Source organism: Oncorhynchus mykiss, chromosome 15 (genome assembly GCF_057628025.1).
Source record: "Oncorhynchus mykiss isolate SJ-2025 chromosome 15, ASM5762802v1, whole genome shotgun sequence".
In the NCBI taxonomy this organism is placed as follows: Eukaryota; Metazoa; Chordata; class Actinopteri; order Salmoniformes; family Salmonidae; genus Oncorhynchus; species Oncorhynchus mykiss.
The window spans coordinates 36448326-36669153 of NC_143036.1; the positions used below are offsets into that span (position 1 = coordinate 36448326).

The window sequence follows — 220828 nt, forward strand, 5'->3', positions numbered from 1 at the left end:
GTGGCACCGTCATAGGACGCCACTTTTCCGACAAGTCAGTTTGTCAAAATTCTGCCCTGCTAGAGCTGCCCCTGTCGACTGTATGTGCTGTTATTGTGAAGTAGAAACGTCTAGGAGCAACAACGGCTCAGCCACAAAGTTGTTGGCCACACAAGCTCACAGAATGGGACCGCCGAGTGCTCTAGCGCGTAAAAATCATCTGTCCTCTGCAATACTCACGACCAAGTTCCGAAATCCCCTGGAAGCAACTTCAGCACAATAACTGTCATGAGCTGGGTTTCCATGGCCGAGCAGCCTAAGAACACGATGCGCGATGCTAAGCATCGGCTGGAGTGGTGTAAAGTTCGCTGCCATTGGACTCTGGAGCAGTGGAAAAGCGTTTTCTGGAGTGATGAATCAGCTTCACCAAAGGATGAATCTGGGTTTGGCGAATGCCAGGAGAACACTACCTGCCCGAAAGTGTAGTGCCAACTAAAGTTTGGTGGATGAGGAATAATTGTCTGGGGCTGTTCATGGTTTGGGCTAGAACATACAATGACATTCTAGACAATTCTGTGCTTCCAACTTCGTGGCAACCGTTTGGGGAAAACACTTTCCTGTTTTAGCATGACAATGCCCCTGTGCACACATACAGAAATGGGTTCTATCGATCTGTGTGGAAGAACTTGACTGGCCTGCTCAGAGCCCTGACCCCAACCCCATCGAAACCTTTGGGATGAATTGGAATATGAACTGTGAGCCAGGCCAAATCGCCCAACATCAGTGCCCGACCTCACTAATGCTCTGGTGGCTGAATGGAAGCAAGTCTCAACATCTTGAAGAATGCCTTCGCAGAAGAGTGGAGCAGCAAAGGGGGGACAAACTCCATATTAATGCCCATGATTTTGTAATGAGATGTTAGACAGGTGTCCACATGCTTTGTTTGTAAATTATGCATTTTCGAGTGTGCCCATCTGTAAAAAAAAAAAAAAAAGACAATTCTGGTTAATAAAAATTATTTGAAATTATTTTTTTAGTTTTACCCCCTTTTCTCCCCAATTTTGTGGTATCCAATTGTTAGTAGTTACTATCTTGTCTCATCACTACAACTCCCGTACAGGCTCGGGAGAGACGCAGGTCGAAAGCCATATGTCCACCGAAACACTACCCAACCAAGCCACACTGCTTCTTAACACAGTGCGGCTCATGTGCATCCAACCTGGAAGCCAGCCGCACCAATGTGTCGGAGGAAACACCATGCACTTGGTGACCTGGTTAGCACGCACTGTGCTCGGCCCGCCACAGGAGTCGCTAGTGCACTTTGAGACAAGGATATCCCTACCGGCAGACGACGCTCAGCCAATTGTGCGTCGCCCCATGGACATCCTGGTCACAGCTGGCTGCGACAGAGCCTGGGCGCAAACCCAGAGTCTCTGGTGGCACAGCCCTAGACCACTGCGCCACCCGAGAGGCCAAGATTTATACTTTTACTTTTGATACTTTTTTTTTTTATAAATACATTTTTGATACTTTAGAACTTTTACTTAAGTAGTATTTTACTGGGTGACTTTCACTTCATTTTCTATAAAGGCATCTTTACTTTTAGTATGACAATTGGGTACTTTTTCCACCACTTGGTGTGATCACACGGTGACTGAATTCGAATTCTATTTGCTGCACGGTTGCTTTTAAGGAGAAAACCCTCCACCGCTGGCGCCTCAATTATGTCTTCACTTTTAAGTCTTTGTTAACATGTCATTTGTGACTACATTTCCCAATTGAGTCTTGTGTACCATTTATAAATGGGCTTTTTTTGTACATTTTATAAAATGACGGACTCAGAGCTTCAAATGGTATATCATACACTGCAGTTGGGGGAAACTTGTGAAAGTTCTGTTTATTTGAATAGGACAACTTGTTATTCCACACTTGCTCTCTAGCTCGTTTTGTAGTACGCCCATTAAGCATTGTTCGCACCCTCTTAAGCCTTACCCCCACCCATCTCTAAGTATTCACATGAGGCCATGAGCTAAACTGAATGGTTAAGGTAGTATGGTGTAAGTAGAAGTCTTCAAGGTTTCAGGTTGGCTAGCTGGCCTTTAACTAGCAATACAAATGGATTTCTGACTAAATGAGATACGATTTATAACATTAGCTGGATTGGATACCAAGCAATTTAACATTAGCTAGCTAGTTAAGTGGCTAACTAGCTAACAGTAGGCATTAACTAGCAATGCAAACAACTTTCTAACAAAATGAGATATGAATAATATATGTACATGAAGCTAACGTTAGACTTACCCGTCCGTATACATGAATAAATGCTTCACAGCAGACTGGGACTCCTTTGATTAAGTAAAATGTCCTCTGCAGTTTGCGTTTTGTCTGCTCAGCTTTTTTCGGAAGTTGTGTCATGTCGCTCCAGTTCACACTGACAATTAGTTGCTCTCAAGGCCTGTTCAAAAGTAGTGCACTATGTAGGGAATAGGGTGCCATTTGGGACGTGCCCTAAGAACATTGTAATGAGAAAGCTTGACTGGTGGTTAAAGAGGGACTGAATTACCTTGGCTGGGCTGAGGGGGTCCGCTCCGCTTGTGTGGAATCAGTGATGAACTTACTGCGTGTGTCCCAAATGGTAACCTGTAACCCCCTATATAGTGCACTGTTTTGGGTGCGATTTGGCATACCTCCAACACAATGCAGGGCGCTCGGCTGCTCCACGCTCATGTGTGAAGAAAAAAAAACAGCACACACGCAAACATTTAGCTCTTAGAACAACTTACACTAGAGTGCTTACATTTTCATACTGGTCCCCCATGGGAATGGAACCCCTCAACTCTGATGTTGCAAGCGCCATGCACTACCAACTGAGCCACACGTGACCTACCCTCCCAGCAACACACACACACACACTGCTCCCAGGGAAGATTCACCATGACAATGCTGTGCTGTCAACATACATCCATGTAGCACATGGTAGAATTACTCTGCTTTACATTAACTCTTCGACGCAAACAGCTTAAATATAAAACTCTCTCTCTCCTTGGCATGGGTTTAGCATTCAGGGTATAGGAAAAAATGTAAAGCGCTGCCCAAAATAACCCTAATGGCAACACAAGATCCAGCTGTTTACCACCACTGGATCAGATGTCTTCATCAGGGAGGGGATTGGAAGGGCTGATGGCCAAGCAGGTTTAACCCCTCTCTCTTTTTCTCCCCCTCTTTTCCTCTTTCTCTCTACCCCCTCGCTGTCCCACTCTCGGCCCCCTCTCTCTCTCTGTCCCCCCTCACCCTGGCCAATAGGTGGAGAGTAGTCTGAAAAGGAGTCAGGACGTTATTGATTCATACCATGGTGCTCTCTATGATATGACTTCCCTGTCAATGCAATGGAAACATCTGTGGTCCCTCTTTAACTCAGAAATAATTTTACATCTGGAGAGAGATAGCCTTTCCTGTATAACATGATCGTGTTACTCAAGGATTAATTATGATTCCTGTCTCAGTAGGGTAGATGCTGAGAGAGATGGAGGAACATAAAACCCTCTTGGACCCTGGTCAAAAGTAATGCACTATAAAAGGAATAGGGTGCCATTTGGGATAAAATCCTATTTCATTCTAGTGAGGTGATGTAGTCAGACTCCGGTCTGATTTCAAGCTGGTTCTGTCTTCACCTTGACATGCATTATGCATTGTTTGAAGCTGTCAACATGATGCCGTGGTAAACAGAATCTGCGTTCCAACGGTATGAGCGGTGAGTAGTTTTGGGCCCTGAATGATTCTGTGGTTATGTCACAAATGGCACTCTTTTCCCTTTGTAGTGCACTACTTTTAACTGGGGTCCATAGGGCTCTGGTCAAAAGGAGTGCACTCTATAGGGAAACGGGTGCCACTTGTTACGTAGCTACAGAATAATTCAGAGCCAGAACTACTCTCCCCTGTTGTCACCATGGACACAGTTGTGGTGTGAGATCAATCTGTATTAAAATGTTCCTTTTCACTGGATGTCTACTCTGCAACACCCACTCACCTTTGCTAGGCTGAAACAAACTTGATTCTCCTCCATGTGAGGAGTTTGGGGCCAGCCAGGCTAGATGTAGCAGCCAGCCGGTGCTATTGTGCTTGTGCCATCCTTGAGAGAAAATTGCACTCAATATAGAGAGAGGCCATTCTCTTTGCTTGGTACCATGAGTGTTACTCTGCTCAAGAGGAGAAAACACATTTGAAAACAATTATGTCAGCCTTTTACAGAGTTATCAGTAACATTGGGTTTTTAACAGGAACACTGGGTTTTTATTGGCCGGTCTAAGAGTGTTCACTGTTGGATATTTTTCTAGTACTGTTTATTCCAGCAAGAGAGCTCAATCAGTAATTGATGTGTATGTTTGTGTTTCCGTATGTGTATAGATGTTTTATCTGCAAGCTGAAAATGTTTTCGAATCTAAACTGGGTATTTCTGCACACGTGTGTTTGTGCGTTTGTGAGCCACTGAGTTTTCTCAGTGTCATGTGAACCTGATGAAGATGGGCTGCAGTGACACAGGCAATTAGTCAGTCTGGGCTGCCCTGGGGACACAAACCATAGGACAGAATGATCAAATCAAAGTTTATTTGTCACGTGCACCGAATACAACAGGTGTAGTAGACCTTACAGTGAAATGCTTACTTACACGCTCTAACCAATAGTATAAAAAAGGTATTAGGTGAACAATAGGTAAGTAAAGAAATAAAAACAACAGTAAAAAGACAGTGAAAAATAACAGTAACGAGGCTATAAAAGTAGCGAGGCTACATGCAGACACCGGTTAGCCAGGCTGATTGAGGTGGTATGTACATGTAGATATGGTTAAAGTGACTATGCATATATGATGAACAGAGAGTAGCAGTAGCGTAAAAGAGGGGTTGGTGGGTGGCGGGACACAATGCAGATAGCCCGGTTAGCCAATGTGCAGGAGCACTGGTTGGTCAGGCCAATTGAGGTAGTATGTACATGAATGTATGGTTAAAGTGACTATGCATATATGATAAACAGAGAGTAGCAGCAGTGTAAAAGAGGGGTTGGGGGCACACAATGTAAATAGTCCGGGTAACCATTTGACTACCTGTTCAGGAGTCTGATGGCTTGGGGGTAAAAACTGTTGAGAAGCCTTTTTGTCCTAGACTTGGCACTCCGGTACCGCTTGCCATGCGGTAGTAGAGTGAACAGTCTATGACTAGGGTGTCTGGGGTCTTTGACAATTTTTAGGGCCTTCCTCTGACACTGGTTGGTGTAGAGGTCCTGGATGAGGTAAGGTGTGTGTGTGTGTGTGTGTGTGTGTGTGTGTGTGTGTGTGTGTGTGTGTGTGTGTGTGTGTGTGTGTGTGTGTGCGTGCGCGTTTGTGAGAGAGACAGAGAGAGGGGGACAGAGAGATAGATAGAGGTAAGTTAGGTGGTATGTAGGGGCCTCGGAAGAACAATCAGAGGCACATGTATAATAGGCAATAATAAATTGTTCCTCCATCTTGATACTTTCTGGATGATTAGATTAGCAATTTTCCAATCATTTTGTACTAGTGAGGAAGATTGCACATGCTTGATTATTCTTGCAAGCAATAGTTAGGGATAGCAATTTAATTCCTGTGTCATTCAGTTTCAACTCTATGTGAGCGCAGTTGCCACAGCAACGTGTTACCCTCATCTTCAAGATCCATACTTTTCTGATTCAGTTTTCTTAGAAATGAGTAAGGAGGGTTTGATACAGTACTATGTATAGAGCAGCAGAGAGTTATATGAGTGGGACTGGTACTGAATGTACAGATAGAGTTTATGGTACAATACGTAGCTTTGTAATCAGTGTGTGTGTGTGTGTCAGTCATTTAGGCAGTCAGACAGCTCTCCCGTGAAGCAGAGAGGGGTGATGCTGTCCTGTCACTTCAGAAGAGGTACTTACTGACTGGGAGAGAGGCGGATGGTCGGTTAGTTGTGTGATTGAATAACAGCCTCCAGTATTGTACTGTACAGCCTCTCACAACACATCCCCCTCAGGCCAACTCCCCTGTTGCATCTCAAATGGCACCCATATTCTCTATATAGTGCACTACATTTGACCAGAGCCTATGTCAAAAGTAAGCGCACTCTAAAGGGAATAGGGAGCTAATTGGGAGGCACACCCATTTCATCATTTTATCTATCACGCCGCTTATCACTTGGCACAAAAGCCCTAGAATTATTATAACATTTTATGTGCACTACTCCATCAATAATGCCTTTAATGGAAAAGGGCTGTTCAGAATGACTAGCAGTGAATAGCATGCTAATTCAGACTTAGACATGGCCTGTGTTCCAAATGTCACCCTATTCCCTATATAGTGCTCTACTTTTGACCAGGACCCATAGGGCCTATGTAGGGAATAGGGTGCCATTTGGGGGGGGGGGGGGCTTTCACATTCACACTGGGCTTCTGCAGTGTGTGTTCGGCCTGCTTTAAATGAGCTGCTTTATTGATAAACCATTACATTTACGAAAGTCAAAGGGACGGAAAACCATCCTGGTCCTGATTGCTTCGTCTGGGAGAATGCATGAATGTATGAGCTGTGTGTTGGGTGAGAGGAATCACAATAAGGTGACGATGGAGGACTGAAACTCTCGTCCCTGAAATGTCAAATTAGATGCCTTTTCAAAAAGATGTTAGGATTTATTATATTTATTTAATACTTTTCTGTTGTAGCCAAACATAAAGTTAATTTAAGTAAAATGTTACCAATTTCCCTTCTGGGATTAATAAAGTATATTTATTGTCATGTTATTTTCCTTTGGCAGAGGATCGTTTAAAAACTAGTTCAGAGGAGGACTCTAGATCGGAAATCCAATAGACACTGGGACACTCTACAAAGTAAAATATGTGTCCCAAATAGCAGAATAGAGTGACATTTGGGACGCACACAAACAATAGTGAAACAGAGCGATATTCAGTGTGGATATCAGTGCCAGGTTACATGGATGTATGGATGCTTTTCCCATTGTCCCAAAATGGATGTTTTGTGCCAACAGACAGACAGGCAATGGCAAACACTCCTCCTTCCTCTGTAGTGACAGACAGGTATTTGAGTACATCTTCTGTGGATAGACTAGTGGATGAGTGATGTGACCTTTCCATCTATCCCAGGGGACAGGAAGAGGATTGTCTTTCCCTGACAAAAGTTTGAAAAACAGCAGCCGGCAGGCTTCTGTTGCTAAGCAGCAAGGCTTCAGAGTGTCAGTGTGTCAACAATAAAAGACAAATTAAAAATACATTGCATTTGAGTCCGTCGGAGAATGGACGCTTAGGATTGTATACAGCGACACCTGTTCCACCAATTATGAAGACATGGTCTGCATCCCAAATAGCCCCTTATTCCCAATGTAGTGCACTACTTTTGACCAGGGCCCATGCACTACTTTTGGCCAGATCCATATGGGCCCTGGTCAAAAGTAGTGCACTACATTGGGAATAAGGTGCTATTTGGGACGTATGATTGTTTTACCAACAGTATGAACATAGCTCAACACATTATGTAATGAGAGTAGCCAATTGTCACATTATCTGTGTCAATAGACAGCTCAGCCTTGCGTCTATCTATGATTGATCCATCCAAAAGTCAAAGGCAATGTGAGGGTGGGGATCAAAGATTACGGTGGCATCCCAAATGGCACCCTTTTCCTTATATCATGCACTATATAGGGAATGGGGTGCCATTTAGGACGCAACCTAGGCCTACTTCACATTGACACACTGAAATGATAACATTACGCCTTAAATTAGAAATGTGTTCATGTTATTATTGGTGGATTGTACTCTGCCTCTGTGCTGTGGTGACCTCAGCAGAGCAGCATGAATGAATAAATTCAGCATTATCGCCATGTGCTAGTCATCAACGCCAACCCAAATGGAAGGTGATTGCTGTTTAATTGACTTTTATGGCTCCTATCAGAACACATTACCTTTGACGATGTTGTTATGACGATGTTGTCACATTGACGATGTTGTCACGCACGCAGGGTTCCAAGGGGTTGATGAGCTCATGTTCAGGTGATAAAGGAACGTGGGCGTCCCAAATGGCACCCTGTCTCCTCTATAGTCCAGGGTCTGATAGACTCAGGGGATTCAGAATTTGTGTGTGACAGAAAGAGACCTTGAAGATGACGAGAATATAATACACAAAAATATATTTTGTCAATAAACTGCATTCTAAAACAGCATGCATGAGAGAGAGAGAGAGAGAGAGAGTGCGAGAGAGAGGGATGGAGGGAGGGAGGGAGGGGGGGAGAGGGAGGGAGGGAGAGAGAGAGAGAGAGGGAGAGAGAGAGGGGAGAGAGAGAGAGAGAGAGAGAGAGAGAAAGAGAGAGAAAGAGAGAGAGAGAGGGTGGGATAGAGGCAGAGAGTTGACAGACAGGGAGGCAGGGATTCACACCCACCTGTTTCCTGGTGATGGTGGGAGTGAGAGATGGAGAGAGGGATGAGAGTAGAGAGACTGAGAGGACCCACAACAGAGTCACTGTTCCTCAGCACCTGCCTCTCCTCCCTAGCTACATCCCTCCCTTCCCTCTACCACCCACCAAAGAGGGCCCCTCTCAGAACAGGCTTCAGTGGCTTTAAGGGGGATGGTATGTCCTCTCTCTCTCTCTCTCTCTCTCTCTCTGCTGCATTTGAAGCTCTGATCCAGACAAACAAAGAGGGCTTTTTACGGTTCAGTTTAAAGCCAAAAACATCTCTATATATGCCAGGTAGGCTACTTCCTCCCAACAGTGGTTTTTGAAGTTGTTTTTCTTCCAGTTCATAAAATGCTACCTGCATGTGGCCATTATCTAGCATCTCAGCTAGATACCAGCTCCACTAGTCTACTAGAGATGGCATCTACTTTTTTACTAGAGATGGCATCTACTTTTTCTGAGACTGACAGTAAAATGTAATTTCTGGTAAATCCACCTTCCTTCCTCATCTTAGGATAACATTTTAAAAACTGGAACATTTTGAAAAGCAATTTTCTACAAGGACATACATTCTTCCCGTCAATGGTCAATCGATGGTACTTCATCTTGAACTACAGAATGCAGTTTGAACATAATAATTACCGTGATTGCAATGGTTTATCTGCTGTCTTTGCTGGTATTTTCTATTTATTTGCCTACGTAGACAAATATTGTAGAAGTGCTTTGCATCACCTTTTGTCCTCCTGTTCAAGAGTCCTTACATACTGTAACAAGAATATACAGTGTCTTCAGAAAGTATTCATACCCCTTGACTTATTCCACATTTTGTTGTTTTTTGACTGAATTCAAAATGTATTAAATAGCTTTTTTTCTCACCCATCTACATGCAATACCCCCATAATGACAAATTGAAAACATGTTTTTAGAATTTGTTTGCATTTTGTTTTTCATGAAATAGAGAAATATCTCATTTACATACGTTTTCACACCACTGAGTCAATACATGTTAGAATCACATTTGGCAGTGATTACAGCTGTGAGTCTTTCTGGGTAAGTCTCTAAGAGCTTTGCACACCTGGATTGTACAATATTTGCACATTATTATTTTTAAAAAATTCTTCAAGCTCTGTCAAATTAGTTGTTGATCATTGCTACACAGCCATTTTCTAGTCTTGCTGTAGATTTACAAGCCAATTTAACTAAAAACTGTAACTAGGCCACTAAAGAACATTCAATGTCATCTTGGTAAGCAACTCCAGTGTATATTTGGTCCTGTGTTTTAAGTAATTGTCCTGCTGAAAGGTGAATTTGTCTCCCAGTGTCTGTTGGAAGGAGGTCTGAACCAGGTTTTCTCTCAGATTTTGCCTGTGCTTAGCTCTATCCCCCCCCCCCCCCCCCCTTACCGATGACAAGCATACTCATAACATGATGCAGCCACCCAAGGTCATCATTAAGGTGGGGAAAACATGAATGATTCATGGAGCCCTAGCCTGGTAGGGCCCCCTAAATGTTTAGAGAATTATTTGTTTATAATTTTAAAGGTGTTTTGAAAATCTGTGATGAAAATTAAAACGTAAAACCATAATCAGATCAGGCTTCTCTATCCAATCACCCCAACGTGTGTCTACTACATGAAGTTGAAACAGTGGATCTTGGAGGTGAGGCAGTTGTTTTGTAGCAGCAGCATAACTAGACCATTTTTAACTTGTAAAGTTAGGCACATGATGACTTAGACACACTTAAATACGTATCCTATTTGATATGTCTACTATTAAAACTTTTTTTCTTTCAGTAGTAGATTTTTAGTATGGTAACCTTTGTAGGAGAGAACATTAACCCAAACATGCCCTTTGTTTACCCACTTCCTAGTGCCTAGAGTGACCCAGGTAGGCAGAACCTCAGCAAAAAGTTGTCAGACAGACTCTGATGCAGAGGAGAGCAGGGAGGAGGAAGAGGAATTAAAGAATAGCAGTAGTGCCAGTGAAGGAGTGACAGAAGAGATTGAACAAGCAAGTAATAAGGGAAATGAAGAGTATGGACAGATTCAAAGTGAGGAAGATGAGGTTTTAGATGATCCAGCACTGTGGCCAGAGAAAGTACAAGACCATGAAAGAGAAGCTATTGTTTGCAGACTAGCCAACAGGTGTGGTGAGGAGAACTGTTAAAAAAAAGTCATGCCCCCAGACTCAGAAGGCAAGCTATTCCCCAACTATTTACAGTACAGTAAGTCAGCAAACGGAAGAGAAAAGGTGCGGAGAGACTGGCTTATTTATAGTAAGAGTGTAAAGGCATTATATTGCATTCCATGTGTTATTTTTTCTCATGAGCTAAGTAAACCATCACCCAGTTCTCTGAATAGTAAGAATGGCTATAAGATATCATCAGTGAAATGGCAGAGAATGTCTGACACACTACCAGAGCATGAGGATGGTGTGTCTCACAAGAACTGTTACTGGAAATGGAAAAAAATCTGCAGCATACCGTAACAACAGCTACAGGTATAGACAGTCAGCTGCAGAAACAAATCCAGTCAGGAATGTATAAAAACAAGGCACTTCTAGAAAGGATTGCGGATGTGACACTGTTTATCTCCTGTTGAACTTACTCAGGAATGCTCACATAAGGTCTTGACACCACAGTTGCAGTTTCACAGATGCTTGTTCTCTGCAGGTACCACATTTATGCCTGCAGTCCACATAGTTCTGGATTTTGTATTATTTTGGGGATGTAATTTAGGCATATATTTAGGAATTATGCATTGGGCAGAAGAGGTTTAGCCTTGTTCATAAGAGTTGGTAATCAATTATTTCATCTGAAACATGGATCATTGGTAATTTCTTCATTAAAACTGACTACAATACCATATATTAAAAATAAGTCACCAATTGTGTAGTTATTTATAATAAAGCATCATAAAAATCTCATGACACAGACAGCTTTTGTGAATGTTTGCAATACTGTTAATATAGGAAAATGATGAGGGTGGAAACTAGAATCTGCACAATTGTAGTAGAAAGCAGCAGAAGCTTATAGTTAGTACATTTCATTAAACTTACTGTTCAGTACGTTATTTTAATCTGAAACATTCTGATTTCTATGTTAGGGGCCCGGCAGGTTTTTTTCATGGGCCCCAAAAATTCTGTCAACACTCTTGCCGCCACGACCATTCTTGAAAATATGAAGAGTGGTACTCAGTGATGGAATTTCCCCAAACATAACGCTTTGTATTCAGGACATAAAGTACATTTCTTTGACACTTTTTGGGGCAGTTTTACTTAAGTGCCTTGTTGCAAACAGGATGCACATTTTGGAGTAATTGTATTCTGTAGAGGCTTCCTTCTTTCCACACTGTCATTTAGGTTAGTATTGTGGAGTAACTGCAGTGTTGTTGATCCATCACAGCCATAAAACTCTGTAATTGTTTGAAAGTCACCATTGGCTTCGTGGTGAAATCACTAAGGTTTCCTTCCTCTCTGGCAAAAAAGGACGCCTGTATCTTTGTAGTGACTGGGTATATTGATACACCATACAAAGTGTAATTAATAACTTCACCATGCTCAAAGGGATATTCAATGTTGTTGTTTTTTTACCCATCTACCAATAGGTGCCCATCTTTCCGAAGCATTGGAAAACCTTCACTGTCTTTGTGGTTTAATCTGTGCTTGAAATTCACTGCTCGACTAAGGGGCCTTACAGATAATTGTATGTGTGGGGTACAGAGATGAGGTAGTCATTCAGAAATCATGTTAGACACTGTTATTGCACACTGAGTGAGTCCATGCAACTTATTGTGACTTGTTAAGCATATTTTTACTCCTGAATGTTTTAGGCTTGCCTTAACAAAAGGGTTGAATACTTATTGACTCAAGACATTTCAGCTTTAATTTTTTTTACAATTTGTAAACATTTCTAAGTACATAATTCCACTTTGACATGATGGGTTATTGCGTGTAGGCCAGTGACCCATAATCTAAATGAAATACATTTAAAATCAGACTGAAACACAACAAAATGTGGAAAAAGTCAAGGGGTGTGAATACTTTATGAAGGCACTGTAACTAATCCCACTGTATGTTACTCTATATACTGTGCATACATCAGACTACTTGGGCTCAACCTAAACTCTGGACACCTGATATAACATGTGTCCCAAAAGACACCCTATTCGCACTACTTTTGACCTATGGTATCGGCACTAAATAGGAAATAGGGTGTCATTTAGAAAGTGGTGGACCATGGTATGTGTCAAGATGCAGGGAAGAGAGAGCCATTAGCACACACAGATCTGGGGCATGGTGTGTGGCTAGATAGGCAGCCACGTGTCAACATGGACCACCTGGTCTGTAGTCCATGGAGACACATTGATCATTTAGGTTACAAAGGTTGCATTGTTCTGCTTGGTTGTATCGGTCCAACGTCTTCTAAACATCAGAGAGCTAAATGGATGATAAAAAAATCTGAGTTACTATTCAATTAAACTGTTATATCTACGAAGCAGTTTGTTATTGCTGTTTTTTGCCAATATGGAATAGACAGCATAAATAAATAGGCAGCTTATGTCAAAAGTATGAATTCTGCCAAACCGCTTAAAGATTTACACAGAAACAATATTTATAGATTGTAACACAAAGGTTTTGTGTGTGTGTGTGTTACACCCACACAGTTTGGCACAGGATCTGAGGAGTGTGTGTCCCATATAGAGCCTATTGCTGTGTCACTAAACCTTTCTGGCTTTACTCAACATTCTATTCTATTCCTTCGCAACATTCCATTCTATTTCCTCTATTTCTTATGCATCTTTACAGATAGTTACTGGCAGCTATGAATATACACTGAGTATACAAAACATAAGAACACCTGCTCTTTCCATTGCATAGACTGACCAGGTGAATCCAGGTGAAATCTATGATCCCTTATTGATATCACTTGTTAAATCCACTGCAATCAGTGTAGATGAAGGAGAGGAGAAAGGTTAAAGAAGGATTTTTAAAGCCTTGAGACAATTGAGACATGGATTGTGTATGTATGCCATTCAGAGGGTGAATGGGAAAGTCAAAATATTTAAGTGCCTTTGAACGGGGTATGGTAGTTGGTGCCAAGTGCACTGGTTTGTGTCAAGAACTGCAATGCTGCTGGGTTTCTCACGTTTAACAGTTTGCCGTGTGTATGAAGAATGGTCCACCAGCTAAAGGACATCCAACCAACTTAACACAACTGTGCGAAGCATTGGAGTCTACATGAGCCAGAGCATCCCTGTGGAACTCTTTCGACACCTTGTAGAGTCCATGCTCCAATGAACTGATGCTGTTCTGAGGGCAAAAGGGGAATTAATATTAGGAAGGTGTTCCTAGTGTTTGGTATAGTCAGTGCATTATAATAAAAAATAGGCTGTTTTATTTGTTATTTATACATGATGCAAGCATTGATATATTTGTGTGTTAGAATTAATGAATGCCTGTTTGTTCATCAGAGTGTGTATGCTATGCAAATAGGCATATACAAACGAGCTGTGTGTGTCTATCTAATGATCGCTCTAGTGTGTGTGGTTAATGACGTGGATTAGGATTGCCTCCAGTCCTGGGGGAGAATCCCTCCTCCAACACACACACACACACACACACACACACACACACACACACACACACACACACACACACACACACACACAGCCACACACAGCCAGCTAGTGCATCTCACACTCACCTAATCCCTACCCTCACCCCTTCAAATCACATTCAGCTGACTTCCTATCCATTGTGTGTGGTGGGCTATTTGTTCAACTCTCCTCTCTCCCACTACTCTCAGTTCATTGCTTATTTGCTGTGGAACCTTCGAGTAAACCCCAAATGGAAACCTATTCCCTATATAGTGCACTACTTTTTGTGAGGGCCCATAGGGCTCTGGTCAAAAGTAATGCACTATAAATGGAATATGGTACCATTTGGGACACAATCTTTGACTCCGTAGGCTACCTGACATGCAAATTGGACTGATTCAGTTCACTGGCAAACTGTGATCATGCTGATGTCCCGAGTGGCGCAGCAGTCTAAGGCGCAGCGGTCTAATGGTCTAATGCACTGCATCTCAGTGCTTGAGGCATCACTATAGACACCCTGGTTCAATTCCAGGCTGTATCACAACCGGCCGTGATTGGGAGTTCCATAAGGCGGCGCACAATTGTCCCAGCGTCGTCCTGTGTAGGCCGTCATTGTAAATAAGAATTAGTTTTTAACTGACTTGCCTAGTTAAATAAAGGTTACATTTACAATTGTAAAATGTACAGTTCATGACCAAAAGTACACTATACAGTGGGGCAAAAAAGTATTTAGTCAGCCACCAATTGTGCAAGTTCTCCCACTTAAAAAGATGAGAGAGGCCTGTAATTTTCATCATAGGTACATTTCAACTATGACAGACAAAATGAGGAAAAAAATCCAGAAAATCATATAGTGATGTTTTGGAGCTGTTGCTGGGCAACACGGACTTTCAACTCCCTCCAAATATTTTCTATGGGGTTGAGAACTGGAGACTGGCTAGGCCACTCCAGGACCTTGAAATGCTTCTTACGAAGCCCTTCCTTCGTTGCCCGGGCGGTGTGTTTGGGATCATTGTCATGCTGAAAGACCCAGCCACGTTTCATCTTCAATGCCTTTGCTGATGGAAGGATGTTTTCACTCAAAATCTCACGATACATGGCCCCATTCATTCTTTCCTTTACACGGATCAGTCGTCCTGGTCCCTTTGCAGAAAAACAGCCCCAAAGCATGATGTTTCCACCCCCATGCTTCACATTAGGTATGGTGTTCTTTGGATGCAACTCAGCATTCTTTGTACTCCAAACACGACAAGTTGAGTTTTTACCAAAAAGTTATATTTTGGTTTCATCTGACTATATGACATTCTCCCAGTCTTCTTCTGGATCATCCAAATGCTCTCTAGCAAACTTCAGACGGGCCTGGACATGTACTGGCTTAAGCAGGGGGACACGTCTGGCACTGCAGGATTAGCTTATTATCTATACTGCTCTACCGTTGGAGACTCAACCATGGAGTTTTCCTCCTAAGGGATAAGGGGTTGGTTAAACATACACTATATATACAAATGTATGTGGACACCACTTCAAATGAATGGATTCAGGCATTTCAGCCACACACGTTGCTGACGGGTATATAAAACCAAGCACACCTCCATGCAATCTCCACAGACAAACATTGGTAATAGAATGGCCTCACTGAAGAGCTCAGTGACTTTCATCATTGGATGCCACCTTTCCAACAAGTCAATTCGTACAATTTCTGCCCTGCTAGACCTGCCCCGGTAAACTGTAAGCGCTGTTATTGTGAAGTGGAAATGTCTTGGAGAAACAACATGGTAGGTCACACAAGCTCACAGAACAGGACCGCTGTGTGCTGAAGCGCGTGCCGCATAAAAATAATCTGTCCTCGGTTGCAATACTCACTATCGAGTTCCAAACTGCATCAGCACAATAACTGTTTGTCTGGAGCTTCATGAAATGGATTTCCATGCCCGAGCAGCAGCACACAAGCCTAAGATCATCAACATTTGGTGGAGGAATAATTGTCTGGAGCTGTTTTTCATGGTTCGGGCTTAGTTCCAGTGAAGGGAAATCTTAACGCTACAGCATACAATAACATTCTAGACGATTCTGTACTTCCAACTTTGTGGCAACAGCTTGAGGAAGGCCCTTTTGTGTTTCAGCATGACAATGCCCCATGCTCAATGCCAGGTCCATACAGAAATGGTTTATCGAGATCGATGTGGAAGGAGTTGACTGGCTGCACAGAGTCATGACCTCAACCCCACCGAACACCTTTGGGATGATTTGTAAAGCTGATTGCGAACCAGGCCTAATTGCCCAACATCAGTGCCTGACCTCTTGTGGCTGAATGGATGAATGGAAGCAAATCCCCGCAGCAATTTTTCAACATCTAGTGGAAAGACTTCCCAGAAGTGTGGAGGCTGTTGTTGCAGCAAAGGGGGGACCAACTTCATATTAATGCCCATGATGTTGGAATGAGATATTCGACAAGCAGGTGCCCACATACACTACATGACCAACAGTGTATGGACACCTACTCGTCGACCATCTCATTCCAAAATCATGGGCATTAATATGGAGTTGGTCCCCCCTTTGTTGCTATAACAGCCTCCATTCTTCTAACATAGCCAAATCCACTAATTATAAGGGGTGTCCACATAATTTTTTATACAGTGGGGCAAAAAAGTATTTAGTCAGCCACCAATTGTGCAAGTTCTCCCACTTAAAAAGATGAGAGAGGCCTGTAATTTTCATCATAGGTACACTTTAACTATGACAGACAAAATGAAAAAAAAAATCCAGAAAACCACACTGTAGGATTTTTTATGAATTTATTTGCAAATTATGGTGGAAAATAAGTATTTGGTCAATAACAAAAGTTTATCTCAATACTTTGTTATATACCCTTTGTTGGCAATGACAGAGGTCAAACGTTTTCTGTAAGTCTTCACAAGGTTTTCACACACTTTATTTGGATAGTCTGGATTTGCCATCTCTAGATGCAACTGCTTGCTATGGTTACAGTTAGGGTTAGGTTAAGGGTTAAGTTTAGGATTAGGATAACGGTTAAGGTTAGGGTTAGAGCTAAGGTTAGTAGATAGTTGAAATGTTACTGATAGTCTCTAGAGCATCTGTTACGTTCCCCAGTTTATGTGTTGTAGTTTGTGTATTTGCATGTGTTTTATTTCAGGAAATGGCTTCCTGAAATCCCTCAAGCAGCTGATTGGTCGACTCCAGGGCTAATTGGAGAGCTGACCCCGCCCCCTCGTCAAGACACAGCTGTCTCCAGTTACACATTCCTTGTAAAGCTATATAAAAGCCAGTGTTCTGTTCAGGAGAGAGAGATTTTGGAGTTAGGGATTGCTGAGAGAGATTTGCTGGGAGGTCATTGCTGGGAGGTCATTGCTGGGAGGTCATTGCTGGGAGGTCATTGCTGGGAGGTCATTGCTGGGAGGTCATTGCTGGGAGGTCATTGCTGGGAGGTCATTGCTGGGAGGTCATTGCTGGGAGGTCATTGCTGGGAGGTCATTGCAGGGAGGTCATTGCAGGGAGGTCATTGCAGAGTTTTTGCTAGAGAGATTTGCTGGGAGGTCATTGCAGAGCGATTGATTGTGATAGAGAGATTTGTAGGTAGGGATTGCTAAGAGAGATTTTTGCTGGGAGTTCGTTGTTGGTATGTTTTGTGAGTTTGTTGCTCAGGTAGAGCTTATTTGATGTCCTTTGTTAGTTTGTGAAATTGTTTAATATCCTGTTTCATTTGTTCCCAGGGGGGAAGGGGAAGGCACCTTGGGAGTGTTTAGGCAAGAGGCCCGCGGGCATACATATACCCGTAGTATATTCACTGTCTAGGCACACTAGGTAAGACCTAGGTGGACCACCCCCTGTATTTTGGTTAGGGCACCAGGTGGTGCTAAATTAGGTAAGTAGTGGGTAGGCAGGTAAGATAGGAGAGGGGGGGGGGGGCTTTGAGATTTACTTTCTTTGCTTTGGTTCCGTCCAGCCCCTTTTCCCCATATTACCGTGTAAAGGAATAAAGTCCTTGTAAACGGTACCATATTCTGTCTGTTGTCATCCTTACTCGCACCTACAGTCCATACCTCTTTCACTTCACAGAGAGTTTAGTTGTAGCAGGGTGTTGCATTCCCTCTTCATAGAGGTGTGTGTAACAGCATCTAAAGATGGACTATTCAAATAAAGTGTTACCTAAGCTGCCATTTGGGACATATCCCATCTGAAATGTATTCATGAGCAGGTATCACAGTCCCTAATCGCCCCTTGCTTTGGTTTGGGTGTTTGGCGTGCCTTAGGATTTGATTTGATTTGGATCTCTTTTAGTGACCATTTGGACTAATCTTCCAAGAGTCCTTAAACATTCAAATATAATTTATAATACAAACACATTTTCACATATAACACACTATTACAAACATACATAATATACTAGCATAATGACCCAATAAATACTCAATCTAAAAAAATATTGATTCTTCATCTATAGTCCCACAACATTTCTATGTATTATATTTAAATTGTTTTAAAATAATGTTTAAATGTGTATATATTGGAAGGTTTCTAGTTTGCTCAGTTGATTTATTCAATTTCTTTATTGCTCTAAATCGAAATGTTCTTTTACCTATTTCTCTTTTCTTTCTGGATAACGCATAGATGGTGGACAATCTATTCCTAGTATTTACGGAATGTCTGTCTCTTACCAACTGAATACCGTTGTGAATAGAACTTGGTTGTTTTAAATTATGTATATTATGAAATTAAAAAAAGCTTGCTATTTGCTGGAGAATTTTTCCTGGTAAATATTTAGCTATCCTTCTGATTATGCATGCTGTTTTAATAGTTTGTTTTACATAGATTAGTTATTTGAGACAACCATGATAATCAGTTGTCTAGCTGCACTCCCAATAGTTTGGTTTATGCCACTTCTTCAATTTGTACTCCTCCCATACTTAATTGTATCCCATGCTGTTTTGGCCTTTTCCTAGTTGAACAGACCAACATAACTTTGGTTTTCTTGGTGTTTAAAACAATTTTGTTTTGGCAAACCCACTTCCTGATATTCTCCAAATCTCCTTGTAAAGCCTGCTGTACCTGTTGAACCGATTGTCTTGCTGCATAAATTGTAGTATCATCTGCAAATATATTAGCTTGAGTTTCAACTAAGGCATAGGGAAGGTCGTTGGTATATATTAAATAAAGAAGTGGCCCAAGGCAGCTGCCCTGCGGTATTCCACAGTTTAACACTTGAGGGGAAGAAAATGAACCATTGATATAGGTGGACTGTTTCCTGTCAGTTAGATATGACTGTAACCATTTCAATGCTACCTCCTTAAAACCATAATGCATTAATTTTGTCAAAATTATTTCATGATCCACTAAATCAAATGCTGCACCGAAATATACAAATAGTACACCTACAAATTTGCCATTATCCATAGCATTGAGCCACTGGTCAGTCATGTCAACCAATGCAGTGGTAGTAGAATGTTTTTTGCGATAAGCATGCTGTTTGGCTGTAATCAGATCATTCTTTTCCATGTACTAGGATGAAGTAACACTCGCGACATGAGAAGAGTGAGGGGACTGAATGAAAGTATCACAATAAATCATGTCTGATATTTAACCAAGTTATTGGTGAAGCTATCGGAAGCCTTTTCTATTAATAACAATGGTTATTTTTGTCTATTCAGTTCTAGCATTTGTGGAATACAACCATCTCCTCTGCCTGCACAGTGCTTGTTGTATTGTCCAGGTTTAACCTCTGAGTAAGTAACATTTGAATCCGTTGAATAATGTTTTAACAAACATTTTAGCCCTATTCTGGAGATATCTTATGCTAACTGCACTAAACTATACTAGGGGACTAGCACTAATCAGGCCCTGACCAACACTCTAGTTTCCAATGACCAGATCTGCACAGAGATCAACCTTTTACCAGATTACCCCTGGTTATCCCATTCAGAACATAAGATAGACAAAGTATCAATCTGGTTCCCTAGTCCCACCCTAACGACATAACCTCATGGCAACAATTTAACAAATAATGGATTGATACTTGGGTCACAAGGGGTTGTTCTGACGTGCATCCCTCATATGTAGAGTCACAGTTTCTCGAGGATAGGTAACAGGATAACATGAATAACAGGGTGCCTGTTCGTGGATTGAGTCACATTCAAAGACAGAGCACACAATACCATAGATGTTATAGTCTCGTTTTACATAGTTCCTAATGGCCATAAGTAACTGGGCAAGTTAGTGTGGATCCCCAATCCTTGTTTTGATTTTAGGTTGATTATTATTGATCCATCCTGAGATTGAGTGTTTATCTGAAATAAATGAACTATTCACTTTATTGGTTACATCTCATATTTCTCAATGGAGGAAATGAAAAACGGTGAACCAATCCAAAAGCTTCTTGTCCAGAATATGTAGATTGCTTGGTTCGTGAGTCTGGAGTTGTGTGTCCCATATTGCAGTGGTGCTGTTATCATAGTCTTCACATCAAAGCTTGTTTAGAAACAAGTGTAGTTATATTTAATCAGTCTTCTGGATCAAAGTGGTTTGGTCCTTTTGTGTGCCGGAGTTTTTTTTGTTGTTGCCAGCCTTTGGGATTAAATGTGAAATAATAACGAGGAAAAATTTAAATGGAGAATAACATCATCTTCCTCCCCCGTAGTGTAATGTGTTCCGCTTTTTAAAAAAAAAGGATCTGTATCGTATTATAGCAGAGTAACATTTAAACTGATATCATGTTCTTGCATCAAAACAAAGTCTGATAAAAAAAATAAAACAAAAGATGTCATTTGGAGTGAATGTTTCTTTTTCACTGTGGAAAAAAGGGAACAGAAAGAGTGAAATGTGAGAATGAGTTTCACTGTAAAAAAAAAAAAGTACTTTCTTACAAGCCACTGTATTGCTTTAAGGGAATTTAATGGGGAGCATGTTGAAGGAAGCAGAGATTAAATGGGCATCATGAATGAATGGCAGAATTACAGGGAAAACAAACATGACATTTATTTCAGACTCAGTTGATGTTTTTCCTTGCTACAGTTTATTCCTTCCTTTCTGGTTGCCTCGGGAACAAATTGTAACAACCTTCAAATTGCATCTTGAATCAATGTGATTGAATGTGGTATTAACACTGGAGTGTGTCCCTGGATAATCCTGAATTGGCCCTCATCTTTTTGTATCCTATATCCATCCTTCTGAGACTGAATGTGTGTGTGATGTCCAGCCCCGTGTACATGCATAATCAAGGAAAGGAGTCAGTGTAACGCACGCGCACACAGAAAATTCCTGTTATCTCCATCAACCGCACACCTGGGGGCCCGCTTTTGTCACTGAATTGCTTTTTCACCACTCCCTTAGCTCAGAAATGATTAGCGTGACAGTGTGGCATGAACGTCTCTCAGTAAATGGCCTGGTAATTACTGTAGATCCAGGCAGAGAGGGTGGGGTTATAGAGGAAATAGTATGACCCCAGTCAAAGAGGTTAAAGCACTGATTGATTTTAGCCAAACAGAGTTTGGTGGTGTGTGTTTAAAAGGGCTGGCAGAATAAGAAGGTTTGCCTCTCGTCAACAAAATAATCCAACAGAAGACATTTTCTCACAACCTGATTTCAAAGTATGAGAATAATTGAGCCATAAATTCCAATAGTTCCATGGATGATAGTGTCGTCAACGTACTTCAAGAATGATTAGTCCAGTGTGTCAGTAGAAAGAGTTGGCTTGTTCACAATAACACAAAAACAACACAGGGAACTGTGTGTGTGGCTGTGCCTGTGGGGGTTTGAGTGAGAAAGACACATAGGAGAACCAACCAGTAAACTACAGCCCTCATTCAATATCAACGCATCGTGCCCGACAACATCAAAACAGCTTTTCCAGATTATGAAGTCAGCAGGATTTTGAGTTTGGTATCAACCAGACTATCTAAACCGACCCATTTTCAGACTAGAGCTCCATCTGCCATCTAGTGGTCCCCCAAAAAAATGTATTACTTTTCACACAGCTACTTACAGTGCCTTGCGAAAGTATTCGGCCCCCTTGAACTTTGCGACCTTTTGCCACATTTCAGGCTTCAAACATAAAGATATAAAACTGTATTTTTTTGTGAAGAATCAACAACAAGTGGGACACAATCATGAAGTGGAACGACATTTATTGGATATTTCAAACTTTTTTAACAAATCAAAAACTGAAAAATTGGGCGTGCAAAGTTATTCAGCCCCCTTAAGTTAATACGTTGTAGCGCCACCGTTTGCTGCGATTACAGCTGTAAGTCGCTTGGGGTATGTCTCTATCAGTTTTGCACATCGAGAAACTGAATTTTTTCCCATTCCTCCTTGCAAAACAGCTCGAGCTCAGTGAGGTTGGATGGAGAGCATTTGTGAACAGCAGTTTTCAGTTCTTTCCACAGATTCTCAATTGGATTCAGGTCTGGACTTTGACTTGGCCATTCTATCACCTGGATATGTTTATTTTTGAACCATTCCATTGTAGATTTTGCTTTATGTTTTGGATCATTGTCTTTTTTTTTATTTTTTATTTCACCTTTATTTAACCAGGTAGGCTAGTTGAGAACAAGTTCTCATTTACAACTGCGACCTGGCCAAGATAAGGCATAGCAGTGTGAACAGACAACACAGAGTTACACATGGAGTAAACAATTAACAAGTCAATAACACAGTAGAAAAAAGGGGAGTCTATATATACATTGTGTGCAAAAAGGCATGAGAAGGTAGGCAAATAATTACAATTATGCGGATTAACACTGGAGTGATAAATGATCAGATGGTTATGTACAGGTAGAGATATTGGTGTGCAAAAGAGCAGAAAAATAAATAAATAAAAACAGTATGGGGATGAGGTAGGTGAAAATGGTGGGCTATTTACCAACAGACTATGTACAGCTGCAGCGATCGGTTAGCTGCTCAGATAGCAGATGTTTGAAGTTGGTGAGGGAGATAAAAGTCTCCAACTTCAGCGATTTTTGCAATTCGTTCCAGTCACAGGCAGCAGAGAACTGGAACGAAAGGCGGCCAAATGAGGTGTTGGCTTTAGGGATGATCAGTGAGATACACCTGCTGGAGCGTGTGCTACGGATGGGTGTTGCCATCGTAACCAGTGAACTGAGATAAGGCGGAGCTTTACCTAGCATGGACTTGTAGATGACCTGGAGCCAGTGGGTCTGGCGACGAATATGTAGCGAGGGCCAGCCGACTAGAGCATACAAGTCGCAGTGGTGGGTGGTATAAGGTGCTTTAGTGACAAAACGGATGGCACTGTGATAAACTGCATCCAGTTTGCTGAGTAGAGTGTTGGAAGCAATTTTGTAGATGACATCGCCGAAGTCGAGGATCGGTAGGATAGTCAGTTTTACTAGGGTAAGTTTGGCGGCGTGAGTGAAGGAGGCTTTGTTGCGGAATAGAAAGCCGACTCTTGATTTGATTTTCGATTGGAGATGTTTGATATGGGTCTGGAAGGAGAGTTTAGAGTCTAGCCAGACACCTAGGTACTTATAGGTGTCCACATATTCAAGGTCGGAACCATCCAGGGTGGTGATGCTGGTCAGGTGTGCGGGTGCAGGCAGCGAACGGTTGAAAAGCATGCATTTGGTTTTACTAGCGTTTAAGAGCAGTTGGAGGCCACGGAAGGAGTGCTGTATGGCATTGAAGCTCGTTTGGAGGTTAGATAGCACAGTGTCCAAGGACGGGCCGGAAGTATATAGAATGGTGTCGTCTGCGTAGAGGTGGATCAGGGAATCGCCCGCAGCATGAGAAACATCATTGATATATACAGAGAAAAGAGTCGGCCCGAGAATTGAACCCTGTGGCACCCCCATAGAGACTGCCAGAGGACCGGACAGCATGCCCTCCGATTTGACACACTGAACTCTGTCTGCAAAGTAATTGGTGAACCAGGCAAGGCAGTCATCCGAAAAACCGAGGCTACTGAGTCTGCCGATAAGAATACGGTGATTGACAGAGTCGAAAGCCTTGGCAAGGTCTATGAAGACGGCTGCACAGTACTGTCTTTTATCGATGGCGGTTATGATATCGTTTAGTACCTTGAGCGTGGCTGAGGTACACCCGTGACCGGCTCGGAAACCAGATTGCACAGCGGAGAAGGTACGGTGGGATTCAAGATGGTCAGTGACCTGTTTGTTGACTTGGCTTTCGAAGACCTTAGATAGGCAGGGCAGGATGGATATAGGTCTGTAACAGTTTGGGTCCAGGGTGTCGCCCCCTTTGAAGAGGGGGATGACTGCGGCAGCTTTCCAATCCTTGGGGATCTCAGACGATATGAAAGAGAGGTTGAACAGGCTGGTAATAGGGGTTGCGACAATGGCGGCGGATAGTTTCAGGAATAGAGGGTCCAGATTGTCAAGCCCAGCTGATTTGTACGGGTCCAGGTTTTGCAGCTCTTTCAGAACATCTGCTATCTGGATTTGGGTAAAGGAGAACCTGGAGAGGCTTGGGCGAGTAGCCAGGCGGAAGGCATGGCCAGCCGTTGAGAAATGCTTGTTGAAGTTTTCGATAATCATGGATTTATCGGTGGTGACCGTGTTACCTAGCCTCAGTGCAGTGGGCAGCTGGGAGTAGGTGCTCTTGTTCTCCATGGACTTCACAGTGTCCCAGAACTTTTTGGAGTTGGAGCTACAGGATGCAAACTTCTGCCTGAAGAAGTTGGCTTTAGCTTTCCTGACTGACTGTGTGTATTGGTTCCTGACTTCCCTGAACAGTTGCATATCGCGGGGACTATTCGATGTTAGTGCAGTCCGCCACAGGATGTTTTTGTGCTGGTCGAGGGCAGTCAGGTCTGGAGTGAACCAGGGGCTATACCAGGTGAACCAGGGGCTATACATTGTCTGGTTGGAAGACAAATCTCCGTCCCAGTCTCAGGTCTTTTGCAGACTCCATCAGGTTTTCTTCCAGAATGGTCCTGTATTTGGCTCCATCCATCTTCCCATCAATTTTAACCATCTTCCCTGTCCCTGCTGAAGAAAAGCAGGCGCAAACCATGATGCTGCCACCACCATGTTTGACAGTGGGGATGGTGTGTTCAGCTGTGTTGCTTTTACGCCAAACATAACGTTTTGCATTGTTGCCAAAAAGTTCAATTTTGGTTTCATCTGACCAGAGCACCTTCTTCCACATGTTTGGTGTGTCTCCCAGGTGGCTTGTGGCAAACTTTAAACGACACTTTTTATGGATATCTTTAAGAAATGGCTTTCTTCTTGCCACTCTTCCATAAAGGCCAGAATTGTGCAATATACTGTATATATTGTTGTCCTATGGACAGAGTCTCCCACCTCAGCTGTAGATCTCTGCAGTTCATCCAGAGTGATCATGGGCCTCTTGGCTGCATCTCTGATCAGTCTTCTCCTTGTATGAGCTGAAAGTTTAGAGGGACGGCCAGGTCTTGGTAGATTTGCAGTGGTCTGATACTCCTTCCATTTCAATATTATCGCTTGCACAGTGCTCCTTGGGATGTTTAAAGCTTGGGAAATCTTTTTGTATTCAAATCCGGCTTTTACCTTCTTCACAACAGTATCTCAGACCTGCCTGGTGTGTTCCTTGTTCTTCATGATGCTCTCTGCGCTTTTAACGGACCTCTGAGACTATCACAGTGCAGGTGCATTTATACGGAGACTTGATTACACACAGGTGGATTGTATTTATCATCATTAGTCATTTAGGTCAACATTGGATCATTCAGAGATCCTCACTGAACTTCTGGAGAGAGTTTGCTGCACTGAAAGTAAAGGGGCTGAATAATTTTGCACGCCCAATTTTTCAGTTTTTGATTTGTTAAAAAAGTTTGAAATATCCAATAAATGTCATTCCACTTCATGATTGTGTCCCACTTGTTGTTGATTCTTCACAAAAAAATACAATTTTATATCTTTATGTTAGAAGCCTGAAATGTGGCAAAAGGTCGCAAAGTTCAAGGGGGCCGAATACTTTCGCAAGGCACTGTATCTAAGTACTCCACACCTTCATGAAAAACCGCTTTAGATGAATGTCTAGAACATCTCAATACCATCTTTTATTTTATGAATAGCTCATATGAATAGCAAGGTGACTGTCTACCATACCTAGATGAATAATCCTTTTTAATCTTCAGAAGATATTGTGAATTCAATACTAAGAATCTGCTCTATTTTCCAGCAATTGTGTATAACATCATGTTGTTTTGAATTACATGCACAGTGTTTGTGTGCAGCCAGTCTAATGACAGCGTGTGTTTGTGTTGTAGTCATTATCAGTGTAGTTTGTATAATTAAGACCAGTGGGACTGCTACACTAATTGGCAGCAGCAGAGACCTCCATAATTAAGAGGCTGTTCTGTTGGGAGATGGACAGAACGGCATTCTCTGAGACAGTGAGTGAGTGAGTGAGTGAGTGAGTGAGTGAGTGAGTGAGTGAGAGAGAGAGAGCGAGAGAGAGTGTGAGTGAGTGAGTGAGTGAATGAGTGAGTGAGTGAGTGAGTGAGTGAGTGAGTGAGTGAGTGAGTGAGTGAGTGAGTGAGTGAGTGAGAGAGAGAGAGAGAGAGAGAGAGAGTGTGTGTGTTTTGGTACAAGCTGGGCTGAACTGTGTTTGGGTGCGCTTTCATTCTAGAGCGTTTGTATGTTTGCGTGTGCCTGCGTATGGGCGTGCGTATAAGTTAAAATCTACATAAGAATGTCATCATTTCATAGCAGGTTTATGTTTCATCTGAAACGCTGATAGCCGTGGCCCTCAATCTTAAAACCATTCCTCATTGAAATACTGATCCTAACCACCAGGTGGCAGTGTTTGATAAATCGATGAGGAAAGAATGAACATGAATGAAGACTTTACAGAAAGGGTAAACTCATCCCATCCACCAACAGTGGAGGACTATAGCATCCACCATGTACTGGTTCTGGTTTATTTATTTTCTATCATTCTATCACAAAGCAGAGAACAGACTAAAAACTTTCAATTTCTCAAAGTGATGTCAAACATCCCCAAAGTGGAATCTCCTGATCTCCTACACCCCTGAACCCCCTCTGTTGCAGCAGGCAGCAGCTTTCTCCAAAAAATAAGGTATACATCCCAAATAGCACCATATTCCCTATGTAGTGCACTACTTTTGCCCAGATCTATATAGGGAATGTGGTGTCATTTGGGATGCACTGTCTATCTGGGGACCACTTGTTCAGTTTATTTATTTCACATAATCAGTTCTGATAATGTTCCGGATGTGTTGCCAATGGTACCTTATTCCCTATATAGTGAGTGCACTGCTTTTGACCATTGGCCCTGGTCAAACGTAGTGTAACCACGTAAGCATTATGAAACTTCTATTCGATCAAATAAGCCTCACCCATCAAAATAGCAAAGAATAGTGGATTCCTGCTTTTTGGCTGACCCATACATTGTTTCAAGCTGGGTAAAGGACCAACTGGGAATGGTTACATCTATGACAGTTTGGAGAAGTGGAATTGTTTAGATTTTTTACCATTAAACTCTGTATTCATCTTTGATCATTCAATTCCGTTGCAGAAGGAATGCATTACATTTTAGTAATTAGTAGACTCTCTTATCCAGAGTGCAAACATTTTCATCCTTTTTTTTTTAAAGTGAAAATGACCACCAAACTGCAAAGAATTCCAGTAGTCTAAAGCTGACCTTCCTCGTTCCTCCCAATTTTTAAGCGAATGTCAGAACATTTATGTCATTTATTGCAGTCGGGCAAGTTGATAAGAATGCTGTTCATCAACTATAGCTCAGCATTTAACACCATAGTGCCCTCCAAACGCATCATTAAGCTTGAGACCCTGGGTCTCGACCCCGCCCTGTGCAACTGGGTCCTGGACTTTCTGACGGTCCGCCCCCAGGTGGTGAGGGTAGGAAACAACATCTCCACCCCTCTGATCCTCAACACTGAGGCCCCACAAGGCTGCATTCTCAGCCCTCTCCTGTACTCCCTGTTCACCCATGACTGCATGGCCATGCACGCCTCCAACTCAATCATCAAGTTTGCAGACGACACTACAGTGGTAGGCTTGATTACCAACAACGACGAGACGGCCTACAGGGAGGAGGTGAGGGCCCTTGGAGTGTGGTGTCAGGAAACAACCTCACACTCAATGTCAACAAAACAAAGGAGATGATCGTGAACTTCAGGAAACAGCAGAGGGAGCACCCCCCTATACACATCGACGGGACAGTAGTGGAGAAGGTGGAAAGTGTTAAGTTCTCGGCGTACACATTGCGCCTTCTTCACCACAGCGCCTCTTCAACCTCAGAAGGCTGAAGAAATTTGGCTTGTCACCAAAAACACTCACAAACTTTTACAGATGCACAATCGAGAGCATCCTGTCGGGCTGTATCACCGTCTCGTACGGCAACTCCTCCATCCACAACTGCAAGGCTCTCCAGAGGGTAGTGCGGTCTGCACAACGCATCACCGGGGGCAAACTACCTGCCCTCCAGGACACCTACACCACCCGATGTCACAGGAAGGCCGAAAAGATCATCAAGGACAACAACCACCCGAGCCACTGCCTGTTCACCCCGCTATCATCCAGAAGGTGAGGTCAGTACAGGTGCATCAAAGCTGGGACAGAGAGACTGAAAAACAGCTTCTATCTCAAGGCCATCAGACTGTTAAACAGCCACCACTAACATTGAGTGGCTGCTGCCAACACACTGACTCAACTCCAGCCACTTTAATAATGGGAATTGATGGGAAATGATGTAAAATATATCACTAGCCACTTTAAACAATGCTACCTAATATAATGTTTACATACCCTACATTATTAATCTCATATGTATACGTATATACTGTACTCTATATCATCTACTGCATCCTTATGTAATACATGTATCACTAGCCACTTTAACTATGCCACTTTGTTTACATACTCATCTCATATGTATATACTGTACTCGATACCATCTACTGTATCTTGCCTATGCTGCTCTGTACCATCACTCATCCATATATCTTTATGTACATATTCTTTATCCCCTTACACTGTGTATAAGACAGTAGTTTTGGAATTGTTAGTTAGATTACTTGTTGGATATTACTGCATTGTCGGAACTAGAAGCACAAGCATTTCGTTACACTCGCATTAACATCTGCTAACCATGTGTATGTGACAAATAAAATTTGATTTGATTTGATTTGATCTATCATGGGAATGTGGGCAGGCCTCTTCACTCTAGTTATGAAGGTGTCTCCCTCCCTCTGCCATATGTGCACATTGTATGATACACCCACTGAGCTATAATGGATATACTGAGAGCAACTGGCGGCAAAAGAGCTTTGCGCAGAACAAAGAGAAATGCAAAACCAATTTGCAATTGACTGTCATAGCCCCACATTAAAAGTATATGATGACGTCACACCCTGATCAGTTTCACCTGTCTTTTGTGCTTGTCTCCACCCCCTTCCAGGTGTTGCCTATCTTCCCCATTCCTTGTGTATTTATACCTGTGTTCTCTGTTTTTCTGTTGCCTGTTCGTCTTGTCAAGTCTTACCAGCGTTCTTTCCCATCTTCCTGCTTTCTCAAGTTTATGTTTCCCAGTTCTGACCATTCTACCTGCCCTGACCCCGAGCCTGCCTGCTGTTCTGTACCTGCCTGACTGGCCCAATTACGAACCTCTGCCTGCCCTGACCCCGAGCCTGTCTGCTATACCTTATTGACTGGATTACGGACCCCGGTTTGGGTCAATAAACATCTGTGATTCTAGCTGCATTTGGGTCTTATCCTGAGTTCTGATAGATGGTGAGTTGAGAATACAGTCAGAAATACAGTTAAAATGTTTTGCAATTGACTGCCATAGCCCCAATTAAAAAAGTAAACATTGGCTGAATTTTCAGATATCAAAATGAAGTCGTGGGCCAAAGAGGTTTGGGAACCCCTGCCGTAGCGATTAGCGAAGCTACCCAAACCCTGCCTGTTTTGTTTACAACAAGAGGGGAGAAGGGAGTCATGGCAGTGGCATGTAAATCTTGGTGGGGCAAACGCAATAATGTATTTTTATGCATGCCAGAAAAGCCACTACACTGCGCAACACTAAAAAATACATGAATGGCACTAATGGTGACAAACAGTGCCCACAAACTGTTAGGGCCTACATACAACTGTGCCAACAGCAGAGCTTTCTTTTCAGCACCATGGAGTGACTCCTTACCACCACTACACCTGGCTATCAGCGGAGCCTTGTCTGGCATCGAAACAGTTAACTCAGCCTCATTTAATGCATTTTTTTAAAACATAGCTGATATGGCTGACTTGCTTAAACAAATGTGGTTTCTGAGATGTACAAACTGCAGCATAAGGGAAAGATGAACAGATAAAATGTTCATCCTGTTGGTGGCGGTAGTACACATTTTTGGGTTGTAGTCCGCCATAAAACCCACAGAAACATCCCGAGGGGTTTGTGCTGATTGTACGGAGATTGTGACAGCCGGTTAAATGGCGTCCCTTGACAAGGCAAGAACAAGATGTATGTCAGGAGAAGTGCAGTTTTAACTCAAGGAGACTTATACTTGGAATACAGAGGAGGAATGGAGGGAAAAGGAGAGGCAGAGGGGGTCAAAGAAAGAGAGGGGGAGGAAGAGCGTGAGCTTGAGTCTGTGAAATCTTTTGTAAAAAGGGAAATGTTTTGTTAATGAAGAATGTTAGCAGAGTGAGTTGAAGACAGAAAGAGAAATGGAAGCGAATGAGGGCGAAGTATCAAAGGTGGTAGGTGTGGTGAAGTTCTCGGAGCCCAAGGCTTGCACTGAGGGTCAGGATAAAGATGAGTCGGACAGTAGGGGTGAAGTTTTTGGAAAAGGTTGACCCTTACCTTTTGGCTCATCCATTTGTGGTTTCAGGGTGGGTTAAAATAGAGTTGGGTCCTGTGGAATCAGTGAGGTTAACCAGAAGTGGTCTTGTGATAATTGTTTGTATTTCTGCTGGTCAGAGGAAGCAGGCGCTGTATGTTAAATGAATGGGGGCAAGAGATGTGAATTGTTTTGCTCTCAAGAAAAGGGCGCCATTGAAAGGAGGGATTACTGGGGTAGCGGTAAATGTGAATGCAGCCAAATGAAGTGGAAGATTCCCTGTGTTTGTGATACTCGTCGTTTGGTGTGACGCAGACAGGGTGGCGTGTGTGGTGAAACACACATTGTCTGTTCTTTTAAGTTTTGATGTTGAGTCTTTGCACGACAAAGTGATATAGAAGTTATCCTGTACAACCTTTTGAACAGCCTCAAGCCTCTGCCTCTTTGCTGAGCTGTATGACGTCTGCGTGGTCCCATGGTGTTTATACTTGCGTACTATTGTTTGTACAGATGAACGTGGTACCTTCAGGCGTTTGGAAATTGCTCCCAAGGATGAACCAGACTTGACTCAAATTATGTCAATTAGCCTATCAGAAGCTTCTAAGCCATGGAATTTTCCAAGCTGTTTAAAAGAACAGTCAATTTAGTGTATGTAAACTTCTGACCCACTGGAATTGTGATACAATGAATTATAAGTGAAATAATCTGTCTGTAAACAATTGTTGGAAAAATGACTTGTCATGCACAGAGTAGAAGTCCTAACAGACTTGCCAAAACTATAGTTTGTTAACAATAAATTTGTGGAGTGGTTGAAAAACGAGTTTTAATGACTCCATATGTATGTCTGTAAACTTCCGACTTTAACTGTATATGTTTCAGTGAGATTGGATTTTTGGTATTTATAGAAATGATTATCAACTGTACTGCAGGGACAGAACATAAGTCGCAGAAAATGGAGTTTGTGGTGGCAGCTGCAGAGGTTTTTGGGGTTGCGAGATTTGACATCAGAAGAGTTACAGGGTGTGATAAGTGGTGGTTTCCCATCCTTTCAGGTTGTTGGCCTGAGGTAGGATTAAATAGATTTAAATAGTGGTGTAGGGAGGTTTTATTTTTTAAATCATTGTATGTTTTATTTATTTTGTGAGTGTAGTGTTAGATGGTAGGGTATTTAAAAATAAAAACAATTCAAGCAAGGAATAAAGGGAGATTTACTCCAGTCTAGTAGCTGGCGGTAATGCGACATTTATTGGATGGCCCCATCGAAGAAGAAGAAGAAGAAGAAGAAGTCGCCTACAGAGGTGACGTCAGTGGGTTATTCACAGCCGCATACAAACAGCGTTCCATAGCATAGCAGACATAGGGGTCCCTCCCTACTCCAAGTGCAAGTCCAGAGTACAGTACTGTGCAGCCGGTGCGTCAACATGACTTCCACTTTTTGAATGGATGTCCTTTTAAATATACATTTCTGATGAATAGTCCACTTGCTTCGTTTTCCGAAGAGGGAAGAGATTGACCTAACTCAACCAGCATTCACGGGTGCGGCATCTGTTTGCCTCCGACAGGCACAGAGCGACCCGGCGCTTCTCCTGTTGTAAGCACAGCTAGCTAGCAGGATCTTGTCAGTTGTGACTTTCCATCAGCGGCGAAGATGGCGGACCCGGCCGAGTGCACCATCAAAGTGATGTGCCGTTTTAGACCATTGAACAGTTCAGAGGTGGCAAGAGGGGATAAATACATACCAAAGTTTACAGGGGAGGATCAAGTGTCTATCTCGGTAAGTTGACATTCAAACACGGAAAACATTAGTCTACGAAAACAGCCCCCCTTTGTAATGCTAACTAAACTAAGCATATCACATGATGCTTGGGCCAGCTAGCTAGCTAAAAGGCACACCAGCCAAGGACAAGGGCACTTTCTGGTTCACTCCTTCGTTCGCATAATAGCTAGCCAGACATTGATTCATATCTCACATTCAAATGCCATCTAATGAGTAACAACACATTTGACGGCAGCAACACCATTGTGTGTCAGCTAGCCGACTGAATGAACGTTAACCAGGCTAGGTAACGTAAGTTACTTTTTGTCTTGTTGGCTAATTAGCTAGAGCTAGCTAACCTAACGTTAGCAAAGTCCACGGCCTACTTTATTCATTGACATGGACACAAAGAAGTATCGCTTGGTAGCTAACGATAACGTTAGCTAGCTTGGTAGGGGATGGCGAAGATGTCTACTGTAACTAGTTAGCCAAAGGTGTGGTTGTAGCTAGCTAGGTAAGTTAATGTTAGTTACCAGTCCTAAAGAGCGGTATTGAAATACTAGATAGTTACTAGCTAGCTAAGGATAACCACCTCGCAAATGCCATTGCCTCATTGACAGCTGTCACTTGTTGGGCGTATTGAATGGGGAATGTTTTCGCCAGGCCCAATTCCTTGGTGCAAATTATTCTTCTAACGGCCTATTGGGATAAGGGGGCTTTGTAGATTTGTAACAATTTGGGGTGCGGTACTATGATAGAGGACTAGGAGTCAGGTGTGCACATCTGCTCAGTGCTCACTACACTACCTCGCCCCTTGGCCTTGTCAAAGGTAAATGACAGAAACCAATACAGTTGGGACAAACTTTATGGACTTCCAAACACTTCCCTCAATGCTGTAGCCGAATTACGTTCCTTTCCTGAATGATAAACAGTCAAGTATAAAAAGTCAAGTTGTGCACAGTTTTTTTGTATTCCCAAAGAGATGTGGATGAATGGAGGTAGACACTGAAGGAAGAAGTCCTTGCACCATAGCAACAGCAAATGTAGAATCCAAGGGTGTGGCATCTGGTCATGATTACTGGATAGTTAATGGAGGATTACTCATAAATGAGCATGTTTGTTATGTCATGATGTAGTTTGGAGGAAAACTTTTGGCCCCATGTATAACATTGTAATGACCTAGATCATAATTGAAAGAATGTCCAACAGTTCTCGAATTGACAATTTATTGACTCAACTCACAGGCTACTGTCTGGCTGTAGTCTATGCTAAATACATCCAGCTACTCAACTCCCTGTTGGGCATGAAAAAGGGAGAGAACAATGCCAGCATGGTTATATAACATATGTCAAAAGTAGTTCACTGTATAAGAAATGGGGTGAAGGACACAACCTATGTCCCATCACATTTGTACCTAATGAGAGAGACACATTCTCTTTTAACCTCTCTGGGATATGTGGGACGGTAGCGTCTCACCTTGCCAACAGCCAGTGAATGTGCAGGGTGCCAAATTCAACAAAAATCTCATAAAAATTCCTCAAGCAGGGCCTCCCGGGTGGCGCAGTGGTTAAGGGAGCTGTACTGCAGCGCCAGCTGTGCCACCAGAGACTCTGGGTTTGCGCCCAGGCTCTGTTGTAACCGGCCGCGACCGGGAGGTCCGTGGGGCGACGCACAATTGGCCTAGCGTCGTCTGGGTTAGGGAGGGTTTGGCCGGTAGGGAAATCCTTGTCTCATCGCACACCAGCGACTCCTGGGCCGGGCTCGGTGCGAGCTAACCGAGGTTGCCAGGTGCATGGTGTTTCCTCCGACACGTTGGTGCGGCTGGCTTCCGTGCAGTACAGCGCACTTAACCACTGCGCCACCCGGGAGGCCCTGCTTGAGGAATTTTTATGAGATTTTTGTTGGGTTGTGTATTGGAGGACGCATGACTTTCAACCTTCGTCTCTCCCGAGCCCGTACGGGAGTTGTAGCGATGAGACAAGATAGTAGCTACTAAAACAATTGGATACCACGAAATTGGGGAGAAAAATGGGTAAAATATTTTTAAAAATCCTCAAGCATACAAGTATTTTACACCATTTTAAAGATACAATTCTTGTTAATCCAGCCACAGTGTCTGATTTCAAAAATGCTTTACAGCGAATGCTCCACAAACAATTATGTTAGGTCACCACCAAGTCACAGAAAAACCCAGCCATTTTTACAGCCAAAGAGGATTTGCAAAAAGCACAAATAGAGAGAAAATGAATCACTAACCTTTGCTCTTCATCAGATGACACTCATAGGACTTCACAATACATTTTGTTCGATAAAGTGCATATTTATATAAAGTGCATATATTTATATAAAAAAAAATCTAATTTTACATTGGCACATTACGTTCAGTAGTTCTAAAACATACGGTGATTGTGCAGAGTGCTACATCAATTCACAGAAATGCTCATCATAAATGTTGATAAATACAAGTTATGCATGGAATTAGAGATCTACTTCTCTTTAATGCAACCGCTGTATCAGATTTCAAAAAAACTTTACGGAAAAAGCAAACCATGCAATAATCTGAGTACAGCGTTCAGACAACAAAGCAGCCAAAAAGATATCCGCCATATTGTGTTGTCAACATTAGTCAGAAAAAGCATCATAACTATTCACTTACCTTTGATCTTCATCAGAATGCACTCCCAGGAATCCCAGTTCCACGATAAATGTTTGATTTGTTCGATAATGTTAATCATTTATGTCCAAATAGCTTCTTTTGTTAGCGCGTTTGATAAACAAATCCAAATGCGCGTTCAGGTCCAGCCGAACTTTGGACGAAAAGTTCAAAAAGTTATATTACAGCCCGTAGAAACAATCTTTAGGATGTTCTTATCATAAATGTTCAACAATGTTCCAAATGGAGAATTCCATTGTCTGTAGAAAAGCAATGGAACAAGGGCTAACTCTCTCGTGACCACGCCTCAGAGCCTGTGGCACTCTGCCAGACACCTGGCTCAATCGGCTCTCATTTGCCCCCACTTCACAGTAGAAGCTTGAAACAACGTTCTAAGGACTGACATCTAGTGGAAGCCTTAGGAAGTGCAAGATGACCCCATTTACACTTTTGGAATGGCAAAGAGTTGAAAAACTACAAACCTCAGATTTCCCACTTCCTGGTTGGATTTATCTCAGGTTTTCGCCTGCCATATGAGTTCTGTTATACTCACTGACATCATTCAAACAGTTTTAGAAACTTCAGTGTTTTCTATCCAATACTACTAATAATATGAATTTGTTTAGCATCTGGGACAGAGTAGCAGGCAGTTTACTCTGGGCACCCTATTCATCCAAGCTACTCAATACTGCCCCCTGTCACCAATAACTTAAATTATTACTGGGAACAGTTGGAGGGATTAAGGGTGTGGTGTTTTTATGGGGAGTAATATCATGTAATTTGAGTAGGCAGTGAGGACTTTGAACTTTTCTTTGTCTAGATTTATTTTAATAGAAGCTCACCACGCTTAGTGCATGCATTTGAAAAGTATTCAGACCCCTTGACCTTTTACACATTTTGTTACTTTACAGCCATTTTCTAAAATGGATTAAATATTTTTTCCCCCTCATCAATATACACACACTACCCCATAATAACAAAGCAAAAACAGGTTTTTAGAAATGTTTGCAAATGTATAAAAAAAAACATACATTTTACCTAAGTATTCAGACCCTTTGCTATGAGACTCAATTGAGCTCCCCGGTGCACCCTGTTTCCATTGGTCATTCTTGAGCTGTTTCTACAATGTGATTGGAGTCAACCTGTGGTAAATTCAATTAATTGGACATGATTTGGAAAGGCACACACCTATATAAAGGTCCCACAGTCCCATATCGGCACAAAAAACAAGCCATGAGGTCAAAGGAGTTTTCTGTGGAGTTCCGAGACGGGATTGTTTCGAGGCACAGATCTGGGGTACCAAAACATTTCTTCAGCATTGAATGTTCCCAAGAACAGTGGCCTCCCATAATTCTTAAATGAAATAAGTTTTTGAACCACCAAGACTCCTACTAGAGCTGGCCTGGCTAAACTGAGCAATCGGGGGAAGAAAGGCCTTGGTCAGGGAGGTGGATGGGAATCTTTCAGAAGGACAACGATCTCTGCAGCATTCCACCAATCATGCCTTTATGGTAGAGTGACCAGACGAAAGCCACTCAGTAAAAGGCACATGACAGTTTGCCAAAAGGTACCGTAACCTCTAGTGACACCCCATCCCGTGAACGGGACCGTTGTCATCATCTGACACTAATTAGCATAACGCAACGGACATAAATCTTCCTAGAAAATATTCCTATTCATGAAAATCACAAGTGAAATATATTGGAACACAGCTTAGCCTTTTGTTAATCACCCTGTCATCTCAGATTTTCAAAATATGCTTTACAGCCAAAGCTAGAGAAGCATTTGTGTAAGTTTATCGATAGCCTAGCATAGCATTATGCCTTGCTAGCAGCAGGCAAACTTGTCACAAATCAGAAAAGCAATCAAATTAAATCGTTTACCTTTGATGAACTTCAGATGTTTTCACTCACGAGACTCCCAGGTAGATAGCCAAAGTTCATTTTTTCCCAAAAGTATATATTTGTAGGCGAAATAGCTCCGTTTGTTCTTCACGTTTGGCTGAGAAATCGACCGGAAATTGCGGTCACGACAACGGCGAAAAATATTCCAAATTAGCTCCATAATATCGACAGAAACATGGCAAACGTAGTTTAGAATCAATCCTCAAGGTGTTTTTCAAATATCTATTCGATAATATATCCACCGGGACAATTGGTTTCTCAGTAGAAGTGATTGGAATAATGGCTACCTCTGTACTTTACGCAAGATTTTCTCCGGGAGCATCATGTGACCACTTGCGCAATGTAGCCCCCTACGGGTATTCTTCAACAGAAATGCGTAAAACTACGTCACAATGCTGTAGACACCTTGGGGAATACGTAGAAAGCGTAAGCTGGTTCATAGCACATTCACAGCTCAATGGGGACTCATTGTCATGCTGCGCTTTCAAAATATGGGGCACTTCCGGATTGGATTTTTCTCAGACTTTCGCCTGCAACATCAGTTCTGTTAATACTCACAGACAATATCTTTACAGTTTTGGAAACGTTAGTGTTTTCTATCCAAAGCTGTAAATTATATGCATATTCTAGCATCTTTTCCTTGCAAAATATCCCGTTTTAAAACGGGAACGTTTTTTTCTCAAAAAATGGAAATACTGCCCCTAGAGTCGCAACAGATTTAAGGACACAGACCATGAAAAACAAGATTCTCTAGTCTGATGAAACCAAGATTGAACTCTGGCCTGAATACCAAGCGTCACATCTGGAGGAAACCTAGTACCATCACAACGGTAGAGACTGGGATACTCGTCAGGATCGTGGAGAAAGATGAACAGAGCAAAGTACAGATATCGCTCAGGGCCTGACCGGGGCAATGGTTCACCTTCCAACAGGACAGCGACCCTAAGCACACAGCCATGACAATGCAGGAGTAGCTTCGGGACATGTCTCTGAATGTCCTTGAGTGGCCCAGACAGAGCCCGGACTTGAACCCCATCAAATATCTCTGGAGAGACCTGAAAATTGCTGTGCAACGACACTCCCCATCCAACCTGACAGAACTTGAGTGGAACTGCAGAGAAGAATGGGAGAAACTTCCAAAATACCGGTCGTGCCAAGCTTGTAGCGTCATACTCAAGAAGACTCGAGGCTATAATCGCTGCCAAAGGTGCTTCAACAAAGTACTGAGTAAAGGGTCTGAATACTTATGTAAATGTGTTATTTCCAGAGGGGTTTGCACAAATACTTTTTTGTTGTTGCTTTGTCAAAATTGGTTTAATTGTTGTTTTTCTCTCAATCAACACGAATTAGACCAAATAACAGAGCTAAAAATATCAATGTTCATATTGTCATAATATGAACATTGATATTTTCCCTCTTATTTGGTCTACTTTGTGTTGATTGAGAAAAAAACAACAATTAAATCAATTTTGGAAATTAGGCTGTAACGTAAAAAATGTGAAAGTCAAGGGGTCTGAATACTTTCCGAATGCACTGTAGGTCATTTCCTAGTACACTCACCCAGACCTCAGGGAATGAGGTCCAAATGGGCCCTGGTTAAAAGTAGTGCACTACATAGGGAATCATACCCAGACCTCAGAGAATGAGGCTGACTAGTTAGCATTAGTTGGACTGGGAATCCCTGGGTAGGCTGTATAATTTGATGGTGTTTTCTAGTGTCTGCCTTTGCATTAATTTGAATAATATTGGCCTCTTTGTTGGTGAGATGTTCAGTTTCGCTGGCTAACATTTGCCATTTTAGTCATTTAGCAGACAGTCTTATCCAGAGCGACTTACAGGAGAAATTGGAGTTAAGTGCCTTGCTCAAGGGCACATCCACAGATTTTCCACTTAGTTGTCTCGGGGATTCAAACCAGTAACGTTTCGTTTACTGGTCCAATGTCTTAACCGCTAGGCTCCCTGCCTCGTCCTAACCCCATTTGTTATCCATTACAACAGGGTATCGGGTGCGGCGGCAGGTAGGCTAGCTGTTAAAACATTGGGCCAGTAACCAAAAGGTCGCTGGTTCGAATACCCAAGCAGACGAGGTGAAAAATCGTTCAGCGTGCCCTTGAGCAAGGCACTTAAACCCTAATTTGCTCCAGGGAGCCTGCACTGCTATGGCCACACTACAATGGTGTGTGTGTGTGTGTCTGGCATTCCATACTCAGTCTAGTCAACAATCAGACTCTTCTCTGCTATGAACAATGGGCTGTGCCTTTCAGAGAACCAGGTACAGAGACAAATTAGCCAGTTTATCTTCCAGTATTGGAGGACAACCGAGAGACTGTGGCACAGTAATAGGCCCACAGTCTAAGAGGTTGGTTGGCTGCAGACACTGGTAGGGTTCTGAACAGTGAAATAGGGTGTGTCCAAATTGGCACCCTATTCCCTACATGGTGCACAATTTGACCATAGGCAGGGGAATGGGGAGCTATTTGGAAGGCAGACTTAGAAGCCTGAGTTAGTCAGTTTGATGATGAAGTCATTTCCTTTATGATAATGGGCCTGAACTTCTGTCTACTGTAGCTCTGCCTGAAGCTCCTGGGTATAATTTATAGGCTTTTTGTTCAACCTCTCCTCTCCACAGAATGGTTCTGTTTTTGTGCCAGCCCAGTGGGTTCAAGTGAAGTTAAGACTGCATCCCAAATTTGCTTATGTAGTAGTGCACTATGGGCCCTGATCGGAGGGCTCTGGACTAACTTTTTCCACTGGTGGCAAAAATTTATTCAGTTGCTGGTACCAGTACAACCCAATTTTTTTTTTGCCACCTGAACAGCGATAATGACCTGACCTGTGTCCCATAATGTACCTGCATTTCATACAGAAACAGGCTAATAATGTCTAGACATCTTATAAAATAGCATGCCCTTTCAGGGCTTGACATTGCCGGTGGCACACCGGGCTAGTGCCAACTGCCCCGAATGAAAGAATTAATGGCTTCTGAAAGCGCACGCATAATTAAAATTGTATCTTTAATTTGTGGCCTGAGCAAGTAGCCTATAACAACCTACCCTCCATACACAAATTACATTTTAACGCAACTATATCATATTTACGTTTTGTTTTCCCAAATCTCCTTGTTATTTTTAGCGATTTTGAAGAGACAGTCTACAGTTGTAGGGCCCTGGGAACTTTTGTCGGTGTGGATGGTTAAGGGGACAGAACATAATCATAATTATAATACACTGCAAATTGACCACAACGTGATTTTGTATTTTATTTAAAAAAAATATCAATCATAGATTGAGACACAATCATGTCTTTTTTTCCGGGCTGGGTACTTAAACAGATTCCCTAAATGTAAAAAAAAAATTGCTGGTGAGTTTAGGTAATTCTTTTAACCTAAAGTTTGGTGGGCCCACAAAAAATCCATAGCCCTTTAATTCAATTTTAATTAGGCTAACTGTTTTTGTACTGTACAGTTTAGTGTAGACACGGTTATTATACACTGAACACAAATGCACGGTTTCATGAGCTGAAATAAAAGTTATGCACAAAGCTTATTTCTCTCATTGTGTGCACGAGGCTTATTTCTCTTTTTTTTAAGTTAACTTTGACCAACTGATGCAAATCTGTATTCCCAGTCATGTGAAATCCATAGATTAGGGCCTAATGAATTTATTTCAATTGACTGATTTCCTTATGAACTCAGTAAAATCTTTTAAATTGTTGCCTTAATTTTTGTCCCATATAGAATTTTTATTTAGTTTCAGTTAGTTTTCAGATGTGATTTGCTCGTTTTTATTTAGTATTAGTTGTATATTAATATTTTTCATTTTTATATTTGTTTCAGTGTTGGGGACAGAACATGCGTGGGAGGCTAGAAGAAGCTGTTTGTTTTTTGGGATGTTGCTTCTTGCAACTGGGGGGCAGTAATACATAAGGTGATGGATCAGGTTATAGGTTAGATTTTAGGGATGCACGATATATGGGTGAACTGATCGGAATCGGACGATATTAGCTAAAATTGCAAATCTAGACATCAGCCAGATGTCTAGTATAACGCCTATGTGAAAAACCAATGTCAAAGTTGACGTGCATACCTACAGTTGAAGTTGGAAGTTTACATACACCTTAGCCAAATACATTTTAACTCAGTTTTTCACAATTCCTGAAATGTTTCATTTAATTCTAGTAAAAATTCCCTGTCTTAAGTCAGTTACACTGAACCCAAACCGGCTGCGCGTGTGCGCCATCTTGCAGAAATGTATTTGGTCCACTCACACCAAACGCGATCACGACACGAAGGTTAAAATATCAAAACAAACTCTGAACCAATTATATTAATTAGGGGACAGGTCGAAAAGCGTTAAACATTTATGGCAATTAAGCTAGCTAGCTTGCACTTGCTAGCTAATTTGTCCCATTTAGCTAGCTTGCTTCCAGCAGCTTCACAAGGTCCTTTGCTGTTCTGTGATTGATTTGCACTTTTCACATCAATGTACATTCATCTCTAGGAGACAGAACGCGTCTCCTTCCTGAGCGGTATGACGGCTGCTTCATCCCATGTTGTTTATACTTGCTTACTATTGTTTGTACAGATGAACGTGGTACCTTCGGGCGTTTGGAAATTGCTCCCAAGGATGAACCAGAATTTTTTTTCCTGATGTCTTGGCTGACTTCTTTTGATTTTCCTATGGTGTCAAGCAAAGAGGCACTGAGTTTTAAGGTAGACCTTGAAATACATCCACAGGTACACCTCCAATTGACTCAAATTATGTCAATTAGCATATCAGAAGCTTCTAAAGCCATGACAATCATTTTCAGGAATTTTCCAAGCTGTTTAAAGGCACAGTCAACTTAGTGTATGTAAACTTCTGACCCACTGGAATTGTGATACAGTGAAATGTAACTTGTCATGCACAAAGTAGACGTCTTAACCGACTTGCCAAAACCATAGTTTGTTAACAATAAATTTGTGGAGTGGTTGAAAAACGAGTTTTAATGGCTCCATCCTAAGTGTATCTAAACTTCCGACTTCAGCTGTGTATAACGTAATGACGCCATGTAAAATTTTGTTTCCTGCAACACAGCATTCCTAACCTAGCCCACAATGTCTGCTGTGTGGATCGAGCAGTCAACAAGTCAAGCAGTCATTTGAAAGAGTAAGAACATTTCAGTAAGACAACTCAAAGGCGAAATCCATAACGCCAAGATAATGGAATTCATTGCCCTTGACAATCAACCGTTCTCTGTCGTGGGTGATGTTGGTTTTCGCGACTGGTCGAGCACCATTACACACTAATGTTATCAAGTGCCCTATTGTTCAGATGTTGCTTAGCAATGATTTAGGAATCCTTTTAAGTATTAACTAGGTTGCCACTTGTTGATCACCTATTGAAATTGAACTTCTTCAGTTAATGAAAATAAATGGCTAGTCAGCAACTTAACTCTGTTGCCCAAAGCTAACGTTTATAAGCAGCCAGCAAGCTTCATCTGGCTAGTGCGGCTCGACCGCACCGTGTTATGTGTTGTGAAGCTAGTCACAATAAGGATTAGGCACAATAGTGGAATTTGCGGTTTGCCTTCAAAATAAAAGTATCTCATTGACAGAAATGCAAATGAAGACAAATAGTGGAATTATGCCTTTTTATTTTGAAGGCTAACCGCAAAGTCCGCTATTGTGACCTTATTGTGGCATGGATGGGTCCGAACACCATTAATCAAATAACCCTAATTTATAAGACAGTATTTTATTTTAGATGACACCTAGCTATATAGTTAGCTAGCAAAATGGGTGTTATTTGACGTATATTTTTTGACACGCGAAGACCCAAATGGCGTTACATAGAAATCCTGTTCAAGAACGAAATGACTGAACAAATGAGGTGATACAGCCTGGATTCGAACCAGGGACTGTAGTGATGCTTCTTGCACTGAGATAGTGCCTTAGACCGCTCCATGTGTGTTAACTATTTAACTGTACTAGAATGCTTAAGTCCGCAATTTTTTTAAATATTGGTATACGGCTTTTCGGCAAGGAAAATAGAGTATCGGCCGAAGATGTTATGTCGGTGCATCACTCTTAAATTGAAATTAAGTCAATTTGACTTGGATTTAAAAAGAATAGTGTTGAAACTGGTGGAAAAAATATATGGTGGAAGGACCCCCCCCCTCCCCCAAATAGTTAGTAATGCACAAGCTAGGCCTATTTGAAGCATTGAATTGATTGATTGCATTTACAGTATCGGTCAAAAGTTAGGACACCTACTCATTCAAGGGTTTTTCTTTATTTTTTACTATATTCTATTTTGTAGAATAATAGTAAATCAAGTAACACATGGAATTATGTAGTAACCAAAAAAGTGTAAACCAATATATCTTAGATTCTTTGCAGAGAATGCAGCTTTGCACACTCTTGGCATTCTCTCAACCAGCTTCATGAGGAATGCTTTTCAAATCCAATCACATTTTATTTGTCACATGCGCTACATACAACAGGTAGACCTTACAGTGAAATGCTTACAAGCCCTTAACTGCCTAAAAGAGAAATTAAGATGATCAAAATTTAAATAACAATAGCGGGGCTGTACACGGGGTAACGGTACAGGGTCAATTTGCGGGGGCATTGGTGTTGGTAATATGTACATGTAGACTAGGGTGGTTTGTGTCTTTGACAATTTTTAGGGTCTTCCTCTGACACTGCCTGGTGTATATAGGTCCTGAATGCACTACCCTCTGTAGTGCCTTTGGGTCAGAGGTCGAGCAGTTGCCTTACCAGGCAGTGACGCAATCCGTCAGGATGCTCTTGATTGTGCAGCTGTAGAACCTTTTGAGGACCCATGCCAAATCTGGGGGAATAGGTTTTGTAGTGCCCTCTTCACGACTGTCTTGGTGTGCTTGGACCATGTTAGTTTGTTGATGTGGATGCCAAGGAACTTGAAGCTCTCAACCTGCTCCACTACAGCCCCATCGATGAGAATGGGGGCGTGCTCGGTCCTCCTTTTCCTGTAGTCCACAATCATCTCCTTTGTCTTGATCACATTGAGGGAGAGGTTGTTGTCCTTGCACCACACGGTCAGGTCTCTGACCACCTCCCTATAGGCTGTCTCATCGTTGTCGGTGATCAGGCCTAACGCTGTTGTCATCGGCAAACTTAATGATGGTGTTGGAGTCGTTCCTGGCCGTGTTGTCATGAGTGAACAGGGAGTACAGGAAGGTACTGAGCATGCACCCCTAAGGGGCCCCTTTGTTGAGGATCAGCATGGCAGATGTGTTGCCGGATGTGTTGTCCAGGATCTAGTTGCAGAGGGAGGCGTTTAGTTCCAGGGTCCTTAGCTTATTGATGAGCTTTGAGGGCACTATGGTGTTGAACGCTGAGCTGTAGTCAATGAATAGCATTCTCACATACGTGTTCCTTTTGTTCAGGTGGGAAAGGGCATTGTGGAGTGCAATAGAGATTGCATAATCTGTGGATCTGTTTGGGCGGTATGCAAATTGGAGTGCGTCTAGGGTTTCTGGGATAATGGTGTTGTGAGCCATGACCAAAGCATTTCATGCCTATGGACGTGAGTGCTACAGGTTGGAAGTAATTTAGGCAGGTAGCCTTAGTGTTCTTGGGCACAGGGACTATGGTGGTCTGCTTGAAACATGTTTGGTATTAGACTCAGACAGGCACATATTGAAAATGTCAGTGAAGACACTTGCCAGTTGGTCAACGCATGCTCGCAGTACATGTCCTGGTTATCCGTCTGGCCCTGCGGCCTTGTGAATGTTGACCTGTTTAAAGGTCTAACTCGCTGTGGCGAGCGTGATCACGCAGTTATCTGGAACAGCTGATGCTCTCATGCATGTCTCAGTGTTACTTGCCTCGAAGCGAGCATAGAAGTTATTTAGCTCGTCTGGTTGGCTCGTGTCACTGGGAAGCTCTCGGCTGTGCTTCCCTTTGTAGTCTGTGGTTTGCAAAACCTGCCACATCTGATGAGCATTGGAGCCGGTGTAGTACAATTCGCTCTTAGTCCTGCATTGAGGCTTTGCCTGTTTGATGGTTCGTCGGGGGGCATAGCATGATTTCTTATAAACTTACGGTTTAGAGCCCACTCCTTGAAAGCGGCAGCTCTAGCCATTAGCTCAATGCGAATGTTGCCTGTAATCCATGGCTTCTGGTTGGGCTATGTACGTACAGTCACTGTGGGGACGACGTTATCGATGCACTTATTGATGAAGCCAGTGACTGATGTGGTGTACTCAATAACATAGGAAGAATCCCGGAACATATTCCAGTCCGTGATAACAAAACTGTCCTGTATTTTAGCATCTGCTTCATCTGACCGCTTTTTAATAGACCAAGTCACTGGTGCTTCCTGCTTTATTTTTCGCTTGTACGCAGGAATCAGGAGGATATAATAATGGTCACATTATCCAACAGTCTTGAAGGAGTTCCCACATGCATGCTGATTGTGTAATGTTGTCCCACTTCTCTTCAATGGCTGTGTGACGTTGCTGGATATTGGCAGGAACTGGAACACGGTGTTGTACACATTGATCCAGAGCATACCAAGCATGCTCAATTTAGGTCAAATATGGGCCTTGTTTATGTCTGCACCAGACAGGATGCTCTTGCCAGCATACTTGGCATCCAACATGTACGCTGCGGCGTGTATGGGCTTCAGGCAGAACTCTTCACCCTTTTGATGTATTTCATAACTACAGTTTCCTCTGCTTGGAGCAACGGATTTCTTCTGTTACATCTGAAAGCAGAGTCTGAACATCAGACAGTGCAATGACTACTGTTACTGGTTACAGGCTGCTTACCACTCTTTCTCAAAATATATCATCCAGGATCCTCTTGATGGGCTGTCCATATTGGCAGACTGATATGGCCATTTCTTGGAGAGATTCCTTCCCCTCCAGGAAACTGTCAAACATGATGACAACACCACCCCAACGGGTGTTGCTGGGCAGCTTCAATGTGGTGCTCTTATTCTTCTCACTTTGCTTGGTGAGGTAGAGTGCTGCTATAACTTGATGACCCTTCACACACCTAACCATTTCATTGTCTCTCCTGTAGAGTGTATCCATTGTTTTCAGTGCCATGATGTCCTTGAGCAGATTCAATGCATGAGCAGCACAGCCTTCAGCTTATCTGCAATATAGAGGCCAGTGTGTCTGTGCTCTTGCAGAATACTGGTGGAGATGTATTCCTTGCCCACGAACATTTGACCACCCATCAGAGATTGCCATACAATTTTGCTTTCTCTATGATTTGCTTGACATTCACTTGAACTCTGAACTCTGCATCCAGCAAAAGAGTAAATGGAGCATGTCTGGTTGGAGGGGTGTATGCTGGATGAAGAACATTCAGATATCTCTTCCAATACACATTGCCTGTGAGCATCAAAGGTGAACTCGTTGCATACACAGCTCGAGCAAGACATTTATCAGCATTTCTCTGACTGTTCCTCCATTGAGTCAAACTTCTGATTCCAGGAGGACCATGAGCTGTTTCTATCGATAAGGTGTCTGATTCATAATTTTTTACCTTGAATAGAGGTAGAGGGACTTTTGTCAATGGCTGCTTATTGTGAGCGCTGAGGAGACTTGACACACTTGGCCAGATGATTCTTCATATTTTTTGCGTTCTTCACATATGATTTGTCACAGTATTTGCAAATGTACACAGCTTTTCCTTCTACCTTAGCTTCAGTGAAATGTCTCCACACATCAGATAGTGACCGTGGCATTTTCCTTCATTTATTTTTTGGAGTAAAAAAACAAAAAAATAATACTATTCCATGTACAGATAAATAGTTAAGCAGTTAGATTAAACAACTCCTTTGTAAGATAAATGTTTTAAAATGAATCATATGGAAACAGGTGAATTAACACTCCTCAGAAGGGTCAAGCAAGCTAAAACCCACATGGTAGCAAACTAACTAGCAGAAATTAACAAGTTAGAATTGATTTAAAAACACTTTGCTGTATGCTACTATTTAATAGTTGCCAAAAAATCATGATATCATATAAAATATATTCACCCCACCCAGTATTGTTCGAAACTTACCAGAAAGCATGTAGTCCTTGGCTCAGACAGTATAGTAGTGTGGGCTCAATAACATCTCATTAGTGTGCAAGGTCTTGAGAATCATCTGTATATGTGATGGAAGAGTGCACTGTGCATGCAGAGGGTGGTAATTCTATTGAATTGGGGATAGTTGAACCAAAATATGCCACAAGACCTAGAATTTCCTTGTGTACCCCACAAAGGTTCACTGCTTAAACTTCAACGACCTAACATTTTAAAGAGTAGCCTGTATGCAAAAAATATATAAGAGACAAAGGGAAGGAGCCTTTAACATTTAATAGGCTCTCCCAACTCAAATAATATTAGGCAAAAGAAAACAGAATGCAGAACATGATAAATAATTCCAGCATACGTGGGTAGGCTTAACTGTCTCTCCTCCTAAAGCAGGCTGTCCTAAACAGTAATGGGTAAATGCTGGAAATGAAAAGTATTCCAAAAGCCTTGTATAAATACAAAAAGGATTTGACTAACCCACACTTGGGTAGCCTATATGTAATTGCCATAAAACAACGTAAAACATTGAAAATCTGTACTCTGAAGCCTACTAAAAGAGAAAGTGGGAATGAGGAAAGCAGGCTGTTCTGTTTTTTCCAGATTTAATAATTACTTAATCATCCCAACAAACTGTAGGACAAAGATGGATTAATTAGTCCAGCAGTAAGATCCCAATTATGAGCATAAATCCAGGTAGTTTCAAGTCCTTAAGGAGAAAGGGTTGCTTCAGTCGTCAAAGTGGACTGGACAGTGTTCCGCGGTAGGTTTAAGCTGCTACTTAGGTCTTGGGTCCTTCTCGCTCACTCCTTCTGGGCCCAACAATTTGCCACATATTTGGCATATTTTTCCAGACCCTGTCCTTTGATCTGGAAGGTGTTGTAATTCCAGTGGAGTGCAGGAAGGACTCGGCATCATGTACAGAATCCAAGATGTGCGTTTTGCTCTGATGTGTGACCTGCAGCTTCGCAGGGAACAGCAGAGGATATGATGTTTTTGGCTGCCAGTTCTTTCTTGATCATGTCGTAATCTTTTCTCTTCCGCAATAGCTCTGCAGAATAGTCATTGAAGATAGATATGCGTTTGTCTTTGTAGAATAGTTGTCCCTTGGTTCTCGACAGCTGCATTATATCCTGTTTCTTTGAGAAAGCCCAGGATGACAGCGCTGGCCTCTGCCCTTCGCTCCGGGCGTGCTCTGGGCTGCAGGTGCGGTTCTGTGGGCCCCCTCTATGACCAAAGGTGTTGCAGTATCGATTTCCAAGATCTCCCTCAGAATCCTGTCCACAAATGTAGACCTTTTCTGCCCCCTTTCTGTATTGGTTTCGACCCCAAAAATTATAATATTATTACAACGTGAAAAGTTTTCCAACAATTCTCCCTTTTGCAATTCCTATACCTGGCCCATCAGGTAGCTAATAGCCTGGTCTTGTTGTATTCACTTTTCGTCATGTTCCTCATTCTTCTTCTCAATATGGGTCATCCGTTTATAATTTCTCCCTTGACTAGTGTTCATGCCATCGATAGAGATTTGCATTTTGCCGGCTGTTTCTTGTCAAAATAACCTCCCATCACTGTTATGGCTGTGGTGGCGGCCTCTACCACATCGTGGAGTTGGGCTCGGTGATCGACTTAATCCGCTATGTTCACCGTGTTTATCTTCGATACCATCTTTCACTTGAATATTTATCCTTACTCATTTCCAGTCCGATTTAGGTCAAATATGTACTTATTACTCAAAGTTTAATTTAGTCCAAAATTGTCAGAGCTTGATCAGCACGCACCCCAGAATTCCATGCAGGAAAAATAAAAATACATTTACAAAAATGTTTTTGCTCATTATGGGGTATTGTGAATATTTGAGGAAAATCCCCAAATGTAATCCATTTTAGAATAAGGCTGTAACATAACAAAATGTGGGAAAAGTAAAGGGGTCTGAATACTTCCCGAATGCTCTGTACCCGTTTTTTAATTTGTTGGTTGATTTGTTCATTCTAGAATAATGGTAAAGTATTAAAATGGAGGTCCGTTGTCTAATATATAGACCTGGCTATTAGGCCTATGCAGTATACACACCTTGTATAATAAGCTAGGCTGTATCAGTAGGCCTATGCAACCTCAGATAAAAGGGGTCAAGTAACTGTAGGGAGATATGGCAAAAATGAATCACAATATTTTTTAATTTTATTTTTATTTTTTAATAAAAGTAATAAAATCCTTTGAGTGGTGTATGTCCCTATTGTGGCAACGCATACATTCTAAGTGATTTCAATGGGACTTTCTCCCGTCTTAAGGTTTCCCAGTCAAAATGTGGCCTGCCAGTTCACACATGAGGTTTTTTGCGGGGCTATTTGCTCACATTTTCTTGAGACAAGTCTAAGTGTGGTAACCCAAGTATAAGCCCCTTCGTCGGTGATTGGTCAACTGTACTACTACTACTAGTAGAGATTATTCAATAAGGTGTTTGTCATCAACAAGAGACAACTACTTTTTCATGCAAGTTTTCACTTGAGAAATACTGCACCGAACAGCATAGTTGGATGTAAAATTCTGCGACTAAGACCTTGGCAAAAAGGTCAAATTTAATGACAGATTTCTTGATTTTTCATCAGACTATTCTGACTCACTTTTGAAGAACTGGTGCTACGGCGTATCGAGTGTCCTTGTTTTTCATGCAGTCTTTTAAGGGAGTATGCATGCATTCGCATGCATTCACATGCATTCGCTTCGACCTAGCCAAGTAATGCTAGGAGCAAACCGAAACTAGTGTGCAAGCGCCTTTTTATACGGTTAAATCCAACTTCAAACCCCCCCCTCCAAATGTATCATTTTCATGAAATTCGGCATTTCCTGCCCTCGTTTTATCATTTCCACACTGCATCATATGCACTGCATCATATAAATCTAGGTCAAATTGCAATTTTGAATTGCGATTTAGAACAAAGGACTTACAGTGCCTTGCGAAAGTATTCGGCCCCCTTGAACTTTGCGACCTTTTGCCACATTTCAGGCTTCAAACATAAAGATATAAAACTGTATTTTTAAAGTGGGACACAATCATGAAGTGGAACGACATTTATTGGATATTTCAAACTTTTTTAACAAATCAAAAACTGAAAAATTGTGCATGCAAAATTATTCAGCCCCCTTAAGTTAATACTTTGTAGTGCCACCCTTTGCTGCGATTACAGCTGTAAGTCGCTTGGGGTATGTCTCTATCAGTTTTGCACATCGAGAGACTGAAATGTTTTCCCATTCCTCCTTGCAAAACAGCTCGAGCTCAGTGAGGTTGGATGGAGAGCATTTATGAACAGCAGTTTTCAGTTCTTTCCACAGATTCTCGATTTGATTCAGGTCTGGACTTTGACTTGGCCATTCTAACACCTGGATATGTTTATTTTTGAACTATTCCATTGTAGATTTTGCTTTATGTTTTGGATCATTGTCTTGTTGGAAGACAAATCTCCGTCCCAGTCTCAGGTCTTTTGCAGACTCCATCAGGTTTTCTTCTAGAATGGTCCTGTATTTGGCTCCATCCTTCTTCCCATCAATTTTAACCATCTTCCCTGTCCCTGCTGAAGAAAAGCAGGCCCAAACCATGATGCTGCCACCACCATGTTTGACAGTAGGGATGGTGTGTTCAGCTGTGTTGCTTTTACGCCAAACATAACGTTTTGCATTGTTGCCAAAAAGTTCAATTTTGGTTTCATCTGACCAGAGCACCTTCTTCCACATGTTTGGTGTCTCCCCCAGGTGGCTTGTGGCAAACTTTAAACATCACTTTTTATGGATATCTTTAAGAAATGGCTTTCTTCTTGCCACTCTTCCATAAAGGCCAGATTTGTGCAATATACGACTGATTGTTGTCCTATGGACAGAGTCTCCCACCTCAGCTGTAGATCTCTGCAGTTCATCCAGAGTGATCATGGGCCTCTTGGCTGCATCTCTGATCAGTCTTCTCCTTGTATGAGCTGAAAGTTTAGAGGGACGGCCAGGTCTTGGTAGATTTGCAGTGGTCTGATACTCCTTCCATTTCAATATTATCGCTTGCACAGTGCTCCTTGGGATGTTTAAAGCTTGGGAAATCTTTTTGTATCCAAATCCGGCTTTAAACTTCTTCACAACAGTATCTCAGACCTGCCTGGTGTGTTCCTTGTTCTTCATGATGCTCTCTGCGCTTTTAACGGACCTCTGAGACTATCACAGTGCAGGTGCATTTATACGGAGACTTGATTACACACAGGTGGATTGTATTTATCATTAGTCATTTAGGTCAACATTGGATCATTCAGAGATCCTCACTGAACTTCTGGAGAGAGTTTGCTGCACTGAAAGTAAAGGGGCTGAATAATTTTGCACGCCCAATTTTTCAGTTTTTGATTTGTTAAAAAAGTTTGAAATATCCAATAAATGTCGTTCCACTTCATGATTGTGTCCCACTTGTTGTTGATTCTTCACAAAAAAAAATACAGTTTTATATCTTTGTTTGAAGCCTGAAATGTGGCAAAAGGTCGCAAAGTTCAAGGGGGCCGAATACTTTCGCAAGGCACTGTATGTGAACTATTGGAACATAGAAATATAATTATGTTAATATTTCTATTGTTAGAATATAGTGGACAGCACTTTGACTACATTGTTTGACATGACCGGGTAGGAACCAAAGTGTTGGTCAGTGTTAACCAGGAAACTCTAATTCTGTAGCTAACCCATTCAGGCTTCGCCTATCCCTCTGATTTTATAGGATATTGTTCCAACGTTCTTATTTAAGCATACACGAGCACTGGTCTCAGGCTGTATTAGCTAGCTACGTTTTCTCTGACTCTTGTACAGTTAGTGAACTAGCTAGCCAGCTAAATAGCAATTAGCTTTAGTGTCTAACACAATTTATTTTAGCCACAACCTGCGAAGATAAACTTGCAGTTTGCAGACAGTAAGATACACTATATGCTTGTGGATTTATATTAAGAAGCAAAGTAGAAAGCAGCATCGCTGTGACCTGCATCTTGTGAATGGCAACTTGACGGCAAGTGCTCGTGACTCCGTGGTCACACAACTGCTCTCCCTGAGTGACAGGGCAGGGCTTGGTGTGGGAAGTAGGAGAAGAGGGGAGAGTGATGATTCAAGTAGAAAAAACAAAAATGGGCATACGCCACTCTGCCAAGTGTTATCACATTTAACAAACCAAACATTGAAATATCGTAGGGCCGTCCCCAGCAAAAATATTTGTTGTTGATTGGTCTAAATTTGTAAGTATTTTTCCATATATCAACACGCGGTGTTTGAATACTGAGCTTGTCTGATGCCCCCCCCCCCCCCCCCCCCCCTCTTGCTGCTGTCTTTTGCAAGTTCTTCCATTATGCTCCTGAAGTTGCCGGTAATAGGCTACACCAGGGTTCGGCAACTTATTCAATTCGGAGTGCCAAGTTATCGTACCACTTCTACTGATTTTCAAATCCATTTTTGTGGAACAGTCATTTAATTTATAATCAAATCTTCTCAAAATCAATGTCATGTGGTTAATCAAAATACTATCTAAATGAAAATGACACTTCTAAACTTGTATTGCCATTGCCTATATGTAAAAGTAGCCTACATAAAGCCAACAAATAAAAACATTGCAGCCAGCATGTGGAAAATATCCTGATTAATAAAAAATAAAAAAATGAATATATCAAATTACATTGGCTACACATGGCCTGTCTGCGAGGAACTTGAATCATTATTTCAACAATTTAAACTTAGTCAGGCCCGAAGCTCATGTTAGCAAACTTACAACGTATAAGATATTCTGGGCCCTCAGTTTCCTGTGCCAGTGAGCTCCTGACAGATGCAGCTGTAGGCTAAGGGATAAAAAGTGATCATGTAGGCCTTTTTTTATGCTGTTTCCACCGGAATAGAGCATTACACCCCCCCCCCCCCCCCCCCCTCTCATGCTGAGTGGTTATTGATAGGTAGAGCGCTGCAACAATTTTTTCAATTGTCAATGGATATAAAAACAGACTTTTGTTTACTTGCTGTATGAGGTGAAGAAATAAATTACTTTGAGACGTGCCACAGTGATGGTAAGTTAAAACAATCAGAAAGAAACGGTAATGTACTACTGGTGTGCCGTCTCCGCAATGGAATAGTTCACTCACTGGCATGAATCAGACAGACGGGTGTCTCGTGTGCAATAACACTAAAAAATATATATTTGCCACTATTCAAGTAAAAAAAAAAACGACCAAACAATTGACCAGTTGACTTAATGTGGTCAGTCTTAAAACTGTTATTAAAGGTCATATAGAAACACAAACCGGTCCTTGCATCAATACCTGTGTGTGTTATAGTAAAATACAGTATACTACTCAGCCCTAAGTAAATGTCAACATTAGTGCAAGTTACAGTAATTCTGTTTTGGATACTTTTCCTAATCACCTTGTTGTTCTTGAGAGGCCTAAGTGTTCTTTGTTGCTGATTTTGACTTTCCCTCTCGTCTTACAGGGTAAACCGTTCATGTTTGACCGAGTGTTCGGGTCCAATACGACACAGGAGCAGATGTACAAAGCCTCTGCTCAAAAGATTGTTAAAGGTACTATCCTGTGGCACTATCCTACCAGTGCAAACCTTCTAGGCAGTTTTAAAGTAATTGTTTTTAAGTTCTCAATGTCTTTTGCTACATACACAGATGTCCTTGAGGGCTACAACGGGACTATATTTGCCTTTGGGCAGACATCGTCTGGAAAAACACACACCATGGAGGTGAGGCAGAGCGAGGCCTATAAAATTATACATGCTTCTATCTTAATGGTCAAATGATTTTAACTGGGATTGGGGTCAATTCCATTTAAATTGTCAATGAACAAAGTAAAATTAAATTCCTTAAATGCTCTCAAAGAAAGTTGAGTAAAATTGGAATTTCAGGTTACTTCCTGCATTGAATTGGAATTTAAATAACATTTTGACCCCAACCCTGTTGTCAACTGTTCTATGTTTGACGGAATATGTCTTTGTCCTGTAAAGGGTAGCCTCCATGACCCGGATGGTATGGGGATCATCCCCAGAATAGTCCAGGACATCTTCAACTACATCTACTCAATGGACGAGAACTTGGAGTTCCATATCAAGGTATGGAGCACTTCAACCACACAGTTGGCCTCAAGTGATTCGGTTGCCAAATAAAAAGGGGAAAAATGTACCTCAAGACAGAACGCGCCCTGTGAATCTACTAACTAGCTAGCTATTCCACATCAGCTACATAATCCGAATTAAAAACACTGCCCAGCTAGGTTGTTTCTAATCTGAGGACTCTCTGTTGCAGGTTTCATATTTTGAAATTTACCTGGACAGGATCAAGGACCTACTGGATGGTACGTACTGTATGTTACGACACAGCAAGCGTCCTCATTTGACCATTCTCGAGATTTAGCGTGTGTCCCAAATGGCGCTCTATTTCATATAGTCCATTACTTTTCACCAGGACGGGTAGGGCTCTGGTGAAAATGTGTGCACTGTATAGGGAATAGGGTGCCATTTGGGACGCAGACATCGTCTGTTGGGTAATCACTCCCCCTCACACACATAGATACATACATACATACATGCATGCAGTTGAAGTCGGAAGTTTGCATACGCTTATGTTGGAGTCATTAAAACTTGTTTTTCAACCACACCATACATTTCTTGTTAACAAACTATAGTTTTGACAAGTGGGTTAGGACATCTACTTTGTGCATGACACAAGTAATTTTTCCAACAATTGTTTACAGATTATTTCACTTTCACAATTCCAGTGGGTCAGAAGTTTACATACACTAAGTTGACTGTGCCTTTTAAACAGCTTTGAAAATTCCAGAAAATGATCTCATGGCTTAAGAAGCTTCTGATAAGCTAATTGACATAATTTGAGTGAATTGGAGGTGTACCTGTGGATGTATTTCAAGGCCTACCTTCAAACTCAGTGCCTCTTTGCTTGACATCATGGGAAAATCAAAAGAAATCAGCTAAGACCTGAGCGGAAAAAAATGGTAGACCTCCAAGTCTGGTTTATCCTTGGGAGCAATTTCCAAACGCCTGAAGGTACCAGGTTAATCTGTACAAACAAAAGTATGCAGGTTTTAACACCGCGTTCTGTCTCCTAGAGATGAATGTACTTTGGTGCAAAAAGTGCAAATCAATCCCAGAACAACAGCAAAGGACTTTTTGGAGAAATGTCCTCTGGTCTGATGAAACAAATAGAACTGTTTGGCCCTAATGACCATTATGTTTGGAGGAAGAAGGGGGAAGCTTGCAAGCCGAAGAACACCATCCCAACTGTAAAGCATGGGGGTGGCAGCATGTTGTGTGGGTGCTTTGCTGCAGGAGGGACTGGTGCACTTCACAAAATAGATGGCATCATGAGGCAGGAAAATGATGTGGATATATTGAAACGACATCAGTCAGGAAGTTAAAGCTTGGTCGCAAATGGGTCTTCCAAATGGACAGTGATCCAAGCATACTTCCAAAGTTGTGGCAAAATGGCTTAATAAGGACAACAAAGTCAAGCTATTGGAGTGGCCATCACAAAGCCCTGATGTCAATCCTATAGAAAATTTGTGGGCAGAACTGATTAACTGTGTTAGAGCAAGGAGGCCTTACAAACCTGACTCGGTTACACCAGCTCTGTCAGGAAGAATGAGCCAAAATTCACCCAACTTATTGTGGGAAGCTTGTGGAAGGAAAATGTTTGACCCAAGCAATTTAAACAATTTAAAGGCAATGCTACCAAATACTAATTGAGTGTATGTAAACTTCTGCCCAACTGGGAATGTGATGAAATAAATAAAAGCTGAAATAAATAATTCTCTCTATTATTCCGACATTTCACATTCTTAAAATAATGTAGTGATCCTAACTGACCTAAAACAGGGAATCTTTTACTAGGATTAAATGTCAGGAATTGTGATACACCTTAGCCAAATACTTTTAACCTCAGTTTGTCAACTTACGACTTCAACTGTACTTCAATTGAGTTGTTTCTGTCTAGACAGTGTACTTATAACCTGCAGCATTCAGATGAAAATAATAAAATATTTAGTGGCTGCTTTGTGCTTTTAAATGCTGGTGGCTGCTTTGTGCTTTTAACCTGCCTGTTGACGATTCCTTGTTAATATTGTGATCAACATCATAAGTAATGTAATAATAATAAAATGTGTTTTTCCCCCCTCTGCAGTAACAAAGAACAACCTGTCTGTACATGAGGATAAAAACAGGGTGCCCTATGTCAAGGTAAGTCTCTTATTTATGGTCAAGTGAACCAAACACATCAACAATGCATTCGGAAAATATTCAGACACCTGACTTTTTCCTCATTTTGTTACGTTACAGCCTTATTCTAAAATGGATTAAATTGTTTTGTTCCCTCATCAATCTACTCCCACACTATCCATAATGACAGAGCAAAAACAACAGGTATTTAGATTTTTTTGTACATTGACATAAGTTTTCAGACCCTTTGCTTAGTACTTTGTTCAAGCACATTTGGCAGTGATTTACCTGCCTCGAGTCTTCTTGGGTATGATGCTACAAGCTTGGCACACCTGTATTTGGGGAGTTTCTCCCATTCTTCTCTGCAGATCCTCTCAGGCTCTGTCAGGTTGGATGTGCAGCGTTGCTGCACAGCTATTTTCAGGCCTCTCCAGGGATGTTAGATCGGGTTCAAGTCCGTGCTCTGGCTGGGCCACTCGACATGTCCCGAAGCCACTCCTGCGGTGTCTCGGCTGTGTTCTTAGGGTCGTTGTCTTGTTGGAAGGTCAACCTTTGCCCCTGTCTGAGGTCCTGAGCACTCTGGAGCAGGTTTTCGTCAAGGATCTCTCTGTACTTTGCTTCATTCATCTTTGCTTCAACCTCAGTCTCCCAGTCCCTAACGCTGAAAAACATCCTCACAGCCTGATGCTGCCACAACCATGCTTCACCGTAGGGATAGTACCAGGTATCTTCCAGACGTGACAGTTGGCATTCAGGCAAAAGCGTACAATCTTGGTTTCATTTGACCAGAAACTCTTGTTTCTTATGGTCTGAGAGTCTTTAGGTGCCTTTTGGCAAACTCCAAGTGGGCTGTCATGTGCCTTTTTTACTAAGGAGTGGCTTCCATCTGATTTGGTGGAGTGCTGCAAAGATGGGAGAACCTTCCAGAAGGACAACCATCTCCACATAGGAAGTCTGGAGGTCTGTCAGTGACCATCGGGTTCTTGGTCACCTCCCTGACCAAGGCCCTTCTCCCGCGATTGCGCATTTTGGCCGGGCGGCCAGCTCTAGGAAAGGTCTTGGTGGTACTTAACTTATTTCCTTTAATAATGATGAAGACCACTTGGGGACCTAAAGTACTGCAGACATTTTTTTTGGTACCCTTCTCCAGATCTGTGCCTTGACACAATCCTGTCTCAGAGCTTTACGGGCAATTCCTTCGTCCTTGTGTCTTGGTTTTTGCTCTATTAACTGGAACAATATATGTGTGTGCGTGCCTTTCCAAATCCGGTCCAATTAATTGAATTTACCACAGGTGGACTCCAATCAAGTTGTAGAAACATCTGAAGTAAAGTCAATGGAAACAGGATGCACCGGAGCTCAATTTCGAGTCTCATAGCAAAGGGTCTGAATAGTTATGTAAATAAGGTATTTTTGTTTTTATACATTTGCAAAAATGTCTAAACATGTCACTTTGTTATTTTGGGGTATTGTGTGTAGATTGATGAGGATAAAGCCTCGGTAGCCTTGGTTTTTCTGATGACTGCCTTGCCTGGTTCACCAACTACTTTGCAGACAGAGTTCAGTGTGTCAAATCGGAGGGCATGCTGTCCGGTCCTCTGGCAGTCTCTATGGGGGTGCCACAGGGTTAAATTCTCGGGCCGACTCTTTTCTCTGTATTTATCAATGATGTTGCTCTTGCTGCGGGCGATTCCCTGATCCACCTCTACGCAGACAACACCATTCTGTATACTTCCGGCCCGTCCTTGGACACTGTGCTATCTAACCTCCAAACGAGCTTCAATGCCATACAAAACTCCTCCCGTGGCCTCCAACTGCTCTTAAACGCTAGTAAAACCAAATGCATGCTTTTCAACCGTTCGCTGCCTGCACCCGCATGCCCGACTAGCATCACCACCCTGGATGGTTCCGACCTAGAATATGTGGACACCTATAAGTACCTAGGTGTCTGGCTAGACTGTAAACTCTCCTTCCAGACTCATATCAAACATCTCCAATCTAAAATCTAATCTAGAGTCGGCTTTCTATTCCGCAACAAAGCCTCCTTCACTCACGCCGCCAAACTTACCCTAGTAAAACTGACTATCCTACCGATCCTCGACTTCGGCGATGTCATCTACAAAATAGCTTCCAACACTACTCAGCAAACTGGATGCAGTTTATCACAGTGCCATCCGTTTTGTTACTAAAGCACCTTATACCACCCACCACTGCGACCTGTATGCTCTAGTCGGCTGGCCCTCGCTACATATTCGTCGCCAGACCCACTGGCTCCAGGTCGTCTACAAGTCCATGCTAGGTAAAGCTCCGCCTTCTCAGTTCACTGGTCACGATGGCAACACCCACCCGTAGCACGCGCTCCAGCAGGTGTATCTCACTGATCATCCCTAAAGCCAACACCTCATTTGGCCGCCTTTCGTTCCAGTTCTCTGCTGCCTGTGACTGGAACGAATTGCAAAAATCGCTGAAGTTGGAGACTTTTATCTCCCTCACCAACTTCAAACATCTGCTATCTGAGCAGCTAACCGATCGCTGCAGCTGTATATAGTCTATCGGTAAATAGCCCACCCAATTTTACCTACCTCTTCCCCGTACTGTTTATATTTATTTACTTTTCTGCTCTTTTGCACACCAATATCTCTACCTGTACATGACCATCTGATAATTTATCACTCCAGTGTTAATCTGCAAAATTGTAATTATTCGCCTATCTCCTCATGCCTTTTGCACACAATGTATATAGACTTTTTTCTACTGTGTTATTGGCTTGTTAATTGTTTACTCCATGTGTAACTCTGTGTTGTCTGTTCACACTGCTATGCTTTATCTTGGCCAGTTGCCAATGAGAACTTGTTCTCAACTAGCCTACCTGGTTAATTAAAGGTGAAAAAAAAGAAAAGAATAAGGCTGTAACCTAATGTGGAAAAAGTCAAGGGGTCTGAATACTTTCCGAATGCACTGGTAAATGGTACCATAGATGGATCCATGAAACGGTTGGTTGGTCAGGTGGATGAAATGGTAAGACATCTGTAGATGTGTGCGTCTTAAATGATACCCTATTCCCTTTGTCGTGCACTACTTCTGGATTTGTGGACGCTGGTCAAAAGTAGTGCACTTTATATAGGAAATAGTACTACTTCGGATGCATCCTATTTGTGGGTTGGAGAAAGTCAAAGCACTTTACAATACCGATATAACTTCCTGATTATCCGCAACTTTAATGTCAATGTTATCTAAGTTTTTCATCATAATCGTCTCTTTGTCTACCATGTTAAATCACAGTGGTTCCTTGGTTCCTTGTGTCCCCAGGGGTGTACCGAGCGCTTTGTTTGCAGCCCCGAGGAGGTCATGGATACTATTGACGAGGGCAAATCCAACCGACACGTGGCCGTCACAAGTGAGTCAGTCCAACACTGGGACCGTTTCAGTCCCGCCTGCTACTCATGGGTTCATTATGATCCTTAGCCTGCATCTCCTGATCTACCAAGCCACGTCCTAAATGACACCTTTTTCTCTTTATAGTGACTATTTTTGACCAAGGTCCATAGGCGTGTGGTCATCAGTAATCCACTATTTAGTGAACAGGGTGCCATTTAGGATGCAATTACACAGCCGTTACATAATTAGGACCAGGCGTTTTCCTGACCAGAATCATGAAAATCTGTAGACACAAGTTAATATACACAGTAATACTTGTACTAAGCTAGTTTTCTCTAGAAAATAAAACATTACTGAGCAGTCCTTTCAACTGAAAGTGAAAGATTATGACAATGATGCTAGCAATCAAATATGTTCTTAATGTAGACTTTTATAAATACACATTAATTCATTAGATTCCTCACAGAATCATGGCCATCAAGTTCTTTGTTTCTGTTAGCAATTTATTTGTTATATTGTGTTAACGTATGTGTGTTTTATAGACATGAATGAGCACAGCTCCAGAAGTCACAGTATCTTCCAGATCAACGTGAAGCAGGAGAACACTGCTACAGAGCAGAAACTCAGCGGCAAGCTCTACCTTGTCGATCTGGCCGGTAGTGAAAAAGTATGTCTCCATCCTTTCTTTCTCTGTGCCTTTCTGTGTCTGCGTTTTGATCATTCACTATTTTCCAGAAGTGTGCAATTGCCCAATTCGGGCATGGATTTTTACAATGGTGGTAACTCAGTCCAGCCAGTGCTTATACCAATCCTTTTAAATGCATGACGAGGAGAGTGCAGGTGCACACTTGTGGAAAATGGGGATGGAGCATAAGCCTTTTCTTCCTGTATACTTTTCCTCTGGTTCCTCCCTTTGTCTCCATCTTGGTGTTCAAGTTCAACACATTCACTTTTGCACAATGCCTGCTTTCTCCTACTGTAGATATGGCCTAGCAGGCAGCTATTGATCTGAACATTTGGTCATAACTAGCTAGTCTGCCACAACTAGCTAGTATCTCAAGCTGCCTGCCTCAAAGTACAGAAATAGGAGATCAGATCCTGTCCTATGAGCAGTTCTGGCTCGGAAACGGCTACTTTTGCCACATCTTTAGCATGAGGGTTGAATATTTTCCCGTTATTTTACAAATGTTCCATCTTGAAAATAAGTAGTTTTACTCCTGTTTTTTCCCGCCAAAATCGGAGAGTTTGGAAAGTATTCAGACCCCTTGACTTTATCCACATTTTCTTACTTTACAGCCTTATTCTAAAATTGAATAAATTGTTTTTTCCCTCATCAATCTACACACTACCCCATAATGACAAAGCGAAAAAAAAAAATTTGTGTAAATTTATACTGAATGAAAAATGAAATACCTTTATATAAGTATTCAGACCCTTTGCTATGACACTCGAAATTGATCTCTGGTGCATCCTGTTTCCATTGATCATTCTTGATGTTTCTACAACTTGATTGGAGACCACCTGTGGTAAATTCAATTGATTGGACAGGATTTGGAAAGGCGCACACCTGTGTGTGTGTGTGTGTGTGTGTGTGTGTATATTTAAGGTTCCACAGTTGACAGTGCATGTCAGAGCAAAAACCAAGCCATGAGGTTGAAGGAATTGTTCCTAGAGCGCTGAGACAGGAGGCACAGATCTAGGGAAGGGTACCAACACACTTCTGCAGCGTTGAAGGTCCCCAAGAACAGTGGCTTCCATTGTTCTTAAATGGACTATGTTTGGAACCATCAAGACTCTTCATAGAGCTGGCCGCCTGGCCAAACTGAGCAATCGGGGAGAAGGGCCTTGGTCAGGGAGGTGACCAAGAACCCGATGGTCACTCTGACAGAGCTCCAGAATTCCTCTGTGGAGATGGGATAAACTTCCAGAAAGAGAACCGTCTCTGCAGCACTCTACCAATCATGGCTTTATGGTATAGTGTCTAGACGGAATACACTCCTCAGTAAAAGGCACATGACAGCCTGCTTGGAGTTTGCCAAAAGGCAATAAAGGACTCTCAGACCATAAGAAACAAGATTCTCTGGTCTGATGAAACAAAGATTGAACTCTTTGGCCTGAATACCAAGCGTCACATCTGGAGAAGCGTGGTGGCAGCATCATGCTGTGGGGATGTTTTTCAGTGGAAGGGACTGGATGACTTGTCAGGATCGAAGGAAAGATGAACAGAGCAAAGTACAGAGACAACAACCCTAAGCACACAGCCAAGATAATGCAGGAGTAGCTTCGGGAAATGTCTCTGAATGTCATTGTGGCCCAGCCAGGTCCTGGACTTGAAACCCATCAAACAGCTCTGGAGAGACTTGAAAATGGCTGTGCAGCGACGCTCCCCATCCAACCTGACAGAGCTTTAGAGGAACTGCAGAGAAGAATGGGAGAAACTCCCCACATGAGCGTTGATTATTGATCATGCAGAGAGAAGACTGCAGAGAAGCAAGATTTAGTCATAGCATATCATTTAAGTTCCATTTCACGTCATGCTGTTTTATATACAGTAATATACAGATATATACCGTTTATATACATTTATTATTTACTGGTGTCTCGCAGTTATTTGTCCCGGAAAAGTGTTTTGGGCGGTAAATATCGATAACTGGGTTCCCGCCATTCAACCCTATTTAGCACATATATGTTGTTACTCCTTACTCCCACGACAACAGCAGTAATCTGATCATAATCCAAAGGATGGCACTAAACTCAAGCAAAGCCTTTCACATGCTTCGTTTCCCTTTTTCGTTATCTGTTTTTGTTTCAAATTAATATCAATATTTGTAGTGGTCTGTATCTTTAAAATTTCTGAGTTAGATATGGAACCCAACCAAATGGCTCCCTTTTTCCTATATAATGCACTACTTTTCATAAGAATAGTGCACTAAATCAAGAATAGGGTGCCATTTGGGACAGATGCTGTTTCTTAGAATTTTGGGTGATGTAATGCCCTGTGATAGTCTTGTACCAGTGTTGTCATGAGGGCTTGTGTGTTGGATTGTGATCTCTTAAAAATTGTGTGTCTAGGTGGGTAAAACTGGAGCTGAGGGAGCGGTGCTGGAAGAAGCTAAAAACATCAACAAATCCCTGTCTGCGCTGGGCAACGTCATCTCTGCCCTTGCCGAAGGCTCGGTGAGATAACATAATACCACTCTGCTCCCTCTGGGCTGGGGAGAATGACTGTAAATGACACCCTATTCCCTAAATAGTCAACTTCTTCTTAACCAAACTCTGGTCAAAAGTAGTACACTATAGGGTGTCATTTGTGACGCAGTGTCAACAAACAGCTGTTCTAACAGAAGGGAGAATATCAGCATATTTTTCTAATGAGGATATTTTCAAGTTAGGAACGAATGATGAAATATGGGAGGAATCAAAGGAGTGTCTCATACACAAGTCATACACGCATATGTCTAAACACTTGTAATCTAGGTTTTCAGTACCTGTGCACGGTACAATTTACTCTTGTATTACAGAGTTCAGCCCAGGTTTTCAGTATTATTCTCCGGAACAAAGTGATGAGTGTTTTTAGATTGAAGCTCAAGTCCCTCTCCCCTCCTTTCTCCAGACCTATGTCCCTTACAGAGACAGTAAGATGACCCGTATCCTGCAGGACTCTCTGGGTGGTAACTGTAGGACCACCATGGTCATCTGTGCCTCGCCCTCCGCCTACAACGAAGCTGAGACAAAGTCCACACTGATGTTCGGCCAGCGGTACGTACAGGATACTCTCAGCCCCTGGACTGTAAACGACCCACAACCAGTCTCAGCCCCTGTACTTAACTATATATTAGTGGGTTTTCTCAACCCGGGATCCCCAATCACCTTTAGCTATGTACCCCTTAACCGATTGCAACTACTAGACCTATGTTTAGCCAACATTTTATTCATCTTCCCAATAATCCTTTTCGAATAGTCCTCATACCCCCAGGGGTACTAGTAACCCCAGATTGAGAACCACTGCTGTATATGACCAAGAACCACCATTGGGTTGTAAGTTTTGTAAATGGCAATTGAATGTTGGTACATTGTTAGGAATGGCTGTTATGGTCAGAATATGCTACAGTCTACACAGTTTATGCTTTATAGGAGGGTTGGTTGTTTTGGCAACAAAACCGATGCGTGTGCAACTATGGGGTAAAACAGATGGGGTTGGCTTGGATTGTTGAAATATTAACTATTTTGTCCACAGTTTTTATTGAAAACATAAATACATTGGCATAATGAGCACTTGTCTCTCAAATACATAATTACAGTGAATTTTTGCCATATTAGAGTAGATATAACATCAGAAATGGTTTCAAGAACAAGACAAAACTAGCTGAAACAAGCCACCTACAATTCCCCACATGGCAGCTTCTTGTCATTGTTGCTAGCTTTCTGGCCATCCAGAATCATAACACACGGACTTCTGCCCCATTTGAATTGCACGTATTGTTTTCTTGATGTCAGCTAATCCGCTTTATGGGTGGTTGTCAGTGCCACACCCACTCTCAAAGGTGACACTTTGTTTTGTGACATCAGAAAGTTAACTGTTGTGTATGTGTGTGACAGAGCTAAGACCATTAAGAACACAGTGTGTCTGAATGTGGAGCTGACAGCAGAACAGTGGAAGAAAAAGTATGAAAGAGAGAAGGCGAAGAACACAACCCTGAGGGGCACCGTCACCTGGCTGGAGAACGAACTCAACCGCTGGAGAAATGGTATGAGAGAAAAAAATATGGAAACCATAAATCGATATTTAGTTAGTGTTCAAAGATTACTGATAATTCCATGAATCACGCTCATGTCCTTATTTTAGAATTGAACAGGGTTGTAATTAATTAGTGTACTACACACCGTAGCAAAAGTTTTGCAATGTAAACCGTGTTTAGAGTAAACTGCTTCCATTGCAAAATAGTTTGCTACGGTGTGCACTAATGACGACAAACCAGGAAATAGTCTACATGTTACGTAGATAACACAGAAGTTTACTTTTGTTTCTAACCCTGTCTGTCTCCATCCTTCTCTCCATGGCTCCCTCCCTTCCTCTTTCCCTCCCTCTGTGCTGCCCCTATAGGTGAGAGTGTGCCGGTGGAGGAGCAGTTTGACAAGGAGAAGGCTAACGCTGAGGTCCAGGCTCTAGACAACGTGGTGAACAATGAGAAGATGGCCCCCTCACCCAACATTCCAGGGGTTAAACTGACCGACGCAGAGAAGGAGAAGTGTGAGGCTGAGCTGTCTAAACTCTACAAGCAGCTGGATGATAAGGTGAGGTAGCAGAGCCACATGGCAACTTGCTAGATTCGATCTAGACAGTGACCTTGTACACTGAGGTGCCAGAAAGATTTCCATGAGGTAGTCATTTAAAGGTAGATTCAGTGCGATGACGTAGATGCACAATTTCCGCAGCAACTAAGAGCGTTGAAGTGCAAGGCTCTACTTGTCTGCTGTTTTGTTCCCGTAGCTACCACGTTGTAGCAGCGATAAGCGAACCTGTGCACATGCGCAGATACTCTGTGTGAGAGTGAAGTCTTGCATCGTGCTCGTTGTAATATCTGTGGTCCTGCTCGTGGCAACGCCATAATGCTGAGTCTACCTTTAAAATATGTTTTGCTGATGATTTGAGACGAGAACACTTTGGTATTAACACACCCCCTCCCCCTCTCTCTCTCTTCTCTCCATCAGGATGATGAGATCAACCAGCAGAGCCAGCTGGCAGAGAAACTAAAGCAGCAGATGCTAGACCAGGAAGAGGTGAGACCCTTTGCTACCACAAACGCATATACGCACGCCGCGTTCCTCCAGCCCTCCTGCTCTGTTAACAATGCCATTAGTCTGCCTCTACAGGCCCGTCTAAGGGGTCAGACTGTTAGCTGACGGTTAGCCCGGACACAGCAGGATTAAAGAGGCACCACTCAGCCTGGGTAGAATCTAACACTCATCTCAGCTTTCGGTAGGCTGGATTTTAATTACAGATGAATATTCTGAGTAGGGAATTAATAACAGGTGTGGGTCTTGTTCAGTAGGGCACAAAATAGCATAATGTTCTGCTATTGAAAGTACCTCCCACCTACCTGTTTCAAAAGTTTTCTCCCTACTGAACACAATCGCAGGTTAGCTTTTAACAAGCGAGAGCTTCACCTTTCCCCCCTCATTAGGCTTTTACAAAGCCAGAGAAGAAACCGTATCAATCAATTACTTAGGCAAAGTGGGGATATTTGATTATGTTCACATATTATTTACATACTACTGATTTTCCTGTAACCCTGACCTGATGCGCCCACTTTAGTTTTACACTGGTGAAAGTTTAATTAACTTCCTCATCAGACTAAAGAGAGGCTGTGGTAAGTTGGTCAGCCTGTAGTTCTCTTCTTCAAAGGTACAGATTTAAATCAGATAGTGACTGTTTCCCAAATGGCACCCTATTCCCTTTACAGTGCACTACTTTTGACCAGGCCCCATAGCACAGGAGGCTGCTGAGGGAAGGATGGCTCATATTAATGGCCAGAACAAATGGACTCAAACAAATCAAATGTTATTTGTAACATGCGCCGAATACAACAGGTGTAGACCTTGCAGTGAAATGCTTACTTTACAAGCCCTTAACCAAGAATGCACTTCAATAAATAAAGTTTAAATATTTACTAAGTAAACTAAAGTAAACAATGTTATAAAAAATTACAAAATAAAATAATAATAAGGTTATATACCAGTACAAATTCAATGTGTTAGTAAAGGTATTATTAATTGTTCAGCAGTCTTATGGCTTGGGTGTAGAAGCTGTTAAGGAGCCTTTTGGACCTAGACTTGGCGCTCCGGCACAGCTTGCCGTGCGGTAGCAGAGAGAACGGTCTATGACTTGGGTGACTGGAGTCTAAGACAATTTTTTTGGGGCCTTCCTCTGACACTCCCTAGTATATACAGTTGAAGTCGGAAGTTTACATACAGCTTAGCCAAATACACTTAAACTCAGTTTTTCACTATTCCTGACATTTAATCCTTGTAAAAAGGTCCAATTTTAGGTCAGTTAGGATCACCACTTTATTTTAAGAATGTGAATTGTCAGAATAATAATATAGTGATATATTTCAGCTTTTATTTCTTTCATCAAATTCCCAGTGGGTCAGAAGTTTACATACACTCAATTAGTATTTGGTAGCATTGCCTTTAAATTGTGTAATTTGGGTCAAACGTTTCTGGTAGCCTTCCACAAGCTTCCCACAATAAGTTGGGTGAATTTTGGCCCATTCCTCCTGACAGAGCTGGTGTAACGGAGTCCGGTTTGTAGGCCTCCTTGCTCACACACGCTTTTTCAGTTCTGCCCACATATTTTCCATAGGATTGACGTCGGGGCTTTGTGATGGCCACTCCAATACCTTGACTTTGTTGTCCTTAAGTCATTTTGTCATGCTTTGGGTCATTGTCCATTTGGAGGACCCATTTGCGACCAAGCTTTAACATGATGTCATGAGATATATCCACATAATTTTCCTACCTCATGATGCCATCTATTTTGTGAAGTGCACCAGTCCCTCCTGCAGCAAAGCACCCTCACAACATGATGCTGCCACTCCCATGCTTCACGGTTGGGATGGTGGTGGTCGGCTTTCAAGCCTCCCCCTTTTTCCTCCAAACATAACGATGGTCATTATGGCCAAACAGTTCTATTTTTGTTTCATCAGATCAGAGGACATTTCTCCATCCCCATGTGCAGTTGCAAACCGTAGTCTGGCGGTTTTGGAGCAGTGGCTACTTCCATGCTGAGCAGCTTTTCAGGTTATGTCGATATACAGTGCCTTGCGAAAGTATTTGGCCCCTTTGAACTTTGCGACCTTTTGCCACCATTTCAGGTTTCAAACATAAAGATATAAAACTGTATTTTTTTCTGAAGAATCAACAGCAAGTGGGACACAATCATGAAGTGGAACGACATTTATTGGATATTTCAAACTTTTTTAACAAATCAAAAACTGAAAAATTGGGCGTGCAAAATTATTCTGCCCCTTTACTTTCAGTGCAGCAAACTCTCTCCAGAAGTTCAGTGAGGATCTCTGAATGATCTAAATGACTAATGATGATAAATACACTCCACCTGTGTGTAATCAAGTCTCCGTATAAATGCACCTGCACTGTGATAGTCTCAGAGGTCCGTTAAAAGCGCAGAGAGCATCATGAAGAACAAGGAACACACCAGGCAGGTCCGAGATACTGTTGTGAAGAAGTTTAAAGCCGGATTTGGATTCAAAAAGATTTCCCAAGCTTTAAACATCCCAAGGAGCACTGTGCAAGCGATAATATTGAAATGGAAGGAGTATCAGACCACTGCAAATCTACCAAGACCTGGCCTTCCCTCTAAACTTTCAGCTCATACAAGGAGAAGACTGATCAGAGATGCAGCCAAGAGGCCCATGATCACTCTGGATGAACTGCAGAGATCTACAGCTGAGGTGGGAGACTCTGTCCATAGGACAACAATCAGTCGTATATTGCACAAATCTGGCCTTTATGGAAGAGTGGCAAGAAGAAAGCCATTTCTTAAAGATATCCATAAAAAGTGTTGTTTAAAGTTTGCCACAAGCCACCTGGGAGACACACCAAACATGTGGAAGAAGGTGCTCTGGTCAGATGAAACCAAAATTGAACTTTTTGGCAACATTGCAAAACGTTATGTTTGGCGTAAAAGCAACACAGCTCATCACCCTGAACACACCATCCCCACTGTCAAACATGGTGGTGGCAGCATCATGGTTTGGGCCTGCTTTTCTTCAGCAGGGACAGGGAAGATGGTTAAAATTGATGGGAAGATGGATGGAGCCAAATACAGGACCATTCTGGAAGAAAACCTGATGGAGTCTGCAAAAGACCTGAGACTGGGACGGAGATTTGTCTTCCAACAAGACAATGATCCAAAACATAAAGCAAAATCTACAATGGAATGGTTCAAAAATAAACATATCCAGGTGTTAGAATGGCCAAGTCAAAGTCCAGACCTGAATCCAATAGAGAATCTGTGGAAAGAACTGAAAACTGCTGTTCACAAATGCTCTCCATCCAACCTCACTGAGCTCGAGCTGTTTTGCAAGGAGGAATGGAAAAAAAATGTCAGTCTCTCGATGTGCAAAACTGATAGAGACATACCACAAGCGACTTACAGCTGTAATCGCAGCAAAAGGTGGCGCTACAAAGTATTAACTTAAGGGGGCCGAATACTTTCGCAAGGCACTGAAGGACTCGTTTTACTGTGGATATAGATAGTTTTGTACCTGTTTCCTCCAGCACCTTTGCTGTTCTGGGATTGATTTGCACTTTTCACATCAAAGTATGTTCATCGCTAGGAGACAGAACGGGTCTCCTTCCTGAGCGGTATGATGGCTGTGTGGTCCCATGGTGTTTATACTTGCATAATATTGTTTGTACAGATGAACGTGGTGCCTTCAGGCATTTGGAAATTGCTCCCAAGGATGAACCAGACTTGTGGAGGTCTACCATTTTTTTCCGCTCAGGTCTTGGCTGATTTCTTTTGATTTTCCCATTATGTTAAGCAAAGAGGCACTGAGTTTGAAGGTAGGCCTTGAAATACATCCACAGGCTCACCTCCAATTGACTCAAATGATGTCAATTAGCCTATCAGAAGCTTCTAAAGCCATGACATTTTCTGGAATTTTCAAAGCTGTTTAAAGGCACAGTCAACTTACTGTATGTAAACTTCTGACACACTGGAATTGTGATACAGTGAAGTATAAGTGAAATAATCTGTCTGTAAACAATTGTTGGAAAAATGACTCGTGTCATACACAAAGTAGAAGTCCTAACCGACTTGCAAAACTATAGTTTAACAAGGAATTTGTGGAGTGGTTGAAAACGAGTTTTAATGACCTAAGTGTATGTAAATTTCCGACTTCAACTGTTGGTCCTGGATGGCAGGAAGCTTGGCCCCAGTCATGTACTACGCAGTACGCATTACCCTTTATAGTGCATTTTGGTCTCATGCCGAGCAGTTGCCATAGCAGGCAGTGATACTACCGTTCAGGATGCCCTCGGTGGTTCAGCTGTAGACGCTTTTGAGGATCTGAGGACCCATGCCAAATATTGGGGGGGAGAAAGGGTTTGAGTTTGAGTTTGAGTTTATTTTTATTTTTACAGGGACAGTGCACATTAATCAACGTTTCACTAAAAGTGCCGGTTTTAGCCAGCCGGCTAATTTTCAACCGCAGTCCCTGGGCAGGTTATTAAAAACAATTACAATATAGACAATAGCAACATAGAACAAGCAAGACATAGCAACATAGGACAAGCAAGACATAGCATACAGACAGAGCAACATAGGACAAGCAAGACGTAGCATACAGACAGAGCAACATAAAACAAAAAGCAGCAAGACAAAATTCATAAAAGTAACAGTGTTTCCACACCTCACAAGCTACAGACAACAGACAACATGGAAAGCGGCAACACACAGCTAGGGACCATGTTCACAAATCTGATTTACCTTTAGCCATGTCTTCAAGCATTTTGTGAAAGTGTGATATGTGGTGCAGTTATGTGTGTCTGATGGCAGTGTATTCCAGACATGGGAAGCTCTCACAGAGAATGCAGATTTACTAAAGGTGCTTTTCCTTAGGGGAACTATACAGTCACCTCTCATGGCAGACCTTGTGGATCTGCTGTCATATGTCTGGGTTTTCTGTTTAACAAAAATATTTAGTGGAGGGGGAGCCAGGCCATTAAGGATCTTGAATACAAGACATGCGTCGGTGTATTGCACAAGATTTTCCCAACTCAAGAGCTCATGCTTTCTAAGGATGTGACAATGATGATGGCTATTGGGCTTCCTATCAAGCACTTTGAGAGCCTGTTTGTAGACAGACTGAATAGGTTTTAATGTTGTACAGCAAGCTTGGGTCCAACTAGTCAAGCAGTATGTTAAGTGGGGGAGTATCATAGATTTGAAGTACAGTTTTGTTACCTCTGTAGTCAAACAATTTCGTATAAATCGGAAATTAGCTAGGTTGAATTTGGTTATTTGAATTACCTTTTTCACATGCTTTTTAAAATAGAGGTTGGAATCAAGTATGATGCCAAGGTACTTAAAATCGGATACCACCTGGAGCTTCTCCCCTGACACATAGACATCTGGCTCAGTAGCATCTGTTGCCCTCTTTGTGAAGAACATGCAAACAGTTTTTTTCACATTGAGATGCAAACACGAGTCACTGAGCCACTTTGTAACCTGGACCATTACAGTAGTGAGTTCTTGTGCAGCTTGTTGTTTGCTCTTTGCATGCACATATATCACTGTATCATCTGCATACATTTGAACTTCAGACCCAGTACAGACCGAAGTACAGTACAGACAGAAGGCTCTGATCATTAATGTACAGGCTGAACAGGAGGGTCCCCAGTATTGACCCTTGGGGTACGCCCACATCATAGCTACGAGTGGGCGACAGCTCATTGCTCACTCTGACACTGAGTTCTGCCTTCAAGGTATGATTTCATCCATCTCAAGGCATCAGGGGAAAAGTTGAACTTGGACAATTTTGTGATGAGAATCTCATGGTTAACAGTATCAAAAGCCTTCCTTAGGTCCAGAAACACAGCCCCAACAGCACCCCCTTTGTCCATCTTGGACTTCACATTTTCCAGAAAAAAGCAGGTTTGGCCTGCCCTTTTCACAACTATCTTGATGTGTTTGGACCATGATAGTTTGTCGGTGATTTGGACACAGTGAACTTTAAAGCTCTCGACCTGCTCCACTACATACCGTCAATATTAATGGGGGCCTGTTCGGCCCTCCTTTTCCTGTAGTCCACGATCAACTTCTTTGTCTTGCTCACACTGCCAGGTCTCATCGTTTTCGGTGATCAGGCCTACCACTGTTGTCGAGAGCAAACTTGATTATGGTTTTGGAGTTGTGCTTGGCCATGCAGTCGTGGGTGAACATGGAGTACAGGAGTGGACTGAGCACACACCCTTGAAGGGGCACCAGTGTTGAGGGTCAGCGTGGCAGATGTGGTGTTGCCTACCCTTACCACTTGGGGGCTGCCCATCAGGAAGTCCAGGATCCAGTTGCAGAGGGATGTGTTTACTCCCAGGGTCCTTAACTTAGTGATGAGCTTTGTGGGCACTATGGTTTTGAACGCTGAGCTGTTGTCAATGTACAGCATTCTAACCAAGGTGTTTGTCCAGGTGGGAAAGGGCAGTGTGGAGTGTGATTGATATTGCATCATCTGTGGATCTGTTGGGGCGGTATGTGAATTAGTGAGTCTAGGGTTTCCGGGATAATGGTGTTGATGTGAGTCATGACCAGCATTTCAAGCACTTCATGGCTACCGACGTGAGTGCTACGAGGCGGTAATCATTTAAGCAAGTTGCCTTCGCTTTCTTGGGCACAGACTATGGTGATCTGCTTGAAACATAGGTGTTACATACTCAATCAGGGAGAGGTTGAGAATGTCACCGACCACACTTGCCAGTTGGTCCACGCTTGTTCGGATCACACGTCCTGGTAATTCGTCTGGCCTTGTGAAGGTTGACCTGTTTAAAGGGCTTGCTCACGTCATCTACGGCGAGCATGATCACACAGTTGTCCGGAAACCATTTGTTTGTCGTATTTGATATCATTCCACCCATTCTGCTCCAACCATTACCATGAGCCCGTCCTCCCTGATTAAGGTGCCACCTACCTCCTGTGGCCCATAGGGCTCATAGGTCCGAAGTAGTGCATTATTTAGGGAATAGGGTACCATTTAGGACTCATCCACTGTGACGTTGTGATTCAGATCCTTAGAGACTAGTATGAGGTTCATCGCCAACACTAAGGGTTTTGGCTCTAGCTAGCTCACATAGATAAGATGGAGATGAGAGAAGAGGTGTCCTGGGATAGCTGCGATACATTTAATTTTAAAGCAGCAATCTGCAGTTGCTACATCCGTTTTTGGAATTGAAATGTAATGATATATGGCCATTCAATCTTGAAAAATATAATTTATATATGCTTAGTTTGACTCTTACCCCATCAGAACCCAAACTAAGTTTTTTTTTTATTATTTTGTTTTTAAACAATGTGAAGGTGAATAATTACGTTGTTAGAACTATACATATTCTTGAATGGTCAGTCCTTGTATCCATAGCTCTGTCTTTGAATTTGTGTTCCTTCTCCAGCTGCTGGCCTCATCACGTCGCGACCACGACAACCTGCAGGTAGAGCTGAACCGCCTGCAGTCCGAAAATGAGGCGTCTAAGGAGGAGGTGAAGGAGGTGCTACAGGCCCTGGAGGAGCTGGCTGTTAACTATGACCAGAAGAGCCAGGAGGTGGAGGACAAGACTAAGGAGTTTGAGGCTCTCAGTGAGGAGCTTAACCAGAAATCGGTGAGAAGGAAGCCATTTTCCAATAGGTCTAACTTTTTAAAAATGTCTTTCCTTCCTCTCTACCTTTAACCAGAAATTGGCGAGAGGAGAACAAGTCATTCATAATCTAAACTCACCAAGAGATTTTAGGAATGTGAAATCCTATGATATACTTATGTCGTATGCCAACTTCTGACACTAGGTAAGAAAGCCTGCTGGTTTTCACTGATTTGCTGTTCACTCAGCTAGTGTTCCAGGTGTAATTCAGTCCAGGATTAGAAAGGGAGGATGAAAACCAAAAGTGTCTGGAACTGAACTTGTCCTTTGTTGTCGTCCTCAGAGTATCCTGGTGTCCATCGACTCTGAGCTGCAGAAGCTGAAGGAGATGACCAACCACCAGAAGAAGAGGGTCACTGAGATGATGTCATCGCTGCTCAAAGATCTGGCTGAGATCGGCATCGCTGTGGGCAGCAATGACATCAAGGTAGCATCATCATTCCTCGCCATGCCAGCCAATCGTGGAAGGGAAGCCCAGTATTGGGGTACTTTTTGGGGAATCCTGAAGAGTGGGAGTTTGTGGCTCGTGTACTGTATATACCAATTAACCTCATCCCAAACATTAGTAACTTCATCCTTAACTATGCTTTGGGTACACTATATCTGATGCATGTCTTTTGCGCTATGAGTCTTACATTTGTGCCTTTATACCCCCCCCTACCTTCTCCAGCAACAAGAGGGCAGTGGTCTGATAGACGAGGAGTTCACGGTGGCACGTCTGTACATCAGTAAGATGAAGTCGGAGGTGAAGACCATGGTGAAACGCAGCAAGCAGCTGGAGAGCACTCAGGCCGAGAGCAACGAGAAGATGGACGAGAACGAGAAGGAGCTGGCCTCCTGTCAGCTACGCATCTCGCAGGTAAGCATTGTCACCTGGGATAGAGGGCTTGAGAGAAGGTGTCATGGGGGTGGCTGTCGTTCAAATCAAAATGTAGTCACTTCTCTTGGTCGATTTTTATTTCAATTCAGTGAATTAAAAGCAATGTGGAACATTGAGATCCGGATTACAGTTTACTACTTGATGGAATCGACTCCAACCCTGGTTCAATGCATTGCTCCATTTTAATTCCCCCTCAGCACGAGGCTAAGATCAAGTCCCTGACAGAGTACCTTCAGAACGTGGAGCAGAAGAAAAGACAGCTGGAGGAGAACGTAGACTCTTTAAATGAGGAACTAGTCAAGATCAGCGCTCAGGGTGACTACAAATTATTTTATTTATCCTATCCAAACAGGAAGATCCCATCCCTCTTTTGCTTTGAAGACCTTTCCCCAACAAGGCACATCACAAATTCCTTATTGAAATCTGTATTTTGATATGTTATTTCTACAAAACCATGGACACATTTGACACCTAGCTTTTCAACAGTCTTCCACCATCTACTGGTGAAAAGGTTGCTGACACCCATATCATGTTTCTCCCCATGCAGAGAAAGTTCAGGCTATGGAGAAGGAGAACGAGGTCCAAACTGCCACCGAAGTCAAGGTATGACCAACAGTGGATTTCTCCAGACAGGCTATTCTTTCAAATCTTGATAACCGATAATTTCGATTATATAAACTTTTTGTTGGTGATTATTTGTATATTTGTGTAGAATATTATCCATTATTGTATGTTTGATTCCTGTATGTGCCAAATACACTCAATATATATCTTTGTTAACGTTGACATCTATAAAGGTTTCTGCTTAAAATACCATATTTTGTGTTGGTACTCCTTTCTAATGTATTTGTTGGTAACTAGTTGTATGTGTTTGTTGCTAGGAGGCAGTTGAGCATCAGATCCAGTCTCACCGTGAGGCCCATCAGAAACAGATCAGCAGCCTGAGAGATGAGCTGGACAACAAGGAGAAACTCATCACTGAGCTCCAGGAGTATGGGAACACATAACACACACACACACAGCGCACGCATGCGCAGACACACACACAATTCCACGAGGCCCATCACACGCACGACATATGCAACAACTATTTGTTAGTTAGTTGCTGGCTTTGTCTCACTATCTCTATTTGTCTGTCTCTCTCTCCAGTCTGAACCAGAAGATCATGCTGGAACAGGAGCGTCTGCGGGTGGAGCACGAGAAACTCAAATCCACCGACCAGGACAAGAGCCGCAAGCTTCACGAGCTCACGTACGTAACCACCCATCCAGATGCCTTACCCAGTTGCCATCGTACATACAAAATCTATATTCACACACTATCATTTGTTCTTAAATGATTAGCCCGGATAAATTAGAATAAACTAATCACCAATGTCTGCAAGCATATGAAAAGCTGTGATGTGGCAATGCAGAATCACTGATCTGGTTGTGTGTGTGTGTTTTACAGGGTGATGCAGGACAGGAGAGAGCAGGCCAGACAAGATCTGAAGGGACTGGAGGAGACTGTGGCTAAGGAGCTCCAGACTCTCCACAACCTCAGAAAACTGTTTGTTCAGGACCTGGCTACCAGAGTCAAGAAGGTACAACACAGTGTTAGCTTTTTTACAAGCTTTTAACTTGAAGAGCGAGAGCTGCACCCCCCACCAGTGAACAACCACAGTATAGCCTCCACATGGTTAGAAGTATAATTTTGATATCATGGATGGTCAGTCCTTGTATCCATAGCGTGGTCTATGGATTCGAAAGTGGTTCCATTTCTCCAGCCCTATCCTTAGCTTTTTAACAAAACAGTGGCGGGGTATGCTTTTATTGTTTGAAATGCAGATTTCTCCTTTAAGTCATACCCCCGTCTCTTATCAGCTCTGTTCCATCACAAATATGATTTTTTTTCTTCTACGCTTGTTGTTTTCATACCACAATTCCGCATTGAAAGTGTATGGGTCCATGAAAAGCACAATTTGGTATGTTAATTACTGTTTCTCAATGGTTATTTAAAACTCAAACTTGGCTTTAATGGTGCCTTTCACTGAAAATTTGAGTGTTTGTGTGTGTCGTAAATGCAGAGCGAATGACAAGTGTAATAAAAGTAAATGTTCTGTAATAATGTATGTTTTCTGCAGAGCGCTGAGATGGACTCCGATGATACAGGGGGCAGTGCTGCTCAGAAACAGAAGATCTCCTTTCTGGAGAACAACCTGGAACAGCTTACGAAGGTCCACAAACAGGTAAACAAACACACCTTAATACATATGTTGTTAGTGCTCCCATGGCAGAGAAGTATCCTGCTGTGATTGAATGGTGTGGTTTACTAAAGTCAGTAAGCCAGTACAGACCACAGCCCTTTTAATGTAATAGAAGACACAGACATGCCAAATTATTCCCAAGATACATGTACTCTTCTGTCAATACAAATATTCTTCACAAATTGAAAAGATACAAGAGACCACTAATGTGACTGAAAGAATGAATTAGTTACGGCATCTGGCTCTCTCTCCTCTTGTTCTTCTTCCTCTAGCTGGTGCGTGATAATGCAGACCTGCGCTGTGAGCTTCCTAAACTGGAGAAGCGTCTGCGTGCTACGGCTGAACGGGTCAAGGCCTTGGAGTCGGCCCTGAAGGAGGCCAAAGAGAACGCCGCACGCGACCGCAAACGCTACCAGCAGGAGGTGGACCGCATCAAAGAGGCCGTCAGGGCCAAGAACATGGCCAGGAGGGGCCACTCTGCTCAGATCGGTGAGGAACATACACATATGCATGCATAAAATCACACACATGAATTCGCACACACACAACTATATATACAAAAGTATGTGGCCAACCATTCAAATTAGTGTATTTTGCTATTTACGGTGAAATACACTAATTTGAAGTGGTGTCCACATACTTTTGTGTATATATAGTGTGTGTGAATTCATGCGTGTGATTGTATCTCTATGCCTGCATATGTGTGCATAGTTACGAGATGACGTAAATGATTGTTTCCGTCACATTAGTGTTTCACCCTGTAAAACACACACAACAAGATCAGTGATTCCCCGTTGAGGGTGTATAAAATTGAGCACACAGCCATGCAATCTCCATGGCTAGAAGTGCTGTTATTGTGAAGTGGAAATGTCTTGGGGCAACAACGGCTCATCCATGAAGTGGTAGACCACACAAGCTCACAGAACGGGAACGCAGAGTGCTGGAGCACATAGCGCTTAGTAATCGTCTGTCCTCGGTTGCAACACTCGCTACCGAGATCCAAACTGCCTCTGGAAACAGCATCAGCACAATAACTGAAGAGTGGAGACTGTTATAGCGGCAAAGGGGTGACAAACTCCATATTAATGCCCATGATTTTGGAATGAGCTGTTTGTCGAGCTGGTGTCCACATACTTCTAGTCATGTAGTGTACATATTCACACACTGTTTTAAAGGTTAAATGCTAGCTTTTTATTCAGAGAAATCTGTCCTCTGTTTTGCCTGATATAATCTAGGACTGATGCTTTTATTGGTCTGTAATACTGGTACATGTAAATGTATAACATTTGTACATTTGGTAATTTAGCAGACGCTAAATAATGACGACATTAGTGTTCCTTTGATGGTATGTAACCAGTTCTGTGCCTCTGACCTCCCCAGCCAAACCCATTCGGCCTGGCCAGCCCCCTGTGGCGTCTCCCACCCACCCCAATGTCAACCGGACAGGGTTCTTCAACAGCCAGCCCACCGGCATCAGAGGAGGAGGGGCCAAGCAATGAGTGGATAAGAAGTAAGTCAAGGGCCTTTTCTCAATTGCATAGTCCTCTCGCCTCCATCTCAAAACCCATTGGAAGAGAAGGTCAAAGGCGAGGGACCACTGGCTTTCTCATCCAATAGTTTTTGAAAAGGAGGCAAGGAGAGAGGACGCGAAGAGTTTTCAATTGAGATTCTTCCAAGGCCTCTGTGTACTGAGCCAACCTAATGCATTTCAGGGAGTTCTGTTCGGACTGGAGAAAACATTTTGAAACCGGAAGGCACTGCCTGAATGTGTCCAATAAGGACACAGATATCAATTTTCTGTTGCAAAACGTTTTTACTTCGGTGTGCCCTACTGAACATGACCCTGTTTTATAGCCAAGCCAGAGATGGCAGCAGAGCTCACATTTAGTAATTATTTTTCTCCACTTATTTTGTCTTCTGTCTCTTTCCGTCAGCTTCTGAAGAAGATAAACATAATCACAGTCAGATGAAGATACAAAGATCACCCACAGGAGCTGGCATTCCACTTGACAGAACTGTCACATGGGACAATTCTTCCAGTATCAATGTTTATTTATATATGTATAAGATATATATATATATATATATATGTAAGAAATAGACACAGGCTGTACAGTTCTTTTTCATTATTATTTTTGTTTTCATGTATGAATGAAATTGGTTTCCTTACAAAACAAAAGAGAACACGGACAGAGAACAAACAAAACAAAATAAATGGTGCAATCTTGGCGCCTGGCGAAATGAACATGTAAATTAATCATGCGTAGCTCTTCCATTTTATCTATCGCACAGCAGTTTGTCCATTAATGTCCTAAAAGATTTGAGTCTGCATTGTGCCAAGTTTAAATATGTCGTCGCAGGTTCTCTAAAAACAAATAACACACTAAAAGGTTGGAATCCGTTGAGAAGCATCCTAGCCTGATTTTTATGTACAGTTATATCATCAAAGTATCCCTCCTGTCTAGATCAAAAAACGTATTTTAAAGTTTAAAGGTGTAAAAACACACTACTGGCCTCTATTGTACAGTTAGAATGAGCACTGAACTGTTTTCTCTTCACTTGGACATTTGATTCTTTTTGGGCTAAAATGCTATAGTAGAGCACATCTTCAGGACCATGCACCAGTGATTGACAAAAAAAAGTGTCACCCTATTCTCTTTTTATAGTGAACTAGTTTAGAGTCTAGTCAAAGGTAGTGCACTAAATGGGGAATAGGGTGCCATGTGAGTCGTCCAGTTTTTAAAGAACTGTGAAGAATGGCAGACAAATGCAAAAAAAAGTCAATTTTGTAATGTATTAGAACATTAAGCTGCTTCAATATCATACCTATGTCCAAGATATCCAGTCAATGTTGATATAATGTATGATGAAATTATAATGGTCGAACTGCTAGGTTCCTTAGCTATGTATATCAATATTAGCATATGCAAGTGACTTGTATGCCATTTGGGAAAAACTGCGAAAATGCCACACCCATGTGTCCTATCAATGAAGAGAAAATAATATCAGTGGAAGGGTTGCTTCTTTGGACCACAAAAATATGGTTCTAAATGGTTGATTGATCAGGTCTGATCATGAGTTCCTTGATGCATTTTGCAAGTTGATGATTTTTTGGCACTGTGCCAGCTATCCCTCCACTGCATCTATTAAATGAAAATAATCTATCTGGAAGATGACGTTTACACAAATGTCCTGCAACGAAATTAAAGAAATGGGATAACTTGATTTTCCATTGGTCTTTGTGGAATTGTTTGAGAGACAAGGGGCCATGAAATATTTACCTCCACACTTGAGTTTGACCAATCATGAGTTTGTTTATTTTGATGTGTGCAAATTTTGTTTCTGTGCCTACTGCCTATACATAGTTGATAGTTTGGGCATACATTGGATAGATTTTCTGTTTTTCCTTTTATTTTTCAATTTTTTTCTTTGTCTGTGTGCCCAAATCTGTCAACATGAGTCACCGACTATTCAACAACCCAACTTTTTCATATTCTGACATAACACTGCACAGGCTAACGAGGCCGGGCTTGCTTGGGGTGGTGAATTCAGATATGCGGCTACACTCCAATGTCCAAAATACACTGCATTGCTTCATTCTAAGTAACCTTGTCTCCTCCTAATTTCACATTGGGAGGAAGTGTCTAGTGAATGAGATTACATTCTAAGTGGTATGCTAATGCAGATATAGGAACGGAGCCTGTGTCTTATCCAAGTAGTCAGTCTTCATAACACCATCCTTCCTGTACTACAGTAGATGGATGCCACCTATGAGTTATTTACTGCTGTGCTGGCTGTAGGTAAGGTATGAGGTTTGGACTATTTGTTTTTTACTTCCTAAATTATGTTTTTTGTTTTGTTTACCATTGTTATTGAAAGTCTCCTGACTTTTGGTTTGTCATTTATCATTATCAGGATGTAATCTTTGAAGTTGAGATTTAACCTAAAGCACTTTTTAAATGTATCCTGGATTATAACTGTAACCTTCCCTTAAGGAGCTATTAAATGCCATTTCTGTTCCTTTTCTGCAACAAAAATAATAAAACAAGTGAAGCATCGCTGGAGTTCTGTCTTTGGGTTGTAAATCAAATGGTTGTCTGAACTCATGGGGTCGGTCTTGTTAGAATGGTTGGCGTTGTCTTTATGATAAATGGTGTGTATTTTTTATATATATATATATATATATATATATATATATATATATATATATATATATATATATATATTATATATATATAATTATATATTTATATTTATATATATATTATATATATATATATAATTATATATTATATATATAATATATATTATATATATTTATATATATATAATATATAAATATAATATATATATATATATATAAATATAATATATATATATATATTTATATATATATAATATATAAATATAAATATATATTTATATATATATAATATATAAATATAATATATATATATATGTAACCCTAGGGAAATTGATGCATTGCAGTCTACCATAGCATTATCAAATGCTTTCTGTAGCCTTGGTTCCCAAGTTTTTACCCTGGAGATGAAACCAATAGTCTCAGAGAGAAGTGCACTGCTTACTCATTTATGGTCAACGTTTGTTCCATCAGGAAAGGGAAGGTAACGCTCTCCAAGGTGCAATAATTGAACTGAAGTGAACAAGAAATTCCGCAAATCTTACAGGCTGACTACACCGCTCGCATTGCAAAATACATTTTGATATCTATATAAAATTATTGCGCCAACGTGCATCTGCGTTGTCAAGGGCTAAAATAGAAGTCAGTTCTATTTCTGTTACAGGCTGACTACACCACTCCATTGTGTGCGCAAGCGTTGCAAAATACATTTAGAAATCTGTTATTCAATTATTGCACCCACACTGCTTGCTTGCACCAACGAGTGAATGGGTTGGGGCAAGTCAGTAGAAGGGCTAGAATAGAAGTCAGTTCTATTTGTGAAGCAGATCCCGCTGCAAGTCCTGCCTCTCCCATCTCCTCATTGGTTTATAGAAGCAGGTACCCACGTGGCATCTCATTGGTTATACCCACGTGGGTAACTGAGACGATCAAGGTCAGTGGCGGTAATGCACCTAATATATGAAAGTTGCCAATCGCAATATAAAGTTAAGAGAAGAAAAAGCCTGGAAATAGGAGAGATGACTAGAAACAATTCGGTTGACTGTTTTATGTTTGGATTAATTGGCGGAGTGTAGGACCTTGTGCATTTCAGGTAAAATAACAAATCAATGTTCATATCTCAGGACAAATTAGCTAGCTAAAAAGGACAGATTAGCTAGCAAGTGCAAGCTAGCTAACTTAATTGCCATACATGTTTAATGCTTTTCGACCTGTCCAAAAATGAATGTAATTGGTTCAGAGTTTGTTTTGATATTTTAACCTTAGTGTTGTGATCGCGTTTGGTGTGGGGGGACAAAATACATTTATGCATGATGGCGCACCCGGTTTGGGTTCCGTTAGAGAACAGTGTCAAGTTGATTCACCTGCTTACTGTTAAAAATGAGCGTTCCCCTTTGTGGTTGGAGTTTTAACTCGCATATGGGGATCCATATCTCATATGAGTCACTACACCTATTGATAAAACAGTATATGTGAGAAAAAAAAATATTGCCCATTACTACCAGTAGGTTACTTTCATGCAATGGGCTGTTGGATGCACTGGCCCATTCATACCAGCAGAGCACGCTTTGGTACTGTCACATTTTATTTTATTTAACGAGGCAAGTCAGTAGTTTACAATGACGGCCTAACCCGGTCAAATCCTCCCCTAACCCGGACGACGCTGGACCAATTGTGCGCCGCTCTTTGGAACTTCCGATCACGGCCGGTTGTGATATAGCTCGGCATCGAACCAGGGTTTGTAGCGACAGCCTCTAGCACTGAGATTCAGTGCTTTTAGACCTCTGCGCCACTCGGGAGCCCTAAATACTAGAATAACGGCATCTGACGAGTGAAATTCAAATTATTGTACATTTTGGTCTTGTGTTTTCAGTATTTGTTTTACTCGGTCAGCTGTACCAGGACTAAGAAAGAAAGGCATTCTAATATCGCAAATCCTAAATCCCCCATAATCTATTATTCAATAATTAGATATTTGTGGGGGCATTCTTGAAATGTCTGTCACAGATTTAGACAGTAACAGATGGTGGGTGACTCAAGAAACTGAGATCGTAAATTATTCATTAATATGAGCTCTTTATGGAGCTCAGTCTTGAAGATCACCAGACAATTATATTTGCCATTACAATTTAAATATATCATAGATATCAACCCCAGCACTTTAAACGGGATATAGTAGCCTATAGGCTAAACCAAGAAACCACATTGGTTACAAATGAAACTGTAATTTGGAACAAATAACATTTGCACAATTAAGAGCAATGATTGAATTTCTTAAAAACAAATCCAGTGGCTGCCAAATTGAAACTGGTGCAGCAGCACTGCAACTGAGAACGGTGAGACTATGGACCACGAGAGGGCAAACTAGGGGTATCATCCATCATACTTGGCAGACAGACAGACAGGCGGATGGGAGAAGAATAGACCAACGCAGTGCTCACAAGCGATAGCACCACAACTGGGTGGAAACGAGGCAGGGGATGGATGGTATGGTTGAATATCGAATGCCAGCCTACTATATATTTAGCAGTTTAGAACACTGAAATATCTGGAGGAAAAGTTCCGCCGAAAACAACCGCCGTTGACTAGCTTATCCTTTGGAGATAAAGAAGAAACCATTCACAAGGTGTGTAGGCTACATATAATTTGTCTGGCTATCCGTTATTTTTAAACGCAAAACCGCAGATACTAGCTATTGGCTACTTCCAAAGTTACTTTGTTGCAGTACGTTGTTGCGAAACAACTGGCAGTATACTTTTTTAGTTTCTTCGACCTCGAATTTCAAAACGGAGGAGATTGCATTTAAACCTATGCTGCTGTTATGGTGTAATTTAACTATTTCTATAAACGTGCGGAATTATATTTGATATTTGGACTACAACGAACTCGTGGCATAGTGCTAATATTGTTTTGGTTGTCCATCCTTTGGTTTTCACGTGATAAGCCTATTGGCTTCATTTCTGTGCTTCACGATGCTTTCTTAGCATAGATCATTGTTATGAAAATTATTCCTAACAGGTAGCCTATAAATACTGTGATATTACATCTTCGTGGTTCGGGAATTTTTTAATTTCACCTTTATTTAACCAGGTAGGCAAGTTAGAACAAGTTCTCATTTACAATTGCAACCCGGCCAAGATAAAGCAAAGCAGTGCGACACATACAACAACACAGAGTTACACATGGAGTAAAACAAACATACAGTCAATAATACAGTAGAAAAATAAGTCTATACAATGTGAGCAAATGCGCCTTTCTTGTCTCGTTGGTATCTTTTGATGAAACTGAATATGGATTCTACTCCATTGTTGTATTTCAAGAGTCTTGGAACTCCTTTGACCGAGGGACCCCCCCACAGATTTCCCCTATAAGGCAACAAAACCCTAGGCAACCATGGTTTGGATAATTAACTTAACAGGTTAGAATAATTACGTTAAGGTTAGGAAAATAGTTAGGTTAGCTACTCGTTAACAGTCGTGGCGACATCTGTTTCGAATAGAACCACACTGGGGCAAAGGCATGTAGAATCTCACGGTATTTTAATGCTTGTGTGGCCAACAAAGCACAGATGATATAATAGTAATCCATCCTTCATCCCCGGACCGTATGACAGGTCACCCAGTATGTGTAATTAGTTATTCTTTATAATAATAATAATAATAATAATAATAAGAAGAAGAATAAATATTGTTCTACATAGCAATCCATTTAGTGTGTGTTTAGCTGTGGATGAAGAGTGCATCACAATAAACAGATACTTTAGATCTTGTTGGTGCATAGCATACGGGTGAACTGAACATCAAGGTAAGCATGAAGAATTCCCTATTGTAGGCTGTATGAGAGAGGGCAATCAAAATAAATCACCAAATCAAATGTTATTCATTACATGCTTCATAAACAACAGGTGTGGACTAACAGTAAATGCTTACTTCTGGGCCCTTCCCAACAGTGCAGAGAGAAAGAAAATGGATAAATAATAGAAAAGTAAAACATGTAACGATGGATAACTTGGTTATATACAAGGGGTACTAGTACAGAGTCGATGTGCAGGGGTATGAGGTCATTGAGGTAGAGGTGTACAAATACTGTAACTAGGAATAAAGTGACAGATAGCAAACAGTAGCAGCAGTGTATGTGATGTGTCAATTCATATAGTCCAGGTAGCTCTTTGGTTAACTATTTAGCAGTCATGGCTTGGGGGTAGAAGCTGTTCAGGGTCCTGTTGGTACCAGACTTGATACATCGGCATCGCTTGCCACGTGGTAGCAGAGAGAACAGTCTGTGACTTGGTTGGCTGAAGTCTTTGACCATTTTTAAGGCCTTCATCTCACACCACCTGGTATATAGGTCATGGATGACAGGGATACCAAGCGGTGATGCTGCCAGTCAAGATGCTCTCATAAATCATAGCCATCACTCACAATTCTGTGGTATAGCCTAGTCTCTGTCACTCACACTCACTCTCAGATTTACTGTAACTACCATATATCTATTATTGATGGGAGTCTGTTGTTCACTCTTCAGCAGTGGCTAAATCTGTGTGTTCATGAATCTGTAGATGAGAGGGACATCCTTCTTATAGATACAGGCATACAGTCATGCCTCGGAAAAGCACCTGCTTTCTCCTGCCTGTGTTTCAGGATGTCAGATTGCAGTGGAGGCAGTCTGACAGGCTGTGTGTGTGGGTGGGGGTCAGGCTGTCCTCACCTGTGTTCCTGTGAGGTTGGATAATCGTGTTAACACTGTGGATTTCCTATCCAGTCATATACTGTTTCTGATCCTGTGGACTTAGTTGTTTTTGAAAATGAATTGTTTTTGGAAGATCCTCATTTACTGACATGTCTGGAAATAGCTTGTGACATCATGCTAGGGAAATGGGGATACCTAGTCAGTTGTACAACTGAATGCATTCAACTGAAACATGCCTTCCACATTTAACACAAACCCCTCTGAATCAGAGAGGTGCAGAGGATGCCTTAATCAATATTTTGGCGCCTGGGGAAAAGTGGGGTAACTGCCTTGCTCAGGGGCACAACGACAGATTTTTACCTTGGGGATTTGATCCTTAGGGATTTGATCCATCAACCTTTTGGTTACTGGTCCAACACTCCTACCCACCTGGCTACCTGCCAACCCTAGTATTGTCTGTTGAAAGAAACTTGTAATAAAGCAGAATTTAAAGGCAAGTGTTGGTGTGGTGAGTAGTAGTGTCTGTTTGTGTGTAATTGCCATTCAGACAGAGGGCTGTAAAGTACTGTCTTTTTGCAAGTTTCAGGTTTGTCTGAATGGGATGAAGGTAGAAATGAATGCCTTGGTCTGTGTTGAAAGAAGGTACCATCACGCTCAACCTTAAACAAAAATAACCTTTGGTGCTAGGCAAATATAACCAACAAATAATGCAGTCAAATGCTTAAAAACCTAACTGAAACCTTTCCCTATTCCCTCTCTTCCTGAAGTGTAGGGGAGCCCAGTGAGAGATGTCGATCCCCCCCCAACCTTCTGATTCTGAACACCACCTAAAGGTCAGAGGTTGAAGGGTCACCGGTCAGGGGTGGTCAACACCATCATGGCTGACAGTGAGGGGCTTGGCGGCGGTGGGGTTGATCTGCCCATCCTCGCACCGGGCCAGGTGTACGTGGAGGTGGAGTATGACTATGAGTACAAGGCCAAAGATAAGATGATCTCCATCAGGCAGGGGGAGTGCTACATGCTGGTCAGGAAGACCAACGAGGACTGGTGGCAGGTACGGAAGGAAGAGGGGATGAAAGCCTTCTATGTCCCAGCGCAGTACGTCAGGGAGGTGCGCCGGGCGCTCATGCCCCCACCAAAGACCCTCGTGTCGGAAGGGATGGGTGGGACGATCCGGGTAAAGCCTACAGTTCTGGATATCTGTAGCGCGTCCAACGAGAACCTCAACAACAGGCCACCTCAGGAGATGTCTAGTTTTGGGAGTCCGTCGCCCACCTCCACGCCCTCGCCCTCTTGGGGGCACGTCACACCACCTTCTCTGCCCAAGGATGCCAACCAGAACCCGGAAAGCCCACGGCACAGCAAGCCCCCTGGCGTAGCCGATCTGGTGCTCCTACACAACAACAAGAACCATCACCACAGCAACAGCTCCAAGTTACCGCATATGCGGGCGGACTCTCCGCCTCCCAGGGCCCCCAACAACCACCATATAAACCACAGCAAGGCCCATGACACGGACCGGACTCTCTCCTCTCCTGGGGACTCCCCGGGGGAGGGGTCAGAGAAGCTCCAGAACGACTCGGAGTCTGGAGATGACCTGAGCAGCAGCTCTACTGAACACATGCAGGTAAGAGACAGTATGATGCTGCTGTTCTTAAATGGGAAGTGATTATTACAACCCTTTCTCTATCATCATCCTTTAAAAAACAAACCATTTCCCTGGCTAGCAGGAAGACACTAGCGTGTGAGTGTCCTTCCCATCTCTCTCTCCCTCCTGTCGGAGTAGATGTTGAGTGATGGAACATCTATCTCTCTTCCACGGTCTCCTGCAGAGCTGCCTTCATTCATCACCCCCCGTTCATCACCCCCCATTCATCAGCCCCCTTCATCAGCCCCCTTTATTCCACCCCATTGCGTTGAATACGTTTTGCCAGATTTGACAAGAGCAGCAACAGTTGGCCTCCCGGGTGGCGCAGTGGTTAAGGGCGCTGTACTGCAGCGCCAGCTGTGCCATCAGAGTCCCTGGGTTCGCGCCCAGGCTCTGTCGTAACCGGCCGCGACCGGGAGGGCCGTGGGGCGACGCACAATTGGCCTAGCGTCGTCCGGGTTAGGGAGGGATTGGTCGGTAGGGATCTCCTTGTCTCATCGCGCACCAGCGACTCCTGTATCGGAGGACGCATGACATTCAGCCTTCATCTCTCCCGAGCCCGTACGGGAGTTGTAGCAATGAGACAAGATAGTAGCTACTACAACAATTGGATACCACGAAATTGGGGAGAAAAAAGGGGTGAAAAAAAAAAAGAGCAGCAACAGTTGCTGCAGGTGCTTATTATAAAAAAAAAAAAACACCATTACCCTTGGATCTAGGGAATCGGTTTCTGTTCTGTTCAGCAAGCGTTGGTACAGATTTGTTTTTTCCTCTGTATATGTTGAGGGTGTTCATAGCTGGTAAAATGTAGGGTCTTCTAATTGAGTGTGATTTGTAGGACAGGGAGATATACTGGAGAGACATGTTGGTCCATCAGGCAGGTTTTGGATGTGGTTGCTGATAAGGTCAGTTTCGAGGGGCCAACTTCAACTGTGAAATAGAGTACGGATGACTTTGGAGCCTGAACCTTACTTTGAACTAACAGGTCGCTGTCAATGGCTCTTTGAGCCTCCAAGTCTAGAGCAGAGGACTACGTGAGTCAAGTGTCATCCTCAGCAACAGCATGTATGTTACTCAGTGGTGAAAAAAGTAAAAGATAGAAAATGACTCAAGTAAAAGTCACCCAGTAAAATACTACTTCAGTATGTCTAAAAGTATTTGGTTTTAAATATACTTAAGTATCAAAAGTGAATATAATTGCTAAAATATACTTAAGTATCAAAAGTACAAGTATAAATAATTTTAAATTCCTTATATTAAGCAAACCATATGGTAGAATGTTCTTTTTTTCCTTCCAGATAGCCAGAGGCACACCCCAGCAGACATAATTAACAAACCAAGCATGTACACTACATTACCAAATGTATCTGGACACCTGCTCATCTAACATCTCATTCCAAAATCATGTGCATTAATATGGAGTTGGTCCCCCTTTTGCTTTTATAACAGCCTCCACTCTTCTGGGAAGGCTTTCCACTAGATGTTGGAACATTACTACAGGGACTTGCTTCCATTCAGCCACCAGAGCATTAGTGAGGTTGGTTCACTGATGTTGGGCAATTAGGCCTGGCTCGCAGTTGACATTCCAATTCATCCCAAAAGTGTTTTGATGGAGTTGAGGTCAGGGCTTTGTGAAGGCCAGTCAAGTTCTTCCACACCTATCTCGACAAACCAAACTCAGTTTCGTCCGTCGGACTGCCAGATGGTGAAGCGTGAATCATCACTCCAGAGAATGTGTTGCCACTGCTCCAGAGTCCAACACCACTCCAGCTGATGGTTGGGATTGCACATGGTGATCTTAGGCTTGTGCGCAGCTGCTCAGCTATGGAAACTAATTTCATGAAGCTCCCAACAAACAGTTATTGTGCTGACATTGCTTCCAGAGGTAGTGAGTGTTGCAACCGAGGACAGACAACTTTTAATGCGCTATGCGCAACACTCGGCGGTCCCGTTTTGTGAGCTTGTGTGGCCTACCACTTTGCAGCTGAGTTGTTGTTGCTCCTAGACGTTACCACTTCACGATAACAGCACTTACAGTTGACCAGAGCAGAAATTTGATAACCCGTTGTTGGAAAGGTGGCATCCTATGACGATGCCATGTTGAAAGTCACTGAGCTCTTCAGTAAGGCCATTCTACTGCCAATGTTTGTTTATGGAGATTGCATGGCTGTGTGCTCGATTTTTATACACTTGTCAGAGGCTGAAATAGCTGAATCCACTAATTTGACGGGGTGTCCACATACTTTTGTGTATTTATAGTGTATGTTTAGTGAGTCGGCCAGATCAGAGGCAGTAGGGATGACCTTGGATATTCTCTTTGTGTGTGAATTTTCCTGTCAAGCTAAGCATTCAAAATGTAACCAGTACTTTTGGGTGTCAGGGATGTAGTAAAGTGAAAGTTGTCAAAAATATAAAAGTAAAGTGCAGATACCCAAAATAACTACTTAAATAGTACTTTAAAGTATTTTTACTTACATATTTTACACCGCGTTGTAAAGACCTCACAGCACTGAAACCCTAATTTCCTTCCCCTCATAAGATTGAATCATGTAGCACTCCTCCTCCCACCCTTATGACTCATCATCATCAGGAGTGGCCCATCCTCCCATCTGAGGTGAAAATTAATGGACCTGTGAATAAAATGACAAGACGAGTCGCTCCTGTGAAGGAGGTGGTGTTCTACGCTCTACAGAAAGGAATGGCGATGCTCTGCCTTCTTAACAACACTATCAACAAGGCAGGTCCTACAGACCCTAGTTTTGTCGCACCTTGATTACTGTTCAGTCGTGTGCCACAATAAAGGACTTAGGAAAATTGCAATTGGCTCAGAACAGGGCAGCACGGCTGGCCCTTGGATGTACACAGAGAGCTAGTATTAATAATATACATGTCAATCTCTCCTGGTTGAAAGTGGAGGAGAGATTGACTTCATCAATACTTGTATTTTTGAGAGGTATTGACACGTCGAATGCACCGAGCTATCTGTCTAAACTACTGGCACACAGCTACGATGTTTCAACGCCGATACCGATTATTGGAGGACCAAAAAAAGCCGATGCCGATTAATCGGCCGATATTTATTTATTTATTTATTTATTTATTTATTTATTTATTTATTTATTTATTTATTTATTATATATAATACCTTAATACCTTTTTTATTTATTTATTTGTAATAATGACAATTACAACAATACTGAATTAACACTTATTTTAACTTAATATAATACATCAATAAAATCTATTTAGCCTCAAATAAATAATGAAACATGTTCAATTTGGTTTAAATAATGCAAAAACAAAGTGTTGGAGAAGAAAGTAAAAGTGCAATATGTGTCATGTAAGAAAGCTAACGTTTCAGTTCCTTGCTCAGAACATGAGAACATATGAAAGCTGGTGGTTCCTTTTAACATGAGTCTTCAATGTTCCCAGGTAAGAAGTTTTAGGTTGTAGTTATTATAGGACTATTTCTCTCTATACAATTTGTATTTCATATACCTTTGACTATTGGATGTTCTTATAGGCACTTTAGTATTGCCAGTGTAACAGTATAGCTTCCATCCGTCTCCTCGCCACTACCTGGGCTCGAACCATGAACACATCGACAACAGCCACCCTCGAAGCAGCGTTACCCATGCAGAGCAAGGGGAACAACTACTCCAAGTCTCAGAGCGAGTGACGTTTGAAACGCTATTAGCGCACACCCTGCTAACTAGCTAGCCATTTCACATCGGTTACACCAGCCTAATATTGGGAGTTGATAGTCATAAACAGCGCAAAGTTTGAATGAATGCTTACGAGCCTGCTGCTGCCTACCACCGCTCAGTCAGACTGCTCTAATATCAATATCAAATATCAAATCATAGACTTAATTACAACATAATAACACGCAGAAATATGAGCCTTAGGTTATTAATATGGTCGAATCTGGAAACGATCATTTCGAAAATAAAACGTTTAATCTTTCAGTGAATTACGTTACCGTTCCGTATTTTATCTAACGGGTGGCATCCATAAGTCTAAATATTCCTATTACATTGCACAACCTACAATGTTAAGTCATAATTACGTAAAATTATGGCAAATTAGGTGGCCCAAACTGTTGCATATACACTGACTAGAAGCGCGGTGGCTAGGAAAAACTCCCCAGAAAGGCCAAATCCTAGGAAGAAACCTAGAGAGGAACCAGGCTATGAGGGGTGGCCAGTCCTCTTCTGGCTGTGCCGGGTGGAGATTATAACAGAACATGGCCAAGATGTTCAAATGTTCATAAATGACCAGCATGGTCAGTTAATAGGTCTGGGACAGGTAGCACGTCCGGTGAACAGGTCAGGATTCCATAGCCATAGGCAGAACAGTTGAAACTGGAGCAGCAGCACGGCCAGGTGGACTGGGGACAGCAAGGAGTCATCATGTCAGGTAGTCCTGAGGCATGGTCCTAGGGCTCAGGTCCTCTGAGAGAGAGAAAGAGAGAGTTAGAGAGAGCATGCTTCAATTCACACAGGACACTGGATAAGACAGGAGAAGTACTCCAGATATAACAAACTGACCCTAGCCCCCGACACAAACTACTGCAGCATAAATACTGGAGGGGTCAGGAGACACTGGCCCCATCAACCATGTGTAGTTATAACTAGTGATTATGATTGATTGATTTTTATAAGATAAGTTTAATGCTAGCTAGCAACTTACCTTGGCTTCTTACTGCATTCGCGTAACAGGCAGGCTCCTCGTGAGGCAGGTGGTTAGAGTGTTGGACTAGTTAACCGTAAGGTTGCAAGATTGAATCCCTGAGCTGGCAAGGTAAAAATCTGTCGCTCTGCCCCTGAACAAGGCAGTTAACCCACCATTCCTAGGCCGTCATTGAAAATAAGAATGTCTTCGTAACTGACTTACCTAGTTAAATAAAGGCCCCCAAAAATTCCCATTTCCGATTGTTCGTCCCTAATTAATCGTCCATTCCGATTAATCGGTCGACCTCTAGTCTCTTCACAGTCCCCAAGTCCAGAACAGTCTATGGGAGGTACATAATAGCACTACATAGAGCCATGACTACATGGAACTCTATTCCACATCAAGTAACTGATGCAAGCAGTACAATTTTTAGATGTAAAAAAAAATATAAAAATACACCCTATGGGACAGTGGGGACTGTGAAGCAACACAAACATTAGCACACACATACGCACTATACATACACATGGATTTAGTACTGTAGATATGTGGTATTGGTGGAGTAGGGCCTGAGGGCATACAGTGTGTTGTGAATGTATTGTAATGTTTCTAATTTAGCTTAATTCTCTGCTACTTTAGCAGCAGCTAATCGGGATCTATAATAAATGCAACTGGATATTGTTTTTTTTCCTCAATTCAGGCATAGAGTAGATTGTGAAGGCTCTTTGTGGAGCAGGAGGCAGCTGAGGGACTGGGCTTGAATAGAAACTAGGTCATATCAGCTGAGGATCAGTCTGCTCTGCTCTGTCGCCCCACTGGCCGCGGGACCTGTGTTTGTGTGAGGACGAGTGTGTGAATGGTGTGTGTGAGAGAGTCATGTGTTTGGGCTGGAAAATAGGGAGAATAGAACTTATGGTGGAACATGGTTGGTGACGTTGGACCATGGCGGGGCGGACCATGGTTAAAATTAGAATGTTATGATAATGCATCCTGTTGAACAAAAACATGCTAAATTATCTTCTGTGTGTCACTCACCAGAATTAACTTTATGCTTGTCAAATTGGCGACCATAATCGTACACATTCGCCCATGTCATTTTCATGTGCATCAAAGGGTTTTAGTTGAATGTTTCTGACAGACTGTAGCGCCAACGGAGCGTATGAATGGCCCACCGACGGTTGGCTCTTCCAGTGAACTACAGAGATTGTTCACTGTCTGGTCAGGTAAAACCTGCTCCTTTTCACTTTGTGGTCTGTAGTCTTTCCTATCTGGACAGTTGCTATGCATGTGATTGGCCCTGCAGTGCAGCCAACCAACCAACACTTCGATTTCCTGTGTCATTGCAGGGTTACAGAAAAAAATCTGTGTATATGTGCTAAACAAAGCACTTTCAGTATGAGCCGAGACAGTAAGTTTAGAAGGCTCTTTTTCTCTGTTCTCCGCTTCTCCTTTTTCTACCAATCCCATCTAACCTCCCCTTGCCTGTATCCTTCTCGGTCCATAAGAGAGAGAATGTGTGTGTGTGTGTGTGTGTGTGTGTGTGTCAGTGACAAGCCTGTAGTCTGGTGCCAGCTGGTCTCCCTAGCCTAGCTACATTGATTTGATCTGTACAGTGAATGATGGTAAACCTCTGTGTGTTACCATATTCTCCCTGCCTGTATAATTCCCTTCTCTGTAGGGCTCTGTCTGGCTAGTAGCTATAGGATGGAGTGGCCTACATTTCTCTGGCTGATACACAGCTTGGGTTCATTGGCAATGTGACCTCTGAATCCCACGTAGATACACCCCCCCCCCCCCCCCCCCCCTTCTAAAAGCACAGCCCCTATGCTCTTATTAAAAGATTGGCCAAATAAGCCCATTTCCTTACTTCTCAAGACCCTGGCCTGGCATCTGTATGGACTGGTATTTCAGTTTTTTGACACGATGTGGGCCACCCTCATGTTCTTGCTCGCTCGCCCTACTACGAGATATGAAGGAGATTCTGGATTATTTTTCAATTCACATTATGGCCTTAACTTTCATTGTGGCTGGCAACACAACATTCTTGTTCCTCAGCTCAATTTGACTGAAAATATCACAGCTGTCACAGTAAGCACAAACCATTCTAACCAGATTTCCATCCAACCTTTTTTATGTGAGTAAAGTACATGTTGAATTAAACATGTCATGACAGGCCTGATTTTTTGTGTGGGTAAAATGAATTCTGCGAATAATGTCATTGGAAACGCTTTAATGCGCAAATATTGATATAATGACCATCATATCGAAGTACACTAGGAATCACGCGATGAAACGTTGTGTGGTCTTCCCACTACGACTCGTCGGGAAAGCATGCAGTTTGTTGACATATAAATGGTGATGAATTTCACAGGGTGGGTGAAAGTGCAAGGTGATGAGCTTTCCAATAAATATCTAGGGTCTTATTCTGGTGACATGATAATTGAAAAATATAAATAGTTTTGCTCTTTTGTTCATAAAATCTCATAAAGACATACTATGGTTTGCAACTGCACATGGGGACCAAGATCGTACTTTTTGGAGAATTGACCTCTGGTCTGATGAAACAAAAATAGAACTGTTTGGCCATAATGATGATGTTATGTTTGGAGGAAAAAGGGGGAGGCTTGCAAGCCGTTGAACACCATCCCAAACGTGAATCACGGGGGTGGCAGCATCATGCTGTGGGGGTGCTTTGCTGCAGGAGGGACTCGTACACTTCATAAAGTATATGTCATCATGTGGAATGAAAGTGATGTGGATATATTGAAGCAACATCTCAAGACATCAGTCAGGAAGTTAAAGCTTGGTCGCAAATGGGTCTTCCAAATGGTCGATGACACCAAGCATACTTCCAAAGTTGTGGCAAAATGGCCTATGGACAACAAAGTCAAGGCATTGGAGTGGCCATCACAAAGCCCTGTCCTCAATCCTATGGAATTTTTGGGGGCAGAACTGAAAAAGCGTGTGCGAGCAAGGAGCCCTACAAACCTGACTCAGTTACATCAGCTCTGTCAGCAGGAATGGGCCAAAATTCACCCAACTTATTGTAGGAGGCTTGTTGAAGGCTATCTGAAACGTTTGACCCAAGTTAAACAATTTAAAGGCAATACTACCAAATACTATTTGAGTGTATGTACACGTCTGACCCACTGGGAATGTGATGATAGAAATGAAAGCTTAAATAAATCATTCTCTCTACTATTATTCCAACATGTCACATTCTTAAAATAAAGTGGTGATCCTAACTGACCTAAGACAGGGACTTTTTTTACTAGGATTAAATGTCAGGAATTTTGAAAAACTGAGTTTAAATGTATTTGGCTAAGGTGTATGTAAACTTCTGACTTCAACTGTATGTGTGAGATCTATATATATTTTATTTGTGGGTGGTGGGAATAGGCTTCCATATAGTACATCTAAACTCCCCGGTGAATAATACCCACAGTTTCAGTCATACTTTGCTTTTACCAATTTACTTTTACTAATGATTTGCATGATATAAATAACAATTAAGCATGGTTTGTTGTAAGGTAGGCCTACTGTACTTTTAAATTCTAATTAGAGGGGTAATCGTATATTTTTGATAGGCTAACGTTACTTGATGACGACGTTGTTAGCTTTAGCTAGCACTATGTGCTTTTCTCTTGAAGCTAAATTGTAATGAGTGTATAGATGAAAAAAAGTCACAAACTTAAATGGGAGGCAACAGTCATAATATAATGGGCTTAACAGCCAATGTGCATTATTTAACATGTACTATTAAAATTGTACTCACTTGTTGGAATTGTTTACAAGTTGCTAGCTATCCCATAAAGCCTTCAATATTTTCATTTTCTGTGGTTTGGTAACTTCCTATTGATAGACTCTGGCTGGACTAAAGACGTCTCAAAGTTTGAAAAATGTCAAAATATGAGGGGTTCGTCTTGCAACGGAGCTTTCAACCGCAAGGGGGCGTTGCATTTCCACTCCATTGTGGACGTCCCTATTGAAATACATGACATTCGGTTTAACATAACGGGGTACTTGTGGGTAATGTGAACAAGGCATGAGAGGTGTGAGCTGTATAATGGCTAAACGTGACCACTATCTTACTCCGTAGTCTGACTTTTATGATTGGACTATTTTGCTAGATGCTCTAATGTAGGGGTTCTCAAGCTTTTTTGTGGCTGGGGACCCCTTTTATGACAGCAAATTCATCGCTGACCTCATGATCAGAACACAGCTCGAGTTTGATTTTAAAAAATACCATACGTGGAGTTTTACTATGACTTCGGCAGTGCATGGCCGGACCAATCAATTCTTTAGCCCTGGGAAAGAACAGACCCACCTCTTGGCATCGGAGAAAAATAAATACATTTTTATGCTCATTTCCTGCAATTCTACACATTTTGTCATGGGGCAGAGAGAACTTTACAGTTTTAAAGCTTAAATACAGTGCATTTATGTTCATTATTGAGTTTAAAAATATCCCTGTGAGCCTCCCAGACCAGGCATAGCCCGGTGTGTTACATCGCAGCGCCTCGTATCGGTCGGGCTAGAGTGGGCATCGAGCCAGGTGCCATGAAGCCGGCTCAGCGCATCTGGTCTCCAATGCGTCTCCTCGGGCCGGGGTACATGTCACCAGCCCTGCGCATGTTGTCCCCGGTTCGCCAGCACAACCCAGTGCGGTCTATTCCTCCTTCGCCGCACTGGCCTGGCTACGGGGAGTATCCAGCCAGTTAGGGTTGTACAGGCTCGGTGCTCGAGACCTCCAGTGCGCCTCCACGGTCCGGTCTATCCGGTGCCTCCTCCACGCACCAGGCCTCCGGTGGCAGCCCCCCGCACCAGGCTGTCTCTCAATCTCCTTCCTGCAGGTTCTCCGGCCTGTCCCGAGCTGGCGGAGTCTCCCGTCTGTCCCGAGCTGGCGGAGTCTCCCGTCTGTCCCGAGCTGGCGGAGTCTCCCGTCTGTCCCGAGCTGGCGGAGTCTGCCGTCTGTCCATTCGGGACCCGTTGCTAGGGTCCACAGTCCGAGGTCGGCGGCGAGGGTCGCCGCTCGAAACGCACCACGGAGGCGGTTTAAGAGGCGGAGAAAGACTATGGTGGCGTTGGGTCCACGTCCCGCGCCAGAGCCGCCACCGTGAGACCCTCCCCTATAGGTTCAGGTTTTGCAGCCGGAGTCCGCACCTTTGGGGGGGGGGGGCATTCTATGTTGTTTTGTTCTGTTATATTTATATGTGTTTGGCCTAGTATGGTTCTCAATCAGAGGCAGGTGTCAGTCGTTGTCTCTGATTGGGAGCCATATTTAGGTAGCCTGTTTTCTATTGTGTTTTGTGGGTGGTTGTATCCTGTGTTGGTGTTTTCACCAAACGGGACTGTTTCGGTTGTTTGTTTGTACTTTAGTTATTTTGTTCAGTGTTCTGTTGATTTATTAAATATATCATTATGGACACTTACCACACTGCACATTGGTCTGATCCTTGCTACTCCTCCTCTGAAAAAGAGGAATTCCGTTACAGCAAGTCATTACTCAAATCTTTAGAATTGCATTGTATTAATTACATTCATTTTTGTTTCTAAATGAAGTCATTTTGAGAATAAATAAATCATTCTACATCTCAAAATAGGACGCTGACCCTAGATGTTCTTCGTTCCAAACAAGATATCGAACTGGCTGGTATGGGCTAGTCAAGACAAATGTTAGGTGTCTTTTTGTAGCTTTCTTTTAGCAGACTCAACAGTAACCATCATATTGCTAGTATTTTCACTATTGAAGGATCCTATCCATAAAATATATAAGCTCAGCGAGTGAATAGTTTTACAGTTTGCGTGTGCTGTGTGAAGGCACCAACTCATGTACTGCTTGAGAAATTGTGGCTCGTAGGAGCGTGGTGGTGCTTGAATGAATGGCCTAATCATATGCTTAAATACAAATAGTATGAATTTTCTGCATGTAGTCTTCTATGGTTTTCAATACTAGACTATGACCGGGAATCTAAATGTTGAACTGGATCGCAAGCATTTACTGAAGTTACTGGGCTGGTTGGGCCAGTGACTGGAGAGATCTACTGGCCTGACAACTGATTTCCTGGCCCCGGACCAGCAGGCCATCGCATCGGACCCTGATTACACTGTAAATACACCTTCTAAACTTATTCCATGGAACCCTTGGCCAAAATATGGTTTAATATGTTATTAGGAATATTCATAAAACTGAAATGTAAAAAAGTGGTGTGTGTGTATATATAAAGTGGGAGGCCGCACAAGCTCACAGAATGGGACTGCTGCGTACTGTAGCGCGTACAAATTGTCTGTCCTCACTTGCAACACTCACTACCGAGTTCCAAATTTCCCCTGGAAGCAACCTCAGCACTATAACTGTTTGTTTGTTGGGAGCTTCATGATATGGATTTCCATGGCCGAGCAGCCGCACAAAATATGTGTAAATACCTGTGATTAATTAGGAAACAGCACGTTAGTTGTGCAGGGCTTAATGATGTTGATGGCGGTCGACGGTGAAATCTGTATGCATGAAAACAATGTGTTAGCAGTGAGCTTATGTGACCATTTCATCGGTGCATGCTAGCTAAAACACTTATATACAGCAATCATATACCGAGCACATTCCAGAAAGCCCCTCATTCCCTAACAGGTACCATATACCCACACATGTATAAATCAGGTAGGTTTAGCAAACTTGTACACATTGTAAAATATAAAAACAGAATACAGTATTCAGAATGTGACCTACCCCTTGCATTATATTTTCATACTGGGGAGTCCTGACATTCGCGATCTCTCATTTTTTGCAAGCGGGGCCAATAACACGCCTTATTGTCATCGGAATTGAACCGACCAGTTAGAGTGCTTGAACATTTAAATACAAATTTCTTTAGAGGAAAGTGGAAAGATAACCAACCCTGTTACATGTGCACAAATGTGTTTACATCCCTGTTAGTAAGCATTTCTCCTTTGCCAAGATAATCCATCCACCTGTCAGGTGTGGCTGATTAAACAGCATGATCATTACACAAGTGCACCTTGTGCTGGGGACAATTAAAAGCCACTCTAAAATGTGCAGTTTTGTCACTCAACACAATGCCACAGATGTCTCAAGTTGTGATGTCCACCAGAGCTGTTGTCAGAGAATTTAATGTTAATTTCTCTACCAAACGTCGTTTTAGAGAATTTGGCAGTACATCCAACTGGCCTCTGCAGACCACTTATGGTGTAGTGATGGAGGTGGGGAGGCATAAACTACGGGCAACAAACACAATTGCATGTTCTCTATGGCAATTTGAATACACAGAGATACCTTGAAGAGATCCTGAGGCCCATTGTCGTGCCATTCATCTGCCGCCATCACCTCATGTTTCAGTATGGCCCCATCTTGAAAGGATCTGTACACAATTCCTGAAAGCTGAAAATGTCCCTGTTCTTCCATAGTCTGCATACTCACCAGACACATCACCCATTGAGCATGTTTGGGATGCGCTGCGTTGACGTGTACGACAGCGTGTTCCAATATCCAGCAACTTCGCACAGCCATTGAAGAGGGGAGGGACAACATTCCACAGGCCACAATCAACAGACTGATTTCCTTATATGAACTGTAACTCAGTAAAATTGTTGAAATTGCTACATGTTGCATTATCTTTGTTCTGGCCGCAGACCCCTGCAGTACCTCCGGACCCTGCCAGGTGCACCACCATGTGTATCTAATATTGGGATAGTAAAGGGACCATATTTAGAAGCATGTATATCACCCCTGAAAATACCCCCATATTGCATGTCTTTATGACAGCACCTCCCAATAGAAAGAGGCAACACCACTTCTATCGTATAGCCTCGGCTTCACTCAGGACCACAAATAGTGTACATGACATAACTGGTATGAAACTGTATACAGGAGTAAATCCGTGGAAAAGGAACAGCTGGTCTGAGCTGACCCAAGGTCAGATCTATGAATTCCCATGTCTACCGTTATGTATGCTGTGTTAATCTGGTAGCTGCGCTCTCATCTGATATCGAGCCCCAAATGGCACCCTGTTCTCTTTTAAGTGCACTATTTTTGACCGGAGCCCTATGGGATGTAAGTTCTATGAAGAGTGAACTTTGGTTGCATCTCAAATGGCACCCTATTCTCTATATAGTGAACTTTAGAACTCTAGTGCTCTGGTCAAAAGTAGTGCACTGCATAGGGAATAGGGTGCCATTTGGAACGCAAATAGGGTGCCATTTTGTACATTGGGAATAGGCTGCCATTTGGGACGCATCCACAGAGGCCTAGGCATATGCAGTGAGAGGCTATGGTATAGATCTTTACCCTCCCAGTGGGATAAAAGACTAGGGCGGCGTCCCAGATGGCACCCTATTCCGTATACTAGTGTACTACTTTTGACCTGAGCCTCATAGGGAATAGGGTGCCATTTGGGATGCTACCCTAGTGAACCCAGGCAGAGACAGAAGGCCAGACGGATACAGACATGGTTGTTTTTTCCTGTTTTGGTGAATCTGATTAGTGGGTCTGTGAACTAGCTGTGAACCAATTACTTATTTACTGGCCATCTATGAATGACTGTAAAGAGAAACATTACAGCGACGTCATGTGAGGGCAAGGAAGACCGCTAGCTAGCGCTGTGCTGTCTGAGTCTTTCTCTTATCTCACTTTTGTGCGCAATGCCCTTTTGAGTTAGTTGGGCCTACACGTTTAACTCAGTCAGTTAAGCATTTGTTTACAAGTTTGTGCAAGAAGAGAGCTGGAGCAAAGGTTGGGAATCTGTAACAGGGGCTGACAGACACAGACACAGCTCACGTTTGGGCTGGCTTTGCGTAACACTAAGCAGACTGTGTTCGTGTTTCATATTCACAGTTGATCGTTTTCTACAGTCAGAAGAAGCAAAAAATATAGTAATTACTGTTGTGATGATCTGGCTGAAAGCAGGCTGCGTTTTCATGGTGTTTTATAGTGGAAGGCTCTTATACTTTGCTCTCTAGTCTGTTAGCTGAGTTGTGCTGAGAGTCTTAACTACTTCCCAGACGAAGTAGGCCGTTGCTTGTTTTCCAGTGCATACTTGTCATTCCTGCCACAGTACACACACAAACGTACACATACAGTACAGGCCTGGTGGTGGGTCCAGTGCATGGGTAATTCAATGAAGCCCTGCTCATCCCTCTGAAGTGAAGCAGCAGAGCTCACTCTAATCCAATATTTAACCTGAGCAAATAGTACATCAAAGTCTAGAGCTCTCTCTCTCTTGGCTTCTCTTTTTCTCTCTTTTTCTCTCTCTTTCTCTCTCCTTCTCTTCATCTCTACCCACCCCTCTCTTTCTCTCTCTGGTGAGGATGAGTGATATCGATAGAATGTTGTCAGAGTTACTCTATGCGAAGGACATGTTGATATTTTCAGAGTGGAGAAGCATTTAACATCAAGTTGTAAAATAGTGAACTACTCCTTTAAGTATTTGATGGATCTTGGCCCAGGATAAATTTGAAAGCTAATTCAGATGCACAATATGTCACACACTCCGCCCCTCATTTCTCTACCCTGAACATGGTGCCTCTATTTCAGGCAGAATAGTGTTGATCACTCCTGTTCCTATGCAGTTGGTCAGTCCTGTTCTGTACCTATGCAGTGAGAGTGAGCTGGTGAACAGTTAAGAAGACCCTGTCTGCCACATAGGAACCGTCAGTAATGCCATTAGAGTCCAACAGAAGGTTAATGCTATGATTCACCCATCACTCTCTCCCTCTCTCCCTCTCTCTTTTTCTCGCATGTTCTCTCTCTCTCTCGTGCTCACTTGCTCGCTCTTGCGCTGGGCTGACTAGTGTTGTTCAGACTCTCTGGGACATCATGTACCCAGAGGACAAGGCAAGCAGAATCAGAACGAGGGAATGAGTGAAAGAGTCATCCCTGCTTTTGTCTCTAATCGCTTTTCCTCTCCCCTCTTTCCCCCCTGCCTTCCTTCCTCTACCTCCCACACACCTGATTAAACTAGCTGAGACTATTGTGTGTAAACTAGCTAGCGGTCAAAGTCAACCACTGCCTTGCCTTGGTATCGCTGCTGAAACCTTGCTTGCTGCTTCTGTTGTTGTGGCGTTAGGGCAGCATCCCGAAGTGAGACTAGAGTTTCACTTATCTGTGAAAATTTGACAGCCACCGGTCCATTTTTAGTGTGTGTTTACTCTTTAGGGATGGTGTGAGAAACCGACCCGCTCTTTGGCGGTGGTCTGGAGCGGAGGCTAGTTGGTGTGTAACTGTGTATGAGTGGATGCTTCAGGCTCCCGTCTCTCAGGACCCAGTTGCATAACCTAGACTGTCTGGAACCATTTGAACAGCTGTTAGTAGTTTTTTTCTCTTGGAGACCCACTGTACTGGATCATTGGACATGCTACTGGTAGACTCGAGATGCTGCCTGGAGGAGGCTTTACGTTAAAGGGATATTGGTCCCAACAAATAGGCTACAAGTGGGTCGGGAATTAAAGAACAGACAGCAAAAGACACATTTCTGTTGAAATGGACAATCAAGTTGTTTATAAGTAGAAGCAATGTATTATTCTTTTTACGGGAGTGCACCAGTACCAGCATGTTATATTGATGTCAGGATTTAGGAGAGTCATTCAGAGATTGGGTTCTTGTCCTGGCCGGCCGGGGATAAAATGTCTTGTCAGCTATTGTGTGGCAAGTTGAGAGGTGCTGTGGTATTGCTGGCCATGTTTTCTGATTCCTCACATTACAGCCACATTTTATTCAGTGAGAATAAGCTCGCTCTCTGTCTCGCTCTGTCTGTCTGCGCATTTCTATCTAAAAGGACCAAGAAATGTAAGGCCATTGTTCAACCATTTTCCATCCTAAAAATTAAGAATAACTGGTCAAACAGATGGAACATCTACCAGAAAATGTATTAAAAAAGGTAATAGAAATTAATCAAAACATGTTAAGGTGAAGACCGTTGCCAACTAATATCAACACTTATGTTGAGTTTTGGAGAAATGATTTGCCTTCCATAAGTTTAAGAAACATTGCCTTGTGCCTTGTAATTCCCTTACCAAAAACGCACATATCTTTAAGATATTTCACGTAGTGTTTTTATTGATGTTTATGAATTATTAAGTGATTAAAACTCGTAATTCTGTTACCAAATCAGTAACGTAATTCCTGCAATTGAATTGGCTACAATGGGATATCATAGTAGTCATAAACCCCACAGTTGGGTCACCTGCTACTGTCCTCCCTTCCACTGGCATACTGTTATGTTCAGCTCATAGCTGTTTTCCCCCCCTCTTTCTGTAAAAACAGTCTGGACAATCTCTTTCTGTATTTCAAATCTGAACCTATCACAGACATCTTTGTTTCACAAGTTTGGATAGCACAGTATGGTAGAGTACAGGAGCTGAGTTCATTACAATAGAGCACACTAGAGTACAGTATAATGTATTGTACTGTACCCTAATGTACTGAACATATCTACTGAACTCTACTGTGATGCGTTGTACTGCACAATACTGTGCTCTACTGTGCTGTCATGTCCAAACTTGTTAAACAGACATTTATGATTGTTTCAGATTTGGTCTGGTCCGGACCAACCAAATCTGGTCTTGTTTGGGCCGAAGCTCATTACAATAATAGTCAGTGTGTAGAATAATACCCAAATATGCAAAATAAGGATATTAGATAGTTCTACATTTGTGTACCTATTCAGGATGCATCTCCAGGAAGAGAAATGTATTCATATCCATAATTATGCATTTCTGTAAAGTACAGATCAGGGACCCATGAGGTAATTTCATTACCATAATTCCGTTACCGGGTGTAAATCCACTTCACATACTGTAATTAAATAACCAAATAGATTTTCTTTCTAACTCGAGGTGTCATGTCATAGCTGACACCCCATTCTTTCTGCAGGCATCTTTGAAGCTTAATATTTTTGGGAAGCGTGGTTGCATAAAAGAGGGACATTTTACTGTAATTTACCAAACTTTGCATCACCCCAGGCCATGGATAATGTGAATTATATCTGGTGATTAACTAAGGATGTGTCCCAAATTGCACCAAATTCCCTATGGGCCCTAGTCGAAAGTATTGTACTACATAAAGACTAGGGTGCCATTTGTTACACAGATTATTACTGTTGCACAATACACCGAAACTTTGCTACTTTTTCCGATACTAGATCATGAAAACGGTTCGGTATTAGAATGTTTTACTTTTGGTACTTCTGTCAAATATCTCATAGTCTGCTGATTGTCCCCTTATAGCACGAGTGCACCGTGCCTGCTTCTTGCCTGCTTCACTTACTCATTGCTAGCTATAGCCTGTCCTGAGGACTCACTGGGGGTCTGGGCTGCATCACCACTTATGCTGCACAGAGGTTAACACTTGAATAATGACACACGGCATGTAGAAATGTTGAAACTGTTAATTACTGATCGCAAAACAATGTCCATTACTATAACACTTTACAATGCAAGAAGATACTGGTATCTTCCAGATTTTTAGGCTAACTTTGCTTTTTTGTGATAATATGCAAAACATAACACAAAATATTGCTGATTTCATAGCTGATTGTTACCAAAAACGTTTTATTTTATTAATTCACTTGGTCTCCCCCATATCACTTCTCTCCCAGTAAAGATCATCTTTGCTCGAACCTCAAACTGACGGTGTGTGAGTAACGTCACGAGTCTTAGAGACAGCAGGAAGTTTTATTAAAGAAAAGTGCTTATTCTATGCAAATATTGTTGATCAGTACAATAAAATAAGTCCCAAGTGGAAGTGAAACAGAAATCAGCCAAAACAATCTCAATAACTCAATGCATGCAAACATTCCTATTGAATATGCATGCAGCTGTATTGTGAATAAATCACATTTTATTTGTCACGTTTCATAGACTACAGTTGTAGACTAACAGTGAAACGCTTACTTCTTCCCAACAATGCAGAGAGAAAAATAAAAAATAATAGAAAGATAATATAAGGGATATATACACAATGAGTATATAATATAACTTGGCTATATACACTGGGTACCAGTACTGAGTCAATGTGCAGGGGTACGAGGTAATTGAGGTAGATATGTAAATGTAGGTAGAGGTAAAGCGACTAGGCAACAAGATAGATGATAAGCAGTAGCTGCAGTGTATGTGATGAGTCAAGCTCCTATTAGTTCCAGACTTGGTGAATCGGCACTACTTGCCGTGCAGTAGCAGAGAGAACAGTATATAGCTTGGGTGGCTGGAGTCTTTGACAATTTTAAGGCCTTCTTCTGACACCTCCTGGTATAGAGGCACTGGATTGCAGGGAGCTTGGCCCCAGTGATGTACTGGGCAGTATGCACTACCCTCTGTAGCGCCTTGCGTTCGGATGTCAAGCAGTTGCCATACCAAGAGGTGATGCAGCCAGTCAAGATGCTCTCAATGGTGCAGCTGTGGAGCTTTTTAAGGGTCTGAGGGCCCATCCCAAATCTCTTCAACCTCTTTAAAGGGACAGGCGTTGTCGTGCCTTCACGAATATGTTGGTGCGTTCAGACCATGTTAATTCTTGAGTGATGTGGACACCCCTCTATAGGCCTACACTACAGAATAGGCCTGCTTATAGGCTACATCTTGATTTACCCAGTTTATCAATAGAGATTTACCATTCAAATAAATCATTACCATTATGTTATGTAGTTAGATTAGTAAAAACAAGTCAAATTGATTGTATGATTGTATAATTGATTCATTAATGAAAAAAATAATAATAATATTGAAAGTAATGATGTTGAACTCAAAATATCTGGCTGGATCAAGTGCCATTCTACAATACACTGCTATGCAAAGGTGTGAAGGTTCAAGGTGCGGGTGAACCATGGTCTCTGTTCGACCTATAGTATTTGATTTTCTTTCATGTTTATGTTCTGTGGACCTGTCATGAAGCCTGTATGTGCTGTACCTGTCATGTGTTTAGACTGGGAGGTGTCTGTGGGTCTGCTGCTCAGCGGCTCTGTGGTCTCGTGACAGGCGATGGGCGCTCCGCTCTGCTGGTGATGTGAATTTCCAGAGACTCAGTCCTTTGTTCTTAGAACTTTCCACAACAAGCCACTGTACTGTTGCTGAAGAGAGAGAGAGAGAGTGAGAGATGTTGCATTGCATGAACAAAAGGCTCGTAGGGTCACAGTCAAATATTTCAGTACCTTCTTTTAGTTGCGCTGTGTACCAACAAGCTTTCAAACAGCACCTAGCTGGCTCAACAATCCAAATGTAGGCTAACAGAACAGTACCGCACCTAAATAACTGTTACCAAATGGGGCTGGTGCTGAGCAGGGGAGGGGGGGGGGGGGACAAAAACTAACTTGTGCATGCTCACGCAGGCACTCAGATGCACGCACACACACACACACACACATTCCCTCACACACCTCTGTGCCCTTTGGGAATGCTCTGTCAATAAACCTTGGGGAACCTTGGAGGCTTCAGAGTAACTCCCAGAACAACTTGTCAATACATGGGAAGAGGAAGGAGGGAGCTATGGTTTGTCTGTCCCTGAGTGCGTCCCAAATAGCACCTATTCCCTATGTGGTGCACTTATTTGACCATGAAATGCAAGGCAACAGGCTACCAGTGTCCTTGTGTTTGATTGGAGGAGAGTCACCCCCCTCCTGCCCTGGCTCCCTGCAAGTGGCCATTAATGAAATGGATATTCCCGTGGTAACGGATGTCAGACGGATTAAAGAGGTTTAATCATAACGGCCAGACTAACAGCTGTCTACTCATGCACTGCTAGTAATGGTAGGTGGCTGCTTATGCACTACTAGTAATGGTAGGTGGCTGCTTATGCACTACTAGTAATGGTAGGTGGCTGCTAATGCACTACTAGTAATGGTAGGTGGCTGCTTATGCACTACTAGTAATGGTAGGTGGCTGCTAATGCACTACTAGTAATGGTAGGTGGCTGCTTATGCACTACTAGTAATGGTAGGTGGCTGCTTATGCACTACTAGTAATGGTAGGTGGCTGCTAATGCACTACTAGTAATGGTAGGTGGCTGCTTATGCACTACTAGTAATGGTAGGTGGCTGCTTATGCACTACTAGTAATGGTAGGTGGCTGCTTATGCACTACTAGTAATGGTAGGTGGCTGCTTATGCACTACTAGTAATGGTAGGTGGCTGCTTATGCACTACTAGTAATGGTAGGTGGCTGCTTATGCACTACTAGTAATGGTAGGTGGCTGCTAATGCACTACTAGTAATGGTAGGTGGCTGCTTATGCACTACTAGTAATGGTAGGTGGCTGCTAATGCACTACTAGTAATGGTAGGTGGCTGCTTATGCACTACTAGTAATTGTAGGTGGCTGCTAATGCACTACTAGTAATGGTAGGTGGCTGCTTATGCACTACTAGTAATGGTAGGTGGCTGCTAATGCACTACTAGTAATGGTAGGTGGCTGCTTATGCACTACTAGTAATGGTAGGTGGCTGCTAATGCACTACTAGTAATGGTAGGTGGCTGCTTATGCACTACTAGTAATGGTAGGTGGCTGCTTCTGCACTACTAGTAATGGTAGGTGGCTGCTAATGCACTACTAGTAATGGTAGGTGGCTGCTTATGCACTACTAGTAATGGTAGGTGGCTGCTAATGCACTACTAGTAATGGTAGGTGGCTGCTTATGCACTACTAGTAATGGTAGGTGGCTGCTTATGCACTACTAGTGATGGTAGGTGGCTGCTTATGCACTACTAGTAATGGTAGGAGCCTCCTTTAGCACTACTAGTAATTGTAGGAGCCTCCTTATGCACTACTAGTATTAGTAGGAGCCTCCATTATGCACTACTAGCTTTGTATTGTATGTTTATGAAACATCCATAATGCTGTGTGATGTGTGTTTGTACGCTACGCTGATGTTAGATGGGTTTAAGAATGTGCTATTGTTTGTGTATGTGATGAAAGCTTCACAGAGTCTGTTATGAGTATTGAAATTGTAAACAATTCAAGGTCCTTCTTTTAGGCTGGTGTGTTGGTGCGATTCACATACTCACACACACACACTATCTCTTGCTGTTCATGGGCCTTGCACAAGGCCATTATTTAGCAGGTCAGTTTGGTCTGTGCTGAAGGACAGAGAAAACATACACTCTGAGTGTGCTTCCTCTTTCTATTGGCTGACTGGCACTTTCATTATTACTTAGAGAGTTAAGCCTGGGCTTGTCAAGAATTTCATTTAGTTTGTCAGTGATTTTCTACAGCACTAAAACGCTTATTAGAAAAGTCAACTTTATTTTCAACCATTGGATAAATAGGCTACTGTCCCTACTGTACAATCTAGACACTCAACCAGCATTAGGGTTAGGATTTATGAAGAAATGTGATTAGCTGCTGTGAATATGTCTGTGTCCCAAATTGCACCCAAATATTGTGCACCACTTTTGACCAGGGCCCATAGTTCACTATATAGGGAATAGGGTGCCATTTGGTGCCTATAATATGTGTGGTTTTGAAACCAACCCACCATAGTTAGTGCATGACTAATCACTGCAACTATCGGTGGCTGTGCCACTATCACATACTTGATAGACAGGCCAGACGCAACCCAACAAATGTGTATGTATGTGTGTGTGTATATACATATATATATGGTTATATTTTTTATTTATTTATGTGTGTGTGTGTGTGTGTGTATATATATTTATTTATTTGGTTATTTCTTATTTATGTGTGTGTGTGTGTGTGTGTATATATGTATATACAGTGCCTTGCGAAAGTTTTCGGCCCCCTTGAACTTTGCGACCTTTTGCCACATTTCAGGCTTCAAACATAAAGATATAAAACTGTATTTTTTTGTGAAGAATCAACAACAAGTGGGACACAATCATGAAGTGGAACGACATTTATTGGATATTTCAAACTTTTTTAACAAATCAAAAACTGAACAATTGGGCGTGCAAAATTATTCAGCCCCCTTAAGTTAATACTTTGTAGCGCCACCTTTTGCTGCGATTACAGCTGTAAGTCGCTTGGGGTATGTCTATCAGTTTTGCACATCGAGAGACTGAAATTTTTTCCCATTCCTCCTTGCAAAACAGCTCGAGCTCAGTGAGGTTGGATGGAGAGCATTTGTGAACAGCAGTTTTCAGTTCTTTCCACAGATTCTCGATTGGATTCAGGTCTGGACTTTGACTTGGCCATTCTAACACCTGGATATGTTTATTTTTTAACCATTCCATTGTAGATTTTGCTTTATGTTTTGGATCATTGTCTTGTTGGAAGACAAATCTCCGTCCCAGTCTCAGGTCTTTTGCAGACTCCATCAGATTTTCTTCCAGAATGGTCCTGTATTTGGCTCCATCCATCTTCCCATCAATTTTAACCATCTTCCCTGTCCCTGCTGAAGAAAAGCAGGCCCAAACCATGATGCTGCCACCACCATGTTTGACAGTGGGGATGGTGTGTTCAGGGTGTTGCTTTTACGCCAAACATAATGTTTTGCATTGTTGACAAAAAGTTAAATTTTGGTTTCATCTGACCAGAGCACCTTCTTCCACATGTTTGGTGTGTCTCCCAGGTGGCTTGTGGCAAACTGTAAACAACACTTTTTATGGATATCTTTAAGAAATGGCTTTCTTCTTGCCACTCTTCCATAAAGGCCAGATTTGTGCAATATACGACTGATTGTTGTCCTATGGACAGAGTCTCCCACCTCAGCTGTAGATCTCTGCAGTTCATCCAGAGTGATCATGGGCCTCTTGGCTGCATCTCTGATCAGTCTTCTCCTTGTATGACCTGAAAGTTTAGAGGGACGGCCAGGTCTTGGTAGATTTGCAGTGGTCTGATACTCCTTCCATTTCAATATTATCGCTTGCACAGTGCTCCTTGGGATGTTTAAAGCTTGGGAAATCTTTTTGTATCCAAATCCGGCTTTAAACTTCTTCACAACAGTATCTCGGACCTGCCTGGTGTGTTCCTTGTTCTTCATGATGCTCTCTGCGCTTTCAAACGGACCTCTGAGACTATCACAGTGCAGGTGCATTTATACGGAGACTTGATTACACACAGGTGGATTGTATTTATCATCATTAGTCATTTAGGTCAACATTGGATCATTCAGAGATCCTCACTGAACTTCTGGAGAGAGTTTGCTGCACTGAAAGTAAAGGGGCTGAATAATTTTGCACGCCCAATTTTTCAGTTTTTGATTTGTTAAAAAAGTTTGAAATATCCAATAAATGTCGTTCCACTTCATGATTGTGTCCCACTTGTTGTTGATTCTTCACAAAAAAATACAGTTTTATATCTTTATGTTTGAAGCCTGAAATGTGGCAAAAGGTCGCAAAGTTCAAGGGGGCCGAATACTTTCGCAAGGCACTGTATATATATGTATATATACACACACACACACACACACACACACACACACACACACAAATGTATATATATTTAGTTTACATACACTAAGTTGACTGTGCCTTTTAAACAGCTTGGACAATTCCAGAAAAGGATGTCATGGCTTTAGAAGCTTCTGTTAGGCTAATTGACATCATTTGAGTCAATTGGAGGTGTAGCTGTGGATGTATTTCAAGGCCTACCTTCAAACTCAGTGCCTCTTCACTTGACATCATGGGAAAATCAAAAGAAATCCGCGAAGACCTCAGAAAAAAATTGGTGACCTCCACAAGTCTGGTTCATCCTTGGGAGCAATTTCCAAACACCTGAAGGTACCACGTTCATCTGTACAAACAATAGTACGCAAGTATAAACACCATGGGGCCATGCAGCCGTTATACCGCTTAGGAAGGAGACGTGTTCTGTCTTCTAGAGATGAACGTACTTTGGTGCGAAAAGTGCAAATCAATCCCAGAACAACAGCAAAGGACCTTGTGAAGATGTTGGTGGAAACAAGTACAAAAGTGTCTATATCCACAATAAAACGAGTCCTATATTGACACAACCTGAAAGGCCGCTCAGCAAGGAAGAAGCCACTGCTCCAAAACCGGCATGAAAAAGCCAGACTGGTTTGAAACTGCACATGGGACAAAGATTGTACTTTTTGGAGAAATGTCCTCTGGTCTGATGAAACAAAAATAGAACTGTTTGGCCATAATGACCATTGTTATGTTAGGGTAAAAAGGGGGAGTTTTAACTCCAACCTAAGTGTATGTAAACTTCCGACTTTAACTGTGTGTGTGTGTGTGTGTGTGTATGTATGAATGTTTGTATATATATTTGTGTGTGTTTATTTGTGTGGTTTTTTTTACGCACATTCTCGTCTCCTCCGCTAATGACTGCATGTGCTGCCGTAGAAATAGAATTAATAGAACGGGCGTCCCCATTCAAGTCAATGATGTCGTAATGGGGGGACTGCCAGCCATTGCGAGGAGCAAAGCAGAAAGTAAAAGTTGGAAGTGTACCCATCAATATGTGCTGTGATTTGTTGATTCTACTGACATTAGCCACATCAGTTATCATCATTTGAATGAACATAATTATTAACCTAATTGTTAATTAATGGCATGATTGAAACATAATTGCCTCAGTCTCTCATTGTTCTCATAGTGTAACAGCCATTGTTGGTGGAAGAAGGTGAGGACCAAGGTGCAGCGTGGTATGTGTCCATATTTATTAAAATGAACACGGAAATAACAAAGAGAAACGACCGAAAACAGTTCTGGCTGGTGCAGACACACAACAGAAAACAATCACCCACGAAACACAATAGAAAACAGGCTCCCTAAGTATGGTTCTCAATCAGGGACAACGATTGACAGCTGCCTCTGATTGAGAACCATACCAGGCCAAACACAGAAATAGCAAATCATAAAAAAACTAACATAGACAACCCACCCAACTCACACCCTGACCAACTAAAACAAAGACATAACAAAAGAACAAAGGTCAGAATGTGACACGTAGGCTGTTGCCGGTCTCTCTCTCTCTTTCGCTCTCGTTCTCACTCTTGTTCTCTTTCTCAGTCTCTCCATCTCTCCCTCTGCTCATCACAATAAATATTTGAAGGAATCTGTGGGTGTCTTGTCCTCATTATTGCAGTAGCCTAAATCTTTCTGAGATTACACTGTCCTCACTTATTTTCTCTGATTAGACTATTTGATTGATTCTTCATAAGAGCAGTTCTGTGTGTGTGTGTGTGTGTGTGACATAGTCCTCTGTGTGTATGTGTTACTGGTTGGGGACTCAGGTCTGGGGGCTTTGTTTGTGTGGATTAGGGCTGGTGAGACTAGGGAGGGAGTGTTGTAATCTACTAAAGAGTGTATTACTGGGTGGTGAGGTTCAGGCAACAGGGGCTTACACGTCTGCTGCACTGTGCTAGGACCTAGCCCAGACAGACACCCCAACCACCACACCCCTCCCTGTACCCTGGATCCAATATTCTTACATCTCTAACAGTGGGTACATAGATGCACCAGAGCTGGATTAATCGGTAGGGTTGTGTAGCTCCCTGCCTCCCCCAAGCCCCTCCTCTCGCCTCTCTTTTAGTCCCCTTCAGTAAATTCCCATGAGTTTATAGACACGTTTTAATATTCCTCATCTCATCAGACAATGCCTGTGTCCCAAATGGCACCTTATCCCAAATGACGCTAAATAGGGAAATGATGCCTGACCCCCACCAACCACCTCTCTCTGTCTCCTCCAGTCCATCTCCTTTGAGTTTTTGAATCATGTTTTAGTATTTCTCTTCTCGACAATGTCTGTGATTTCAGATTTGTTTGCTCCATAATAATATAATATATACATTTCTCCGCTCTTCTTTCTGTACATTCACCTCTTCCCTCATTCTCCAAAGCCCCCAGTCTTTCGCATGCCAGCAACTTGCCCATCTGTAAATGTTTATTTTAGTCAGAGAGAAGGCATTAGAGGTATCCTGGCTACATATCAGTCTTCCTGACTTCCATGTCGTCATTGAATTACTTCACTCACACGTACAGCACTATTTTATTAATTTTCTTCCTTCCTCCTTCCTCTCCCTCTCTTGTCTCTTCACTCAAACCCCTGACTTTAATTGAAAGGCGGTTAATCACTCTTTTTCTTGGCCGGGGGGTGATGTGGAGGCCCTCCTGGTAGCCAATAGAGAAGCTCACTGGCCAGCCAGCCTAGTGAATTCCTAGGGTATTAAGAGCCCCCATTGATGTGAATGCGTGGGAGCTGAAACCATGACTACATATTCAGATGAGACAGAGTGGGGACAGGAAATTGTTTGTTTGTGGCACGTTACAATATTTAGCATGTTCCTATAAAGACATTTGACGCATTCCCTCAAAGGGTGTGAACCCTGAAATGGAACAACTGAAAAGAGCAGGCTTGCTAAATGGGCAAAACAGGCTGACTTCAGTTGGTTATCATTCTGCCAAGCTACAAGTTGAGAACAGTGGAACTCCAATGGCTGGTGGCATTCCACCCACCCAGCTAGCCCTTGTCCTTTGCCAACCCCTCCCTACAGTGGAGAAACAGTGGAACTATGCTGGCTGGCTGCTTCTCAGACCCTGGTCCTAGACAGGAAATATCTCAGATTTACTGTCACTACGTCTCTAAACTCATCTCTCTCTACACTTCCCTGCAGGTCTCTGGTCCAAGATTACAAGTAGGCAGGTGGCCTAGTATCTGCCCCATCGGGCACCAAGGCTGTATCCCAAATGGTACCCTATTCCCTATGCCAGGGATCATCAAATAGATTCAGCCGTGGACTGAATTCCTTTCTTGAGCGGATGGTCACGGGGCCGGAACATAATTACAAATAATTTGTTGTCTGCAAATTGACCGCAAGAAACCCAAAAATATATAATATTTGACTAAAACAATCATTTCAAACCTTGCTTACATTTGTGTACAGTCACATATACCTCTCTATTATGCGTCGGAAAACTTTGGAACCAAGTCAAAAATAAAATCATTTGAAGCTGATTTGCGGGTGTTTTTAGTCGTTTATCTCCCCCCACAAAAATTTGCTCAGCAAACTTGGGGTGCTAACTAAAATCAACCACAGGCAAAATTCAGCCCACGGACCGCCAGTTGGGGACCCCTGCCCTATATACTACTTTTGACCAGAGCCCTATGGGCCCTAAATAGGGGATATCTTGCCATTTGGTTCCCAGTGTATTGTGGGATGGTACTTGGCCCAGAGATTTGGATCTGTCTGAACGTGCCGCGGTATTGGGCCGATTCGGACAAAAGGAGCCATTCTAGCTGATGTGGCAGGACATGCCCGCCTGGCCAGTGGACATTTAATTGGTCCATACAGAAAGGCTCTCTGTGTTGATCAATTATCCACCCAGGACCACTCACACACAGGTCACTTAGAGGACGAGAGAGGGAGAGTGAGTGATGCTTGGAGGAGAAGTGTGAGGGAAAAGCGTCTTTGTGAGGTAGAAAAAGTGTTTTTGTGGGTGCGTTCTCACGTGTGTGTGTGTGTGTGTGTACTGTATGTCAGATAGTTGAAGAATGGGTGTGTGTTTGTCTATCAGTTTAGAAAGGTTACAGTAAATAAATAACCTCTTGTGTACCTTTTCTATAAACGTCCTGGCTATGTCCATCTAGATCTAAATGTTTGAATGTCCAAAATGTGATGAGTGTATTGATCTGTGCATGAGCTTTGTGTCACTGGATGTGTCCCAAATGGCACAAAATTCCCTTTATAGTGTGCACTATAACGGGAATGTGGTGCCATTGGAGATGCATCCACTAAGTACTTGAGAGGCTTGAGTCTATGGATGGAGAGTACAGTAACAGTAGAGGGTCTTATCAAGGCTACAGGGTTCAGCATGTGGTCATGTTATTGTTTGTTTTCTGTGTGTGGTGTGTGCGCAGCACAGTACTATATAATAACAGGGCAACACTGCTCTGGCCTGGCCCGGGACTTCACACAGCAGAACAATGGCCTTACAGTGGTGGGCTTATACTGGAACTCTCTCCTCTCTCTCTCTCTCTCTCTCTCTCTCGCTCTGCGTGGATGGCTGGAAGGAGGGAGGAAACGATGGATAGAGGATTAGTGGCGGCTGGGCCGTGGGACAACTGTATGGCCCAGATGAGCAAGACAATGTGCCTCCTTCCATTACCACAATGCACATCCCTGTCTCACACACAGCCACCCTGAGTCATGTTATGGACCGGTAACGTTGTAGCAGCCAGGGACAGACTGCCAGTCTTTGATCTGTTCCAATCAGGGACAGGGTAGGGAGTAGAGGTCGACCGATTATGATTTTTCAACGCCGATACCAATTATTGAAGGACCAAAAAAAGCCGATACCGATTAATCGGCAGATTTTTTTAAATGTATTTGTAATTTATTTGTAATAATGACAATTACAACATTACTGAATGAACACTTATTTTAACTTAATATAATACATCAATAAAATCAATTTAGCATCAAATAAATAATGAAACATGTTCAATTTGGTTTAAATAATGCAAAAACAAAGTGTTGGAGAAGAAAGTGAAAGTGCAATATGTGCTATGTAAGAAAGCGAACGTTTCAGTTCCTTGCTCAGAACATGAGAACATATGAAAGCTGGTGGTTCCTTTTAACATGAATCTTCGATATTCCCAGGTAAGAAGTTTTAGGTTGTAGTTATTATAGGAATAATAGGACTATTTCTCTCTATATGATTTGTATTTCATATACCTTTTGATTATTGGATGTTCTTATAGGCACTTTAGTATTGCCAGTGTAACAGTATAGCTTCCATCCCTCTCCTCGCCCCTACCTGGGCTCGAACCAGGAACACATCGACAAGAGCCAACCTCAAAGCAGCGTTACCCATGCAGAGCAAGGGGAACAACTACTCCAAGTCTCAGAGCGAGTGATGTTTGAAACGCTATTAGCGTGCACCCCGCTAACTAGCTAGCCATTTCACACGGTTACACCAGCCTAATCTCGGGAGTTGATAGACTTGAAGTCATAAACAGCTCAATGCTTGAAGCACAGCAAAGAGCTGTTGGCAAAACGCACGAAAGTGCTGATTGAATGAATGCTTACGAGCCTGCTGGTGCCTACCATCGCTCAGTCAGACTGCTCTTAAAATGGTTGAATCCGGAAACCACCATTTTGAAAACAACACGTTTATTCTTTCAGTGAAATACGAAACCGTTCCGTATTTCATCTAACGGATGGCATCCCTAAGTCTAAATATTTGTTAGGAATACATGGACTTCACACAGTTCGTAATGAGCCATGCAGCCCAAACTGCTGCATATACCCTGACAGCTTGCACGGAATGCAAGAGAAATGACACAATTTCCCTAGATATAAGAAATTCATGTTAGCAGGCAATATTAACTAAATATGCAGGTTTAAAAAGATATACTTGTGTATCGATTTTAGAGAAAGGCTTTGATGTTTATGGTTAGGTACATTGGTGCAACGACAGTGCTTTTTTTGCAAATGCGCTTGTTAAATCATCACCCGTTTGTCGAAGCAGGCTGCGATTCAATGAGAAATTAACAGGCACCACATCGATTATATGCAACGCAGGACACGCTAGATAAACTAGTAATATCATCAACCATGTGTAGTTAACTAGTGATTATGTTAAGATTGATTGTTTTTTATAAGATAAGTTTAATGCTAGCTAACAACTTACCTTGGCTTCTTGCTGCCCTCACGTAACAGGTTGTCAGCCTGCCACGCAGGCTCCTCGTGGAGTGCAATGTAAGGCAGGTGGTTAGAGCGTTGGACTATTAACCGGAAGGTTGCAAAAACGAATCCCCGAACGGACAAGGTAAAAATCTGTCGTTCTTCCCCTGAACAAGGCAGTTAACCCACCGTTCCTAGGCCGTCATTGAAAATAAGAATGTGTTCTTAACTGACTTGCCTACTAAAATAAAGGTTAACCGGCAAATCAGTGTCCAAAAATACTGATTACCGATTGTTATGAAAACTTGAAATCGGCCCTAATTAATCGTCCATTCCGATTAATCGGTCGACCTCTAATAGGGAGTCCATTCTTCCTCAAGGCTTATTCCTATGCCTCTCACCATGACGTAGAATCCCTAGAAATATAGGCAAAGCTTCAATGTTTCATAAAGCATCATGTTTCAGTTGAGAAACCATTATCAAGGAACATCCATCAGTTTTCAGTAACTACACCTCATGTACATCGTGTTGTGTTGGTAGACTATTTTCACATTCCCATTATATCAATTCCACCAAAGATGACAGGATGGGATTAGATTGGGTTCTGTTATCGTACAGGGTTGTTTTTGTCCTTTTCGGTTTCCTGAAAATCTCATTTCTACAGCCTGAAGGGAGATAGTACAAATGAGAGATCCTAAACCCTGCTGTGTCTTGGATTCACACTGGCACATCCTTCCATCACTCCCTATCCCTCTCACCCTCCATCCCTCCACCATGTTAATTCAATTATCAACTGCTCCAAAGGCAGATACGTGGCTTTAGTTCTACTGTTACACTGTCTCTGTCGTCTCCCAATCCGCACTCTGTCTATCAATCCTCTCCCCTATCCTCATTCCCTTCTCGCTATGTCAGGCCTCCATCTCTCCATCCGTGCCGACAATATAAAAATCTGTCGTTCTGCCCCTGAATAAGGCAGTTAACCCACTGTTCCAAGGCCTTCATTGAAAATAAGAATTTGTTCTTAACTGACTTGCCTAGTTAAATAAAGGTAAATTAAAAAAATTTAAATCCTTCCCCATTCACAGACAAGTGATATCTAGTCTAAATGCCATTGCCATGGCTTGTGAATGTTGTAAAATAACCTTTTCAAGGCCATTGTGTTATCCAATTTTCCTGCTCGGCTGTTTGATAGTTTGTTCATGTCAGTGTTGAACTGGTAAAGTGGAAGGACAGTGCTTTTTTTAACACCCTGTTGGTTGTGTAACATCACTTACAGTGAGGCAAAACAGTATTTAGTCAGCCACCAATTGTGCAAGTTCTCCCACTTAAAAAGATGAGCGAGGCCTGTAATTTTCATCATAGGTACACTTCAACTATGACAGACAAAATGAGAAAAGAAATCCAGAAAATCACATTGTAGGATTTTTAATGAATTTATTTGCAAATTATGGTGGAAAATAAGTATTTGGTCAATAACAAAAGTTTATCACAATACTTTGTTATATACCCTTTGTTGGCAATGACAGAGGTCAAACGTTTTCTGTAAGTCTTCACAAGGTTTTCACACACTGTTGCTGGTATTTTGGCCCATTCCTCCATGCAGATCTCCTCTAGAGCAGTGATGTTTTGGGGCTGTTGCTGGGCAACACGTACTTTCAACTCCCTCCAAAGATTTTCTATGGGGTTGAGATCTGGAGACTGGCTAGGCCACTCCAGGACCTTGAAATGCTTCTTACGAAGCCACTCCTTCGTTGCCCGGGCGGTGTGTTTGGGATCATTGTCATGCTGAAAGACCCAGCCACGTTTCATCTTCAATGCCCTTTCTGATGGAAGGAGGTTTTCACTCAAAATCTCACGATACATGGCCCCATTCATTCTTTCCTTTACACGGATCAGTCGTCCTGGTCCCTTTGCAGAAAAACAGCCCAAAGCATGATGTTTCCACCCCCATGCTTCACAGTAGGTATGGTGTTCTTTGGATGCAACTCTTTGTCCTCCAAACACGACGAGTTGAGTTTTTACCAAAAAGTTATATTTTGGTTTCAACTGACCATATGACATTCTCCCAATCTTCTTCTGGATCATCCAAATGCACTCTAGAAAACTTCAGACGGGCCTGGACATGTACTGGCTTAAGCAGGGGGACACGTCTGGCACTGCAGGATTTGAGTCCCTGGCGGTGTAGTGTGTTACTGATGGTAGGCTTTGTTACTTTGGTCCCAGCTCTCTGCAGGTCATTCACTAGGTCCTCCCCCGTGTGGTTCAGGGATTTTTGCTCACCATTCTTGTGATCATTTTGACCCCACGGGGTGAGATCTTGCGTGGAGCCCCAGATCGAGGGAGATTATCAGTGGTCTTGTATGTCATCCATTTCCTAATAATTGCTCCCACAGTTGATTTCTTCAAACCAAGCTGCTTACCTATTGCAGATTCAGTCTTCCCAGCCTGGTGCAGGTCTACAATTTTGTTTCTGGTGTCCTTTGACAGCTCTTTGGTCTTGGCCATAGTGGAGTTTGGAGTGTGACTGTTTGAGGTTGTGGACAGTTGTCTTTTATACTGATAACAAGTTCAAACAGGTGCCATTAATACAGGTAACGAGTGGAGGACAGAGGAGCCTCTTAAAGAAGAAGTTACAGGTCTGTGAGAGCCCCTAAATCTTGCTTGTTTGTAGGTGACCAAATACTTATTTTCCACCATAATTTGCAAATAAATTCATTAAAAATCCTACAATGTGATTTTCTGGATTTTTTTCCCTCATTTTGTCTGTCATAGTTGAAGTGTACCTATGATGAAAATTACAGGCCTCTCTCATCTTTTTAAGTGGGAGAACTTGCACAATTGGTGGCTGACTAAATACTTTTTTTGCCCCACTGTATCAGAATAAGGTTCTCTCTGCCATTCCTCCTTTTTTTGCTTGTCTTCTTTTTTAGAACTACATATGCTAACTAACCCATGTTACAGAAAACAGCTTTAACCAGAGCGCCTCTACCCAACTATAGACATCAATTCTGTATCACTTCCTGAGTGTGTCTGGTTGAAAGAAGACTGTGCCCACACTGGCGGTTTGGGGTTTCGGATGTTGCTATGTCCCTTTGTGGCGTCTCTCTCGTGTTAAAAATAACCCAGGCTTAGCCTAGTCCCAATACTGTCAACAAAACAACGACAGGAGAGTTGGCTACAGCATATACAGTATGGAACCAGGCCAGCCCAGGTCTTACTGGGCGCCTATGTACCCTCCGTTGTCTCTCAAAGTATGAACCCCATAGGAAAGTCATTGGCTCAATCAATCATTGCATTTTTTCTTCAGATACTAAACCTCAGTGTGACCAACTCTAATGGGGATCCAGCCTGCACGGTGGGAATGTACTCGGAGAGGGTAACTACCAACCAGAGAGCTGTGAATTATTCAGTCAGTTTGGAGGAGCCGTTGCCATACATACCCTTCCTGAGGGATCCTATAGCACTATGAGGAGGGTGTGTGGGGGTGTTAGTAAATTTGCCACTTCAAAACTGAATGCATGTAGGTCTACTCACTTCTACTCCGACACTTTGCTTGATGTTGGCCAGTATTGACATATCCTCAGCCTAACACTGGGTCAACATAGAGGTGTGGCTGCTGGTATACTGACAGAGACGCACCCTGCCTGGCGGGTAAGGAGGAGGAGAGGAGTATAACCCTTTGTGAATTAAGCCTTGTCCTGCCCTGTTCAACAGAGGGTGTGGGGTGGGCATCGCCCTGACCTGGTATTCAGACATCTCCTGAGAGAAGATATGTGTTTTAATAGGACTTCCCCCCCAACCTGAATCAGACATAATGACTATATTATTACCTTTTTAGCACTCTTATAATGGCTTTCGTTTTTGCTGTACAGTATTGATGTTTCAATAGCTTTGATGTGGGTGTCATGGAAGCCTGGGTGAATCCCCCACTGGATTGAAACACAATATGCTGTCTGTCAAACATGAACTCTAGCTGTCAAATCGCATTATGTTCTGGTTAAAAGGTTGACTGGTGGTGTGGTGTGTTCTTTTTTATAAATTAGGGGGTTCGAGTCCTGAATGCTGATTTGGCTGACAGCCGTGGTATGTCAGACCGTGTACCACGGTTATGACAAAACATGTATTTTTACTGCTCTAATTACACTTTGAACCAGTTTATAATAGTCATAAGGCACCTTGGGGGTTTGTGGTATATGGCCAATATATTACGGCTAAGGGCTGTATCCATTCACTCCGCGATGCGCAGTGCATAAGAACAGCCATTAGTCATGGTATATTGGCTAAGGCTAGATGAAGTGTGTGTGTGTAAAGGCGGTCTCAATGTCTGCACCTCTCCGGAACGTGGGAATATCCGGTTTCCCACCTCTATGGAATGTGACCAACATTCCAGAGATGGACAGGGATAGGATTTGGGAATGGCAAGTGTTACAGTCGGGAAGTTGACTGACTGATGTTGGTGTTTTTTCTGGACAGATAATCTATTTAAATGGGCGTCAAAGCTCAGCCACTTGCTTTTGTCTTCAAGGCTGGTGCACAGCTGTCAGTGCACAGCTGTCAATTCCAATGCTGTTCTTGATAAGCTTCATCCACATAAAACCACTATGGATTTCCAGCCAAATTTGATAATTGCCGTTTCTGGATGTTATTTGTCAGAAAGGGATAGAAAAGGAGTGCAATTAATAACTTATTTTTGTGATGGCTATTTTTTATGATTGTGGACACACCCAATGGTGCATTTTGAGAGAGCTGTAATGGTTTATCAAAGTTGTTCACCAAAAGTTGAATTGACAAGATTATAAGAGACCAGCGTAACATTAGCAGCATGTACGACAACACCCTGAGATTAGGCCTTTTGGAGTTAGATTAGGAGGAGCATGTGGTTGTGTACAGGTGGTAAAATGTCTGTCTGTGTAACTGGAGCGTGTGAACCAGTAACTTTGACCACTCAGGGGTCATAACCTCTAACCTTTTGTGGCCTCCTGGCTGACCGCACAGTATGGCCACCCGTTCAGTCTCTCGGTCTCTCGCTCTTTCTCAACTCCCTTCTCTGATTCTCTTTCTTACATAACACCCTGTGGTGACTGAGGTCATTCTGCTAATGAGAGCTCCTATTTAAAGAGAACACCGTGGCTCTAAATCGAAATCTTAAGATCCTTTAATCAGTGGCCGACAGAGGCCCCGTCATTCTCTGGAACAGTACAACACGCTGGGAGCATGCAGGACTGACCGGGACTGGACTACTGTTACTGGACTGTACGAAACAGAGCCGCTGCCTTGGACGTAGACCCGGTACAGGCCCGGTTACCTGTTCGGAACCATGTTCTCCTACCTGAGGACTCCACATTACATTGTGAGTACCTACTCTACGCATTCAGCTGTATCTCTGTATGCAATGTACACATTTCTCCTCCATTGGGGCTTAGTTGGTCGAGGTGAACGAGCGATAATTACCTGATTGTTCTTGCCATGGTGGACTTTGGCCATGTTGAAGAATCTTTACCAGCCTATAGGGCTATAGGGCTAGCCATTGCACACCTATAGGGTTGTGTTGTGTTGTTCAGTGACGGGTGTAGTATGTTTCCGTTTTGTAGTTGAGTCCATTTGGATCATTCTGGATTTTCTGAGGATATGCTAGCTCTTGTTCTGGTGCGCTCACGAATAAGACTGAGTCATGCCATGGCTGTATTATTTAACAAGACCTAGGCTATCTGAGGTGGGACTGTGGGTGGGGTGGGGGGGTGGTGGGGGGGGCTGCATAGTGGGATGTATTGTCGTGATCCTTCAACTTCTAAAGGAATCCGTGGATGATACAAAGAGAGTGGAAGAGGACAATGACCTTCACTTTACCTGGGGGTAAATGCACTTCCATTAGCTCACTGACATACATGTTGTTGCGTAATGTGAAATGACTATGGCTCGCGGTGGTGCGTCTGTGCTCATTCATAAGACTCTTGTTTTGAATAGGTATTTATTCCCATTTGATCTATATTAATGGTGTAGTGTTTTTGAGTGTTTTTCCCTCACAGAGTTTCCATTTCCTATCCTCCACACTGACACACCTGCTATGGGAATTCAATTAGATTAAATGATCTGTAGATACATACAAAAGACAACATGTCTTTGCCCCCTGGTCCTAGTAGCTGTCAATGAAAACTAGTAGATCACCTACTGTGGCTGAGTCATACTGACCTCACCCCTGCACAGCCCCTCTATTTTCTCCAATTAGGAACAGAATGACTGAATGGATGTGTGACACTTTCTCCTGACACCTCTCCTGTAACAATACCCCTCCCCTCCATCAGTATCTCCCCTCCATCTCTCTCCTCTCTCTTGTAATGGTCAGCTGTTCCTTTAGGCCTGGTGGTAAGGGCTGAATGGCCATAGTCTCCTCTGTACCAAGAGCCCTTGTTCTCCGGACCGTAGTTGATGTGCCACATGAATCAATAGACCTCTGCCCTATTGCCACACTGCCACCGTTCCCTCATCACTCCCTCAGTGTCTACTCTGACTGCACCCCTGGTCCCCTGCCATCCAGCTTCACAGTACCCCTTCTGATCTGTCAAAACTCAGGCCCAGCATTTTGGGAATAATACTCAGAACAACTCTCATCAGATGTCTCCGTTGAATAAAGAATCGCCATTCTTTAGCAGCAACTAGTAGGGACAGTACTAGCAGAATCTCTGTGAAAGAATGGTCCATTTACCCAGCATTTACCACTTTGCCGCTTTTGAGTGTTTGTTTACATGGTAAGAAATCTGGCTGGATGTAGACCTGTAATGAGTAGAGTGGAGGTTCGGTTGCCCTGGTTGGGTGATTGACCACGCTGGCGGTGGAAGCTGTTTTAGAAACCGGATCTGTGTTTTGTTTGGGAAACCACATCTGACACTGAAACAGTACAGGGAGAGTCATTGAGTTACGCCTCAAGGGTATGCTACACATCCTCGGGGTACAGTTTGGCTACTGCCTCAACCAAGCCGACAACAATAAACATGGGGAGTCATGGGGGCAGTAATATCAGAACTCAATGTTGTGCTACACAGAGGCAAATCTCTTAATGCAGAGAGATACATACAACAAGAGACATCGGCACAACCAAATTCCTGCAATTTGTTGAGACATGCTTGATGTTTAACTGAAAATAATCTGAGCTTTATCTCACAGTACAATTTGTCCAAACAGATACACACAATGTAATGATCTTGGCTCAGGTGTAAAGGAAGTCATGCTATCAGTGTGTGTTTACATTTAATCTCTTGGATCGCTGTTTGGCTCGGTCAAAGACAGGAATTCTGTTGTAGTGTAACAAATGTAAATCGTACTCTCCTTGCATTGTGTTTTGTCCAAATAAATCACATCAGCCTGTGGTCCCAGTTGAGCATCATTTATTTCTGTTGCTGTTGTTAAATAGGAAACAGCACGTTAGTTGTGCAGGGCTTAACGATATTGATGGCTGTCGATGGCAAAATCTGTAGCATGAAGACAACTGTGTTAGCAGTGGGCTTATGTGACCATTACATCGGTGCATGCTAGCTAACACACTTATTTACAGCAATCATATACTGAGCACATTCCAGAAAGCCCCTCTTCCCTAACAGGTACCATATACCCACACATGTATAAATCAGTAATGTGCAGCAAACTTGTACACATTGTAAAATAGAAAACAGTATTCAGAACGTGACTTACCCCTTGCATCACATTTTCATATTGGGAAGACCTGACGTTCGCGATCTCTCCCTATCTGCAAGTAGTGCCAATCACAACACGCCTTATTGTCATCAGAGTTGAACCAAGCAATAAGAATGCTTGAACATTAAATTCACCTTTCTTTAGAGGCAAGTGGAACCATAACCTACCCTGTTACAGTAGCATGTCATATGTTTGTATTTGTTTCATGGATAACACTTTAGTCAGAGGACTGAACGTTCAGACAGAATGATGAGAAGCATTAGTTGCCATCTGAATCCCCCCCCACTCATTCTTGGCCTTAAACCTGATGTATTATAGGGGCTAAGGGTTTCAGCATATTGGGAATCATCACACTGTTGACTGTCGTCAAGCATCTAAATGAAACGTATTCACACTATGCATGGACGAGGTCTATGGATACCTTCACAGATAGACAATAATAAATTGATTGTGGCTCCTCGATGGCTGTGTTTTGTATATTACCGTGCACTGGGAATATGCGAGCACAAGTGTGTGGAAGATATGTGGACGCGCCTGGATTCCCTCCGCTCCGTTCTGTATGTATGTGCTGAACTGACTAGGGCCACAGGACCGATTTTTAGGAACAACCGGATCGGTAGCACATTGTTACATTTAAAGACTTGTCTAACTGTGCCAGAAAATGGAAAGGATGCTTGAGTTAGGGGGCTGTGGTTAACGTCTGGATTAGCAGGCTATAGTTAACTAGGGGCTACAGTAGCTCTTCTGAATCATACGTTTTGTATGACATGAGGATGGATACATGATACGTATTATTGAATGAGAACAATGTTTTCAATTGTCACAGTTAAAATGACCACCATCAAAATGTTTTTTTGGAGGGGGGGGGGGGCTTGCTGGCCAGCTTAAGCAAATTCTATTTAAATATTTTTCAATAAACTTCAAAGATGGCAAGTTTTGTTCTATAATTAACCACAATGTTCTATGTTCCATTAGCCGTTATTATGACTGAGAGAGATGCTGTCAGACATCATTAGGGTTTTGGTGGTGTGTTCTTGGGGAGGAGTTGGGAAAATAGGGCTCTTCACCTGCCTCATATTTATAACAGAGTAAACCAGGGTCAGATGCCAGCAGCAGATATCGTTAATAATAATACAGCCAGGCTGGAACTGTGGCTGTTCATATGTTGTTCTGTCCTTTTACATGGGGAAGACGGCTCATAATAATGGCTGGAACGGAGTAAATGGATACCATGTGTTTGATGTATTTGATACCGTTCCACTGATTCCGCTTCGGCCATTACCAAGAGCCCATCCTCCCCAATTAAGGTGCCACCAGCCTCCTGTGATGTGCATTGAATGTGTGTGGTGTATCCTTTCCTTTACCAAAGTGTTCTTTAGACTCCAGTCTACTAGGTCTGAAAAATGTATTCACTCTGGGTGAAAGTTGGATGATGGCTAGCTGACCACCCCAACTTTTTGTCTCTTCAGCATGGGTGCCTAGGCCCTCAAAGCAACATTGAGGAGTCGGGTAGTAGAGAACACTGATTTAGCAGAAGTAGGAGTAGAAGAAGTAGGGGAAACTCTAGCCACCATGGAGAATCTTGACCAATGGTGGATCTGATACCTTTACATAAACCTGAACAAGCCATGTCACTCCAAACCCACCAGATTGGCCTGACTCAAACCGTGTCATTATCCTGAACCAATCACAGCAAAGGCATTAAGTGTAGATTACCCATTAGCTAGTGGATTAGCTGTCAGCTGTCTGCCTGCCCTGACTGGGAGGAATGCTGGTAATTCCAGCTGAAGACTTTCCTCCTTCATGTTGTTAAATAAAAAATAAAGAGCGACGGGAGAAATTTCAAGGCTTAAAGAATTCGGTGGCACTAGCTATATCTGGACTGAGTGGGTAGGATTACTGTGTTCTGTTGGCACACATAGGCTGTTCCCTACATAGTGCACTACTTTTGACCAGAGCTCTATGGGCCCTAGTCAAAAGTAGTGCACTATATAGGGAATAGGCTGCCATTTGGGACAATGACCTAACAAAGTATTGTATGGGCCATCCAGAGTTCAGATTCTCGTTCTGATGTTTACATGTGGTATGTGGCCTAGGTGTGAATTCCTCAGCGTTAGCTTCTCCAATCTGGTTCTGAGTGTAATGTGCCGATTGAACCGCGGACCTACTCTGTACAAAGATACTTGAGGTGCAGGGAAAGCGATCTTAAGAGGAGGAAAGCTTTGGCTACTAACTAACTCCATTAAAGAAATTGTATTATTTGTCCCTGTACCGTCAGTTCCCATTGTTCTCTCCTCTTATCAGAAACAAAGAAGCCAGTGTCACCGCTGCTGGAATTGCAAAATCAAAACAAATTGATCCTGTTATGGTTTTGGCAGGTCATCCAACTCTTTGAGCCAGCAGCTATTTATTAGCCTGTCCCTTCTGTCCCTTTCAGGAATTTAACCTTAATCTATCACATACAGTGCCTTGCGAAAGTATTCGGCCCCCTTGAACTTTGCGACCTTTTGCCACATTTCAGGCTTCAAACATAAAGATATAAAACTGTATTTTTTTGTGAAGAATCAACAACAAGTGGGACACAATCATGAAGTGGAACGACATTTATTGGATATTTCAAACTTTTTTAACAAATCAAAAACTGAAAAATTGGGCGTGCAAAATTATTCAGCCCCTTTACTTTCAGTGCAGCAAACTCTCTCCAGAAGTTCAGTGAGGATCTCTGAATGATCCAATGTTGACCTAAATGACTAATGATGATAAATACAATCCACCTGTGTGTAATCAAGTCTCCGTATAAATGCACCTGCACTGTGATAGTCTCAGAGGTCCGTTTGAAAGGGCAGAGAGCATCATGAAGAACAAGGAACACACCAGGCAGGTCCGAGATACTGTTGTGAAGAAGTTTAAAGCCGGATTTGGATACAAAAAGATTTCCCAAGCTTTAAACATCCCAAGGAGCACTGTGCAAGCGATAATATTGAAATGGAAGGAGTATCAGACCACTGCAAATCTACCAAGACCTGGCCGTCCCTCTAAACTTTCAGCTCATACAAGGAGAAGACTGATCAGAGATGCAGCCAAGAGGCCCATGATCACTCTGGATGAACTGCAGAGATCTACAGCTGAGGTGGGAGACTCTGTCCATAGGACAACAATCAGTCGTATATTGCACAAATCTGGCCTTTATGGAAGAGTGGCAAGAAGAAAGCCATTTCTTAAAGATATCCATAAAAAGTGTTGTTTAAAGTTTGCCACAAGCCACCTGGGAGACACACCAAACATGTGGAAGAAGGTGCTCTGGTCAGATGAAACCAAAATTGAACTTTTTGGCAACAATGCAAAATGTTATGTTTGGCGTAAAAGCAACACAGCTGAACACACCATCCCCACTGTCAAACATGGTGGTGGCAGCATCATGGTTTGGGCCTGCTTTTCTTCAGCGGGGACAGGGAAGATGGTTAAAATTGATGGGAAGATGAATGGAGCCAAATACAGGACCATTCTGGAAGAAAACCTGATGGAGTCAGCAAAAGACCTGAGACTGGGACGGAGATTTGTCTTCCAACAAGACAATGATCCAAAACATAAAGCAAAATCTACAATGGAATGGTTCAAAAATAAAAATATCCAGGTGTTAGAATGGCCAAGTCAAAGTCCAGACCTGAATCCAATCGAGAATCTGTGGAAAGAACTGAAAACTGCTGTTCACAAATGCTCTCCATCCAGCCTCACTGAGCTCGAGCTGTTTTGCAAGGAGGAATGGGGAAAAAATGTCAGTCTCTTGATGTGCAAAACTGATAGAGACATACCCCAAGCGACTTACAGCTGTAATCGCAGCAAAAGGTGGCGCTACAAAGTATTAACTTAAGGGGGCTGAATAATTTTGCACGCCCAATTTTTCAGTTTTTTATTTGTTAGAAAAGTTTGAAATATCCAATAAATGTCGTTCCACTTCATGATTGTGTCCCACTTGTTGTTGATTCTTCACAAAAAAATACAGTTTTATATCTTTATGTTTGAAGCCTGAAATGTGGCAAAAAGTCGCAAAGTTTAAGGGGCCGAATACTTTCGCAAGGCACTGTATTCCTGATAGCTTAGTTGGTGTCTGTGCCTGAGTAACAGATACTGGTGCGTGTATCTCTGTACTGTATGTACCTATCTGTTGGTGTCACGCCCTGACCTTAGAGATCCTTTTTATGTCTCTATTTTGGTTTGGTCAGGGGTGGGCATTCTATGTTTTGTGTTTCTATGATTTTCTATTTCTATGTTTTGGCCACGTATGGTTCTCAATCAGGGACAGCTGTCTATTGTTGTCTCTGATTGGGAACCATACTTAGGTACCCTTTTTCCCACCTGTGTTTGTGGGAAGTTAACTTTGTTTGATGGCACATAGCCTGAAGCTTTACAGTTTGTTTTGTATTGTTTATTGTTTTGTCGGCGTCATTTCAAATAAGAGAGAAAATGTACGCTTAACACTCTGCACCGTGGTCCAGTTCTTTTAATGGCCGTGACAGAACTTCCCACCACAAACGGACCAAGCAGCGTGGTAAGGAGGAATGGACGTGGGAGGACATTTGAAATGGCAAGGGATCCTGGGCATGGGAGGAGATCCTGGTCGGGAATGATCGCCTGCCCTGGGAGCAGGTAGAAGCAGAGAGGAAGGCAGCAGCTAAAGCGGAGCGGCAACAGTATGAGGGAACATGGCTGGCAAGGAAGCCCGAGAGGCAACCCCCCCCCCCCAAAAAAAATTGCGGGGGGCACACAGGGAGTGTGGCGGAGTCAGGTTAGAGACCTGAGCTCACTCCCCGTGCTTACCGTGGCGAGCATGTGACTGGTCAGGCCCCGTGCTTTGGGGTGATGCGCACTATGTCGAGGCTGAGCATTCACAGGCTGGTGTGCTCGGTGCCAGCGTCCCGCATTTGCCGGGTGGAAGTGGGTATCCAGCCAGAACGGGCCCGCCTGTGCGCCTCCACGGCCCAGTGTATCCGGTGCCTCGGCCAAGGAAGAGGCCTCCTGTATGTCTCCCCAGCCTAGTGAGTCCTGTGCCTGCTCCCAGAGCCAGGTCTCCTGTGTTTCTCCCCAGCCTGGTGAGTCCTGTGCCTGCGCCCAGCCCGGAGCCTCCAGAGACGGCCTCCAGCCCGGAGCCTCCAGAGACGGCCTCCAGCCCGGAGCCTCCAGAGACGGCCTCCAGCCCGGAGCCTCCAGAGACGGCCTCCAGCCCGGAGCCTCCAGAGACGGCCTCCAGCCCGGTCCCTCCAGAGTCGCCCTCCAGCCCGGTCCCTCCAGAGTCGCCCTCCAGCCCGGTCCCTCCAGAGTCGCCCTCCAGCCCGGTCCCTCCAGAGTCGCCCTCCAGCCCGGTCCCTCCAGAGTCGCCCTCCAGCCCGGTCCCTCCAGAGTCGCCCTCCAGCCCGGTCCCTCCAGAGTCGCCCTCCAGCCCGGTCCCTCCAGAGTCGCCCTCCAGCTCGGTCCCTCCAGAGTCGCCCTCCAGAGGCGCTCTCCAGCCCGGAGCCCCCAGCGACGACGGCCGCCAGCCCGGAGCCCCCAGCGACGACGGCCGCCAGCCCGGAGCCCCCAGCGACGACGGCCGCCAGTCTGGAGCCCAGTACCAGGGTCCCCAGTCCGGGATCGGCGGTGAGGGTCCCCGCACCAGAGGTGCCACAAAGTGGGGTGAGCCAGCGGTGGAGGGTGTTCTGCGTCCCGCACCTGAGCCGTGGATAGATGCCTACCCAGACCCTCCCCTATAGGTTTAGGTTTTGCGGCCGGAGACCGCACCTTTGGGGGGGGGGGGTGGTGTTGTCACGCCCTGACCTTAGAGATCCTTTTTATGTCTCATTTTGGTTTGGTCAGGGCGTGAGTTGGGGTGGGCGTTTTTGTATTGTTTATTGTTTTGTCTGCGTCATTTCAAATAAAAGAGAAAATGACAGTTGGTCTGTCTGAAGGGCCTTAGTGAGAGTCTGTCTTCAGATGATGCAGGGTAGATCACCGTTTCCTAGGTCGTTTTCATTAGACACAAACAAACGAAAACAAACTGAACAGGAAGGGACTATCTGAACTTGTCCATAAAAAATGCTAATATTAGTTTTCTTTTGCAAAAAGTTTTGCTACGTTGTTCCCAAATGAATACAACCCTGGTTCAGAGAGTTGTGAAGGAGGGGTGGGAGAGCAGATCCTGGAGAGAGTACAGGGTCCTGGGGGTCAGGGCTCAGGGTAGTAGTATGGCCCCAGCTGGGGATGGATACATACCCTTTGACCTCAGCCACACACACACTGATATCCCACTCTCACTTGGCTCCCCAATCTAACCAGACAGCTGCTCCTTCAGTCCTTCAGGCCTCCAAGGCCTTGTCCACTAACCTAGGAGACACTGAGACGCACCCAGACTCTCAAATGGCACCCTATTCCCTTCTATAGCGCAATGCTTTTGACCAGCACCCTTACGGAACAACCACATGATTTCACATGTGGAAAATCACATGATTTTGGAACAAAAAAAGTCGTTATAATAAGCAGTGCTTTTAACATAGTGTTTTTAATGTACATGACTAAATTGTTTATTTATACAGTAATTATTATTCACCTGGGATTTGAACTCACAACCTCTTGGTTCATGGCATTCCGATCTTTCTGCTATGTCACCACGCCTGTGTTAATAACCGATTTCACCTGTATTCTTACATTTTGGACTTCAAAGGGAATCTCAGCTTTGTCAAAAATAAACTCAAGAAAAACAATTCTGTATCAAAGTGATTCAGGAGTCACATTGAAACAGAATAATATTCACAACCAACATTAGACAACTATACAGAAAACCCTCAAATTGGTGAAATAAGTAAATTAAATCAGTGGTGAAATAATTGTCAGAATAACTAAAATAGAAGTGCAGATGGCACTCTTTTTTTGCTAGGTGCAGAGATGCGTTTTAGGTAATGAATGTGTATGGGAATGCCACAATGTGAAATGTTCCAAAAACATGTTTTCACAAGTGAAATGTCACATGTGAAGTGTTCCTTTAAAACACGTGAAGAAATTTGATTTTTCACATGTGAAAACATGTTAAGTGAAGTCTTCCAAAATAAAGTTTTCAAATCATGTGGTTTTTCCATAAGGGGGATGACAGCATCTGAATTTCCTGCGATGCCACCAGGTCTGTGGCCATGACCGAGATCGGCCACAGATTTATTGGCAAGAATACATTTCTGCACTGCTTAAAGTTACCCATAATCATGTCAATAATTTTGCGATTTTTCTGACAACACCTTGCAGTGCTCAGGGACACTTGACATTAATGCTCTCTGGATTTGAACTTGCAACCTTTTGGTCTGGAGTGCATTCATGTCTCAGCAGTGCTACCAGATACTTATTTGTTACCAACAACACACACTGAGTGTACAAAACATTAGGAACACCTGCTCTTTCCATGACCTAGATTGACCAGGTGAATCCAGGTGAAAGCTATGATCCCTTGTTGATGTCACCTGTTATAACCACTTCAATCAGTGTAGATGAAGGGGAGGAGACGGGTTAAAGAACGTTTTTTAAGCCTTGAGACATGGATTGTGTATGAGTGCCGTTCAAAGGGTGAATGGGCAAGTGGTGGTGGTGCAGCAGGAACTTCACATACCTAGCAACCAAGATTTTGTGAATTTCAAATCTCAAGAGAGGTTTAGTCCCAAGTAATTCAGGGGACCATGACACAATGCTCAAAAGCATTCCTGGGGATGTTCCTGGAACAAACCAGGAACTAGATCAAACCTGCAGGATACCTGACTGTTTAAGTTGAAGTAATGTCAATGATGCTTTTTAAGGTCAAATATTCTCAATGACATTTGACACTTGGGTTTTCACATGTGCTCAAATGTTGTCACGTGCAGTTTTATGGAATCACATGTTGAAATGTTGCATCCCATGTTACAGTTATTTCACATGAGATCATGTGAAATTCATGTGTTTTTTCCTGTAGGGCAGACTCTGGCCTACAGCGAGTTGGGTCCCATACGTGCGTGTGTGTGTGTGTGTGTGTGTGTGTGTGTGTGTGTGTGTGTGTGTGTGTGTGTGTGTGTGTGTGTGTGTGTGTGTGTGTGTGTGTGTGTGTGTGTGTGAGAGAGAGAGACTCTCACACTTTGAGAGAGAGAGATTTTTATTTGTCAATTCTGTTCTCTCTGCTCATCCATCAAGTGTTTGCTTTCACAACTCATGCCAAATATAAACCGATCCATTTTGTGTGGATAAACTAGCATGGGCGGGTTGTCCCAGATACGAGTCTGACCAGTCTGATCCCCTGCTCTAGGTAAGTAAAAATTTCACTGTAAGGCCTGTTGTATTCGGCGCATGTGACAAATAAAATTTTTATTTGAGTTAATCCTCTCGCTAGCAGCCCAATGTTCCCAATGAACATGAGCACAGATCAGCAAGGACAGAATGGGGGGATACCACTCCAGGCATTCCTCCAGCCTTCTTCCCCTCCTCCTTCCTCACCACATGTTGGTTCCCTTCATTCCTCCCTCCATCCTTCATTAATGTTGTACTGCATGATTTTTGAGAAGTGAAGTGAAACAATAATGATATAAATAAAAAAAAAACAATTGAAAGATAAACCAAATGATTGGACAGACAGAGTGCGGTTTAGACCCCATGGTTAAATGGATCAGTAGGCTACAATCCCAAATCACAGCCTAATCCCTACACAATGCCCTGATGAATTGAAGCTGTTCTGAGGACAAAAGGGGGTGCAACTCAATATTAGGAAGGTGTTCCTAATGTTTTTTACACCATTCTCACACATTCTCAAAAATAAGAGTATGGTTTCGGTACAGTGTTGTATTCTCGTTTACAAAAAGGTCAGAAGGTACACATAAGGTACCTTCAGAGGTGCACATAGGAGTTCACTGTTGCTATGGAAAAAGGGGGAAGGCTGTCTGTGTGTGTGTGTGTGTGGGAGATTCAAAGAGAGAGCGGGAGATTGAGGAGGAGGCGTTGGGGGTGTCATGCGAAATGTCACAGATGTGATGATGGGGTTGATGAGTGAATGTGGTCTGGCTGATACCCAGTGAGGTGGAAATGTAGGTTAATCTGGTCATATGGCACCATACTGCCCTCCAGGCATCCCTTTAGTCCTGTGTGTGTGTGTGTGTGTGTGTGTGTGTGTGTGTGTGTGTGTGTGTGTGTGTGTGTGTGTCCAGCAGCATGGGAAAAGGTGCAGAACAGAGGGGCGTTGGCTGATCCTTTTATGGATGGATGGAATGGGGGAAAAAAGAGCTGATGGAGGAGAAGGAAGCAACGAGAGAGGGAGTGGATGGATGTGCAATTAGCAGAGAGAAGATTGGATCAATGTGTAGAGAGGACGAGGTACAGAAGGAGAGAGAGGGGTCGCACCCTCCTTCTCTGCATCATCCATCAAACCATGCTCTAATACTCTACTCATCCATGTGATTTACTACTAGTTGTGTGTGCGCATGCGTCTGACGTGTGTGTGTGTGTGTGTGTGTGTGTGTGTGTGTGTGTGTGTGTGTGTGTGTGCGTCGTCATGGCCACAAAGCGAGGAGCAAGTCAGCAGCCCCCTTCTCTCAACCCTCCATCCCTCAACCTCAGTGACTCAGGGATAGTTCACCTTACCCTGTAAGCAGTCTGTAGACATCAGCAGTCCATGCTTTGATTTAGTTTCCCTGGCACTGTTTCAAAATGCATTTATGGCACAAATCCCATTTAGCTTCTTGTGGCACAAATCCCATTAATGTCATGGGATCGATATTAGCATTTTTTGCACATCTTGCACAAATCATCTTTAAGTGACATCGTTGAGCGTCACAATACGTTTGAGATACTTTCGAAATACGTGCACAAAACCAAAGCATGTATTGCTGTCATACCTTGTCCATAGACTGCTTACAGGGTAAAAAAAACAATCGGTCATTTTGTGGTTTGAGCGAACTATTCCTTTAACCCTACTTCACTCTAATTTAATTACCCAGTGTTCCTCTTGTGTAACCTGGTCACAGTAAGACAACATGCTGAGCTGGCCCTGCATTACATTAGCTGTACCTGTGCGACTGACTTCAGTACACACTGAACATCCAATGTGGCTTATGGGGTTGCACCATAAACACTAAAACAGTGGTATTCATTGATACACTCCATCCCTAAGAGAAAGTATCTGGATATTCAAATGTAATGGACTCTTTGTCGATCGGTGTGTGTGTCTGTGTGTCCAGGTCACGTTTGTTTCTGTGAGTAGACATCTATATGGGGTGACTGGAGCGTTATGTTGAGGGATGGGAGCTTGGAGGGGATGAAGCCCGGAAGCAGTGCAGTGGTGGTGTTGATGGATGATGTGCAACAGAGAGGAAGGAATGTGTTAGTGGGATGCCATGTGTTCAGCCTGCCAGTGATAGAACCCCCCCCCCCCCCCCCCGTGGCCTGAGGGAGACACCTAGTGGTCACAGAGAAACTGCAAGATGGTCTCTTACTGCTCTCTGCCCTTCCACCCACACGACATGCCAGTGAGATTTACAGCTTACATAGCACACAGTTTCTGCTGTAAAGGACGGGGAGAGAGATGGAGAGAGAAACAGAGAGGGAGAAAAAGAGATATGGCAAGAGAGGGAGGGAGAAAGGAAATGGATTAGAGTAAGTAGACTGACATCATGCTCTACCTCATCAAAAATCACAGTTGTCTTAGGCAGATATCGCCCCTAACTACATATAGGCTACCATATCGCATATACACTATAAATACAAAAGTATGTGGACACCCCTTCAAGTTAGTGGATTCGGCCATTTCAGCTACACCCGTTGCTGACAGGTGTATAAAATCGAGCACACAGCCATGCAATCTCCATAGACAAACATTGACAGTAGAATGGTCTTACTGAATGGCTTAGTGACTTTCAACGTGGCTCTGTCATAGGATGCCACCTTTCCAACAAGTCAGTTCGTCATATTTCTGCCCTGCTAGAGCTGCCCTGGTCAACTGTAAGTGCTGTTATTGTGAAGTAGAAACGTCTAGGAACAATAACGGCTCAGCCAGAAAGTGGTAGACCACACAAGCTCACAGAACCGGACTGTCGAGTGCTAAAGCATGTAAAAATCATCTCTCCTCAGTTGCAACACTGCCTCTGGAAGCAATGTCAGAACAAGAACTGTTCGTCTGGAGCTTCATGAAATGTGTTTCCATGGCTGAGCAGCCTCACACAAGCCTAAGATCACCATACGTTGGATGGAAAGCTCGCCGCTATTGGACTCTGGAGCAGTGGAAACTCCTTCTCTGGGATGATGGATTACGCTTCACAATCTGGCAGTCCGACGGACTAATCTGGGTTTGGCGGATGCCTGGAGAATGCTAACTGCCCGAATGCATAGTGGCATTTGTAATGTTTGGTGGAGGAGGAATAATGGTCTGGGGCTGTTTTTCATGTTTCGGGCTAGGCCCCTTAGTTCCAGTGAAGGGAAATCTTAACTCTACAGCATACAATGAGGTTCTAGATGATTCTGTGCTTCCAACTTCGTGGCAACAGTTTGGGGAAGGCCCTTTCCTGTTTCAGCATGACAATGCCCTCGTGCACAAAGTGCGGTCTATACAGAAATGGTTTGTCGAGATCGGTGTGGAAGAACTTGACTGGTCTGCACAGAGCCCTTACGGCAACCCCATCAAACACATTTTGGGATTAGGCCTAATCAGTGCCCAACCTCAGTAATGCTCTTGTGGCTGAATAGAAGCAAGTCCCTGCAGCAATGTTTCAACATCTAATGGAAAGCCTTCCCAGAAGAGTGGAGGCTGTTATAGCAGCAGAGGGGGGACCAACTCAATATTAATATCCATGATTTTGGAATGCGGTGTTTGACGAGCAGATGTCCACATACTTTTAGTCGTGTAGTGTACCATATTGCAACATGCAAGGCAATTACCTATGTTTAACCGCTGCCAAATTCTCAATTAACCCCCTTACTCAGAATTATTTAATTATCCCCGTATTTCCTTGCAGGTGCACCTAGCTAAAGTCACAAATGGATATTCCCTACATAGTGCACTAAAGTCACAAATGGATATTCCCTACATAGTGCACTACTTTTGACCAGAGCACCAAAGGACCTGCTCAAAAGTCGTGCACTGTAAAAGGAATAGGGTACCATTTGGAATGCAACCACAGTCTGCTACAGGGATGCGTAATGCATTCTAATCTGCTTCTGGGCCGTTACTGTTACTCACCCTGAGTGGAGAACTCATTTATCAGGATCTGCCTGGGCTGGTGGACAGACAAGGCAAGACCACTTTGCATTCAATAGCTCAACTCTCCAACAGTCAACCCACCGTTCCAGTTTATAGTATCCCCCCCAACCAGGTCCCCTGAGCAGTAATTACCTTACTGCCATGGACCCCATTCTATTTCCACACCTGCTGTCTGACACATCTCATACATTCTATATTAATCTAGCTTGGAGGGAGCCAGTTCTCAAACAAGCTGTTAGAGAAGCTAACTCTGAATATGTACACTACCAGTCAAAGCTTTTTCTTTATTTGTACTATTTTGTAGAACAATTGTGAAGACAAAAACTATGAAATAACGCATATGGAAGTATGTAGTAACCAAAAAAGTATTCAACAAATCAAAATAGATTTTATATTTTATATTCTTCAAATAGCCACCCATTTCCTTGATGACAGCTTTGTATACTCCTGGCATTCTCTCAACCAGCTTCAACTGGAATGCTTTTATAACAGTCTTGAAGGGGTTCCCACATATGATGAGCACTTGTTGGCTGCTTTTCCTTCTCTCTGCATTCCAACTCATCCCAAACCATCTCAATTGGGTTGAGGTCGGGGGATTGTGTAATTCATACAGTCTCTGAACAGTTGATGTTGAGATGTGTGACACTTGAACTCTGTGAAACATTTATTTAGGCTGCAATTTCTGAGACTGGTAACTCTAATGAACTTATCCTCTGCAGCAGAGGCAATTCTGGGTCTTCCATTCCTGTGGCGGTCCTCATGAATGCGGGTTTCATCATAGCGCATGATGGTTTCTGCAACTGCGCTTGAAGAAACTTTCAAAGTTCTTGAAATTTTCCGCATTGACTGACCTTCATTTCTTAAAGAGATGATGGACTTTCGTTTCTCCTTCCTTATTTGAGCTGTTCTTGCCATAATATTGACTTGGTTTTTTATCAAATAGGGCTATCTTCTGTATACTACCCCTACCCTGTCTCAACACAACTGATTGACTCGAATGCATTAACAAGGAAAGAAATTCCACAAATTACCTTTTAACAAGGCACACCTTAATTGAAGCTGGTTGAGAGAATTCCAAGAGTGCGCAAAGCTGTCATCAAGGCAAAGGGTAGCTATTTGAAGAATCTCACACATAAAATATATTTAGATTAGTTTAACACTATTTTGTTTACTACATTATTCAATATGTGTTATTTCAGAGTTTTGATGTCTTCACTATTATTCTGCAATATAGAACATTGTAAATAAAAAATAAGCAAAACCCTTGAATGAGTAGGTGTTCTAAAACTTTTGACTGGTAGTCCACATGCAGAACACAACAGTGACACTTGGCTTGGCTACCTTGAATGTGGTTCTTAAGGAAATTAGTGGATTGTCTTCATCATAGATGATAGAGATTCTGATGTTTGGTGGTGTTCATCAATTATTGTAGTTGCCTTCATCCCATCACTAGGGGGCATAATCTTACTAAACACCAGGGACTGAACAGTTCGGCTACTTCAGGTTAACTGACTGAACTTTGTCAAGTTTCTCTCTTAATGGGCTGAACTACTAGTAGTAGCTCTATAGAGGAGATAATGCTGGGCTAACTGGGCAACAGCAGCTCTATGGATGGTGATCAGTGTCTTGATCTCACTGCTGCACATGTTGTTTCTATCACCGTTTTGTGAATGTATAGAGCAGTATAAATATAGGATCTATGCATGGCTCACACCCACGTCTGTCCTTAGCACTCCCCTTACGGCTAGTTCATCTGTCAACACTCAACATTGTGACCCAACGTCAGGGTATAGAGACCCTGTTTGACTTTACACACAAACACCACGCACATGCGGTCAGGGTCACACGCAGACACACACACACAGAGGCACACACACACACAGAGGCACACACACAGGCATACACATGCGTGTGTACGTACAGACACACACAAACGCAATCGCTGTCTGTGACAGAGAAAACCCTGGGGGAGGGAACTCTCACTGCCACTTCCTGTTGTGTGTGTGTGTGTGTGTGTGTGTGTGCGCGCGTGCGTGCGATCATGTATATTCGTATGGCAGAGGGAGTGATATCTTATTTCCTCTGGCTCTCTGACCCATAGCCAGTATCTCAAGTTTCTCTCTACCTTTCGGAATAGACTGATAGAGAGAGACTGAAATAGAGAAAGAGTGGGATAGGGACCGACAGATAAGAAGAGAGGAGTAGTCCAGGAAAAGAAAGGGATAGCCCAGGGGATCACTTTTTTGGGATATCTAACGCTGCAATCCATCAACCATGAGCCGCTTCAGTACGTTTAAAGGCTACAGCAGGACAGAGGAAGAGGAGGATGATGAGGTGTTTGTCTGCAGCCCGGGATATAAGGTGACGGACTGAAGCAGATATAGATATCTGACAATGTGGGAGGTCTTTAGTTTGACTTAGTAGTGACATAGTAGGTGATACTTGTACTTGATATATATACTTTCAGCTCATTCTTTAAAATGTATGTTGAAAATGTTTGCCTGTTTATAAGTAAACTAAATAGGCTGTTGCTTCGTAAAGTGACTTCTTGACTTTGTCTTAAATGGCATTTGTCAGCACTGTGTAGGGGACCTTCTATGAGCTAAAAACGTCAAAACAAAACTTTATTTAACTCTTATTTCATACAGTCCATCCCATTTAGCAAATGAGGGCACCTCGTTTCTCTTGGCTCTCACTGTAGTCAGTCTATTTCTGAGTTTACTGCTAAGCTTTAAGGCACTAGAAAGAAACCTCTTCTCAGTGTGTGTGTGTGTGTACTGTTAAGTACATTTCTGGAGTCATTCCCTGCTGATGTGGACTGGATCATATGAACTCAAAATGTTGAGGAGGAGAGCAATACACTGCTTATAGAAATCACAATGATATGATAGATGCCAGTGAGCACTAAAACAATTGCCTTCTCAGGAAACACTACAGTTTGTATTGCCCTTCATTTTGACCGTCTAATCTTTCCTTTGAGCATGTCAATATGTCAGATTTACATACGCTCTTCTTATCATTTATAACAGACCACGCTAATTCTCATTCTAATTCTCAGTTCCCCTGCTGAGTTTGGCCATTGACAGCTGGGCTTCCATGTAAAAGTTGTCTTACTATTATCTGAGCCTTAGGGCTCTGTGATTGACACCCAGCTGTAGAAAATATAGTAGGTCCCCACACAAGATATTCATTTTTCGATTTGTAAATGATTTTCACCGTACTTCACTAGAATCATATGCAGACATTTTGCCTAAAGAGCCGCCTTCAGTGTATTCACTCCCAGCTGCCCATGTCTTTTACCAAAGCCACAGTCAGAACACTTGATCACAATAGATAAACAACAGGGCCTTTCCTGCTGCACACACACACACACACACGCAAACAGACACTCACACGCACTGCAAACTTCACTCTATTCCAACACAGCTCTACAGGATATTAAATCATTATTTTGGAGTATATTACTGTTATTCCAGGCCCAGCAGGAATCCCCATATGTTTCCACGCTAGAGAATGTCTGTCTGGCTGTACTGTCTGGTGTTTTACTCAAACTGCCCCCCCCCCCCCCCCCCCCCCCCCCCCCTGTTCTGTTCCATTTCCTCTAGAATTCCTCACCTGCCCGGCTCTGCTTGTCTTGTCTTCCATACACAGACAATACAGAACTAGGCAGACAGCCTATGGCACTGAGAGCTATATGGTAAATCAGCAATGGCCAGGTGCAGACCTGGGTACAAATACATAGGCCTATTCAACCCAGTATCACAGATTATTGTGAAATAGATACAAATTGCTTATTGGAAACTTGTGACCGGCACAAGAAAACATACTTTTTTCCGTGACCAGTACACGATTTTTGTATACAGTGCATTTCAATTACAGATAAAGACAGTAGGTTACTTAAGACAGAAACGATTGGAGGGAGGAAGGGAGGTTGGTTGGGGAGGATAGGTGGGTGTATAATGTGAATGTGTTTGAATCTCATCATGGATAGCTTTATCATTTTTGCTAATTAGCTACTTTCCAACTACTTACTACTTTTGAGCTACTTTTCAACTACTTAGCATGTTAAGTAACTCTTACCCTAACCCCAATCTAAACCATTTAACCTAACTCCTAACCCTTTAAATACTTAGCTAGCATGTTAACTAGCCCTAATCTTAACCCCTAACCTTAACCTCTAGCATAGCTAATGGTTAGCCATCTAGCTAGCATAGCTAACATTAGCCACGACAACTTGGAATTTAAATCAAATTGAAGTTTATTTGTCACGTTCGCCGAATACAACAGTGCTTACTTACCGGCCCTAACCAACAGTGCAATGTTTAAGTAAAAAATAGGTATTAGTTGAACAATAGTAAAGAAATAAAAAACAACAGTGAAAAATAACAGTTGCGAGGCTATATACATTAGCGAGGCTATAAACAGGCACCGGTTAGTCAGGCTAGTTGAGGTAGTATGTACATGTAGGTATGGTTAAAGTGACTGCATATATGATAAACAGAGACTAGCAGTAGTGTAAAAGAGGGGTTGGCGGGTGGTGGGTGGCGGTACACAATGCAGATAGTCCAGGAAGCCAATGTGCGGGGGCACCAGTTAGTCGGGCTAAATGAGGTAGTATGTACATGAATGTATAGTTAAAGTGAATATGCATATATGATAAACAGAGAGTAGCAGCAGCGTAAAAGAGGGGTTGGGGTGGGGGACAATGAAAATAGTCTGGGTAGCAACTTGATTACCTGTTCAGGAGTCTTATGGCTTGGAGGTAAAAGCTGTTGAGAAGCCTTTTGGTCCTAGACTTCATGCTCCGGTACCTCTTGCCATGCGGTAGTAGAGAGAACAGTCTATGACTGGGGTGACTGGGGTCTTTGACAATTTTTAGGGACTTCCTCGAACACTGCCTGGTATAGAGGTCCTGGATGGCAGGCAGCTTAGCCCCAGTGATGTACTGGGTCGTACACACTACCATCTGTAACGCCTTGCGGTTGGAGGCCGAGCAGTTGTCGTACCAGGCAGTGATGCAACCAGTCAGGATGCTCTCGATGTTGCAGCTGTAGAACCTTTTGAGCATCTGAGGACCCATGCCAAATCTTTTCGTTTCCTGAGGGGGAATAGGCTTTGTTGTGCCATCTTCGCGACTGTCTTGGTGTGTTTGGACCATTCTAGTTTGTTGGTGTTGTAGAGACCAAGGAACTTGAAGCTCTCAACCTGCTCCACTACAGCCCCGTTGATGAGAATGGGGTGTGCTCGGTCCTCTTCCTGTAGTCCACAATCATATTTCTTAGTCTTGGTTACGTTGAGGGATAGGTGTTAATCTGGCACCACCTGGCCAGGTCTCTGACCTCCTCCCTACAGGCTGTCTCTTCATTGTTGTGTCGTCTGCAAACTTAATGATGGTGTTGTGGTTGTGCCTGGCCATGCAGTCATGGGGGAACAGGGAGTACAGGAGGGGACTGAGCACGCACCCCTGAGTGGCTCCAGTGTTGAGGATCAGCGTGGCAGATGTGTTGCTACCTAACCTCACCAGCTGGGGCGGCCCGTCAGGAAGTCCAGGATCCAGTTGCAAAGGGAGGTGTTTAGTCCCAGGATCCTTAGCTAAGTGATGAGCTTTGGGGGTACTATGGTGTTGAACGCTGAGCTGCAGCCAATGAATAGTATTCTCATGTAGGTGTCCCTTTTGTCCAGGTGGGAAAGGGCAGTGTGGAGTGCAATAGATTGCGTCATCTGTGGATCTGTTTGGGAGGTATGCAAATTGGAGTGGGTCTAGGGTTTCTGGGATAATGGTGTTGTGAGCCATTACCAGCCTTTCAAAGCACTTCATGGCGTGTTGAAAATGTCAGTGAAAACACCTGCCAGTTGGTCAGCACATGCCTGGAGCACACGTCCTGGTAATCTGTCTGGCCCCGCAGCCTTGTGAATATTGACCTGTTTAAAGGTCTTACTCATGTCGGCTGCGGAGAGTGTGATCACACAGTCGTCCGGAAAAGCTGATGCTCTCATGCATGCCTCAGTGTTGCTTGCCTCGAAGCGAACATAGAAGTGATTTAGCTCGTCTGGTAGGCTCGTGTCACTGTGCAGCTCGTGGCTGTGCTTCCCTTTGTAGTCTGTAATAGTTTGCAAGCTCTGCCACGTAAGATGAGCGTCGGAGCCGGTGTAGTACGATTCAGTCTTAGCCCTGTATTGGCGCTTTGCCTGTTTGATGGTTCGTCGGAGGGCATCGCAGGATTTCTTAAAAAAAAAAAATCCCACACCTTGAAAGCGGCAGCTCTACCCTTTAGCGATTGTTGCCTGTAATCCATGGCTTCTGGTTGGGGTATGTACGTACCGACTTCCTCGATGCACTTATTGATAAAGCCAGTGACTGATGTGGTGTACTCCTCAATGCAATCGGAAGAATCCCAGAACATGTCCGTCTGTGATAGCAAAACTGTCCTGTAGTTTAGCCTCTGCTTCATCTGACCACTTTTTTATAGATCGAGTCACTGGTGCTTCCTGCTTTCGTTTTTGCTTGTAAGCAGGAATCAGGAGGATAGAATTGTGGTCAGGTTTGCCAAATGGAGGGCAAGGGAGAGCTTTGTACGCGTCTCTGTGTGTGGGTACAGGTGATCTAGAATTTCCCCCCCTCTGGTAGCACATAAAACATGTAGAACTGATTTAAGTTTCCCTGCATTAAAGTCTCCGGCCACTAGGAGCGCCGCCTCTCGGTGAGCGGTTTCCTGTTTGCTTATTTCCTTATACAGCTGACTGAGTGCGGTCTTAGTGCCAGCTTCTGTCTGTGGTGGTAAATAAACAGCCACGTAAAGTATAGATGATAACTCTCTTGGCAAATAGTGTGGTCTACAGTTTATCATAAGATACTCTACTTCAGGTGAGCAAAATCTAGAGACTTCCTTAGATTTTGTGCACCAGCTGTTGTTTACAAATATACACAGACCACCACCCTCCGTCTTACCAGAGTGTGCTGTTCTATCTTGCCGTTGCAGCGTATATCCTGCTAGCTGAATATCCATGTCATCATTCAGCCACGATTCCGTGAAACATAAGATGTGACAGTTTTTGATGTCCTGTTGGTAAGATATTCGTCATCGTACCTCTTCTAATTTAATGTCCAATGATTGTACGTTGGCGAGAGATGTTGACAGTAACGGCAGCTTTCCCACTCACGAATGTGTTATGAAGAAAGAAAATCGTGTAATAAACATGAAATGCGTTGTGATGAAAATCATGTAATACTTTCCCGTGTGCCTGTCACAAATTTATTTTGAATACATAATTAGTGTCTATTTCACAATAAGCTGTGATAGTGGGTCTATTGTATGTATTTGAGGTGTACTTGATTTAACTTGGAGTTTGCACTTTTGGGATTATTCTATTGGTTCCATTGTACAGTACATACAGCTCAAGTTTTCAGGTGGTTTTCTGCCGAGGTCTAGCGACGACTTCTGTGAATACCACTTTACACAATGTTAGTTTGACCCTGGGCCCAAAACAGAGACAACAGTCTGGCTACCACTACTGTACCTCCACCTCAACGATCGAACTCCAAAATCAAAATATGATTCTGCAGTGGTACATTTGGATTCTCCATAGTCATGGAAACCAAAACTCGCTGACTGTGTTTGATGTATGGGCCAGACAGAGTGGCATCTTAAACTGTTTACAAAACCAACTCTGTTTAACCACTCACACTAAATACACAGGCATTTTGCTTTCTGCACGTTTTGTAGATTTTGCTTTCTGCATGTTTATTTCAAAATACAGGGTCACCCAGCACTGTTATGCAACATGCTGTCTTTTTGTTTCTTGTCTTGACAATATCATCAACTATCATTTGTGTGTCCAATTTTTACAGTCTGATGTAGTTTTTAGAGTTTTGTAGCCTGGAATCCCCTTGTTTCGTTATTGTTTAAACTTTCTAAATTCCAGGTTAGAACTTTTTGTAGAACTTGCTGGCTGAGAGGTTTGTTTGTCTCCACTCCGTTATCAGTGGGTACTTTGGTTTAGAGATTGACAGTTGATATCACTGCAGACTCTTGGCTACTTGAGTGATACGACCCAGAGCACTAGGAGGATTTCCTATCTGTCTAAACGCTTCCTCTTTTCAACACCCCTTCATTTCCAGTTCCTATGATCATTATCCTCTGCCTTCTCTTCTATAAATCATTCTCTCCTAATGTGAGCATTGTATTTAACCCAGTTATGGGCAATCAATGTCCAATAATGCTAAATATTGAATCTTATTCTAATGTTTTTATTTCGAATGTGATGAAAAAGTCATGTTGCTGCACAGTGTTTGTATGGATTTTGCCACAAAATAACGTATTTGACCGGCCTCAGAAAAAGGTTAGCTTGACAACAGTTGAAGTATATAGGATACCATGCAGCATATTTCGTTTTGACACTGGGCTAGAAACAGATGGATACAGCATGTTGCAACGTCCATCCTTACCACATGTGTCTGATTGCCAAAGCTACCCATCCTCCTTCTCCTTCCTGCTTTGCCGTGCAGACTACATCACTGTGTCTGTGCTCTGAATCTACCCTCTCCCCTCCTTCCTCTTTCTGTACTCCGTAGTTATCTCAGGGTTAACCTCTCCTTCTCTCTATTTATTTATTCTGTATCCCTCATCTAAAACTGCCCTCTCTTTCTCTTTCTCTGCTCTGTAATGTACCTCCATAATTCCCCATAAATGTAACCTCTCTGGTCAGTGCATGCTGGCCATGCTACTCTGTTAGTATTTCACAAGAGACTAACCTCTCCCCTCTCTCTCTCCCCCCTCTACAGACGACGTCTCCGATAGGGCAAGGCCGGCCCGAGTCCCCTATCTACACCAACCTCCAGGAGCTGAAGATCTCCCAGTCCAGCCTGCCCACCCTCCCCTCCAGCACCCCACTGCACATCCTTGGGGACTGGGAGACCCACAAGGACCTCACCGGTAGACACTTCTACTATAACAGAGCCACCGGGGAGCGCACGTGGAAACCGCCCCGTGCACGGGATGCTAGTGGCAGTACCAGTAGTAGTCGGGGAGACCCCCATGGCATGGGAGAGATGGAGGTAGGTAACACACTCCCTGTGCACCCCAACAAAACAGATCCGTATTCCATTGACTGGCATGTTGTAGATGCAGTCAGAGCAGAAGCTGAGCTGTAAGTAAAGAGGGGGAAATAGTTTGGTTTGGATCCAACTGAGGAAGTTTAACCCAGCATGTTGACCCCTGCCACTGATTTACAGTCTACCTAATCTATCTGTATCCTATTGTGTCAACATCTGGGTCGTTCCACGCAATGGGTGCCTTTTGTACATGCAAACTTTTAAGATATTAAAATAACATTCAATTGCATGGAGGATATGTTTAGCCTACGGAAAAACACCTTTTCCCATCTCAGGCAATAAAGTATTTTGAACTAAGAGCATTTTATCTGCACTTGTACCACACTGTCTGTCAACCCTGTTACGGACACTTACTGTATGTAACCTAATTATTATTTAAAAGCATGAGAAATCCAACATTTTCTCATTGATCAAGTATCCCTTGTTCAGTAAACTCATACAGTTTAATATCAAACGGATAAAGTTACGAACAGGGTTGATGCTAACAGAGTTGAGGTTTTAGGTGACGATCGAACATTACTCCTCATGTGGTGAAGCGCATGTCATCAGCTGGTGTTCATGAAATTAAGGATTATACATATGTCCCACACATAATGAAAGTTGTGTCAAATAAAAATGTTCATAACATTAATTGAACAAACAGGGTTGACATGTTGAGCTCATCCACATCAGTCAAAGATGGTTAAACAATTATAAATACAGTGCCTACAGTGCCAGAAAGTGACTTGTTCCACATTTTGTTGTTACGCAGTGGGATTTAATTGTAAAAAAAAATGTCAATGATCTACACAATAAAAATCTAAACATTAGTAAAAAATACAATTTAAAGTAAAAAATGAAGAAGAAAAAACATCTTTATTACATAAGTATTTAACCCGCTGAGTCAATACATGTTAGAATCACCTTTGGCATTGATTACAGCTGTGAGTCTTTCCGGGTATGTCTCTAAGAGCTTTGCACAACCGAATTGTACAATATTTGCACATTATTATTTTTAAAGTTCTTTAAGCTCTTTCAAGTTGGTTGTTGATCATTCCCAGACAGCCATTTTCAGGTCTTGCTAACAGATTTTGTAGGCAGATTTAAGTCAAAACTGTAACTAAGCCACTCCGGAACATTCAATGTCATCTTGGTAAGCCACTCCAGTGTATATTTGGCCTTGTCTTTTAGGTCATAGTCCTGCTGAAAGGTGAATTTGTCTCCTAGTGTCTGGTGGAAAGCAGACTGAACCAGATTTTCCTCTAGGATTTTGCCTGTGCTCAGCTCTATTGTTTCATTTTATCCTAAGAAAAATTCCCTTGTCCTTGCCAATGACAAGCATACACTTAACATGATGCAGCCACCATCACAATTGAAAATATGAAAAGTGGTTCTCAGTGATTTGTTTTCTTGGATTTCCCCCTAACATAACGCTATGTGTTCAAGACATAAAGTTAATATCTTTGCCACATTTTTTGCAGATGTACTTTTTTGCCGTTTTGGAATATTTATTCTGTAAAGGCTTCCTTTTTTACACTTTAATTTAGGTAAGTATTGTAGAGTAACTACTATGTTGATCCATCATCAGTTTTCTCCTATCACAGTCATTAAACTCTGTAACTGTTTTAAAGTCACCATTGGCCTCATGGTGAAATCCCTGAGCGGTTTCCTTCCTCTCCAGCAACTGAGTTAGGAAGGACGCCTGTATCTTTGTAGTGAATGGGTGTATTGATACACCAAGTGTAATTAATAACTTCACCATGCTCAAAGGGATATTCAATATCTGCTTATTTTTTTTGTACCTTCTACCAATAGGTGCCCTTCTTTGCAAGGCATTGGAAAACCTCCCTGGTCTTTGTGTTTTGAATCTGTGTTTGAAATTCACTGCTCAACTGAGGGACCTTACAGATAATTGTATCTGTGGGGTACAGAGATGAGGTAGTCCTTCAAAAATAATTTTAAACACTATAATTGCACACATAGTGAGTCCATGCAACTTATTATGTGACTTTTAAATCAAATCTTGACTCCTGAACTTATTTAAGTTTGCCATAAAAAAAGGGGTTAAATACAAATTGACTCAAGACATTTCAACTTTTCATTTTAAATTAATTTCAAAAAAACATTTCTAAAAACATGATTCCACTTTGACATTATGGGGTTATTGTGTGTAGGCCAGTGTCACAAAATCTCAATCTTCATTTCAGGCTGTAACTCACCAAAATGTGGCAAAAGTCAAGGGGTGTAAATACTTTCTGAAGGCACTGTACGGAAGGCCAAAAAAAGAGAGAAGACTTACTTCCTTTTCCACCATGCTGTTCAGAAGACCCAAACAATGTCACCTGCTGTGAATAATTTAACTTGGTTTAATGGTCCATTATTTTAAAGGGGTAAGTTGTTTGCATAACAGGGTTGGCTTTAAAATGATGGACAGACGTAAATGCATCACTAATCACATCAATATAAATAATAATCTTCAGTAATGACTTTGTCAAAGCAGCAAAATGACTAGGCTTTTACAATAATGGTGAAACTTGGAGAAATTTGGATTAAGTGGGTTGATATCTCCCTAGAATTTACAAAAGGTTGACAGAGGGACATGTCAAAATGCTGAATTTTGGCACTTTAGCAAGCCTTTATTCATACACAAATTCTGATTTACTGAATTTTCCATATGGTCTATATTAGAGTGCACTTCATTTCATAACAGGCTTTTAAAATTCAATATTGAAATCAACCAACTGCTCTGAAAGGTGGCTGTGGGTCCCAGGTTCAGGTGTTGAGGGTCAAGGTAGTGGTCTGGTGACCGGTCTGGTCTGGCCCAGTGGTACTCCAGATCCTATTCCATCTCTCTCCCTGTGTTTCTGTAACAGGTGAGAGTGTGACTGTGTTAAATGAAACCAGGACTGAAGTAGGTTTCAGGCTGTAGCAGTACTATATTTAAGTACCAGTTAGACCAAATATTTATGATTCATCAGATGTAATGCCACGGCTGACTGAAGCAAAGAGGGTGTACGTCCCAAATGGCACCCTATTCCTTATTTAGAGCACGACTTTTGACCAGGGCCGTTTTAAAAAGTAGTGCACTAAATAGGGAATAGGATGCCATTTGAAACGCATCCTGTATCTACTCTGCATGGCAGTAGTTTACATCTATATTACCATGGGAAGCATTAAGTACTGTATTTCTAGAGGCATATAGAGGAATAGTCGATTACCACATAACTGTAAAAGTTGTGTTGTGGTAACTGAGGGCAGGGAAGCAAGTTGGTGTTATTTTGATGAGTGGAAATATTTCCTGGTAAGGTAGTAAAATGAGACCGAAGTCCGTAAGAGTGTTCTTAGTTTGGATTTCATGTAGCGTTAGTGCTACAACACTGCCCCCATGAGGTGGTTATGTATTTCAACCAGGGAGGAACTATCAGATTGAGTACTTTGTTTCCAACTTGCCACATGAAATGCTGGGAAATAAACACAAATATCCATAGTTGACCAATGTCTCCTTTTCCTGGGAGCTGTTGCATTTTTTGTGGTGGTTGGGCATTTTCCTTTTTTAATTAAGGTTGTTATTATAGATACTTGCCCACTCTACAGCTGCATCATTGATCATTCACTACTTACTATTCTAAAGGCAAAATGAGCAATTGAGCGTCGGGCCAGTAACCGGAAGGTTGCTGAATTGAATCCCAGAGCTGACAAGGTAAAAATATGTCATTCTGCCCCTGAGTAAGGCAGTTAACCCACTGTTCCCCGTGCGCCGAAGACGTGGATGTCAATTAAGGCAGCCCCCCACACCACTCTGATTCAGAGGGGTTGGGTTAAATGCGGAAGACACATTTCAGTTGAATACATCCAGTTGGACAACTGACTAGGTATCCCCCTTTCAATCAATCAATCAATCAATCGATCTACATATGACTCTGAAAAAATCTCTCTGTTCTCCCAAAATCACAATGGTCTCTCTTTCTCACCCCCCCATGCAGCCCCTGTCTTCCGAGGAGAACTGTCACAGCAGCACATACTCCAGTCAGTCAGACAGTCAGTATGGATCTCCCCCTAGAGGCTGGTCAGAGGAACTGGATGTACACGGACACACCCTCTATGTCTGTGAACATACTCATGAGAAGGTACTGGGGCTCTCCTCTCCTCCGTTGGTTTCACTCTCTCCATTTCTCTGTCACTCCTTCCAGGGCTAAGGTTGTTATCATGGGTTAATGGGGGAGGGTATTTGGTATTTATAAGGATCCCCATTAGCCGCTGCAAAAGCATCAGCTACTCTTCCTGAGGTCTACATGAAACATGACATAATACACAGTAAAGGACATTATTAGTCAAGGACTGAAATGCATACATTTAAAACACCACACACAGTCCACATATCAGTACATACACACAAAATCTAAGTCTAATATATAGTACAGTGCAAATTACAATACAATATATACAGTACCAGTCAAACGTTTGGACACACCTACTCATTCCAGAGTTTTTCTTAATTTTTATACATTGTAGAATAATAGTGAAGACATCAAAACTGTGAAATAACACAAATGGAATAATGTAGTAACCAAACAAGTGTTAAACAAATCAAAAGATACAGTTGAAGTCGGAAGTTTACATACACCTTAGCCAAATACATTTAAACTCCGTTTTTCACCTTTCCTGACAATTTAAAAATTCCCTGTTTTAGGTTAGTTACGATCACCAATTCATTTTCAGAATGTGAAATGTCAGAATAATAGTAGAGTGATTTCTCTCGTTCTGCCCCTTAACAAGGCAGTTAACCCACTGTTCCTAGGCCGTCATTGAAAATAAGAATTTGTTCTTAACTGACTTGCCTAGTTAAATAAAGGTAAAATAAAAAAATATATTATTTCAGCTTTTATTTCTTTCATCACATTCCCAGTGGGTCAGACGTTTACATACACTCAATTAGTATTTGGTAGCATTGCCTTTAAATTGTTTAACTTGGGTCAAACGTTTTGGTTAGCCTTCCACAAGCTTCCCACAATAAGTTGGGTCAATTTTGGCCCATTCCTCGTGACAGAGCTGGTGTAACTGAGTCAGGTTTGTAGGCCTCTTTGCTCGCACACACTTTTTCAGTTCTGCTCACAAATGTTCTATAGGATTGAGGTCAGGACTTTGTGATGGCCACTCCAATACATTGACTTTGTTGTCCTTATTAAGACATTTTGCCACAACTTTGGAAATATGCTTGGGGTCATTGTCCATTTGGAAGACCCATTTGCGACCAAGCTTTAACTTCCTGACTGATGTCTTGAGATGTTGCTTCAATATATCCACATCATTTTCATCCCTCATGATGCCATCCCTCATGATGCTGCCACCCCCGTGCTTCACGGTTGGGATGGTGTTCATCGGCTTGCAAGCCTCCCCCTTTTTCCTCCAAACATAACAATGGTCATTATGGCCAAACAGTTCTATTATTGTTTCATCAGACCAGAGGACATTTGTCCAAAAAGTACGATCTTTGTCCCCATGTACAGTTGCAAACCGGAGTCTGGCTTTTTTATGGTGGTTTTGGAGCAGTGGCTTCTTCCTTGCTGAGCGGCCTTTCAGGTTATGTCAATATTGGACTTGTTTTACTGTGGATATAGATACGGTTGTACCTGTTTCCTCCAGCATCTTCACAAGGTCCTTTGCTTTTGTTCTTGGATTGATTTGCACTTTTCGCACCAAAGTACATTTATCTCTAGGAGACAGAACGCGTCTCCTTCCTGAGCAGTATGACGGCTACGTGGTCCCATGGTGTTTATACTTGCGTACTATATTTTGTACAGATGAACGTGGTGCCTTCAGGCGTTTGGAAATTGCTCCCAAGGATGAACCAGACTTGTGGAGGTCTACATATTGTTTTTTGAGGTCTTGGCTGATTTCTTTTGATTTTCCCATGATGTCAAGCAAAGAGGCACTGAGTTGGAAGGTAGGCCCTGAAATACATCTACAGGTACACCTCCAATTGACTCAAATTATATAAATTAGCCTATCAGAAGCTTCTAAAGCTATGCCATTATTTTCTGGAATTTTTCAAACTGTTTAAAGGCACAGTCAAATTAGTGTATGTAAACATCTAAGCCACTGGAATTTTGTTAGTGTATTATAAGTGAAATAATCTGTCTGTAAACAATTGTTGGAAAAATGACTTGCACAAAGTAGATGTCCCAACCGCCTTGCCAAAACGATAGTTTGTTAACAAGAAATTTGTGGAGTGGTTGAAAGACGAGTTTTAATGACTCCAACCTAAGTATATGTAAACTTCCGACTTCAACTGTATGTTATATTTGAGATTATTCAAAGTAGCCACCCTTTGCCTTAATGACAGCTTTGCACACTCTTGTCATTCTCTCAACCAGCTTCATGACGTAGTCACCTGTGTTAGCAGTTGATGTTTTTCTTCAATAACACAGACCCCAAAGCAAATCAGGGGGAGAAAAATAGGTTTATTCAAAGAGAACAAATCATAGATGTTATGCTGGAACGTAGATGTTCATTCTTCCCTGTCCTCAGTGATTCCCCACAGAACAAAATGACAAGATGTAATTTATAACCCTCCAACCTAGCCTGTGGTTGACCAATTACAATTCCTTGCAGTAAAATTGTGCCAATGGCCTAATAACAAGTATCCTGTTTCAGGCTCAATGGATAGACGATTCAGAACAATGAGATCTTGCCACACGTAGCTATGAGTCAAGGACTGAAACTCCTACACAGATTCTAACCAGATGTTGAACTGAAAACCACAATTTATATTGATTGTTAATTCCCTATTGTCCTCTAGTCCTCTGCGTTGTGTATTATCTTAAAACATTTTTACACCTGGAATGCATTTCAATTTACAGATGTGCCTTGTTAATTTGTGGAATTTCTTTCCTTCTTAATACGTTTGAGCAATATCAGTTGTGTTGTGACAAAGAAGGGGTGTATACAGAAGATAGCGCTAATTGGTAAAAGACCAAGTCCATATTAAGGCAAGAACAGCTCAAATAAGCAAAAAGGAATGACAGTCCATCATTACTTTAAGACATGAAGGTCAGTCAATCCAGAAAATTGAAAGAACTTTGAACATTTTCAAGTGCTGTCGTAAAATCCATCAAGGACTATGATTAAACTGGCTCTCGTGAGGACCTCCACAGGAAAGGAAGACCCAGAGATACGTTCATTAGAGGTAACTGCACCTCAGATTGCAGCCCAAATAAATGCTTCACACAGTTCAAGTAACATACACATCTCTACATCAACTGTTCAGAGGAGACTGCGTGAATCAGGTCTTCATAGTCAAATTTGTATTTTTTTTTTATTTAACCAGGCAAGTCAGTTCAGAACAAATTCTTATTTACAATGACGGCCTACCCCGGCCAAACCCGGATGACGCTGGGCCAATTGTGCGCCGCCCTATGGGACTCCCAATCACGGCAGGATATGATGCAGCTTGGATTCGAACCACGGACTGTAGTGACACCTCTTGCACTGAGAAGCAGTGTCTTAGAACATTGCGCCACTCGGGGTGGCGGATTTCTGCAAAGAAACCAATACTAAAGGACATCAATAATAAGAAGAGACTTGCTTAGGCCAAGAAACACGAGCAATGAACATTACACCAGTGGAAATCTGTCCTTTGGTCTAATGAGTCCAAATGTACAATTTTTGATTCCAACCGCTGTGTCTTTGTGAGACGCAGAGTAGGTTAACGGATGATCTCCGCATGTGTGGTTCCCACCGTGAAGCATGCAGGAGGATGTGTGGTGGTGTGCGGGTGCTTTGCTGGTGACATGGTCTGTGATTTATTTAGAATTCAAGGCACACTTAACCATTATGGCTACCACAGCATTCTGCAGTGATACGCCATCCCATCTGGTTTGGGCTTAGTGGGACTATCATTTGTTTTTCAACAGGACAATGACCCATAACACAACTCCAGGCTGTTTAAGGCTATTTGACAAAGGGGACTGATGGAGTGCTGCGTCAGATGACCTGGCCTCCACAATTACCCGACCTCAACCTAATTGGTTTGGGATGGTTTGGGATGAGTTGGACCGCAGAGTGAAGGAAAAGCAGCCAACAAGTCCTCAGCATATGTGGGAACTCCTTCAAGACTTCATTCATGAAGCTGGTTAAGAGAATTCCAAGAGTGTGCAAAGCTGTCATCAAGGCAAAGGGTGGCTACTTTGAAAAATATATTTTGATTTGTTGAACACTTTTTTGGTTACTACATGATTCCATATGTGTTATTTCATAGTTTTGATGCCTTCACTATTATTCTACAATGTAGAAAATAGTAAAAAATAAAGAAAAACCCTTGAATGAGTAGGTGTCCAAACTTTTGACTGGTACTATAAATAATGGCTGTGTCTCTTCACAGTCCCCTTTGTGTGGTGTTCTTTTATCGTAAAAAAAAAACTGGTTTTATTGCTAGCTTGAGTTATTTGGTGTTGCAGAGAGCTCCATGTAGTCATGGCTCTATTTAATACTGTGCGTTATCCCACACATACCAATGGGAGGACTGACTGTGGGGATTTTGGGTTGTTGATTTCTCTTACTTGATCGAGAGAACATTTCTTTACTTCTTTATTTGAAACTTTCTACCATCTACAATCCGTTTTCCGGTCATCATCGATAACCCATTGCTCTGTATTTTTACGGTGTATTATTGTCCACATGAATTATGAAACTGTGTTCAGTGCTCATTCGAGTTTGTTTGTAGTGGATAAAGCACGTGGACGAGCAGGGGAGGCCGTACTACTACAGCTCAGACGGCTCCAGGTCTGAATGGGAACTACCCAAAGTAAGTCAACAGATTTTAATGTCTTTAATTTATTTGTATGGGCAAATTCTTAACTTCCACATACAGTGCCTTGCAAAAGTATTCGGCCCCCTTGAACTTTGCGACCTTTTGCCACATTTCAGGCTTCAAACATAAAGATATAAAACTGTATTTTTTTGTGAAGAATCAACAACAAGTGGGACACAATCATGAAGTGGAACGACATTTATTGGATATTTCAAACTTTTTTAACAAATCAAAAACTGAAAAATTGGGCGTGCAAAATTATTCAGCCCCTTTACTTTCAGTGCAGCAAACTCTCTCCAGAAGTTCAGTGAGGATCTCTGAATGATCCAATGTTGACCTAAATGACTAATGATGATAAATACAATCCACCTGTGTGTAATCAAGTCTCCGTATAAATGCACCTGCACTGTGATAGTCTCAGAGGCCCGTTAAAAGCGCAGAGAGCATCATGAAGAACAAGGAACACACCAGGCAGGTCCGAGATACTGTTGTGAAGAAGTTTAAAGCCGGATTTGAATACAAAAAGATTTCCCAAGCTTTAAACATCCCAAGGAGCACTGTGCAAGCGATAATATTGAAATGGAAGGAGTATCAGACCACTGCAAATCTACCAAGACCTGGCCGTCCCTCTAAACTTTCAGGTCATACAAGGAGAAGACTGATCAGAGATGCAGCCAAGAGGCCCATGATCACTCTGGATGAACTGCAGAGATCTACAGCTGAGGTGGGAGACTCTGTCCATAGGACAACAATCAGTTGTATATTGCACAAATCTGGCCTTTATGGAAGAGTGGCAAGAAGAAAGACATTTCTTAAAGATATCCATAAAAAGTGTCGTTTAAAGTTTGCCACAAGCCACCTGGGAGACACACCAAACATGTGGAAGAAGGTGCTCTGGTCAGATGAAACCAAAATTGAACTTTTTGGCAACAATGCAAAACGTTATGTTTGGCGTAAAAGCAACACAGCTCATCACCCTGAACACACCATCTCCACTGTCAAACATGGTGGTGGCAGCATCATGGTTTGGGCCTGCTTTTCTTCAGCAGGGACAGGGAAGATGGTTAAAATTGATGGGAAGATGGATGGAGCCAAATACAGGACCATTCTAGAAGAAAACCTGATGGAGTCTGCAAAAGACCTGAGACTGGGACGGAGATTTGTCTTCCAACAAGACAATGATCCAAAACATAAAGCAAAATCTACAATGGAATGGTTCAAAAATAAACATATCCAGGTGTTAGAATGGCCAAGTCAAAGTCCAGACCTGAATCCAATCGAGAATCCAACCTCACTGAGCTCGAGCTGTTTTGCAAGGAGGAATGGGAAAACATTTCAGTCTCTCGATGTGCAAAACTGATAGAGACATACCCCAAGCGACTTACAGCTGTAATCGCAGCAATAGGTGGCGCTACAAAGTATTAACTTAAGGGGGCTGAATAATTTTGCACGCCCAATTTTTCAGTTTTTGATTTGTTAAAAAAGTTTGAAATATCCAATAAATGTCGTTCCACTTCATGATTGTGTCCCACTTGTTGTTGATTCTTCACAAAAAAATACAGTTTTATATCTTTATGTTTGAAGCCTGAAATGTGGCAAAAGGTCGCAAAGTTCAAGGGGGCCGAATACTTTCGCAAGGCACTGTATATTGAATCATTGACATAAATGCACGACTAAGAAAAAATTGTACTCGAGTGTAAATGAGGATTTGTCCCAGAATTACTTCTACTAGTGATCATCCAATTGGGGAGAATCTAAATTGCATACTCCTCGCATCCTTTCTCCTTGCCTCCTCAAATCCCATTGGAGGAGAAAGCCAGAGGGGAGGGACCTCTGGCTTTCTCATTTTATGGGTTTTGAGAAAGAGGTGAGGAGAGCGGACGCTAGGAGTATGCAATTGAGATTCTTCCTTGATTTTTGTTTTGCCTCGTATGACACCACTACCTACTTCTTGGTGCGTCAGTCTATTTCCTCCTCTGTGATCTAGTCATCAGTCTCTGTCTTTTCACTTTAACTGGTCTGGACACCTGTAGTCCATTGATGGAGCAGAGGTTGTGTCCTAATGTACCTGAAAGTGACTTAGTGGCTAGTTTCTTTCCTGTAATCGTGTTGGTTAAGCGGAGATCAGACGAGTAGAGAATAGGCATTAGCGTTCATTTGGCTGGCCAACTGACGGGCTGAGTGGACACACGCAGGGATGCAGGCAGACAAACAAGTAGATAGGCTGGGTGTGGTGGTATCCTTTAGCAACCCTGGAAGAAGACAGTGGGGGGCGCCTTCTGTCTGAAAGGGATCCTACTGATGGGTGACTGATGATACGCTGGGCCATCAGAGGAGAGGTATGAAAAAGAGATACTGGATACATCCCCAAGCCACGCCTCTTCTAGGACCTTTACTCTGTTGGTGTTGTTATCAGTGGATAACGGTCCAGGTTTACCTGGACCTCTTTCTGTCACCCTCGCCCACCCTCTTTCTCTCTCCCTTCCTCTGACTTTCTTCACTGCCTTCCCCTTCGCTCTCTTTTTCTCACTCCCTTTCTCTCACCCTCCCTCTCACTCCCTTGCTCCCTCCATCCAGTACAATGTGTCCCCTCAGCCAGGTGATCCCCCCAAGAGTCATAGCCTGGAGAGGAAACTGTCAGACCCCATTGTCCTGACCAAGTGGAGACACAGCACCTACGTACTAGACCTCAGCGACAAGGTACTGTAAGACCACATGCTCTGTCTGTGTGTATCCTACATTCCAGTTCTATCGGCAACTCTGTTTACATGCAGGCAGTGTTTACTCCTGTAACCACTAGGGTTTGGGTCAATTCCACTTTAATTTAGTCAAATACAGAAGTAAACTGAAATTTCAATGCTTTTCAATGAATTTACTGAATTGAATGGTTCTGACACCAACCCTGGTTGTCACCAGTTACCACTTGTTTTGATGCTGTAAATAAGTTTGACGCTGCTCCGTAAGAGTGTTCTTGAACCCTATCTTAGCCATCTGGTCAGTAGTTTGTCTGGTCAGCACAACAGGTGGTCAGTCTGGCCAGTATGTTGTCACTTTGCATGCTCTTGGCCTTGCTTGGGTCTCAGTGAGTTATATTAATTCTGTGTGGGTGTGAAGAGGATAAGAGTCATACGAGGTAATCCACTAGCTACTCCTCTCATTGACAAATCCAAGTTACACGCGATAGGCTAAACCATGCTTTCAAAGCATTCTCTTTGGGACTAGTCCATTGATTCAATTGTACCTGGATAAGTGAATCAGATGCAGCCTTAGTATTTGATCTTATTTCCGTTACAGTTCTTTAAAAAAAAAACTCAGGCACTTTGGCTCTGGCCATCACATGGGGAAAGTTTGTCACTCTCTTTTCCGTGGTAAAGTTAGTATCCTCCGCTCTCACGCCTCCCCCTTACCCCGCCTCCACCAATTCAGAGCGGAAAGGATAAATGCTGATTTAAACCTATTGCTGATTTAAACCAGAAATGCAGAGTATGAGGTTTTCACAAAATTCTATTTCCCTTACTCAATCAAATGTGCTCTCTCTGTGTGTGTCAAACCAAATATTTTAGAGAATACCTTGGACTATTATCTGAATGTGCAACGAAGCCTTTAAACAAACAAACCTCTTTCCTTTTTAGTTGACATGACCACTTCACAATAACCGACAGTAGTTGTATTGGCATAACTAGTTAGAAATCCTTTGGCAATTTGAAGTCAGATACCCCGCCTTAAGTACCCAAGTACGATGAAGGATTTTTGCTCCAGATCCTTGATTAATTTTCTCTTCCTGACTAACTAACCATAAATCTAAACATATCTTCTCTAGTTTACGTCATCATCATGTTGACCTTGTTCTTTATCATTTTGTCTGTATCATTGTGTAGGAGTGTGGGCCTACATTCCCCAAGCTGAGTTCTCCTGACTTTGACTCCTGCCCCTCATCTCCCAAGCACCCCTCAATCGTCAGTATTCCCTGGCTTTCGCTCCACAACATGCAACATCCATCCTTTCTCTATGCATTGCTTTTACCCATCATCCTCTATCCTCTGCATCCATCTTTCTTTCTCTCCTGCATGTGTCCTTTCTGTTTCTCCTATCTGCTACCATAGCCAAAGTCCATTCTACTGTCCAATAGTTTAGTTTATGGTGAATGTTTCTCTGTTAGGGTAATGTCTTTCACCTTTTGGGACAACTGATCGCAAACTGTTTGAATCAGTAGTTTGTGTCTGTGTCATACCACCCTCTACTGCTGGTACAAGGAACGACGTCTGTCACCCCTTTCCCTACCCCATTTCCTCTAGCACTTTTTGTGTGTGTGAGTACATACACTGAGTGTACAAAACATTAGGAACACTATTTCCATGACAGACTGACCAGCTGAATCCAGTGAAAGCTATGGTCCCTTATTGATGTCACTTGTTAAATCCACTTCAATCAGTGTAGATGAAGGGTAGGAGACAGGTTAAAGACAATTGAGACATGGATTGTGTATGTGTGCCATTCAGAGGGTGACTGGGGAAGACAAAAGATTGAAGTGCCTTTGAATGGGGTTTGGTAGTAGGTGCCAGGTGCACCGGTTTGAGTGTGCCAAGAACGGCAACGCTGCTGGGTTTTTCACGCTCAACAGTTTCCCTTGTGTATCAAGAATGGTCCACTACCTAAAGAACATCCAGCTAATTTGGCACAACTGTGGAACGCTATCGACACCTTGTAGAGTCCATGCCCCAACGAATTGAGGATGTTCTGATGACAAAAGGGGCTGCAACTCAATATGAGGAAGGTGTTCCTAATGTTTTGTACACTCAGTGTATGATTGTGTTAGTGTGTGCTTAAGGCACGAGCCTTATTATGTTGTTACTCTTTTTCTGTATCTCACCTGCCGCTGGCTGTTTTTCCTCTCCCCTGCTGTGTGTGTGTGTGTGCACTGCAAAAAGTGAAAGTGAAGTAAGCCAAATATAAGTGATAATTCACTTAAAATTGTTATAATTTGTGTGTGTATATACAGTATATGTATTTTTTTTTAAACCAAGCTAAATTCTTTAACGTCATTGGCAGAATTGGGCTCCCAGGTAGCGCAGCGGTTCAACCTCTCTGGGATATGTGGGACTGAAGCGTCCCACCTCGCCAACAGTCAGTGAAAGTGCAGGGCGCCAAATTCAAAACAACAAAAATCTCATAATTAAAATTCCTCCAGTATTTTACACCATTTTTAAAAATGTTACCCCCTTTTTCTCCCCAATTTCGTGGTATCTAATTGTTGTAAGTAATTACTATCTTGTCTCATCGCTACAACTCCCGTACGAGCTCGGGAGAGACGAAGGTCGAAAACCATGCGTCCTCCGAAACACAACCCAACCTTACCGCACTGCTTCTTATTAACACAGCGCGCCTCCAACCTGGCTACCTTGGTTAGCGCGCACTGCGCCCGACCCGCCACAGGAGTCTCTGGTGCGCGATGAGACAAGGATATCCCTACTGGCCAAACCCTCCCTAACCCAGACGACGCTGTGCGTCGCCCCACGGACCTCCCGGTCGCGGCCGGCTGCGACAGAGCCTGGACGCGAACCCAGAGTCTCTGGTGGCACAGCTAGCGCTGCGATGCAGTGCCGTAGACCACTGCGCCACCCGGGAGGCCATTTTACACCATTTTAAAGATACAATTCTCGTTAATCTAGCCACAGTGTCTGATTTCCAAAATGCTTTACAGCGAAAGCACCACAAACGGTTGTTAGGTCACCACCAACTCACAGGGAAAAAAAATTCCAGCCACAGAGAGGAGTCACAAAAAGCACAAATAGAGAGAAAATTAATCACTAACCTTTGATGATCTTCATCAGATGACACTCATAGGACTTCATGTTACACAATACATGTATGTTTTGTTCGCTAAAGTGCATATTTATATAAAAAAAACTCATTTTACATTGGCGCGTTACGTTCAGTAGTTCTAAAACATGCGGTGATTGTACAGAGAGCCACATCTATTTACAGAAATACTCATTATAAATGTTGATGAAAATACAATTGTTATACGTGGAATTAGAGATATACTTCTCCTTAATGCAACCGCTGTGTCAGTTTTCAAAAACACTTTACGGAAAAAAGCAAACCATGCAATAATCTGAGTACAGCTTTCAGACAACAAAGCAGCCAAAAAGATATCCGCCATATTGGGTAGTCCACATTAGTCATAAATAGCATTATAAATATTCACTTACCTTTGATCTTCATCAGAATGCACTCCCAAGAATCTCAGTTCCACCATAAATGTTTGTTTTGTCCATCATTATGTCCAAATAGCTTCTTTTGTTAGGGCGTTTGGTAAACAAATCCAAACGCGCGTTCAGGTCCAGCCGAACATTGGACAAAAAAGTTCCGTTACAGCCCGTAGAAACTTGTCAAACTAAGTATAGAATCAATCTTTAGGATGTTTTTAACATAAATCATCAATAAGGTTCCAACCTGAGAATTCCATTGCCTGTAGAAAAGCAATGGAACGAGAGCTAACTCTCTCATGACCGCGCCTCAGAGCCTGTGGCAATCTGTTAAAAAAAACTACAAGCCTCAGATTTCCCACTTCCTGGTTGGATTTTTCTCAGGTTTTCGCCTGCCATATGAGTTCTGTTATACTCACAGACATCATTCAAACAGTTTTAGAAACTTCAGTGTTTTCTATCCAATACTACTAATAATATGCATATATTAGCATCTGGGACAGATTAGCAGGCAGTTTACTCTGGGCACCTTATTCATCCAAGCTACTCAATACTGTCACCAAGAAGCTAAGGCACTGCATCTCAGTGCAAGAGGTGTCACAACAGTCCCTGGTAGGAATCCAGGCTGTATCACATCCGGCCGTGATTGAGGGGATAGGGCCGGGGTAGGCCGTCATTGTAAATAAGAGTTTGTTCTTAAGTTCTAACTGACTTGCCTAGTTCAATAAAAACAATTGTCTATATATTTACCTACAAAAATTGTTAATACGTTTATTTTATTCTTATTTCAAGATATTTTACCTTAAGACAAAAAATATCTTGAAATAAGAAATTACTTTTATAAAATATTTGTTAAGTTAAAATAAGCAAAATGATCTGCCAATGACTTTAGATAAATTAGCTTTGTATGAAAAAACAACAACATTTTCAGTGAATTATTATAAAATACGATATTTAGGCTTGCTTAGATTTCATATTTTTTTGCAGTATGTGCGTGGTGTGTTTGTACTACCTGGGTCTGACTATGTTTGTCTCCTGTTTATCTCCCTCCACAGCCCTCTGAGAAGTGTGGAGTCCTCAACGTCACCAAAATAACTGAGAATGGCAAAAAAGTCAGGTAGAGAACATACATTATAAAGATCTTGTAGATTAGAAAATGTTATCATTCTTTTATGAGGAAATTGGAGGATAATACAGAATCATACAAACAAAACGATAAATACATATTTTTTTATTGATTCTTTGTTGAAATAATGGACAGGCTGATGGTTGATAAATGGTTGGGACGTGGTTGATAAATAGTTGTGTTCTGACTTGGTTGATGGTTAATAACGGGCTGTGTTGTGAAGTGGTTGATGGTTGGTAAATGGTTGTGTTGTGAAATGATTCAAACAGAAAGAACTGGACATCGTCGTGGACGGTGCTACAGGGCTCCTCGCTGCTCTTCGCTAAAGGACAGGGGAGTGGCACCAGCTGGGTACGTATCCCATCAGCCGCCTTGTTAGGAACCATCTTGGGTGACAGAATGTGGCAGAGTTTGTACAGTTGAAGTACATTTTTGGATTAAAAAATACATAAATTTGAGCTAATTGCCTCCCCTTCTTTTCCAATAACCTGCAGGATTCTTTTTACCTCAAAAGGAGGGTGGTAGTTGGAGTGCCTTATAACTACCTGGCTGGCTGTCTTTCTCCATTTAGTAGTAGTACACCATACCTCTTCCTATTTGCTCTTTCATCAGTCTGTGACTCTTTATTTCTCATTTGCCATCCTTCCTTCCCTCCCTCTTACCTCTCCCTCTCCTTCCTCCTCTCCTCTTTCCTCTCCTCATCCAAAGTCCTACTACCGTAGTGGCTCCATCCCTGAGCTGCTGCTCACTCTGCTGGCCAACTGGAAGCGTTCGGTCAAGCCTCGCCCAGCTGTCTCCTATGTCCACTCTGTCCATGAGCGTTCCAAGGCTGCCACTGTATGTCTCCTCTGTCCCTGTGCATGTCTCCCATTTGTCCCTCTGCCTGTCCATCATCCTCACATTGTCCTATCCCCTGCCTGCTGCTCATAACGTCATCTGATTGGGTGACCAAGGGGGTGTGAGGGAACTTTGAGTTTCAGGCATGCGCTCACTCTGGATTATTTTTCCTGCTATCATGATAAGAATATTGAATCGTCTTGATTGGTTGACCCAGTTTGCCTGAGAGGGGATGTTTGTAAAAACTAAAAGAGTGTTCCAAAGAATGAAGAATACATGATTGAGTTTCTATTTTTAAAACAATATATGAAAAAGAAAATAGAGGAGCTGTTTCCTAAATAAAGGTGGTGTAAAAATGCATACGATAATACAGTGCTTTAAAAAAATGTGATAAATATGCTAACAATTTAACTTCACAATAATACAGCTTGTAACACAGTGGTGTGAATATGATCATCTGTGTTTATCTTCAAGTAGATCTAGCACTTAATAACTCATGTATAACTATAACTAACTTGTAGCCTAACACTGCTTTTGTTGTTTTTAATGCAACTTGTAATAATAACGGTGGGAAAAGTACTCATGAAAGATTTACCACTATTACTATCCTTGAGCTGGAAAACCAGCTCTCATCTGATTTGATTGTCTGAATGTTGACTTCCTTGTAGAAGTTTGGGGGTAACCAGTCGAAGCCGGAATTCACTGTGGATCTCAGAGGGGGGTCAGTTGATTGGGCCTCGAAGGATAAGTCCAGCAAGAAGCACGTCATTGAGCTGAAGACCCATCAGGGGACAGAGCTGCTGATCCAATCAGAGATCGACAGCGTCATCAACGACTGGTACCGAGTCCTGACAGACACCATCAGTACACATGTGAGTGGACCGCTCATCTCAGTTCTCAACATAGTAGTTACGGTACCACACCTCTGTAAAGTACAAGTCAGGTTTGTCAACATCCACAACGAGAGGCTTCTGAAATGTATGCATTTATCTGTAATCTGTTCAGTACCACTCCCTTTCACGGCAGAGGTGATCCAGGCTGATTTGAATAACTTGTGGTGTTTGTGTGTGTGGACAGGCATGGGAGTCAGATGAAGCCTTAGAGGAAGACATGCCTGAGTCCCCCGGTGCAGAAAAACAAGACAAGGAGAAAGACCACAGAGACTCCAAGAAAAACAGAGGTTCCTTGACTAAATACACTATGTGTGTTGTGTGTGTGTGTGTGTGTGTGTGTCGCGCTCACGCGTCAGTGTTAGTTTTGTCAACAAAAAGTGACTGAAATATTCATAATTTTTCAGTGCCAAAATAGACCCAGAAAGAACTGTAACTAAACAAAAAGGTATTTTCATTTCAGTTGACTAAAACGAGATGAGACAAAATTGTGACTACTAAATGGACTGGACAATAGTTTTTAGAGATTGCGCAGGCAACTCTCTTGCTTCCCTGTAGCTAACCAGTCACTACCAGCCTTCTAGTTAGCTACCCTGTGCCTGGTTAAGAAACACAAGCTGCTTAACAAAATTAAAAACAATAGCAGCATTGCGTTTAATGGTAAAACAACAGTCTAGCTATGTTTTTCTCTCCCTTGAGTAGGCTCTGGAAATGAATTTGTAGTCTCACTCAACCCTCTCACTTTTCCCACTTAATGTCCCATTTCCCCCACTTTTCCTCAGCGAAAATGGCTTGATTATAGCCCTTAGGCTATTGTTGCAAAGACATGACCCATGGCGCAAAGGTTTTTTCTGTCTATCATGCACTGGCGGATTTTACATTCATAAAGCATATCCCGGGCCGTTCTAAAACTAGGCTACTTGCGGACCTGACCGTTAACCGTTGTTTAGGCTACACCTTGTTCAATCATATTACCTCATTAGCTACCAAGCACTAACAACCTGGGGCGCGTTCAGCAGGCTGCAACGTTTTGGAATGCTCAGAAAGAAATAGGCTATGTAGAGCCAACATGCCTCTCTGATATGTTGAATAAGGAATAATGTTGGCTCTGTTCATGGAATTTCTATCTGCAGCGTTCAAGAATGTTTTTTTAACTGAATGTGGTCATGGTAACATTACCAGTAGCCTATATGCAAACATTTGGTGGCACAGAAAGAAAGGAAAAGAGATAGCTAAAAATATATTGACTAAATTCCTCTTGCTACTACGCTACATCTGGGTAAATAACTTTATTTTGAGTTAATGTGGACCTAGTGAATCAGACTTGACCAGTTGGACCAGGACTCGAGCACTGGGACGCGGACTTCAGACATTGGGACTCGTGACTCGATTCCTGACTTGAGCATTGGTGATTCTGACTTGGACTCGAGCACAGGGGACTCAAGGTTTAGTGACTCAACTACATCACTGGGCGAAACAGTCATTAGCCCCTGTTCTACTTTTGGACATCAATGTGGCTGCAGCATCTGTGGAATGTTGATAACAATGACTTGACCAAGTGATGGAGGTGCAACCCATACTACTTTGCCAATAGTTTGCGGCACCATCTAGTCTCTCTCTCTCTCTGATTGTGTTTGTTTTGTATGTAATGTGCAATATCTATGTAGGCTGAATTAGGAATTTGCATGGACAAATAATTCTTACATAATATTATTCTTATATACAGTACCAGTCAAAGTTAGGACACACCTACTCATTCCAGGGTTTTTCTTTATCAAAACTATGAAATAACACATCTGGAATCATGTAGTAACCAAAAAGTGTTGAACAAATCAAAAAATATGTTTGAGATTCTTCAAAGTAGCCAGCCTTTGCCTTGATTACAGCTTTGCACACATTCTCTCAACCAGCTTCATGAGGTAGTCACATGGAATGCATTTCAATTAACAAGTGTGCCTTGTTGAATGTTAATTTGTGTCATTTCTTTCCTTAATGTGTTTGAACCAATCAGTTGTGTTGTGACAAGGTAGGGGTGGTATACAGAAGATAGCCCTACTTGGTAAAAGACCAAGTCCATATTATGGCAAGAACAGCTCAAATAAGCAAAGAGAAACGACAATCCATCATTTCTTCAAGACATGAAGATCAGTCATTATGGAACATTTCAAGAACTTTTAAAGTTTCTTCAAGTGCAGTGGCAAAAACCATCCAGCGCTATGATGAAACTGGCTCTCATGAGAACCGCCACAGGAAAGGAAGACCCAAAGTTACCTCTGCTGCAGAGGATAAGTTCATTAGAGTTTCCAGCCTCAGAAATTGCAGCCCAAATAAATTCAAGTAACAGGCACATCTCAACATCAACTGTTCAGAGGAGACTGTGTGAATTAGGCCTTCATGGTCAAATTTCTGCAAAGAAACCACTACTAAAGGACACCAATAAGAAGAGGAGACTTGGACGTTAGAGCAATGGACTAGACTGGTAATCTGTCCTTCCGTCTGATGAGTCCAAATTTGAGATTTTTGGTTCCAACCGCCATGTCTTTGTGAGACGCAGAGTAGGTGAACGGAGTATCTCTGCATGTGAGGCTCCCACCATGAAGCTGTTTTTCAACAGGACAATGACCCAACACACCTCCAGGCTGTGTAATTTGACCAAGAAGAAGAGTGATGGACTGCTGCATCTGATGACCTGGTCTCCACAATCACCCGACCTCAACCCAGTTGAGATGGTTTGGGATGAGTTGGTCCGCAGAGGGAAGGAAAAGCAGACAACAAGTGCTCAGCATATATATGAAGCATAACTCCTTCAAGACTGTTGCAAAAGCATTCCAGGTCAAGCTGGCTGAGAGAATGCCATGAGTGTGCAAAACTGTCATCAAGGCAAAGGGTGGCTACTTTGAAGAATCTAAAATATATTTTGATTTAACACTTTTTTGTTTACTACATAATTCCATATGTATTATTTCATAGTTTTGAAGTCTTCACCTTAATTCCACAATGTAGAAAATTGTCAAATAAAGAAAATCCCTTGAATGAGCAGGTGTCCAAACTTTTGACTGATACTGTTATGTTTTACATTTTTCTGCTTTTGGGGAGTGAATAGAAACATATGTTGGTAGGACCAGGCTATGTATGTTTGTGCACATGGAAGTCAGTGATTTAAGTTTATTATAGGTTAATGAGGCAATACAAATGTGATGTGACTGAAATGTGACTACAATGAAAGGACATTTAGTTGACTGAAATGGCCCACTGTTTTTATCATTTTGAATATATCTAGACTAAATCATTATTGCAATGACAACAAAAATGTGACTACAACATAATGATATTTTAGTCAAAATGACAAAGACGAGACTAAATCTGAATTAACACTGGCGCGCTTGCGTGTGTGCAGGTGCGTGTGAGAATGTTTGCGTGTCAGTGATCTAAAAAGGTTTTGTCACCAAATGCCCTCTTAATACCTGTTTAGTAATTTCCCTCCGTATGTTTTCAGCGATGAAGACATCTGTGAGTATGGACTCCTCGGACCAGAAGAAGACCAGAGTAAAGCTGAAGAAGTTCCTAACCCGCCGACCTACCTACCAGGCCGTCAGAGACAAGGGCTACATTAAAGGTATGGCCGGCCTCACTGCAAGCCAGTTCCTATAAAGGTGACATTTGACATGCCTGTCTCTCTCTTTATTTGTTATTTAAAATATACTTCTCTTGCTTTGTGTTGCTCCACAGACCAGGTGTTTGGCTGCAGCCTGAGCAGCCTGTGTCAGAGGGAGAACACTTCGGTGCCCACTTTCGTCACCATGTGCATCGACCACGTGGAAAACACAGGTATGACCTCTCTGCCTTTTTTTAAAATGAGCCATTTTGTTTCCATTATGTGTACTGAATCAGTTATAATGCTGTCTCTGTATCTTTCTCTTTCCCCCTCCTCTATGTCTCTGACCCTGTCATCTCTTTTGCAGGTCTGAGTATAGATGGGATATACAGAGTGAGTGGAAACCTAGCTGTTATACAGAAGCTGCGCTTTGCTGTTAATCACGGTATGGCAAAAATAGTTTTAGTTTTCTTTTGGAACCAGTGGAATTGTCCATGGAACCAATGGAATAGTACTAAAAGAGAGAACCTTATTTGTGTGTGTTCCAGATGAGAAGGTAGAGCTGGATGACAGTAAGTGGGAAGACATCCACGTCACTACAGGAGCCCTGAAGATGTTATTCAGAGAGCTGCCTGAGCCCGTTTTCACCTACGACTCTTTCAACGACTTTATCAACGCCATCAGTGAGTAGTAACACACTTGACTACACTGTTAGACTTCACTGTGCTGTATAACAAACACTGTACTGTACAACACATATACCATAGAGATCCTATTAAATTATGAATTCCTATTCTAATTGCTAATTCTATGACGTATACATTATATGCCTGTCTACTGAGCTACTATTTATAAAGGTAAAATCAAGATTTGATGGTTTGCTTAAAGACAATGCTTATTAAGACATAATTGACTTCATATGCTGTACCACTTGGTTTGGTGATTCCAAATGTGTGCTGTTTTAAATGTATCCACAAGATGGCACCCTTCTCATTTGAATTCACAAAAATGTATTAGAATTAAGGATTAGGGTTGCAAAGCTACCAAGGAATCTTCCAGGAATCTTCTATAATTTTGGTAATTAACAGGTAATTTATGGCAATCTATGGTAACTTTGGTCGTTTAATTTATTCATATACAGGATAATATTCATTTTTTTAATATCTTTGTATATATTGTCCATGAGTTTCTATTGGATAAACAATATGGTTCAAGAGAAAATAGTCTAATTAATGAAAAAACAATTATTTTCAATTAACTCTTCCAACTATTGACTTTTTATTTTACAACTGCCACTAGTTTGGCTCCGAAACATTTAAAACAAAGACATATTGACATTAAATAAATAAACGCTATTTCATGCTGAAACTCTAATATTAAGCACCGAAGGTATTCACTAAATTGATGGTTTATTTTATATATTTTACATGTGATAAGGCCACAAAGTGGGCCAGGGATAATTACAGACACTTGTGATAATCTGAAGTACCCAAAAGGGCTAGGAGATGTCTTGTGATACATTACATAAAACCCTTGAAAGTTACTGAAATTCTAATAGTTTACTGGTAAACTTAGAAAGTTTCCAGTAATATACCCTTAATTTGCAACCATAATCAGGATCATGTAAATGCTGTGTTTCTACATATGCAATGAAACTAATGTCTTTACATTTTTCCCTCTGTTCCAGAATGCTCAGACTACAAGCAGCGGGTGAATATGATAAAAGACTTAATCAAGCATTTGCCAAAACCAAATCACGACACAATGCAATGCCTCTTCAAGCATCTCAGAAGGTAAGTAAAAAGCATCCTACATTTCTGCTAAGCTAAAGTCAATACTCGCTGATGAATGACAAGACCCAGCTCATAATTCATTTTGCTAGTCTGTTTAAGAGTAGCCTGGGAAGCCGCTAGCGGGCTTTATGGATCTCCACTATTGTCTGGGCTTGATGTGCACAGTCGGTAATACACTCATGTCCCCCTGTTACTGGTTCGTACATAAAGCATTTTCCATTCAGGCTGCAAAGGCTTTGAATTCCTCTTAAGAAGGAGGCGAGAAGGAGGGAGAAAGAAAACAGGGAAAATATTCATCGTTTTTTTTAAATAGTTTTTTTGCCCATCCGCCTCTTTTCGGAGGACAAAAATAAACTTTGTTTTGTACATTCTACACACATTTTACATACATGGCATTTTATTTTATTTATTTTTACACTTGTTACATATCAAGAATCAAGTAATTTTATATATTTTTTATACACATTACACCTAGATACAGTTGAAGTCGGCTAATTGACATCATTCGAGTCAATTGGAGGTGTACCTGTGGATGTATTTCAAGGCCTACCTTCAAACTCGGTGCCTCTTTGCTTGACATCATGGGAAAATTTAAATAAATCAGCTAAGACCTCAGAAAATAAATTGTAGATCTCCACAAATCTGGTTCATCCTTGGGAACAATTTCCAAAAGCCTGAAGGTAACACTATCATCTGTACAAACAATAGTACTAAAGTATAAACCCCATGGGACCACGCAGCCGTCATACCGCTCAGGAAGGAGACGCGTTCTGCCTCCTAGAGATGAACGTACTTTGGTGCAAAAAGTGCAAATCAATCCCAGAACAACAGCAAAGGACCTTGTGAAGATGCTGGAGGAAACAGGTACAAAAGTATTTATATCCACAGTAAACCGAGTCCCTATATCGACATAACCTGAAAGGCCGCTCAGCAAGGAAGAAGCCACTACTCCAAAACCGCCATAAAAAGCCAGACTATGGTTTGTAACTGCACATGGGGACAAAGATTGTACTTTTTGGAGAAGTGTCCTCTGGTCTGATGTAACAAGAATATAACTATTTGGCAATAATGACCATTATGTTTGGAGGAAAAAGGGGGACGCTTGCAAGCCGAAGAACACCATCCCAACCGTGAAGCACGGGGGAGGCAGCATCATGTTGTGGTGGTGCTTTGCTGCAGGAGGGACTGGTACACTTAAAAAATAGATGGCATTGTGAGGGAGGAAAATTATGTGGATATATTGAAGCAACATCTCAAGACATCAGTCAGGAAGTTAAAGGTTGGTCACAAATGGGTCTTCCAAATGGACAATGAACCCAAGCATACTTCCAAAGTTGTGGCAAAATGGCTTAAAGACAAGGTATTGGAGTGACCATTACAAAGCCCTGACCTCAATCCTATAGAAAATGTGTGGGCAGAACTGAAAGTGTGTGCGAGCAAGGAGGCCTACAATCCTGACTCAGTTACACCAGCTCTGTCAGGAGGAATGGGCCAAAATTCACCCAACTTCTTGTGGGAAGGTTGTGGAACGCTACCTGAAACGTTTGACCCAAGTTAAACAATTTAAAAGCAATGCTACTAAATACTAATTGAGTGTATGTGAACTTCTGACCCACTGGGAATGTGATGAAATAAATAAAAGCTGAAATAAATCATTATCTCTACTATTAATCTGACATTTCACATCCTTAAAATAAAGTGGTGATCCTAACTGACCTAAGACAGGGAATTTTTACTCGGATTAAATGTCAGGAATTACTGAGTTTAAATGTATTTGGCTAGGGTGTATGTGAACTTCCGAATTCAACTATAGAACATGAGCTTTTAAACCCACCCCTCAGCTACTCCCAGGGGCAATACCAAAATAAGTGATCTAGTGATTCTGTCTATTTGCAACTAAATCTGTAGAGCTGAGATGGTTATATGCCCCATATACATAACATTCTGTTTGTGGCAAGAATTTTGTATAATCATTTTTTGGAATCAAGAGTTGTTTGCGTATCCGTTCATGAACCATGTGCCACGGAATCGGCACATCAAAAATCTCTCCCCAACTATCTTGCCACCTGTATGGTGCCGCGGGCAATATTTTGATCCTCAAGTAAAACTGATATACAGTGGGGAGAACAACTATTTGATACACTGCAGATTTGCAGGTTTTCCTACTTACAAAGCATGTAGAGGTCTGTAATTTATCTTAGGTACACTTCAACTGTGAGAGACGGAATCTAAAACAAAAATCCAGAAAATCACATTGTATGATTTTTAAGTAATTCATTTGCATTTTATTGTGGTGGAAAATAAGTATTTGGTCAATAACAACATTTTATCTCAATACTTTGTTATATACCCTTTGTTGGCAATGACAGAAGTCAAACGTTTTCTGTAAGTCTTCACAAGGTTTTCACACACTGTTGCTGGTATTTTGGCCCATTCCTCCATGCAGATCTCCTCTAGAGCAGTGATGTTTTGGGGCTGTTGCTGGGCAACACGGACTTTCAACTCCCTCCAAAGATTTTCTATTGGGTTGAGATCTGTAGACTGGCTAGGCCACTCCAGGACCTTGAAATGCTTCTTACGAAGCCACTCCTTCGTTGCCCGGGCGGTGTGTTTGGGATCATTGTCATGCTGAAAGACCCAGCCATGTTTCATTTTCAATGCCCTTGCTGATGGAAGGAGGTTTTCACTCAAAATCTCACAATACATGGCCCCATTCATTCTTTCCTTTACACGGATCAGTCGTCCTGGTCCCTTTGCAGAAAAACAGCCCCAAAGCATGATGTTTCCACCCCCACGCTTCACTGTAGGTATGGTGTTCTTTGGATGCAACTCAGCATTTTTTGTCCTCCAAACACGACGAGTTGAGTTTTTACCAAAAAGTGATATTTTGGTTTCATCTGACCATATGACATTCTCCCAATCTTCTTCTGGATCATCCAAATGCTCTCTAGCAAACTTCAGACGGGCCTGGACATGTACTGGCTTAAGCAGGGGGACACGTCTGGCACTGCAGGATTTGTCTGCTCTTTTTCTGTCAATAACCTACAGTAGCCTGTCAGTCCTCACTACTATCTTAGTTTGTTGACTTATTCTCAGATTGATATGTCTGAGGTACACAGGACCAGGGGACCTATAAGTAGGGTTCTGGGTAGATTCTCAGCCCATTGGAGCTCGGGGCTATATCATACAGTATGTTCAGAATGACATTTGCCTAAACACTATTTGCATTTATATGGCCCTGTGTTTGCCATAATGCAATACCTTTAGATCTGGTGTTTGTTCTAGGGAATGTATTGTGTGACATTTTGTCTATATGGAAGTGTATCCCAAATGACACCCTATTCCCTACATAGTGCTCTACTTTTCACCAGGGCTCTGGTCAAAAGTTCTGCACTATATGGGGAATAGGGTGCCATTTGGGATGCTTCCTATGTATATGAGACAAGGGGATTTAATTGGGTTTTCCAATGAATAATGTTATTGTGTGGCGCAGCGTTACTGTATCCAAGAATTTTGATTTCCATTTAAAAGCAGCGATATTGCCTGCCGTTGTTTAATATTGTATTTTGCATCTTATGTTTTTCTAATACTAGCAGTAGCTTACTTAATAAATGTTATATACATTTTGTCTCCAGCGTATGTATACCTGATCCCTTTGTTGACCAACCAACATCTGTAATGTGTTTTCTAAATGATATGCCTATTTCACCAAAACGGACTGACCATAGGGCAGTGCGGGAAAATGCCAGATGGTTCTGGTCCATCTTTAGCCCAGTGGGCCTGTGTAAATTGGGGGTTTTGCGCATAATGATCATTATTTGGCTAACAATGGGGGCCTCAAGGAAAAAAATGTGCCTTTGTGTTGGAAATGCCTGGCAGATTTCTGCTCGCAGTCTGTCCCTGTATCCCACTCTTTCCCCCTCTCGCCTTCCTGTCTCTCTCCAGGGTGATTGATCATGGGGAGGCCAACCGTATGACGACCCAGAGCGTAGCGATCGTTTTCGGCCCCACCCTGCTCAGACCTGAGACGGAGACGGGAAACATCGCTGTTCACATGGTCTATCAGAACCAGATTGTTGAGCTCATTTTACTGGAGTATGAGAACATATTCGGCAGGTAGAAAATAAACACCTAAGAACAACACCTGAGGTAAACTCCTGTGGAAGAGGATGGTCTGATTGAGTGGTCGGACTCACCCAATACCGCTTATTTTTGTGACTGAAACATTGCTACTGTGGACCCAGCAATTTAAAGAAAGAAAAACAAAAATGTAATTATTGTTCATTTGATAATAAGATTAATAAAGGAAACTAGTGAATGACTTTGCACTTAACATTTTGAGAGAGATGAGTAATGATGTAAATAAATACAGATGTCATTCACTTTGGTTCCCATTCCTGCTGTGAGTAGCAGGGCGGTGCAGTTGCTTCAGGGGAGAGTGTTGGTTGGTTTGTTGGTTGGTGAGCTGGCTGGATCTAGGACCTGGCATGGCATTGACGGCGGACGGAGTGCAGTGTGAATGGTGTGGATGGATCTCCCTCCGTGTGTGACGTGATCCAGTGGATTTGAGTATACAGGGTATAACTGTGTTCTACACTGGATTCCTATGGCCAGTATTAAGTACATACTATATACAACAATAGCTTGGTGAATAAGACGTTCATTGTTTTGGACTGGAGTGAAACAGAAGAAGAGGATTGTGGGATACATTGATGTGGCGTAAAAGAAACCGCTGGAGTGACTTCCGGCTTTCTCTGATGACATCACAACACAGGAAGCACAACTCAATCCAGATGATTCAAACAACTAACCACCCACTGAATAACTGGCTGGCTGGGTGGTCTGATCTCCCTCTGTCAAGTCAATGGAAGCCCATATCCTACTACCGTGTGGTAGAATATAGACCATGCTTGGTCGTCTGTATAAAGACTACTCTCATTGCTTTGTGTTGGAATAATAATAAGATGAACCTATGAACTGGATATTCTCAGTGTTGTGGAACATTGACTGTTGACTTGACCTCTGAATTTTGTGAAGTACAATGTAAAGCCTCAGTTGTGTGGATACAGAATCAGTATTAAATATGGGGGCTCTCTGACGGGACCCCAAAATTATGTATGGGGTCTCTCGGAGGGGACCCCTGGATCAACTGGATTGGACATAGTCATGTGTATTAGCTATATTTCCCCGACTTTATAATGAAAACATTCACCACAATCAGATCTGGGAACTGCATTTTAGCACTCCTTTCCCTTTATAATACACTACTTTTGACCAGAGTCTTTGACCAGTCAAAAGTAAGGCAATTTACAGGGAATAGGGTGCAATTTTGGACGCGAACAGGTCACCCTACCTCCCTCGCTAGAACTGGAGCCCCGCCCCTTCCAGATCTACCCTTTGACCCTAGTGCAATCATCAATAGTGGTCAGTCAGTATGTCACATGACTGGTTTTGGGAAGCATCAAAACAAACCTGTGTTTGGGGGATAATACCGTAAATGAACTTGCTATATCTGAAGACTGGCTGCATCCTAAATGGCTTCCTATTCCCTATGCATAGGCCCTGGTCAAAATTAGTGCACTATATAGGGAATAGGGTGCCTGCCATTTGGGATGCACATAAGATCTTCCCTAATGTGTACAGATAAAGAACAGATGTGTGTTATTGTCTAGTCTAACGTGCTTTGTATGGTAGGCCTCTGCTAGTGAAAGGCCTTCATTATAAGTGTAAAAGTGTTGGCTTTTCAGTGAAAAGAAATGGAGAAGGCAGGGAATAGCAGTCAGTCTTAACATGACAATTTCAGATGAATACTGATTATGTCCCAAATAACACCCTATTCCCTATTTAGGGTGCCATTTGGGATGTAGGCTCAAGCCTCTGTTCCAACTTCATAATAACTCTCCTTACCTAAACTAATCTCAACGGGACTGGGACTGGAGAGAAAATGGTACTGGAAAATAGTATTAAATTCAAGTTTATGGTGATGGAAGGTACAATGCAAAAAAGCCTCTGTGCAGCCTACATTTAAAAAATATTTCCTTATTGAAGTATGTATGTTTTGATGGTGAGTGGTTGGTTCAACGAGTGAAATATCACAGATTTTGTAAATTGTTGACAAAATAGATTGTTACAAAAGAGGAAATGGTTTTGAAAGTGTATCTTGATTTTGACGCATTAAGGATTATAATAAATACCGCTTTGATGTCATACAAGCAAACCACACACCCGGGAGTCCAAATGTGCACTTCACATTTCCATATTTGAAACTCCTCATTTACAGTATCAACGTTTATGATCACTGTTTGATCCACAGTTACAAGGATGACACGTGTTATACCCTGGGGCAGGGTTGTCCTGAACAAAATGAGCCTGTTTGTCATATTGTGAAGAAAATTCGCTCCAGACCACGCACTTGAATGCATTCATGACTACAATCTATGCACACCAAATGACAATATCTGAAGTAAGATTGTATTTTATATCTTAGCATGTTGGCAATAGAATAAGCTTACAAATGATGCCCACATGACCCATATTGCGATTTAAAATAGAGCCTGGACTCGAACCCAGAATCTCTAGTGGCACAGCTAGCACTGCCATGCAGTGCCTTAGACCACTGCGCCACTCGGGAGGCTTGAAATTAAATTTGTTTTGATTGTATAAATAACTAATTGTGTGGTGGTGGGGACGCAGGTGTAACGTAGATGCTGGGAGTCAAGAAGCAGGTGCAGGTGGTTAGTTTAAGATAACAAATAACATGGAACGATACAACGTAGGAGTAGCATCTAGACATGAACAACAGAAACAATACTGCCTGGGAAAGGAACCTAAGGGAGTGCCAGATAAAGGGGAGGTAATGGAGTCCAGGTGTGCTTAATGATGAAGCGGACCGGTGGTTAGTAAACCTGCGAAGTCGAACACTGGAGGAGAGGGGTGGGAGTAGAGGCAGCGAAGATGGAAATCACGGATGATGTTGGGATACAGAATGTCCTCCACCTGAACCCAACACCGCTCCTCTGGGCCGTACTCCTCCCAGTCCACCAGGTACTGGAGCCGACCCCCACGACGTCGGGAGTCCAGTAGGGATCTGACGGCATAGGAGTGAGCTCCCTTGAAAGAATGTGGGATACGATAGTCACTGGGAAGCTGTAACCTATACGTCACCTTGTTGACCCTCCGGAGAACCTCGAACGACCCCACAAACCGGGGGCTCAGCTTCTTGCAGACCAGGCGGAGTGGGAGTTTCACTGCAGTGGTGGTCTGCCTGCTCCTTCTGACGGTGGACGGCGCACTGTAGTCTTACGTGAGCCTTGCTCCACACTTCTGCGCACCTGAACCACTCATCAACTGCAGGAGCGTCGGTCTGGCCTGGGGTCCACCGAGCCAGAGCTGGCTGAAAACCCAGAACACACTGAAAGGGAGTCAGCCCGGCGGAGGAGTAACGTAACAAATTCTGGGCGTACTCCGCCTATGGAAGGAATCAGGCTCACTTTTCCTGCCGGTCCTGGCAGTGACTCCTCAGGAACCTTCCCAGCTCCTGGTTCATCCTCGCCACCTACCCGTTGGACTGAGGCCTATACCCGTAAGTGAAGCTGACCGTGAGCCCGAGCTTCTCTATAAAGGCTCTCCCTACCCGTGATGTGAATTGGGGCCCATGGGGAGATGATGTCGTTCGGAAGGCTATCATGCCGGAAGACCTGCTGGAATAGTGCCTCAGCGACCTGGAAAGCAGTTAGGAGTCCAGAGAAAGGAATGAAACAACAGGACTTTGAAAATCTATCCACAACCACCAAAATGGTGGTGAAATCATCAGAGGGGAGATCAGTGACAAAGTCAATGCATAGATGAAACCATGGACGATGAGCCAGGGAAGGAGTTCCCTGCTGCAGCATGCCGGCGGGACTTAGTTTGAGCACATACAGAACAGGAGTTTACATAGCGACTAATGTCCTATGCAAACTCTGGATGTCCAGCAACGACAGCTGTGTACGCCCAGGTCGGCAACCGATCCCTTATCTCCGTGGAAAAGGTAGATGCACTCAGGAGGAGAGGTAGTGGGTACGGGCTCCCTCCCCAGAGCCTGGAGGATGTCCACATCTACGTCCCAGACAACAGGGGCTATGACTAGAGAGGAAGGGATTATGGGTGCATTCTGGACAGGACCCTCTCCCGAATCGTTGTGCCGGGACAGGACATTGGCTATGGTGTTCTTTGAACCTGGGCGATAGGTCAGCGTGAAGTCAAATCTTGTAAAGAAAAGGGCCCACCTTGCTTGGCGCATTCAGCCTCCTCACTGTCTGTATGTTCTCCAGGTTCCAATGGTCAGTGAGGATGACGAATGGGTCCTTGGTGCCCTCCAGCCAACGTCTCCACTCCTCTAATACCAACTTCACCGCCAGGAGCTCTCGATCACCGACGTCATAATTCCTCTGCAGGGGACAGTTTCTTAGAGTAATACGCACACAGATACAATTTCTGTGGATTACCTTGTCGTTGAGACAGAACTGCCCCCACGCCCACCTCTGAAGGGTCCACCACCATATATTGTGGCATCTGGGTGTTTGAGCAATGGCCTGAGATGAAACTTCCCTTCAGTAGACTGAAGGCCTCGTCAGCTGCTGGACTCCACACCAACCTATGGGGACCACCCTTGAGGAGAGAGGTGAGGCGATGGAGCTGAAGATCCTGATGAAATGGCGGTAGAGGTTGGCAAACCCAAAAGAACATTGTAACCCCTTTATGGTGGTTGGGACTGGCCATGACCTGACTGCATCTACCTCCTTGGCATCCATCTGCACTCCTTGGTCGCTGATTTGGTAGCCAAGGAGCCTCCCGATGGAACTGGCACTTCTCAGCCTTGACAAACAGTTGGTTAGCCTGTAAGCGTTCCAGGCCTACTCGGATGTGAACAATGTGATCCTCCCAAGGTAGCCGAGTAGCATGTCCCGGAACACCTCATTGACGAATGCCTGGAACCCTGACGGAGCATTGGCTAAGCGGTCTTCCATTCATCCCCCTCCCGGATGCGGATGAGATTGTATGCACTCCGGAGGTCCAATTTGGTAAAAAAAACTGGCCCCGGGGAGCTTGATGTTTGATGGCTGCCGGTACCAACTGGAGAGGGTAACGGTACTTGGTGGTGATTTCATTGAGTCCTGTGTAATCAATACATGGGCTTAACCCTCCATCCTTCTTGGCCACGGAGATGCAACCTTGTAGGAGCGCCTCATGGATGTACTCCGCCATGGCCTGGGTTTCAGCCACTGTCGGAGGGTAGATGTGACCCGATTCCGGTATGTTGCGCATCACTACTTCACAAGGTAGCCTTAATATAATGTGAACTTTCATGTGCCTTAATATCAAACCTGTATGCCGTCTGTAAATACAAAATAAAATTGTTAAATTGCGAGCCTAGTTCGTTTAGTCACAGAGAAAGACAGCAACCTTCCCGCTAGCCATGATTGGCTGAGATAATAAGTGGGCTGGACATACCGAGAGATGAGTTTGGATTGGTCTACGGTGTTGCATCTTGTGTCTATAAAATTAGCTGCTCATCATGCCTAGATAACTCTTTCTACTGCAGTTTTTTTTATATATATATATATTTTTTTTTTTTTAATTTTTAAAAACATTTTTATCAAAGATATAACGTTAGCCTTGGAGAGCTGCAAATATGTTTCTATACTGCTCTCAATAACATTGCTGCCCTGAATTTATCAGGCGCTATTGACAAAGGTCAATGGGAAAAAGTTGTGATGGACTACTTTCTGGACGACCAATGCTGACCCTCACTCACTCTAAAAAAATAATACGTTTTGAAATCAGTGGAACACAACGTGCCAAACACCCTGTGCAAACTAAATGGAAACAACACATGTCTTATAAAAGGGGTTGCAGTCTGCCGTGAAGCTTTCATCCATGTATTCAGGTAAGAATCTAGCTACAGGTTCAGATATTATACTTTACTAATTTTGTCAAAGTTGTTTTCATTGCAAGCTAAAGCATGCTGTTAACTAGCCAGCTGGAGTTCGATGGGCTGACTTGCTAACTAACATTAAACCTAACGTTATTTGGGAAACTTTAGCTTGCTATGACTATCAGTTTGTATTGCTAGTGTTGTTGCTCTATGGATTGGGATTATAGTAAAATGATTTGCTATGTCTTAACAAAATATCCCAAATTAAACCTTGCTGTTAGTTAGCCAACGTTAGCTGAGGTTAACTGGCTGGCTTGCTAGTTAACAATAACTTGTGTATCAGGTGTGTGTAACGTTAGTGATGTTTTCTCAGAATGCCATTTCACAATGCTAGTTATAGCCTATTTATAGCTAGCTAACATTGAACCTATTGGTTAACTTTAGCTAGTTAAAGCTTGCTGTTAGCTAGCCAGTTGACGTTAGATGGCTGGCTAGCTACAATAGCTAACATTACCTTTATGAACTGTGTAGGGATATCTCAGAATGCTATTTCGCATCTATTGTTTAATAAACAAAATATTTTAGCATCTGGAATTTGTCTTTCAACATCAATCAGTAGAACACGCCTGACTCTAGGTTAATTGATGTTGTGCAGGTGAGTTAATGTTGTGCAGGGTTGTAATGTCTTATGATTGTTGTTGTTGTTGTTCCCTGTTTTACAGCTTCGATGCTCTGAAGCCTGGAGTTGTCTCCAAGGAGCGTTTGGACTGTCGGGAGCAGGTTCCCATAGATGGTCTGCCTGTAAAAGCACCAACTTTACCTCTGATTGTATGCATATAACTGCCTCGTCTATCACTGATATCGTTCTTGTACAGACTATATATTTGATTTATATTGACCATCTATTTCTGATATTGCTACTATGCACGTAACCATTTGGCTGTACCGTTTTACACCTTCTGTAGAGACCATCCACTTATTGATCATCCAAAATATTGATATGCCAATTGTCCACCACACAAATAGCCTCAGGTTTCAACTTGGGTTGTATGGCTTACTATGTGATAAGTGTGAAGGCATTTGGGCAGTGGTGTAAAGTAGTTTTGTGTTATCTGTACATTACTTTATATTTTTTTGGCAACTTTTACTTTTCTCCATACGTTTTCCCTGACACCCGAAAGTACTCATTACATTTTGACAGGAAAATTGTCCAATTCACACACTTATCAAGATGTCATCCCTACTGCCTCTGATCTGGCAGACTCACTAAACGCAAAATGCCCTTGGCTCTCCGTCAATAACAACAATCAAATTGTGCCATCTGGTTTGCTTAATACTTAATTAAGTACATTGTGCCCCTGGCTGTCTAATAAATAATTGTGCTCTCTGGTTTAATAAGGAAACTATTTATACTTTTTCCACCACTGGATGTGGCTGGGGGTTAAAGCGTTTTTCACATGACCCGTCCATTTAGACAAGTGTGTCTGGGTAAGTGTCATCTAATATTTTAATCTGGACACTTTGTTTACCTGGAATTTTTCCTTATTGTAGGCTACTACCACTTTCAGTCTTAATCTTTACACGACTCACTGTTTAGCACATGATCTCACATGTGAATCCTTAAATAGATGGGTGGGGCTAGGTTTAGAGCATGTGAACAATGCTGAATGGGTGTAGACAAAGGAGAGCTCTCTAGTAGGTACCAAGACATTTAAAGGCCCTTTTCTCAAAAGTGAGTTTACAAGTGTATCAACTTTCAAAGTAGAAGTACTTTCCCATTCTTTCTCATGCGTGTATGATATTCCATTTTGTAGCTTTGAGTCTACTTTTATCCCATGTAAAAACAGTTTCAAATGTTGCTACATAAGACCGAATCCAGGGGGAGAGTGACAGATGCATCTGCGTGGGGGCGCAGAGCCTGCAGGCAGGTCAATGGCATAGTCCCAGGGGCGATGAGGGAGAACGATGGAGCAGGTTTTGGAAAATACCTCCCGCAGTTTCGGGTATACCTCCGGGAAGATGGACAACCACAGGACTCTAAAACCGATGTGGGGGTAGGTCCTCCGGCATTCAGGTGTCCAGTCTGATTTTCATCATCGACCATGAGATGGTGGGGTTGAAGTCAAGGGAGGCCGACCTTGTGAGCTGGTGCACTGGCGATTTGGGGGATGTTCTGATGGATGAACTCCAGGGTGAGTAGTTTGGTTTTGATTTGGATCTCTTTTAGTTCCCATTTGGACTAATCTTCCAAGAGTCCTTAAACATTAAAATACAATTTATAATAGGAACACATTTTCACATATAACACACTATTACAAACATACATAATATACTAACATAATCACCCAATAAATACTCAATCTAAAAAATATTGATTATTCATCTACTTTTGTCCCACAACATTTCTATATATTATATTTAAATCGTTTTAAAATAATATTTAAATTCATATATTGAAAGTTCTCTGGTTTGCTCTTAAATTATTCAATTTCTTTATTGCTCTAAATCGAAATGTTATTTTGCCTATTTCCTGTCTGGATAACGCATAGATGGTGGACAATCTATTCCTAGTATTTACAGAATGTCTGTCTCCTACCAACTGAATACCATTGTGAATAGAACTTGGCCGTTTTAAATGATGTATATTATGAAATAAAATAAGCATGTTTTTTTCAATTATCTTGTCGATTGATGACCAACCAAGAACATTGCGCATGACTGCAACAGAAGAACCATATCTCCACCTTAAACCAATCCTTGCTGCTTTGTTCTGTGCATTCTGCAACCTCCTAACTTCACTTGATGATGCATTTCCCCAGACCACAGAACAGTAGTTCACCTGACTCTCAATTAAAGCTTGTGTTATTTGCTGAATAATTTTTCCTGGTAAATATTTAGCTATCCTTCTGATTATGCATGCTGTTTTAGTATATATTTTTTTACATAGATTAGTTATTTGAGACGACCATGATAAGCAGTTGTCTAGCTGCACTCCCAATAGTTTGGTTCTGCCACTTCTTCAATTTGTACTCCTCCCATACTTCATTTCATCCCATGCTGTTTTGGCCTTTTCCTAGTGTAACAAACCAACATAACTTTGGTTTTCTTGGTGTTTAAAACAAGTTTGTTTTGGCACACCCACTCCCTGACACTCCCAAATCTCCTTGTAAAGCTTGCTGTACCTGTTGAACCGATTGTCTTGCTGCATTAATTGTAGTATCATCTGCAAATATAGTAGCTTAAGTTTCAGCTAAGGCATAGGGAAGGTCGTTGGTATATATTAAATAAAGAAGTGGCCCAAGGCAGCTTCCCTGTGGTATTCCACAGTTTAACATATGAGGGGAAGAAAATGAACCATTGATATAGGTGGACTGTTTCCTGTCAGTTAGATTTGACTGTACCCTATTCAATGCTACCTCCTTAAAACCATACTGCATTAATTTTGTGAAAATCATTTAATGATCCACTAAATCAAATGCTGCACTGAAAACTAAAAATAGTACACCCACAAACGTGCCATTATCCATAGCATTGAGCCACTGGTCAGTCATGTCAACCAATGCAGTGGTAGTGGAATGGTTTTTGCGATAAGCATGCTGATTGGCTGTAATCAGATCATTCTTTTCCATGTACTCCCATATTTGTCTACTCATAATACCCTCCAATATCTTACTGAGTGTAAGGGAGTAGACTAATTGGTCGACTATTGGCAGGAGTAATGGGTTCTTTGCAGTCTTCTGGAATAGGACGCAGTTTCGCATGCTTCCATACATTTGCAAACACCCCCTTTTCCAGTGACCAATTAAATATGTATCTCAGTGGAACTGCAATCTGGGGAGCACCACAGCGAAGCAAAAAATTGTCCATAAGACCATAACCTGTAGATTTACCATCAAGAGGTTTAACACCTCCTCCACTGACACCGTTTTGGTGATGTGTATGATGGTCCCGGAACCTAATGGCCGATAATCAAGGGCTTGAACCGGGAAAGGAGAGGAGAGCGGGTATGAGGTGATGTTGAGGGAGGCGGCAAGGGTCTTGTCAATAAAGTTCCCCGCGGCACCGGAATCCACTAATGCTTTAGAAACAGTACATGAGGGAAGTCAACTAGTGCGATCGACACCAAAAAGGGTTTGTCAGAAAGTGATGAATAGGATACTCACACCTGCCCCAGGAGGTGGAAGATCACATGACCGTCTCTCTGCTCTCGTGGAACCCGAGTTGGGACATAACGGACACCGCTGGAGCTGGTGCCCTCATTGATCACAATAGAGACAAAGCTCCAGCTGTCTGCTTCGCTCCGCCTTTCCTCCATAAGTTCAGGCTCTGATCCAAAGTGTTCAGAGGGAGAGAGAGATAAGTGATGTGAATGCCAACGCTCCCAAATAAGTTTATCCAGAAGGATGGCCATCGCGATGAGTGTGTAAAGGGAGGTTGTCATCTCGACAGGCCAGTTCCGTCTGAACCTCCCTGCGCAGTTCTCTTCTGAATAGCGTACAGAGGTGAGCGAGTACTCGGCAGCTGTCTGGTCCTCCTGCCATAGTTGGAGTAGGCGCTCCCCCCTCTGCCCTCCGGTGGATGATCGAAGATACCTCTGAACCGAGCCATGAACCCCTCATAAGAATCCAGCTCCTCCTCTCTCAGATGGCCGTGGCCCATTCCAACACCTGCCCAGTCAGCAGAAAAATAACTGTGGCAGCCTTGGACCTCTCAGTGGTGGGGGCTCCCATCTGGTGTGCAAAGTAGAGGGAGCACTAGCAGGAAGCCACATCCTTTAGATGGGGTGCTGTCATATTTATCAGGGAGGGACAAACGGCATCACTGACCTGGCCGGGTTGCTGAATGGGCTGGCTCGACTAGTAGTAGAGTATCCTCCGTTAGTTGAAGGGAACGCGCCTCAGGTATGTTTGAGACGTTGAACACTGCGAAAAACTTCTTCCATAGCCGTCCCCAGTTGCACCAGCTGGTCATGGTCTTGACGAAATAGGTATCCCTGCTCATCGACCGTCTGGGAGATTTCCTACTGCTTCCATTTTGTGAGGCAGTATTCTGTAATGTAGACTGGGAGTCGAGAAGCAGGTGGTAAGTTTAATATAACAAATTACATGGAACGATACAACATAGGAGTAGTGTCTAGACATGACCTACAGAAACAATACTGCCTGGGGAAGAAACCTAAGGAAGTGCCAGATAAAGGGGAGGTATAAAAGTGAGGTAATGGAGTCCAGGTGTGCTTAATGATGAAGTGCAGGTGCGCACGTAATGATGAAAGCCAGGTGTGCGTAATGATGGTTCCCAGGAGCGGTGGTTAGTAAACCGGCAAAGTCGAATGCCAGAGGGGAGAAGTGGGAGTAGACGTGACAGCAGGGCTGTGTTCCAAATAAAAAACGGTAAGTGTGTTTGCATCAGGTCCTCAATGGCAAAGCTAGTAGAGCTAAAAAATAAAGTCATAAACGTGTAAGGAACTGCACAGTTTGGAGAGGTGTGTGGCCACTTGGAGACACCAGTTACACCTCTCACTCAAACCCTTTCTCATCTTGCACCTACACCAACATTTCAATGAATATGTCATATGTTACCGAATATATCCAGAGTATTTTCATATTTTGTTATTGACAAATGCTGTGAAAAGTACAGCAAATGTAAAATGCACTTAAAATCAACAGTGTAATGCTTGGATTCAGTCTTGTGTCAGGTGAACTGGTGTGTCCTCAACTTTGGTCTGATCATTACCCCATAATCTCCAAAGTGTTCATTTGCAACCAAGGTCATGCATATGATTTTATAGGTCTTCTGTTAGAAACATTCCCGTGTCCCAAATGGCACCCCATACCCTATGTAGTTCACTACCCTATTCCCTATGTAGTTCACTACATAGGGAATAGGGTGCCATTTGGCATGCAGACATGAGTAGCCTAGCAGTTAAAGAGTGTTGGGCCAGTAACAGAAATATGCTGTGGTTAAAGCCCTGCCCCCCATTAAACTGCCCCCCGCACTTCTTTGATTCAGAGGGGCTGGGTTGAATGCAGAAGACACATTTTGGTTTAATGCATTCCGTTGTGCAACTGACTAGGTATCCTCTTTCCCTTCCCTGTCCCATGCAGGCTAAATATTACCCCAGGCCAACTAGTTCTGTTCATTCCACTGGAGTATGGAAAACATAACATAGATTATGAGTGTAGGACAATAACTTAAAGGTATTATCATTAAACAATGTGCGTTCTGGCATGTCAATGATTGTCTGTCAGGAAATTTAACAGTTCACAGAGGTGAGTATAGGATAGCAGTCTGCACTAAAATGGAAATAGTATATTTTCTTTAATCTGCTTTTCCCTCCCTCTTTCTTCCTCAACCTCTCTCTCTCCATCTCCTCCATTTTATTTGTCTGTCCCAGCTCCACAGTCTATATTTATGTGCCCCATCAATGTTTCAGTGTGGCTGCCAGTTGCTGATCTTTTGAGAACATCATGTGAAACGTCGCTTGAAGTGTGAGATGAATGGGAGGCAGAGGGCTCGTGGAGAGGACGGTAAACTGGGTTGGGACTGTATTGGGCGTGTTCCTACCAGAGTAGCCCAGGTCTGGATGATGATGCTGTTAGAATAAAGACCTACCAATGCTTTGTCATAGCATAGGCCTACCAGACACTGTCTTAGGCCTACGAGGAACTGCACTGCCTGCCTACTGGCAGTAAATAAATTGATATCAGGAGAGCTTCTATTATCTGTCAGGGGGTGCTGATACAGTCTGCCTTGTATTTATTGCCTACTTAATGGACTTGATTGTATTACTGAAGGGAGAGAGCGAATGAAATCTAACGCCACTAGCCCCACTATGGTACTTTCAGCATTCTGCAATTACCTTATGTAAATCTGTGCCTGGAATGGTTCTGCTGCCTGCTATTTAAAATGCATTGAATTTCCATGGAAAATGATCCACTACTGCCGCTTGAACCTCGTTAATAATGGTGACAAGCCGGATGACATTTGGAATACTTACATGCTTACTTAGCATTGCCATGCTTGCAAACACTTCCTACAATACCCCGCTTCCAACTTCTCTCTCCTGCTGCTGCAGTCTGTGACAGCACATTTACAAAAAGGATAGCTTTGAATGAGGTACTCCGGCAAATGAGTTATTTCTTCAAGTGAATGGGTTTTCCTGCAAAAGACATTAGACTAGTAAGTGCTCACTCAATCTTTGATCATGCGGAGAGCCTGAAGTGGAGTGCACTGGCTCTTGCAAAAATCACGGAAATAGGTTTAAATTCCACCTTCTATTAGCTCATAGACTATAAGCTCATTGCAGACTGCATAGTCAGATTGGAATGGCATTGAATTACTGTATGAACTAAATCACGGTGACTACTGTAGACAGACAAATGTTTGTGAGTTCCAAGTACCTTAAGTATTTAATGGATCTTGGCCCAGGATTCATTTGAAGGGCAATTCTGATGCACAATACTTCACACACAATGACTCACAATGGTTAGAGCATTCGGCCAGTAACTGAAAGGTTGCTGGATCGAATCCGTGAGCTGACAAGGTAAAAATCGGTCGTTCTACACCTGAGCAAAGCAGCTAACCCACTGCTCCCCGGGCGCTGTGGATGTCTATTAAGGCAGCCCCCCGCACCTCTCTGATTCAGAGGGGTTGGGTTAAATGCGGAAGACACATTTCAGTTGAAGGCAATCAGTTGTACAACTGACAAGGTATCCCCCTTTCCCTCTTATTTCTCTATCCTGAACATGGTGCCTCTATGTCAGCCAGAATAGTGTAAGATGGTACTGGAGAGGATGGCTGCCGTTTCATGGGCTCTTAGCCAACCGCATTATTTGTAACTTATTTTGTACATTGCTTCTACCGTTGTGTTGCTGCTACCGTCTCTTATGGCTGGAAAGAGCTTCTGGAAATCAGAACAGCAATTACTCACAAACTGGACGAAGAATTTCTCTTTAATGAGTCGGACGAGAGGGATTTACTCCAGACACTCCAGACACCAGACAACAGGCCCTCAGCCGCGTCATTCGCAGGAGAAAATGACGCAAGAGGTATCGCAGAAAGAGATCGGCGGTGCCTTGTGAGGATCTGCCGACGAGTGGCTAATCTGCTCTTGCCATCCATGCTACTGGCCAATGTACAGTACAATCGCTGGATAATAAATTGTACGAACTACGATCACATATATCCTACCAACGGGACATTAAAAATTGTAATATATGATGTTTCACCGAGTAGTGGCTGAACGACCACGTGAAAAACATGCAGCTGGTGGATTATACACTGTATCGGCAGGATAGAACAGCAGCCTCTGGTAAGACAAGAGGTGGTGGTCTATGTACATTTGTAAACAACAGCTAGTGCATGATATCTAAGTACGTCTTGAGGTTTTGCCCGCCTGAGGTAGAGTATCTCATGATAAGCTGTAGAGCACAATACCTACCGAGAGTTTTCATTTGTATTTTTCGTAGCTGTCTATATGCGGCAGGGTGGCCTAGTAGTTAGAGCGTTGGACTAGTAACCAGAAGGTTGCAAGTTCAAACCCCAGAGCAAGTTCAAATCTCACGATACATGGCCCCATTCATTCTTTCCTTTCCATGGATCCGTCGTCCTGGTCCCTTTGCAAAAAAACTGCATGATGTTTCCACCCCCATGCTACACAGTAGGTATGGTGTTCTTTGGATGCAACTCAGCATTCTTTGTCCTCCAAACACGACAAGTTGAGTTTTTACCAAAAAGTTATATTTTGGTTTTATTTGACCATATGACATTCTCCCAATCTTCTTCTGGATCATCCAAATGCTCTCTAGCAAACTTCAGACGGGCCTGGACATGTACTGGCTTAAGCAGGGGGACACGTCTGGCACTGCAGGATTTGAGTCCCTGGCTGCGTAGTGTGTTACTGATGGTAGGCTTTGTTACTTTGGTCCCAGCTCTCTGCAGGTCATTCACTAGGCCCCCCCGTGTGGTTCTGGGATTTTTGCCCACCGTTCTTTTGATCATTTTGACCCCACGGGGTGAGATCTTGCGTGGAGCCCCAGATCGAGGGAGATTATCAGTGGTCTTGTATGTCTTCCATTTCCTAATAATTGCTCCCACAGTTGGTTTCTTCAAACCAAGCTGCTTACCTATTGCAGATTCAGTCTTCCCAGCCTGGTGCAGGTCTACAATTTTGTTTCTGGTGTCCTTTGACAGCTCTTTGGTCTTGGCCATAGTGGAGTTTGGAGTGTGACTGTTTGAGGTTGTGGACAGGTGTCTTTTATACTGATAACAAGTTCAAACATGTGCCATTAATACAGGTAACGAGTGGAGGACAGAGGAGCCTCTTAAAGAAGAAGTTACAGGTCTGTGAGCCAGAAATCTTGCTTGTTTGTAGGTGACCAAATACTTATTTTCCACCATAATTTGCAAATAAATTCATAAAAAATCCTACAATTTGATTTTCTGGATTTTTTTCTGATTTTTTCTGTCATAGTGTACCTATGATGAAAATTACAGGCCTCTCTCATCTTTTTAAGTGGGAGAACTTGCATAATTGGTGGCTGACTAAATACTTTTTTGCCCCACTGTATATATATATATTTTTAAATACCACCACAGACGGATGCTGGCACTAAGACCGCACTCAATGAGCTGTATAGCACCATAAGCAAACAGGAAAATGCTAATCCAGAGGCGGTGCTCCTAGTGGCCGGAGACTTTAATGCAGGGAAACTCAAATACGTTTTACCTAACTTCTATCAGCATACACTCCACACACAGATACGCATACAAAGCTCTCCATCGCCCTTCATTTGGCAAATCTGTCCATAATTCTATCCTCCTGATCCTGCTTACAAGCTAAAAATTAAAGCAGGAAGCACCAGTGACTCGGTCAATAAAAAAGTGGTCAGATGAAACAGATGTTAAGATACAGGACTGTTTTGCTAGCACAGACTGGAATATGTTCCGGGATTCTTCCGATGGCATTGAGGAGTACACCACATCAGTCACTGGCTTCATCCAATTTGCATATCGCCCCAATAGATCTACAGATGATGCAATCTGTATTGCACTCCACACGTCCTTTTCACACCTGGACAAAAGGAAGCCCTATGTGAGAATGCTATTCATTGGCTACAGTTCAGTGTTCAACACTATAGTGCAGTCAAAGCTCATTACTAAGCTAAAGACCCTGGGACTAAACGCGTCCCTCTGCAACTGGATCCTGGACTTCCTGACAGGCTGCCCCCAGGTGGTAACTGTCGGTAACAACACATCCGCCACACTAATCCTCAACACTGGGGCCCCTCAGCGGTGTGTGCTCAGTCCCCTCCTGTACTCCCTGTTCACTCATGACTGTACGGCCAGGCACGACTCCAACACCATCATTAAGTTTGCCAATGACACAACAGTGGTAGGCTTGATCACCAACAATTACGAGACAGCATATAGGGAGGAGGTCAGAGACCTGGCTGAGACATTCCTTCAATGTGATTAAGACTAAGGAGATGATTGTGGAATACAGGAAAAGGATGACCGAGCACACCCCCATTCTCATCGACGGGGCTGTAGTGGAGCAGGTTTAGAGCTTCAAACAAACATGGTCCAAGCACACCAAGACAATCGTGAAGAGGGGATGACAAAACCTATTTCTTCTCAGGAGACTCAAAATATTTGGCATGGGTCCTCAGATCAAGCTTCCTGCCATCCAGGACCTCTATACCGGGCGGTGTCAGAGGAAGGCCCTAAAAATTGTCAGCTTCAGCCACCCTAGGCATAGACTGTTCTCTCTGCTTCCGCACGGCAAGAGGTACCGGAGCGTCATGTCTTGGTCCAAGAGGCTTCTAAACAGCTTCTATCCCCAAGCCATAAGACTACTGAACATCTAATCAAATGACTACCCAGACTACTTGCATTGTCCCCTCCCACCCTTTATGCTGCTGCTATTCTGTTATCTATACATACGTCACTTTAATAACTCTACCCACGTATATATTACCTCAATTACCTTGACTAACCGGTGTCCCCGCACATTGACTCTGTACCAGTACCCCCTGTATATAACCATGCTATTGTTATTTTACTACTGCTATTTAATTATTTGTTACTTTTATGTCTTATTTTTTTAGGTATTTTTCTTAACTGAATTGTTTGATGGCTTGTAAAGTATGCATTTCACTGTAAGGTCTACTACACCTGTTGAATTCGGCGCATGTGACAAATACAATTTGATTTGATTAGTGTTCATCACTCCAGTTCTGTACCTCTGCAGTGAGAGTGAGCTGGTGAACAGGTAAGAAGACCCTGTCTGCCTTGTAGGAACCGTCAGAAATGTCATTAGCGTCCGACAGAAGGCCAATGCTATGATTCACCTGTCACTCTTTTTCTCCCCATATCTCGTGCTTTTTCACTCTTTCTTTCACTCCCCACCTCTCTCTCTCTCTCTCTCTCTCTCTCTCTCTCTCTCCCTCTCTCTCTCTCTGACTCCATCTCTCTCTCTCCAAGCACCATGCAGGACTAATGTTACAGAGATGGATGCATGGGGGGCCAGTGGCATTATCGCTCCTCGTAACTGTCTACATAACTTGCTCAGCTGGAGGGAAATACAGCCGTAGTAAGTCCTACCAGCCCTCTGTTTGCTGTTATATATCGGTCTGTTAAAGCAGTTAACTTGTCAAATAAAATGTCCCCTGCTTCAGTTTGCAAATTGTGATTTTTATGCTCTTGTCAAACAAATGTCATGGAATTTGGACGGTTGACATGCATAAAGCATGCCATCTGTCATTCCTGAAATTCATCATTTTTAAAGTAAGCATAAATCAAACACAATTATTCCTCATTGAAAAAGTCAGTGAACAGGAGGAAGGAAACCAATCTGCTTCTGAGCTCAGAAATACATTATGCTAACTAATGCCTATCAATCACCGTCTGAAAAATCCAACATATTAATAACTGAGGCAATGTGAGTGAAAATGCAGTAGGTAGAAGCCCACATTACACTACACTGTTATAGGGGTTACTGACAGACTCCAGCAACCCAGAAAAGCCTCTTCCAACCCTCTGCTCCTGTCCTGACACTAACAGCCTACCTGCATAAAGACCACACTGAAGTGACGTCAAAGATTCATGGTTCATAATGGACTTGTTCACATTACCTGCTCCCAGCCCCACACCTCATCCCGAACAGACCCTGTGAGAGAAAGAGACCCGGGGCTGCTCTGGCATCACACAGGACCTGGCAGAAAAACACCAGCAGCATATGGTGCACTTCACGGGCCTCTTTGGGTCTGCATCACAAATGGCACACTGTTCCTTATATAGTGCACTACTTTTAACCAGTCCCAATAGGGCTCTGGTCAAAAGTAGTGCACTATGTAGGGAATAGGGTGCCAATTCGGACACCTACCAGGACTGTAACCTAACTCACTGTGGTCTGCTAGTTATAGAAATGAGCAAATTTTTTGTCTCATTTGGAAATTCACGGGGTCAGGGCCCTTTATTCTCCCCCAGTTTTTAACAGCCTCTGTGCTGTGGTTTGGTTTCAAACGGGCACAAGATTCAATAGGATCTACCGGTACCTCCTTCTGACACGTTTTCCAAATCAGAGGTGGTCCGCCTTTTATCAAAACAGAGCAGGGGCCAAGTTTATAAGCAGACCTGAGACCTCAGATCATAAATTAACAGGTATGTAGGCAAGAGGAGGAGGGAGTCCAACTAAAATGGACACCAAAAGGAAGGGGGTTCTGATCACAGGAGGTGGACTAGAAACACACACACACACTAACACTGTCACACTAACCCCAGGGCCATGACAAGCAGAGAGACATTCTGGCTTCTCAGACTAGCAGACAGTCAAGCAGAGCAGATGCGCGCACGCACACTGCAGAAAGACCCAGACAGCACAGGAGGTCCAGAGGACCATCCTCGGGCTGTTCCACATTCCTCCATGGTACGCACGTCACCTCACCCTGCCAGCACTCACAAACACACAACTTTTACAAACACACAACCTGAACAAGGACATAGAATATATCAATCTAGCAATGTTTTGTTAACAGCTGATGAGCTATCTCTAATATTAAGGACGTCTCGATTGTTATGCTTGCCTGAGTGAGAATACCTCATGGATAAGCTAAACTATTTTCCAAGAGAGTTTTCAGCTATATTTTTCGTAGCGGTCTATTTACCACCACAAACCGATGCTGGCGCTAAGACCGCACTTAAAAAGCTGTATAGTGCCATAAGTAAACAAATAAATGCTCACCTAGAGGCAATTCTCCTAGAGGCCGGTGATTTTAATGCAGGAAAACTGAAATCTGTTTTACCTCATTTCTACCAGCATGGCACCTGTGCAACTGGAGGCGAAAGAGGATCACCTTTACTCCAAACACAGACGCATACAAAGCACTCCCTCCATTTGGCAAATCTGACCATAACTCTATCCTTCTCAAACAGGAAGTACCAGTGCTCAATACAGAGGTGGTTCGATGAAGCGGAAGCTACATTACTGTTTCGCTAGCACAGACTGGAATAGGTTCCTGGATTCATCCGATGGCATTGAGGAGTTTACCACATCAGTCACCGGCTTTCAATAATATGTGCATTGACGACATCGTCCCCACAGTGACCGTACGCACATATCCCAACTAGAAGCCATGGATTACAGGAAACAACTGAGCCAAACTCTAGAGCTGCCACTTTCAAGGAGTGGTACACTAATCCGGACGCTTATAAGAAATCCCGCTACACCCTCCAACAAACCAACAAATAGGCAATACAGGACTAAGATCAAATCCTACTACATCCTACTACACTGATGCTGGTCGGATGTGGCAGGGCTTGCAAACTATTACTGATTAAAAAAGGGAAATCCAGCTATAAAGTGCCAAGTGATGTGAGCCTATCAGATGAGCTAAATCCCTTCTATGTTTGCTTCGAGATTAGCAACTCCGAACCTTGCATGAGAGCACCAGCTGTTCCGGACGACTGTGTGTTCACGCTCTCCATAGCCGACGTAAGACCTTTAAGCAGGTTAACATTTATAAGACCACAGAGCCAGATGGATTACCAGGATACGTACTCAGAGCATGACATTTTCACTGATATTTTCAACCCTTGACCCAGTCTGTAATACCTACATGTTTCAAGCAGTCCCTGTGCCAAGGAACGCCAAGGTAACCTGCCTAAATGGCAATCGCTCCATAGCACTCACACCTGTAGCTATTAAATGCTTTGAAAGGCTCACATCAACACCATCATACCAGACACCCTGGACCTACTCCAATTCGCATACCACCCCAACAGATCCACAGATGATGCAATCTCTATTGCACTCCACACTGCCCTTTCCCACCTGGACAAAAGGAACACCTACTTGAGAATGCTTTTCATTGACAACAACACATTCGCCACGCTGACCCTCAACATGGGGGCCCCTCAGGTGCATGCTTATTCCCTTCCTGTACTCCCTGTTCATCCATGACTGTGTGACCGTGCACGACTCGAACACCATCATTAAGTTTTCCGACAACATAACGGTGGTAGGCCTGATCACCGACAATGATGAGACAGCCTATAGGGAGTTGGTCAGAGACCTGGCAGTGTGGTGCCGGGACACCAACCTCTCCCTCAATGTCAGCAAGACAAAGGAGCTGATCGTGGACTACAGGAAAAGGAGGGCCGAGCATGCCCCCATTCTCATCAACGGGGTTGTAGTGGAGCGGATCGAGAGCTTCAAGGTCCTCGGTGTCCACATCACTAAGGACCTATCATGGTCCAAACACACCAACACAGTCGTGAAGAGGGCACAACAATGTCTCTTGAGGATCTGAGGGCCCAAGCCAAATCATTTCAGCCTCCTGAGAGGGAAAAGGTTCTACAGCTGCACCATTGAGAGCATATTGACTGGCTGCATCTACCCATACACTCACTCATACAACATTGACACTCCAACACAAATACAAATACACACACACACACACTGCTGCTAGCCTGTTTATTATCTATCCTGATTGCCTAGTCACTTTTATCCCTACCTACATGTACATGCCTAAATTAACTAAACTACCTCTCGTACCCTTACTCATTGTGTGTGTGTGTGTGTGTGTGTGTGTATATGTATATAATATCGTGATTGGTGTTTTATTGTGTTACTATTTCCTTTTTTATTGAAAGTTTTCTTACTTTTTAACTCCTGCATTGTTGGGAAAGGGCCTTTAAGTAATCATTTCACAGTAAAGTCTGCACCTGTTGTATTCGGAGCATGTGAAAAATACAATGTGATATCTCAGAGGGATCTCTTCAAAATACTATATAGGGAATAGGTTGCCATTAGGCCCTCCTCACACACACTTACTCAACAATCCCCAACCTGGACAAACTACAACCACGCACACATAACATATACAACCACTCACATCCCACTCACCCCAACACTATTGCTACTTCCTTTTAACGTGATTTATCAGCTAAATATGAGCAAGCAAGGTAAGCCATTAAGGCCTTCGGCCCCCACGCTATGGATCTGCTATTGGAATCTGTTATCTGTTACATGTTATGTAATCAATGCCCTCCGTTTATTTTCTTCCTCTTTACCCCCACTTTTGTAAGAGGGATGGTAGGCAAACAACCCCATCATAAGGACATAGGATTCAACAAAATGTCACATTTTCTTTTGACAAAAATCCATGTCACCTGCAATTAGGTACACCTGAGGAACATTAGAGAACAGAGCAAAACCCATCTGAGGTTAGATGTAGGTACCATGTTAGCACAGGTGTTATCTGGCGATTACTGAGGGAGAACATGGTGTTCTGATTCATTTGTGAGACCCGAGGAGATGAGCTGTTTTACAACCTCATTAACGTTGGCTACAATATACAACATGTTAGCTAAGACATACACACACACAGACACACATGCAAGCACGCACACTTGCAACACCTGTTAGCTAACAGCACGTGAATTCCCCTGATGGAGTCAGTGGCTATGGTGAATTAGATACTAATTAGGCCGTCTTGAGGAGCATTTTGAACATGCTGTTTAAGAGAAACCTGTATTGTGTGTGTTAGCTAGCCAGGAACCTCAAAGAAAGCCCAAACAAACCTCAGTAGATCAATTATTTAAAAAATAATTCAATACTTCAACAACCGCTACACCTGGCCCTGTACTTCAATCTACCCTGACCTCTGTGCCCCTCCTTGATTCAGACTCAAGACAATATTGATTCCAGCAAATGCAGAGGCACTCTCTCTCTCAATTCCCTCAGCTTGCGTCCTGCCATCTTCTCTCTTCCTCTCTCTGTTTCTCTCTCGAACCTGCCTCTCTCTGTTTCTCTCCCACTCCATTGCTCTCTCTCTCTCTCAGCCACAGGTAGGTCTCTTCTCCTCTGAGACCGCAGAGTGCCGCGTTGCTTGCCATGCCAGCTCTCTCATAAAGCTCATTGCCTTTTTGCTTCCGTGCCAACATCTTACTTAATTAGCTCACATTTTTTATGGGTATAAATTGCTTTTACATCACTGCCAGGGAAACACACAGACAAAGTGGGTCGATCGTATATTATGTTGATCCTCCTTGGCTCCAGTTGAACCTATACATGACATTTGAATTTGTGGAGACCCAGCGCAGCACCAGAAGGGCCCAGTGTAAGAGGTAGAATTCTTCTTTGTTGTGCTGTCAGTGGTCTTATCTCTCCCTTGGGGATATCAGTTCTGCTGTCACTGGCTGGCTGTGAGGTGGATGGAGAGATGAGTAGTAGAGGGAGTAGGATCAGGAAGGTAGGGATTGAGTAATCCAGGGATATAGGAGCTAAAGCACCCACACATTTTTCTGGGTACCTCTCCTTCCCAGAGCGAGAGAGAGAGAGGGACTCACTAAATGTAGGTCTATGCTTCTAGAATCTGTCACAATGAAATCACCCACGAGGTGTTTATATCCACCCTGAATCAAATATTCAGCATCCTCATTCTCATCCCAACTGGAATGTTTCTACCTTGAATGCACACCAAACCTTAACATTGGCTAGTAATAAGGAAAGAAAGGCCATGACATTTCTGGTCTGAGACGGTTACTCAGGGATGTTGCTGAGGGCATGGAAAGAAAAATGCAATACTACTTAATTCTCACTCTATATGGCCTGGGAGCAGGTTTATCTGTGAATGATAAAGAACTTGATGTGGTCACACCTTCTTCCTTTAAACCTACCAGAGAAATCACCTTTTATCATCGGTCCTCCTCCCTGCAATGTCTTAATCTCAGCACTAGGGGGAAATGAAGAACCCATTTTAACCATCATCTCTAGTCAGTTGATCCAGATGCTTGTTTCTCAGTGCCTGCCTCGGGCTGTGGTGTTGTTTATTCTCCTCGGATTAAGTTCCTCAAACCTCCGTCCTCCTCCACAGAGACAGAATCTGCATCCCAAATGGCATCCTGTTCCCCGTATAGTGCACTACATTGGACCGATAACCCCAAAAATAGTGCTCTAAATATTGGTGCCATTTGGGACATAGTCAGAGAGAGCTGGCAGCAATGCTCTCCAGAGTAAGCTAAATCCTTTCTGTTGTAGCCAGGTGGATACACAACACACCCCCTCACTGCAGTTTGGTTCAGTTCTTCTAGCTCTCCATGCATTTACATGTCAGTCACCCATATTGATGCCAGGCGGTTCATGTGGTGCCAGCCTATATAGCCTCATAGCACACCCTGTTTCTGCTCACCCACTACCCCTCCCTCCTTGCCCATGTAAAGCTGCTGAAAGCCTGGGACTGTCCCAAATGGGACTCTATCCCCTTAGGGCTCTGGTCAAAAGTGGTGCACTATGGGCCCAGGTCAAAAGCAGTTTATTGGAGTCAGGAAGTGGGTCGGGGGCATGATCCCCTCGCAGTAGCCCAGGGTGGAGGGGGTATAAGTGGGGAGGCTATCTCTGGCTATCTCTGAGGTGGAGCCTCAGCCTGCTGTAATTGATTTGTCAATCTGGTGCCATCTGCCGTGTCACACAGATGGATGAGGGCTCATTCTGCTCTCCTTACAGAGAGAAGACCACCAGAACACTTTGAGGGAGCAGGAGAGCAGGGATAGGTTACGCTCAACAGACACAGGAGACACACACACATACAAGTGCATGCACGCACACATGAATGCACATACACAGTTGTGACATATGGTAGGATGCCTGGAAAGGTGATGGAAACAAACCAATCCCTTAATCCCGCTACGGGTCTCGTGAGGGTCAGGAGTTGGCTGGTCATATAGACGGTGTGACCGGGACAGGCCCCACATGGCCTAATGACTCTGCTTGATGAGGATGAGAAAGAAAGAAATCTAGTGCATCTGTCCCCAACCAAGGAGGGCCTACAGCAGCAACTAGGTCTTCTGCACAGACTCTATCAAACCTGGGCCCTATCAGCAAATGTCAGTAAGACACATTTAAGGGTGTTCCAAAAAATGTCCAGTTGTCAAGACCATAAATACAATTCCATCCAGACACCGTTGCCCTAGAGCAGTTGTTCCCAAACTTTTTATAGTCCCGTACCCCTTCAAACATTCAACCTCCAGCTGCGTACCCCATCTAGCACCAAGGTCAGCGCACTCTCAAATGTTTTTATTTTCTTTTGCCATCATTTTAAGCCTGCCACACACACACACATTTATTAAATTTAAGAATGAGTGTGAGTTTTGTCACAACCCGGCTCGTGGGAAGTGACAAAGAGCTCTTATAGGACCAGGGCACAAATAATAATAAAATAATAATCAATCATTTTGCTCTTTATTTAACCATCTTACATATAAAACCTTATTTGTTAATCGAAAATTGTGAATAACTCATCACAGGTTAATGAGAAGGGTGTGCTTTAAGGATGCACATAACTTTGCAATGTTGGGTTGTATTGGAGAGAGTCTCAGTCTTAAATCATTTTCCACACACAGTCTGTGCCTGTATTTAGTTTTCATGCTCGTGAGGGCCGAGAATCCACTCTCACATAGGTACATGGTTGCAAAGGGCATCCGTGTCTTAACAGTGCGTTTTGCCAAGGCAGGTCACTCTGAGCGCAGCCCAATCCAGAAATCTGTCAGTGGCTTCTGATTAAATAACATTTTCACAGAACCGGTTGTTGCAATTTCGATGAGGCTCTCTTGTTCAGTAAGTGGACTGGAGGCAGGACATGAAAGGGATAACGAATCCAGTTGTTTGTGTCATCCGTTTCGGGAAAGTCCCTGCGTAATTGCGTACCCAACTCACTCAGGTGCTTCGCTGTATAACATTTGACATTGTCCATAAGCTTGAGTTCATTTGCACACAAAAAAATCATACAATGATGGAAAGACCTGTGTGTTGTCCTTGTTAATGCAGACATGGAAGATTCAGATCATTCAGGCTAGAAAAAACATCACCCAGATAGGCCAGTCGTCATCATGTAAGCGGTCAAACAAGTGAAAACTATGGTCAGTAAAGAAAAATTTAAGCTCGTCTCTCAATTTAAAACAAGTGTCAATACTTTGCCCCTTGATAACCAGCGCACTTCTGTATGTTGAAAAAGTGTCACATGGTCTCTGCCCATATCATTGCATAGTACAGAAAGTACACGTGAGTTCAGGGGCCTTGCTTTTACAAAGTTTTCACACTGTAGTGTCCAACATGTCTTTCAAGCTGTCAGGCATTCCCTTGGCAGCATAAGCCTCTCGGTGGATGCTGCAGCCTACCCAACTGCTTGCCCGCGCGTTACCACTCCACTATGTCTCTCTGTCATGGCTTTTGCGCCATCTGTACAGAAAACAACACAAGCAGCAGCTACATTTGGCTACATACAGGCCGTTAGTGGAATTCCCGCGAGAGAGTAACGGTTAATGTGATTGGATGTTCATTATTTGACTAGGCTACCAGTCTTTGACATTGTGTTGTTATTTTTCTGAACACTAGACGGTTACATTTTATTTTTGGCAGTGAAACGAGGCTACTCAGGCGAGGAAAAAAAACCTCACCCAAATGTATAGCCCTGTGGGAAAATATAAATGGCTTTTTATTTATTTTATTTTATGTGAATCAGTTTTTATTTGGTATACCCCCAACGGCATTGCACCCCAGTTCCCAGGCAAACTGCCCTAGAGCACACAAAAAACTATACCCACCTCGGCCTAAACATCAGCAACATCAGAACTCATTGCCCTCTATGGTTGTGAGTTCTGGGGCCCCTCACCAACCAAGAATTCACAAAATGGGACAAACTGCAAATTGAGACTCTGCATGCAGAATTCTGTAAAAACATCCTCCTTGTACAACACTAAATAATGCATGCAAAGCAGAATCAGTATAATTCCCGCAAACAATATTAAAATCCAGAAAAGAGACTGTGAATAATGTGAAGAATGCTGAGAATTTAGCCATGTGGTCCAAGCTCTTTCATGATGCTTATGGATTGGTTGACTTGGGATAGGATTGGGGTTCCTCAGGGTTCTGTTGTGTCACCACTGGGTGTCTCTGTGGTGCTGTCTGTCCAGAGAGGTGGTAGAGTCTGATGATGTCTTAAAAGACTATAAAAATTGTTTTCTACATTGAGTCAAAGGAATTTTGGATTAGAGTATGGGAGGGTCCACAAAAGCACAGCTGAACGTACAGCAGAAAGATGTATGACTGAATGCATGTGAAAATGGATCAATCTTCTCTTGCACTGGGACAGACCAAACCTTCATAACATGGATACCGTAGCTGTTTTGTTTTATGACTCTCTCTCTCTCAGGCGTAAGTTGGGATGTTGTTTCCAAGCTCTGTTTATAAACAGGTGCTGAGTCTCACCAGTTGTTCTTTGTCCTAGCAGGACGTTGGGGGTTTGAGAGGGGAGCCAAGCCAACACCTGTCCATATCTCTCACTGCTTCCACAGAAAAACTGAAAACAGCCCTCAAGAAGAACAGCTTCTAGAAAAGACCATGCAAATTTTGGGAATGTATTAAAATAATGATCCACTTTATACCCTTGATAAGGCACATTTTTCTAGACTGTGATGCATGCTATAGAATCGTGGTTATCAAATACGGTGTACAATGTGGAGAGTGTGTGCGTTTGGTTTAACTCGGGCCACAGCTGTGCAAGGCTGTCAAGAGAGTCTGATGTCATGTTTAATGTGCGTCCGTGGGGATGTGGAGGGAGGAGACAGAGAAGGAGATGAGGGGGAGACTAAACCAGATCCTTGGCCTACTCAGCTTTGCAGCTCGGAGCCACCTGCTGCATATTTCGCACAGATATACACTGAACAAAAATACAAACGAGACATGCAACAATTTCAAAGGTTTTACTGAGTTACAGTTCACATAAGGAAATCAGTCAATTGAAATAAATGAATTAGGCCCTAATCTATGGGTAGGGGGCATGGATCAGAAAACCAGTCCGTATCTGGTGTGACCACCATTTGCTTCATGCAGTGCGACAGATCTCCTTCACACACAGTTGATCAGGCTGTTGATTGTGGCCTGTGGAATGTTCTCCCACTCCTCTTCAATGGCTGTGCGAAGTTGCTGGATATCGGCGGGAACTCAAACATGCTGTTGTACACCTCGATCGAGAGCATCCCAAACATGCTCAATGGGTGATATGTCTGGTGAGTATGCAGGCCATGGAAGAATTGGTACATTTTCAGCTTCCAGAAATTGTGTACAGATCCTTGCGATTATGGGGGCCATGCATTATCATGCTGAAACATGGAGTGATGGCGAATGAATGGCATGACAATGGGCCTCGGAATCTTGTCACGGGTATCACTGCCATTGACAAAATGCAATTTTCTTTGTTGTCTGTAACTTATGCCTGCCCACACCATAACCCCACCGCCATTGAAATCAGCAAACTGCTCACCATACACACTGTCTGCCATCTGCCTGGTACAGTTGAAACCGGGATTAATCTGTGAAGAGCACACTTCTCCAGCCTGCTAGTAGCCATCGAAGGGGAGGAGCATTTGCCCACTGAAGTCGGTTACTCCGCCGAACTGCAAACAGGTCAAGCCCCTGGTGAGGACGACAAGCTTCCACGAGACGGTTTCTGACAGTTTGTGCAGAAATTCTTTGGTTGTCCAAAACCACAGTTTCATCAGCTGCCCGGATGGCTGGTCTCAGATGATCCAGCAGGGGAAGAAACCGGATGTGGTGGTCCTGGGCTGGCGTGGTTATATGTGGTCTGCAGTTGTGAGACCGGTTGGCCAAATTCTCTAAAACAACATTGGAGGCGGCTTATGGTAGGGAAATTAACAATTCATTATATGTCAACAGCTCGTTTGGACATTCCTGCAGTCAGCATGCCAATTGTAGCATAGTGGTTAGAGCATTGTGCCAGGAACCGGAAGGTTGCTGGAACGAATCCCAGAGCTGACAAGGTAAAAATATGTCGTTCTGCTGCTGAGCAAGGCAGTTAACCCACTGTTCCCCGGGCGCCAAAGACATGGATGTCGATTATGGCAGCGCCCCTCGCACCTCTCTGATTCAGAGGGGTTGGGTTAAATGCAGGAGACACATTTCAGTTGAATGCATTCAGTTGTACAACTGACTAGGAATCCCACCTTTCCCAATTGCATGCTCCCTCAACACTCGAGACGTCTGTGGCATTATGTTGTGTGACAAAACTGCACATTTTAGAGTTGCCTTTTATTGTGCCCACAGCACCTGTGTAATGATCATGCCTGTTAAATCAGCTTCTTGCCTGTTTAATCAGAGAGAGAGAGAGAGGGTGTGTGAAGTGGAATAGAGAGGTGGAGAGGAGAGAAACGAGAGCGAGAGAAACAGAGAAAGAGGGATCGAGAGACAGAGAGGAGAGAGACGGAGAGGCTGACAGAGATAATGTTGCCTAATATTTCATGGACGGTGGAATGTGGTGTCCACTCCCTCCTTTATGACACTGATGAATTATACCGGAGGAACAGCTCAATTATGTCATAAACTGCATTGTAGAGAGAGAATTCTGTCCACTTTCAGTTGAGGCTCACTGAATGGATGCTAGAAACTTTGAACAGTTGTTACATATCGCACGGCACCATCAAATGTACAGCTTACTAGGAATGACATAGGCTACTGCATTTATGGATCATTGTATTGAATAATTTTAATGTTTTGGGACTTCGGAGTGTGAGAACAATAGAGATGGTTGAGAATTGGGTTGAAGTGAAGGATGTGGAAAGGTTGGGAACTTAAAAGAGTAGAGTGCATGGGTGGAGGAGTTGGAGAGGGGGAGGAGAGAGCAACCCCCCCCCCCCCTCGCCCGCTGTCATGTGTTCAACAGTAAGGCCATAATACACTCCTCTTTATGGGGTCCATCAGGGCTGCAAGCTGATTCTATAGAGCAGATGGTTTGGATGTGTGTATGTGTGCATGCGTGTGTGCATATGTCGCATGTGTACATAGGTGCGTGTGTGTCCGTGTGTGTAGGTTTGTGTGTGTGAGGGGATAGAGGAGGATGCGATGAACCTGAACCTCGGTGTGTGTGTGTTATGCAGAACAGAATAACAGGGTCAATGTGTCTCACTCTGCACAATTCAATGTCTGCTTTCACCCTTAATGGATGGAATCAGGTTTTCCTCCCCCTGCTTCTCCTTTGAAAGGAGCACGCTCGCATGTGAGTCTTTTTCCTTTCTCCCTCTTTACAAAAACCTAAATATGGAGACTGTGATTGGAAATTGTTTAGACAACCTGAAATAGTTTATCCCGAGGCTCAGCCTTTTCAAACAGAGCTCCCAGATCAAAGCGCAGGAAACATGAATCATACAGTATTTCTGTAAAGAGCGATGCCTTTTCTTCCCTCTGACATACAGTACCACAAACAAAAATGCAAACAAAACAGAAAAGAAAACAGTGCAACGTGTTAAAGGTGCTTATGTTGGAGAGGCCCACGGTCCCCACTGAAAAACTCTTGATCACAACAATAACAGGACCTCAAGGAGATCACGAGAGACTTTATTGCCCTGTCTCTGTCCTCCCCATTGAGTGACAGTGTATCAGGCTAAGCAGCTCTCGAAGGGTGCGTCCCAAATTACATGCTATCCTCTGTAAAGTGCAAGCCCTGGTCAAAAGTAGTCCACTGTATTGGGTATAGGGTGCTATTTGGGACACGCTCTAACTGGGCTGTCCTGGCAATCTCTATGGAGTTAACAGGACTCAAGATACTCCTGAGAGACATCACATCATTCTGCTACAGCCCCCCACCTCTCTCTCTCTCGCTCTCTCTCTCTCTCGCTCACTGTCTCTCTTTCTCTCTGTCTCTCTTTCTCTCTCTCTCTCTCTGTCTCTCTCTCTCTCTCTCTCCCTCTCTCTCTCTCTCTCTCTCTCTCCCTCTCTCTCCTTCTCTTTCCTTCTCTCTCTCTCTCTCTCTCCCTCTCGCTCCTTCTCTCTCCTTCTCTCTCACCCAACTCTTCAACTCTCCAGTGGCCAGTAGCATCAATCAGTGGTATTTCTTCTCTGTTACGGCAGCAGGTAACTGATCGTGGCATGGTTAAGATGACATTGGGGATTGCATCACTCTGCTGTTTGTTTCTCCCTTAAATTGCCCCAGGAGATTCACAGGAGAAATTATTGCCAGATTGAGAATTGTCGAAAACATCAACTTCTTTCCCTTCCTTTTATTCTGTTTCAAAGGTGCACCTCATACCTTAACCAGAAATAGCACTACAGTCTGGCCTACAACACTCAACCATAGTCTTTTGCTACTCATTCCTACTTTCTCTTCTGTGTTATCTGTTTTAAAGCTTATAGTCTTTACAGTGCAGAACAATCTAGGTGTCCAGATTTCCAATATATATCTTTTGTTTTCAACCAATAGGATTTTAAACTTATGTTCTCGAAACTCACTCTTCTTCAACATTTCAACTTTTCTACGGCTTTGTCATGACTTCTCCCCATTTGAAGACTGTTCTCTCTGGTACCATGGCGAGAAAGGAGAGGGGAGAAGAGAGGTGGGAGAGAGAGCGAGAGAAAGAGAGAGGCCCGCAGCAGCAGGACAATCCTCTGATTTGTCTGACTGCCTCTCTCTCTCTCTCTCTCTCTCTCTCTCTCTCTCTCTGTGTCTCTCTCTTTTTCTCTCTCTCTCTATCTCTCTCTCTTGCTCTGTCACTCTCTCTCTCTCTCTCTCTCTCTCTCTCTGTCTCTGTCTCTGTCTCTGTCTCTCTCTGTCTCTGTCTCTTGCTCTCTCTCTCTCTGTCTCTCTCTCTGTTTCTGTCTCTCTCTCTATCTCTCTCTCTCTCTCTCTCTCTGTCTCTGTCTCTTGCACTCTCTCTCTCTGTCTCTTTCTCTCTCTCTCTTGCTCTCTGTCACTCTCTCTCTCTCTCTGTCTCCCTCTGTCTCTCTCTCTCTCTCTCTGTTTCTGTCTCTTTCTCTCTCTCTCTCTCTGAAGTCCTAGTATTACTTTGATCAGTCCCAGTTAACATTCCCCCACCGTCCTGCTGTGCTGTCCCTTCCCGGGAGAGAACTGAGGGAACGAAGTGAACTAACAAAAAGGTGTGTTACTTAGCCTTTCAAATATTAATCTGTACAAAAGTGCTGAGTGTGTGGCGTGGTCTAGAGCAGGGGCTGCATGGGCGGTCACAGTAAGCCTGAGTCACTCCCTCCTCCCCTTCCTCTCCCCATTGCCTCTCCTTCTCCCTCCTTTACTCCCTTCCTTCTCCTTACCCCATCCTCCTTCCTTCTCCTTACCCCATCCTCCTTCTCTTCTCCTTCCACCCCACCTCTCCCTGTTAAATGCAATTCTCTGTGAGGTTGCCGTATTCATCTCCTCTCCCCTCACCTCCTCTTCTCTCCTCCCCTCTCCATTCCTCCCATCTCTCCCTCCCTTCATCTTTGTCCTGTCCAGGAGTGTTCAGGCACAGTAAAATCAGCAACACTCTGACTGGTGCCCTGTGCTCAAACTGTCAGACATTCCTGCCTGACTCATAGCTAGACAATATTACATATACCTAACCAAATGTGAAATACCCGAAAATAGAAGCTACCTGATCACACGTTTCAGAGAAGTGAAGCTGTGATGATGATGATGAGGATGTTGGCTGTGATTCTATCAGCTGTGAGGATGTCATCTGTGTTGATATCAGCTTGAAGTACACATACTCTGAGGTATTCCGGTACACACATGGGGGGGTGATATCAGTGAGTTCCAGCAAAAGTCAGGCATTACAAGGCACAGTGGTACTAGTCATTTTCCCTATATGAAGTGTGACCAAATATATGACGAAATACCTAACATCATTTGATGTATTCCTTACACACATCTCACCTCACAATTTGCAAGCATTGCCCATTCCTCTGCTGCACATAGCATCTGTAGCAGGGGTGGGCACACTTTTGTTTTTTTGGGACAGATTTTCTGCAAAAAATTGGACCCAAAGGGCAGTTATTTGGAAATATATTCATCCATTAACATTTCTACATGCTCTATATCTAGTTTTAGACATTCAAGAGTGGCCTGGAGTGTTTTTCTAACCCAAAACAATCCCCTCCCCCCAGAATGAATGGGCTCGCGGACCGCCGGATCCAACCCGCGGGCCATAGTTTGCCCCTCAATCTGTAGTCTCCTCATTGTATTGTGGCCTCATCCATGTCATCAAGTTTCGCCTCAGTAGAAAAGCCTATCATGTAACCCTTTAACTGAAAACAGCTTTGACAAGCTGGCTAAGTGTGAGGGAGAAGTCCTTCTTGTCTGTTATGGCTGAGCCTATAGGACCCCTAGGCTGACTGGCCGTGACCCTGGGCAGGTGTGACGCACGCACGCACGCACGCACACACACACACACACACACACACACACACACACACACACACACACAGACACACACACACACACACACACACACACACACACACTTCTGAGGCTCCCTCCAAATGAGACAGAGCATATAAATCTATCATCAGAGGGTAATGATACACTTAGCTCTCTCGACACTGGTGTGTGTGTGCATGTGCCAATGCAGCTAAGTCAGCCCCTTAATTCCTCCCTTTGTGTTCTGCAGCCTTTCCTCCGAGCTACGCCTCATTTGCTTCATGGTGAAGGGACTGATTAAATATTTAAAGTATGGAGTACATTTCCTGGCATCAGGTGTAAATAGTACTGCGCTGCGCTGTGCTGTGGAGAGCAATAACTACATTGGAGTTAGCCATCTGAAAGAGAAAAAGGCCGCTGCACTCAGAGCACTGTGTTTACCACCTACCTCTGTTCATACACACACACACACACACGCACACACACACACACACACACACACACACACACACACACACACACACACACACACACACACACACACACACACACACACACACACACACACACACACACACACACAATGGCAGACATAGCAGAGAGATGAAGAATATTGATGAAGAATTGAAGAATATTGAACTGGAAACTTCATTCTGCCATGGAATAGATTCAGATTGGCCTTAAGGTTGATGTTCAACTGCTGTACCCACCTCTGTACAATGAATGGCATGCTTGTTGCCTCTCAGAGAACAGGACAGACAATGTACATAAACAGCAGATGGCGCTCCTAGGCACTTCCATAGGTTTGACACCAATGCCAGAGGAACCCTGTGTGAGGAGATTCTCCAACTCACCTTTTAGTACTCAAACTCATTGAATTTAGGGAGAAAATGTTGCTTTAAGGTACATTTAAGTCCTCGACATACCTCTACCCTGCTGTTAATCCACATAGCCTCATTCCTGTAGCTAATCTGACAGAATGACATTCTTTCATTAACGGAAGTTCTCCTTCTTTCTATGGATTTCCCTCCCATAATGGTGACTGTACATCCTTTCTTACAATTATATAGCTCGGGATTCAATGTGTTGTGACAACGTTCCCTGAGGAGGATTCTCACAACATAACCAAACACAACACGCCATCTTTAGACACACAAAGAGGAGACATGCTATCTGAATTGAAGGCATATGCGTGAGTTTAAGCCCCCATAACCCAGTAAGTGTAAATCCTAGAATAAAGCCCCTGGTTTTCTGACTGAATATATTAATGGATACAAATCCCTCCTTCTTCCAGACATCAATGGATGAGTCACACCAATTATCCCTTCACAAGGTATACTTGTTGGAGTTTGTGATGACAGTAATAACCTGCTGGTTCAGGGACAACCTGCATGGTGAATGGTGATGGTGGGGCTCTGAGAAAGGACAAAGGGCAGATTTTTTTGTTGTTGCATATTCAGAAACAGGGTTTTAATATCTGTATTTGAGAAATATATCAGTGGCAACAAAATCTCTTGAAATCCAGTTCAATTTCTTTTGGCACTAATATCACTTGTTTTTAAGACGGGGTTATTTGAGAGTTTGTGGCATGTGATGTATTCAAATAAACCGTCTCTGACTGTTACCACAACGGCAATAAAACACACACACACACACACACACACACACACACACACACACACACACACACACACACACACACACACACACACACACACACACACACACACACACACACACACACACACACACACACACACACACACACACACACACACACACACACACACACGTCTGCAGTTGGAGTGTGTTTCAGTCAAGTTCAGTTCAGAGCAGCAGAAACAATGTCTCAAGCACACATTTAGTATTGTTTCATAATTTGGATACGGATAAGAGCACGTATTTCATCAGTGTTGAGTGAGGGGTTGGATGAGATCAGAAAGAGACTCACATTTGATCCTCATACTTTTACAGTTTTTTTTTTTTTTACAATCACTTTGGCACTAATTTCAGAACCTTTGGGTCATTTTTCAAAACTCTAGACATAAAACTCAAAACGGTCATCACTTATAACACAGGCTGTCCAATGTTCAAAACATTGCGTTGTGCATTCCTATCTTTAAAGAAACCTTGCACTTGCAGAATCATTGGTTCAAATAACTCATTTATCATGAAATACCATAGGACAATTCATTTAGATCACCCCCGCACAAGATTCCGATAGTTTCACCATGTAGTTGTTCGTACAATCATTAAATATTGTAGTACAAAATATGTGATACATGTTTCATTATGGTACTACACGTAAATACATAACTGTAAAAGGACTAGAAGAGAGAATACTACCGACACAGTGGAATCATTGAACAAAATCTGAAATTAATTGATGAAATACAATAAAATCACAACATAAGTTTCCTTGAATCAAAGCAAAAATAATTAGCTACAAAAAAGATAAAAAACTACAGTAAAACGTCAACTGCAGTGTTCCTCACCTGGCTTACTGTAAAAAGCAAAACAAAAGGGTTGATTACTGTACTTCTATATTTCCATCAACCCTGTCTTGTGGATTTGGCCACTGGTTCTCATCCACATCACAATGGATGTTTTCATTAGCCAAACATCTTGGGAGGAATCTTCGGGCATGGCGAATCCAGGCCTGACACTGGTCTGCCGTGATGTCATTGCATGAGTCATCCATGGCCTGGAGAAGGGTGGCTTGTTCGTGAGGGCGCCTATCATATACCTTCCACCTCCATATGGAGAACAATTCCTCAATCGGGTTAAGGAAAGGAGAGTATGGGGGTAAGAACAGGGTGGTAAATTGTAGATGGGCCTGAAAACATGCTTGCACCATTTGAGCATGGTGGAACCTGACATTATCCCACACAATGACCTGATTTAGCTCATCAAGGAAGGTTACAAGGAGAGCTGCATTATATGATCCAACACGAGGTCTGTGTCCCACCAGACCATCTTCCCGATATAACCGCACACATGATGCTGTTTGCTACACGTTGTCCAGTTACTTGGATGGTTGCCTGCTTGCCAATTAAATTCCGACCTCTCCTCCTTGTCTTGGCCATACAACAAGTTCCTCTTTTTTTTGGTGATGGTTTTCGTCAGCATCCAGCTCCATCGACCTCTAAAAATACATTTTGGAAAGAGAATTACTGATTACAATGATGTTGAATTTTGGGGGGGATTTTTCACAACAGGCATCTTGAACCTGAACATACCTGGACATACTCAGTCCGCAGTTGCTTCACTCTGTCTGCATTTCTTTCAAAAGGCCCACGGTATCGCTGTTTTGAGAGACACCTGTTGCCTTTTCAGCATGCGTGACATAGTCGGCAAACTTATGGCTTCCACATTGTTGAACATGTTGTCATTGCTCAAGATGTGCTGCCGAATTTCTGTTAGGCGAGTATCATTTCTGTCCCGAACCAAATTGACCACAGCCCGCTCTTGTTCGTCAGTCAGAATTTTGCCTCTGTCTCCCCTATTAGGCCTAGTCTCAATTCTACAGGGAAAATTACAGTAAGAACACATTTAGTCACATCCCCTACTCTCTGGTACACATTGGCATGCAATATACAGTCATTTGATAGTTGAGATTAGCCTAATGTTTAGTGCATGCTGAAGACTTACCGGTTCTCATTGTGGAAAGTTCTGATGATTGAGGCCACGGTTGATCTTTGGTTGGTTGAATCATTGTAGCTGCCTCAGTCATTGTCATGATTTACCAACTATTGCTCAGATTTCAGTGGACACTCTTTGCTGTTGCTGCCGCTGTCTTGTTCCGTGGCCTTGTCCTCTAACACGTTCCCCCCACACCTCTCAAACGAGGCCCACGACTACCTCTCAGAAGACGTGACCACCACGTCTTCTTCATATTCCTTCTCCCACTGCTTGACCTCTACTGTGACCTGGATCACCTGCCGGCTCCATGTTATCGCTATGTTGTTCACCACAATGTGAAATCAATCATCAGTAACGAGTTGGCAGTATGGAAAAGCAATTACAAAGGCCTGCATAAGTACACTTACCGGACACTTTATTAGGTACACCCGCGTGTTAATGCAAATAGCCTGCTCCTTTGAACAGCGAATCATGTGGCTGCCTCCAACTCAACATATAGAGTATAAAGAGTAGAAAACATTAGTTGTTGTTCGACCAAACATTAGAACGGGCAATATGCGTAATCTAAGCAACTTTGACCGTGGTATGATTGTTGGTGCCACACATGGTGATTCCAGCATCTCAGAAACAGCTGCCCTCCTGTGATTTTTTACTCATTACAGTCTCTAGAGTTTACAGAGAATGGTGCGATAAACAAAACATTCAGTGAGCGGCGGTTCTGTGGGCAAAAACACCTTGTTAGAGAGGTCAGGGGAGAAGGTCCAGACTCATTCAAGCTAACAGAAAGGCCACAAATGCTCAAATAACAGCCATTTAAAATGGTGGTGTGCAGATCTCTTAACGTACAACATTGTGAATAATTCAGGCTGTTGTGGAGGCAAAAGGGGGTCCTACCCAGTACTAGATAGGTGTACCTAATAGAGTGCACAGTAATGTCAAATCTGAAAACATGGTCTGGAAAAGTGGTACATGGGACCATAGAAACAGTGTCTGATAAAGAATGATGATGAATATTACATCCAAAGATAATGCCATTTGGTCCATGTTCCACGGTAATGTGTGTCAATGGATCTCGTTATCTTGAAACTTGCATGATCTAAACATGGAATAATGTTTGTCAGTTTCCATAAAACTATGCATTAAGAGTAATGCAACAGTTATCATTTTGAGCAGTTGTATCAATTGATCGTTAGATCATTGTAATGAAATGAATAGACAGTCATCTCAGATGTAATGTGTGAATTGTATTTTGAAATGGTAATACCTTGATGTTAAGTTGTGTCATTTTGAACAGGCGATTTTAGCTAAAAGAACAAATAATCTTAGCTTTATGTGTATTGTGAGTTTTGTGTCTAAAAATAACATCAAGGTTCTGAAAGTAGTGCCAACGTGATTGTTAAAAACTGTAAACCCAGAGGGACTAATGAATGATATAACAGAGTCTATCAATCTGACATTTTCTTAATTCCTTAACTTCCTTCTCCATCGCTTAAGCTTCCCATGAATGGTGAGAGACATTGAAGCGTTTTGGAGGATGTTAATAAGTCTGGTTGGAAGTGGGTTAGGGGGTGTTTGTATGGAGGTACGGTTGTATTAAAAGGTGGTGATCTTCACACAGCTCCCTGAGGGATTCAGCCTCTCTGGCTTGCAGTAAAACAGTAAAAAAAACGATGTTTCGCTTCTCCTCTCCTTCGCTGAGCTGACCCGACACCTCTACTTGGCAGGTGCTAGTTCTTGGCGTCTCCCGTTGCCCACTGTGATGCAATAAAACTAGCTTTCAGGATGGGGGGGGGGGGGGGGGGGGGGGTAATGCCTGCTTCCAAGAGTCTCTAGCCGGAGAACATTATTTCTCACATTGTCTCCGAACAATAGGTCATATCCTGTGAGCCCAATCCCGTGAAGCACTGAAAAGCTTGCCAAGCTCCAGGAAGCAGGCAGAGAGTGCAGCAAGAGACGTTGCCGTCACACATACACGCACACGCAAACCCACGTACACACGTGCACACGCAAACCCACGTACACACGCAAACGTTGGCGTCAGAGAGGCCTAGCGTTGAGGTGATGGATTGGTATGGTAGGCTGGGGTTTTTCCATCCAGGCACCAGAAAGTCTCTCACACAAGTTCTAATCTGATCTGCCTTGAAGCACATGAACCAGAGAAGAACCCAACCACTAGAACACCCACACATTCATAGCAGTGTAATGAAGCTTCTTAACAATTTGTAAATGTTCATAACATGGAAGATTCATTACTACTCAATTATTATTCTGGGAAGAAGGCTACATTTACGGTCCTAATATGCCAGCGTCACCATTCAACACAACTGCCTATTGTCAGTCAGCCATTCTACCTCTGCCAGAATTGGAAGTGAGTCGATTACTAAATCATTGATATTGCTGCCTGGTTTCTGTTTGGCCAGCGTTGTTGGTAGTTTCGATGGTGGTTCCAGTGATTTCTCACCGCTGACTCACCACGCACAGGTCATTAACAACACAGTTACTACACAGGACATTAGCAACAGTTACCACACAGGATATTAACAGCACAGTTACCACACAGGTCATTAACAACACAGTTACTACACAGGACATTAGCAACACAGTTACCACACAGGTCATTAACAACACAGTTACTACACAGGACATTAGCAACACAGTTACCACACAGGATATTAACAACACAGTTACTACACAGGACATTAGAGGAGGTCAGACGAGGAGAAGTAACCCTCACAGTCACTCTCCTCGCTTTCAGAAAATAAATAAAAAACACTTTGGCAAACGCACCAATAAACACTTTACAATTGTAACGCTTTTGAAATCCCTCTCTCAGTAGTGAGTGAGTGGGCATGTTGACTGACTGACTCTCACTCAGTGTTGCATGACATTGCTTGGTTTCTGTGTTGTATTATTGAAGCTTTTGGCTGAAACGGTAAGATGTTAATGTGTGATTTTCCCTGGGAGGTTATTGTGTGTGTGTGTGTGTGTGTGTGTGTGTGTGTGTCTGTGTGTGTGTGTGTGCGTGGGTGGGTGCGTGCGTGCGTGGGTGCGTGCGTGCGTGCGTGCGTGTGTGTTTCCCCTGAGTGATAAGCTAGCTGTGCTTCATAAAGCTGCTAACAGGTGTTTACTCGGAGAAGGAGGAGGAGTGATTCCAAAAACAACAAAGCACCACTATAACTGAAATGACTATTGAACAGATCCCAGACTGTTGCTTTAAACAGAATCGATGCAAATTATACAGACCACAAGGAGGCTGCTGAGGGGAGAACGGCTCATAATAACTGGAAAGGAGCAATGGAATGGCATCAAACATGTGGAAACCATGCGTTTGATGTGTTTGATACCATTCCACAATTTCCGCTCCAGCCATTACCACAAGCCCGTACTGCCTAATTAAGGTGCTACCAACCTTCTGGGACTCAACCTGCCTTATTGTTTTTTTCCCCCTTCCAGCGTGGGTTGCTGTCAGTGTATATTAATTGAATTTGAACAGGTGGCTAGCGCTCCAGCTTTACAGTATAATACACTGAACAAAAATATAAACGCAAAATACGACAATTTCAAAGGTTTCACTGAGTTACAGTTCATATAAGGAAATCAGTCAATTGAAATAAATGCATTAGGCATTAATCTATGGATTTCACATGACTGGGAATACAGATATGCATCTGTTAGTCACAGATACCTTAAAAAAAAGGTAGGGGTCATGGATCAGAAAACCAGTTAGTATCTGGTGTGACCATCAATTTGCCTCATGCAGTTTGACACATCCCCTTCATTACAGTTGATACGGCTGTTGATTGTGGCCTGTGGAATGTTGTCCCACTCCTCTTCAAAGGCTGTGCGAAGTTGCTGGATATCGGCGGGAACTCGAACATGCTGTTGTACACGTCGATCCAGAGCATTCCAAACATGCTCAATAGGTGACATGTCAGGTGAGTATGCAGACTATGGAAGAACTGGGACATTTTCAGCTTCCAGAAATTGTGTACAGATCCTTGCGACATGGGGGGGCATGCATTATCATGCTAAAACATGAGGTGATGGCAGCGGATGAATTGCAAAACCATGGGCCTCAGGATCTCGTCATGTTATCTTTGTGCATTCAAATTGCCATTGATAAAAACCTGCCCATACTAGAACCCCAAAGCCACCGTGGGGCACTCTGTTCACAAAGTTGACATCAGCAAACCACTTGCCCAAATGACATAGTAGCCATCAAAGGTGAGCATTTGCCCACTGAAGATGATTTATAACTCCAAACTGCAGTCAGATCAAGAACCTGTAAGGACGATGAGCGCGCAGATGAGCTTCCCTGAGATGGTTTCTGACAATTTGTGCAGAAATACTTCAGTTGTGCAAACCCACAGTTTCATCAGCTGTCCGGATGGACTGGTCAGAGACAATCCCGCAGGTGAAGAAGCCGGATGTGGAGGTCCTAGGCTAGCGTGGTTACACATGGTCTGCAGATGTGAGGCCAGTTGGACGTTCTGACAAAATTTTGGAGGCAGCTTATGGTAGAGAAATTAACATTCAATTATCTGGCAACATTCAATTATCTGGTGGACATTCCTGCAGTCAGCATGCCAGTTGCTCCCTAAAAACTTGAGGCATCTGGGGCATTGTGTTGTGTGACAAAACTGATATGCCACACCCTTCAGGTGGGTGGATTATCTTTGCGAAGGAGAAATGCTTACTAAGCAGGGATTTAAACACATTTGTGCACAACTTTTGAGAGAAATAAGCTTTTTGTGCGTATGGAACATTTCTGTTACCTTTTATTTCAGCTCATGAAACATGGGACCAGCACTTTACATGTTGCGTTTATATTTTTGTTCAGTGTAGCTTAGGATGTGCATAATACTACCCTTTTTCTTTTCTTCCAACAACCCCAATGTACTGTATGTGTAATCTATTATTCAGAACCGGTAGTACTCCATATTTGTAATAGCTTCCAATGTGTTTTAGAGGTGCTCCCTCGCTCGCTCTCCCTCGGCACATGGTTGGTGAGATGGTATAACATCCCCCAGAGTGTATAAACGGCCTGCTAGGAGCAAGGCGCGGCAGTGAGCAGTTAAAACCTGTCAGCCATTTAATATGAAGAGCAATGTTGTAGTACACGAGTCCGTTCTCTGTCACGCCTGCTCCTGCTCCTCCTCTCTGGCGATCGAGGGCGCCAGGCTGCCCATCATTACGCACACCTGTCACCATCATTACGCGCATCAGCACTCATTGGACTCACCTGGACTCCATTACCTTATTGATTGCCCCTCTGTCTGTTCCTCGGGTAGATCCCCGTGTCAGCATTATTGTCATTTTGTTTTCCCCTGTCCAGACACTTTCTGTATTCTGTTCCTGTACGTGTTTCATTAAATGTTCATTCCCTGTACTTGCTTCTCGTCTCCAGCGTCTGTCCTCACAGTCACAAGACCACATATTGAGTGTCTCAGCTTTGTCTTGGTCTAGGATACATTTTTACTCAGTCTCGACTCGGTCTCAAATGAATGAGGACTCGTAGTTTCTTCACAAGACTAGCCGAGATCAGCAGAGTAGTAAACTCATAATTAGCAACCCTCATTGTCAACACATAAAACCGCTTCGCCAGGCCAAATACACACTTCTTTCCTGACACATTTCTAAAGTATGCTGTCCTTTACTTTTGTTGAAAGATATCATCAAACATTGTAGCGCTTGGCGGAATTTCCTTGCTCCGCTAGTAGGGGAGACTGAGATTTTTTGAGAGTAAGGGGAGATCGGGGGAAATGTTGACATATTTTATCTTTATATCTATTATTTAGAGTGATAGTGGTTAGTGACAATTTGGATTTGGATTTCCCAACATGCATTTCAACTTCTATTCTGAACGTCTAAAGAATCCACATGTTCTTCTGAAATACTGGACATTTTGAGGTCTTATTATGGTGGCGATCTGACACAATTACCATCATGGTCTTGAATTGGACTTGCATTTTTCGAGTCTTGGTCTTGACTCGGCCTCGCTTTACTGTAGGTGGTCTTGAGCACAACACAGAGGCGCGTTCTGAAAAGTAGTTCCTCTCTCTCTCTCACTCTCTCTCTCTCTCTATCTCCATCTCTCTCCCCCTCTCTCTTTCTCTCCCTCGAGCTCCCTCCCGCTCTCTCTCTCTCTCTCTCTCACGCTCTCTCTCCCTCACTCTCTCTCTCTCTCCCCCTCTCCCTCCCTCCATCTCTCTCGCCCTCTCTCTCTCTCTCCCTCGAGCTCCCTCCCGCTCTCTCTCTCTCTCTCTCTCTCTCTCACGCTCTCTCTCCCTCTCTCTCTCTCTCTCGCCCTTCTCTCTCTCTCTCTCTCTTGCTCTCTCTCTCACTCTCTCTCTCTCCCTTCTCTCTCTCTCTCTCTCTTTCTCTCTCTCTCCCTCGAGCACCCTATTTCTTTCGCTCTCTCACACACGCTCTCCTTCCCTCTCACACTCTCTCTCTCCCTCTCTGCTCTGCAGCATAACATTGTATTGATTATGTTGATGGAAATAAAACAGCGTTGTATGTCAGGCCTGTGTAAGAAGCAGCACTCTGTAAGGTAATGGGTCACTGTTCTATTACAGTATCTTCTATTCAGTAGGACCCAGGCAGGCAGGATGGATATAGAGCTGTTTTGGATCTATGCCATCACGGGGGAATGTACTGTATGTTGAGGGGATTATTACCAGAGAGTGACTGCTATGTCCACATAAGAGGTTGTGAATAGGGTACCACTTGGGATGCAGAGAGAATATACCCAACAGCCCCAGACCCACCTCAGATCAGATCTGTCCAGGGGTCCAAAGTGACTACCCTCTTTCACTGTCTCTCCATCCCTCCCTCTCTCCCAGGTAGTGGTGCACTTTTCTGCTGTGCTGAGCAAACAAGCAGCAGCGAGCCCTCCTTGTTTTCCTCTCCTCCCCTCTATCTTCTCTTCCATTACATGTATATTCATCACCTCTGCGTTTTCCTCCCAAAAGCAGTGAAAGGAGGGGAATTATTCCTGGGCACTGACAGGAGGGCCATGGAAGCCCCCAGGGGTGTTAGGAGGGAGGGGGTAGAGAGGTGTGCAGTCAGGGGAGCGTGCACGGAGGGAGGGAGAGAGAGGCTCACTGAGCCAAAATAATTTGTCTCATCCAAACGCTGCAGAGAAAACGGATGAGTTTAATTGATTCTGACTACTTAGGTCGGATCCAGGCTCCTCCCCAGGGAGAGACGGTGTATGAAGCCCAGTTAGAGCTCACCCGCGTGGGGGAAGGATAGGTGGAAGTGTGGAATATCACTTATTAGCCATACATGTGTGCGAGCGCACACACACACACACACACACACACACACACACACACACACACACACACACACACACACACACACACACACACACACACACACACACACACACACACACACACACACACACACACACACACACACACACACACACACACACACACAAGAACGGTCAGACTTGTGCAGTGGCGTTTGATCCATTAATATCTAGCTGCATGGTTATATTGTCACACATTTCTCTTAGTGAAATTGATAGAACGAATTATGACAGATTTAAACGGTGAGAGTGTATAAATGGATGATACTGAATCCCACCTCCTCCTCCTCCCAGCTTTATCCCTGCCATCACCGTCGTTATTCAGCGACACCACATTACATCTCCTACTTCATGTAGGAGCTAATTAACCTATCAAATCAGCCAGGGGAATTTCCCAGCTTGTCTGTTTAATTGCAGGTGGGGGTTTAGAGGGATAAGAGGAAAGATGGGTGTGTGAGGGAGTTTACTCTGCTCAGAGCTCCTCCATCAAAGACGCACACGCACACGCACACACACACTTACTTTACATACAGTGCATTCGGAAAGTATCCAGACCCCTTGACTTGTTCAACATTTTGTTACGTTACAGCCTTATTTTAAAATGGATTAAATAAAAAAAAGGTATTAAAAGCTTTAAACAGAAATACCTTATTTACATAAGTATTCAGACCCTTTGCTATGAGACTTGTAATTGAGCTCAGGTGGATCCTGTTTCCATTGATCACCATTGAGATGTTTCTACAACTTGATTGGAGTCCACCTGTGGTAAATTACATTGATTGGACATGATTTGGTGAGGCACACGTAAGGTCCCACAGTTGACAGTGCACGTCAGAGCAAAAACCAAGTCATGAGGTCGAAGGAATTGTCAGTAGACTTCCGAGAAAGGATTGTGTCGAGGCACAGAACTGTGGAAGGGTACCAAACAACTTCTGCAGCACTGAAGGTCCCCACCCAACCTGACAGAGCTTGAGAGGATCTGCAGAGAAGAATGGGAGAAACTCCCCGAATACAGGTCATACCCAAGGCTGCCAAAGGTAAATGTTCTGAATACTATTCTTATGTAACTGTGATATTTCAGTTTTAAAATGAATGTGCAAACATTTCTAAAAACCTGTTATTGCTTTGTCTTTATGGGGTATTGTGTGTAGATTAACGAGGAGGAAAAAAAAGCGATACATTTTTGAAAAAGTCGAAAGTAGAAAGACTTTCTGAATTCATTGTGAAGATGGGCAGAGGGACACCCCTCCAACCATACAGTAGCTACCTTAATAAATATATTACCGATTCAGATGCACCCATATCTGGGTAAACATGGCTATTCGCTAACCTTGTTAGTTTTGTGCCATTGCAGACAGAACTCTGTGTGTGTGTGTGTGTGTGTGCGCGTGTGTCCGTTCCTTCATCCTCCTGCAGGCTCATTTCATTAACCTTATTTATAAGATTGCTCTGTAAATGTAGGTTACCACTCAGGCATACATTATTCCCTAAAGGCAGAGAGACATTAGCATCCTGTTATCTCCGTAGAGCCCCCTGAGCGCTTTTGACTCTGACTTGGGAAACATGCTCTCTGTCACCTCTGCTTTCAATACAGCCGGACAAATGGTGGTCGAGAGACTGAAAAGGGATGGGACAGCTAGGGAGGGAGGAATGGCGCTGGACAGAAATATAAACTTTTCCCGTGTAGCCCCTTGTATAGCCACTGTGTAATCTTGTGTAGTCCATTGTGTAGCCCCTGTGTAGTCCATTGTGTAGCCTCATTGTAGTCTCTCTGTTAAGTGAGTGCCAGATCAGGGCTAAGATTGAGTTATGTGTCTCACTCTGAGGACCCTGAGCAGATGGTTGAAGTCCCTCTGGGGTGAACGGCGCCTATACTGACTGTGTGTGTGTGTACTTATGCACTAGGAGTTTGACCATCTGGATCAAAGTACACTGAGATTCCCTTAGTGGATTGGTGGATTCCTATTTCGGTGACATAGAATAGGCAGTGTGTGTGCGTGCGTGCACGCATGTGTGTGTGCACTTGCTGTTCATTCATTTACATCCAATCCATCAATAGGGGGGTAATGTGTCCCCCATACAGGATGAGGACTAGTGTCTACTGTACTGGTCTAAATGTACCTCCAGTGTTCATCTCTCTCTTTCTCCATTTAGACACTGGGTAGACTGATTTCTTTCTCACCAGCCTCACACCATCCCTCTCTACATCTCTCTCTCTCTGTCTCTCCCCTCCCCATCCATCTGTCTCTCCATCCAGCCTTCCCATTGCTCTCGCTCTCTCCAGCCTTTCACCCGTCATCTATTATTTACCTGGTATCTCCTGCTGCTCATTAGCTGGGTAATATGGGAGGGTGTGGAGAGGAGCGAGCCGGACAGCTTTGAAACATGACAAGACCAAGCGGGAGCAGAGCAGGGTAGAGCAGTCCAGAGCAGGGTAGAGCAGCCCAGAGCAGGGTAGAGCAGCCCAGAGCAGGGTAGAGCAGCCCAGAGCAGGGTAGAGCAGCCCAGAGCAGGGTAGAGCAGTGGAGGAGAGCAGAGGGAAAATGTTACCCCTCAGTGGCCTTCATAAATGTATGTGATTTACAGTGTGTATGAGGTACACATACAGTTATGAGACATCTTTTCAAGAAACCAAAGACCTGGGTTGGATAATCAATGACAGAGACAATCAAAAATCCAAGCCGTTGCTCGTCCACATGGGTGTGTCACAGATATTACGTTTTGAGACAAATGTGAGGGCAATAATCCACCATTATATAAACCGTGATCTTGAGCGAGAGAGCGTAAAAGGAATAGTTGACGGAAGGGTTGTCCAGTTCAAGAGTTGGGTGTTTTCCCCAGGTTTGACCCCTCTACCTTAGTGTTGGCCAGGATATCTGTGGTCAGTACGGGTCACATTTTACTAGCCCATAAATCAGTCCCTCTGCTCCCATAGTGAGGTCAGCTTTGCTAGACCAGGACCCCCTGGGTAGTGTTTAGGGAGTCACATTACCACTTCAATTTTTAACCAAGCTTACTACTGAGACCAACTCAACTGGTTGGTGCTAAAATTGAGACATCAAAATAGGGCACCACAGAGAGCAACATTACTTTCCGAAAACACTCGAGTTCATGTTCTCTTTTCTGAAATGCTTTGAGGCATTGTAGCAAGAACAGGCATACCCCAGTACCTCTAGTGGTGTGTGTGTATGTGTGTGTAAACTCTATCTGACTGATCCCGTTAGGAATGGGAAGGAAAGTTATGTCTTTGATCTTACCCCCTACCGATCTCCCCCATGAGAGGCGGCTCTCCTGTGAGGTGGGGGACACGAGGTAGTCAGTGTGACGGCTGTGGTACATGTTAACTCTGATTAAAGAGAAATATGCATCCAACAGCGTTATAGAGCTTTCCTTTTTATCTGCTCTCACCATGGCGATAGCGACAGTCTGTAGATTGGGGTTAATAGCATTTTGAGTTGTAACACTGATAGTGTTACACAGTAAAGCTGCAATGCGGTTTCAAACGTGGGTTGACGTGAACGTGGATGTTTTGTATCGTGTATGTGTTGGACCTTGGGGTTCTATTCAATCAGATCCGCTTTAGCCGACATCCGCATAGAGGTTGTTTTGGCGGTCTCGGAGGTGGAACTGCATTAGAGCCGTCAAATTCACAAGCGGCTTCTGGCATTATACCTAAAGTGGACATTGCCATTGGCTGCACAAAGTCACATTAAGAGAAATCGCATGTGCCTCCTGAGTGTAGCAGTGATCTAAGGCAATGCTGAGGAACCACTACAGCCTCTGGTTCGATCCCAGGCTGTGTAACAGCCGGCCCGTGACCCCGATGGGGCGGCGCACAATTGGCTCAGCTATGTCCAAGTTAGAGTTTGGCCGGGGGATTTCCTCGGCTCACCATGCTCGAACGCTTGCTAGCTGACTTCGGTCGTCAGTTGGATGGTGTTTCTTCTGATACATTGGTGCGGCTAGCTTCCGGGTTAAGCAAGCAGCGTGGAAGGTCATGTTTTGTAAGACACATGACTCTCGAACAGTTGGGGAGCAATGAGATGAGATTGTAACTACCAATTGGATATCACAGTTGGGGGTAAAAAAAAAGAAATCCCACACAGCCTTGTTTACAAGTTCGAACACTGGAATGTGAGATTAAATCTATACCTCGATTTAGTTGAATGATTTTCAATTTGAGAGTCATTATTTCTATATAGCCTACACTTTCTCATTCTGAACTTCTAACACGAGTGGGACGGATGTGGATTGATGACGATGATCAAGAACAGTTGCTCATCGATTTGACAGTCACACCTCCGACACTGGCAAAACATCAGCGATGCGGGTGTCGGCTATCACCGGTTAATGCCTGATCTGATTGAATCTAGGCCTTTGGTCTCTGTGTAATTAATGTTGTCAGGTTTGTCCCGAGCACCTGAAATCATACCCGAGTTCACCTCTGACCCTTGAACCTAGGACATGTTCCTCTTAAAACAATTAGGGCCGAGGGCCCACATTCCACACGGCAGTGACGAAAGCACTAACGGAGAAGGTATCACACGAGTTCATGGAGAGAGTAATGTCCTTTCTCCATTAGAAGGACCAAGAAGAAACCAGCTCTGGAGGAAGTCAGTCCATCCATTGCGATGTAAACAAGTTTCCATTGCAGTTCCACCTGGCTCGTCTTTGAAGGGGAGAATAGTAAAGAGAGCAGGAGAGGTAGACAGAGAGAAACTTCACGGATGTTTGATCATTCCCGTCCATTAAATATGAATCCATCAGGAGGCATATGATTACTGTTTTGATTCACATCTCATTCATGCACACAACCTCTTACTCTTCTACATCTCAACCTCAATAGAAGGTCTTCTGGAAAAACAAGAGTATAGATTACCCCCCCCCCCCCCCCCCAAACACACACTCATTCAATCACTGGGAGATTGGATGAGGTTGCAGTACGAAGATGCC

At 43.0% G+C, this 220828-nt stretch overlaps 2 protein-coding genes across 27 annotated transcripts; both read left to right on the forward strand.

The window, feature by feature from the left end:
* Positions 1-32081: 32081 nt before the first annotated feature.
* Positions 32082-80395, forward strand: LOC110490020 (kinesin-1 heavy chain). Its single transcript, XM_021563100.3, has 25 exons — positions 32082-32582; positions 53659-53746; positions 53843-53916; positions 54178-54282; positions 54476-54524; positions 56366-56421; positions 59710-59797; positions 60321-60445; positions 62851-62955; positions 63392-63537; positions 64378-64526; positions 64883-65073; positions 65491-65559; positions 72970-73176; positions 73496-73639; positions 73883-74071; positions 74290-74407; positions 74640-74695; positions 74974-75083; positions 75242-75343; positions 75542-75674; positions 76215-76319; positions 76610-76826; positions 77718-77847; positions 78272-80395. Exons 1-24 carry the CDS (start codon positions 32457-32459, stop codon positions 77834-77836), a joined length of 2871 nt encoding a protein of 956 aa, XP_021418775.1. The 5' UTR covers positions 32082-32456; the 3' UTR covers positions 77837-77847; positions 78272-80395.
* Positions 80396-81393: 998 nt separating this feature from the next.
* LOC110490021 (rho GTPase-activating protein 12) lies at positions 81394-173451 on the forward strand. 26 transcript variants are annotated; one of them, XM_090199935.1, is made up of 18 exons: positions 81394-81571; positions 85935-86794; positions 144730-145002; positions 149022-149165; positions 153761-153841; positions 156425-156547; positions 157726-157803; positions 161112-161173; positions 161452-161533; positions 161891-162019; positions 162688-162891; positions 163097-163199; positions 166406-166525; positions 166639-166737; positions 166872-166949; positions 167053-167187; positions 168192-168297; positions 172243-173451. In XM_090199935.1, the coding sequence occupies exons 2-18, from the start codon at positions 86045-86047 to the stop codon at positions 172415-172417; spliced, it is 2742 nt and encodes a 913-aa protein (XP_090056061.1). In that variant the 5' UTR covers positions 81394-81571; positions 85935-86044; the 3' UTR covers positions 172418-173451. The 26 variants fall into 26 exon arrangements, with proteins under 26 accessions (XP_090056061.1, XP_090056065.1, XP_021418777.3 ...); XM_021563102.3 differs by lacking the exon at positions 81394-81571 and adding an exon at positions 82160-83104; XM_021563103.3 differs by lacking the exon at positions 81394-81571 and adding an exon at positions 82160-83104 and having other exon boundaries at positions 156443-156547.
* The last annotated feature ends 47377 nt before the right edge of the window (positions 173452-220828 follow it).

Excerpts from the sequence above, each read along its gene's own strand:
- LOC110490020 (XM_021563100.3), top strand. The coding sequence starts at position 32,457 with ATGGCGGACCCGGCCGAGTGCACCATCAAAGTGATGTGCCGTTTTAGA. Across the intron at positions 56,422-59,709 it reads ACAGGGTGCCCTATGTCAAG|GGGTGTACCGAGCGCTTTGT; the intron begins GTAAGTCTCTTA and ends TTGTGTCCCCAG. Across the intron at positions 64,527-64,882 it reads ACTCAACCGCTGGAGAAATG|GTGAGAGTGTGCCGGTGGAG; the intron begins GTATGAGAGAAA and ends CTGCCCCTATAG.
- LOC110490021 (XM_090199935.1), top strand. The coding sequence starts at position 86,045 with ATGGCTGACAGTGAGGGGCTTGGCGGCGGTGGGGTTGATCTGCCCATC. Across the intron at positions 157,804-161,111 it reads CTCCCAAGCACCCCTCAATC|CCCTCTGAGAAGTGTGGAGT; the intron begins GTCAGTATTCCC and ends CTCCCTCCACAG. Across the intron at positions 167,188-168,191 it reads CGACTTTATCAACGCCATCA|AATGCTCAGACTACAAGCAG; the intron begins GTGAGTAGTAAC and ends CCTCTGTTCCAG.